Below are 244119 nucleotides of genomic sequence, written 5' to 3' on the forward strand. Positions count from 1 at the left end.
GAATTCTCTAGGCAGAGGGAGAAAGTTATTCCAGGTAGAAGCAAGGTGTGAAGGCACAGTTACAAAACAGCACATCCAGGGTTGTCTCCTTAATGTCACACAACCATAATGCATTGGATCAGTTTGCTGGGGTGGCTTAAACCAGACTGTTGGCTTAACCCAAACTTATTTCATTGCAGTTCTGGAGGCAGAAGTTCAAGATCAAGGTGTTGGCAGGGTTGGTTTCTTCTGCAGCCTCTCTCCTTGTCTTCTGACTGCAGGTGTCTCTGTCCCAATCTCCTTTTCTGAGAACATCGGTGATATTGGACTAGGGTCCACCCTAATGATCATATTTATATCTTATCACCTTTTAAAGACCCTACCTTTAAATGATCACATTCTGAGCTTCTGAGTGTCAGGACTTTAGACTTGTGAATTTGGGGTGAGGCACAGTTCAGCCCGAAACAATTGTGTGGCCGAGCCGAAGTATGAGTAGGGCACCCAGGAGCCACGAAGGAGTAAGGAGCGGTCGCAGGGCTTGAGGACTCAAGAAAAGGCTTAAGGACAGAGGTCTTAAGTATGTGTGTTCGTGCGCGCATGCCTGCAAAGTATTTGGTGCCTACAGAAACTTAAAGATGTTGGGAAAAAATTGCATCTTTTTGAAAAGGAAGAGAATGACATTTGTGACTGCAGAAACAAAGCAAATCCAAGCTTTAGGCCTACTTTAGAGATCTATAGCATACCATAGCCATGCATCCCGATGTCCAGAACCTGGTGTGCCCAGTATACACTAGTCCTCACTTTTCTCCCTTTCCTTCTCATGTTTTCTTCTTTTTAAATTTTTATTTACACTACTGGGGATTGGACCCAGGGGCACTCTATTACTGAACTATATCCCTAACTACCACCCGCACCCCACCAACCCCTGGGTCTTGCTAAGTTGCCCAGGCTGGCCTTGAACTTGCAGTCCTTCTGCCTCAGCATTCTAAGCAGCTGGGATTACATCATGTGCCACTGCACCCAGCTGGTCATCATGCTTTCTGCCTCTGACCCCTGACTTGTGAAAGCCAGTCTCTTCCTCCCTTGGGCCTCTCACCATTGGCTGCAGGGATTCCCCTCTATCTCCTAAAAGAGTTTCGGACCCATCTCTTCATGTTCCAGTTAGCACAGCAGCAAGTGTCCTCTTGCTTTCATGATTCCTTCAGAAAAAAAGAAAAAACTGTTCCTTCTTTTTCCCTTAAAGCAGCAAATAACCATGTCATCCTCCCCACGTGTCCCCTCCTTTCCAGAAGTGGAATTTCTGTCCTCAGTCTTTTCATCACAGGTCCCTGGAGCACATAGCCCCCTTGACTTGTTGCTACCTTTTTTAGTCATAATTGAAATGTCCCTGGATTATGGAGTCCAGTGCAGTTGTGATAACCATGAAGTGCTTGTGCATCCCAGGGTTTGATAAGTAACCCTTCAAACTAACAGTTGGTTCTGAAGTGTAGTTAGATATCTCAGAGCCAAGAAAAGCATTGCAAAAATCCTCTTTAAGGAGTAAAATTACAAGACTCAAATAATTGCTGTATACCATGTCCTAATATATGCATGGTTGAAATCAGTAGTTACCTAAAACATTAGGTTTATTTAACCAATGAAGCTCAAAAATGTTTCAGGCAACTTCACTCATGTTTCCTGACTGATGTGCACCAGGGTTTACAGAAAGAGTACTGTGTGTGTGTTTGTGTGTATGCGCGCTCATGCCTGCAAAATATATGGTGCCTACAGAAACTAAAAGATGTTTGAAAGAAATAATGCAGACCATTTTCCAAAGTGTGTTTAGAGGAACCCAGTCATGATGAATGTCAAGAAAGTCAAGTTTCCTTGGCCAAATGAGACTTTTAATTTCCAAGGCTGAATTTCAAAAACAGTCTAGGAAGCACTGTGTATTCTTTGCTCTTTGGAGACCAGTAGTGATAGCAGCATATTAAGGATTCTGAAAGGTCCCATAGTCAATAAATTTGTTTGGTGTTTTCGTTTTGTTTTGTTTTGTTTTGTTTTTTTAATTTTCCCTAGATTCTCAAATGTACTGGCCTTAAGAAACTGTACTGACTTCTGAGAAATCCCAGAGACCAAGACATTTATGAAGCTTTAAAATGAACTATCATAGGAGATTTCTGGTTTTCATTTGGAAACATACAATAGAACTTTGATGCAGAGGAATTGGAAGCTGTTATTATTTTAGGTTTAGAAATGAAAATGTAAGAATTGCATCCTTATGACAAATGGAAAATGAACCAGATTTGCTTGGCTTGCCCAGTGATTTTTAATTTTTAGGATCTTCTAGATAAACTAGTAATTATGATGATGCAGCCATCAGATAGTATGTAATTATATCCATGAAATAATGGATAATGAACACTTCTTTATGTGAAAAAAAAATCCCTAAAAGTAATTATTGGATGATGAAAATAAATTAATCCCATACTTTAAAAATAAAAATTGCTGTGATCCCTGAAGCAGTATATATGCATATATAGATTCTTTCATGTGGAAGATTATTACAGAAAAATGCTGAAATATTAAGAAAATGTGGTGCCCACTGCCTTTTTTTTTTTTTTTGCCTATAAATATGTTCATACAGCCCAAGAGGGTAAATTTTTAGAGAGGCTGGTGAGCAGATGTTCCATAGCTAATAAAGATGGGATCAGGATCTGGGCCAAGCTCTCATCTCAAGCCCACACACTTAACCCCTAATTGGAGCTGTAACCTTTAAAAAAGCCAGTTTGGTGGTACTAGCAGTTTTCCTATCCCTTCTCCCCATTGCTTCGACCACCCAACAAAAGTGACTTTAATGTCATAAAATTCCAAAATGCCACCTTAAATACTCTATGTTGGAAAATACTTTGCTAGACTATACTTCCTGGCTGTTGGATTTGGGGATATTTCACAATAGCAATGCGGAAGGGTGCTGTTTTCCTATATTGCTAAAATTGCTTTGATCTTTCAGGTTCCATCTGTGAACCACTGAAGCATTCGCAGGATCGGTAATTTGTCAAGAACATGTCTGCTACTGGCAACCGTGCACTTAGTGTAGCTGATTCTGTGGAGACAGGCTGCGAACACCGCTCCCAAACCATATGTTGATAATAAACCAGTCTATTTAATGGATATTAATAGACACACACTCAAATTTTCGTAATGGTCATTGTGTGTTTCGTAAGTTGCTTTTTTGATGAGAGATCTTGAACCTGAAAGTTGGGGTATCAGATAAATCACAGTATAACTCCTCTGCTTTATAAAGTGTATTCCCTCCTAATGTCACTCAAGTTTGGCTGTCTCCACGTAGGGTCTGCTTACATGTTATAACTGAATCTTTTCATAAAGTTAATCCCAGAAAATTAGTGAGTTGCCATGGTCATTAATGAAATAAATCTTAAGATTTAATGATATTTCTGACAGGAAGTGCATTATTAATTTTGGAAATGAGGATGGGGAAATTATTTTTTCATAATGGAGATGTCTCCAAACATAGACTCTGGAGCAGACTTCTAACAAAAGTGTCTGTGTTCTGAGTGTTCTGAAAGAGAAATTGTGTCCTCAGGACATGACCTTTTTCCCTTCCTGGTAAGAAGGGCTGGTCATTGAATGGAAGTTTGGACAGGTGTTGCTGTCCTTTTCCTTTTGTGGTAATACCTGAGCATTGCTGAAATAGCACCCTGGTGACCTCTGAGAAGTGCACTATGACACTTGGACTTCGACACGCCCTCCAGAATGATGTACTTGTGCCAAGTTATTGCACTTATAAGGTACAGCATCAAGTGACAGCACCTATTTCACAGTCAGTCCTCAAACAGGCTAACCCTGTGGATGGGTCACCTGATGGAGGCCATTGTGTGCTTACGGAAACCCACCCAGGTCTCAGAGCTAAGGCTTCAGATCCTGGTCTCCTTTCCAGGGCTGCCTTTTCCCTACCCTGTGTTCACATTCAGCTCCTTCCGTGCTCTGTACACTCTGTCCCCCAAACACGTGGCCAACACAGAAAATATCTCATGTGGTGGCCGCCACCTTTCAGAACATGTGGTTGTGACTCTGAGAACCTCATCAACCTTCTGAGCTGACCCACACACCAGGTCACCTGTTGGTTAAATATGCCAGTAACCTGTTCAAAAAAATTGTGGTTTGTATGATTTAAAATTATAATTAACTCCTTTGGTTCCATTTCAACTGAACACCAACAAAACTACTTTAACTTTACAGCACTCATGATTCTTTCCTATTAATAATTCTAACATAATCTACAGTTCTTAACTTAGCTTAAATGCTAGACTGCAGACCCAGGTTGGGGTCAGTATACCCAAATTGGTATTTCTGGAATTTTACTATTATCCTTTGGAATATTTCTGATTAGGAAATTTGAGGTTAGTTATTTCTGCAGTGAGGAAAAAAAACAGTTGGTATAAAAGGGAAAAAGAAAGACATGTTGGAAATAAGTAAAATATAGTATAAATTTCTGTGTGACTGTTTAATACAATGCTGTCGAAGTTAGAAATCAGGCATCATTTACATGTTTTCAGCCTTGGACAGTTGTAGAGAAGATATTCACTTGTTTCATCAATTTCCATACAGATTGTTTCATTTGGAGGGATTTTACTCATGAAAACCCAAAGTAGTCTTCATGAAAATCACTGGCATATTCACTCTTTTATAAAAACAAACATTTTGAAATCAAACCCTCTTTTCTTTTTATTTTATTTTATTTTTTTGTAGTTGTAGATGGACACAATACCTTTATTTTATTTGTCTATTTTTATGTGGTGCAAAAGATTGAAACCAGTGCCTCACATGTGCTAGGCAAGCGCTCTGCCACTGAGCCACAACCCCAGCCCTCCAGTTCTTTTTAACCATTTTAAAATATGATCTTAATTGTGTTGCCCACTTTCTTATCTTTCAAATAACATGCAGTAAAAGTGATTTAACCCTTTTTTGAGGACTGAATGCCTAGCACAATACAAATGGTGTGTATGAAGCATCTACTGTGTTATAAACATCACTTCCATTTAAATACCATCTAAAGCAAACCTGAGTACACTGAAGTTTGAGGGTCTGTGTGCACCTGTACTAGATCCCAGGCTGTTTCTCTTTGTAATGGTGAGCTTTCTGCCTGCTTCCTCAGCACCTTATGTAACTACTGACGGTGAACTTTGTTGGAACCACTTATTCCTCAATTCACATTTTCAGGGAAGTAAGACTAGCACTGAAGGTCACCAGAGGAAAGGAGACCCCAGCTGGTTACATCCTTGACCTCACTGTTAACCCCAGATCCCTTTGTAGGCTGTGGCCAGCAGAGCTCCGGGGCCTTTGGAGATGGATCTGTGTGCTCTGAGCAGGTATTTTTCAGTCTGCTTTGTGAGCTTCCACCTTTCCCTCTCTTTTGGAACTCCTGACTCTGTCTTCAGAGATGTGTTTCCCACAATATAGGCAAGTTATTCCACCTCTCCATGTCTCAGATTCCTCATCTGTAAAATGGGGACATTATTATTAAAGTCTACCTTATAGTCGTGAAGATGAACTCAGTTACTATCTGTAAAGTTCTTACAGCAGTAGTATACAAACAAGTAAACAAGTTTTAAACCATTAAAAATGGTTATCAGACTACTGGCTAAGTGGCTTTTTAAGCTTCTTAAAGGAAAGATGAGAAAAAATGTGATTTCTGGTAGACGGTGATTTACATTTTCTTTCCCAAGGTAGAAGTGGAGTAACGTGAAGGAATTTGTACCAAAGAGCAGAACTGCAAGGGATTACCTAAAATATCCGCCGCAAATGTTGGCAGCAAGCCTAGGTCCTGACTAGATGCAGTAATGTTTGGGGAGGTGTTCACAGCAATTCCTTGGGGGCTCTTCATAGTAGATTTTAAAAAGAGATAAAAGAAATAAATGGAGATATATGGCGATGTGAGGTATTGAGAGCAAACCTTGTACCAAGAGTTAGCAGTTATCTTCTGTATCTAATACAGAAGCATATGATCAAAGATGTGTGTGTGTGTAAACACAAACACCTTCGTGACTTGCATGACTTACATGTTTTTCTCAGCCTCTTCTTTGGAAAAGGACATTGGCTTTTTTTTTTTTTTTTTTGGCAGATGGACACATTACCTTTATTTTATTTATTTACATGCAGTGCTGAGGATCGAACCCAGTGCCTCACACATACTAGGCAAGTGCTCCACCACTGAGCCACAACCCCAGCCCCTGGCCATCTGCTTTGTTAAAGAAAGCAGACACCACCTTCCTGTAGCCTGCGTGAAGGGGTACAATAACAGCCAGGATGAAGCTTGGAACCTCTTCTTATTCACCCCAGATGTTTCTTGGGTTCCTGGGGACACAGTCTTACCATGCCCTCAGCTTGTGCTCTGCCTTACTGAGCACAGACTGCGCTGGGCTGGCTCCTCTGTTCCTGGCACTGGGCTTGGTCTCTGGCTGCCCTTTGCCCTGGCTCCCTGGGCCAGAGGCAAGTCAGTTGTCATTTGCTCCTAGGCTCAGAGGCACGGCCCTATCAAACTGTGTTTATCTGGTAATCCACAGACAAGAAGAAGGGAGGCAGATTCCAGCCTTTTAAGAAGTTGTTTGGCAAAAGGAAAAAGAAAGACACTTCATTGTCCCGGGAGGAGTCGGTGGGGAAGAAGAGTTCCTCTTCCCAGAGTGTCAGCAATGGGACCTTCTCTTCAGATGAGGAGACCCTGGAGGACAATCTAAGGTAATAACTTGCACTTTCTTTTTCATTTCTCTGGTGTAGTCCTAGGTTGGAGAATGGGATCCCTAAGGAGGCAGGTGCCATTTGGGGATTCACCAGGCAGGAACAGCCTCACAAGTGTGTCCCACCTGGGGCATGCTGGCAGCACCTGTGCATTCTGTGTGGAGAAGTCACCCTGGAGACTTAGCAGACGAGTCTGGCCTCACTTTCCTGGAGTGCACAGGGACGGGGCGTTGGTGTCTGTCTGCCCTGTTGGTAGATGGCAGTGCACGGCCCCGCCCAGCAAGGTCCTCAGGATCGAAGACCAGGTTCCCACGTCCCATTACTTGGCAAAGAGAAAATGACCACAGACTAGACCTCACACTTGAGTTGAGGCCACAGATTGCTCAGGCACAGGGTGAGCACCCTTTGCACCCCTGGCCATCTCTAGCAGCTTCTGGAATGTGTTTTGGTGAACCTTGTAACTTCTTTTTGTCTTCCTCCTTCTCTCCCTCCCTCCTGCCTTCCTCCCTGTAAAACACAGGCTCCAAATCTCACAATGTCTGTGTCAAATTTTCAAAAAAGCAGGGTCAGGGGGAACTTATCACCTGAGTGCTGGGCACTGAAGTCAGAGTCAGCTGGCTGCACTCTGACTCTGACAGTTTAGAAATGGGCTCCTTGAGGGTTGGGGTTGTAGCTCATTGGTAGAGCACTTGCCTCACATGCATGAGGCACTGGGTTCGAATCTCAGCACCACATAAAATAACTGAATAAAATAAAGAGATTTGTCCATCTACAACTAAAAAAAAATTTAAAAAAAAACATGAAAGTTCACTTTGAGTTTAAAAAGAAAGAAATAGGCTCCTTGAAGAAGCCTTTGCAAGTACCTAGTCTGACTGATTTGCCCTCACCCATGCTCCCCAATGTCACGAGTCTGGCTCCAGCAAAGAACTTCCTGTGGAAATGACTGATTTGCTTGTCTGTCTCTCTCGTTCGACTGTTAGTCTCATGAAGTCAGGGACCGGGTTTAACTCGGTGTCCTATAAATTTTTTTTTTAAAGTTCCTATGAATGTCTGGCCCTGGTACCTAATGCAGGCTGAAGGAAGGGATGTAGGAAATGTGATATTCTTACTGTGTTGCAAGGAGAAAGACAACTTCTCTTTCAGTGGTGTGTGTCAGTAAATTCTAATGGACACTACTTACTGTTGTGCCCAAATTACAAAACCCTCAGGCAGGCAGGGTGCCTTAAGCCCTGTGGTGTTCCTAGCAGCATCCGTTAGTTCAACCACCACTGACTGTCGACAGGCCTGTGATTGTTTTTCATTGCCTTCACCCTTCAGGAAGGAGATGACTTAACTGAAAGGAACACTCAGCCAGCCCTGAGTGACCCCACAGTTGGAATGCCCGTGCTGATGTCTAGTTGAGTATTGCCCAGTACGAATCCATTTTGATTTTACTTCAGTTTCTTCAGTTGTAAAACAGGAACGTGAATCTTTGCCTCTGTGTCAGAATGAGATACAGGTACTACTAAAGCATGCCCAAGAAGTCATTTTATGCAAAAATGAGGTCGTGTGGAAAGTTCGCCTTTGGAAAAATGATCCTATAAAACCAACTTGTCTTTTTTATAGTAGGTAATGGTTCTGCCATGTCCCTGAAGTTGTCTTGAATTGTTTTGGACTCAGAGGAGATGGAGACCTCAGAAGTTCTCTTCTCACTTAAGTCTACATTCTATTTCCCTCTTGGGGTTTCCTTAAGTTTTTAAGGTTTTCAAAAGCCTGCAAAAGCTCATGTTAGATCAAGCAGCTACATTTCTATAAAATATGGATAATTTCACCCATTCCCATTATTGACTCTTGTTTATAAACTTCCACTTATGAAACATGTGCTATATTCCAATTAAGTATGTATTTATATTAAAAGCTCGTCTAATAAATAAGGGAGCTAGCACTTTGGAGTATACATTTTTTAAAATATCTAAATACTTTAAAAATTAAAATGGAATTATAAACAGTGGCTTGTGAGTTCAAAGTCAGCCTCAACCAAAGTGAGGTGCTAAGCAACTCAGTGAGACTGTGTCTCTAAATAAAATACAAAATAGGGCTGGAGATGTGGCCCATGAGAGTGAGATTTCTTCACTGAGTCAGAATTTAAATTCACTGAGTCAGTGGTCCAATACCCCTGGGGTCAAACCCCAGTATCCCCCCCCCCAAATTGAAATATAGAAATAATCTAAAAATATGTATTTCCCCTTCTTCCAGGAAATTGACAATTATAAAACAATCCTGTCCACAAAGTAAAAATTGCATGTATTGCTTACAGCATAACTGAACTTCTGACTGTCTGCCCGCCTTTTAGATGGAGAAAATGAAAAATGTTGTTTCCAATAATTATTATTTTCAGTTCACTGCTAAATTATGTTGCAATGATTTTTAAACATAACATTTTACTTAGGGAAAACTCTCATTGAAACTCAAAATTCATTTGATGCAATGTTGCATGTCTATAATCTCAGTGACTCTAGGGCTGGAGGATCACAAGTCCAAAGCCAGGCTCAGCAACTTAGCAAGACACTCTCTCAAAATAAAAAATGGCTGGGGATGTGGCTCAGTGATTAAGCACCCCTAGGTTCAATCCCTGGTACAAACAACAGCAACAACAGAAATTCTGTCAACATGATCTTGGGTAGAGGTTCAAGGAGGCAGATTGCAGTGCAGTGTGAGGGAGAATTTCATAATTAGTAAAGCCACCTAAAAATAGGAAGTTTGTGATATGTCCACAGGGGATGGGGCCCATGAGAGTGAGATTTCTTCACTGAGTCAAATTTAAAGTGGCTGAACTTCAACATGTTATTGAACTCTAAGAATCTGTAATTCCAGAAATGTTTTTGTGACCAAGAATAGCTCCTCATTGATCTGCTCCTTCTGCCTGAGGTTTTCCATTTCCTTTAGGCTTTTAAAGCATTCTGTTCTTCCTCTAGGTGAGAAGCCATTGTGTCTCCTAGGTGGCTGCTTTTAAATTATACATGCCTTGGGAAAAGCAAAGCAATGAAACACTGCCAGTTTTTAACAATTTAATGTGACTTTCTTTGTTAGTTAAATACAATTAATACTATGCTTCCAGAAGTATGTGAAATGGATGTTATATGTAAAAGAGGGGAGAAAAGGATCGTTTTGATAAATTTGTTTGGGTAATGCTGGGCAAAGAAAAAATAAGATTCTTGACATGGAACTTTATAGGGCTTCTGCTATGTTCATGTGCCCTGTGAATCCTAAGACGAAATACAGAGTATTTCCAAGAGTCCTTTGACTCCAGATCCTTTTTTTTTCCTTCATAGAAATATCTAATGGCATGTATTAAATCTACCGCTAATTGAGCTTAATGTGATATGTTTTGCATAGGTGAACTCATGGAATATTTACTATCCTCTAAGATTGACATTATTATTCCCTGGAATACTAATGAGAAAAGTAAGGCTAGAGTGACTTGCCCAAGGTCATACAGCCAGTAAGTCCCCAAACTATTCAAACATAAAGAGTGCATTCTTAAGTGTTGGCTGCACTGCCTCTCAAGGAGGCTGCAACCTTACTAAGGAGCTAGTCACATGGCCCTGAGTTGTCCTACCAGTCCTGGGCCACTAGACTTAGGTGTCCGACTGCCTCCTGCTGCCTGACTGAGGTTCTACTATTTACTAAGACTCCACTTGTTCTGCTTCCAGTTTCTTCTGAACACCAATTACCTATTATATGATGCACAACTTCAGCACTTTATACTGAGTATCAACTATAAGCACAGGGAGAAATGAGGGTGCTCCAGAGTAGGTGAGCTCACTCTAGGACTGAAACAGTTAGGATAGGTTCCGGAATAAGGAGGTCAGGAGCTGGCTCCAGATAATGTGCAGGATTTGGAGGAGCTGAGAAGAGCATGAACCTGCCAGATAATGAGATAAGCAGAAACTTTCAAGGACGAATGAATGTGGTAAATAGAATAGGAGGGATCTTTCCATGTTATTCTAAGAGACTATTGTTGCCCTCATACGAAAACCAGGTAAAGAGATTGCAAGAAAAAAAAATTAATTAAATTTTTTAAAACCCCATAGGCCAATCTCCTTATGGGTATAGACACAAAGATCTTCAACAAAATACTAGCAAATGGAATTCAGAAACATATGAAAAGGATTATATTTCATGACCAAGTGGAATTTGTCCCAGGAGTGCAAGGTTGGTTTAATGTAGAAAAAAATCAATCAGTGTACTGTGTCATATTAATAAAAATAAAGGAAGAAAAAATAAAACAAAGAACAAAAAAACACAATCATCTCTAGATGTACAGAAAAAACATTTGACAAAAATCCAATGCTCTTTTATAACTGAAAAACAGACACTACACAATAGGAATAGGCAGGAATATTTTTGTCTTTGTAAAGGACACCTATGAAAAATCCACAGCTAATAACATAATGGTGAAAGAATGAATGTGTTCTCTTAAAATCAGGAATGAGAAAAGGATGTCTTTTCTGATCCTTTTTATTCAACACTGTACTGTGTAATATTGTACTATAGTTTATTACTGGGACAATTAGAAAAGAAAAATAAATAAAAAGCATCCATCTTGGAAAAGAAGTAAAACTATCTCTGTTTACTAATGCCATGATTATATATAGAAAGGTATGAGAAATCCACTCACATAAAAAACTACTAAACTAATAAACAAGGTTGAGCAAGGCTGCAGGATGTGGAATTGGAGTTTTTGTATCTCAGTAGTATTTTTGTATACTATCAATGAATGATCTGAAAAGGAACTTAGGAGAACGATTTCAGCTGCAGTAACATCAAAAAGAATAAAATACTTTAGAATAAACTTAACTAATACAAGACATGTACACTGAAAATGACAAATATCATTGACAATGACATGAAAGATCTAAATAGATGGGAAGATATACTATGTTCATGGAATAGAATATATTATTAAGATGGCTGTACTCCCAAATTGATCAGTAGATTCCATGCAGTCCCTATCAAAATCCAGCTGTCTTTTATTTTACTCTAGAAATGAGCAAATGGATCCTAAAATTCTTAGGAAGATGCAAGGAATCCAGAACAGCTAAAACAATCCTTAAATAGAAAAACAAAGTTGGAGGACTCACACTTCCCAATATTAAAACTTATTATAAAGCTATAGTAATCTGAACAGTGTGATATTGAAATATGTATATATATATCTATTGATGGATGTATGTAAAATTGGGATTTATAATAGAGTCCAGATATAAACCCTTACAGTTATGATCAACTGATTTTCAACAAGTGTGCCAAGACAATTCAATCGGTAAAAATAGTCTTCAACAAATTATGCTGAGACTATTAGATAGTTACACACAAAAGAATGAAAGTGGATCCCTTTATTATACCATGTTCAAAAATTAACTCAAAATGGATTACAGATCTAAATGTAACAATCAAAATGATAAGGTATACACCTATAATTCCAGTGACTTGGGAGGCTTAGGGAGGAGGATTGTAAATTTAAGGCCAGCCTCAGCAACTTAGGGAGACCCTCAGCAACTGAGCAAAAACCTGCCTCAAAAAAATAAAACAATAAAAATGAAGGGCTGGGAATATAGTTTGGTGATACAGTTCAGCTCCCTGGTCCAATCCCAAGTACCAAACAAAACAAAAACCTCTTAAAAGAAAACAAGTAAGTCTCTTGAATTAGGCAGTGGTTTCTTAAGTATTCAAAGCACTCATAACAAAAGAAGAAAACAGATAAGTTGGACTACATCAAAATTAAATTTGTGCTACAAATGATAACATCAAAAAAGTGAAAAAAAAAGCTAGGTACAGAGGCACATGCCTATAATCCCAGTGTCTCAGGAGGCTGAGGCAGGAGGATAAAAGTTCAAAGCCAGCCTCAGCAGATTAGTGAAACCCTAAGCAATTTGTCAAGACCCTGTCTAAAAAAGAAAATAAAAAGGGCTGGCGATGTGGCTCAGTGGCTAAGCACCTCTGGGTTCAGTGGAAGAAAGGGAGAGAGGGAGGGAGGAAGGAAGAAAGGGAATCCAGAATAAGGAAACATTTGCAAGTAATATATCTGATATGTTTATAATAGCTAAAGAACACATACAACGCAATAATAAAAAAGGCAAAAAGTTTCTTTTTTTTAATGAGCAAAGGATTTGGATAGACATTTATTAGAAAACAAAAAGGTATAAAAATGTCCATTAGCACATAAACTGTACTTGCTGAACATCATCAGGGAAATGCAAAGAGATGCCACTTTCCACTCCTTAGGAAGATTACAACCTAAAAGACAGACAAAAACAAGTGCTGACTGGGGTACATAAAAATTGGAGCCCTTATTCATTCATGGAGGTAATGTAAAATGTTAAAAGATTCAGGTGGTGCATTCTCATAATCCCAGCTCCTCCACAGGCTGAGGTGGAAGGATCACAAATTCCAGGGCAATCTGTCTCAAGAAGTGGCTGGGTCTCATATTAGACAAAAGTGACCAAAACATATGTTGGAGAAAAGATAGCCTCTTCAACAAATGGTGCTGAGAAAACTGGAAATCCATATGCAGCAAAATGAAATTAAGCTCCTATCTCTCACCATGCACAAAACGCAACTCATAGTGGATCAAGGACCTAGCAATTAGACCAGAGACCCTATGCCTAATAGAAGAAAAAGTAGGCCCCAATCTCCATCATGTCAGATTAGGCCCCAACTTCCTTAACAAGATTCCTAAAGCATAAGAAATAAAATCAAGAATCAATAAATGGGATGAATTCAAACTAAAAAGCTTCTTCTCAGCAAAAGAAATAGTCAATGAGGAGAGAGCCTACAGAATGGGAGCAAATTTATGCCACACACACATCAGATGGAGCACTAATCTCTAGGATATATAAAGAACTCAAAAAAACATAATACCAAGAGAAACAAATAACCCAATTAATAAATGGGCTAAGTAACTGAACAGACACTTCTCAGAAGATGTACAATCCATCAACAAACATGAAAAAATGTTCAACATCTCTAGCAATTAGAGAAATGCAAATCAAAACTACTCTAAGATTTCATCTCATTCCAGTCAGAATGGCAGCTATTAAGAATACAAACAACAATAAGTGTTGGCGAGGATGTAGGGAAAAGGCACGCTCATACATTGCTGGTGGGACTGCAAATTGGTGCAGCCAATATGGAAATCAGTAGGGAGACTCCTTAGAAAACTTGGAATGGAACCACCATTTGACCCAACTCCTAGGTTTATATCCCAAAGACTTAAAAACAGCATACAACAGGGACACAGCCACATCAATGATTATAGCAGCACTTCACAATAGCTAAATTTTGGAAGTAACCTAGATGCCTTTCAATAGATGAATGGATAAAGAACTGTGGCATATATACTCAATGGAATATTACCCAGCATTAAAAGAATAAAATCATGGCATTTGCAGGTAAATGGATGGAGTTGGAGAATATCATGCTAAGTGAAGTGAGCCAATCCCAAAAAACCAAATACCGAATGTTTTCTCTGATAAGTGGATGCTGATCCACAATGTTGGGAAGGGAGCACAGGAGGAATGGAGGAACTTTGGATAGGCCAAAGGGGAGGGAGGGGAAGGAAGGGGCATGGGGGTAGGAAACATTGTGGAATGAGATGGACATCATTATTCCAAGTACCTGTATGAAGACACAAACGGTGTGACTCTACTTTGTGTACAACCAGAGAAATGAAAATTCAAGCTCTACAAATCGAAATGCATTCTGCTGTCATGTTTAACTAATTAGAACAAATAAATACATAAATTAAAAAAGAAGGCGCTGGGGATGTAGCTGGTGCAATCTTCAGGACTGCCAAAAATAAACAAATGAAGATTTAGGGTAATTTTAAGTCTTCATTCAGTACCTTCAATTTATAAGTGGGAAAACGGGCTCAAAGAGATCCATCCCTGTGCTCTTAGTATCAGAGATATGACTAGACCCTCAGCCTGCTGATTTCATTCGTGGTGATCCATTTACCAGGAACAGCCCTACGTTCCATCTCTACCTCTTCACCTAATCCCTCCACATTCTTCAATTTTCTGCCCAAATGTGGCTTCCCCAGGGGAGCAAGCTTTCTCCAGTTCCCTTGACCTAGATCAAGTCCCTCCCTTGATATTATTCTTACAACTTCTACTTTTACTTGTGGCCTGAGGTCCCTAACCCTGGCACTCTGCCCAGCACATAGTGGGCATTCTGTCAATCCTCACTGAACAGATGGGTGCCTGAATATTACCCTCCACCATACTGACTCTTCCCATGGTACAAGTGCATGTTCTAACCCAGCCTCCAGTTTCCCACCATGCGGAAGAGTGTCACCATCCCTCTGACCCACTGAAAAAGGAAAATTACGCAGTTAGCGTCCTGAAACAGCGTGTCAGCAATGAAACCACGGTGAAGCTCAGGCTCCCTAGTTACAGTGTGCGCCTGAGGTCACTTGGCCTTACTGCTTTTCAGAGGATGAAGTCAGAAGAGACCTGTTTTATACTTGATCATTTATTCTCTATCATGAAGACCTGGAATTTGAACAGGGAATAGAGAAGACATTCAACACCTAGTAAATGAGTGGAAATGAAGAACTAAGTAGGAGAAGTAAAAGTATTAGGGTGAATAAGTCTAGCGGGGGAAAGCTTGATGAATCAGTAATAGCAGTTCTTAGAGGTACAAGAGGTAGGAAATGCATCTGACCCCAAGCCAGGGTCCTCTTGTGAATGCAGATGCTGTCACTAATAAGCTGGGTGACCTTAACCAAGTCAGCCACTTCATCTGTTAAATGGATATGCTATCTTCCAGGGTTATCATAGGACAAAAAAAAAATCCATGCAATTTTATTTTACACTACCTGCTATAAAGTAGTTTACAAACACGAGATGATGTTATGAGATAAAGATGTTGATGACTAGTGTTCTATTTCCAGACTATAAACGAAGAGGATTGATTCAAATGATAGCTAGAAAAGATCTTTCTCCACATGGGGCAGCCAAGGAGTGGACAGGAGTCCCTGCAGAGTTTGAGAGGCAGGTCATATGACTGCTGTCCTTAGGGATTGGGGTAGATGACCCCTTTGATTTCCAACTCCAAGACTGAGTATTTTAAGATTCCAAACTCTCCTCCTCTTCCTTGAGTCTGTATGGCATGCCCTGTTTCTGTTGTGGCACGTAATGTGGAACTCTGTAGCCTATTGGGTGTCACGTTTTTTCATAGAATATATAGAATCCAGGATGAGCCTCCAGGATGCCACATAATGTATCCTCTGGTCCTTGTCTCTCCCAGCAACTCCAGTTTATGTGATGAGGATAACTAATTGCTCTTTATTTTTCTTTTTCCTTACTGGATACTTTATTCCTTTGGTAGTTTCCTTCATAGTGGGTTTCTATGAAGGAATATAGGTTTACATTTGTACTACAACTGTATTTAAGAGCATAGCTATAAAGATGTTTTCTCAACTTTTTTTATTTATTAGTTCTAATCAGATATACATGACGGTAGAAAGCTCTTTGATTCATTGTACACAAATGGAGCAGAATTTTTCACTTCTCTGGTTGTGCATAAAGTAGAGTCACACCATTCGTGCAATCATACATGTACTTAGGGTAATGAAGTCCATCTCATTCCACTGTCTTTCATATCCCTTTGCCCCCTCCCAACCTCCCCTTGGCCCCATCCAAAGTTCCTCCACTCATCCCATGCTAATCCATATGGGGGGCATGGGATGAGTGGAGGAACTAATTGCTCTTTAGCATTTCATTTGAATGAGACTCACGGATCTGTTTAGAAAGAAAACTGCTGATCAATTGCAATTGCCCCTGTTGTCATGGAAACAGGCTGAAATGGGACTGTAATTATATTTCCTTATTCCTGAAGTGAATCCCTAATCATGCCATAGTAATTACCCAATATCTATGTTCCCAAATTACATGATGCTTGTCCAAAAAAGACAAAGGCTGAGAAGTTGGAGGACTGGCCTGAAGCACGTGTTCACGTGCAGCTGCTGAAAGCTTTCTCCTTTTTTGGATATAGAGAATTTCCCTCTGTTGGCTCCAATCCAAGGGTAGATGACGTCAGTAGGTCTCAGAATGTGCCCAGAACTTACGGTAGTGTTAAGAAGGCTATACCAGGTAGCACAAGTTCAGTTCTAACAGAAAACACAAGTGCTAGTGTCTTCAGCAATAATGACATATAAACCAATGTATGGAAGGTGGAGACCTTGATGAGTCCAGCAACATCATCCAGGTCTGGTCAGATTCCTTTGGGGAGTGGACTTTTGTCTTCATGTTTGTCTCCTCATGGTCACAAGATGACTGCCACAGTTCCAGGTGTCACACACAGACAACAAAGACCAGGAATGGAAAGAGGAATGTCTCAGGGCTGGGGATATAGCTCAGTTGGTAGAGTGCTTGCCTCACATGCACAAGGCCCTGGGTTCAATCCCCAGCACCAAAAAAAAAAAGAAAGAAAGAAATAGGACTGTCCCTGTCTCATGTATTTTTTTTTGGGGGGGGGGGAATTGAATTCAGGGGCACTCGACCACTGAGCCACATCCCTAGTCCTATTTTGTATTTTATTTAGAAACAGGGTCTCACAGAGTTGCTTAGTGCCTCACTTTTGCTGAGGCTGGCTTTGAACTCATGATCCTCCTGCCTCAGCCTCCCAAGCTGCTAGGATTACAGGCATGCGCCACCACACCCAGCTTTGTGTCATTTTTGTGAATGAGAATTTCCCAGGAATGCCTCCTCCTAGCAAGATTACTTACTTACTTACTTATTTATTTATTTATTTTTACATGGTGCTGAGGATCAAACCCAGGGCCTCACACCTGCAAGGCAAGTTCTCTACCACTGAGCTACAGCCCCAACCCCTGCCGCTTGCTTTTAATGGTCCCTTTCACACCAGACCCTGCTGCAGACAGTAGGCCAACACAATGGAACTTAAAATGGAGAGGAGCTCTTCTTTGCTCCTCCCCACACTCCTTAGTACAAAGTCCACAGTGGGTGAGGGATGGAGTTGCATGACTACAGGTCTGGCTTTGATTTGCTTTTCTTCTCAACTTGTCTCTCTACTCTGACCTCCCAGTGCCCTGAGCTCCAGGCCACAGGCCCAGCAGGTGCCCTCTGTCCCATCTCCTCCACTTCTCCAGATAAGCATGGGCTTGGGTATTCCCGTTGCTGAAATGTGGCATCCTTTGCTCTCAGACAGCAGCACATACCACCAAGAAAGAAAGCAGCCTCTAGAGGAGAAGTAGAAACAAAACACCATACAGCTATACAAATGAGCTGTCCATCGGGAGGGACTAGCCTAGAAAATGGAACCAAGGTGCAGATCCTAGCATTCAGCCATTAGCATCCAAATTTCCTTTCTGGGACTTGCCTTCGCCTTGTCGTGTGTAGCTCCAATAGGACTTAGTGTCTGCTTCCCGTGGCAGAAGCCAAAAGGCTGAGATCCTCCACTTCCCCTCCCGCTGCAGTCTGGCATGAGCACAATCAGTCTGTCTCTTCTAGGACCTGCCTGGACAGGTGTCTCAAGGATGTAAGAGACACAACTTTAAGAGGAGCTGACAACCCGGCTCTTCCTGCAGCTGATGAAGCCTAGATGTCTCGTGCTCTCTCAGTTCCTGTGTTTTTCCAAGCCTGGGCTCTGGCTGCTTTTGTTTTGTCAGCCCCCACCATTTCTTTTGGATGAGAGGGGTAAAGTCAGTTTCTATTGCTTGCAGCTAGGACCTATAACGGACATAGGTAGACACCAGGAGAACAAAGTGAGACAGGTTTAAAATAGAAGACAGGAAGCAAAACCCTGAGCCATTCCTGGTTTGAGTTGAAAAGAGAGCCTGGAAGAACTCTTTAAAGCTGAAGATCCTCCTGACTTGGCCACCAGGGGCTGCTCAGAGCTTTCCACCGTGGCCACCTGCACCCCCTGGTGACCTGGAGTTCTCTCTCCTGCTTCAACTCCGCGTGCATCACGCCTCCCACTCCCTCAGCGACCTCTCCAGAAAATCCATCCGGTAAACCAGCTCACCCTACTGTACTAGTCACTGATTGGCCCACTGAAAGAATTTACTCACAGATTTCATCATAGAAAGCGTGTGGGAGAAACAAGGGCAGCAGATGCGATCCTGTCCTCATGCAACTCAGTACCATGTGGCCACAGATGATGCCATTGTCATCGCTGTTGTCACGTCTGGACTGCCCTGTACAACGTGCAAAGCACTTTTATTTGCCCTCTCATTTAAGGATGATCACAGTAGCCATAACATAAAGCATCAAGACATTCTGAACAGGGCTTTCAGAGGGAGAAAACACCCCTTTCTTCCAGGGAAGCAGGAAAGGCTGGGTGGAGTTGATAAGATAGGGTCTTGGACCTTGAAGGATGAGTAGACTGAATGGAGAGGGTGGTCTTGGGCAATCCAGAGAGAGGCAGGACCCAAGTGGTGACAGAGCCCGGTGAGGCTGGAGGTAAAACCAGGGATACAGTGACAGTCAAACATGCTGACCTCCAGCTGCCCTCAGTGGTTCCTCCATTTATTTCTGAACATTCCCATGTACATTGTCCTATGTGGTCAATGCCGGCACTCTGGGCGCCTGCCACCTGCCCTGATGGGGTGATGGGGTGTCTTTCCAGCAGCTTCCTTTCAGATGGTCCAGGGAAACAAAGTCTGAAGTGGCTTCAAAATAAACAATAACGACAACAACAACAAAAGTTTAAAAGTTTGAACTTTTTATTGCTGTTGGCATTGGCATTGCTGTTGGTGGTTATTTGAATAATGATCCAATCCGTGTATTCCAACAGAGTAGGGTAACCCAGCCAGGCCTCCGCTGAGCAGCCTGAGATCTTTCAGCACGGAGATGGGCCCTTGAGAACAGCCCTGTATTTTGTTCTATGTGCTGCCAGAGTGCACTAAGAGTGCTGTGCTATTTGTTCTAAAATAGCCTCTAGAGCCTGCGGGTAGACTCTTGAGAGCTCATCCGGCTCACTGAGCACATGAAGGGGAAGAGAAGGAGAGTAAGAGCAGCAGTGTCTTTCCTCTTGTCTTTCCAAAACCACCAATGACAAGTCAAAGGACTATGATGTTCTAATACAGAGGTAGGACAGGACCCTCAAAGCCACTCCAACACTGTTTTAGGGCTAATACCACACATCCTTCCTCAGCATCAGCAGCCTATGTGAAGTCTCTGGTCTCCAGCCCATAGATTCTGGAAGGCATTGGTGGTTTTTGACCCTCCTGCCTGGAGGGAGTGGGGTGGTGCTTCACTCCCCCTGGGGCTGCTGCTCCGGACACCACCAGGACCACCCTTTCCAGCTTTGCACCTCAAAACCCTCCACGACTCAGGCAATGTCAAAAGGTTCTTCTTCTTTCTTTTCTTCCTCCCTCTTTTTCCAGTTTTTCGTATCTTCTTCCCACCTTCCTCCTTCTCCTCCCTCTACTTCTTTTGCTCCATAAAGTCTCTGCTAATCTTTGTGGATAGTAAAGACAGGACAATTCTGTCGTGAAACGAGGACTGTGGTGCACCCATTTACCTAATTTTTGGCCACGTCTACACAGTTGAGTCATAGTGATCCATTCCTACAATTTTAAAGTTTTTGATTAATTCATCCACAATCACTGCAGCACCATTCACGATAGCCAAAGGTGGAAACAAGCCAGATGTCCACTGATGGGTGAATGTTTAAAGAAGATGTGGTGTGTAACATACGAAGAGAGATGACCCATTCTTAAAAAGGAGTGGAAGTCTGACAAGATGCTACACCATGGGTGAACCTTGGAGACACTGTACTGAGTGAAAAACTAGACACGAAAGGACAGATGTTATATGTCATTTCACCTACAGGAGACACCTGGAAGAGTCAAAATGTAGAAATAGAAAGTAGAATCAAGGCTGCTAGAGCTGTGGGGAGAGAGGAATTGTGAAGTTACTGTTCAATGAACATGGAATTTCAGTTAGAGGTGATGAGAACGTTCTAGAGATGGATAGTGGGGATGGTTGTATAATAATATGAATGGACTTAATGTCATTGAATCATATGGTTAAAATGATAAATTTTATCTTACATATGTTTCTACCACAATAAAAAAAGTCTCAATCAAAATTATGTTAACAAAGAAATCTGTGGATGCTGGGATTATTTTTGATGTTGACAGATTTGGTGTTGAAGAAGCAAAACTCATTTTACCCTCTTTTTGCCAGGGGTAATTGAACTCAGGGGCACTCGACCACTGAGCCACATCCCCAGCCCTATTTTGTATTTTATTTAGACACAGGGTCTCACTGAGTTGCTTAGCCCCTCGCTTTTGCTGAGGTTGGCTTTGAACTCGCGATCCTCTGGCCTCAGTCTCCTAAGCTGTTGGGATTATAGGTGTGCACCCAGCTTTGTTTTACCCTCTCTCTTTTTTTCCCCATTTTTCATTTATTTTATTTTTGCTTCAGAATTCTTTTTGATTGGTTTATTACAATTATACATAGTAGTAGGATTCATTATCCATATTTATGCATGCACATAACATAATTATTTAATCTCATTCCCCAATACCTTCCCTTTCTTTCTCCCCTTCTTCCCCCAATCCGCTTGCTCTACTCTACTAGTCTTCTATTATTATGATGATTATTTAAATTACTGCATTATAATTTCATGTAGAAGTGGAAATCACCCTCTTTGTATAAGATTTATAATTATGGGGGTCCAGGGACCTTAATTAAGGCTCCTGCCTTATGGTCCAGCAGCCACTGTTCATAGTGTGTATGTCCCCAAAGAAATCCCAGTATCTGCAAATGTTAAAGTGGAAAGTTCTGTGAACCAAGCGTGGTGGCACATGTCTACTGTAATCCCAGTGGCTCTGGAGTCGGAAGCAGGAGAATCTAGAGTTCAAAGCCAGCCTCAGCAAAATCGAGGTGCTAAGCAACTCAATGAGATCCTGTGTCTAAATAAAATAGAAAATAGAGCTGGGGATGTGGCTTAGCGGGCAAGTGCCCCTGAGTTGAATCCCTGGTGCCCCTCACCAAAAACAAACAAACAAAAAACAGTTAAATGACTATATGACCATCTGCAATTAGAGGCTTAAAATACAGGATTTTACAGGGCTTTACACATGTCTTCTCATGACCGACAGGCTGGGCCCTATTTCTCACGCTTCAACAGGGGGACTCTGAGGAAAGGTTTTAGCAGTGAGGCTGGGAGACCTCTCAGCCCTTGGTTTACTCATGACAAAGGGAGGTGGTGGCGAAGGAAGGGTGGCCTGCTTCACAATCAGTCGTGAAAGACTTTAAATGTCAAGAATACAGAGGTCCAGGTGAACTCTGCTGAGGTGCAGTTTGTGAGAAATTGTCCCTTTGCCTCCCAATCAGGTAATTTGTAATTCTCAGCTGGATCAGGACCATGATTCCCCCCAGGCTCTTTGTTCATTAGAACATAGTTTTGAGCTTAGATCTCCACACGTGGGCTTGGTTTCCATTCCTACCCTGCCCTAGACTCTGGAACTTTGGGGAACATTTTTACCCGTTCTGTCTCAGCTGCCTCTTCAGAGAAAAGGAAATAATCTACATCATAGAGTAGAAATAATCTACATCATCGGAGCCAGCAGCCATGATTTCTAAAGATCTAATATAAAGTGGCATTTTGTAAATGCAATTACTCACAAGAGCATGTTCACTCATGTAACTCATAATCCAGTTCCCAGTCTTGTTTTTTTTTTTGTTTTGTTTTTGTTTTTGTTTTTTTAAAGACTGATTTTTTTAACATTTATTTTTTAGTTCTCTGTGGACACAACATCTTTGTTGGTATGTGGTGCTGAGGATCGAACCCGGGCCGCACGCATGCCAGGCGAGCGCGCTACCACTTGAGCCACATCCCCCGCCCCCAGTCTTGTTTTTTTTTTTTAATTTTTAATTTTTTAGTTGTAGATGGACACAATACCTTTATTTTATTTATTTGTTTTTATGCGATGCTGAGGATCAAACCCAGTGCCTCACACATGCTAGGCAAGTGCTCTACAACCCCAAGCCCCCTTCACCACTATTTTTCTAGTGCCTTAAATTGAAACAAAAACCAAATATGATAATCTGGGCACACAGTGGCACATGCCTGTAATCCCAGCGGTTTAGGAGGCTAAGGCAGGAGGATTACAAGGTCAAAGCCAGCCTCAGCAATGGCAAGGTGCTAAGCAACTCAGTGAGACTGTCTCTAAATGAAAAAATACAAAAAGGGGCTTGGGATATGGCTCAGTGGTTGAGTTCCTCTGAGTTCAATCCTTGGTACCACAACCCCGCCCCCCCCCAAAAAAAAACTAAATATAACAAGAAAAAAGGTATAAAGGTTTATGATCATTTTGAAAAAAACATACCTCTTAAAAGCAATGGTAATATTAACAAATAGGCTTTGATATGTATAACATGGTAAAAAAACTTAATAAATATCAAAAAGTTATTTAATTCTTCCAGTTATGACTAGAATGAAGTAGCTTGTGGGCAAATCTGTACTGCCACTAAGAACAGCTAGAAATACAGAGCATGTTAAGGACATCCACTTGAAAGCAACACTTGGTGGCCAACTCACAGGACAGACCAGAGCAGTGATATCCAGGAGAGAAGGGAAACTTTGGTTGAGCACATCCTTCGGTGTATTGTTCCTCTCCTCTGGTCTTCAGCTGATTTTTGGGGCAAGGCAAGAGGTCAGAAAGTCTGTGGGTAGTTGACAATAGGAAGAGAAGACAGCAGAGCTATGGGACCGGGGACTCAAAACTTGGAGTTTGAGGGTGCTAAGGTAGTCAGGGCTTAAGGGATTAAGATCCCCAAGAGAAGTCCAGAACAGTGAAGCCAGATCTAGACAGAGTTTTCCTTTTGAGGCATTTGCTGATTTATTATATTACTTATAATAAATGTTGTTATTTAGTAAATAAATTTATCAAAGTTGCTGGTTGTAAGATTAGTATTAGTATTAGGCAAACAGCTGACAGCTCAGAGTTTTTGGAAGCCTGTAGTACTGGAAAGATAGAAATTGGGTTTCCCAGCCTGCCAAGTAGGGGGTCTTAGGAAATAAACTAGGCTCTCTGTTAAGACTACAAGAGGACTTAGAAGTAGCAACAGAGGTAGTCTGAATCCTACCAAGTTTGCTGGTCAGCCATGAGTCGGCTGTTGGTGATTGGACGGAAGTGACTTGCTCTCTTGCCATTTGCTGCCTACAAGAGAGTTGTGTGAATCCTCTCTGGAAGGAGAGAACCTAACCTCTAAAATTTTTCATATGTGTCATTCAGTAAAACATTACCAAGCATCTAAGAAACAAGAGTACACGGAAAACAAGATAATAGACATAGACCCAGAGGTGACTAAGATACTGGAGTTTCAGAGACTTTTTAAGTAATTTTGATTAGTATAGTCAAGAAATTAGTTGATGAGATGGAAGAGTTTCACTGAAGAATTGGAATCTATTAGATAAGTGGAAATTTGAGATTTAAAAAAAGACTTCTGAAATTCAGTGAGGGATTTTAATAGCAGATTGAAAAAAACTGAAGAGAGAATTTGCTAGTAGTCAGGTCCAAGAAAGATCTAGACAGAATCGTTTTTAGTAAGAAGAATGATAGATACAGACATGAGAATAAAAGACAAATGACTCATTTTTGAAAGGGCCTAATGTGGGGATATCAGAAAGGGATTAAGAGGGAAATGACCAGAAACAAATAAATTTATCAAAGTTTATTTATTAAAGAAATAAAGGCTGGGCTGGGGTTTTGGTCAGCGGTATAGTGCTCGCTTAGCATGTGCAAGGCCCTGGGTTCAGTCCTCAGCACCACATAAAAATAAATAAATAAAATAAAGGTATTGTGTCCAACTACAACTAAAAATAAATATTAAAAAAATAAATAAGGGCTAAGAATTTTCCAAAACTAATGAAATACATCAAGCCTCAGATTTAAAAAGCACTATATGCCCCAGACTGGATAAATTAGAAGATGTTCACAGCCATGTCAGGGAAAAACTGCTGAAAACCAAAGTTAACGAGATGAATTTTTAACTTACACTATAAATAAAAGACAGATTATTTGCCTTTTCAAAGAAGCAGTGATACTGTCATATCTATAAAAATTTTATAGCTAACACTGTAGTTAGTGCTGAAATATTGTTTTCTCCCTAAGTTTGAGAACATTACAAGGTCCACCATCACCACTGCTATTCAATTTTATATGAAGATTCTAACTAATTCAGTATGGAAAGAAAAAAGAAAAAATACAGAATGTGAAAAGAAGAAATAAAATGGTCTTTTGTTGCATACAACCTGATGCAATATGTAGAAAATCCAAAAGAATCAATAGTTATATTATTATATTTAGTAAATAAACTTATCAAAGTTGCTGGGTATAAGATTAGTATAACAGGGCTGAGGTTGTGGCTCAGTGGTAGAGTGCTTACCTTGCATGCACAAGGCCCTGGGTTTGATCCCCAGCACCAAAAAAAAAAAAAAAAAAAAAAAAAAAAAATCAATGTAACAAAAAAACAGTTGTATATTCCACCAATAAAACCACCAAATATGTAGGAGTAAATCTATCAAAATATGTATAAGACCTCTATAAAGAAAACTATCAAGACAGATTTAAAGAAATTAATGATGCTCTAAATACAAGAGGTAGCCGAGTGCAGCGGCACATTCCTGTAATCCCAGCAGCTCGGGAGGCTGAGACAGGAGGATTGAGAGTTCAAAACCAGCCTCAGCAATTTAGCAAGACCCTAAGCAATTCAAAGAGACCCTATTTCTAAATAAAATACAAAATAGGGCTGGGGATGTGGCTCAGTGGTCCAGTGCTCCTGAGTTCAATCCCTGGTACCCCCCTCCAAAAATAAGAGGTAGCCCATGTTCATGGATTAAAAGATTTAATATTGGAAAGACATTGGTTAACCCAAAATTTATCTATATATCTAATGCCATCACAAAAATCGTCTTAGGAGCATAGGAAAGAGAGAGAGAGAGAGAACTTATATAGTAAAGCAAAGGGACAGGAATAGCCTTTTTGGGATAAAAGACCCAAATATCAAATTTGAAAAACTAAAGCTATCAAGACTCATTTGGAAGCTATAGTATGGGGTTATTGCTGTTAAAACAGACAAGCTGACTTAGGGTACAGAGGCCAGGGTCAGATTCACATATGGACAGTCCCTTTATTTATGGCAAGTTACTGTCTTTAAGTATTAATTTCCCATTTATAAAATAGACTTAATTATAGTATATACCACCCAAGATTTAAATTTTATTCATTAAAGATTTAGATATTACACTAATAGGCTAACACATTTAAGGGGTATCTTAAGTGCCCAATAAAATTTAGCTAGAATTAATTCTTAACATTGTAACTACCTCTATTGTTATAATTATTACAACTAATATTATTAACATTTTTTTCTTGTTTTCAATGTAATCATCTGTAACTGAGGGATGGGCAAACAGTGAATCCTGATTGGCAACAAAGAACATTTGAGGGTCACACAGAAGAGCAGCAAAAAATTCTTAGTCTACCTGGAAAAAAATAATAGAAGCAAGGGTGATAAACTTCATGACACAGTCAAAACTGACTTAGAAGCTGGAGTGGAACTTAGCCTGGCAATGATATATACTGCCACACAACACACAACTGTATTTTTCATCTCTAACAAGTTGGTGGTGATAAGGATTAAATGAGATAATGAAATTAAACCTCAGTGCACAGAATGAAATCAAATGCACAGATGAAATCAAACTAAAGGCTGATTCATTTGTTGTTTGGTTGGTTGGTTGGTTGGCTAGTTGGTGGTGTTATTGCCTAATGTCACACACCTCAAATGCTCTTTGCCATACTTCCAGTAATTTGGTAAATTAAATGATATAATTTTATAACCAGTCTTCCCAGCTCAGTCTAGACTATAACATATAACAGTACAGTTGCCCAGGGATCCTGCACACTGCACTTCGAAATTAGCACGAGGGACCTGCAGGAAGGCTGCATTCTCATGCACTCCTTCACTGAGAAAACCTCCAGTTGAGGTCCCTTTCTGGGGATGGGGAGGGAGAAGTGATGTTCTCACTGCCCTCTGCTGCTTCCCGAGTGCCACCATATTGCCTGGCATTGGGAAATGTGCTGTCTTGCCAAAGGGAGGGTGGACTTCTCTCTCTGCCCTGAGGAACTGGGAGAGTTGGTAGGTTCTTCTCCAGAGACAAGTTAGTTTCTAAGATCAAGTAAGGAGTTTGCTTCTGCAGCTTCCTTGTCCTGCATTTCACACTGCTCATACCTCATGTCAGATGGAAGTCTGGACTTCCTCAAAGTCTAACCTTCACACTAAAGAGCTGGAGTATTAGTCCATTTTCTTGTTCTTCTTTTTTTCTTTTTTTTCTTTCTTTCTTCCTTTCTTTTTGAAGGAGGGGTGTTGGAAATTGAACCCAGGGCCTCATGCATGCTAAGCACACTGTCACTGAGCTACACCCCCAGCTCCATTGCCCATTACTATAATGTTATACCTGAGGCTGGGTAACCTATAAAAAATAAGATTTATTGCTTAGAATTATAAAAATAAATTCTTATAAATAAGAACAAAAAAAAAGAAGATTTATTTAGCTCATAGTTTGGAGCCTGAAAGTCCAAACAGCATGGTGCTGGCTCTGGCAAAGGCTCTCTGGATATATCACATCATGGTGGACGGCATCATAGCAAGATGTGTGCAAGAAGGAGAGTTCACATGGTGAGGCAGGAAACCTGAGAGCACAAGGAGGGGCTGGGCTTGCTCTTTGTAAAGTTCTAGTGAGAACTAACCAGGGTCCCACGAGAACATCATCATTTCCTTCCAAAGGCAGGCCTCAATTACCTAGGCCCCCACCTCTTAAAGATTTTACTGTCTTTTAACATTGCCACACTGGGAACCAAGCTTCCAATGCACGAACCCTTGGGTTCACACCATGTACAAACCATAGCAGCCAGGTGCTAACCACCTGTAAGGTGTTCAGTATGTATGAGGCCTATCATAAAAGACCCATTCATATTCCTCCCCACTTCTCTGAAATCCTCAAGCATTGACTATCCCTATCAGGAACTCTGGTTCTATTCTAAAGCCTTTGCTTTAGATGTACATATCTTTATTCCAACTTAATTGTAATATGAAAGAAACTCTTGCCTCTCACTTCTAGATCTGCATGTTCTTAGTAAATGCTGATTGGCAAGATTTCCTGGAACAAAACTGATATGACAGCCCAGCTGGGAAAGGCTCTTCCATTTAAAAGTTCTGCAGTAAATTCTACCCTGGATCTTTTACAAATAACTAACAGTCTTTGAGTTCTCTCTGAATGGCTCTGAACCAGGATTGTGTAATAGCCATGTTCTCCCATTCCTGGGGAACATTTTCATATATCTAGCCCCTTGGCTGACGGCCAGCAGGAAGGGTCACAGTGCTGGAAGCAATTTCTGAATGAGACAGAGGACATGGGTGGAGTCCCTCAAGTCAGAACAGAAAACTGAATTGCCAAAAGAAATTTATCATCCTAATAAATGAAGCACATGATTTGCATTCCAGGTCCTTCAACTATTCTATGGGAACCCGGGCGCTTTCCCATGACAGTATTTTTATCCCTGATGGGGGAGCAGAAAGTGAGCAGACAGTTCAAGCAATGTCACAGGACAACATCCTGGGCAAAGTCAAAACTCTTCAGGTAAGACAGCTTAAGACTGGAAGGTCAGAGCCAGAGGAGGGGTCCGGCCGTGGAGGGAAGTGGACAAGTCCCTAGCTCATCCTTGAGTGATGGATTGGGAGGTTCAGGGTCGCTCCTGGTAAGATTCCTTCCTGAACCTGACTCAGTTCTCTGGAACTTTCCTGTGCCCCTATGAGACATCACCACCATACCCACCTGCACGACTTGCCCTCCCCTTTTCTCTAATTGTTTCTTTAAAAAAATGGACATGAGAAGAACAAGTACCCAAGAGAATCTGCAGGGCTTGGATGGGAAAAAAATCTCCTAACCAAACGAACCCATATTCCTGCCAATGGAATCTACATAGCACACGTTCACTGCCTGTCTCTATTGGTGGATAGTGATTGATGAGACTTTCTGCTGTTTGTAAATCTGGCCCCCCAGCCACCTTTTCTTAGAGGAACACCACAGGCTCCCTCCTGTTCATGCTGCAGGGTGGGGCAGTTTTCCTATGTAAAAATTGACTCAGGGAGTGACTCCCTAGCAGTGAAAAGACAATGATCCTTTACCAAATGCTGTCAAAATAATGAGAATCCAGGGTAAGAAAGAAGAGCAAAAACACTGAGGGTATGGCGGTAGGTTTGCCCCAGTTCTTGATAGAATTCCCTTGCCCCCAAATACCCAAGAGCAGTGCCAAAGCAAGCATTCTCTGAGATGGAAGCACTCGGAGGCTACCCAGATTTTGAACAGAGGGCTCTGGATTCTCATCTGTCTGTAAGTCTACAACAGTGAGTGAATGAATAAGGGACAGGGGGAGGGAAAGAGGAAAAGCTGACCTGAGTAGCTACTGATACGATGAAGCATTGTACCCAAAAGGAGATTTTGTTTTCTTGAGCTGCTCTTGTTCTTCTGAGCATGAGCTTTGTATTTTGTGACCTGTGTTTGGTCACATATTCCACACACACTCAGCCAAAGGTAGCATGTGGTGAATGCGGAATAGCCAACACCCTGTAACCACACCCAGGCATGCCTAGATCATTATGCCTGTGGCCACTGCTGCCCAGGGCCAGAGTCCTGCTCCCAGAGCCAGCCCAGGCCTGTCCCTCATATCCCAGTGTGCCCCAACCAGCTCCCACTCCTGGTTCTAGCTGGCTGTGCTCTTGCACTGTTCGTAGACTGATGGCAAAGCAGGCTGTCACTTCCCATAGTTGGAGAAGAAGAGAGAATGGGGATGGCCAGGGAAAACCTTGACCCTCCCCCTTCTAGTCTTTTGATTTCTAGAATATTATTTTGAATAGGTTTTGAACTCCTGGCTCATCATATTCCTTTTCTAAGACGAATGACGTGCAGAATTCAGGGTATGAAATAGCTATATTTGTAAAATATAAAAACTTTCTAGAATTTCTTGAAAAAAGACAATAGCCTGTTGTCTTCAATGATAGGTGCTCTGTAACATACCACATGCCACCACCACTTCAAAAACTGGTTGTGACAATACTTAAAATATTTAGTATATCATAAAGTTGCCATTTACATTCTTGATAAAGAGATGGAATATGAAACCTGTGGTCACCTATGTTAATATTGCTACTTTGGACAATACTTGAGATTCATCAATACAGTATTTCTGGAGAAGCTACCAAATGCCAGAGATCATGGTAGGCATCTCCACAGATGTTGTCCAGTTTAATGTTCACGACAATCCATGAGGCAATTGTGTAGTATTGAAAATATAGAAACCTAGTGAAAAATATGTGAGTGCTTAGGATTTGTTACCAATAAGCATGATTTTAAATAATCTGATCTGTTTAATCAATAAAATATCAAATAACTAACTTTCCTGAAGTGACTGTTCTTTTAACACAAGAAGAAAAATGTGAATAAAGCAAAATAACGATTTGAGTGCTCTCATTTTGATAACATCTCCTCATACGAGGTCTGCCTAATTTTGCTTCTGCTTGCATGGAGTCACAAGCTTCCTTTCAGCTTGGTAGTGATGTTTTTGAAAATACAAAAGGCTTTTGCTCTTCAAGGAGGGAAATGGGGACCGTGATCATAGCAAATGTGAGTTTGGAGTAACCTAAGATGTGACTGTATCACCCCCAAAAGACTGTGCTTTATTTTTCAGTCGACTAAGCAGTATGTTCCTGGTAAGTCGTAGAAATAGTAGTAACTTTATTAACTTGCATGAATGCTTTGCATTTTTCCATGACAACATTATGCTGGTGTCGATGCTTAGTAAGCAGCATAAAAGATCGCCCCCTCGTAAACTCCAGCATGGAATGAAAGAGTTCAGCGTGTCAGAGGCATGTATGTTTCATGTCTGGAATTGTCTTTGTGTATATGTGTATGTTTATTTTTAAAGAGAGGTACGGGATGGATAACACTGTAAATGTCCTGACAAGCTGATTAGCCACCATATTAAGACATTCTTTTGAAATGAGATTTCTCCTGGAATGCCATTTCAAAAAAAAAAAAAAAATTTTTTCTCTATAGCTTAAAAAATCTGCCCAGCCCTCAAACCCTTGGAAACTCCTATAAGGGCATTTGTCTTTCTGCATTTGGCAAGGCTGCCCTCCAGTGTCCATAGCAGTCATCTCACCTAGAGCTGTCATGGTAGATGGGCAGCTGTTAGCATCTCAGTGCAGACTAACTGAATATAGCATAAATTAATTTGTCCTTTCCTGAATAAAGCAAGCCTATCACCTGCTAAAAATTTTGTGGCAAACTATTGAACCTTTTAAAAGAAAAACTAATTTTTTTCTGAGTATAAAAATAATACAGCCAGGCATGGTGGTACATGCCCGTAGTTCTAGCAACTCAGGAGGCTGAGGCAGGAGGATCACAAGTTCAGGGTGAATCAGGGAGGGAACTAGGTGAAATAAAAAGTGTGTCAGGCCTCGGCCACCATCTGGCTCTGTGGCCTTGTAAAGCAGCCATTAAACTCTCTGATACTCACTTCACCCACCTTGATAAGGGGGAAGCCTGTGATGGACAATGTGAAGGGCCCTTCTGGTTCTTAAGACCTGCCCCACCTTAGGAAGTCATTGTTCACCTGCTGTTGTGCAAGGTGGCTAGATAAGTGTTAAACTTTGTGGCATTTGGACTAAATGACCTTGATACTACTTACAGTTTTCCAGCAGCATGGATTGGGAGAGTGCCTCCTTGAGATCAGACCAGGCTATGAGGTTATGTCCCAGCCAATGAGAAGAGTCAGGGGTATCATATTTTCAGCCTGTGGGTGATTTATACAATTACACCAGAATTTTGTCAGGGAAATATTGAATCATGGATTGTTTGGCCTAGGAGGGAAACCTTCATCCTCAGTAGCTAGTATCTCCCACTGAGCTGGATTTCACTTAAAAATACCAAAAATCATACATTTGAGCATTTTTACAACTAATGCAGCTATCAAGGACACAAAGAATAAACAGGTGCACTTCGTCACTTCTAAAGTCACTTTTAAAGAGCAGTTGTTTTTAAATTGTTGATGCTTTCTTTTTTTAAAAAAAAATCACATTAACAATGGAAGTATCTGTAGTTTGCTCAAGAAGACAGGAACTTTATTGTTCCTCTGCTTAACTCTTACAATTATGATCTGAAGAATGGCCATGAAAAATCTGGGGAATTCTAGACACTGGCAACGAGAGAGCTACAGAATATGATGTGCTTGGCATTTCCTCACCATAGGAACAAACCTCATGAATATGGATGTGCATTCCTGTAGCGTCATTCTCTGGCATTCCATATTACAACAAAATGGCCCAATATGAATGAATAAAATATGGTTCCTCTTAGCTCAGATTCTGGTCTCAACAGTAACTCCATTCATAGCCCCGAAATAGACTCGGTATAGACACAAGTAATAACTACAGTGTGTATAAAGACAGCTCATGAGAATTAAAAAAAAAAAAAGTGAGGAGAGCATTAGTTTTGTTTCTGAACCTAAGACCACCTGATCTTATTGAGGTGACTGCTCATTGATGTCATAGTTCCTCTCGTGACAATGAGTAGCACACAAATTAGAGTAACAGAAAAGCCATGTTTATCCAAATATTCAATTCAAGTGACACCTGAGATTGCCCAGTAGGTTCTGGCAGTTACCTTTTAATTGTCAATACATTTCACAAAATGTCACAACTGCCCAGTCTCCTTTGAGGAGGCTGAAGGAGACCTCTGCAGGAGGAACTGCAAGGAGGACGTGTGGGTGGGAGCTTCTGGTCATTGGGTGTGCGAGGATCCATGGCCATAGCCCTGGACCCTAAGTCCTGCCCTGACCTCTAGTGCCTGACAGTTGCAGAACATGTCCTTTGTCTGGACACAGAGACTAGCCCTACTCAGATCCCTGCTACCATTCCTCTCCTGCTTCTCAGTCCCCACCCCCAAGGTCCCAAACCACTAGCCTGAATCTGTTTTCTCTGGGGGGGATTTCAAATCTGTTCCTGTACCAAGAGGCACATTTTCATTTCCAAAGGCAACAGCAGTGTTTTTCTTTTGCCAGGATGAACATATCTGTGATAGAAATCAACCTTTTGACACACACACACACACACACACACACACACACACACAGTCATTCCCTCCTGTCCTCTTCCCCTTCCTCCTTTTCTCTCTCTGTCCCCCAGACCCCCTAGCTATTGGAACTGCCAGCAAGGCCTTCATCTCTCTGGGCCCTACTCTCTCTTCTTCCCTATGCATTTCCTCTGTCCCCAGCACCTTTCCCTCAACCCACCTCTTGAATTCTCTACCTCATTTGTGAACATGCCCCCGGTACTGTATGGTCCCTGTTTTTTTTTTTTTTTTAAGTTATAGGTGGACACAATATCTTTATTTTATTGTTATGTGGTGCTGAGGATCGAACCAAGTACCTCATGCATGCGCTCTACCTTTGAGCCACAACCCCAGCCCCTTGTCCCTGTTCTTATTCATTTATTTGTTTCTTTTCATATTATCTTTCCTGTTCCCTTTGTGGCCACAATAGTCATCCCAGCTTTGCAGTTATTTCAGTCTAGAATGTGATTACATTTTGCCGCATTTTTTTTTTTTGCCTCCTAAGCATCATAATGGACCAACATGAGTATTCTAAAAAGTAAAATAGCAGCATATTTATTCACAATTAAATGGCATCAGAGTATTAGGCCAAGAATTACAATAAAGAATTATTCTTTCCATTATAAGTACAAGAAATAACCTCACCTCAGTTAGTTTGTATATTACTGTTAGGAGGAGGAATAAATTCTAGTGTTTTGTAGCACACTGTAGAGTAACTAGAGTTAACTATCATTTACTGTATGTTTCAAAATAGCTAGAAAAGGGAATTTTGAATATTCCTAACAAAGAAATGATAAATGTTTGAGATGATGCATATATCAATTATCCTGATTTAGTTATCACACATTGTACTCATGTATTGAAATCTTAGTTAACAATTTATTGTGTATTTCAAAATAGCTAGAAAATAGAATTTTGTTCTCAACACAAAGTGTTTGAGGTCATGGATATGCCAGCTACCCTGACCTAATCATCACATCCTGTATACATGTATTAAAGTATCACACTCCATAAGAACAGACAATTAGTATATGTCAATTAAACAAAGAAACACGCGCATCTCAGTAATTGGGAGCATTGGCAATCAGCAGACCCTGCTCACAGGAGGTGTCCAGGGTCACAGGGTTTAGGACAGCCCCTAGCTCTTGGCCAACACTACTAGGAAGGCCAGCCTGGGAGGACACAGGAACCTGCCCCAGTCTTCTGCCCCTGGGCAGCAGAACCCAGCTGGCCGCTGGCTTTGCAACCCCCTGTCCTCTTGTCTGACTCCATCGCTGTCCTCACGTGCCTGCTTACTGACCTGCTTAGGGTAGACACTAACTGCCATTTCCTGCTAGGCTTGTTTTTGGAAAACACCTTTTTTTCAACCTTCTCCTCCCTGCAACCCCTTCAGGCTGCTGAAGCTGCCCGTCCCTGGCTGAACTCAGGCTTTTGATGTGTGCTCCTTCCCCTTGGAGCTGGGGAGCCCTGCTCAGGCTGAAACACCTGCGGGCCAGATCCCCGCCCTTGCCTTGCCGCTCCTGCCTGGGCATGCGGGGGTTCCTTGGGCGTGCTGGGAGGGGAGGCTGGGGCCCGTCTCTGTCTGTGTGTTCCTGCCCACTAGGCGAGGCTGGGGGTGGGGGAGCTGGACGAATGTGGGTGGATTTGGTACCATTGAGTTCTAAGGGAGAGAGGGCAATTCCCTCAAGGGAACTTCAGACAAATATTTTAAATGCTGCATCATCTCTTTATATAACTGCCCCTGCAAGCAGGAAGGACGTTGTCAAATTTATGAGGGCTGATGAAGTGCAATGAAAATAACCTTAATGTGATTTAAGAAGACTCCGGTTCTGATTCCTTTGGGGCTGCTTATTCTTCCCATAAGCTTGGGCCAGTTGCCTCTCCCTGTGGGACATCTGGCATTTATTTATTTACTTACTTACTTATTTATTAATTAAGTGAAGAGTTTTGAATAGGTGATTGCTAAGGTTCTTTGCTGGTCTGTGAGATTAAACATTAGCCAGATTAAAGATAAATATCAGAGAATTTTTTTGAGGCATATAAGGATTGTGAAACTCAAGAACCTACTATCTAGAGCAGTGGTTCTCAGCTGGGGGCAATTTTACCCCCAACCCCAGGGACACTGGGAAACATCTAGAGACTTTTTTTTCTTTCTTTTTTTTTTTTTTTACTAATCTGGCCCTTGTCTAATTCCAAATACAATTTGTCTTCCCTTCTCCTTGTAACTACCACCTACTAGTGGTCCACCCCTCCTTGACCCTTTTCTCCTGGTTCCTTCAGTCTTTGTCTCTCTCCTATTTCGTGATGTGTAAATACTCCAAGGCAAAGAAGTCTGGACCGTTCCCATCCCTTATATGCTTCCGACATTGATCAGGGAAAGACCTGCTGGCCCAGGGACCTTCTTCACCGTGGCTGTGACCCACCATGACCTAAGCATGAGGTCTGGCGTGGGGTTGCTAGCTGGGTGCCAGAGGTGAAGATGGTGGAAGAATAATTTTCACAGGGAACGTGTCCAGAAGAGGCTGGAAAGTTCCCATGTTGTACCTGCTTTAAGAGTTTTCATTTCCCCCAGAAGTTTCTACATTTCATATAACTGTTTCCTGCACAATTTTTGTACTTTTAAAAAAGACTTTCTAGATGTATAGACAAGTCCAAAATCAAAAACATATTTCAACGTTTGGTTCAGAAATATGGGACCTATACCCTAGAAAATGTTGGCATTTCCATGAAAGAGGTGGCTGGATGAAAAAAGTCCCGGTTTGAAGATGGGAGTCAGAGGGACTGGAAGACATGCATGTACTCTAGGACTGCCGGTGGTTCCCTGGCATGGCAGTGGGTCTAGGAAGCAGCTGGGCTCAGGCGTATGCCTCAGCGCTTCCTAGATATGCTGGGGAACCTGGTTGTGGTTTGGGGGACTGCTTCACTGCTTCAGAATGTCTTTCTTTTGTTCCTCTCCAGCGACAATTGGGCAAGAATATCAAGTTTGGGCAGCGGCCACCCAATGCCATTCCCATGAAGAAGGCAGGCAGTGGAGAGGCCAGCTCAGAAGAGGACCTGTTCCTGGCCAGTCCCATGGAAATTGTGGCTCAGCAGGACATCATCCTCTCAGACGCTGAGAACAAAGTAAGTCTCTGCTGGGGAATGACTTGATGGCTCCTAAGCCGTTCACAGGACTTTAGGCAGTGAACACAGGCTCCTCATGACCCTGCAGTCTGCGGTGGGGAGAACAAGATGGGAGTAGCCCAGGGGTGGAGGGTACTTCCTGGTGCCCGTGAGGTCTCTTTCTATTGCCTTCCAAGTACCCTTCAAGACTCAGGTTGTGCCCACCTCTTCTGGGAACACTCCCCTGGCCTCACTTCTGAGTGTATTTTCTCTCTACCTTTGCTGTGCGTCTTCACCCCTGTTTCCACACCCATGTCTCCCATCCATGTCTGGTAGGAACTGTTCTCTCTCCATCTCAAAACACTGACTTTCTTGAGGATAAAGTGGGTCTCACCCATCTGGGTGTCCCCAAGATCTTAGCTAGTGCCTGCTTAGGTGCACTGTATAATGACTTGTCAGGTTACGGTGATTTCAAGGGAAATGAAAAAAGAAAACTATAGGGGTTTAGTGAGCAAGAATCCATCAACAGGCCAGCTTGAAGTCACCCTAGTGTAGAAAGTCATATTCCAGTGCTGACTTATCTAAATTTGGTCTGTTGACACTTTAAGGTAATGCTTTGAGCATGTCCTGAATTGAGAGTTTTTCCACCAGCAAAAAGGATGACCTTAAAAAACTTATGGAAAAAGAAGCAAAAGTCCTACCAGTAACCAGAATTGGAAATTCTTAAATGAGGGATGGGACTTCATATAGTTTTTTAAAAAAGGAAAAAACATTTTTTTCAGTTCTGTTTATCAAGGAACATGAAGTTGTGGCAGATGTTATTAAAATGGGCATCTCAGAAGAAATCATGCCTTTTATCAGCTAATATATGATGAGAATATTAAGAAAGACGCAAGTGATTTGCAGAGGAAAGCAAGGAAGGGAAGTGAAGGCTGGTCCACCCCATTGTCCATCTTTGCCTGGCCCTGATGACCCCCGGCACTCACATGTTGACACCCTTTGGGGTGGTGGGTGAAGCAGAGATGGATCCTTCCCTTGCAGTAGGTCTGAGATTGCTCTCCCAGACTCTCCAATGCCAGGGTCACAGCAACAGCCACCTTGAGGCAGAGATTTTGTAAGGACTGAAGCAGCTTCTTCTATTATCAATGACCTCATAAGTTCAAGGTGCCGTGGCCTTAGAAGAAGAAAGGATCTTTGTTCAGCAGACCTTGTCTTAGATGTGGGTGTTACAGAGATGGGCAAGATTTGCACAGGAGCTGCTTCTAAGTAGTTTATACTCTAATGAGAAGGGAGTCACACAAGTCAACAAATAGATAAATACAATCATTTCAGATCAGGAAAAGTGTTGGCCACACAGAAAATAAACAGAGTAACGCAAAAGTGAATAACTTGGTGGGGGAGAGGATACATCTCTGCATGTGGAGTTGAGAGCAGACCTGGCAATGATGAGATGGAAAACTATCCCAGCACAGAGAGGCCCATGACAGGCCAAAAAAAGTCATTCCCAAAAGACGACCAGGAAGCAGGCCAATATGGCCCAACTGGGGTGGAAGGGAGGAGGTGGTGACGCCAGGTGGCGTAGACCATGGGGAAATGGTGAATTCCGTTTTGAAGGCAATAGGAAACCTCTGAGTAATGTTAAGCAGAGTAGTGTTTTAATCAGGTTTGTGTTTTCTAAAGAAGATTTTCCTAAGTGTGATGTGAAGAATGGACTTAGGTACAGCAAACTAGAAAGGAAGATCAAATCCTTTTGTATAAAATAGCACCACAAGACCTAGCAGGTCTACTAGTCTGAAACATGCAGACAACCTACTGGGGTGCTCTCAGAGGGTGCCTAGGTCACGGGGCGTGAGTCTTCAGCCTTTCCCTTCTCCTTCCCTTCTGTGATTTTGTTCCCCTCCCTGGGCTTTCACCTTCTCAGCCCTGCCCTTTGCATCCTTGCTTAAAGGGGAGAGATCTGACAGGTGAAGGGGGGAAGAGAGCCAGCAAAGGCAAGAGCTCCAAGATTGGAGGCCATGTGTGTAACGCAGCTCCGTTTCCCAGGTAAGGTGGCCTATGAGCCGCCCAGAGCTTCTCTCAGCCAGTGGACAGACACACAGCTGAGGTGGGGACTACGGGAAGAGGATGGTGGCCCCTCTGTACCTCAGGTAGTCATTGTCAGCAAAGTCCTCACCGTGACTCCTGCTGGTTCTTTGAGGCCAGCTGACCCCTGTGTGGGAGGAGGCAGCCCTGCCCAGGCCCCAGCCAGTGTCTAGTTATTTGCCCAGAACTTCCTGTTCCTGCGTTTGACTCGAGCGCTCTCTCTACTGTTCCAGTCCAGTGATACGCCAAGTTCTCCGAGTCCTCTGAATCTCCCTGGAGCTGGAAGTGAGATGGAAGAGAAGGTAATAGGATTTGAACTTATTTGTTGAGCTTCCTTACTTGAACTTCCATTTTTCCTTCCTACCCCCCCCCCCAAATATACTGCTTCATTTCCATTCCTAGATGTCGCCTTCATATGTTACTTTAAATGTCTTCAACATGCAACTAGTGGTAGAGGCTGGTGCATCTGTTTCCATGGCAATGCAACTGCTGGAACTGAACCCTGCTCTGAAAAATAGCCACACTCCCAGCATGCTCTGGGGTCTTACAAGTTGGTCGTCTTTCTAAATGTATCACATCCTTCAAGACACTGTTAATCTGTTGAAAAAGCTATTCTATAATAAGTGGAGATACCCAAGTCTGTAAGGAACGGTCCCCTTAGAGATGTGAGAAACAAAAGAGTTGACCTTGTCCTTTCTCTACTTTTACATAATATTTTTAAAATGTTTTGGTGTCTCTTTTAAACTTAGAGCTTTACCTACAGGAGTCTAAGGAGTCTAGGACCGTTTTCCTGAGCACCTTTCTGTAGGAGTAGATCTGCTCTGACAAGGACTTTTCATCTGCACAGGGAACCAGGCCACTTCCCAAGATCTGGCAGGTGGAACCCTGAGCAGCTCTGTTCCCATAAAAGGAATGGCTCAAGACGGTGCCACCACCAAGACAATGACGAAGCCCAGCTGGGATAACTAGATACAGAGCATGGCACTTCAATCTCAACTCCAAGTGCTTATCTCTGTCTTCAATCTGTCATTTTGGCTCCGACTGCTTTTCCTCCTGCATCTCATAGGGGATGGAAATAAATGTTTAATTTGTCTCTTCTCAACAATAGCTCAGAATTTGATACCTATTATAAAAAGATAGCCATAAATAAATGAAAGCTAAAAGGCCAAAGTACTGGAATTATTTTTCAGTACTTCTAGTCATAAATTTATAATGCTCTGGGCTTCCATTTTGCTCCCAGTGCTAGCTTGGTCTTTTATCCTTTGTGCATAAATATGGAGGGTAATTGCAAAAAGCAGGCCTTTCAGCTAAACCTCATCGACTCTGCACTGCCAGCACAAGTACAAACACATGAACCCTGTCCCTTCCAGTCCAGGGCTGCCCTTGTGTGTGCAAACTGTCGACTGTGGCAGATGGGGCTGTGAGCACCCCTTGCTGCAAGTTGGCATTGTGTACCCGGGAGTCCCTTTCTCACCATCTAAATTCTCTGCAGTTACAGGCCTGGCTTCCTACCTTCTCATTTAGTGTGGCTTCTTGTTCGGGTGCCACGGCAGCTCAGATCTTTCTAAATGTGTAATCTGAGACAGTGTTTTGTTTTTTTTTTTTAGTGATTGCATTTGTATTCCAGAACTGCAGTCTGTTCTGCAGTTCATCCTTTGAGGAACTGCACCTGCCCAAGAGGCACATTTTCACCACTTTTTTTTTTCCCACCAGAAACCTTTTTCTTTATTTACTTATTTCTTTATTTGGAACTGGGTTTTGAGCCCAGGGGCCCTTTACCATTGAGCAACGTTGAGCCCGGTCCTTTTTATTTTTTATTTTGAGACAGAGTCTTGCTAAGTTGCTTAGGGCCTTGCTAAATTGCTGAGACTGGCCTTGAACATGGGAATATGGGCATGGACCACCATACCTAATTTAGGGCCCTTTTTCTTTTAGCTTTTTGGTACACTCAGTACTCTATGACTTTGGAATGATTATGTCAAAACATTTTTGCCAAGTCCTAGATGGGAACACTATAACTTTGCCTTCATTCCTTGAACAAGTATGTACTGATCACTTACCAAATGAGATTTTCTGCTTGAGCAGAAATGAGATGAAACAGAGATGAAAAAGATTCCTTCCGGCCTTGAAAGGACTGAAATCCTACATAGAAGTTGAGCATGTACACAGTGTCTGAGAGTTAAAGAGTTCTTAGCACAGAGGTGATCTCGTCCAGGAACCAGCAACCACTAATCATTTTAGGCTTGTGACATTAAGCCACACAGCATGACTCTCCTTTGTGCTGTCCTTTGTAGCACAAAAGCAGTCAAAGACCAGTAAAATTCTGTTTATCAAAAATAGGCGCAGGTGCTTTGGCTCTCCATTTACTATGACCCATATCAATCAGAGTAGGAAAATTAGTCATATAAAGATTAAATGACCCTCACTAGTGAATACAGTCACCATTGGCAGAACAAATAGCATCCCGTCCTTTGATTCCAAAACTAGGGCTCATTTCACTATACCCCAGCCCTTCTGCTTGCCAGTGTTTCCTGGGCCAAGCTGGGCAGACACAGGATAGAGTGCTACTGTCCTTGGATTCCCTGCAAGGCATTCTGATCCAGACTGACCTTATATCTTAATCTGTGCTATAGGTTGCTCCAGTTAAACCGTCTCGGCCAAAAAGACACTTCTCTTCTGCTGGCACCATTGAAAGTGTCAACCTCGATGCCATCCCCCCGGCCATGGCTCGCCTGGACAACAGTGCTGCCAAGCACAAACTGTCTGTTAAGCCAAAAAACCAGAGGGTGTCAAAGAAGCACAGGCGGCTTGCCCGGGTGCGTAGAGCGTGTCCTGGCTGACCTGACAGGTGCCTTTGCTTGCTGGGCACTAATTCTGCCAAGTGCGTTGGTGTTGGGGTGGAGCCCTAGAAGGATCTTGGTCTCTGCACATTAGGAACTTGAGTGTACCTGCATGTGGGAATCTGCAGGTCTGTCTCCACTGCCCTTTCTGAGATAAGGCTGGTGGACCTCGGAGGGGAAGGTCATGGGTGGAGAGCTTGCCTTTCTAGCCAAAAGGCCTTCAGTCTGATTAGGGTAGACTTCTAAGCACTGGGCTTCAGGGGACATTAATGAAGTTCAAATCTCTCTTATTCTTTTTGTGTGTATATGTTGGGGAAGGCAGATACTGGGTATTGAATTCAGGGGTGCTCTACCTCTGCACTACATCCCCTGCCCTTTTTTAATTTTTTATTATGAGACAAATTTCATGAAATTGCCCAGACTGAGCCTCAGACTTGCCAATGCTCCACCTCAACCTCCCAAGTAGCTGGAATTATAGGCAAGCACCACATGCCTGACCCAAATCTCTTTCTTTGTCCATCTTCCTACTTTTTATTTATTTATTTTTTAGTTTTAGGTGGACACAATATCTTTTATTTTACTTTTATGTGGTGCTGAGAATCGAACCCAGTGCCTCACACATGCTAGGCGAGCATGCTACCACTTGAGCCACATCCCCAGTCCCCATCTTCCTACTTTTGGGCTATCTATTTTCCTGGTGTTAATTTATATTAAGAAAAAGGAATTTGGAAATGACAGAAGGGCTAGAGGGTAAACCACAAAGAGGAAGTTTTTCCCCTCCCACAGTTCACTCTTGCTTGGTGTGACCCTTGCCTGATTTCACCTTCACACTATTCCATATTCTATCCATAGAGGAAACTTCCAAGATTCCTAATGGAGGCCTGAAGCCTCGAATAGTTCTGGATACTACATAGGCCATGTTCTTTCTTATACATCCCTATTATACAGTTTATAAATTAGGCAAGAGATTAATTTATAAATTAGGTAAGAGATTAACAACAATTATAACAATTTACTGTAATAAAAGTAAATGTTGGACACAGTGGCATACACCCATAATCCCAGTTGCTGGGGAGGCTGAGGCAGGAGGATTTACAAATTCAAGTCCAGCCTAGACAACAGTGGCGGCAAATCGTCATCTGAAAAGAAGAAAGAAAGAGAGAGAGAGATTTAAAATGTGTAAATTATTCCAGAAACTTCCACTTACTATTTGGTTAAGGGCAGGTAACTGAAATCAACCTTGGATAAGGGGAGACTGCTGTGTGAGAACACCTGTCCCTTTTGAGACTGACAGGGCCGCCTGCATTGTGAATAGGAAGAGTAAGGGTTTTCTGCGAGAAAAGTAAAAGACTAATTCTATTTCCCTTCCCCTGTTAGGATCGACAAAATGAACCAGGTGGCCTTGACAGGCAGCCTTCCCTGGACCAAAATGGACACCCAGGAGAAGACAAGCACATGTGGCTTGAAGAGGAACCGGAGCCGCTGGATTCTGAGGAAGAGAAGAGACACCAAGAAGACTACTGGCGAGAACTAGAGGCCAAGTGCAAGAGGCAAAAGGCAGAAGCAGCAGAGAAGAGACGCCTGGAAGAGCAGAGGCAGCAGGCCCTGGAGAGGAGGCTGTGGGAAGAGAACAGAAGGCAGGAGCTCTTGGAGGAGGAAGGTGATGAAGAGGGGGGCGAAGAGGAGGAACTCCAGATAGAAATGGAAAAGGAAAGGGGGCCTGGGGAAGGGCTGCAGCGGGGCCCAGAAGAGCAAGGTTGCCGAGAACAAGAGCAGAGGGAGCCCGAGGACGCAGAGCGCCTGGAGGCTGAGGAACGGAGTCCCCTGCAGGAAGAGGCCCAGCGGCTGGAAGAGCTGAGGCAGCGCGTGGCCGAGAGGCAGCGTGAGGCCGAGAGGCAGAGGCAGGAAGAAGAAAAGGAATTGAAGGAACTCCGAAGGCTGGAGGCCCAGCGGCAGGAGGAGGAGGCCAGAAGGCTGGAGGAGCAGAGGCAGCGGGAGGAGCTGGAGGCTCAGAGAAGACGGGAGCAGGAGGAAAGGAAACGACTGGAGAAGCTCAGACAGCAGCAAGAGGAAGAGAAGCGAAGGCAAGAGTTGATACAGCAGGAGGAAATGGAGGCTTCTGGGCTACAGGAGGCCCCGAAGGAGCTTCCTCCGGAGGAAGAGAGGCAGCCGCAGCTAGAGGCCCGCAGAAGCCCGCTGAGCGCCCTGCAGAATGACTTTGAAGAGAAGCCAGAGGATGGAGAAGACCTAGAACTCAGAAGGCAACGAGAAAGCTCTGAGCAGGAGCAGAAGCAAGAGGCGGGGCAGGCAACAGATCAGCCTGGGAAGAGGGGCGACTTTCGCGAGGATGATCATCGCGTGGAGGACCAGAGAGAATCAGCCAAGATGGACCCTTCCCAGCAGCAAGAGGAGCAGAAGGAAGAAACGCTGCCCCTGGGGGAGAAGAACGAAGCCTCCACTCCAGAAAAGGAGAGAAAGGTGGAGGAGCTCAGGTGGCAGGAGGTGGATGAGAGGCAGACCATGCCCAGGCCCTACACGTTCCAGGTGTCCTCCGGAGGGAGACAGATTCTCTTCCCCAAGGTCAATCTGACCCCCGTGACCCCCGCCAAGGACGCGCGACCCAGCCCTGCTGCGCAGGAACCCAAGGCCCCCAGAGCCAGCGCGGCCTCGCACGCCCTGCCCTCCACCCTGAGCATCCCCCATACCGCCATCCTGGTCACTGGAGCTCAGCTCTGCGGCCCCGCCGTCAACCTGAACCAGATCAAGGACACGGCCTGCAAGTCCCTTCTGGGCCTGTCGGAAGAGAAGAGGCACATGGACGTCCCTACTGTGGAGCAGCCCGTCCGCGCCCCGGGCGAGCCCCGGGGAGGCGGCGGGAAAGCCAGGCCTCCGCAGGAGACCCAAAGCAGCGTGACCGCACTGGCCGAGTGGGCCTCCATTCGGTCCAGGATCCTGAAGAACGCCGAGAGCGAGCCGCGCGGCGACAGAGAGCAGGCGAGGCCAGCGGAGGAGCCCACTCCCAGGGCCCGATCTGACTCCCGCGGGAACCTCCGCAAGACCCCGCCCGTGAACGCCAAGTTCTCCATAATGCCCGCCTGGCAGAAATTCGCAGAAGGTGGCACCGAGACCTCCAAACAGAATACGGAGGCAGAGAGCATTAGAAAAAGACCCGGGCCCGGCGAAGAGACAGCGCCCCCGCCCTCGCCTGCTAGTACCCAGGAGTCCCGGAAGGGTCCAGAGAAGCCAGAGGTGCGCCACGAGCCAGCAGACACCACCGAGGGGTGCAAATTTGCCAAAGACCTTCCATCTTTCCTTGTTCCAAGCCTGCCTTCCCCTCCGCAGAAAGCGGTCCACACGGAATCCACAAGCACTGCGCACAGCGAGGCCACAAGTGGTGTAGCAAAGCCAGACCCCGGGATGCCAGGTGCAGAGGAAAAAGCCTCACCTTTTGGAATAAAGCTGAGAAGGACCAACTATTCCTTGCGCTTCCACTGCGACCAACAAGCGGAACAAAAGAAGAAAAAGAGGCACAGCAGCACGAGTGACAGTGGCGATGGGGGGCCTCCTGCCGGGGCCAGCGCCAATGCAGACAAAGAGACAGAGGGCGTGGCCCCCAAGCCTGGCCCATCCCTCCCCCAGGAAAGGAAGCAAGTCCTAGCCCCTCGAAGGGACTCTGCTGAAATCCCTTCCAGCCACTCTCCTCCTACAGCCCAGCCTGGACCCCCACCGTCCAGCAGCCAGGCCCCAGCTCCAGAGCACGACAAGGGAGCAAACAAGATGTCATTAGGGCAGAAACCAGCACTGGCTCCCAAGCCTGCCAGCCAGACCCCGCCGCCATCCCCGCTCTCCAAACTAAGTAGGCCCTACCTGGTAGAGCTGCTGGCTCGCAGAGCTGGGAAGCCAGACTCTGAACCCAGTGAGCTGTCCAGAGAGGGCCAGGAGGGCCAGGAGAGCAGTGGTACCCAGCCACCATCACCACCACCTCCAGAGGAAAGGAAGGGACAGAAGAGGGAAGAGGATGAGGAAGAGGTGCTGGAGAAGAAATCTTCTTCCCCACCTCTGTCTACCACTCTACTAGAGAGATCTTCCCAAATGCCTGAGGCGGGGAGGAAAGGTAGGTATTGTAAGGTGGAGCCTTGGTCTCTGTCCAGCTCATATATGCAAGAGCCTCAAATGCTGGCTGGAGTAGCCAGTGACTGATAGAGGCCAGACACCATTCTCAAAGGACACTCACTCATAGTCATAGTGAGACCCTTGTTATTTGATATGAAATATAGTCCTAATTAACAAAGGTGTCATTAACCATTCTAAGGGAAATGTGCAGTGACAAAAAAAAAAAAAAAAAAAAAAAAAACTAGTTTCCCGGACCAGTGTCTGTGCTCTGCCTCTGGGCAGTAGCTACACTGAGGTGGGAGGTTAGGGGCTTCAGACATCCCATCCTGTCTATGGGTCCCCTCTATGAATGCTCAGCTTTCACTTAATTTTATGTAAAATGCCCTGCAAATGCAGCCTCACATCCTCCCCAAAGTCTTGCCATTGTGAAGTCCTCCTTTAAAGAAATTTCAGAGCACCCTTTACTTCTAGCCAACCATGATGATTCTTTTCTTTCACTTTCTACATATGTATAATTTTTCTTTTTTCTCTGAACTACATCCTTTTTATTTTGAGACGGGGCTTTCTAAATTGCCAGGGTTGGCCTCGAACTTGCAAACTTCCTGTCTCAGCCTCCTGAGTAGCTGAGATTACAGGCATGCTCCACAGCACCCAACTCCTAACATCCTTTTTAAATTATCCACTTACCTAGCTTGTTTTTCTGAATGCACATGTTGAGCAGCAGCTTCTAGACTGTTTCTCCCTAATGATTTCTGTTTGTCCTGCTGAATGATGGGTCCATTTTTAGTTTTGACATTAGCTTTTGTGTTGTTACTTTTCTGGCATCTGCAAATTCCCTCTCAAGGCTTGGCCTGTTCTGTTGCTCACTTTCTCTCTCCTTGAAGAAAGAAAGTTCATGCTTGCTTCTTTCTTTTAGACATGATCCTTCAATTATTGTAATTTTCTCACCAAAACTATTATTGCCCAGCATTCAGATTTTGGGCTGTCAATATCTGCCAATTGAATTTTTCTTGATTGAGGGGAAAAAGAAAACATAGAAGCAAGACCCCCTACACCCCTGCCTTCTGGGACCTGCTGCCTCCATTCATGGGTGTTTTGCTATTCAACTTGCTGCCAGGGCTGACCAGATTTGTTTAACTGAACACCCGTCAGGATAAAAATGTTAAGCATAGACTTCCAATTTATTTGTTGGTCATATACATGTGGTACCATCATTAACTAGCGCCCCTGGGACATCATGTATATTTGGAATGAAGTTCATTGTAACAACAGTGGATGCTTTGCAAATCATGGTGCCATGTTTTATTTTCTTTGGCCAACTTCTTGTCAAATCTGAACTCTTCATAAAGTGGCAGGCAACGAGCTCTGCTATTTTCTGATGCTTACATTCTGTAGTAAATTGAGTTCTTTTATGCCATTTGTCCATCTTGTAAAAGATCATTTAGTTAAAAGAGATAGGATATTCCATGCACTCATCTGACTATGGAACCTTCCAATATGCTAAAAGCAAGAATTAGTGAGAACAACGATGTCAGTCCTTCCCAACCTCCCCCAACATCCCCCACAATGTAGCCCTCCCATCTTCCCTCATGATTCTTTAAACATCTGTTTGTTATATATAGTCTTTGGCTATGTGGGCTGAGTGAGGATGTCAGTATGTCTGAGTATTAAATATTAGAAAAGCATTTTTTATTTTTATACTTAGATAAGTAGAAATTCTAAATCATTGCTTTCTTCACTCCAGTGAATTGTCTTGCACATTCCCTAGGGTGTAGGCGCCCTTTTTTGAAGACCACTGCTTTACAAAGAGGTCTGAGTTCTGAAGGCTGAACAGGCCTCCAGAATATGTAGGCCACGCCCTCTGCCACTCCCTCTGCCAAGCCACTGTATTGATTTTGAACCCACCTCATGGGAATGGGTTGTACTATGTACAGACTTTGATTACTGGTATCATCTCATTCTAGAATTCCTACCTATTGTGGTATGCAGAACAGATAAATAATTAAGTACACCTTTCTCCAAGAAATAACCTTTGAGAGTAGTGACTTGAACCCTGTAACTGCAGGTATCACTTGCCTGTCCCTTAGAATTGGAAGACAGGAACTTGAGTTCACTGAGTTTAGAATGAAAGACAATAGGTTTAAATTGCAACAAAATCAATTTTTAATTAGAAATTATAAACTTGCTTCCTAAAAAAAGTATGCGATTGACAGAGAGCATCCCTGTCTGATAAAACCTTGATAAAATGAAAGATTTCATTGTGTTTGGATGATTTCAACAGCAGTCCTTCTTTGGACAGCTTCCAAGTACATTTATTTACACTGTTCCTGAGATGCTCACCAGCACATATGTTAGATAGTCTTGGCTCTGTTTTGTAGATGTGGATACCAGTATCTGTAAAGTTGGGTGTTTTCCTGGCGTCCACAGTGGTAACACCAGCATGAGTTCTTTCATACGATAAATTTTCTCCCCGTCACTCTACAGCTGCCCCTGGTAATCCTCACCTGGCATTTGTGAAATTCTGAAAGCCTTTGAACACTTTTTACAGCTAGGGATGGTGGCACATACCTGTTATCCCAGCAACTTGAGAAGTTGAGGCAGGAGGAATGCAAGTTCAAGGCCAGCCTGGGCAATTTACTGACACCCCTATTTCAAAATAAAATTTTAAAAATGGGCTGTAAATGTAGTTCAGTGGTAGAGGACTGTACTCAGTTTTAAGCACTGAAAAAAAAATTGTCGATCTGTAGGAGTTGTTTTTTGTTTCTTTTTTAGGTTTTTTTGTAGTTTCAGTCCCTTTTCTATTATTAAAAATCCCTCATTTTCAGTAACAGTAGCCTCATGTTAGTAACTAATAAGTTCCATCCAGAGTAATAATAATAAAAAGTTTTTTTTCAATTAAAATGTCTCCCTTCTGGGACTTGGGATGTGGCTCAAGTGGTAGCGCACTCACTTAGCATGCGTGAGGCACTGGGTTCCATCCTCAGCACCACATAAAAAAAATAAAGATATTGTGTCCACCTTAAAAAAAAAAAACCTAAAAAATAAATATTAAGAAAAAAATGTCTCCCTTCTCCCACCTGTCCTGCTTAGGTCTGAAATCCCTTAAGTGGGTTTGTGGACATGGCCAATGCTCCCTTTGCTTTCATCCCAGAAACTGGCTCTGGAGCTAGAGGAAAGGAAGGGAGAGAGGTGAAACATTTTGAGGTTCATTCTTCTTGGGTGCAGTGCTATTTCTTCTGTGGGTTCCTCAGATGCCTCGCCTGTCTCCCTCCACTTTTTCTCCTTCTCTGCAATGCTCTTACTATCAGTAGATCTCCTCCAATCTCCTCTTCCCCCTGCACCCTGGTTCTCAATCCATCTGCCCATCTCTGTCTTATAGCCCACCTGTGGACCCCAGACACCACTCACACAGCCTTTGCCCCAGCATACACTCTTCTCCATCTGCCAAGAGGAAGACACTTTTATTCTTCTTCCCATTTTTTGAGAAAGGAGAAGCACTTTTATGGATATATGATTGGGGAGAAACATTGTGAGTCCAAGGCTAGCTTCATCCAAACCACAGATTCTGTATCCCTAATACACCCCACCATCACAGAACTGCAGCCACCATCTATCTCTCCTCCACCTCTGACCCCAACCAGAGGTTTGGGTTTTTTTTTTTCATTTTAGTCAATTATTAATTTATTCAATTATATTTTGAAGGCATTTTTGACCCTTATGTTAAGCACCAGTCAATGTTTTTGGCAGGCTGCTTCAGACTGAAATTTTAGTTCAAAATTCTCTTTTGTATAATAGCTTTATATGAAAATCATTTAGGTCTTGGCAGTTTGGTTAGAAGTTTTACAAACAAGTGCTCCACAATTCTTGGGTAGGAAGCAGGAACTCATCAGGTTAGTTCCAGTATACGTAAACAACTCAGTACCGAATAAGCTTGAGGGGCAAAGACTTTTTTCAAATTTTCCAGTTAACTGAAAAATTATCAAAAATCTCCTTTCAATTTCACTTTTTAATTTTGTTTTTAAACCTTCTGATTTAAATGGTTTTTTTTCTTTTTTTTAGTTGTAGTTGGACACAATATCTTTATTTTATTTATTTTTATGTGGTGCCTCACACATGCTAGGCGAGTGCTCTACCACTGAGCCACAACCTCAGCCCTGTTTTGTTTTTCTTTCTTGTGTCAGATTATACCTGAATCTTTATTTGATGATTAGGGACATGCAATGTGCAAGTTTCATTATGAGGATAAATTATCTATGTACAGCCTTATAGAAGATGGAAAATTAAGCAGGGGGCCTGAGTTTGTAGCTCAGTGGTAGAGCGCTTACGTAGCATATGCAAGGCTCTGGGTTCTATCCCCAGTCCCAAAAAGTAAAAGGAAAATTAATTAGAATCTGCTTTTATTGCCTTTATTATTGTTGTTGTTTAAATTCCTCATTGAAACTTTCTAATTTGTTTTCTCATCATTTGATCTTTGTCCACACCCCGGAGCACAATATAAAAAAGTCAGTTGACCAAGAGCTCTGGTGGCAAGATTCTGGACTATCAAAGAGTAAACTTCTGTCGGATTACAAAAGAACAGGACTAAAATAAGCCCCTTTCCTTTGACTTGGTAAAGAATCCAATTCAAGAATGATTATCTCTTTACTTTTTACTTGAGAGTAAAGAAGAGGAACCTTTGTCTCATAGACATAAGTAATAGTAACAGCTCATTTTTGTAGAGTGACAACTGTATGCCAAGCATTGTTCTGAATATTCCAATCACCAATATTGTTTCAAATATCCTGATCAGATAAGGCATGTGCTATTATTTTCATTTTATTTATTAGAGAACTAAAGGTTAAGTAGCTCTTCTACAGTCATAAGATCAAAGCCAGACATGCCCAGTGTCAGAGCCCCATACTTACTCTGATACCAACCACCTGCCAGGTGTGAACACCCCCCACCCCCACCCCCACCCCCGCCATTGCAGTGACTGGAAGTCAGAAGACTCAGGGACAACTGGTTTACTGTGGATGCTGGTACTCCCAGCGGACAGATGAGGGCATCAGACCAAAATCATGGGATTCTCACTGTGTTCCTCAGAGCCTTGCTGCCCTCAGTAGCTCCTGAGGCAGAGCAGTGCCTGTTTGTCTTTCAAACATTGGGGTTCCACATAGAATGTTGTCTGCAAGAGTGGTGTGCAGGGGCATAGCTATTGCTAAAAAATAAATTTCATTAAAGCAGTGAATTCAAAGAAAAACAACCATGAGCCATATAACTGTCTTGGTCTCTGTAGACATGAGATTTGATGACACTGAAAATTTAATTTTCTTGCAAAGTAGCTTCTTCCATGTCTAAGGAAGAGAAATGACCCTTTTTCTATTGATCAAAGATGATACTTTCCCACCCAGTGGAGGCCCTCAGGCGACAGCACAGATTTGTGTGAAGAAGGAATATTTCCTAGGCTTATTAATATGCCACAAGACTTAGGGGGTAAGGAACTGGGACAAGTTAGCAGTTAATTTCACAGCAAACCTCTTTTGTCTTTTTCCCTACAGAGAAGCCGGTGCTTCAGAGTAGGCATTCTTTAGATGGCTCCAAAATTACAGAGAAAGTTGAAACTGCCCAGCCACTGTGGATAACATTAGCACTACAAAAGCAAAAGGGGTTTCGTGAGCAGCAAGCAACCCGAGAGGAGAGAAAGCAAGCCCGAGAAGCCAAACAGGCAGAAAAGCTCTCCAAAGAAAACGTGAGTAGCCTGCTCCACTGCTTTAATTTTGTTAGTCTAAGTTTGACTCTCTTTGAAGTCACAAGGACTAAAGAAAGAGAGGGAGACAGACAGACAGACAGACAGGAAGAGAAATGATAGGAGAGGATGATAGAGTTTATAGAAAGCAGAGTGGTAAATAAATTGACCACTTTTAAAATGGGGGACCAGCCAATCATGGTGGCATACACCTGTAATCCTAGTTACTTGGGAGGCTGAGGCAAGATGATTGCAAGTTCAAGCCCAGTACCACAAGAAAAGAAGAAAAGAGAGGAGAGAGAGGAGGGGAGTGGGCGTGGAAGGGGAGGGGATGAGGAGAGGAAGGAAGAATTGAAGGATCAAAGGATTGATCTGAGATGGTATATACATCGTAGTGATCCACACACAACATAGATACGGTAGTTCTCCTTATCTGAGGATTCAGTTTTCATGGTTACTTGAGGTCAACAGTGGTCCCCAAAATATTAATAGGAAATTCCAGAAATAACAATTTATGAGTTTTAAATTTATGAGTTTTAATAGTGTGATAAAATCTCATGCCATCCCATTCCATCCTTTGGGACATGAATCACCCCTTTGTCCAGTGTTTCCTCCCTGTTGGTTACTTGGTAGCCATCTTGGTTATCAGATCAACTGTCACAGGATCACAGTGATTGTGTTCGTTTTACTTAAGAATGGCCATAGGGGCTGGGGCTGTAGCTCAGTGGCAGAGCACTTGCCTAGCATGCTTGAGGCACTTGGTTTGATCCTTAGCACTGCAAAAACAATAATAAAATAAAATAAAGGCATGCCATCCATCTACAATGACAAAAAAAATGGCCATAAAACATAAGACAAGTGATATTGGCAATTTGAATATGCCAAAGTGAAACTGTGGAGTATTTTCTTGGTGTGTAAAAATGAAAGTTCTTGACAATATGAAATATATCAACATTGCTAACATCTAAGGTAAGAACATAACATAATATATGAAGGGTTCATTACTGTCCATGATTTCTGCAATCTACAGGGGTCTTAGAATAGATCCCTCATGGATAAGGGGAGAGTACTGTATATGAGAAATATGAAAATTATTTTATTTGAGCAGCAGTCAGAGAGCAAATCCAGAGCCTGTTCTGTAACCTGATTTTACAGTCAGCTTGATGGGGCTTTTCTGGAGAGTGACTTTCCTTCCTTGGTACACGGGCGCTGAGCTGCTCCCCCACTGGGGGCCAGGCTTGAGCACACATTGCTCACAAGTGTGCCCAGCCCTTCCTATGGGAACAGGTCAAGGCTGGCAGGTGGAACAGGACTTGAGGCTCTCCAGTTCAGGCTTTTCCACGTCACAGGTTGAAAACATGCTTTCCCTGTCTCTGCCCACTCAGGTCAGTGTGAGCCCGCAGCCTGGAAGCGGCAGTGTCAGCAGAGCAGGTTCCCTGCACAAATCCACAGCTCAGCCAGAAGAGACGAAGCCTGAGACTGCAGTGTCCAGGCTCGAGCGCAGAGAACAACTGAAAAAGGCCAACACTCTCCCTACGTCTGTGACAGGTAGGGAGCTGGTCCATTCCTGTTTGACTCTGGTTGCATGTTTCTCTTAGGACACGCTTAATTTCCTATAATGTTCTCACTAGCACAGCACTTTGGGCATCACAGAGTGATGTCTAGAACCCCATTCATAAACTTGCATATTAATAAAGCTCATCCAATAAAGACCACCAGGAACTTGCCTGTTATCAGTGGTATGATGGTAAATGTTTAGCCATCAGCTCTTCTGGGCGTGGAGAAACCTCTTTGTAGCATTTGCCATTTTCCATGGTGTAAATTCTTCCACTGTGGCCAATTTGAAGCTACTAATGTGACATTAACTGGTCAACTGGCCTAATTTTTTTTTTGGTGGAGGCGTCAGGAATTGAACCCAAAGTGCTGGGGATGTGGCTTAGTGCTAAAATGCCCCTGGGAATCCCCAGTATCCCCAGAAAAAGAAAAAAAAGATAAATGTGTGAAATCTCATATCTAAAATCTCCTACCTTGGAGCTCTACACCTTAGTTGGAAGTGGAAACTGCTTCTTTGTGTCCTAGTAACCCATGTGGCTCAGATGCTCCAGGCAAAACTATGACGGTCCCTCCTCACTGCTGTGATTTTAAACAGCATTTCTTATAGTCTAAGATTTGCAGTTAAGTTTCTCAGCACTGTGTCCTTGATGTTAATTAACAACAGGAGTTTTGGGTTTGTTTGTTTGTTTAGTATATACACTGCCAAAGCAATAACAATTTTCATATTTTCCTAACACATAAAAGACACTTTTTTAAAAAAATCTTTATTCTGTTAAAAGATAAAATGATCCAATAGTTTCCACTGTTTTCTTATTACAAATCACATGGAAGATAGATGAATCTGAACATGTTTCCTCCCAGGAGTTAACATAGCATCTGTTTTCCCTATTTGGCAACAATGTTGCCCAAAGAGCATCTGTCTTAGTCTATTTTCTGCTGCTGTAACAAAATACCTGAAACTTCATAGTTAATAAAGAGGGTCTTTTTTTTTTTTTTAAGCTCATAGATCAGGAAATCCAAGATTAGGCAGCTGCATCTGGTGAGGGCCTTTTGCTATTAAGATAGAAAGAGGATGGGCAAGCCGAGCATGGTGGCACACACTTGTAATCCCAGTGGCTTGGGAGGCTAAGGAAGGAAGATTGAGAGTTCAAAGCCAGCCTCAGCTACTTAGTGAGACCCTCAGCAACTAAGCAAGACCCTGTCTCTAAATAAAATTTTAAAAAGGGCTGAGGACATGGTTTAATGGTTGAGTGCCCCTGGGTTAAATCTCCAGTACCAAAAAAAGAAAGAAAATGGATGGGCAAGTGGGTGGAAAAGAGAAAAGGGAGGTGAATTTATGTGCTAGCTAACCTATTCATGTAATTAAAACATTCATCATCTATTCAGAAGGCTTGCCCCCATGACCCAAGAACCACTTTCCAACACTGTCACATTGAGGAATTAAGTTTCCAAAAGATGAGCTTTTGGGGGTCACACTCAAACTGTAGCAGTGTCCCAACCACCAGGCCAGGCTTCTTTCTGGTTACCTGGTACCTGAGATCTGGCTATATAAAGAGGTCTCAATATTAAACATGTATTTACTACTTGGTAAGATGGGGGGGGGGGTGCTGTTTGAAAAAACATTTTAGAACACTGTAATTTCTCTAGAAACTCCATAGGCATTATCATTGGCTTTTACATATAGGAATTAAAGATAGGTAGGATGGCAGCGGGAAGGGAAAGAGGGAATTTCTTTCAAAATAAAATAAAAGCTCTGAAGTTGAAGAGCGCATACCTTTCCCTGCCTGATTGGAAGTACCAAAGGGATATCACAACTCAACAGTGGCTCCAGTTTAATGAAACAGACATTTTCTGAAGTATTTTTCTTTCAATCACTATTGCCTGAGTTCTAGAAGCATATGTGTAGGCAATGGGGTGGGGGCGGGGGCAGTCACTAAATGTGAACCAAAGAGAAGATGTGAACCCTCTCACTTTCTCACAAAACTCTCTCACAGAAGCCTGTAAGCTCTGGTAAAGATGTGAGAGCAGCTGGGGTTGTGGCTCAGTGGTAGAGCACTTGCCTTGCACATGTGAGGCACTGGGTTCGATCCTCAGCACCACAGAAAATAAATAAATAAAGGTAGTGTTCATCTACTACTAAAAAAAAAAAAAAGAAGAAGAAGAAGAAGAAGAAGTGAGAGAATGCAAAGGAATTCCTAGAAAACTGCAAGTCACAAGAGCTGGCAGGATTCTTGAGACTCAGATGGAGGGACCCAGGGGATGTTTTGTGGAGGAGGCAGCTATTAACCCTGTCAGATTGATGGATTCAAACTGCTTTGATCTTTTTCTTTATGGGATTGACTGGTTGTATAACAGGAATTACAAAATTTGCCTTTATTTCTTGTATTCATGCAAGCATAGCTATTGTGTACAGAAAACTAGGCTTCTAGAAATCCACTGAAATTTGAACTTACTGAACTGTGATCGCTGTAACTCTCTAAGCAAGTTATAACCGCATAGCTTGCTTTCCCCAGATCTTCTCACTGAAGCCCACCTAGGAACTTGCCTCTCTTGTGTTTCAGTTTTCTTCATCATACCGATAATTCAAAATGTGCTTCTGCAGTAAGAGATGGGGAGATGTGGGCTACAAAATCTCATTTAGGGCTGGGATTGTGGCTTAGCGGTAGAGTGCTCGCCTAGCACATGCAAGGCCCTGGGTTCGATCCTCAGCACCACACAAAAATAAATAAAATAAAGATATTGTGTCCAACTACAACTAAAAAATATATATTTAAAAATTTTTTTCATTTAGATAAGATACATATTTGTGCAACATGGTGCCTATGATTAATAAGAATCTATTCTTGAAAAATGCTAACAGTAAATTTTAAATGTACTCAGCACAAAAAGGTAACTTTGTGAAGGAATGCATGTTAATTAGCTAGATTTTGCCATCCCACAATGTGTATATATATTTAAAACATTATGGTATACACAGTAACTACATATAATTCTGTTAATTAAAAAAAATTTTTTTAAATGTGGTTCTGACTTATTCCTTTCTCTTTTTGCTTCCAAACAAAATGTAGTGGAGATCTCGGACTCAGCTCCCCCAGCACCACTAGTGAAAGAAGTCACCAAGAGATTCTCCACCCCAGATGCTGCCCCTGTGTCCACGGAGCCAGCCTGGCTGGCTTTGGCCAAAAGAAAAGCGAAGGCCTGGAGCGACTGTCCACAGATTATTAAGTAAAAAGTGACTCTTACCCATTCCTATTGCCTGTTATTGGCTCCTCTCTTGCCCTTTTTATTTATTTATTTTTTATATGAGGTAAAGAAACCAAGTTAGGGAAAAGAAGCATGTTTTATAGGTTCTATAATAATGTTTAGAAACTGAACTGGTGGTGTTCATTGTAAAGAGTGGATTTGCACAACCCTAGGTCCTGGTGCCTTGAGCTCCCCCTAATTCTCAAGAGTCAATTCCGTCCAAGGGACCACATGAAGCAAAATCTCCAAACTAATAGCTCCTCTTGAAAGCCTACCGTGCTCATCCCATGGTCCTTCTACACGTGTACACCCACACACCATTCAGGACATGTCTTTTGCCAACCTTTGTGATGGTTTTTTGATTCTCTACCCTTAATTTCTTCTATCCAAAACATGAATGTTACCATATATTTGGGTGCATCTACTCTTTCTACAACAATGATAAAAGGATTTTATGTAAGTTAGAAAAAGAATGCCTATCCTCCTGAATGCAGTAACTGGGAATCACAAGGATCAGTCTGCCTCCCAATTCTGTGCCCATGTCCAGTTTTCATGAATTCTCCTGCCCCAAATCTGTCAGATGGAAGGCAAATCCATTCACTCTTCTAGCTCACTGTGGACCCACAATACCATCAATACAGTGTGAGTCTCTGTCATACTAGTACCCTCAAGGACATGTGAAACATGCGGCCCAGTTGGCTCCTAGGAAACATTTTTTTAATTTAATGTGGCAAAGAAAGTTCTTGTTACAAGTTCTTGTTCTAGCTCTGAGACTCTCTACCTAGAGCATGTGGCTCATAAGGTATCCAGGCTACATCCCAGGCCTACTGAATCAATCCTGTGAGACCAGGGCCAGGAACGTACAAGCTGGCAAGAATTCTTGAGGTGATGCTAATGTATCTAATGTTATGAACCTTGGGATTCACTTATTCTAATGTAGTCTCATTTTCTAGACTCTGAAGGGGCAGCTCATTCAAACAAAAGTGAGATAATAATAATAAACAGCTACCTAAACCAGCCATTAATTAGAAAAATACGTCAGGCTATTGACATTACGTGTCTCTGAAGATTCCCTTTGGTCTTTAGGGAAAAATTGCAGAAAGCCAAGATTTGAAGCCTTTGTACTAAGAATTTCCTGCAGGAATTTTTTTTTTTTCTTTACTATAATTGAACAATTCATACTTAGAGTCAAATGTTCAGTAGCATTTAAAATTCAGAGTATTCACCTTGCTACCTTTAAAAAACATCTCAGAGTTTTAAGTGGCCTTGTTATTATCATACACATGTGCATACTAAAAAAGGATTTTGCAATCTCAAAGCCACACATATTTATTTTTATTTCCCTGAATTTGCTTTACACAGAACACAAACATACCAGCAAATCCTTTCCCACCACATACTGTGGCACTAACTTTATATTTCATGGTATTGGCATATTCCCCTTTTCATAGATTTCATAGATTCTTACTCCAAAATGTAGGTGCAAATTCTTGGCCCAGTGCAGGGGGAATTACATCCATTTTCCTCTCCTACAAAAACATTTTATAGTATTCATTATTACTTTTCTAGTATACATTATTACTTTTACTCAATATGCAATGTGCTGTCCTTAAAGAAAGAATGACAGCAAAGTTATTCACCATATTGAAAGCACTTTCTTTCTAGAAACAATGGCTCAGCTTCACTGTAGCAGCTGGCATGTGTGGCCAAATGGATAGTTGTTCTCTTACAAATTGGATTTAATATTATATATACTGGACCTTCAAACTGTTAAGAATCAACGTAACATATTTTTATTGCTACTGGAAGCAATTAATATCCCACTGCACGTTTTCCATGCTGATGCTCATTTCTAAGTCTTATGTGTAGGCATTTGTTAGTTCAATGACTTCCTCACTGATAAAACACTTTTTAATGGGAATCGCCACCTAGAACCCTGGAATTATAGTGCTAAGGTAATTCTTCTGAATTGACTTTTTCTTTCATCTTATCAGCTTTGGACAATATCACAGTAATGGCAGGGAACAGATGAGGAAATAAGATCATTAACAAAGAATGGAAGATTAGTCAAGTCTGTACTGGCTCAGGTCTCATACCAAGTAGGAGAAATGCCTGAGTTAAAAATGCTCCATCTATGTTTTTTTAAGAGTCTACTGGGGTAAAGGCAGTCACCATATTTATTTCTAACAACTTCTAAAAGATACATGTTTAACATTTCATTTACACATCACCCCAAATTTGCACTAAATACCAATGAAGTGTTATTTTGATTTAGTTGTGTTGTAGTCTTTTCTGAGCAACAAAACTATAGGAAAATTCTGTAAAACCATATAAAGAGCTTAAGAGTTTTTTTTTTTTTTAATGAATGATTGTTAAATACATGAGGTTTTTGTTTTGTTTTGAATCTGGCAAAATTATAGATGATTAACCTCTGGTTCATAGACTTATATGTAAAACTAGAGTTTTTTGTTTACTTTTTTAATTTTTCAAGTGCAATTGTTTCTTACAAATATTATTACTATTAAATTATCAGTTTAGCCAGTTATCTGCAAATGTATAGTATGTATTGTCTCTTCTTGTGACATTTAGTTTAATTGCTTATTTTAAAGCAGAAATATTAGCTACAAGTGTCTTGCAATATTTTTACCAACAATAAAGCTAAGTAGAGACTTAATGAAAATACCTTAGTGTGATTTTAATATTATTTTGGGATTTTGGTTGTATAAAGTTTTAATGTAAAATGTCCATTATTGAAGGGGAAAAGATCTTTCAATAAAAAATACCAACAAGATCTTTGGCACTGATGGATTTCCTTTTTAAGCTGAAGTTTATACTTACTTGATGACCATCTACAAGCAGTCTCAATTACAGAGCTATTGGGAAAAAGAATTTCAAAGTGTTTTATATAGTACTTTATTATACTTTTCCTAGGTATTTTGGAGAAAATAATTAACAGGGACAAATGTTTGTTTCAATCCTGAATGACTTGAGTCTCAAGACAAAATAATCCTATAGCCTCCTTATAATGCAGACCATGTCCAGACAGGTCAGCTTTAGTCAAGAGCCTGTGACAGTGCAGCTGGGGCTGACTCACAGGGCTGGACCAGGTTGAAGTAAGGTCAATCAGGCACTTGCCTCAGGTAACTAGAGAATTTTATTTTAATGCAATATTTTAAAACATCAAAATGCAAAAAAAAATTTTAAATACCACAGTGGAAAAAAGTCCAAGTCAGGTTCAGGAGTACTGATTTTCCTTTTGCTTACAGGCTCCAGCGTGGCCCATCAGGGCACCCCACTCTCAGCCTTGCTCAACCCAAATGTGCACAAGAACTCCAAGTGATTAAGTGATTAAGGCTTGAGATACACTGATCTAAAAGGTGAAGACAGGTCTTTTAGACAGCCAACACTAACGTCCCCTGCCTGGGGCACTGTTCAAGTAATGGGTCTTGATGGGAGCACCCACTTCCTACCACAGATGTGCTTTACTATACTGCTTTGAGGGTGTGAAACTTGTTTCACTTTAAATTGGAAAAGAATGAATTGGGAGCAACTGAACAAAAGATGGAAGAACTGTGAAGAAGCCTGTGGTGATGCCAGTCATGGGGAGCAATTCCCAGTATTAATGGAGGGAACCAAAAGTGGAACATTTAGAACTTAAAAGGATAGCAACCAACTTGTGAAGAATTTGAATAGGGCTCAAGCTATGTAGCCAGGAATGCCTAAAATCACCATAGATCAATTTGAAACTACACAGTGTGTGGGGGGGTGAGGGGGTGTGTTTGTGTGTGTGTATAAATTCTACATTAGTACTTTAGTTCACTTAAAAAATACCAATTATGAGGATGTAGTTCAGTAGTAGAGTGGTTGTCAACCTGGTCTGATCCCCAGCTACACACATACACACACACCAACAACAAAAAGGAACTTAATTTGACAGCTCCTATCTTTGAAAAGCTTTTGCTGTAAATCTCAGTGTAAATAAGTGAATGGTGAATTGCATCACTGTTTGTTTCTAACCCATTGAGTTATATTTTGATCTTTTTTTCCCACAGAGGTGTTTTCTTAAAACCCAAACTCTTTTAGGGTTCTCTACAGAAATATCACCAACAGGACTTAAAAAAAAATGTGTGTGCATGTATATGTGTGTGTGTGTGTGTGTGTGTGTATTTATATATGTATATACATGTATTTATATGTGTGTATATATATAATAAGTCTTTATACATATATATGACTTCTTATACACAACATATAAAATATGTAGCACTAATGTGCGTTCTCCACAGAAACATAACCAATACGAGATAGGGAGAGATGGATTAATGGAATATGGGAATTAACTCATCTGACTATAGAGGCTGAGAAGTCCCACCATCTACCGTTTACAAGTTGCAGACCCAGGAAAGCATGTGATATAATTCAGTCCAAATCCAAAAACCTCAGAACACAGGGGCCTGAGAAGCTAGGAGAGGTAGTAGTTGCTGGTGTAGGTCCCATAGTCCAAAAGCCCCCAAATCAAGAGCTCTGTGTCTAAGGGCAGGAAAGATGGTTACTCCAGCTCAAGAAGAGAATCTGTCCTTTTTCTGTCTTTCTGTTATATTTAGGCCCTTATCAGATTGGATAATGCCCACCCACAGTGGCCCATTGGTGAAGACGGACCTTCACTCAAGTTTATTGCTTCAATTTCAAATTTTTTTTTAAATTTTTTAATATTTATTTTTTAGTAATCGGCGGACACAACATCTTTGTTGGTATGTGGTGCTGAGGATCGAACCCGGGCCGCACGCATGCCAGGCGAGCGCGCTACCGCTTGAGCCACATCCCCAGCCCTCAATTTCAAATTTTAATCTGTTCTTAAAACACCTTCACAGGCACACCCAGAAATAGTGTTTTAACAACTATCTGCCCATCTGTCTTAGTCCGTTTTCTATTATAACTGAATACCACATTACTACAGACTAGTCATTTTGCTCTTAGTTCTGAAAGCTGAAGTTTAAGAGCAGTAGCTGCATCTGACAAGGTTCTTTTTGTTGGAGGGGATTCTCTGCAGAGTCCCAAGCCTGTACAAGGCATCACATGTCAAGACAATGTCCTAGATCAGGTCTCTTCTTATTATAAGAGGACACAGTCCAAAGGGATGAGGGCCCCACCCTTATGGCCTCACTTAACCTTAATCATCTCTGAAAGGTCCCACTCTAATTCCATCCTCAGATTAAGTTTCTACCTCCTAATACCTCACAATGGGAATTAGATTCCGATTTGAGTTCAGGTGGAACATTCAAACCACAGCAGCATCCCTTTGACTAATTGAAAATTTTTGACACCAAATTAACCTTCACACCTAATTAAAAGAAAGCACTACTAAATATATTGATGTTCTGTCCTTGCCTTCTTAAAAGTTTATGCTGCTCCTACAGGAAGTAAAATATCGTTTGCTCTCTATTAAAGTATAGCAGGCACATTTCTTAACCAAAATATAATCTTTAATATAAAATATTATATCATGCTCATCATGGTAAATATTTTCAAACATTTCACAGATAGAAACTGGACTTGATTATTTTTGACTTCCACTCAATAAATCCAAACAATAAATATAATTATTTCTACACCCAATAATAAGCATTGATTCCCAGACTACAGGCGAGGAGAAGACTTCTCCAGGAAGTTCATATACACTTTGTAATTTTCCACTCTGAGATTCCAAGATCCACAGTTTCCCATCAGTAGACGCTGCTGCCAGTAACATTTCATTGCTGCAATTATGGTTATGGAAAACAAATGGTGTTGCATACACCCTTGAAGTAGTTTCAAATTTCCATTGGAGATGACCTTCCATATTACAACAGTAGATAAAGAAGTCATGGGAACCAAAAAATATTTCTTGCTCTGATGCTGCAGTACATGGGGATGAAAAGATTGGTCCACTAGTAGAGAACTGCCAAACCTATACAAGGGAAGTAAAAGCAAAAATAATACATTCACCTAACTGCAAACTTCTGCCTTAGATTAAAGCTCTACAAGTTTCTTAATACAGACGTAAGTGATGTCAGCTTTTTGACTGGTAACTACAAATACAGATAACGATGCCTTCTTCTAAAAAGTAGCACCATCCTAGTAACCTCTGTCCCAGTAGTAAAATCCAGGACAAAATACACGGAAGCATTCTTATTATAGGATATTATGAAATAAAATTAATTTTCAACTCATTTGAGAGTTATTACTGTTATGTTCAGACACATTGGTTTCAATGTATCTTATTTAAAAACTTCATCTTACTCTATTCTCTAAAGGTAGGGAGAAGGACATAATTGGGCTCAAAGAGTTTACATGCAATAATTTAGAGCTTTACACAAAAACATGAGTTGTGGGGCTGGGGTTGTGGCTCAGTGGCAGAGCACTCCCTTAGCATGTGGGAGGCACTGGGTTCAATCCTCAGCACCACATAAATATAAATAAATAAAGGTTTTGTGTCCAACTATGACTAAAAAAATATATTAAAAAAAAAAAACAGGAGTTGTGTGTCTGCCCCATGGGTATCTACTATTTCCTCATTTCAAAGCCACTATAAATAAACTTCTGGGTTTTATTTATAGAAGAAAAGATATAAGGGAAAAAAAGGGCATGATATCTAAGGTAACTGCAGAGCAACAGCATAATGGAAAAAATAAGAAAACAGTGGACATATTCACAAAATATGATTTGTGAGCTCAATACTATCTTGACTTGTACAAAATCACTTTTATTTTTCATGGCTCATACAAAAAGAAAGACAGGGGCAAAACAGCATGTGCCTTTGCCTCATCTTACTTCTCAGAAATCTCAAGGTGAGAATATATTCATACTACTTTGTAAATAAAATTAAGTGAATGTAATAATAAATTCATTACAACTTATTACACAGAGCAAAAGGAACTGCTAAGTTAAGAAAAATGAATAAAATTAAAAGCATATAGAATCAAGCCAGGCATGGTGGTACACACTTGTAATCCCAGCAATTTGGGAGGCTGAGGCAAGAGAATCCCAAGTTTAAGGTTGGTCAGCCTCAGCAACTTTAGTGAGGCGCTAAACAACTTAGTGAGACCCTTTCTCAAAATAAAAAATAAAAAGGGTTGAGGACTTAGCTCAGTTGTAAAGTGCCCCTGGGCTCAATCCCTAGAACAACAACAACAAAAAAGGCATACAGAATCAAGCTCAGTTGTTGATGAGCTATTTGTTGTAGCAAGTACACTCTCAAATCTACAAAATAATTCCCCAAATCCAGAATGCAGCAGAAATTGTGCATAAAGGAGCCACTGGAGAAATTTACAAAAGTGCTGATTATCCCAAGCAAAGAGCTAATATAACCCAGAAAAAGCCTACCTTGTCAGTCATAAAGTTGAGAAATGAGACAAACACAAAATGGAATTCTAACTGCAGAACAGATTTTGGTTTTCATATTAAAAGGCAAATGCATCTTTAAACGTTCTTTTCACCTTTATGCTGGGGATTAAACCCAGGAATATTCTACCACTGAACTACACAACAAGTCCTTTTTATCTTTTGAGACAGGATCTTGCTAAATTGTCCAAGCTTGCCTTGGGGGTGTGCCTTTGTGGTATATATTTTGTTTCTGGCAAGTGGAGTCTCTCTCTGCTTCCTGATCAGCATGTGAACAGTTTTGCTCCACCACACTCTTCCACTATGATGTTCTGCCTCACCCTGAGCCCTGAAGAATGGGGCCTGCTGTCTATCGATTGAGACTTCTGAAACCGTAAGCCCCCAAATAAACTTCTCCTCTACAATTGTTCTTGTCAGGTCTTTTAGTCACAGAAAAAGCTGACTAAAACACTAAATAACCTCTACAGAAGTTATAATAAAACTGGGAAAACACTATTAAAAATTTAAAACAAGGTTTAAGTAGAAATCTTTTAAACCCACTATATCATCATTCAAATAATAAGAAATCTATGATTTGACAATTAAGTAGAACTAGTCTGAACACAGTGCGTTGAATAATGACGTTCAAAATTTTATTTCCATTGTCACTTGCTACTGTGCCTTTAAGAAAGATATATAAAACATAACTATAACTTTCTTACCTGTTCTCCCAAGTGAGTAAAGCAGAGTAAATTCCCATCTACACAGCCAATACAGATGTACTGTTGGCAACACCGTGGGGAGGAGAAGAGTGGTTTTCCACAGGAATGTTTCCAAACTATGTTTCCAGTAGCCTGTCATGGGCAAAAAGTATTTCACAGCTCTTAAAATCATTCTACTAATCAGTTATCCTTTTAAAAACAAACTCATGAATCTCCCAGAGGCAGAGCTAGAACATGAGATTGCTACAGTAGTATGCTGACTACTGAAGCAAGAACACAGGTACACAACTATAAAATTAATCAGTGCTAATTATGAGAGCAGGGCTGGGGATGTGGCTCAAGCGGTAGTGCGCTCGCCTGGCATGCGTGCGGCCTGGGTTCGATCCTCAGCACCACATACAAACAAAGATGTTGTGTCCGCCGAGAACTAAAAAATAAATATTAAAAAAAAAAGAAGAAAAAATAATTATGAGAGCAGATAAAAAGCTGCAAGAAAACCAACAAAGAAAAAAGCAGCACATAAGCTCTAGACATGAAGGAAAAAGAGGGCTAGGGATGGAGCTTTTGCTAGGCAGATTGACCCCACAAAATATAAATTTAAAAAAACACACATACATTAAAAAAAAAAAGAAAACAACAACCCAGATTTCACCTTATAATGGAAAAGCAGTTCTTAGGATAACTAGGAAAATTATGTCTGAAAATTTTAAAAATAGGTAAAAAGAAAAACTTACATATGAACTCAGATTATCTCATCTTCCCAGACTTACTGTCAATCATTTTTAACAAATCCAGGTTCAGTAATAAATGGATTATATCTAAATGAAAACTACTCACACTTTCAGAATCCAAAGCAAAAATTTTTTAAAAATCAAAGAAAAGGGGCTGGGGATGTGGCTCAAGCGGTAGCGCGCTCGCCTGGCATGCGTGCGGCCCGGGTTCGATCCTCAGCACCACATACCAACAAAGATGTTGTGTCCGCCGAGAACTAAAAAATAAATATTAAAAATTCTCTCTCTCTCTCTCTCTCTCTCTCTCTCTCTCTCTCTTTAAAAAAAAAAATCAAAGAAAAGAGGGCTGGGGACGTGGCTTAAGTGGTAGCGCGCTCGCCTAGCATGCGTGAGGCACTGGGTTAGATTCTCAGCACCACATAAAAATAAAATAAAGATATTGTGTCCACCTAAAGCTAAAAAATAAATATTAAAAAAAATCAAAAGAAAAAATACACACAGACACACACACACACACACACACACACACACACACACACACACTTTTTTTTAACTTACAGGATTTATAGCCAATAAAAGTCCTCCCAGTGTAGCACAATACAAATGATGTGGAATCGGGTTCAAACAAGGAGAAGAAAAGACAGTTCCTCCACAAGCTAACTTCCAAACACACTTTTTTTCCTGCAAATAAGAATGGAAAATATGAGTTTTGCTGGTGGGTAACTAATCCATATATCCCACCTCCCATGTATTATGTCTATTTAGTTAACAAAGATTTTTAACTCAGCAAAAAACACATGTCCATCGTGGGGAATCAACTTAGTATAAAGACAACAAAGGATATCCCTAGATATTCTGTTAATATTTTAGTATCTTCTCTTTTGATCTTTTTCATATATGTATATCTGTGTAGATTAATATAGTTTAAATAATTCTAAATAAATAACCTGGTATCATATTTACCTCACTTATTGTGTAAAATAACTTAAATATAATTTTAATTTATACTATCCCGTATGAACATAAAATAATTTCTCTCTCTACCTAACCACTGAAAATTGCTTTGAACCAATTATTAGGTATTATAAACGACTTGTTTGTTTTTGTGGGACTGAGAGTCAAATCCACGGGAGCTCTACCACTGAGCTACATATACCCTTAGTCCTTTTTATTTTTTATTTTGAGACAGGATCTTGTTGCTGAGGCTGGCCTCAAACTTGAGAATCTCTGCCTTATCCTCTAAGTCACTGAAATTATAGGCATGTACCACTGCACCTGGTACTTAAACCCAAGTTTAAACAACTTGGGTTTCTGATTATTTTGCCAGGATAAAATCCTAGAAAAAGAATTTTACTTGATCAAAAGATAGAAAATTGCTATCTATGATTAAACTGTTTATTCCTTAGAGTCCTCACCAGTTATAACTCTCTACTACTCTCCTCAGCAGTTCTGTTATCACTCCAACATTTTTTCTAATCTAACACTATTTATCTTACAGTTTTGATTTTCATTCCTTTGATTATTAAAGGTATGAAATATTTACATACATTTATTAGTCATTTTTTCTTTGGGGTCCTAGGTATTTACATCCCTTAAATCTATTTTACTATCTGGATCCTCATTTTTCTTCCTCTAAATATTTATTTGCTTTTTATTTTAATTTATACTTACAAACAATTTTTTACTCTTTCACATTTATTGCAAAACTTTCCCCAGCTTGTTTCTTCTATTTTTATAATTCTTACATTAATTTAGTATTTTTATATAACCAGGTCTTAAAATATCTTACTGATATCTTACTTTGTAATTTTTTCTATTGTTAAGATAATAATTCTAGGGGCTGAGGCTGTGGCTCAGCCATAGAGCACTCACCTAGCACATGTGAGGCACTGGGTTCAATCCTCAGCACCACATTAAAAAATAAATAAAAATAAAGATATTGTGTCCAACTACAACTAAAAAAAATTTTTTAAAAAGATAATAATTCTAAGTTTTTTTATACTTCAAAATGTATTTGTGCTAAATTTGGTAAAGACATTAAAAATGCCTTAAGAAGTGCTATTTATTACTATAAAGATCTAATAAAAAAGTCTTATGATATTAAAACTTAATTAACCCCTGCTTAATAGTTAATACCTATTCCTAAAGTCAACAGCACCTGATAGTTTCTAACTCCTCTATGCTTACAATACAAGACCAATGAGGTGAATGCTTACATAAATATCTAAAGCATACACATGCTTGTCATGAGACCCAATATAAAAAAGGCCTGTGGTGGGATCCATGGTCGCTGAGCTTTTGACGGCATCCTCAGTAGTAAACATCCAGTATTTTTCTCCATTAATACTTTTCAAAACATAAACTAATCCATTGTAACAGCCTACAGAGAAACAAAATATAGATGAGATTTAGATACATCACTGGAAGATAACTTTTTTAAAGTGGCCTCATCTGAGATTTATTGGTTAATGTCCCACTCAGCACAGATTCATTAGTCTATTACCCAGACTGTTTCCTTCCTGACCTAACTTTTCTACTATTTATCTTTGTCATTTTCCTGCGAGGCTCAAGAAACTCCTAGAGTAACCCAGTCCAGAGAAGCTAGATTAATGTGTTCACAATAGACTCCTGAGGACTTCTCCAGCTCAGCTACACCCCAAACCTTGGATTCCAGAAGTTAGAAAATAACTCTTTAGCCTAAATCATAACAATTTGTATTGGATGCTCTTCTGATGTATATAGTCTCTATGTTCACTCATCTAATTTAAATTTCAGCAACGTAAAGCAGAAACCGAATGAACAGTAGTCATTTATGTAAAACACCTATTTAGTAGTCATACCTTTTTTGTGTGTGCGGTATTGAACCCAAGGATGCTCTACCACTGAGCTACATTCTCAGCCATTTTTATGTTTTATTTTGAGACACTGTCTCATTAAGTTGCTCACGCTATCTAGCCTCCTGAGTAGCTGTGACTATAGGCATGCATCACATCATCTGCTAATTATTAATAAGTACTATGAAGTGCTTCACAACCAAGAACACAATAAAGCATGGTGTGGCAGAGAAAGGATTTGATAAATATGGATTCAGATTTCACCAGGGTTGACACTGGGCAAATCATCCAGCACCAGTGAGACTCAGTTTATTCTTCTGCAGAATGTGCAAAATGTGGATTCATCTACTTACAAGGGTTATTGTAAACAAGAAGGGCTAACATTATTAACAGTTAATGTTCACTGAGCATTTACTATGTATCATGCACTATGCTAAGTATTATACATCCACTAACTTATTTAAAACTCACAGTGAAGTAAGCACTATGTAAAAAGCACTATCTGCCTTTTACAGATGACAACATTGAAACACAGAGAAATTAAGTAACTTGGGCAAAATTATAAAGGTAACATGTGGCAGAGCCAGTATTTAAATCTAAGAAGTCAAGTATTCTTAATAATGACAACAGACTGCTTTTCCCAGATTACAGCCATGGATGAGAAGACAGGGTAGGGGTCCCTGATCTTGGTTATAGTCAAATACCTAGCTAGAAGTAGGAGTGGTCAAAATCTACAAAGAAGAGATTACTCGACTTCCGTGTAATGTATCCATATTAAATCATAAGAATTTGAGGACAGTTATTTAGGGAAATCTCATTGGCCTCCATTCTCTAGATGGCAACGCCCATGGCCATGACCGTTTGCTGCTCACTTGAGGTTCAATTTCTAATATACTTTTTGTGCTGCATTTTTTTTTTAAGAAGTAGCTGGAAACAATACCTTTATTTTATTTATTTTTTGTATGTGATGCTGAGGATCAAACCCAGGGCCTCGCACGTGCTAGACGAGTGCTCTACTGATAAGCCACAATCCCAGCCCCTGTGCTGTCTTTTTTCTGAAAGAGACTACTTAGTGGCACAAAAATACCAAACTCCTGCTAGGTAATAATATTTCTTTCAGTTAAATTCAATTCCAAATATATATATATATGAAAATCATTGTGTCTAAGGGTTAGACAAAGATTGCTTAGATACAACACCTAAAGCACAACTCAATAAAAAATAAATAAAATAAAATAAATTGAGCTGGGTGTGGTAGCACATACCTGCAATCCCAGCAACTCAGGACGCTGAGGCAAGACCAACGAGTTCAAGGCCACCTTGCATAATTTAGCAAGACCCTGTCCCAAAATAAAAAACAGAAAAGGGCTGGGATACAGCTCAGTGGTAGAGGGCTGCTGGGTTCTATCCCCAGAACCAGGGGGAAAAACAGATTTCATCAAATTAAGAATTTCTCTTCAAAAGATACTATGTAATCCCAGCTACATAGGAGACAAGATGCAATAGGATCATAAATTTAAGGCCAGCCTGGGCAATTTAGCAAGACCCTGTCTTAAAAACAAAAGGGGGCTGGGGATGTAACTCAATGACAGAGGATCCCTGGGTTCAATCCTTAGTACTTCAAAAAGGAAAATAATAATAAAGATACTATGTTAAGAAAATGATAAAATAAGCAACAGACTGGGAGAAAATACATCTGATAAAAGACTCATATCCAGGGCTGGAGATGTAGCTCAGTGGTAAAGAGTGGGCCAAATATGCAGGAGGCCTTGAGTTCAATCCCCAACATTGCAAAAATAAAACAAACAAAATAGGACTTGTATCTTGCCTTTCCCTAGAGACTAATGATATTGAACAGCTTTTTTTTTTTTTTTTTTTTTTCCAGTACTGGGGATTGAACCCACGAGCACTTTATCACTGAGCTACATTTCTAGTTCTTTTTAATTTTTTTTTGTTAGTTGTAGATGAACACAATACCTTTATATTTTTAAGTGGTGCTGAAGATCAAACCCAGCGCCTCCTCCTGTGTTAGGCAAGTGCTCCAGCCCTGAGATAGAACCCCAGTCCCATCTCCTCCAGTCCTTTTTTATTTTTTAGTTGTTGATGGACCTTTATTTTATTCATTTATTTATATGCGGTGCTAAGAATCTAACCCAATGCCTCACACATGCAAGGCAAGCATTCTACCACTAAGCCACAACCCCAATCCCTCCTCCAGTCCTTTTTAATTTTTGAGACAGGGTCTCACTAAGTTGCTTAGGGCATTGCAAAGCTGCTGAGGTGGCTTTGAACTTGCAATCCTCACTTTGTAGCCTCCCTAGTCGCTGGGATTATAGATGTGAGCTACTGCCCAGTATGTAGTGCAGCTTCCATAGGCTTATTTGCAATCTGTCTGTTTAGATCTTTTGTGCATTTTTAAACTTGCATCTAGACTCAAGGCCTGTGGTCACTCAGAACAAGAATGCTTGAACTCATGCCCAGTCTAGCTTCTCAGAATACAAACAGGAATTTCAACAAGTTAATTTCGGGATGGGCATTACTCTAGAACTGATAATCTCATGTAAAACTGAAAGTTTCCTCTTCTATAATTTTCAAAATGTAGGTGTTTAAAATGAAATTATCAAATTTAGATTCAAGTAGGTCCCAGCTAGCACAGCACAAGCAGGGGAACAAATTTTGAAGCACTTAGTCTGAAAAGTTTGACAGATTCCATCAGCATATAAAGTGAAACCTTATATACCTGGGGGAGTAAAAAGTGTAATGAGGGAGAGACATCACACTTGAGAGGTCCACATTTCTAGCAAAGTCACCTCTACCTTAAGGAACTGAATCACAGCTAGTAACTAACACTTCCTAAGCAACTGGTGTGTAGTACTTACCTGGCAAGGTACTAAGGGGTTCATAAAAAATCATCTTACCTAATCCTCCCAAAGGCTCTAGGATGATTATAGTTTTAAATTAAGTCCATAACTGGGTGTAATGATGCATGACTGTAATCCCAGCAACTTGAGTTCAAAGCTAGCCTCAGCAACTTAGTGAGACACTGTCTCAAAATAAAAAATAAAAAGGGTTGGGGAAGTGGCTCAGTAGTTAAGTGCCCCTGGGTTCAATTCCCAGAACCAAAAAATAAAAATAAAATAAGTCCATAAATTCTTTGCTTTTCTTCCTTTAAGAGGTGGAGTCTAATTCCCCTCCCCTTGAATGTGGGCCTTTAATGAATGGAATAAAGCAAAATGATAGTATACAAGTTTAGAAACTGGGTCCTAAATGGTTCTGGGTTCTTCCTCACTTAATCACTCATTCTGAGGGAAGTTGGCTGTCATGTGAAGACAGTCAAGCAGCCTACAGAGGAGGGGCTCATGTGGCCCAGAATGTAGCTTCCCATCAAGACCCAGCAAAGAACTGAGGTCCTCTGCCGAGAGCAATGTGAATAAGCCATCTTGGAAGCAGATTTTCTAGCCAAAGTAAAGCCTTCAGATGGTTACAGAAACATGAGAGACTTTGCATGAGACAGGCTCGCTAAGCTGCTCCTAAATTCCTGACACACAAACTGTAAGATAATAAATGTTTGTGGCTCTAAGTCCGTAAGTTTTGGGAAAATGTGTGATGTAACAACACACTTCATTATTTTTTCCATGAGAAAACTGAAGTTCAAAGAGGTTCAGCAGGGCTGGGGATGTGGCTCAAGAGGTAGCGCGCTCGCCTGGCATGCGCGCTCGCCTGGCATGCGTGCTGCCCAGGTTCGATCCTCAGCACCACATTACCAACAAAGACGTTGTGTCTGCCAAGAACTAAAAAATAAATATTAAAAATTCTCCCCCCCCCCTCTCCTCTCTCTCTCTCTCTTTAAAAAAAAAAAAAGAGGTTCAGCAATTTGTCAAAGGTCACAGAGTTTATAACATCTATGGCATTAAGTTCAAACCCAAGAACTTTAACCCCCAAGGTCCATATTTATTCAGCGCAGACTAAATCATTATTCTTTGGCAGCCACCAAAACCATCATACATACTTTAAACAAAAAAATGTGTGTGGGGTGGGAGGCAGGAATCGAACCCAGGGCCTCATGCATTTCAGGCAAGCACTTTACCACTGACCTACATTCCCAGTCCCCCACCATTTTTTTTTTTTTAATTTAACTCGGCCCTACTAGCATTATTGTAAGGTAATTCAATTTAACCTGACAAACCTCAAATTCAGAAACTTACCCACCATGATAAAGTTTCCACATTTAGATACACATGCTGATGACTCAATCCGATCTCCCAAAGTCTGTTCCCATCTCACCTTCCCAGAATAAAGGTCAACTGCCTTCATTCTATGAGAATGAGAGCCAATGTACACAGTTGCAGAAGACTTATCAACAGCTGGTATTATAACCAGAGGGGAAGCATCTACACATTTGCCTGAGTCTGACCTCCACCGAATATGTAACTCCATTTTTTCAGCCCCTATCACAGGTTTCCCCTCTTCACAAACTTTTGCAACATAGGATGGATCTTCTGACTTCCCAAAGATAGCTGGAGGACTTAAGCTTTTCAAATTCTCAATGTTGGTCTGTATAGTGAAGTCAGAAGAACAGGCTGAAGGGTAATGTCCTAACATAGTTAAAAACCTACTAGTATTTAGAGACAAAATCTGACTCCCTCTGCTCAGTGCAATAAAGGCATTTATCTCACTGTCATAACTTAAAGGCAGGAGAGAACTCTTATATAAAGATTTTCCTCTGGCTTCCTCTTGATTAGTGTCACTGAGTTTCCTCTTTGTGGCATAACTCTTGCTGAATGTCTCATCTTCATCTGGAAACACTATTTGAAGAATGTGATTATAAATTTCTAAAATGGAACTGCTGAGAATAATTTCCAGAAGGCCAGGTACTGATGTTCCAACAAGTTCCTCAATCTCATTAAGAAGCCGTATGGATTTTAAAGAATCTCCACCGCTATTTAAGAAGAGCGATTCATCAGGAACCTTCAAAAGATCTTCTGAGAGACTCAGAATAGACTAGAGTAAGAGAAGGGAGAAATATGGTAAAAGCCCCAAACCAAAAACTCCATTACTTACAAGTAAGATACAAAGATCACAGTATCTACATTGAAGATATAAACCTCAAGATACAAAATAGATATTGTAATAATTAAAATAATTTTTTTCTTTATACAAAAGGAAACCAACACTATGCTAACCAATTCTGTTACAAACTCATTATACAATTTCAAAATATACTTTCCTTTAGAGCAGTCTTCCAACCCATATAACAAGGAACAAGGCAACAAAAACATCTGACTTACTAATTATACACTCCCTAAAATACTAAGATTGAACTGGGTTCAATTCCCAGTACTTTAAAAAACAAAAATTTCTTTAAACAGAAACACAGGTTGTTACTAAAGTTGTTTTGGACTAATAACATAATTCTAAATGTAAATTAGTCAAGACAGGCCTCATCTACCTACACCCTAACTACTTTGCTTCCTATACATTTCTTAGTGGGAAATTTGTCTAAAAGTCTAACTTTTATTTTTATATAAATTGAATACATATTACCTGACTTTTGGGCATTGATAACATTCCTACAAAATTTTTTCAGACTTATCAGGATGCTACCATTCCCTAAAATGAACTCTTTATAATAATAAACTTGTATTTTAAAAGTTGTACCTTCCATAAAAACTGTAATTTTTCCCAAAGCTCCTCTTTTCCATTGAGTTTCTTCTCAGGCTTTGAATTCATGTAGTTTAAATATATCTTGTTTAACTCAGAAACATCAATTTTGCCTTAATATAAAAGAGAAATAATACATTTTAAAATAATATTTAAAATTTACCCTCAGTGCCAAGTGTCATTCAGTGGTAGAACGCAGGCTTACATGTATAAGGCTCTGGGTTTGATCCCCAATACCACAAATGAATAAATAAAATTTTGTATCAAAGATATTTTACATCTTCATTAGCCATGCATAATTTTCATTAAAAAGAAATCATATAGAAATCATATAGTTTGTAAAAGATAATCAATTCTTATGAAAATAGTCCAATGCTACAAAGAATGTAGTAATAGCGAAGAGCAAAGAAGCTAAATATTTATGTAATTTAAAGAGCTAAAAAGAAATAGTACTGTTAAGTGAGAAATTATTACATTTGAAGTATACAGTAAATAAAAATTAAGTTGAGAAGGTAATATAATATAAACATTAGGAGCATATTTTAAAGACAATGCTAGGCAGAATTTTAATACCATCTAATGGTTGATTTCATATGTCAATTTGAGTGGGTCACAGGATGCCCGATTAAACACTATATCTGGTGACTATAACAGTATTTCAGATTGAGACTAAGGAATCAGTGGACTCAGGAAAGGAGACTGCTCCCCCTCCAAGTGCTGGTTATCATCCAATCCCTAGAAATCCTGAACAAAACAAAAGACAGAAAGAAGGAGCCTGTTTGAGCTGGGACATCTTATCTTGTCTTCTCCTTCCCTGTGGGGTTTGTATCATTTTGAGGCTTGTAAATTCATTGTGAATTATACCATTAGCTTTCCTGGGTCTCCAGGTTGTAGAAAGAGCATGGGATTTCTCAGCCTCTATAAGCACATGAGACAATTTCTTAAAATACATCTCCTTTTTATATATCTACCTAAAAATCAGTCCTGTGTCTCTAGAGAATCCTGATTAACACAAGCACAAACTAGTAAAGTGATTTTGGAAAATTAGCTCACCTCTTTTAACCTTATTTTCCTCAGCTATAAATGGGAATATATCACCTACCCACAGGATTTTCTGAAAATGGGTTAATTATACAAACTATTTAACAGAGGTTCTACTACTAGAAATGCTAGTATCATTTATCATAATAGAGATTTATGTGGCCACTAAACTAGTATGAATACACTTAGTATTATCTGTCATCATGGAATATAGCTGCTTTAAATTATTTTACCATGAGACGTAAACGGCAGAGTATCAATCAGCACAATCTCGTCCGGGATTGCATGATTTGGAAGATATTTCTGCAGTTCTTTAAAGATGTAATTCTTCACTAAATCATCTTTGGACACTATGAAGAGAATTAATTTTTCCTGATTATACCATGTAACTGCACAAGATTCCACTTGCTGAAGTTCTTCAGCAACCTATAAGAGAGAATATTCCAATTTGCCAATGAAGACATTTAAAAATGAACTTTGATGTTCTAATTTTTTATGTCTGAAATCAGTACAGTGGCCAGGCACAGACACACCTCTGTAATCCCAGCAACTCAGGAGGCTGAGGCAGGAGGATTACAAATTCAAACCAGCCTCAGCAACTTAGCAAGACACTGTTTCAAAAAAAAAAAGGGCTGGGGATGTGGCTCAAGCCATAGTGCGCTTGCCTGGCATGCGTGCGGCCCAAGTTCGATCCTCAGCACCACATACAGACAAAGATGTTGTGTCTGCCGAAAACTGAAAAATAAATATTGAAATCCTCTCTCTCTCTCTCAAACAAACAAACAAAAAAAAACTTGCAGCTGACTGGCACCTGATCCCCCAACCTAAAGGGTCAGCTGCAAGTTTCTTTAAAAAAAAATTAATTAATTAATTAAAAAATAAAAGGGCTGGGGATATGGCTCAGTATCTAAGCACTCTAGGTTCAATCACTGATTTAAAAAAAAAAAAACTATAGTTGAATTATATTCTGGAATATCCTAGAGATCTTTTTAAAAAACTGCTCTGGGAGTGATAGCACACACCTATAATCCCAGCAGCTCAGGAGGCTGATGCAGGAGAATCATGAGTTTAAAGCCAGCCTCAGCAAAAGTGAGGCACTAAGCAACTCAGTGAGACCCTGTCTCTAAATACAAAATAGGGCTGGGGATGTGGCTCAGTAGTCAAGTGCCCTTGAGTTCAAGCCCCAGTACAAAAAAAAAAAAAAAAAAAAAAAAAAAATTGTCCTAAAGCAAATAAATTTACTTTCACAGATCTCAAAACCCATTCTGCCAATAATTTAAAAAATAATCACTTCCAGGCACAGTGGCACATGCCTATATTTTTAATTCCAGTGACTTGGGAGGATAAAGCAAGAGGATCACAAGTTCAAGATCAGTCTCAGCAATTTAGTGAGACCCTGTCTCAAAATAAAAAATTAAAAGGGCCAGGGATATAGCTCAGTGGTAGAGTGCCTCTGGGTTCAATCCTTGGTTCTAAAAAAAACAACTCTATTTATGCTGGGAATAAGAGGCATACTGAATATTTAGTGTGATTCATCACGAACACAAAAATCTCAGACAAAAATAATTGATAAAAGAACCTGGTATAGAAAATTGGTGGTAATCACCTCCAATACCTACATGTATTAATAGATACTTAATATTTAAATAGCTATACCTGCTGCAGAAGCTCAATGTTAAGACGTTTACCATGGCGTTTGATCTGACTGTCCTTTCGTCCCAAGAAAAACATCTCTCCATCTTTCACAGTCACAAAGTCTCCTGTGGCTCGCATTGTACCAAGAGGTACTGTTATTTCATCATCAACAAAACACACTCTGTTTTTGCCACCTTCCAAAGATATAAACACCAATGTCATAAAAATGCATGGAAAATATATTTTAAAACTATAAACTTAACTACAACTTCAAACTCAGTTACTAACACTCAAAATTTGAACATTTATATTAAAAGGGGGCTCACTTTTAAATGCTGCCAGATAAAATTAGACCTAACTTCAGGCCAGGTATGGTGGTGCACACCTGTAATCCCATTGGCTCAGGAGGAAGGAGGAAAGGGAGTTCAGCAAAAGCAAGGTGCTTAGCAACTCAGTAAGACCCTGTCTCTAAATAAAATACAAAATGGGGCTGGGAATAGGTCTCAGTGGTTGAGTGCCTGTGAGTTCAATCCCCAGTACAAAAAAAAAAAAAAAAAAAAAAAAAAATTTAGACATAACAAGCTTATTTGTAAAAATGTTGTTTTTAAAAATTCTATAATAATCATTAAATATAATTTTTATATAACAGTCCAAGTTAGTTTCTAAATTAATTTTATTAGAGTATTAGGCACTGTATATAGTTATGGCAACATGAAATATTTCATGATTGAGAATGAGATTGAAAATTACAACTGAAAAGCATATTAGACATTATAAAAATCAAGAATAAGATAAACACATTAGCTGTTCTTCCTGAAAAAAAAATTATTGCCAATCAACAAATGTAAAAGAACCTAAAAATACTTGGCCACTGCCTTCTTGAATTGTGAATCCATTTGTATCTCTGACTTCAACTACAGTTCCAAGCAAAGGAAATCCCAGTTGTACAGGCATATCACATCTAAGAAAAACAAACCCAAAGTAGATTTAAAATTTTACATTTGAAAAGAATATTTCCAGGTGTATTTAAATCACATTACACCAAATAAAGAAAAAAAGGAAGTCTATTATAAATCAAAGATTTCCAAGAGGAAACGGTTAGGTGGAAATATTGTCACGTATACTGTTCATTATAATTTAGTCACAAAAAGTTCTAGCAGGGTCTCAGCACCAGTTATAATAAGGATTCCTAACTTAAAATACTAGGTAAATAGGGTTTCTAAAATTATTACTCCTGTGCCTATCAAAATACAATTAGCAGGGGGTAGGCATATAGCTCAGGGGTAGAGTATATGCTTGGCATTCGAGGCCCTGGGTTCAATCACAAGCACCAACCAACCCCAACCCCACCCCCCACCCCCAAAATTCAAAAACACCAACAACAAAAACCCCACTCATGGCACTAAAATCTTGAAAAAAACACAATTTCCTATCTGGAATAATTAAAATCCTTACTTCAAAGTAGAGTTAAGAATCTTCTCTGGAATCCTATAAGTGGTCGCCCAGCTTGATACCTCTGTGACACCATAAATGTTGAATATCTGTGTTTTATTGCCTTCTCCTCTCCAGCTTTTGAGAACAGTCAATGATGGGAATGCTTCCCCACCGAGAGCTAACACCCGAAGAGAAGTACTAGATGATAAAATAGTTGACTTAATAAGCTGAGATCCAAATCTTCTAAGCAATGTTGGCGTCGCCTGTAGATACATTAAAATAATGTCTTTCTGTCTATTCACTTCTTGAAAAGGTAAACACTGTAATAATTAATTCACAGAATTTCATTTGAAGTTCCCAGTCATAAAATTATTGCTCATTGATTCATGGGTCATTTTCTTCACTGTGTCCTCACATGATGGAGGGGCCAAGGGTCTCTCTTGGGCCTTTTTTTTTTTTTTTTTTTTTTTGGTACCAGGGTTTGAACCACTGAGCCACATCCCCCAGCCCTATTTTTTGTACTTTATATTTAGAGACAGGGTTTCAATGAGTTGCTTAACGCGTTGGCATTGCTGAGGCTGGTTTTGAACTCTAGATCCTCCTGTCTCAGCCTCCTGACCTGCTATGACTATTCTGTAAATACATATCAAATGGCAAATCATATTTAGGAAACGACTGATGTATGCATTATCTTTTTTATGGGGACAGGGATTATGCTTTAGGAAAAAAGGTATGCAAAAATATTAGTTGTTTCATTATATAGTTTATAAGAAAAGATTTAAAGTTAAAATGATAAATGTGTTTACTAATTCCAGTAGTCTTCCCTTCTTCACCCTGATCCTACCCCTAGGATTTTCTATAAGATCATGTCATCTGTGTATGAAGAGTTTTATTTCCTCCTATCCAATGTAGGTGACTTTAATTCTTTCCTTCTTCCTCCTTCTCTTCCTTTTCTTTTTATCTTATTGTGCTGGCTAGAACCGCCAAAACAATGCTGAAAAGTGGTAAAAGTAAACACCTTTGCCTTGTTCTAAATCTTAAGTTGAGAGCATTCAGAGTTTCATCAGCTGTAGTTTGGTTTTTGTGTGTGTGTGTCTGTGTGTGTGTGTGTGTGAGAGAGAGAGAGTGGTATTGGGAATTGGACTCCAGGCCTCTTGCTTGCTAGGCAGGTGCTCTACCACTGAGCTATGTCCCCAGTCCTAGTTGGTTTTTTTTTTTTTTTTTTTAACAATAGATGCTCTTTATGATTTGAGGAGAAGTTTCCTTCAATTCAAAGTTTGTTTAAAGATTTTTTTTTTTTTTTTTTTTGGTGCTGGGGATTAAACTCAGGGGCACTCAACCACTGAGCCACATCCCAAGCCCTATTTTGTATTTTATTTAGAGACAGGGTCTCATTGAGTTGCTTAGCACCTTGCAGTTTCTGAGGCTGGCTTTGAACTTGCGATCCACCTACCTCAGCCTCCTGAGTTACTGGGATTACAGGCTCACCATACCTGGCTTGAAGAAATTTTTTTTAAATATATTTCCTTTTAATCATGGGTTTTAAATCTTGCCGAATACATTTTTCTGCATTTATTAAGATAAGCATGTGCTTTTTTGTCCATTGCTCTTCATGTAATGTATTTCATCATAAGTCAAATATATTTGAGATAAATTCTACTTGGTCACATTTTTTAGAGGAAACACACTAGTCCAAAAAAAATTCAAAATATTAAATTTTGTACTTGGGAGCAGAAATTTATCATCCTTCTCTCTTATTACATTAGATAAAACATGATATGCTAAAATCCTAACATCTATGGAATAAAATTAGGAAGTAGCACCTTTGGAAGGTGATTTGGCCACACAGGATGAGCATTCATGAATGAAATATATGCTGACAAAAGAAGCCCAAGAAGGGCTGGGCACAGAGTAATCACAGCAGCTCAGGAGGCTGAGACAGGAGGATCTAGAGTTCAAAACCAGCCTCAGCAAAGCCAAGGCGCTAAGCAACTCAGTGAGACCCTGTGTCTAAATATAAAGTACAAAAAATAGGGCTGGGGGATATGGCTCAGTGGTTCAATCCCCAGCACAAAAAAAAAAAAAAAAAAAAAAAGAGGCCCAAGAGAGACCCTTGGCCCTTCCATCATGTGAGGACCCAGTTAAGAAAATGATCCATGAATCAATGAGCAGGCCCTCACTTAAAACTCAATCTGCTGGGGCCTGATCCTGGGCTTCCCAAATCCCAAAACTATGATAAATAAATTTCTGTTATTTATAAGCTACCCAGTTTATGGTGTTTTGTTATATCAATTCACATAATCTGAGACACATACATACCAGGAACTGTGCTATACCATTCTCATTTAATTTACATACCATATGAAAATAATATTTCTATTTATGGATTAAACACAGTTTCATAGCAGCTAAATAAACACTTACTTAAGATATCATGATATGTACATAATTTTGTTAATTCTCTTTAACCATTTACAATGTAATATCTTAGGTTTGTGTACCATATACTTCCCAAGTACACATTTGAAAAGCATTTTAGAAGGCCAAACTTCAAAAATGTTTTTAGAGATTATTGTAAATGCACTGATATAAAAATTTTAAAAATTTAAATTCCTAAGTCAATTATACTTTACTTATGTTAGTTTTTTTTTTTAAAGAGAGAGTGAGAGAGGAGAGAGAGAGAGAATTTTTAATATTTTTTTTTTTAGTTCTCGGCGGACACAACATCTCTGTTGGTATGTGGCGCTGAGGATCGAAGCCGGGCCACACGCATGCCAGGCGAGCGCGCCACCGCTTGAGCCACATCCCCAGCCCCTTATGTTAGTTTTTGATACACTTAAATTTTAAGATAGGAGATATCCCATAGCATGTCCAAAAGATTTGAATCAAATTCCTTTGGTTATTATATAGTAAGCACCAAATCCACAATAATTTTCTTGATAGAATTAACTGATTTTTAAATTTTTAAATAAACAAATGACATCATGAAGGGACAGCACTTGGTAATCTAACTTGATTATCATTAATCTATTGCAAAGAACTAAAGAAATATAAAATTTCCCTAAAACATTTAAAATATTAAATAATAAAAACCAAAACACTTCATTTACTCCTAAAATGTACCTGCAGAACAGTCACTCTATGATGGGAAAAGAGAACCTCAGCTAATTTTGATGAGAGCACTTTGACAGAAGATGGTATGATAAGCAGAGAGGCACCACTTGATAGAGCCACAAACATTTCCACAACGGAAGGATCAAAGGTCAGAGGTGAAGCCAGAAACAAAACATCATCTTGCGTGATGTCAAAAAGTACCCTAAGGCAAAACAGAAGGTAGTCATAAGAATGTCTAACATTTTGTAAACACAGACTCTAAAAAAATATTTATGATTAAGTTTCTGAATGTTCTGCGATTTTATTCTTCCTTTAGATTAACAAAAATAGTGCTATTAATTCTGGAAATCCTTTTAATAAAAGGATTAAAGTCAGTTTAAAGCAATATTCATTTTTTTATTAGATATATTTTATCATCAGTTATGGCTTTCTTTTTTGCTGATACCAAGGACTGAACCCAGGGGCACTTAACCAATGAGCCATATCCCTCGCTGGCTTTGAACTTGGATCCTCCCGCCTCAGCCTTCCAAATTGCTGGGATTACAGGTGTGCCCCACTGCACCTGTCCTTATGATGGTTTTCTGATATATTAACTTGGATAGACAGAACTGTAGTTCCCAGAATTGCCTTTCTAGCATGATTCTCCTTAGGGTGAGAGAGATGAAGAACAGCAGGGTGGCAGCTGCCACTTGGTAACACACACACTCCTCTCAGTTATTCAATCAAACCATAATCTAGGGCTAGGACTGTAGCTCAGCAGAAAAGCACTCACCCAGCACGTGAGAGGTGCTGGGTTCGAACCTCAGCACCACATAAAAATAAACAAATAAAATAAAGGTATGTGTCCAATTACAACTAAAAAAATATTTTAAAAAACCCTAATCTTGGCTGGGGTTGTGGCTCAGTGGTAGAGCACATACCTCGTATGCATGAGGCCCTGGGTTCTCAGCACCATATAAAAACAAATGAATAAAAAATAAACATATGTGTCCATGTACAACTAAAAAAATGTATTTTAAAAAAAAGAACCTAATCAAGTCGTGTGGGGGAGGGTGTGTATTGGAATTGATGGGTACTTTACCATTGAGATACATCCCATTTTTATTTTTTCATTTTTCATTTTGTGACAGGTCTCACGAAGTTGCTGAGGCTGACTCTAAACTTGATATTCTCCTGCCCTAGCTTCTAAACCACTGGGATTACAGGTGTGCAACTGGCCTAATCTAAAAGCTTTAATAAACCTCTTTTATCAATTAGGAAATTATGTTGAATTGGTTGGATGTAATCAGTTGAGACCTTTATTAGAAGGGTGAGCCCTTTTCTGAAGAGCCCAGAGACACCAGCTGGGTCTGCAATTAACTTCCTTCTGCCTGGGTTCTTTTCTGACTAGCCTGTTGTTAATCTGATGCCCCTGGGGTTCCAGCCTGCTCCTGATCATCCTTTCCTGACTGCCTGCCTATGGACTTTTGCCTGCTCCCACAACTGTGTAGGCCAATTCCTTGTTTTAACCCTGATATATCCTCCTGGGTTTATTCTAGTAGAAATCATATTCTGAGATAGTTTTTTCAATGATGCTTAATAGAGACCCTTAACTCCCTTTCTCCACTATTTGGCATTTTCTTCACAGGATCAAAACAGAGAGTAGAACAAGAATATATGGTTAGGATATTACAGGGCATGGAAAGTCAGCATTGAACCTATGGCACAGAAAACCCACTGTATCTAAAAGCAGAGATAACCCTAAAACACATGAGCTTTTGGGGTATACCTCATATCTAAACCATAACAGATGTATTCAATATAAGAAGAAAAAAGGTGGAATAGAAGGAATGTTTGAACACACTATTTGTGATACTGTGATGGTTGTCTAATAATTTTCCAACCACAATATGAAGCACATATGGTTGTATGAGGACACACTCAGAGTCCTGAAGTTGTTATGTTATTTCTTTAAGCAGAAGACATTTGAGATTCAACAAATCAAGAAGAAACCTTCAGCCAGGCACACACTTGTAATCCCACCAGCTTGGGAGGCTAAGGCAGGAGGACCGAGAGTTCAAAGCCAGCCTCAGCAATGGCAAGATGTTAAGCAACTCAGTGAGACCATGTCTCTAAATAAAATACAAAATAGGGCTGGGGATGTGGCTCAGTGGTCAAGTGCCCCTGAGTTCAATCCCTGGTAACCCCAAAAAAGAGAAGAAACCTTCATGGAGCTTCCTTTTTCTGACTAAAAGCAGAAACTTCTGAGAAATGAGGCTGCAGTAAAACACCTCCTCAGGGTGACTTTTCCTCCTAGGAAGGCCAAGGAAAAGCCTAATAAGAACAAGTGTATTAGACAACCATCACAGTATCACAAATAGTGTGTTCAAACATTCCTTCCATTCCACCTTTTCTTCTTCTTATACTGAATACATCTGTATGGTTTAGATATGAGATATACTTGAACTAAGTACTATACCACTTAGTCAAGTCCCACTTAGTCAAATCCCTTCCCCCAGGGGAAGTTTTTGGCCATAAAGGAGACAGGAAGGCTCTTTCAACTCAGTATAGCATCATCACAAACTTTCTCATCTCCTGTTTGTGTTTCTGAACCTATTTGTCTTTACTTATTCTTCCTACAGAAGTCATTTCTCCCCATCTCTCTTTACAACTAAAGTATGTATGTGTGTGTGTGTGTGTGTATATATATATATATATATATATATATATGTAATTTTAAGCTACGTCTCCTGTTATTGTCTTTTATCAGTCTATTTTGAGGTCTCCAGGCAGTGAGTTTACGGGAAAAGAGAGGAAAAGATTTCCCTCCCTTTCTTTGGGGTGCTGTAGATTGAATCAGGGACTTATGTGCAATACACAAGCATTCCAAGATGTATCCACACCCCTTTTGTATTTCATTTCGGAATGGGGGACTAAAACTGGGGTGCTCTACCACTGAGCTAAATTCCCAGGCCTTTTTGAGACAGGTCTTGCTAAATTATCCAGGTTGCCTTGAACCTCCAGTCCTCCTGCCTCAGGTTACTGAGTAATAGGATTATAGTTTTGCACCACCACACCTAGTGTTTCCTCCCATTTTTTAATCCCCATTTTAAAACAGAGAAAACTAAAGTCCCAGGAAGTTAAGTAACTTTTGCAAAGTCATATATATCATCTAATTCTTCTTCTTTTTGTATTGGGGGTTGAACTAAGTACTTTACCACTTAGTCAAGTCCCCAAGTCCCCAACCCTTTTTATTTTGAGACAGGGTCTAGCTAAATTTCTAAGTCTGGCCTTGGACTTACAACCCTCCTGCCTCAGACTCCCAAATTGCTGGGATTACAGGCAGGCACCAGAGTGCCCAGCTTTACATCAATTAGTAAATATCTTTTAAAAAATACTTCAAAATTGTGCCTTCCTATTTTAACTTACTTAGTATTTATCATTAATTTAATAATGTGATACAGAAAAAATGTCTATCTAAAAATCTGGTTTTAAAAATGTCAATGGAGAAGCCAGATGCAGTGGCATAGACCTGTAATCCCAGTGGCTCAGGAGGATGAGGCAAGAGGATTGTGAGTTCAAAGCCAGCCTCAGAAAAGCGAGGCACTAAGCAACTCAGTGAGACCCTGTTTCTAATAATATACAAAATAGGGCTGGAGATGTGGCTCAGTGGTTGAGTGCCCCTGCGTTCAATCTTTGGTACCTTCCCCCACCAAAAAAAAATGTCAATGGAGGGCTGGGGATATAACTCAGTTGGTAGAATGCTTGCCTTGCATGAACAAGGCCCTGAGTTCAATCCCAGGCACCACAAATAAGTAATCAAAATAAGATATAAAAAAAAAGTTGGGAATATGGCTCAGTGGTTAAGCACCCCTGAATTCAATCCCCAATACAAAAAAAAAAATTTTTTTTTGACATATGGGGCTGGGGATACAGATATAGCTCAGTTGGTAGAGTGCTTGCCTTGTATGCACAGGGCCATGGGTTCCAACCCCTACATTACAAAAATAAATAAATAAATAAATAAAGTCAATGGAGAAGAGAAATCAACATGAAAAAATAACAATTCTCTTTAAGATATGTAATTATAAAAATATTTAATAAAATTAATCTAAACCAAAACATAAAAGGATACAGCTTGGTGAGTATCACTTCAAGGACTATATTAAAGATTATCAAACTAAAAGGGGCATGGTGTAGTGTGCCTATGATCCCTGTGACTTAAGAGGCTGAAGCAAGAGTTCAAGGCCAGTCTCAGCAATTTAGCCAGGCCCTCAGCAATTTATCAAGACCCTGTCTCCAAATAAACAATACAAAGGGCAGGGATGTGGCTCAGTGTTAAGCACCCCTGGGTTCAACCCCCAGTACAAAAAAGAAAAAAATAAAAAGATTACCAACTCCAGAAGTAGAAGAGTAGGGGCATACCAAAATAATAGAAAGAAACGTATTTTGTTTTTTACTGAGTTACCTTTTTAGATTGTGACATAAGGAATTTTAAATGTTCATTTCATTTCTGACTCAGTAATCAAACTTGGCTATTGTCCAATAAAATAAAACAACTCCTTCAAAACTAAAATTCTTGCTAGACACAGGGTTGCACACCTGTGACCCCAGAAAACTGGGAAGTTGATGTGGGAGGATTGAAAGTTCAAGCCCAGCCTGGGCAACTTAGCAAGACCTAAAGAGGGCTGGGAATGTAACTCAGTGGTATAGTATAGCTGGGTTCAATTCCCAGTACTACAAAAGAAATACGAATTTCATAAGACACATAAAATTTCATGTAATTATAAGTTTCGTATAACTTTTTTTTTCTTTTTTGCAGCACTGGGAATTATTCCCTTTCTTGATTACCTACACCCTGCTGGTTCACTCTTCCTCCTCTACTTCTTTTTTTTTTTTTTTTTTAAAGAGAGAGCGAGAGATAGAGCGGTAGAGCGAGAGAGAATTTTTAATATTTATTTTTTAGTTTTCGGCAGACACAACATCTTTGTTTGTATGTGGTGCTGAGGATGGAACCCGGGCCGCACGCATGCCAGGCGAGCGTGCTACCGCTTGAGCCACATCCCCAGCCCCCTCCTCTACTTCTTTATTCACAAATTGAGAATCGCAACTTTAGTTAGTTCTTATCTTTTGGCCACATCATTAGCCAAACTCCAAAATACCACCAGGGAGTGAATTTAATGAAATGCAAATCTTTTAATCATTCCTCATCGTCTAATAGATTAAGTTCAAATTTCAAGTGGAAATTCTAAGCTCCTGCTCTCCCACGCTTTCCTTGGTCCTGCCCAGACACATTCTAACAAGACAAAACCCTTTTTTCATGCTTCTGCTGGTACCTCTGCCAGAAACACCTTTCTGCTCTTTTTATTAATAATTGGCAAAAAAAAAAAAAAAAAAAAAAAGCTTCTAAACATATCATTCCTTTGATTGGCCTGGATCAAAAGGTATACTTGTTGGCAGAGAGCTAAAGTTCAGATAGAGATGAGCAAAGCAAACACAATTACTGAGTACTATTCATTTAGAAACAAGACACACAAAGAATAAATACTTAAAAGTCCTTTTCTTTTTAAAACACAAGTTCTAAGAAGAATTCACATAACAGAACTTACTGAAAATGCTGAATATTTGGTAGGATACATGCATGAGGCACTCTGACAATCTTTGGTGTCCCTGTAGTCCCCGATGTGTGTAGAACATAGGCTAAGCAATGCTTTAGTCTCACATCCATGTGTTCTTTTCCTTCAATGCTGTTGTTCTCAGACCTCATGCTGTTTTTTCTTTTTTCTTTTGCACATTTCTCTTCTCTATCATTTAACTTCAAGTTAATGTCAGCATTTTCCCAGTGCAGTCTGAAGAGTACCAGATCTTTGTGTTCTACTGTGACTGTATCATAGTTCAATAATGTTTCATGTAAAGATGTGAATTTCTATGTTGGATAGGGAACAAAGTTTATATTATTAATATGTTAAAAGGAATTTCTTATATAGAAATAACATAAAATACTCATTTACTCATTCAGTGTGGTTTTTTGGGGGGATGGGGTATTCACTATACAATCCAGGGATAAAAAGACAAGAGACATGAAGAGTAAAGTGCTGACTTATTTTCAAACTCACCTTCAAAACAGACAAAAAACTGCAGCTGCAATGCAGTTTGGCAAATGTAATAAAGACATGTTCTTAAATATTAACGGAGGCAGAGAAGGTTAGACTGAACTCTGCATGGATGGTCAAAAATTGCTCTACAGGTAATATCTGTGTTCTAAGTAGCTATTCTCACTGGGCATGGTAGCACATGGCTATAATCCCAGAGTCATGGGAGGCTGAGGCAGAAGGATCACAAGTCTAAGACCAGCCTCAGAAATTTAGCAAGAGCCTCAGCAACTTAGCCAAACCCTACTTCAAAACTGAAAAAGTAAGGGCTGGGGCTGTAGCTCAGTGGCAGAGAGCTTGCCTAGCACATGTGAGGCACTGGGTTCAATCCTTAGCATCACATAAAAAAAAATAAACAAATAAAAGTTCTGAAACATTTTTAAAAAATGGTAAACACTCCTGGGTTTGATCCTCAGTAACACTGGGGGAAAAAAAAAAAGATACCTTAAAGCTGGTCCTGAATTCCAAGCTACTCAGGAAGCTAAGGAAGATTGCAAATTTGAGGCCAGCCTTGACAACTTAGCTGGACCCTATCTCAAAATAATTTTTAGGACTGGAGATACATACAACTCAGTGGTAAAGCACCTCTGGATTTGATTTCCAGTACCACCCTCCCCGCACCCCGACCCACGCGTGCACACACACGAAAGAGAGAAGAGAATAGCTTGATATTAACAATTCTCATACCCAACAAACACCCTCATAAAACTTTCACCAAGGTTAAGAAAAGTAAATAATCTATCCCCATTTCAGTTTTGCTTATTTACGTACAATAAAATAACCAATTTGAGGAGAAGAGAAAACTTTGGCCAGATTCTAATGTTTATTTTGAAAACACTTTTAAATATTAACCATTTTAACACTTCAGATCTCTTTCTAAGCATCTTATTCTAATACCCATGATTCTCTAGAAACCTCATTCATCTCAAGCGCTTGTTACTCCATATGAGTGTATGCATGCACACACATGTGCAACACACACACAATGCATTTTGGTTACTCCCAAATATAAATTGGTTCATATAAGAAATGGGTAAAAACAATCTAAGTTGAATATATCTTCTATAACATTCTTCTTTGGTAAAACAATATTTTATAAGTCAGAAATAACACTGAAATATGAGCTGCTTCACACTGCTGAATATGTAATTCTTGTTTTTAAATCAATGATTCTTAGCTACACTTTTGCTTGACAGACACTAAAAAAATAAAAAATTATGAAGTTAATTTCCCAGAAAGGTTTGGTCTTGATTATTATTCTTTCATGTTTTGACCAATGTGCTTGCCATAAATAATCAAAGATCAAAGTTTCAAGTATTAAAAAATTTTTCCAGTATAGGAAATACATTGGAAACACAAAGAAAATCCTGAACAATGCACAGATATCATAAGATCAGAGGATACTTTCATGCCATAGAGTAGTGGCTCTTAATGAAGTGCTAAGGGTGAAAGGTGCCAAGAACATTTGGCAATGAGGCAAAGTCTGGACATTTTTGGTTGTCACAACTGGGAGGTGCTACTGGTATCTAGTGAGTGAAGGGCAAGAAATCTGTTAAACATTCAATAATATACAGGACACTTCCCACAGTAAATAATTACTCCACCCAAACTGTCAATAAAACTGAGCCTGAGAAACTATGTGTAATGGTTTGAATATAAGGTGTCCCCCTAAAGTCCCTCCTGCATAAATGCAGGTATATTCGGAAGTAAAATGATTAGATCAGCAGAATTGTAACCTAATCAGTGGATTAATCCATTTGATGGATTAATAATTTGAAAGGACTAACTGGGTGTTAACTGTAGGGTGGTGAGGTGGCTGGGGCATCCCTTGGGAATAATATATTGTCCCCTAGCTCCTCCTTCTCTCTATCCTTCCCAGCTGCCATGCAGTAAGCAGCTTTCCTTCACCTAATTTTTGGCCATGATGCTCTGCCTCACCTTGAACCCAGAGAGACAGAGTCACTGAATCACCGACTGAACCTCTGAAACTGTGAGCTCAAAATAAACCTTTCCATTTCTAAGTTGTTTCTGACAGGTACTGGTCACAGCAACTGAAAATCTGACTAATTCACCATCCTGGAATTAGCAAATTCAAAAATTAAGATGGGAGAGGAGGAAATTCTTAAATTCAAAGATAAATATAACATCAAAAAGCAATCTAAACACATAGACTTACATTAATCTGCTTTTTTTCAACAAGAATATACTTTAGATTACATTTTTTCATAAAATGTGTTGACAATGATGGTGGTGAATCTGGATCAATAGGAGCATAAGCGGCAGGAACCTGGAGAATTCTAAAGAAACAAGTAGAGTCAGATACAATGTCTACCAAATATAATCCTCCTTTTAGCATTTCTGTCTTTCTATGTACATTACTATTCACCAAAAATTCCCAGTGTTTTCATGGACAGATCTTTGGTTATTTTATCTTGCTCTTTTTTTTTTTAATTTTAAAAAAAGAGCAAGATAAAATAAAAAAAACTAAATTTTTTAGTTTTTTCGGTGGACACATGCTGTGTTTGTATGTGGTGCTGAGGATCGAACCCGGGCTGCACGCATGCCAGGCAAGTGCGCTACCGCTTGAGTCACATCCCCAGCCCTTATCTTGCTCTTAATGACTGAGTATTATAAGATTCTATATTAAATTCTTACCATGTAGTATAAAGAAATACAAGATTTTTAAAAAATTAATGTATTACAGCATAACACACTTGACTAACTGGCCACTACTAAAATACCAAAAAAGTAGCAAAACCTATTTTCTTTTTCTGTCTACTCAGACTGGTATAAAAGAAGCTAATCATCCACATGCAACTTATTAGTATGCAGATTATGCATACTTCACCTAAATTAGGACACCTTAAGGGGAAAAAAACCCTACCTTTAAATTTCTGTATATAGCAATATTATATAAAAAGATCAAACATCATTTAGTCATGTTAAGTAAAAATACTCTTGAGGTAACACTTGGGAGACACTAGATCTTCACATATAGTAAATTCTCAATAAACCTTTGTCAATGATTGAGTAAATTTTGAAGCATTTTTTACTTTATAATTATATAATTAATCTAAGACATATCCTATGGGATGAATATTGACTTTCATTGGTTGGCTGCATTTATTTACTGCAGAGTCCTAAAACAGAAATCACAAAAAGATAACATCCTAGAACAATTTAACTGATTAAACACTTTATAATCATTTGTTTAAATAGGTGTTTTTTGTTTTGTTTTGCTTTATTTTTTTGTACTGGGGATTGAACCCAGGGCCTGGAGCTTGCTAAGCAAGCATTCTACCATTGAGTTACATCCCCAGTCCTTGTATTTGAGACCAACTGGTTTTGAACTTGTGATTCTCCTGCCTCAGTGTCCTGAGTTGCTACGATTACAGGCCAGCACCACTGTACTTGGCTTGATATCTCAATTTTAATAGACATTCTCTAATATTTTCATTCATTTACTGAATCCAGTAGTAAATAAAACAGTAACTTGCAATATACTCTTGTACTAAAAAGAGTAAGTTATTGCTAATTAAGAGCAATGAAAAATATTACCCTAAAATCCAAGAGGGTAAGTTTATTCCAGGTTGGCAGTAGAGACCAATTTCACGAATTCCTTCAAAGTCACAGTGTAATAGCAGGAAATCTGATAGTTCTGAAGCAGCATTAATCACAGTCTTGTAGGTATAATAAACTGGAGGCTGGTTGTTGCATTCATCAAAACAAACAGCTATTTTGTCCAAATAAAGGGAAGCAGCCTGCTGTACCAGTTCCTGAAGAGTCATTTCATTTAAGTTTATCCAAATATTGGTGCCAAGGACTCTAGCCATACACAAAAATATTAGGGTGAAAGGGAACTTTAGGAATTTAGTCCAAGGAGAGGGAAAACCTCATAAAAATAACTATCAAAATACATAACTATAGCACCTGTGAATTTAAAAAATGTTTATAGTACCTTTATAGCAGCAAGGTTAAAAATTAACTTGATATAGCCAAACTAGCACTAAGTTAGAGCCTGAAAAAAACTGAAAGATGTAACATATACAGAAATGAGAATGAAAAAGATATGTAGACTTCTTTCTCAACTGACCACAATAAAAAAGGAAATATATTTGAAAATTAACCAGTAAGCACCACACACTTGATTTTTTTTCCTTTTCCTTCAGTTACTGCTACAGATTGATCAAGCTGTGTAACACATGAATACCAAACTGCCTACACTGTGTAATATATCATACAGAGGCATTCTTACAAAATTTAGTCTATGTGCAAAAGATGCATTTTCCCACCTTGAACGCAAAAATACATCCAACAGTTAATTTCCCACGTGATAACAACCTGATTAACTACATTAAACTCCTCAGAATTATATCAAAGTAAAAGAATTATAAAATAATTTTTTTAGTTGTAGTTGGACTTCATACCTTTATTTTATTTTATTTATTTTTATGTGGTACTGTGGATCAAACCCAGTGCTTCACACTTGCTAGGCAAGCACTCTACCACTTAGCCACAACCCCAGACCCTAAAATCTTAAAAAATAAAATGTCACTTAAAAATATTTTTAGTTGTAGATGCACAAAATAACTTTTTATTTTTTTACATAGTGCTGAGAATCATATTCAGTGCCTCTCACATGCTAGAAAAGTGCTCTATCACTAAGCCACCACTCCAGTCCCTAACATGCCATTTTTAAATTATAACAACTCATCACAGGTATCAATATAATAAAATGTTTTTCTATGGTTAATTTCCAGTTTTCCAGTGGGAAAATCCAATCTTGTCCCAGGTTTTCATTTTCATTCATTGATTTGTAAATACATAATTTCTCCAATAAAGAACACTCTACTTATTAGCTGTCCAGACATTTCTGGGCCTTATAAGAAAAGCAACAACAACAACAAAAATATGGTAAGCAGATTTTACATATAATGGGTATCAAGTTTAAGTTATTTGCTATTTTACAACTTACAGGCCGTTAGTCATCAGAGGTTTTAAAACTGTCAGCAATAACGTGCAAAACTCTGGGTTCAATTCCCAGCACACCACAAAAACAACAAAGAGAAAGAAGAGTGTTAAATACGGACTCTTTCTAGGTTATTGGGTATTTTCAAGATGAGCAAGTAATTTTTCCTTATCCACCTGCGTCTTCAGTATGTAACTACGTTTAACAATAACGCACTTTCCAGCTTTCAAAACAGTTTTTTCATTTGTGCTCCATTATCACATTAGGAAGTGGCAGGCCAAAGCAAGTTTCTTTCTTTCTTTTTTCGGGGGGAGCGATTGCGGGGCGAGGGTTACTGACTGAGCCCAGGGGCGCTTTACCATTGAGCTACACCTCCAGCTCTTTTTAAAAATTTATTCATTTTTATTTTAAATTTTGAGACAGGGACTTGCTAAATTGCTGAGGCTGACCTCATACTTTCCAGTAAACTACGCCTGTAATCCCACAGCCTCCCGAGTCGCCGGGATTACAGGCGTATTTACTTCCACTTAATGAAGTGACTCGGGAGAGCACACAGGTCACGTTTAATCCGCACCTTACCAGCCCATCAAACCCCACCAACTCAAAGCCTAAGAGAGGTTCTGCGGCTGAGCAAACCTGTTCGGGGATCGCCATCCATCCCCTCCTGCTCAAAGAACCCTGCCCCACACCCCCAAGCGACTCACTGGGACGGTCCCCCAGGGCGGCCAGACGGACCCGGAACTTTTCCCAACAGCCCACGCGGGACACTCCTCGCTGAGACACAGCAGTTACCCAGCAGCCGTAAAGCTACACCGTCGTACCGCACTTCAAGTAAATCTTCCGTGTCGCTAGTTGACGTCACGCCGGCGACCCCGGATGGTAGCACAGCTCTGCCTGGCCCCTTCCGTAAGCTCTGCTTCGCCCGTTCCGAAACCAGTGGCGAAAAGCGGAGAGGACTTGGTGGGTTCTTGCTAACGGTTTTCGGCCTAGGCGCTGAGCCGAGTCACGCTGGATCTCGGACAGGGATTGCAAGGACTTTGGAGTGTTCAGTGTAAAATCTCACCCTTTCCTACTTGCCAAGAAAACCCTGGACAAGAGTCTTGAATTTTGACCCCCTGTCTCCTCATTCATAAAGGGAGGATTAAAATGTCTCCTAAGGCTATAAAGAAGAAATCTTTGTGAAATATGGTAATGATTGGCTTTCATTCACTCGACATTTTCTGAGAACTTTGCCCAAGACTGATGGGGATAGTGACTGCAGTGGCGAAACCTACAAGCAAAGTCCCTTTCATGATGAAATTGACGTTTTAAGAAATCTGCAACTTTTAATAGGATCCGTAAAGAAAACAAAGCAGTTCTGAGGTGAAGTGAATTCCCTAAGCCCTGAGTACAATAACTGGTATCTGTGAAATACAACTTCCAAACTTCCTCATGCTGAAGACAAGCGCTGAGGAAGCTTAAACTAATATTCTTAGGCTGGCTAAGCACAACCTAGAGCTTGTTTCTATAATCTATATAGAATCTATAGTCTATATCCATCCTAATCTTTGTTTCTATAAATTGTAACCATTCTGTAAGACCAGTGGAGAAACATGGTAGTTGCTTCTCCTCGTTTTGATTAAACTGCATAAAATCATTTTTTCTTTTACATATTTTGCTTACAGCTTAGGCCGGTAAGTAGCATTATCCAGCCAGCCAGGATCCAGGCCAAGCAGGAGTCTCTTGCTTGGCTGCAGGTAACACTTGTTAAGTTGTTGTATGGTAGCAGAGAGGAGAGAATCAGGCTTCTGTTTCATTTTCTTTTCAGGAGTAGGGGTGAGAGCAGCTCAGCACCTACAGTACCTGAAAACGCCTAGAATGGATATGTCCTTAGTTGCTGATGTGGAGCAGTCTGTGGCATGTTTTTTAATCCAAGCAGGAAAAATCTCAACTGCACTTTTACAGCTTATCACAGGCTTCTCTTTTTTTTTTTTTTTTTTTGGAGGGAGATGGTGCAAAAGGTGTGTCTTGTCTTTGTTTCCATGTTTGGGAATGACACCATAATCTACTCAGCCTGATGGTTAATTTCTTCTTTCTTACCCTCTCATATTCATTTAAGACCATATGTCCTCCAGTTCCAAATGTGGAGTGCACAGCAATCACAGGCATGTGCCACCATATTCCCTGAGAATATATTAAAAATATATTTTAAAAAAAGAAAGAAAAGGAAAAAAAAGGCACTGGATATAGTTGTTGTTGTTGTTTTAAGGCATTCTGCCAGGTGTGGTGCTGCATGCCTGTAATCCCAACAATTTGGAAGGGTAGGCAGAATGATTACAAGTTTGAGGCCAGCCTCAGCAATTTAGCAAGGGCCTAAACAACTTAAGACTGAAAAAGGACTGAGGATGTGTTACAGAGCTGTGGCCTTTTGGGAAACTGAGGTAGGACAAAGACACCCCCCCCCCTTAAAGCCCAATTCTAGCTATCAAGTCAGATATCAGATGCATCACTCAAGAGTAACAGGCATGAGTTTATTGAACGGACAGGAAAAGAGAAAAGGGACACTCTTTAGGGATAGAATTGGTCCTCTGAGGGAGGAGAGAGACAGTGTGCCTTTGCTGCACTACAGTTTTATTGGGGATCCCAGAGAAGTTTCCAGAGAGTCCTGCGAGGTTCACCTCTTGACTTTTGACTAACAGGAAGATGATATCAGACTTTTTCAAATCCCCACTGCCATGACAACTCTAGGTCACCTTGGCTCATGCTCTACCAGTTCTAATTGGATTCTTAGCCATAGATTCTTAGAGGGAATTATCTTTACCTCCCTGAGTTTCAGGATCTGGCCTGTGTAAAGGGTCATAAAATTTCCACCCTCAGGGTAACTTGGGTTCCTTATCAACATTAATTGGGTCCTGCATTTCTCCTGCAGGTAACACATAGTTTGCTGAGGAATGTGCCATATCCTGTCCACTTAACCCAGGTAGGGCTGCAGGTAAATAGCTTCTTGGAAAAGAAAGCATGTGGGTGTTAGCATAGTGGACCTAATTTATAGAATTATTTCCTTACCCTCATGTTCCCAGGACTCATATCTGTTTGTACCCTATCAGATGTACTCAGTGGTAAAGGGTTCCAAGTGCAAAAAAATAAAAATTCAAATTCCTGGACCTCATTCTCAGGGACTCTGAATGTTTCCTAGTGAGAGTCCTTGAATTTACATTTCCAAAATGTCAATGTCATTTCCACTAGTGCTCCCTTAGTTCAGTTCTTCACAGTCAACCTTTTCTTAAAGCTTTTCCAGTCTTGTTAGGCTCCAGTTGACTTAGTTGCTGTCAAAGCGATCTCTTATTGGCAATATTATCTTTCTTTTTTTAATATTTATTTTTTAGTTGTAGTTGGACACAACATCTTTATTTATTTATTTTTATGTGGTGTTGGGGATCGAACCCAGGGCCTTGCCCATCCTAGGCGAGTGCTCTACCGCTGATCCACAGCCCCAGTCCCGCAATATTATCTTTCAACTCTGATATTAATAATAATTGCAGGGAGCTACTCCAAATACACGCACCTTTAAGTCCTGATGCACCACGGGGATCTGAAGGGTCACTGTAGTCTACCATGACTCGTGACTGGGTCTTTTCCCTAGCTCGGGATAATAAGGTGTAGCCCTGGGAGTGGCCCTAGTAGGCCGCACCCAGAGGGGTTGAGCTACACTCACTCAATCCCTGGTAATTCTACTCCTTGCCTCATTTGAATGATTTCTTCCCACTAAAAGGGTTCAGCACATGCTCTCTCTCTCTCTTTCCAAGGACCCCTAAGGTCGGAGGAGCCATCACAGGACCCAAAGAAAAAGGTATTTGTCTGTGTGTGGTTATTTTGTGCAAACCAGTTTATCTGGAGTGACTTTTTTTTTTTAACTTTTTTTTTTTAAAGAGAGAGAGAGAGAGAGAATTTTAATATTTATTTTTTAGTTTTCGGCGGACACAACATCTTTGTATGTGGTGCTGAGGATCGAACCCGGGCCGCACGCACGCCAGGCGAGCGCACTACCACTTGAGCCACATCCCCAGCCCTCTGGAGAGACTTTTGAGTGTTTAGTCATGAAACGCAACAAATAATTTTAAAAAGTGTTTTTTCAGAACTCATTGTTTCTTTCAAATTTGTTTTTATTCTATTGGTTTTAAGCTGGCTTGCCTAGTGTGTTGGAGATCCTTGATTACCTACCTGTTCATCTACCACGCGGCCTGCGCAGTGGTTTCATTAATGAGGTTCTAGGCATAAAGTTAGTTAGAAGAAATCGAAATAAAACACACAGACAGTACCTTATTTATATTGCTAGGTCCGAGACGGCTCACCTCTCTGGTTCCCACCTCTAGCCTCCCAGCAGGGCAGCGAGGATTACTCAGGGCTAGCAGGAGAGAGAGAGAGAGAGAGCGAACATGCCTGGGAGTAGCCCTTTATTGGGGAACAAGAGATTCAGGGGAGAATTCCATCCAATGAAGGTTGAGGGGGGGCTGCACTTCAAGGTCAGGGTCAGTGATTGGGTCCCCGGGGTCAGTGGTCAGGCACACCCCCACACGGATGGGCTCTCTCATCAGGAAAAGGTCGGGAAAGCTTCGACAGAGCCAAAGCGCCTCAGGCCCTTAACAGGAGTCACCCAATCTCGTGTCAGAATGGCTTCCCACATATCCCCCCTTTCTTAACAATGAGGCGGCGGTTCACTCTCTGGAGTTCCTGGATTCTTGATTGGAAGACTGGTCATCCTATAGTTACAATACAAAAGAGAATTAACAGCAAAGAGAATAATCCAATAATGTACCAAGCGGAGTGTTTAAGAATATTTCCAGGGTTGAATCCATTTAACTCCTTCAATATTTGGTTAGCCAAAGAAGAAGGATCTGAAAAATCAGCTCTATTATTTTGAATGTCTTGGATATGGTGATGAAGTTCCAGAATATCCAAGCTATTATTACTATTTTGCCAAATACCTAATAAATGGTTTTTAACCTTCTCCCAATCCCAGAGAGAAGCATTGTACTTGGCAGCTGTAACACATACATACTTATAATTAGCATGGCATTTAAGCCTTTCTTTAAATTTTAAGGCTGAAAGTTCATTACCTATGTTTATAACAGTCGCCTCTAAGGCGTTTAATTTAGTCTCAATCCTTTCATCGATATTTACTTGATTACGCAGAGCCTTGGAAGTATTTTGAGCTAAATTATTAAGAAATTTTGCATGCTGAATATTCTGAGACAATGTCAGAGATGCAGAGACAGTTGAGGCAATAAAAGAGACCAGTGCTAAAACACCAACAATTATGACTCCAATAGCACGTTTAGGTCTTGTTAGCTGGGCATGAATTTGCTGCAAGACTTGTAAACCAGCATCAGCATACCATGGCTCTGAAATATTAGCAGGTAATAAAACGAAAGAGGACTGATGAAGTATCAGCACTCCTTTTCCTCCATTATACCTAGTAATACAATTGGTTAGGTTGCACTTATTACAAGTAACAACATATCTGTCATCTATCCATCTAACTTTTACATTTCCAATAATTAAAACATAAGGAGATTGGACACAAGCTCGTAAGCCATAGCAAGATCCCTCTTTACAGTTCTTGCTGACAAATTTTGGTAAAGGTTTATCTGTAAAATGTAAATACTCTGAAGCAGCAATTAAACGCCAAATATCTCTTTGAACACCTCCTTCACTATAAGTCAAAATATTACTAACAAATCCTGCAGGTGTCATAGCAGAATCTCTTCGTAATTGACTCTTATCAATTTTTGGAGACCAGTCTAAAATATACCCACTATCTTTAAACACCTTATGTTGTACAGGAAAGGTATTTACATAATCCATCCATTTAGGAAAGGTGCCGATCTCAATTATAGAACTATTTGGACAGTGGGGTATCGGTGGAGGTTTTGCAGAAATGACTGGCTTGTTATGGGAAAGTCCCATCTTAATTACTGATCTAGTATTAGGTTTTAAGTCCCCATAAATAGAATTATTTGTCAGTCTAGGTCTACCAATCGCTGTCTTTTCTTCGAATGATACTTTCAGACAGCCAGCATGTTTATCATGTGACCAACACAAAGGTAATTGGGCACTGTAGCCAGAATAATTAAATCTAGTCACATGATTGGGAGTAATATGAGTATCTGTAAATCCTCCCATCATGAATGAGTCATTAGTAAATACTGGAATAGATTCTCCAGTCCATACAGCTGGGTGTACCAGGGGTGGATCTGGGAAATATGTCCAGTAAGTGTCTACTTGATTCCCTTTTATCTGACAGCCCAGTAGGGCAATTACTGTTGTTACCATCAAGACTGGGGTCCTGCTCTTTCCTAGGCGTCGAAGTATTCGGGAAGCCTGGGTTGTTAGTTTCTTCACATCTTTCCATGAAATCAGCTTTTTGGCTGGTTCAATCTGGTCTTTTTTCATCTTTTTCCGATATCTCCTCCTTCTGGGTAGTGGCTCCTCTGGGTTGATCCTCAGTCGCTTGAATCTGGGTTCTATCTCCTCCATGTCTGATAGCATATTCAGGCACGCAAATAGGACGGAAAGCACCTTCTGGGAAGATACAAGCATGACCTCGGCCCCATGTTATTACCGGGTCCGGACCCTTCCACTGACCAGTCTGTAAATCTTTCCACAGAACTCTGCCTAAGGGGCCTGTTACTGAGGGAGACATTTGTCTCTCAGCAGCAGTGTGACCTTCTGAGTCACAGTTTAAAAAATTTAAAACAAACAAGGCATGGTTAAGGCTATTTTGGGGAGTCACAATCCTATTCCCCCCTTTTAATTTTTGTAATTGAAGCTTAATAGATAAATGAGCTCGTTCCACAATGGCTTGACCTTGGGGGTTATAAGGAATTTCTGTTTTATGATTAATTTTAAACTCTTGGCAAAATTGTTGAAAAGAAGAGCTTACATAAGCTGGATCATTATCTGTTTTAATCTGCATAGGGCACCCTAAAACGGAAAAAGCTGGTAAGCAATGAGAAATTACATGTTGAGTATTTTCCTTAGTACGTGCTGTGGCAAAAATAAATCTAGAATAAGTGTCCACTATGACATGCACATAACATTGGTTACCAAATTGAGGAATATGAGTTACATCCATTTGGCATATTTGATTTGGTTTTAATCCACGGGGATTTACCCCTGATGGCAGAGATGGATTGTGAATAACACACTTAGGGCATTGGCTTACAATCTGATGAGCTTGTTCTCTGGTAATACTAATTTTTTTACGTAAGCTAGAAGCATTTTGATGATGCAAGGAATGGGAAGCTACTGCACAGTCATACAAAGACATCTGTTGACAAAAAGCTACTAACTTATCAATTTTGTCATTACCTGAAACTAGAGGTCCAAGAAGATTAGTATGGGCACGTATGTGTCCTATGAAACATGGGTACTTTCGTATTAGTACTGTCTTTTGTAAATTATGAAATAATTCAAATAACTCCTGTGATGAAGTAAACCCAATAACTGAGGTTTCAATATTTTTGGTAACTCCGACTGCATATAAGCTGTCAGAATAAATATTAATAGGATCATTTGAAAAGTAATCTAAGGCACAGATCAGAGCTTGAAGCTCTGCTCTTTGGGCAGAAGTATAAGAAGTTTGTATTACCTCTGTGTGAACACAGCTGAAGAAACCTGCCTTACCGGAGTTGGAACCATCCGTGAACACCGATAAAGCTTCCTCTATTGGATAAGAACGTACAATCTTTGGAAAGATAAGTGATGTTAATGATGCAAATTGTACAAGCTTATCACGAGGATAATGGCTATCTATCTGCCCAGGAAAATCTGCAAAGGCTATCTGCCATGAGCTAGAAGTTTGAAAAAGCCAATTAGTCTGTTGAACAGAAAATGGAATAATTATAATATCAGGCTCAGATCCAATTAACTGTAATATCCTAGTTCTACCTTTAATTACTAATTGAGCTATAGAATCATGAAAAGGAATTAATGTTTTTTGAGGGGAGTGGGATAAATAAATCCACTCAATAACTCCTAATCTTTGCCACATGGCTCCTGTTGGGGTATGCTCAGTTGGAAATATTAATAAATACACTATTTTTTTTAGGATCTATTCTAGTAAGCTGTGCATTTTTAATTGTAATTTCAACTTTTCTTAAGGCTGTCTTAGCTTCCAAGGTTAGTTGACGTGGAGAGGTTGAAGAAGGATTTCCTTGTAATATCTGAAATAAAGGACTTAACTCAGAAGTAGTTAGTTTTAAGGATGGCCTTAGCCAGTTAATATCTCCTAATAGTTTTTGAAAGTCATTAAGGGTACGTAACTCCTTAACTCTTATCTGAAGATTCTGAGGACGGACTGTACGTCCTTGAATTATCTGACCTAGATATTGAAAAGGAGATACCTTTTGAATTTTTTGAGGAGCTATACATAAACCCATTGCTGTAAGCGAAGTCTCTAACTGAGTAAAAATTTCTGAAAGTACCTCTGGATTTGCATGAGCCAATAATATATCATCCATAAAATGAATAATATATGCATCAGGAAAGCTATTTCTTATGGGATTTATCGCCTGGTCAACATATTTTTGGCACAGTGTAGGACTATTACGCATTCCCTGGGGAAGTACCTTCCAGCAATATCTTTTAACAGGTTCCTTAAAATTAATTGCTGAGGCAGTGAAAGCAAATCTTTCACAATCTTCAGGATGTAACCTTATAGAGAAAAAGCAGTCTTTTAAATCTATTACCATCAAGCTATAATCTAAAGGAATGGCTGTGGGGGAGGGAAGTCCTGGCTATAATGATCCCATAGGCTGAATTGCATGATTTATCGCCCATAAATCCTGTAGTAATCTCCAATTTCCTGATTTTTCTTAATAACAGAAATAGGTGTGTTCCAAGGACTAAGCGTTGGTTCAATATGACCAGCCTGAAGTTGTTCCTCAACTAATCTATGAATTATTTTAAGCTTTTCCCCTGAGATGGGCCACTGAGAAATCCATATGGGCTCCTCTGTGAGCCACGTGATTTTTTCAGCTGTCTTAGGGATCAGGGAAGTACTCAGGGCCCCTAGTAAAAATTTTGGTTTGGAGCATTTACTAATCTTTGACGTGGAGACTGGCTTGTAAACAGATACTCTTCCTGAAGGGTCTCCTTATCATCTCCAGGAAAATACCTCTGATTAACTTCCTCAACTGACCTTATAGAATTTGGAGTAACTAATAACAATCCCATTTTGGTTAAAATATCTCTTCCCCATAGGTTAGCTGGTAAAGACTCTAACACATAAGGCTTAAATACTCCACTGTTCCCATCGGAATCTTCCCAACAGAGATAGTTGGCACTTTGAGCAGGCTGTGAAACCTGTCCTATTCCCTCTAGGTTAGCTGGTGCTACATGCAAAGGCCAGTTCCTAGGCCAAAACCTACTGGACAATACCGAGATATCAGCCCCTGTGTCTATTATTCCTAGGAAATTTTTATTATTAATTCTAAGTTTTAATAAAGGGCGTTCTTGCCGTACTAACTGGGACCAGTATACTCTGTCTGGCGGTTTAGAAACTGAATCTACTGGCAGGTGCCTTTCTGAGACACAAGGCAATAATATTAATTGAGCAAAAGTATCCTTTGGGGTGAGCCTTAAAGCATAATTGGATTTTACAGTAACATATAACTGTCCTTTAAATTCTGAATCTATCACACCAGGTATTACCTCAATGGCTCCCTTTAATTCATTACGTTCCAAAATCAAACCTACAGTATTATCAGGAAGCGGCCCGAAAATTCCAGTAGGGATTTGTTTTGGCCCCGTTTCAGGATCTAATTCAACTGTCTTTGAAGGTCATAAGAAAACTGTCTGTGATCTCTGTCCCGGTAAAAATCCCGGGCTGTCCCGGTCGGAGCCAGTGACGTCACACTGTGCGACCTCTCCTCGAATTCCCCATATTGTTGTTCGGCTCCCGCTAGGAGGAGATGATGGCGGCGAGAAGGTGGGCTGATCCGCGCCATCTGAATCCTCCGCGCCATCTGAATCCTCCGCATGGGGCTGCGAGTTTAAGTTCACATTTTTAACCTTTGGCTTGGCCCCTAGTGCCTTTGTTTTTAAATGGCTTAAGGGAAAGGGAATTAACTTAGCCTCAGGCTGATTTTCCATTTGAATAGACTTAACAGCTCTTTGAATGCCTTTTAAAAGGTCTTCAGGGGGCCACGAACTCTGGCCCATATATTTAAAAAGACAAACTTCTAGGGCCATCCAAGTTTTCTGTATATTTTCTATGCCTCCAGGTAGTTCATTAGAAAGACAGACTCTCTGTAACTTCCTTCCTAATTTCTCCCAAGTAAGTAAATTTGGAGATTCCTGTTCACAAAACCAAGGACAATATTCACCTACAATCTTTAAAAATTGTAATAACTGAGTTTTCTTTATCTGTTTTCCTTTCTGATTAATTATACTGTCTAAAATAGTCAGATATATTTCCTTATCCGTAGAAGTTGAATTTCCCATTTTAAGTAATTTAACGTCTCTTTCCTTCAATATCTCCAGGTACTTTTGTGACCCAATTGTCACCTCTTCCTTTATCTTTATTTCTATTCCTTATCTTCCTTTATCTTTATTTTTTTCCTTATCTTTATAGCGCGCTCCCACTCAATCTAACTAATCTATAATGCCCCCCTCGTGGGCGCCAATTCTACCACGCGGCCTGCGCAGTGGTTTCATTAATGAGGTTCTAGGCATAAAGTTAGTTAGAAGAAATCGAAATAAAACACACAGACCAGTTACCTTATTTATATTGCTAGGTCCGAGACGGCTCACCTCTCTGGTTCCCACCTCTAGCCGCCCAGCAGAGCAGCGAGGATTACTCAGGGCTAGCAGGAGAGAGAGAGAGAGAGAGTGAACATGCCTGGGAGTAGCCCTTTATTGGGGAACAAGAGATTCAGGGGAGAATTCCATCCAATGAAGGTTGAGGGGGGGCTGCACTCCAAGGTCAGGGTTAGTGATTGGTTCCCCGGGGTCAGTGGTCAGGCACACCCCCACACGGATGGGCTCTCTCATCAGGAAAGGGTCGGGAAAGCTTCGACAGAGCCAAAGCGCCTCAGGCCCTTAACGGGAGTCACCCAATCACGTGTCAGAATGCCTTCCCACATGTTCATACTTAAAAGTTGAAAGTTCTGAGTCCCTCTGTAACAAAGCAATTCAGGGATAGATTTTTTGTTGTTTTTGGTGTCATCATTTTTACCCCCAGTACTGGGGATTGAACCTAGGGGTACTCTACCACCACATTACCAAGTTACATCCACAGTCTTTTTTTTTTTTTTTTTTGGTACTTCATCTCACTAAGTTAGTGCTTTGGCTGGCTGGCCTTGAACTTGGAATCCTCCTGCCACAGAATCTCTAGCCTCTGGAGGGTGCACCCAAATGGGGGAGACATTTTTTAAAAATTTTTTGTAATTACAGATGGACAGCATGACTTAATTTTATTTACTTTTTTTTTATGTGGTACTGAAGATCGGACCCAGTGCCTCATATGTGCCAGGCAAGCACTTTACCACTGAGCCACAGCCCCAACCCAAGGGGAGACATTTTTTAAACAAAAGTATTTCCTGGAAAAGATGGTTGATTTGTTTTTCTTAGAGCTACTTCCTTCTCACCTCCCCACCATTTCTCCAATCTATTCCTCCATCTCTAACATGCCTTCTTTTGGTACTATAAATTCTACAGAAAGCCCTCAGCAATGCTTCTCTTCTCCTAGGGTTCCCTTTGATATGATAAGGAGATAATGCCTTTATGTCCAGGGAGGGTGAACCTGTGAAATTCCTATCCTTTTGCCCCAATATTCCCCTCCCATAAAAGCTTTCTGTGCCCTTGATCCCCCAGAAGATGGATATTAGACAGGCCTCATCTCTTCCTCAGAAGCTGGCTTTGAATAAACCTGGTTTTCTACACACTGAATTTTTTTTTTTTTATACCGGGGATTGAACTTAGGGGTATTCCACCACGGAGCCACATCCCAGCCCTTTTTTATATTTATTTAGAGACCAGGTCTCAATGAGTTGCTTAGGGACTCACTAAATTGCTAGGCTACCTTTGAACTGAGATCCTCCTGCCTCAGCCTCCAGAGTTGCTGGGATTACAGGCATACACCACTGCACCCAGCCCTTCTAAACACTGAATTTTTAGTAGAGCAACAACAACATATGTAAAGCCATTCCCTCCTTCTCAGGCACGTTTATTGTAAATCAAGAGGGAGAGTAAGTTTGTGGGTGTGTCTCAATTTGGTATTACTGTCACTCAATCCTCCTCTTTTAGGTGCCATGCCCTCAGATACAAAGACCCTGTTTTACTTTCCCCAGGACAAAAAACCCTTCAGCATTAGGTTGGGGAGAGGGAGAATGGTAAAAGGTAATAACTCATTTCTAAATAAATTTACAATTCTTTTAGATGCTCTTTTCACACCCTACTTCCAGAAAACATTTTGTGAGCCTTTTAGAGGGTTCTCTGATACGACAGGATTGCCTATTATCTTGGCTCCTGACTGGCTTAGCATTGAGCTGATCCAAATGAAAGTCAAAAGCAGGAAACCATGATGGGACAAAAAAGCTGGGACAGTGAAATATACCCTTGAGCACCATAAAACTATTACCCTCTGTATCACAGCATGTTGCTTCTCTACCTTGTGCTCTTTTCAACAGACTGTCATGTGACCCTGATAAAACCACAGAAGCAGACTGTTTGCACATGATGAAATTGTTACTGGGGAAACCCCTAAATAAACCCTCCCTCTAGCTTCACTTGTTCTTTTTTTAAAATTTTATTTTTTATCTTTTTTTTTTAAGAGAGAGTGAGGAGAGAGAGAGAGAGAGAATTTTTAATATTTATTTTTTAGTTCTCGGCGGACACAACATCTTTGTTGGTATGTGGTGCTGAGGATCGAACCCGGGCCGCACGCATGCCAGGCGAGCGCGCTACCGCTTGAGCCACATCCCCAGCCCAAAATTTTATTTTTTAGAAATAGCTGAACACAATACCTTTATTTTGTTTATTTATTTTTATGTGGTGCTGAGGATTGAATCCAGGGCCTCTCACATGCTAGACAAGAGCTCTACCACTGAGTCACAATCCCAGGCCCTTCATTTATTCTTAGTCAACTTAATCAACTTAAAAAATAGAGTCACACAGCTGGGTGATAGACTAATTTCCCATTAGCTTTGCTGTGGATTATCTCTGACCCGTGAGTTATGATGATAATGGTTGCTTAGGCTACTTTTCTAGGGCTTAAGGACACTTTTGCTGAAAACATTGATTCTTCAATTGACTTTGCAGATGTCTGTGTGGTTGGAACAGGATAAAAAGACCTGGCACCTCTGTCTCTGTATTGCATTTGTTCCCTTTGCTGCCCTAACTTTTGGGTCAGCTCTGTATGTAGAGATGACCATTGCCATCAGAGCAATCTGCCCCATTCTTGTGTTTTCTCAGCAGCTGTAACATCCCACACAGTCCCTTCAATCCTATCCTAAGGAGTCACAAGGCCAGGATATTCGCACAGGATTATAACACTAGCTGTAAAAAAGTAATTCAAGTTTGGACAAGTTGACCAATACTGCCTGGTGGTACAAATCTGTGCAAAGAGAAACATCTTTTGCAATGTTACCCCTGGCCAGTGGAAGATTATGACTTTAGCCTATCCCAGAAAATCAATAAAAAGCTTATGTCAGGGCTGGGGTTGTGGCTCAAAGGTAGAGTACTTGCTTAGCACATGTGAGGCACTGGGTTTGATCCTCAGCACCACATAAAAATAAAAGGTATTGTGTCCATCTATAACTAAAAAAAAAGTTTTTAAGTTATGTCTCCCTTCATTTGAAGCTCCAATGAAAGCCTTGCTTTTGTATGCTACTACTTACTTGGCTCAGTTTAGTTTCTATTGTCACTGAACCAGAAGTTCTTGTCTCTGGTAACACAAATAGCTGAGCCCTTTGCTATTGATTTTACACAACTTTATTTCTATTATTAATTTCCCTTTATCCTTAAGAGTTTTGGAGGTTTTTTTTCGGGGTGGGGGGGTACCAGGGATTGAAGTCAGCACACTGTACCACTAAGCCACCCCAGCCCTATTTTGTATTTTTATTTAGATATAGGATCCAAGCCACTGGGATTATAGGGAGAGTCTGTTATACTTTAAAAATCCTATTACTGGGCTGGGGATGTGGCTCAAGTGGTAGTGCGCTTGCCTGGCATGCGTGAGGTACTGGGTTTGATCCTCAGCACCACATAAAAATAAAATAAAGATATTGTGTCCACCTAAAACTAAAAATTAAATATTAAAAACTCCTATTACTATATGTTTGTTTCCATGAATAGGGGCTATCATTGAGGGTAGCTTTTTTTTCCTAGGTTAAGTCTTAAGGTATTTCATTAATGTTCCCAGTGTAAATATTTTTCCTCAAAATACTTACAGCAGGTAAAGTTTTATAAATAATAAATTAGCACTATTTTGGTTAAAAAAATTAAAATCCCTTTACTAGGGGCTCAGTGGTACAGCATGTGCAAAGCGCTGGGTTTCGGCCCCAGGAGGGGTCAGGGTGTCCATTCACTCTCACTTTCAGGGAGTTTCAAGAAAGCAAATGTAGACAACTGCATTTAAGACAACTTTTGGCTGGGTATGGTGATGCACATCTGTAATCTCAGCTAGAGCAGCAAGAAGATTGCAAGTTCAAGGCTAGTTTGGACAATTGAGACCTTGTCTCAAAATTAAGCTTTTTTTTTTTTTTTTGGAAGTTTTTAGAACTTTATTTTATGTACAAAGGACTAGAATGTTCTCTTTTTTTTTTAAAGAAAGAGTGAGAGAGAGAGAGAGAATTTTTTGTAATACTTATTTATTTATTTTTTAGTTCTCGGAGGACACAACATCTTTGTTTGTATGTGGTGCTGAGCATCCAACTCAGGCCATACGCACGCCAGGCGAGCGCACTACCGCTTGAGCCACATCTCCAGCCCGAGAATGTTCTCTTTCATTGGGTGGCTGTCTTGGGCAATCCATTTGAGGAAGATCACTTAGTCCAACTTAATGAAGCCTATATCCTTCACATACTGATGAAACACTGCAAGGACAGGTTGGCGCAATATTTACAGATCAGCCCATGCCAGTTTGAGCATATGCCGCAAGAGGGAGAACCCTGGCCAAATTTTCTCAGGTGACTCCAGTAGAGCTGTTGGTGACCCATCTTGCTTTTAAGGGTGCAATGAGGCAAAAGGTCAAAATTAAGCTTTTTAAAATGGGGCTAGGGATATAGTTTTTGCCTAGCCATATACAAGGCCCTGGGTTCATTTCCCAGTGAGACAGACAGACAGATAGACACACACACACACAGACTTTTTGAGCTAGTGGTAATCCAGACTGATCATTCAAAACATATATCAGGTGTAACACCCTCCTGCTAGGAGCATAAGCTTCAGTGGTCCTTATTGCCTGCATCATACCATTCAGACTCTAGCAAGAGAATCCATGTATTCCAGAACAACAGCCCACATGTATGAGAACAAGCCACAAGGTGCCATGAGACCAAAGAAAGAGACAGATTCATTGCCTAGAATGTAACATTGAGACTCTTGAGCAAGGTGAGAAAGTATTCTGGGATGACAGGTGTCAATTTATGAGAACTGGACACTATGTGCCATGAGACTTGAGGACGACCAATAGATCCAAATTGCATAGACTGTAATTTATGGGGGACTTACTGGGAGAAACCTGGTTCTAGGGGACAGCAAGACCAGTGGATCCTCATGATTTGGTTCAAAAGGAAGAGGTTAATATAGACAGGACAGAAGTGATTTCATCTAAGTCAAAATGTACCTGGTTTAGCTTAAGCTCATATCAAAGATTTCAGGCATGTTCCTGGCACTGACAGCATCAGGGTTTGGGTTGTGTAGCTCTGTGTACTGCTCTAATGGTTTCATCTATTTATAGTATTCTAGGAAACCATACAGGGAATACAGATCAGGGCTTCTCAAGGGCAGTCATGGTGGTTATAATTCGGGATATTGCAGTCAGGTCTAGCTGAATCCCTACATTAAACTGCTTCATTATCTTTCTAGCATGACCTCTCACAGTTGGTCACTGCTCCTCTATTCCTATCTTCCACATGCCCTACTCCTGTTACTATGAACTCTGGCCACAATGAGATGCTTGGAAGTCTTTGGAGCATCCCAAGTCCTTATCATGTTTTCACACCTGTGTTTTGACTGGATCTCCAGCAGAAATACCTTTCTCTCCTGAGGCATACTGTACCTTCCCCAGGGGTTGGGAAGTACTGGAGATCAAACCCAGGGAGGCTTTATGATTGAGCTACATTCCTAGTCCTTTGTAAAAAAAAAAAAAAACAGAGAGAGAGAGAGAGAGAGAGAGGGTTTTGCTAAGTAGCTGAGTGCTGGTATTAAGGTATTTACCACCATGCTTGGCTTTCCATGCCTACATAATGAAAGCTTAGACTTCAATTCCTCAGTGATATCTTTGAAGTCATTGAGGATTTACCCAATCCTCCTCAACACCCATCCCACAAACCCAGCATACTTTGGGGAGGGATCATTTGGGCCCTGAGGGTCACTGCATATTCTTGCTAGGTATGCCAAGAATACAAAGCCTGAACTTCTCTTTATCCGGGTCATTTTTCAGGGTTGTTTGAGATGATCAATTTCAGAGTTGAAGTGCTATCTTCCCCCAGAAAAGAGCGAGCTTGTTACTGTTTAAGTCCTATAACAACAAGATGCACGCATCTATCCAGATCAACCCCTGCCACCTCCGTGGAATTTGGGGGCATGAGAAACATACAAACATGAAACTCTGGTTACTGCTTTTGCTGTAAACTATCAAGCTGTCTTAGTTGGGTACAGTGGTACACACTGAGAGTCCATGACGGCAAGACTAAGTACAGCTTAGTCTGGGCAATTTAGTGAGACCCTAACCCAAAATAAAAATAAAAAGGACAGCTGGGTGGGGTAGCACACACGTATAATTTAGTGACAAGAGGCTGAGGCAAGAGGATCCCAAATTTGAGGGCAGCTTCAGCAACTTAGCAAGACTCTATCTCAAAATAAAGAAGTAAAAGGACTGGGGATGTAGCTCAGTGTAAAGGGCCTCTGGTTTCAATCCCCAGTACCTTCTTTTTTAAAAAAAAAGAAAGAAAGAAAAGAAAAGAAAAAGGGGCTGAGGAGGTAGCTCAATGCTTGGGTGCTTGCCTAAGAAAGGCCTAGGGTTAAATTTCTACCATTACGAGTGTGTACACACATTGGTCTTCCACCAGGAATATCCTTTTTACTACTGACCTGAAACTATTCTTATTAGCTTTTATGTAGGTTATAATCCCAGATCCTTTCCCAACAGAAACTTCTTATATTAATAAGTACCTCGCCAGCACAGCTTCATGTCTTATGCACCTGTTTCGCCGACATATTTTACTGGGCTCCATTCCACTTACGTTGTCCCAATTACAGGGAAGAATCAAATGTCTTTCCCTGCTGATCCACTGAGCCACAACCCCAGCTCAATCCTTGACCCTTTTTTTCTTTTTTGGCAGAAGGACACAACATCTTTATTTTTATTTTTATGTGGTGCTGAGGATCGAACCTCCATCACTGAGCTATGACCATGGCCCTCTTTTTTTTTTTTTTTTTTTAAAGAGAGTGAGAGGGGAGAGAGAGAGAGAGAGAGAGAGAGAGAGAGAGAGAGAGAGAATTTTTAATATTTATTTTTTTTTAGTTCTCGGCGGACACAACATCTTTGTTGGTATGTGGTGCTGAGGATCGAACCCGGGCCGCACGCATGCCAGGCGAGCGCGCTACCGCTTGAGCCACATCCCCAGCCCGACCATAGCCCTCTTGAACCTATTCTAAAACAAGGTTAGGTCCCTGTTAGGCATTTCTATAACATGGTGCATTGTTGTTTAGAGGGCTGAGAGAAAATTGTAGCTGACATCATTCTTGTGGCATTTTGACAAGTGACTATGCAAGCAACAAAGGAGGGATGCAAAAGTCAGGCTGTTTACAAAAGGGTAAGTCCAGGGATTCTCCAGAGAAAAAGAACCAATAGGATATAAAAAGACTGATATTTAAGGAATTGGCTCACTGATTGTGGGGACTGACTCATGTGACTCTACAATAGGCCACTGGGTTGGAAATTTGGGCTTAACAATTGGGTTTATGAATCTTGAATTCAAATTCCATGTCAGTAGACTGGAAACTCAGTGTTTCTATGTTGGACTTGAGGATTCATCCCTTCCTCAGGAAACTTCCATCAGCTCTTAAGTCCTTTAACTGATTGGATGAGGCCATACACATTGTGCAGGATAATCAACTCACATGTCCATTGATCAAATACCCTCAGACTAGAATTTGAACAAACATACACATATGGCATAGCCAAGTTGGTAAAATAAAATTAAACATTATTCCTATCATATCCTTTACATTGTCATCACTGAGGCCAAAGAAGTAATTTTCAATGAAGCAAATTCGATTTGTTGAGGAAGTGTGCTTGGGAACTCATTTGTACAGTTTTTCCATTTTCCCAGATAGCTCAGCATTATCTTCAGGAGATTCCAGAGAGGTTAAAGCATTGGTTCTTGCCACACAGCAAATTCCTGGATACATGAGAAAACAGTTATGCACATAAAAATATAGATTTACATGGTATACTATACTTATTCTAGTGTGTCTTGCTAAGGAACATGTAGCTTTTTCCTGAAAAAAAAAAAAAAAAAACCTGGATGTTCATTTCCCCTTCTTTTAAGAAAATGATGTCAGTTTTCCTCAGAGACACTGACTAGGTTCTACTTGAATCCAAGAAGGAGGCATTAGGAATTTAAGGGATGCTATTGGTTCTAGAGAAAGATGTTGAAGCAGTATGTATATGCTTATGTGTATCCTTTACCTGTCAAAATGGACTTTAGTATACTAGACTCCAATACAGGAGAACAAGAGATGCCTAAAATTGGTACACTAAAAAATAGAATGGGCTGTACATTGTGACATTTGCCTGTAGTCCCAGCTACCTAAGGGGGTTGAAGCTGAGGCAGGAGGATTGCTTGAGCCCAGGAGTTTGGGGGCAGCCTGTGTAACATAGTGAGACCTTCCTTCTCTCAAAAAGAAAAAAAAAGAATTATTTAAAACACAGACTAGATAAAAATATTTAAATGTAGAGACACTGGGGAGCATGGACTGCTATCTTTTGAAGTACATGTGATATATTATTTATTATATTTTTAATTAGTTATACATGACAGTAGAATGCATTTATGCACTTTGATATATCATACATAGATATGACATAATTTCATTTTTCTGAGTGTACATGTTGCAGAATCATATTGGTCATGTATACATACAGTAAATGTCTGTTTCATTCTATCTTTCCTATCCCCACATCCCCTCCCATCATTTCCCTCTACCTAATCTAAGGTAATGTTATTCTTCCCTAGTGCCCCCCCACCATATTGTGAATTAGCATCTGTATATTAGAGAAAACATTCAGCCTTTGGTTTTGTGGGATTGGCTTATTTCGCTTAGCACAATATTCTCCAACTCCAACCTTTTATTGCCAAATGCCATAATTTCACTCTTCTTTAAAGCTGAGTAATATTCTATTGAGTATATATCCCACATTTTCTTCATCCATTCATCTATTGAGGGACACCTACATTGGTTCCAGAGTCTAGCTACTGTGAATCGAGCTGCTATAAACATTGATGTGGCTGCATCACTGTAGTATGCTGATTTTAAGTCCTTTGGGTATAAACCAAGGAGTGGGATAGCTGGGTCAAATGGTAGTTCCATTCTCAATTTTCAGAGGAATCTCCATACTGCTTTCCATAGTGGTTGCACCAATTTGCAGCCCCACCAGCAATGTATGAGTGTACCTTTTTCACCACATCCTCACCAACATTTATTGTTGCCTGTATTCTTGATGATTGCCATTCTGACAGCAGTGAGATGAAATCTTAAGAGTATTTTTGATTTGCATTTCTCTAATTTCTAGAGATATTGAACACTTTTTTATATATTTATTGATCAATTATAGTTCTTCTGTGAAGTGTCTGTTCAGTTCCTTAGTGTATTTATTGATTGGGTGGGCTTTTTGGTGGTTTTTTTGTGTGTGTGTGTGTTAAGTTTTTTGAATTTTTTTAAATCCTAGAGATTAATGCTTTATTGGAGGTGCATGTGGTAAAGATTTTTCTCCTAATTTGTAGGCTCTCTCCTACATTATCATTTCCTTTGCTGAGAAGAAGCTTTTTAATTTGAATCCATCCCATTTATTGATTCTTGATTTTACTTATTGCGCTTTAGTAGTCTTGTTAAGGAAGTCAGACAGGTCCTACTAGGCTGATGTGGTGAAGATTTGGGCCTAATTTTTCTTCTGTTTGACACAAGGTCTCTATGCTAGTACCTAAGTCTTTGATCCATTTGAGTTGATTTTTGTGCAGAGTGAGAGAGAGGTTTAATTTCATTTTGCTACATATGGATTTCCAGTTTTGTCAGCACCATTTGTTGAATAGGCTATCTTTTCTCCAGTTAATATTTTTGGCACCCTTGTCTAGTATGAGATAACCCTATTTAAGTGGGTTTTTGTCTCTGTACCCTCCATTCTGTACCATTGATCTATACGTCTATCTTGGTGCCAATATCATGCCATCTTTGTTACTATAGCTCTGTAGTATAGTATAAGGTCTGGTATTGTGATGCCTCCTGCTTCACTCTTCCTGCTAAGGATTGCTTTAGCTATTCTGGGTCTCTTATTTTTCCAAATAAATTTCATGATTGTCTTTTCTATTTCTATGAAAATGTCATTGGGATTTTAATAGGAATTACATTAAATCTGCACAATGCTTTAGGTAGTATGGCCATTTTGATAATATTAATTCTGCCTACTCAGGAGCATAGAAGATCTTTCCATCTTCTGAGGTTTTCTTCAATTTCTTTCTTCAGTGTTCTGTAGTTTTCATTGTAGAGGTCTTTCACCTCTTTTGTTAGAGTGATTCCCAGGTATTTTAATTTTGGGGGGGTACTATTGTGAATGGAGTAGTTTTCCTAATTTCTCTTTCAAGTGGATTCATTGATGATGTATAGGAATGCATTTGATTTATGGGTGTTGATTTTATATCCTGCTACTTTACTGAATTCATTTATTAGTTCTAGAAGTTTTCTGATAGAATTTTTTAGATCTTCTAAATATAATCATGTCATCAGCAAATAGTGATACTTTGAATTCTTTACCTATTTGTATCCCTTTAATTTCTTTGTTTAATTGCCCTGGTTAAGAGTTTCAAGGATGATGTTGAATAGGAAATGGTAAAAGAGGACATCCTTGTCTTGTTCCAGTTTTTAGCGGGAATGCTTTCAGTTTTTCTCCATTTTGAATGGTGCTGGCTGTGGCTTTAGCATATATAGCGTTTACAATGTTGAGGTATGATCCTACTATCCCTATTTTTTTCTAGTGTTTTGAACATGAAGGTATGCTGTATTTTGTCAAATGCTTTTTCTGCATTTATTGAGATGAGCATATGATTCTGGTTTTTAAGTCTTTAATATGATGAATTATGTTTATTGATTTCCATATATTGAAGTAACCCTGCATCCCTGGGATGAATCCCACTTAATCATGCTGCACTGTCTTTTTAAAAAAAATATTTACTTATTTTTTTAGTTTTAGGTGGACACAATATCTTTTTTTTATGTTTATGTGGTGTTGAAGATCGAACCCAGGGCCCCGCTCATGCCAGGCGAGCATGCTACCGCTTGAGCCACATCCCCAGCCCTGCACTATCTTTTTGATATGTTTTTGTATTCGATTTGCTAGAATTTTGTTGAGAATTTTTGCATCTATGTTCATTAGAGATATTGGTCTTAAGTTTTCTTTCCTTGATGTGTCTTTGTCTGGTTTTGGTATCAGGGTGATATCAGCCTCAGAATGAGTTTGGAAGGGTTCATTCATTTCTATTTCCTGGAATACTTTTGAGTATTGGTGTTAATTCTTCTTTGAAAATCTTGTAGAACTTGGTGAGAATCCATCTGGTCCTGAGCTTTTCTTGGTTAGTAGGCTTTTGATGGCATTTTCTATTTCAGTATTTGAAATTGACCTGTTTAAAGCATATGTGACCTCTTCATTCAGTTTGGGTTGGTCAGATGCCTCTAGAAATTTGATGTCTTCAATATTTCCTATTTTAGTGGAGTAAAAATTTTCTAAATAGTTTCTAATTATCTTCTGTATTTCAGACATGTCCATTGTGATATTTCCTTCTTCATCTTGTATTTTAGTAATTTTTCTTTTTCTCTTTGTTAGCATGGCACAGGGTTTATCTATTTTATTTTTTTGTCATTTTTTTCCAATTGTTTCAATTTCATTAATTTCAGCTCTGATTTTAATTATTTCCTGCCTTCTATGCTTTGGGTGTTGATTTGTTCTTTTTCTAGGGTTTTGAGATGGAGTGTTAAGTCATTTATTTGTTGACTTTTTATTCTTTTAATGAATGTACTCAGTACAATAAACTTTCCTGTTAGTACTGCGTTCATAGTGTCCCAGAGATTTTGATATGTTGTATTAGTGTTCTCATTTACCTCTAAGAATTTTTTTATTTCATCCTTGATTTCTTCTATTATTGTTTCATCATTCAATTGTGTTTTTTAATAATTTTTTTTTAGAGAGAGAATTTTAATATTTTTTTAGTTCTCGGCGGACACAACATCTTTGTTTGTATGTGGTGTTGAGGATCGAACCCAGGCCGCACGCATGCCAGGCGAGCGCGTTACCGCTTGAGCCACATCCCCAGCCCTCAATTGTGTGTTTTTAGTCTCCATTTGTTACAGTAGCTTCTATTTTTTATTTAATCATTGATTTCTAATTTCATTCCATTGTGGTCTGATAGAATGCAGGGTATTATCTCTGGTATTATCTCTTCTGGCATAATATATAATCTATATTAGGAAAGGAGCCATGCACTGTTAAGAAAGTATATTTGCACATTGATGAATGAAATATTCCATATATGTCTAAGTTATTGTTTTATATTAACTTTTTGTTTAAAAGATCTGTCCAATAGTGAGAGAGGTGTGTTAAAGTCAGCCAGTATTATTGTATTGTGATCTATTTGATTCTTGAAATTGAGAGGGGTTTGTTTGATGAACGTAGATGCTCTATTGTTTGGGGCATAAATATTTATAATTGTTATGTCCTGCTATATATACTTCCCTTGAGAAGTATGAAATGTACTTCTTTGTCTCTTCTGATCAACTTTAGTTTGAAGTCTATTTTATCTGAAAGTGGAATGGAAACCCCTGCTTATTTATGCAATTCATGAGTGATAAATTTTTCCCCATCATTTTGCTGTGCCTTGCTTTTTAATCCAATGTATCATCTGTCTTTTGATTGATGAGTTTAGGGCTGTTAACATTCAAGGTTATTGTTGAGATGATTTGTATTCCCTGTCACTTTGATTTATTTCTGGTTTTTGTTTTGTCTTAGTTTCTCATTTGATTGTCCCTTTAGTGTAGATCCTCCCTTTGCTGGTTTTCATATTTTTTTTTCACTTCATCCTCATGGAAAATTTTGTTCAGAATGCTCCGTAGTATAGGCTTTCTAGTTGTGAATTCTTTTAATTTCTGTTTATCATGAATGATTTTAATTTCATCTTCAAATCTGAAACTTAATTTTGCTGAACATAAAATTCTTGGTTGGCATCCGTTTATTCTTTAGGGCTTGAAATATATTATTCCAGAACCTCCTAGTTTTGTGGGTCTGGGTTGAGAAATCAATTGAGATCCGAATTGGTTTTCCCTTATATGTAATTTGATTTTTTTTTCTCTCACAGCCTTTATGGTTTTATCTTTAGTCTCTGTTAGTCATTCTCATTATAATGTGTCTTGGTGTGGTTCTAATGTAATTTTGTACATTTGGGGTCTTATAAGCCTCTTGTATTTTATTTTCCATTCCATTCTTTAGGTTTGGGAAATTTTCTGCTATTATATTATTGAAAAGATTGTGCATTCCTTTGGTTCATATCTATTATGGTAACTTAAACTTGGTTTTTCATGTTGTCCCATAATTTTTGGATGTTCTGTTCATGGTGTCTTACCATCTTCTCCATATGTTCAACTCTGCTTTCAAGATTATATATTTTGTCTTCATTATCTGAGGGTCTGTCTTCAAAGTGGTCTAGTCTGTTGGTTATGCTTTCTATTGAATTTACAATTTGGTTTACTTATTCCTTCATTCTGAAGATTTCTGCTTGGTTTTGTTTTGAATGATCTTTTTATTGAAGTGGTCTTTTGCTTCCTGTATTTTTTTCTTTGATTTCACTCCTTATACTATCCTTTATTTCAGATATCAATTTAACTATATACAATCTGAACTCCTTCTTGGACATTTCTGCTGTGTTCAGTGGCTTCTGTTGTTGAAGCATCTTGGTTTGTTTGGGACACTTTATTCCCTTGGTTTTTTTTTTTTTCATGTTGTAGTGTGTTTTCCTATCTAAAAGTATGGATCTAAGGCAGGATTAATTATACCCTGTAGACCTATAGTATCCCTGAAGGTTTCCAGCACCTTGCCTTTATATACCCTTAAAACTAATAGCTCCCACTGAGGCATCTACTGCTTTCTCACATTAAACCAAAATGATGAGTTCAATAACTAACTATAGTACAAACAGAATATTTGTTAAAACGATTTACAATTTCAAATGTTGGATGAGAGAACAGAGGTAGTATAGTATGCAATATTCGCAAGGGAAGAAGAGAGAAGCTAGAAGTAAAAATTCACAGGAAGAGTGAAGAGGAGCCAACAGAGATTGGCTGTTGGCTGGAGAAAAGTTGGGGGAAAAAATCCAAGAAAACAGACAAGTTAGAGGAATAGGAACAAAGAAAAAATTAAAGACATAAGAATACAACAAAAATGCAAAACACCATTCATAGATCATTGTCCTCCACACACTCATGCATAAAAAACATCCTGTTCTAAATATGGTAGAAAGATTATGTGAATCAAAAAATAAATCTTTCTAGAAAGTCAAACTGTCTCTGTCACTATTCAACAGTTTCTCAGCCCTGTCTCTTATGTCTCTCAGGATCACCAAATCCAGATCAGCCCTCGCAAACCCAGTCTCTATCCCACTGATCTGGGCTTCAGATACCTCAGGTTCGGCCACGCTGCAGTCCCAAGATCTCAATGTTGCTCCTACTTGCAGAGAGACCAGCAGGGATACATTCATGCAAAGAAGCAAACCCAAGATGCAAGACAAGGGCCACCAGCACCCTCAGCAGGAAGACCCCAGGCTCCTCCAAACCCACAGGCACCCCCACACTGGACCTGCAGGTTTGACAGGAGTCCCCAGATTCTGGTGATAAATCTGCTGGTACCCAGGCTCCAGGCCCTGGCTAGTGTTCCAATATGGGTGCAGCCACGTGCAACCAAACATGGAGTCTCTCCGAAAGTTCTCTAGGCTATGATAGCAATGGTAGTGGTGGTGGTTGTTGGCAGCAGGCAGTGGGTCAGCAGTAGCAGTGGCTGCAACTGCAGCTGTGGGAGTAGCGTCACGAGGTGACATCTGGGGTCAGCAACAATGTTGGCTTCAGTTGCATCTAGGTCACTAGTTTTATTCTGTGGCAGCAGCACCCAGAAAGAAGACCTCCAGGCGACCTCAGGCTGGCAGCAGCACAATCAGATGCAGCAGCAATGGCGGTAGCGGTGCGGTGGCAGTTGGTTGAACTGTTATTATTACTTTTTAAAGTTAGATAGTCCTTTTTTAATTTTTTCTTTATTTTTATGTGGTGCTGAGAATCAAACCTAAGGCCTCACACATGTGAGGCAATCACTCTACCACTGAGCCACAACCCCAGCCCTGTTATTATTTATGAGGTGGGGCACTGGTGTCTTAAAAATAGATCTTTTTTTTTATAATAGTTTATAGCAGTAGTTTCATAGCAGAATTTTCTGTGCCCTCTGCCCCCATATAACCCTCCCCATTATTAATATCCCTTACTTGTGTGACACATTTGCTAAAATATATTATAGTATCATGCACAGTACGGTTTCAATACCCTCTTCTTCCACCTACTCATCCTCCCTTCTCCACTAACCTACAGCAACCACTTATTTTTATTATCTCCCTAGTTTTGCTTTTTCTCGAATATTTTATAGTCGCAATCATGGAGTATGTAGCATTTTCAGACTAGCTATTTTGACTTTCTAATATGCATTTAAGTTTCTTCCATGTAATTTCATTTTTAGATAGCTCATGTCTTTTTAGCACTACATAGTATTCCACTGTCTGGATGTACGATATGTTATGTATTTATTGCCTTAATTATAAAATTACTTGCCTAACACTTATACACAGAGAACCTAAGCCCTCTCATCTCCCTAGTGTTTCCAAAGAACCTGCCATACAATAGTGCTTAGTTAATATTGCATTTCTAATTATTTCCCTTTCCTACTCTGCCAGAAGTTTGATCTAGTTCATAAGAGACGGCCTATTCATTGAAATGCCTGGATCAGAGAAATAACATCTTAACAGCTGGTTCCAAGTATGGAGCCAGGAGATGGTCTTCATGGTTTTTTCATCACTCATTAACTAAATATCACTATTTTTAAAAAGCACACACATGCACACACATATGTAAACATCCTTATTACATATATTTGTCACCAAGAAATCACCAAGAAGTCACAAAAAAGTAGGCTTATTTGAGTTCACAATGTAGATCCTGGGGAAACACATTATCTTCTCTGCAGTTTACTTATATAAATTCAAAGTAGTTAAATAACACTTGAAACCAAGTTGGTAAAAAAAAAAAAAATTGTGATTTAATTTAAACTTCAGAACTTGTAAAACAAAAAGCCATGATGGAGAAATATCAAGAAATTTGTAAGGGGGAGGGAAAAAGGGGGGATCATGAACTAAAATTGATTTCCATGCACATGAGTTTGTTAGCATGAACCCAAATACTACTATGTATAACAATAAAGCTCTAAAAAAAAAAAAAAAAAAAACACTGTAGAAACACCAAATGGTCACAGTATTGTTTTCCTTTATAAAAGCATTTCAATAAAACAAAATTTAAAAACTATTGAAAACAAAGTCAATCACAGAGATTTTGGTTTAATACTTTCCCTGAGTCTTCTTATTTTTGAAAATCAAATTTAAGTAAGGCCATTTCAAAAGTGACCCACAGGTCTCACCTCCTCCATGCTTCCATGGGGAATGCATTTAAGACAAGAGGCTACACGTGCTGGAATGGTCCCAGGGCTTTGAAATGCCAGTTTGCCTGTGTCACTGTCACAGGGTTCAGATGCTACCAACATATTAAAATTCTACAACATTTTATCTCGACCTGTCATAATAAAACACATGGGACTATAGAGCAAGGGCAGACAAACAATTTTAGTTATTAATAAATATTAAATTTCTAAATGGATTTGGACACTATATACACCAAATGTGGTAACACAGAAACTTGTTTATGTTTTAAAAATCTTATATAAACAGGAGTTGGTAAGCAAATCATCTCAATCTTCTAAATATGAGTTATAAGAAAAAAACAAAGTAGAAAAAAGTAACTGTAAGTTGATGCTTGCGTATGGGTATTCTAAATCCAAAAAAGTAATCTTCTCTTTCATCATTAAACAAAATTGGCCCCTACTATGTTTCTATTTGATCACTTAATTAATCATATGTATATGGACACATATATATGCCTGTAATCACAGCGGCTTGGAAAGCTGAGACAGGAGGATCGGAAGTTCAAGGCCAGGCTTAGCAATTCAGAGAGGCCCTAATCAACTCTTTGACACCCTGCCTCAAAATAGAAAATAAAATGGCTGGGGTTGTGGCTCAGTGGTTAAGTGCTCCTGGGTTCAATCCCTAGTATCCCTCCCCGCCAAGAAAGGTTCAGTGAACTTTTAAAAATTATTGTTTTCTTCAAAATGTACTAAGTTACTTGCTGGGATTATATTGTTAGGGCACTAAATATTATGGATAATATTTTCTAGTCAAATGTAGAATATTTTCCCACACATTTTTACAAACATTCTTGAGGGATCTCAGAGAGATGGCAAGGATCTGCCAAATCTTATATCTCCCTCCATCATAATGAAATCTCAGTTGCAAACCATTCGCTTTTCAAAAGCTAATGATTGTGAACTATCTTAAAATTTAGGAGTGAACTGATGGCTCTAGGCACCAGAAGTCTTGACACTTATTCATATTCCTATCAACTCTTAATAATTATAAGTACTTCTTTGTGTAGGTGGGGATACTGTTTTTATTTATTTTTTTCCCAAAGAGTTGTCTAAAGTTAGACAGAGAAGCCAAGGTTGTAACTACGGCCAGAACTGTAGAGGCTAGACAACTATGGGGTATGATGGATTCAAACTTGGTATGAAATGTTGTTATGAACTCACTTGTCCTGCTCAAATCCCAGCTCCTATTTTAGTTTAACCTCTCACTAACCCTTGAAGCATGGACTTGGCGAATGCCACTTACCACCTGCCTTCTCTGCAGGTAGAAAAGGCTAGCCAATGCCTTTTAGAAAAGAATACCACATGTTGTACAATATGCAAATAGCAAGGTTCAATTATAGCACTTTGGTACCCTTTACAGGAAAAAAAAAAAAAAAAACTCTCAAAACATATAAAGGAAAACACAAGCATGTGGCATTATATATTTTACCAACTGAGAAAAACAGTAAGGTGTAACCAACCACTTCACTCCTTGACCAATTTTCAGCAACAGATCTGCCCCTTCCCGCTACCATTCCAGTTCCACGGGGTATTTTCCAGTGAGACAAGCTGTACAATGACCATCCTTTTCAAAACATTCCAAACCATTTCCATTTTCTTGAATCATAATATCATTCTTTTTCTCTTTCTGTTTTTTAAATTTTATTCCTTCTTGTACAGATGAAACGAGTCCTTCTACTGACAGATATACAACACTGTTTGCTCCTATAGGAGGAAAGAGGGAAAAATGAAAAGGTCATGAGACTGTCTTTAAAAAGGAGGAAATATTTCAACAGAGGATAGTTATAAACAGCACAATTCAAGCCAGGCTTAAAAATTTTTCCTTTCTTGAAAAGAAAGGGGGAAAAGAATTCAAAATACAGATTATTTATTTTTAAAATTTCCATAGGAACTAGAGGATGACAATTTAAAACAGCAGGAATACTTCAGGACTAGAAGGCCTGAGGAATAATTTCAATAATTTCTGGAGGCCCACCCCCACGCCAGGCCCTCCAGAGCTAGGAAGTGAACACATCCCTGTTTGGCCTCACATTAAAGTTCAAAAGTCATTCATCTTTTATTTTTAATCTACAAGATGGGTGAAACAAACACTCAAACATCACTTAACTGTAATTTATAATACAGATACCACATGCAGTATAGTTTCTGGCAAAGAGAGTGGTCACAGTATGGTATCCATCAGGATAATATTCAAAATATTAACCCATAAGGCAAAGGCGGGACCTGCCAAATGAAATGCCTGCCATAACTAGTATGAGGTACCAAGGTACAATGACTGGACATCATATGGAACTAAAATGGTTTAGATATCTCCTGATTTTGAAAGAAACATGTCTAATGGAGGATAATAGATTTCTATGTCTGCTTATCTCAGTATTAAAAATAAGCTTACATAGTAGCTTTTTACTTTTTGATTTGTATCCACATCCAAATTATTCTGTTAAAATACACAATAAAATTCTTCTTTTCCTTGAGATTTGACCTTGGGATCAGATCTGATGATTATAGTTTTCTCTCATTTTTCTTGGTATCTGAATTTTGGGAGTCTCTGGCTAATATGATTGCTATTCCTTCTACCTACAAACCCATTCTTCCTTCCCTGGCCTCACCTTGGCCTACTTCTCCAAAAGCATTTACCATGGGGTCTACAAAGCCCACCACTCTCACTGTTCAAAACAGTGTTCGCTATCTGTTTAACATGCATGATATAATCACTGTTCTTAACATATTGAACACTGATGTTAAATGTTACCAACATATTTAACTTAATTTTCATTAAATGTATAAAACCCAACAAGTTTTGGGTTCTCTTTTCATAAACAAAGTCTACAGAAATTTTAATACCTACCTAAATATTCTGCAAGACGATCAAATTCTGGTTTATTGGCAATAAGCTCTTCTTTTGTGGGAATGTTGATTCCCATGAAGCATGGGTATCTAATTGGTGGGGAAGCTACTCGAATGTGTACCTTGGAAAGAAAGCATTTCATATACTCAAAGTTAGAATAACTACACAAATTTCTGTCACTAACAAATCCAAAATAAAGTTGTTTTCTAACACATGTAGTAATGACATGGTAATAAGGAAAACTATAAAATTTGTTTCATTGAATATATTTTTTTCTCATGCCACTGATTAATAAGGAATCCTTTTTCAGATCTCTGACTTCTCATTTAATGACTTTATTTTCCTAGAACTACTGTTATTTTCCTTTTAATACCTGAATAGTACTTTTGCCTACCTCTTAAAATATTAAAAAGATATGATCTACCAGATAATAACAAAGCCCTTACTATGGAACAGAGCTAATTTTGTCTGTTATTTTTTGCCTTTTGTTAGGTCCATTTATGTAGCCATATTCAGTGTCCCTTTTTCTTTAAAACTTTCTTTTTTCTTTATTTTGGTAATGGGGATTAACTCAGGAACACTCAATCACTGAGCCACATCCCCGGCCCTATTTTGTATTTTATTTAGAGACAAGGTCTCACTGAGTTGTTTAATGCCTCGCTTTTACTGAATCTGCTTTGAATTTGTGATCTTTCTGCCTCAGCCTCCCAAGCTGCGTGCACCACCATGCCTGCCAAAAACTTTTTTTCTTAATTTTATTTTTTTGGATTTTAGTATAGGGAATTGAACCAGGTGCTCTACCACTAAGCTACATCCCCAACTCCTTTTGTTTTTTTTATTTTGAGACAGGGGGACTCAGAAAGCTGCTCAGGCTGGCCTAGATTTGTGATCCTCTTTCCGTAGCCACCTGAGTAGCTGGGATTACAGGTGTGCATCACTGAACCCAGATCTTCACAGTTTTTTTTTTTTTTTTTTTTTTGGTGGCACTGGGGATTGAATCAGGGCCTTGTGCATACAAGGGAAGCACTCTACCATCTGAGCTATTTCCCAACCCACTCTTCACATAGTTTTAATGGCTGCATATGTCATCACCCTGATCACTTTACTATTCTCCTACTGGAAGATACTTGAGCCATTTCCAGATTTTTTTTTTGGTCTATTTTTTTTTTACTACTGTAACAGATTTGTATTTACTTTATACCTTTGCTTGTACTATATAATTTTCCTAGAACTTTGAAGAATATCATAATTATTACCAGTCATAAAGGCTGAAAAATCATAATCATAATTATCTTTGAAACATTTTAAATAGGGTTTTATTAATTTCCATCCCATTTTTCCTACATTTTATTTTTAGCTTTACTCTATTTATTATAAACAAATCTCACTCATATAATCTGATCAACTAAAATATTTAAGGTTAGAATAAGCTTTGAAATTTAAAAATAACAATATAGGCATACCTTGGAGATATTACAACTTGTTTCTGGATCACAATAAAGTAAATAGAGAAAAAAATAAATCACACAATTTTCTTTTTGTCTCTTAGATCCTGTACGTTATCTTTATTATATTAGACTCTATTTTTTTTTCAGTGCTGGGTATAGAATCCAGGGCAACACACATGTTAGTCAAGTGGTCTAACATTGAGTTGCATCTTTTAGGTATGCAATATCAATGTCTAAAAAAAACAATATACATGTTAATTAAGAAATACTGGGGGGCGGGGGAGCTGGGTTTGTAGCTCAAATGGTAGAGCATTTGTCTTGCATGTGTGAGGCACTGGGTTCAATCCTGAAAACCACATAAAAAATAAATAAATAAAACAAAGGTATTGTGTCTGTCTACAACTGAAAAAATATTTTAAAAAAAGAAACACTGGGGAGACTGGAGATATATCTCAGTTGGTAGAGTTCTTTCCTCACATGCATAAGACCCAATCACAAGCACCACCAAAAAAACAAACAAACAAACTGGGACTAGAGTTGTGGCTCAGTGGTAGAGCTCTTCCCTCACATGAGAAGCACTAGGTTCAATCCTCAGCACCACATAAAAAATAATAAAGGCATTGTGTACATCTACAATTTTAAAAAAAAAAGGGAAATACTTTATTAGCTGGGTGTGGTGACACATGCCTGTAATCCCAGTGGCTCAGGAGGGTGAGGCAGGGGAATTGGAAGTTCAAAGCCAGTGTCAGTAACCTAGCAAGGCCCTAAGCAACTCAGCACAATCCTGTCTCTAAATAAAATACAAAAAGGGCTCAGGGGCTAGAGTTGTATCTCAGTGGCAGAGTGCTGGCCTAGCATGTGAGGCACTGGGTTGGATTCTTAGCATTGCATATAAGCAAAAAACAAAAAACAAACAAACAAACAAAAAAAAAACAAATAAATGAACGTTCATCAACAACTAATTAAAAGGCACTGTGGGCTGGGGATGTGGCTCAGTAGGCAAGCACCCCTGGGTTCAACCCCCTGTATAACAACAACAACAAAATTTCATTGCTAAAAAGTACTAATAGTAATCTGAGTCTTCAACAAGCTGTAATCTTTTTGCAAAGGGTCTTGCCTTCAGGATGACTATGGTGGTGATTGCTGAAGTGGCTGTGACAATTTCTTAAAATCAGGCAACAATGAAATTTGCTACATTGACTTCCTCTCAGGAAAGATTTCTCTGTGGCATGTGATGCTGTTTTGGTAGCACATTACCCACAATAAGACTTTTTAGACATTGGAGTTAGTTCCCTGAAATCCTGCTGCTGCTTTGTCAACTAAGTTTCTGAAATATCTTAAATACTTTGTTTTGGACTGGGGATGTAGCTCAGTGCCAGAGTGCCCCTGGGTTCACTTTCCATTTTGTGGGTGGAGATGGGGAGAGAAGCAACTCAGTGTCATTACAGTTCTCCCATGAGATTGCAACAATTCAGTCATACCTTCATGCTCCATACATCCAATTCTAGTTCTCTAGCTACTTCCAACAAATCAACAGTAACTTCCTCTTTTAAAATCTTGAACCCCTCAACCCTCCCATGAGGGGTGGAATCAACTTCTTCCAAAATATCAATTAATGTTGATATTCTGACCTCCTCCCTTATATAACAAATGCTCTTAATGGCATCTAGAATGGTGAATCCTTTCCACAACATTCTCAGTTTACTTTGTCATGATCCATCAAGAAATCATTGTTTATATGGCAGTGATAGCCTTAACAAAATGCATTTCTTAACTAATAAGACCTGAAAGTCAAGATCATTGTTTGTTCCAGGGATTACAGAATGGCTGTTGGACAAGCAAGAATAAAAACAACAAAAATCTCATACAACTCTGTCACAGTTCCTAGGTAGCCAGATACATTATCTATAAACAATAATGTTTTTAAGTTTTTTTAATAACCATATTTTATTTACCTTTTGTATGTGGTACTGAGGATCGAACTCAGTCCCTTACGTGTGCTAGGCAAGCGCTCTCCCACTGAGCTACAATCACAGCCCTGAACCATATTATTTTGAAAGACATCTTCTTTACCCAGCAATTGGTATTAACAGTAAACTAGAACTGAAGAGTTAGGACCTTAATCTGGATCAGCTATAAGGAATGTTGTGGATGGTTTGATCTCTCCAGACCATTAAAACTTTTTTCCATATCCCAATAGGCTGTTTTGCTTTCTTATCATTTGTGGGTTCATAGAGATACACTTTGTTTCCTTCAAGAACTTTTCCTTTGCAGTTACAATGTGGGTAAACTGCACAAGAGATGTAGCTTTCAGCCTTTCTCAGCTTTCCACATGCCTTCCTCACTGGTATTTAATTTAAAGTGAGAGATATTTGTTTTTCCTTTCTCTTTACACTTAAAGATCCTAGTAGGGTAATACACTAGACTAATTTCAATATTGCTGTCTCAGGGAACACACAGGCCAAAGGAAAGGGAGACAGGGAAATGGGTAGTCAATGGAGTCATCAGAATGCACACATGAATCAAGTTTGCCATCTTGTCAGGACAGTTTGTGGTACCCTAAAATGATTACAATAGTAACATCAAAGATTACCGATTACCTATCACCGTAACAGATACAATAACAAAAAAAAAAATCTTAAATATCATGAGAATGCCCAAAATGTGACATGGAGACTTAAAGTGAGCACATACTGCTGGAAGAATGGCAGTAGCAAACCTGCTCAATACAGGATTGCTGAAAAGCAATTTGCAAAAATCATAGTATGTGTGGAGTTCAATAAAGAAAAGTGCAATAAAGTGAGGTAGGCCTGTATGATGAAAAATGCATCAAAGGATGTTATATCCATAAATAAATACATGTTTATTTGTTAACTAAGAAAATTAAAAGTTTTAAAGAATTTTTTTCCCCAGGAGATGATGTGATACAAATAAAAGAGTTAAATTTATTACACTGGAATGATTTTGTCTTCAAATGGAGAAAGTAATCAAAATTGTATAGATTTAAAAAGCATTCTATTATTATGATTTTTAAAGTTGGTCTTCTAATTAACTTTCCAAAATTATTCTTAAGCTTTTTTGGTCTTTCAAAAACTTAGTATACAGTATGAGAGTGGCTATTACATTTCTCCAAATTGCCACAGTTATTTGTAAAACAATCTGATACGACAAGCTAACTTACCTTAATGACCTATCCATTTTGATTCATGATACTGAATTTCAATTTTTATTGACGGTATTGTATTGTTGCTTTGGGACATTTTAATATTACTTACCTCTTTTGCACCCGATTCTTTGAGCAATTTTATTATAGGTGAGATGGTATTGCCTCTCACAATTGAATCATCTATAAGAACAATTCTTTTGCCTTTAAAGTTGTCCGACAACACTCCAAATTTTTTGGCAACACCAAGTTGTCTTAACCTCATGTTTGGCTGAATGAAAGTTCTTCCAACATACCGGTTTTTACACAGCACCTCCACATAGGGAAGTCTACACTGAAAGGGGAGACATGAATAGATAATGAGCAGCAATACACACTCTACTCCAGGCTCCTTTTCTCTTTAGATTATGCTAGCATTATAATATGTATGTAAAACGTGACAATTTGGTGGTTGCTACAAACTTTCCATTACCAGAATATAATTTTATTTCACTATTTAAACTGTGAACAGGAAAAAAGAAGGGAAAGCCCTGTTGAAAGAAAATAGTTTGTAGAAAAACAATTCATTTTACTAGAATTTTTAATCCCTCCCTCTTTATTTATGACCCTTTTGATTTTATTTTTTGAGATGGGGTCTTCCAAGGTTGCCAAGGCTGCCTGAAACTTCCAATTCTCCTTCCGCAGTTTCCTGAGTAGCTGGGCTTATAGGTAAGTACCCTTGCACGTGGCTAATGCTGCTCTCTTTTTTGGTGTGTGTGGTGCTGTGGTGCTGTGGTGCTGGGGATTGAACCTAGGGCCTTGTGCATGTGAGGCAAGAAATTCTGCTCTCTTAAAACATGGTTATTCCTCTATTTCTCTTGGAAGAGAACACTAGGTATATGAAGACATAAAATAGAATAAATCACTGTCAGAAATTTTACACATTTAAAAATTTTTGGCATAAGAATAAACAGTAGGCTAAGGAGATGCTCTTTAGGGACAGGAAATTATTCATCCATTTCTCAAGGTAATCTTTTTCTGAAATATATGCATATTGTTTCTTTCAGAAGCTAATTAAACTATCTACTACAGTTTGTCCCCTAAAGGTTTGTGTGTTGGTGGCATGGTCCTCTGTATGGCACTGATGTGGATTAACGGGCGGGTCTAATGGAGGCCCATAAATATGTTGCTTTAAGACATTTTAATATTACTTACCTCTTACTTAGGAGGTGGAGTGTGACAGGGTGGGGGCTGTCCTCAGAAAGGATTGAGATAGTTCTCAAGGGTCCTTCAGGGTCTTAAATTGGCCTTGCTAGAGAGTTCTTATAAAAACTGAGTCTGACTTCTGAATTGTTCTCTGGTTTCTAGTTTGGCTCTTGTCATTGTGGTTTTATCTGGCATGAGGCACTCAACAAAAATAAACAAAGACTAGCACCTTTCCCTTGAAGGTCCGGAATTGAGCTGGACAAACATTTCTTTTTTAGAAAGATTCCCTGACTCGGGTATATTTCATCATAACAATGGGAAACTACTAACACTATCCAAGATGGTTAATATTAGGTGTTACGCTCTAGGATCATTCACTATAACTATACAATTACCTGGTATGAAAAAATGAAATTAAGCAGAGCACTAGGAACATTACACAAAGTGAATATAAACAGTTTTATTATCCAGACTTAGTAAGGAATGGATACATTGTGGGAGGCCAACCTTATGGGTGACTGAGTTACACTCCCCAGCTGGGTGCTGAGGCGCTCAGTCACAGAAATGGGTGTGTCTTGCTACAGCCCCATGGGTGAAGCTGTTCCTTTGTAATATAACCCCTTGCCCTGTTTAGGATAGAATCTTGCATGGAAGTGCCTTGTGTGTGTCCCCTCTTCTTACTGTGCCCTTGGGTGTGGCCTACCCAGGTGTCAGTCAACCTGCTGACAATGGACATCATGAAGATAGACTCAGCCCCCTGAAACCTGACCCCTTGCCTCATTTGAATAGCTTCTCCTCAATAAAAGGGGTCAGTGCGCGCACTCTCTCTTTCTGCGGGCCCTTAAGGTCAGAGGAGCCGTCACAGCAACCCCAAAGAAAAAGGTATTTGTGTCTCTTGTGTGGTTATTTCGTACAGCCCAGTTAGCCCAGTTTAACTAGAGTGACCCCTGAGGCCTTTTAGTCGCTAGAACAGAAACCTGGCAGCTAATGAGGGAATTTCAAGGAGGAGGTTTTCATATGCAAGCACACATCCAGTATTCTTTATTTTAAATGTTGTCAAGAGGGTTTCAAATTTCAGATTTAGAATATCTGGATATACAATGAGATATTTTGGGGATGCAAATCAAGTCTAAGCATGAAATTCATTTGTTTCATGTACATCTTTTTTGTTGAAACGGGGGACCAGAATTGAACTCAGGGGCACTCAACCACTGAGCCACATCCCCAGCCCTGTTCTGTATTTTATTTAGAGACAGGGTCTCACTGAGTGGCTTAGCGCCTCATTTTTGCTAAGGCTGCCTTTGAATTTGCAATCCTCCTGCCTCAGTCTCCTGAGCCACTGGAATTACAGGTGTGCACCACTGCACCTGGCCTCACGTACATCTTGATGGCAATTAGATACAATATTCTTAGTGTGCCTATGTTTTGACTATGACCTGTCATGTGAGCTCAGGTTTGAAATTTTCCACTTGTGGTATCCTATTGGTACTCAACATTTGGGATTTTTGGATTAGAGATGCTCAACCTGCATTACCACTAAATTCTCTCTCTATATAGTTACTACTATCTGTTAAAAAAAAAAAAAATGAACAGGGCCACTAGGCATGGTAGCACACACCTGTAATCCCAACAACCTGGGAGGCTGAGGCAGGAGGAAAACAAGTTCGAGACCAACCTTGGCAACTTAGCAAGACCCTGTCTCAAAATAAAAAATGAAAAGGGCTGAGGATGTTAATGGCTGAGCACCGTGGAGTCAGTCCCAAGTCTGTCTGTCTCTCCCCCCACCCTCTCTCTCTCTCACACACACACAAAACTAGTGCAAATTTCCCAGTTTTTGGGTGCTTTTTGTGATCTTCACAAACCCTAGAAAATAAATAATAATTCTTCTAAAGAATCCAAATAAACTCCCAAACCTTTCCTTTTCTTTTCTTGTTGAGTTTCCCTTTATAGGCTAGAATTTCTTATTCCACTGCTAAGAATGCAATTCAATGCCGAGTAATTAAGAGAAATACCTTTCCTGCGTAACCAAGAGCAGCAGGTGTAGCAGATTCCGGAACAGTGCTAACCAAATCTGCATCCACAGGTGCTTCAATTGCCAGCTGTTGACCACAACGGTATCTTACCGTATAAACCATTTGGTCTGGTATGTTTGGAAAAGGAAACAAGTTATTTTTACTTAATATTGTTATTCTAAAAAGACAGCATTAGAACATCATCAATTAAGTATTTAAAAAAAAAGCAAACATGCTTAGAATGCTCAAGGCTCTGGTTCAAACCCCAGTACCAAAAAAAAAAAAAAAAAGCAATATATACAAAAACAATAAAGTGAAAATACTCAAATAGGGGAGTTCAAAGTTCAACTATGCAGCTGGGGAGGGGGGCTGAGACAGGAGGATCCTGAGTTCAAAGCCAGCCTCAACAGTGAGGCTCTAAGCAACTCAGTGAGACCCTGTCTCTAAATACTCAGGGTCAAGGTCAAGTGTCCCTGAGTTCATCCCGTGATACCCACCCACCCCCCAAAAAAGTTCAACTGTGTAGTATTTAAAAATTTTGACCTTAATATAGATTTGAAAATCATAATCATTTTTTTTTCACATGCAGAAGATTGATATCTGACCCCTGTCTCCCATCCCATATAATCATTTTTAATAAGAAAAATAATGTCTTAAAGTTGAAAGGAAGGGAAATAGCAATCTAATGACTTATGAATTCATTAATATATACAAAATATAAAACTGTACCTTCAGGGCCTGGGGTAGTAGCTCAGTGGCAGAATGCTTGCCTAGCACATGTGAGGCCCTGGGTTCGATCCCCAGCACCACATAAAACCAGTAAACAAAATAAATGTATTGTGTCCATCTACAACTAAAACAACAACAAAAACAAACCCAAAACTGTACCTTCAAAAAGCAAGGTAAACTTTTGGGCCAAGAACTGCTATGTTTCAATGAGATAAATAAGAAATTCACAGAAACAGTCAAAGAAATGAAATTTACTTACTTTCAAACATACTATCTGGTCTTGCAAAATAAACATATTCAAAGATACAAAAAGCCACTGGGTTTCCTTCAGACCTTGATATGACATCAAGAGTTCGGACATTATGTCTGGATATTTCCACAATTTCCCCAGGCAAAACTTCACGGTAATATCTTGAGAACAATGTTAAAAAAAAAATTAATTAATTTTAAATCCCCTACTTTTAATAAATCAGTCCTTAAGGCTGATGATAATATCAATTTAAAAACACATAGTTCCCTCCCTTTTAGAAAAAAAGTGATTCCTTTAATATGTCTATAAGTCTGTTATCTCTATGTCCTAATTTAAAATTTCAAAAATGAGAATCTTGGCTGGGTATGATGGTGCACAGCTGTAATCCCAGTTGACTCAGGAGATTGAGGCAGGACAATCACAAGTTCAAAGCCAGCCTCAGCAATTTAGTGAAGCCTTAAGCAACTTAGTGAGACCCTGTCAGAAAATAAAAAATAAGGGCTAGGTGTGGGGGCCTGGGATTGTAACTCTGGAAAAGTGCTTGCCTAGCATATGAAGCACCGGGTTCAATTCTCAGCACTATATGAAAATACATAAATTAAAAAAATAAAAAAGGAATTGTGTCCATCTACAACTAAAAACATTTTTAAAAAAATAAATAAATAAGGGATTTGGCTCAGTGGCGAAGCACCCCTGGGTTCCATCCCAAAACAATTAAATCAAAAAAATAAAGAGAGTCCTACATTTTATTGATTTTTGAAATAAAAGGTAAGTATTTTTATCCTGATTTAAAATTTTTCCATTATAATTTCTTGTTAAGAACATTCTTCCTTTCTGAGTCTTATGATAGTGTAAAAGAAAGATGATGCTCATAAAATTACAAGGTATACATTCATGTCAGTATAAGTGCTGAGCACAAATCTACATAACAAATTGTGTATGTTTTGTTATATATGTTAGAAAGAAAACTTTCATGTAATTAGCAAAAGGAAATTTTCTTTTTAATTAAAAAAAAAAAATCCCCTCTCTTTTTAAGCCAGGATCTTACTATCTTGTCCAGGATGGTCTCAAACTCACAGGCTGAAGTGTTCCTCCTGCCTCAGCCTCTTAAGTAGCTGGGGCCACAGGAAAATGCCACCATGCCCAACTAAAAAACGTCTTATAAATGTGGGAAAAGATAAAATGCCTAATGGGTAAAACTTACCTTGCACCAATAGATAAAAAGCTACAAGATTCTGAAGACACAACCCATCCTTCTGTTTCTGATGTTTTTTTCCCTATAAATCAAAAAAGAACTCAGTTAATGGATTTAAGTAATTTTAAAAGAGGCTATTTCAACAGAATAGTTAAACACTAAATAGATAAAGTAAAAAAGCTCAAAGAAGAGATGATTTTCATGACTTTAAAAGCACATAGATTTGGCCAGGGTTGTGGCTCAGTGGTAGAGTGCTTGCCTAGCTTGTGTGAGTAAGGCACTAGGTTCAATCCCAGGCATCACGTACAAAATAAACAAACAAAATAAAGTTCGTGTCCACCTATAACTAAAAAAATTTTTTTAAAAAAAGCACATGGATCTTCATCTAACTTAAGCCAAAGATAAATAATAGTCCTAAGACTCCTACCAACATTATTTTTATGACTAAACAAGACACCTGAAAAGTCAAAAAGAAAATCACTAAAATCATACTGTAGAAATTAAAAGCTAAACAAGACTACAAATGAGTAGCTCAGACAGAAAAAAAAATAGGAATGTCTGTTAATACATTAAAAGTAACCCATTTTCTTAAATTATAGCATTTGATGGTAAATGGATGGAAATGGAGAATATCATGCTAAGTGAAATTAGCCAAACTTAGAAACTCAATGGTTGAATGTTTTCTCTCATGTGGAAGCTAGAGTAAAATAAAGAAAAGGAGGATGAAGAGATAAGATTACATAAAGAACCAATGAAATACAGATTAATAGACAAGCAGGTCTGGGGTTGTGGCTCAGTGGTAGAGCGCTTGCCTAGCATGTGTGAGGCACTGGGTTCGATCCTTAGCAACACGTAAAAATAAAACAAAGTTTTTTGTTTTTTAAAGAATCCTTAAAAAAAAAAAAAAGACAAGGAAAAGGAAGTCTGGGGCTGGGGATGTGGCTCAAGGGGTAGCCCTCGCCTAGCATGCGTGAGACACTGGGTTCGATACTCAGCACCACATAAAAATAAAATAGAGATATTGTGTCCACCTAAAACTAAAAAATAATTTTTTTTTTAAAAAAGGAAGTCTAATAGAGGAAAAATAAGGGGAATGGGGGAAGATGGGAGGGAAAGGGGAGGTTCATGAACTGAAATTGGTTTCCACGCAAGTACAGTTTGTTGGGATAAACCCAACTACTATGTATAACCATTAAGTTCTTAAAAAAAAAAAGTGACTCATTCTTAGATGTAGACAAAGAAAAGTACTTTAAAAACACACAACACTGAGCTGGACACTGTGGGGCATGCTATAATCCCAGTTACTCAGGAGGCTGAGGCAAGAGGATCACGGCAGCATCAGTAACTTTAGTGAGGCCCCAAGCAATTTTGTAAGACCTTTCTCAAAAATAAAAAAATAAAAAGGGCTGGGGATATGCCTCAGTGGTTAAGCACCCTGGGATCAATCCCAGCATCAAAACCAACTAAATCCCTCTCACTCATAAGTTTCCTATACCTAAAGATTTCAGGGCTCGCTAGCAGTAGGGCAATGACTTTGGAAACTTAATTCTTTCTGAAGTCCCTTACCTTTGTCATTTATATCAGAAACTGGAATAAGTCGACCAATGCATAGAGGACGATTTCCATAAGGATCCCGAACTGCGTAAATAACATCTCTGTGCATTATAAGCAGGGAGTATGCTGTGGGTGCTTCCTTCATTAAGTTTTTAATCCTGAAATGGATTAATTAAATGACTAAACGAATCACTTCAGTTATAAACACTGAAAGCAATGCCTACATCACCAAAGCTGCAAGAATAATCCAAATTTACAGTTACCTTGCTACCCAGTCTGGGGTGTCATCTTGTTCCTGAGGAGGGGTATATGCCAGTAACTGGGTTATCATTTCACTATCAGAGCTGGTGGACAGACCAACACCATGACGCAGAAGCTATACAGAAGAGAAATCTGTCATTAGCAGAGAAAGCTCCCCTCTAGTCCTCACCCAACAGTCCACCATAATGGAAATAATTGGGCATTCTGCTGACACCTAGTTATGAAAACCCTGCACCCCACTAATTGTATGTATATACTGAAAACAGAGGACTACTGTGGAAGGCAATGGGAAGTCTCCAAATGTTTGAGAAAAAACAAAACAAACAAACAAACAAAAAAAAAAAACAGTGCTTTAGGAGACACCAAGAAAAGTTTGAGGGCATATAGACCTGCAATGGGGTTGAGGGGAGGAAGAGTTCGGATTGTGGGTCTTTTTCTACCCACAACACTCCTGATGAGTAAGACACATTCCCTTAAGAAAGGCACACTACAGTGGTGACTCTCAAACTGCATCTGTTAGTGGTAGTGATGTTGGTTACCCATCCTCAATGATTACTGATAGAAGAAAGGAATCAACTGTATTAAACAATTAAATGTATAAATACCAGTTGAAGTTCTGAACAAGTCTGAAAAAAGTGAATTGAAATGGACACTAATCTCTAAGTGGTGACCTTTTAGTAATTTACTGCATACTTTTGGGGTTGTCTGAATTTTTAAAATGAGTTATATATATTTTTTTCGTTTAGGACCAGAAATATATCCTTTTTTTTTAAAGAGAGAATTTTTTAATATTTTTCAGTTTTCGGTGGACACAACATCTTTATTTTTATGTGATGCTGAGGATCGAATCCAGTGCCCCGTGCATGCCAGGCGAGCGCGTTACCGCTTAAGCCACATCCCCAGCCCCTCCTTTTTTTTTTTTTTTTTAACTGGAGACTTAACCCAGTGAGCTACATCCCCAGCTCTTTTTGTTTTTTATTTTGAGATAGTGTTTCACTAAGTTGCTCAAGTTCTCACTAAGTTGCTGAGGCTGGTCTTGAACTTGCAATCCTCCTCCTGTCTCAGCCTTCCAAGCTGCTAGGATCACAGGTATGTACCACCACTCCCAAGCAAAATGTATCTTACATAGATTATAATGCCAGAGCCTGTAAGAGGGCACAGCAAAGCTCTGGGAAGCCCTAATGGTAGAGTGGGAAACAGGAGAACAAGTGGTACAAAAGCTTGGGTTCCAGATACTTCCAGCCCACCAGTTCATCATCATTCAACTTCTGAAACGGCTTACTTTATGTGAGACGACAGCTCTAAGAGGCTGAAAGAATAATGGAGTATGCACTTGTCTAAACATGCCCTACTAACTACTACCACCTGGTCCTCGGGTGCTAATCAAGATGATCAGAATCTAGTGAAGTGAAGAAACTAAACATCCATGAATGGCATAAGTGGATAAAAAAGAAACTACCAGGTACATGAAGACACCGCATGATAATAATTTTAAAAAGAATGATGAAGCCGGGTGTGGTGGCACATTCAAAGCCACCATCAGAAAAAGCAAGGCCTAAGCAACTCAGTGAGACCCTATCTCCAAATAAAACACAAAATAGGGCTGGGGATGTGGCTCAGTGGTTGAGTGCCCCTGAGTTCAATCCCTGGTTATTCCCTCCCAACCACCAAAAAAAAAAAAAAAAAAGGATGAAGTCAAAGGCATAAACTAGACGCTGTTAACACAGAAACTTCCAAATGATAAGCTGTAAATAAAGGGTAGGAGTAAACATCCTTTGTCCTTACTCCCAGATTCTATTTTAGTTTCCAGTATGGTTACAATTAATTTCTCTTATATTTGTCATCCTCAAGTTTAGACTCCATTTTCTTCATATGCTTTTTTATGCCTCAGATATACAAATTGAACATCCCTAATCCAAAATTTGAAATGCTTCAAAATCTGAAACTTTTTGAGCACCAACATGCCACAAGTGGAAATTGCACATGAAAGTTTGTTTCATGCATAAGATCATTTAAAACATCATACAAAATTATATTTACTCTATGTGCATCGTTTGTATATGAAACATAAATTAGTATGTTTAGACTTGGTTCCAATCCAAAGATTTTAGAATCACAAAACATCTGAAATCTGAACCACTTCTGCTTCATTTCAAAGAAAGGATACTGAACCTGAACCTATACTCTACTCTGTTTTGTTTTTTTTTTTTTTTTGGTTCCAGGAATTGAACCCAGGAGTACTTAATTGAACCAGTGGAACTGACCCACACTCCCAACCCTTTTTATATTTTGAGACATGGTCTCTCTAAATTGCTGAGGGTGGCTTTCAATTTGCAATTCTCCTGTCTCAGCCTCCTAGTTGCTGGGATTATGGGCCAGTACCATCAACCCAGGTCTACTTTCTTCTTATGCTTTGATAAATATATACCACTGAACTGCACCTATGGGAAAGTAGTTCTAGGAGTGCTGCAGAACCAAAATCTGCAATGCATAAGTCCCTTATAAAATATAAAATAATGATGTAGAATTTGTATATAACTTAATACACTCTACCATATATTTTAGATCATGTCTAGATATTTCTAACACAATGCAAATAGTTATTACGTTATTGTTTAGGGAATAATGACAAGAAAAATGTCTGTACATGTTCAGTACAGGCAATTTCCTGCCCCTGCCCCCAGATACATTTTATCTGCATTTGGTGGATATGTAGTGCTGGAAAGTCAACTGTAGGTTGGTGATTTTGGAGTGATTGTGGGGTATGTGTGCTGGGGACTAAACTCAGATCACCGAGCCACATCCCCAGCCCTATTTTGTATTTTATTTAGAGATAGGGTCTCACTGAGTTGCTTAGTGCCTTGCCATTGATGAGGCTGGCTTTGAACTCGTGATCCTCCTGTCTCAGACTCCTGAGCTGCTGGGATTACAGGTGTGTGCCACTGCACCCAGCCATAGGTTGATTTTTGACCTGGATTTTCCTCACACACAGCTCCTACACCTCTTGTAACGACCAATGTAAGCGTATTTAGTAGGATAATGAAATGACTGGTAGCCAGAGAACCAACCAGGTGATTAGAGGTAACTTTCAACCTTATACCAGACCTTCCAGGAGGGAAGGGGGCTGAAGTTTGAGCTGATAATTCAAGGCTACTATTTCAAGCAATTATGCCAACTTAATGAGATCTCAAGAAACCCAAATAGAACAAATTGGGACAGTTTTCAGATAACTAAGGAGAGCCTGGAGTGGTACCCAAAGGGCATCAAAGCTCTATGCCTCTTCCTACATACTTTGTCCTACCCATGTCTTCTTCTTTTTTCTTTGTTTGTTTGGTGGTGCTAGGGATCGAACCCCAGCCCTTGTGCATGCAAGGCAAGCACTCTACCAACTGAACCATATCCTCAGCCCCCCTACCCATCTCTTCATCTTGACTGTTCTGCTGTATTCATTGTAGTATGCTTTATGATCAACTGATAAGCATAAGAAAAGTACTTTCCTGGGCTGCAACTCTGGCTCAGTGGTAGAGTACTTGCCTAGCATGTGTGAGGCACCGGGTTCGAGCCTTAGCACTACATAAAGATAAATAAAGGTATTGTCCATCTACAACTAAAAAATAAAGATATATATATATATTTTAAAAAGGAAAAAAAATACTTTCCTGAGTTCTGTGAACTGCTCTATCAAATGATGGAAATCAGGGAGGGGACGTGAAACACCCAATAGCCATTTGGTTAAAAATATCAGAGGCGGGGCTGGGGATGTGGCTCAAGTGGTAGCGCGTTCGACTGGCATGCGTGCGGCCCCCGGGTTCGATCCTCAGCACCACATACCAACAAAAGATGTTGTGTCCGCCGAGAACTAAAAAATAAATATTAAAAAAATTCTCTCTCTCTCTCTCTCCTCTCTCTTTAAAAAAAAAAAAAAAAGTATCAGAGACTCAAACTTGTGACTGACATCTGAAGCGGAAAGTAGTAGACTTGTGGGACTAAGCTCTTAATCATTGGGATCAGACCCTGACTCCAGGTTGCAATGTTGATCTGAATTATAGGATACTCAGTTGATGTCCTCTAGAGAACTGGTTGGTGTGAGAAACCCTTATATTTGGGTTATGCTGTGATGAGTCTGAAAGTCACATAAACTTTGAACACAGGAACAAATTTCCAAAGGACAGAAAGGATCTATAAACCCTAATTTTTCTGTGCTTAAAACAGAAACCATAAATCAACTTCCCAAATCTCAACACTAAAGCAACACTATTGCAAACCACCTTGGGAGTATATTCAAATGCCCTCAACTATGGGGGCGGGGGGGGGGGGTATCTTAGAATCTGGAATTATAACAAATACTCCAGGTAATTCTTACGCAATTGCTGGTGGCAGTTAGGCATCAGGTAGCAACAATTAAGAAATGCCATTTCTGCAATCCCAGCAACTCATGAGCCTAAGGCTCTAAGTTTCTTAGTGAGACTGTGTCTCTTAAAAAAAGTGCAGGGGAGGGCTGGGGATGTGGCTCAAGCGGTAGCGAGCTCGCCTGGCATGTATGCGGCCCGGGTTCGATTCTCAGCACCACATACCAACAAAGATGTTGTGTCTGCCGAGAACTAAAAAATAAATATTAAAAATTCTCTCTCTCTCTCTCCTCTCTCACTCTCTCTTTAAAAAAAAAAAGTTGCTCAACTTAAAAAAAAAAAAAGTGCAGGGGATGTAACTCAGTGGTAAACTGCCCCTTGGTTCAATCCCTGGTTTAAAAAAAAAAAAAAAAAGAAAAAGAAAGAAAAGAAATGTCCCTTGACAAGATCCTCTAACTAACTGCATTAATGAAAACTTACCTTTTTCCTTAACCGAGCAGCATTCACCAATTCGCCATTATGTGCCACAGCTATTTTCCCGTGAAGTGTTTCAACAACAAAGGGCTGACAATTTTCTAATTCACAGTTTCCTGTAGTGGCATACCTCGTGTGTCCAATGCCAAGATTTGAAACATACAATTTCTTCAAATTATCTTCAGTAAAAACATGATTTACAAGACCCATTCCCTTGAGAAGTCAAAGAAAAAGCATTTCAGAAAAAAACACAGACTAGTACTGCTAGCAAATAAGCCTCTCTTTTCAGGCAATCCCAGTTCACCTACTGTCTCTATGCTCCATAATTCTAATCAGGATGAAAAGGCGGAAAGAGGCAGGAAGGAAGGTAGGCATGTAGGAAATGAAGGAAGGAAGGAAGATTCTAATTTGACAGATGTTAGGATAAAAAATTGAAAAGGTACTATCTTCTGCAAATTGTTTATTCATTCCTTTCTCCCCTCATATACTAATGATCATCTGGCAATTGTTATCTTGACCATCATTGTTTTTCAATGTTCAAGTTTACCTTATGCGTTTTGAATGTTGGCACAGAACTCCCATCACTGGTCACGATACCAGCACTCTCCTGGCCCCTGTGAAAACACAAAGGTATCAACTATTAATCCTCAGTTGAAGAGCTTCTAAAGAGCCTCATTACCGCACTTTGTCAACAAGCATCCATATCTGAGTCTGACACATTCAATGCTACGAAGACTCACACTGCTTCCACACATGATGCTGATGACTGGTAACAGCAGCAGACAACTCCAACAAGATGATCCTGTCATCTGATTCCAACCAATATACATACCAGTTTATGGAACCCTAAACACTTTTACATAAAGGGAAATAATGTAGTTTTCACAACAATCCTGTGAAGCAAGACTGCGATTGCCATTCCCATCTCACAGATAAGCACACCAAAGAAATGGAAAAATAACTTGTCCAATGTCACACAGTGAGCAGATGGTGCTGCCAGGATCATGACAGACAATCCAACTCCAGAACTTGGGCCTCCAACCTCTAGTAATATTGGTCTCTGAGTAAGGTTAACAGGGTGAGTATTTAGATATAAGCAAAACAATTTCCATTTGCTTTTCTGCATTTTCCAACTTTTCTCCAACAAATATCAGGCTTTTTTGTTTAGTCTTTACAGTGCTGGTGATTGATTTAACTTGGGGCCTAACAAATGTTGGGCAAGCTCTTCAGCACTGAGCTACATCCCCAAGCCCAAATATCACTTTCTATTTATATCACTTTACATTAACATTAGGTATAAACCTCTGAAAAACAGCTCTGCCAACCATTTCCAATTTTTAAAAATCCACAATCATTTGGCAGAACAGCAAATCATAAGAAATACACACAAAAAATAGTCTCTTTCCCTTTTGTCTCAAGGGTAATTTTTCCTTAAAGCTGAATGAAAAAAAGGTTACCAATCATTTAGGTTCAGGTTTCTTTAATCACAAAGCTTGCCCTGCATATTTGGCAGTTCCTTAAGTTACTCCCTTAGGCAGCTTGAACCAGTTAAACTAGATGCTTTCAAGCTCTAAGGAGCGGTACTGACAACCAGCCATCTGGTTTCCTAGGAAACAAAACTGGTGGCTACAAGTAGTGAATCATTTCCAGGTAACTTTCAACATGGAGAGTGGAGCTGGGAAGCACTGGACTGACGAGGAGGTTAAAGCTTTGCTAAGTGTCTGGGCAGAAAAAAACATACGAAAACAACTTTATGGCACACTGAGAAATAAAGGAATATTTATTTACATTGCTAAAAGGCTGCAATCACTAGGAGTACACAGAGACTGGAAACAATGCCGGGCAAAGTATAAGAATCTCAAATATGAATATAGAACTGTGAAGTATGCCCACAACTCTGGAGACAGCTCTAAAACTATGAAGTTCTTCCACGACTTGGACGTAATCCTGCAGAATGAACCTGCCACACAATTAACAGAGGAGGATGCTAACAGCAGGCACCTGGCAACCATGAGCCCAAGCACAGCCCCAGAGACCACTGAAGGTAAAAAGAAAAAAACCAAAAAACAAAAAATCCTATTTTTTTTGTTTGTTTCTCTTCATATTAGTTTCACAAACTTTAAATACAGGACACTTCTGAGTCACATGAAAATACAGCTAAAATATCAAGGTTGAAAAAAAATCACATCTTACACTATTTTACACATGGTAAGAATTTTTTTAAAAGAAGAAGTTAAATACCACTTTGACCACTGTTAAAATACAGAAAAAACACACTGAAATGGCCTTAACTGCTAGTGCCAAATGTATGTATGATGTGTTTCTGAATTGGATTGGATTGGATTCTAAAAATATTTTAGGTTTGATTTTGATAAGAGTGGCAAAAAAGAGAATACCAAAAATACTGTTCAACTTGGTGTTCCACAAGACAGAACTTTCTCCTCTATTTTAATGTTTCCATTTTCTTAAATTAATAAATAAAAGCATTAAAATACAGAGTTGATAAACACTTTTTATGACTTGTCTGGCAGAGCTTCATTTTACAACAAAGACAAATATAGATTTAATAATTAAACAAAGACAAAAATAGATTCAATAAATAAGTGAAGATTTTGATTCATTTATTTCTGTATGTATATATTTATTGGGGTTCTAGGAATTGAGCCCAGGGGCACTTTACCACTGAACCACACCCCCAGCCTTTTTTTTTTTTTTTTTGGAGAAAAGGTCTTGCTAAATTGCTGAGGCTGGCCTTGAATTTGTGATCTTCCTGCCTCAGTGGGATTTTCGGCACATAGGCATGACTGAAGATTTTGAAGATATTAAACAAGGTTCTTGACCTGCTGTGTTGTTAAGCCCAGCACTAGTTATGATTTGCTCATTGTCTCTGGAAGCCACAAGCGTCACTAGGCAGGCAGAGTGACAGTAATGAGATTTTTTTTTCCATGGCTAAATATTTTTAAATATTACTATTTTTTTTTAAAGAGCAGAGTTGTTCAAGCACCTGTAACCCTCACTGTCGTGTGACCCATGTACAAAGAACACAGATATTCACATACAATGAATGCTATTAAACCTCCAAAAGGAGGAACCAAGAATAAATGTAACACCCTAGAGAAAATGGCAAGCAGTACACTAAAGGTTCCAAATGCAAAGGGCGTTGAGGACAGCCATTATAGCTGAGTTAACTTGGGTTGGCTGAATTTCATGTTTATAGCTCAGTAATCATTTGACTAAGAAACAATCTATCCCAGTTATAAAAACCCTTTGCATCTCTAACATTATGCCAAATGTTGAGAATGCTCTGTAGTCATTATTAGCAACAGTTAAAATATTTTTTTCTTTTAATCATTCAGGACTCTTTAATCACTTAACTTCTCAAAATCTCCCACCAGATGTGTTGGTTTAGAAGATGTAGGTGCTAATATCTTTGCTTCTTAAAGCGATTATCTTCTAACCCTTTCAGGTACCCTTCTGGCTTCAAATTTCTTAGTCCCATTCATAAGCAGTGGGCCTATATTATACAACCTAATCATGTCTGTATAAAATACCTTAAACCCTGAATTCTAAAATCAAACTCTTCTACACTCATTGAAAATTGATCCTCCTACAAATTGCTTCCACTTTAGACTTCCATAGAAATGTCTGAGATATCCTTGACTTTTGGCCAACAATTATTCATAAAAAGTCTACTGATATGTTCTATAAAAATTTTCTCTCATCCACTCTCATTATTTATAACTTTATCATATCACACAGAGTATTGTTATAACCATTTTTCTATACATTTGTTCACTTGAAAATTCCTTGTTCATACAACTGGGTTCTTAGAAAGTCTTCATGTCTTCTGGTAACTAAATCAACCTGATAATACCTTAGGTCCACTGCTGCCAAACCACATTCTTTCAGTGACCCAGATTCCCCTCTGTCTCCTCTTTATATGAAAAGCATCAGAAGCAATGACTTAAGGATTCAGTTTAAAACTTCCAGGCACAGGGCCTCTGAGTATCATTTCAGGATTCACACTATAAATGACCAACTTAAGAAAAAAAAATTCCTGAAGAAGTTGGGAAGCCTACCTGTACGCTAGCCCCAGGTTCTATTCTATGGATAGAAAACCAGAGAACAGAGCAGAAAACCACATTCTCTGCTTACTGTCGTTAGCTCAGGATAAATGACCCGAGTGTACCAATATCTTCCCCATGTTTCTCTAAAAACTTCTTATGTAACCCCAGATTCTTATTTTCTATATTCAACTAAATCTAAGACATTCCTTATTAATTCCTTTATCCTCAATGAACTGTAAAACTTGACTTAAAATTGGTAATTTTTACTTTGAAAGTTAAAAAACACAATTGTGTTATTTGATAACAGTGGTGCTTTGTACTTCTGTATTTATTTAACTCTCCATATTTAATTGTTTCCCTATTTTAACATGGGAACCAACAGACTTTTAAATATGATAAACACATTTTTTTCAATGACAATGTCTCTAAATATAATGGTGAATCATAATTTTTAAAAACTATTTTGTTTTTTAGTTACAGATGGACACAATACCTTTATTTTTATTTTTACGTGGTGCTGAGGATTGAACCTGGCACCCCACACAAGCAAGGCAAGTGCTCTACCGCTGAGCCACAACCCCAGCCCCATGAATCATGATTTTAAGTGGATGTTTATGTCAATCAAATCACACCTAAATAAAATACAATACTATTTCTATTACCTGGCAAACAGAATTAGAAAAGCATTTGGGAATGATGATTTATAAGATGAATAAATCTTTAATTTAAAAAATTACAAAGAGCAATCAAAATATACTCAACCCCTCCTGATTAGCTGGCAACTTCATGGTCATTGTTGGGTTCCTTTCAAAGATTTATTTTTTTCCCTTAAAAAAAGCATCCTCCTATGTGTAATATGAATTAAAATGCATTCTGTCATATAACAAATTAGATTAAATCAATTAATTAAAAAAAAATCATCCTCCTGAGGCTGGGGTTGTAGATGAGTGACAGAGCACTTGCCTGGCATGTGTGAGGACCTGGGTTTGATTCCCAGAACCACAAACAAGAATTATCCTCCTTACCTGATTATTTTAGGAAGTAGCCTTTGCCTCCTCTATGAAAGCAAGCATAGAAACCGCCAAACCATAAAACAAAGAGCTCAAGGAAGGATTTCATTCTTTTAAGTCTGGCATGGGGGGGCTGGGGTGGTGGCTCAGTGGTAGAGTGCTTGCCTGGCATGTGTGAAGCAGTGGGTTTGATTCTCAGCACCACATATAAATAAATAAAATAAAGGTCCCTTGACAACTAAGAAAATATTTTTTAAAAAAAAGGTCTGGCATGGTTCTTTTAAATAATACATCTCTTACCACATTTAAGTAATTCTGATAAATTTCTGAAATGTTTAGTATGTCAATTAATTATATAATACACAAAAATTCTTAAGCTGTTTGGCTCTATGTGCCAGTAAAACATTTTCTGATTATATTTCTCATTGTATATTCCTCTTGTACATTACCAGTAGCATTTATAAAAGTCCCTACTGTGTTAAAGCACCTAAGAAACAAATATAAATAAAACACATCTTATTTAGTTGTTTGCTTATTTATTGATGTAGTACTGGGGATTGAATCCAGAGGCCCTCAACCACTGAGCTTTATCCCCAGACATTATTTTTTTATTTTGAGACAGGTCTCTCTAAGTTTCCTAGGCTGGCCTCAGTCTTTCAATCCTCCTGCCTCAGCCTCCCAAACAGCTGGAGTTAATTTAACCCAAATGAAAATTAATCACAATACTCCTTGGAAATTTACAAAATCAAACAATTTTAATAGTTCAAAATAAACCAAGTAAATGGGATAGAAAAAAATTATTTAAGCCATATTATGCCATTTTATTGAGCCATATTATACCATTTTATTACAAAATATGTCCATCACAAATCCATTTTCATGGATAAATTCAGCTTTAGCAACTAGCTTTACCAGTTATGTTAATTCAACTTTTTTCCCTTAGTACTTATTTCTAAAAGGAATTCTGTTCTCCTTCCAGACAAAATGTCAGTTCCATTAGAAGATAAAGAAGATATCTCAGGAAATCCTTTGCTTTTGGTTTCTCATGTCAGACCAATGGAACTAGGTATAGTATGAAGGGCCAAAAACTTTATGAAACTGATCTAATTTCAAATTGGAAAGACTGCTTCTAATCTGAGAACATGGACAGTATTTCCTGACAGAAACACTTCTGAGTAATTTGTTTTTTCTCCTGTACAAGCTTAGGCTGAAAAGTCATTTTTGAAAGAAAATTATTTCCTTAACAAAAAGTTTTATAGAAATACTTACTCTAATTTCTAACTTTTATTCTTTAATTTTATAAGAACTGCAATGGCTAAATTTATAGTAATGAACATAATTGCTTTGACATTTGGTATTCTGGGGGTAAAAGACAAACAGAATTTCACATCTGAAAATAAGTAATATTAAGTACACGAGATCAAGGATTCTTAATTAAATCCAATGTCAATTCACTCTTTGCTTCCAATGTATTATTGAAGGTAGAAGCAAAAAACTCATTTCTAACCCAAATAATAACACCTTATTTCTAATTCAAATAAAAAAATAACTGAAAAGCATTTCAAAATAGTGATATTAAATATACCACAAAATAAAAACTACTATCTATTGCAAGTAAATTCTATACAGTTTTTGTTTTTATTTTTATTTTTTCTCTTTTGGCACTGAGGATTTAACTCAGGGGCACTTAACCACTGAGCCACATGCCCAGCTCATTTTTTATATTTTATTTTGAAACAGGGTCTCACTAAATTGCTTAGGGCCTCACTAAATTGCCAAGGCTGCATTTGAACTTGCAATCCACAGGCTCCTAAGCCACTGTGATTACAGATGTACACCACCATGCCCAGCTATATGGTGTTTTCTAATCATTTACAACTTATTTAAACCTGAACACAAAATCTGAGAAAAACAATATGGTTGTTAAAATAACCAATATGATGCCAAGTATAACATTAATTGATGTCATTTATATAAAGTGAATTGTAAAACTAACTTAGGGACCTAATATGAAAGCACCATGGGGTATTAAAGAATTTCTACCAATAAAAGAAGGTAGCATTTCACTTAAAATGTCATTTGATTTTCCTCTAATTTCCAAAGGAGTAAATTCTGATTGTGTGTGGTTCTTCCCAGCCAATGCACATGAAAATCCCAATCTTGAGAAGAAAGATGAGAGAGGCACTTGAGTAGCAGTTTTTAACCCCCGCAGAAAAGGAATTATTCACACCTGTCCTATAGCAAAACAAAAATTAATTAAAGTCCTTTTCTTATGTAATCATATTGCTTTCTTAATAAATATAATGTGTTCAACTTTAGCTATATACTGATAAATAGCCCATATGTGAACAAGTGGGAAAGAACCTTTATAGAAGAACAATGATCAAAATGTGACTGAAGACCTACACTTGTTTAAGCCAGTCTTTGTCATGATAATGAACAGATTCAAGTTCTGTACTTCCATTTACCCATTAGTTTAAGCAAAAGTTAACCTAGAATTTGTTATTCTGTCTCCTATGGAGAAAATGTCTTCCATAATGTTGTATCCAATTATTTACCTTGTCTGATGTATGTAATCCATGATTCTTATTTCTTCACATCTGATGCAGGTATCTCTACATCAATAATGGAGCCTCCTAATAATTCACCTTTTATCCCAACTGTTGCAAATGAAGGAGGAAAACACTGGACTATGCCAGAAGTCAGGGCTTTAATAGGCATCTGGTCAGATAAAAGCATCCAACAACAACTAGAGGGAACAGTGAGAAACAAAAGGATATTTGAACTAATTGCTGCCAAGCTTCAGAAATCTGGAATAGAGAGAGATTGGAAGCAGTGCCCAACAAAGTACAAAAACCTGAAACACGAATACAAGATTGTAAGAACAGCTCAGGACCTAGGCATGACTAGGAATATGAAATTCTTTACCGAGTTGGATGCTATTCTGGGACACAAGACAGAAAAATCACAAGAACTTCAAGATGGAAAACAAGCCACAGAAAGTACTGATGTAAAAATGGAAGAAGACCAGATAGGTAGGATTTTCCTTTTTTTTCCCCCAATACTGGGGATGAACTCAGGGCCTTGTGCATGCTAGGCAACTGCTCTAGCACTGAACCATACATTTAATCTTAATAAAGCAAATTTTAATAAATGCAACCCCTCAAGTTAAAGCAAGTTTTCATACCAATTGTGGTAAAAATATAACAGCCAGGCACGGTGGTACATGACTGTAATCCCAGGTATGAAAGAACGCTAAAGAACTTAGAAAAAAAACAAAATCTTTAAGAATGTCTTACAAAAGGGTAAGTTCTAGCCGGGCTAGAACTTGCCTATAATCCCAGGGGCATGGAAGGCTGAGTTGGGAGGATCACAAGTTCAAAGCCAGCCTCAGCCTTGGTGAGGCACTAAGCAACTCAGTGAGACACTGTCTCTCAATAAAAAATACAAAATAGGGCCAAGGATATGGATCAGTGGTTGAGAGCCCCTGAGTTCAATCCTGCATAGCTCCCCAAAAGGGTAAGTTCTTCTGGGACACATCATAAAGTTCTTTAAAATAAGTTTAACACAAAAGATAGAAATACAAAATATTTTCACAAAGCCAGGATAGCATGAAATAAACTGAATGAGTTCTAGACCAAGAAACAGGAAATCCAAGTTCTAACTTAGTTGCTGTGGAACCTTGAGGAAACTCTCTCTAGATATAAGCTTAAAATGGGAGGACTGGACGAGATGTCCTTGAAGAGACTTACTAACAGCCAGGCATGGTGATGGTAGATGTCTGTAATCCCAGGTACTCAGGAAGCTGAGACAGAATGATCACAAGTTTAAAGCCAGATGCACCAACTTAGTGAGATCCTGTCTCAAAATAAAAAGGGCTGGGGATGTAGCTCAGTGACAGAGTGCTCCTGTACCAAACACAAAACAAAACAAAAAACCCAGTACCAAACAAAATAAATAAATATACTTAAAAACACCTCCCCTAGTCAAAACACCTCTACTAATCTTGTTTCTATAGATTTATGATCTGGCTTCAATGATGCAGTCCTAATTCTAGGAGTGTGAATGTGTGTCTAGGGAAGAGAGAGAGGTATGACAGAGAATTAATTGAACAAGAGTGGTCATAGTTCACTGGTGAACAAGAACGGAAATAGTATGTTAGAGAATTGTTATGGGGACAGACGCGGCAAGGTACCAAAGATAGCAGGAAACAGTTTTATTTGGCTGCAGCCAGGTTCAGAGGGCAAAGCTTTCGCTGTAATCAATCCCCTGAACCCCAAGATCAGGTAGTTTCAGAATTTATACCCAGCATGTAAGGGGAGGGGCTCAGAAGTTCCCAGTCTGCAGAAGTTCACATAAAAGCATCTTTTTCTTTCACTGTTCTGGGCAAGTGAACCCTTCAAAGACAATACCCAACAAGGCAAGAGCTTCTTCTCCCCTTTCTTTCCTCCCCCCTGCCAGCTGTTACCACAGAGCCCAATTGTAACTTCTCTTATCTTAGAAATGCAGACATCTCTGTGAAGCCCCAGCTCAAGGCCAGAGGCCTTGTTTATACATTTCTACAAACTACTATGCTGGATACAGGTTTCTGAAAAACTAGTAAGGGGGTGTCCAGCACCTGGAGTGCTGATTTCTTCCTGGCCAACGGCTAAGTAAAACAGGTCAACATGAAAAGTGAAAGTTTATCTACACTGAACTATTTTGTAGAGACTCTTTTGCTGACAATCCTAAAATGGTGAAGATCTCTGGAGAAACCCAGTTAAGATTTTTCTGTGGAGAAAGGAGGTGCCACTACAGAATTATACAGCTGCCTCTATAAAAATTGAAATATAAGGGGTCTAGAGATAAAGTATGCAATAGTAGTGGCATTATGTTTGTACAGTCATTGCTAGGGATGCAGGTGAAGATAACCACATTAGTTACATGTCAGAAGACCTAGTTACCTACACCCAGTACCTACACTGACCTAAGCCAAATTGATGTGTAAAGGTGGGGAATCTAAATCATAGAGCTGGGCACAGTGGCCACACCTGTAATCCCAGCATCCAGCAGCTCTGGAGGCTGAGACAGGAGGACTACAAGTTCAAAGCCAGTCTCAGCAACTTAGTGAGGCCCTAAGCAACTTATCGTGACTCTGTCTTTAAATAAAATACCAAACAGGGCTGGGGATATGGCTCAGTGGTTAAGAGCCCCTGGGTTTAATTCCAGGTACCAAAACCAAACAAACTAAATTATAGAAAGCAAACAATCAGGGGCTGGGGACGTGGCTCAAGCAGTAGCGCGCTCGCCTGGCATGTGTGCGGCCCGGGTTCGATCCTCAGCACCACATACCAACAAGGATGTTGTGTCCGCCGAGAACTAGAAAATAAATATTGAAATATCTCTCTCTCTCTCTCTCTCTCTCTCTCTCTCTCTCTCTCTCCTCTCTCTTTAAAAAAAAAAAAAGAAAAAGAAAAATAAGAAAGAAAAAGAAAGCAAACAATCACATTTAGTGTCCTCTCAGAGGGAAACCAGTTCATTAGAAACTACAGCTGGAGAGATCACTGAAGATGACTCCGACAGTATCAAGCCAGAAGACATGGCAGTTTCAGATTTAAAACAAAGTCCTGATATAGGTAAAAGAATATTACACTAAGATGCTATGATACAATGTTGCTATGAACTGAATTAAGTCCCCCAGCCCCAATTCATATGTTGAAGTCCTATCTCCCCAATGTAATAGTATTTGGAGATAGGTCTATGGGAGATAGGTTTAGATGAGAGTGGTGTCTCCATGATGGGATATATATGAATATATATCTATATTCCTACACCTAAGATGCTATAACATTATATGAGGTATTATTGCATAATAGTCATATTTACAAAATATATAAATGGAAAGCATAAATTCTTAATGAAAATGTTTCCTAAGGTTGGTGTTTATCTCATAACTTTTATACACAGATTAAAAAAATACTTCAGATCTCCTAAAAATCAAAGGGAGGGCTGGGGTTGTGGCTCAGTGGTAGAGAGCTTGCCTAGCATGTGTGAGGCACTGGGTTCAATTCTCAGCACCGCAAGTAAATAAACAAAATAAAGGTCCATTGACAACTAAAAACAAACAAACAAACAAAAAAACCAAACAACTCAAATGGAGATCAGCAGAAGAAATGGACCAAAGGGTGGGAAGCAGGAGGGGAAGGAGGAAGTGCTGGGGACTGATACTGGCCAAATTATATTGTTATATTGTGTGCAAGTATGAATATGTATCAACAAATCCCACATTATGTAAAACTATAATGCACCAATAAAAACATGTGGAAAATTAAAAATTTTAAAAAAACACCTTGGATATAAACTGAGGTGTTTTTTAATCATTAGGCAGTTACTCTGATCTTCAACCTAAAAATCACAAGAGATCATATTGCTCATATGAGAATAATACTAATCTACCTATTTTCCTTTTGGCTGTGGTGAAACGTATTTTCAAAATTAAAATTTCCACTGTCACCATAGTAATCAATAAAATGGTCAGCAGGGGGCGTTGAAGTACCTGTTGTTACTGGATCACAAGGTATGCCAAGAATCAGGTGTTCTCCAATTCACTTATTTCAATAGGCCAAATATTGGAAATAATTTTCTTTAAACATAAAATATTTACACATTTTTGTATTTTTCTGCAATCTGGATAATCTTCAGAGTAAAATTCTTACATAAATTAATGTACTTTAGTCTTGTGAAAACCAATATTTCTAAGAAATCTTCACTTTAATACAAAAGAGAAATTACAGAAGTGATGGATAAAATTTCAGAAAGCCCAAGAATTATAAATGTAAAAAAAGATGGCTCAGATATAGGTAAGGTGCTAAATTTAAAAACAGGCACTCAGGGGCTGGGGATGTGGCTCAAGTGGTAGCGCGCTCGCCTGGCATGTGTGCGGCCCGGGTATAATCCTCAGCACCACATACAAAGATGTTGTGTCCGCCAATAACTAAAAAATAAATATTAAAAAAAAATTCTCTCTCTCTCTCTTTAAAAAAAAAAAAAAGATTAAAAAAATAAAATAAATAAACACAGGCACTCACTAATTAAAGTCATAATTTTAAAAAATCTTCCTGTTAATGATTTTAATAAAACTTTTTTTTTTTTTTGGTACTGGGGATTGAACTAGACCACTGAGCCACATCCCCAGCTCTATTTTGTATTTTATTTAGAGACAGGGTCTCACTGAGTTGCTTAGGACCTTGCTTTTGCTGAGGTTGGCTTTGAACTCGCAATCCTCCTGCCTCAGCCTCCCAAGTTGCTGGAATTACAGGCTTGGGTGTAATTTTTTTTTTTTTTTAAAGAGAGGGTGAGAGAGGAGAGAGAGAGAGAGGGGGGGGGGAGGGAGAGAATTTTTAATATTTATTTTTAAGTTCTCAGTGGACACAACATCTTTGTTGGTATGTGGTGCTGGGGATCGAACCCGGGCCGCACGCATGCCAGGCGAGCGCGCTAGCGCTTGAGCCACATCCCCAGCCCTTGGGTGTAATTTTAATAAACTTTTTAGAACCTTTAGCATAATAAAGAATACATCTAGTCTTGGTCCCCCTGTTCCTGGCAGAGTTTCAAAAATATTTGCAATTTCCAGTGACAGAGTCTTTTACATTAATGGTTACTCTATTGGACTCCCAGACAGCTTCAGGATGGAGGCTAGTCCACAGATTTCAGGAACCACTTGTCAAAAAAAAAAAAAAAAAAAAACGAACTTTATTTTTAGAACCACACATGCCAAACAAAACAGCTCCTCACAAAAAACCTTCAGAGCCTAACTGCCACCACCGGCTTCCCACAAGCCTCTCCACCTCCCCCACTCCTGCTCTTGAGGCCGATTGGCTGGGTCGGTGGGCAGAGCCAAAAAAAAGTCCCCCAGTGAGCAGTTCTGTGGTCTGAAAGGGTGGGGAAACAGCCCAATGAGCATCACCGCAGAGGAGCCAATCAGTTGGCAGCTAGAAGTTTGCTGGGGCCGCTGTGAGCCAATCATCAACTGCCAGCTGGAAGTTTGCTGTGGCTCTCAACAGGCCTCCTTCATTTTACCTCCCTATTCTATTCTCAAACCCCTACTACTATGCTTTTTTGAGTAAATTACATACAATCGAATCCACCCTATTAAAGTAATAATTTTTGTTTTAAGTGTATTCAGAGTCATGATCACCACTACTTAATTTCTGATGAGCCCAAAATGAAACCCATATCCACTAGAAGACATTTAAGTGCTCAACCATTCCTCTACAGCCCCTGGCAACCACTCATCTACTTTCTGTCTCTATGGATTTGCCCTGTCCGGGAAATTCATATAAATGATGTTAGTCAGCTTTGCATCATTGTGACAAAAATACCCAACAAGAATAATTTAGAGGAGTAGTTTACTTTGGCTTATGGTTTCAGAGGTTTAGTCCATGGTGGGCTGACTGCATTGCTCTAACCCCAAGGTGAGAAGAACACCATGATGGCCAGCAAGCAGAGAAAGAAGTACCTGCAGGGAAGATGAACCCTTCCAGGGCACCCCCTCCACCCCCAATAACCCACCTGCCTAGAGTTACCACCCAATTAGTCCATTCAAACTAGGATGAACTGATCAGCTCTCATAATCCAATCACTTCACCACTGAATATTCCTGCATTAACAGGAGCTTTTGGGGGTTACATCATATGCAAAATATAACAAATGACCTATTGTGTCTGGCTTTTTAAATTTACTATGTTTCCAAGTCTCATCCATGCAGTAGCATGCATCAGTATTTCATTCCTTTCCATGGCTGAATAATAATATTCTACTTTATGGACATATATATTTTTCATTCATTAATTGATGGACTTTTGGGTTCTTTCCACATTTTGGCTATTATGATACTGTTATGTAGTACAAGTGCTTTTTCTCCACTGTGGTAAAATACACATAAAACTACCAGTTTTCCACCCACAAGTGTACAGTTTAGTAGACTGAGTACATTCACATCATCATGCAAATATCTCCACTCTTCATCACCAGAACTTTTTCATCATCTCCAACAGAATTTTCTGTATCCATTAAAGAAAAACTATCATTCCCCACTTTCCCTACCTTGTGGAAACCATTATTCTACTTTCTGGTTTTTTTTTTGTGTGTGTGTGGTACAAGGGATTAAACCATACCCACAGCCCCCTTTTATACTTCACTTAGAAACAGGGTCTCACTGAGTTGCTTGGGGCCTTGCTAAGTTGCTGAGACTGCCTTTGAACTCAGAATCCTCCTGCCTCAGCCTCCTGTGCCACTGGTATTACAGGCGTGTGCCACCACATTCGGCCTTTTTATTTTAATATTTCATACTCTAGGTACCTCATATATAGAATTATATAATTAATGTTTTTATCTGGTTTATTTCACTTAGTACAGTGTCTTCAAGATTAATCCAAGTTGGGCTGGGGATGTGGCTCAAGCGGTGGCGCGCTCGCCTGGCATGCGTGCGGCCCGGGTTCGATCCTCGGCACCACATACCAACAAAGATGTTGTGTCCGCCGAGAACTAAAAAATAAATATTAAAAAAAAAAATTCTCTCTCTCTCTCTCTCCTCTCTCTCTCTCTCTTAAAAAAAAAAAAAAAGATTAATCCAAGTTGTAATATAAATAAGAATTTCCTTCTTTTAAGGCTAAATGCTATTCCACTGTATGGACGTACCATTTTGCTTATCCATTCATTCATCCAGTACACCAGAAGTATGTTTACTGGGCTAAAGCACCACCAGTTCCTTTAAAATATTATGCCCTATTTAGTTGTCTTAATTGGCCTAGTTAAACTCTTCTGGAATGTCAACATAAAAATGTCTAAAACCACTAAATCTTCACCTAAACTTCAATGAGGGATATTCTTAGCTACGATGAGGATCAAATGAGAACAGATACAAAAGTTCTTTATCAAGCATTAAAAAGTCAACGAAAGACGTCACCAAATTGGGTCTGCAAGTGTTACTGTACTCCCAAGTACAACAGACTGCTCTGTGAAGTTTAAAATACAAAATATTTGCAAGATTTTTGAAGGAGGTATTTCCCACATCTGAACTTTGGTTTAAGAGAACAAATGCTCAGGGGTAGGAAAGATGGTGGAATGAGATGGACATCATCACTCTAGGTACATGTGTGACTACACATATGGTGTACAGCCATAGAAATATAAAGTTGTGCTGCAATTGTGTACAATGAATCAAAATGCATTCTGTAATATATACCTAATTGAGAGAGAGAGAGAGAGCGCGCGCCAGAGAAAGCAAATGCTCTTGGCCTCAAGGCTATAACTTTTTATTTATTTATTTATTTGATACCGGGATCTGAACTCAGGAGCACTCCACCACTAAGCCACATCCCCAGCCCCAGCTTCTTGAGCTGTAGGGCTTACTGTACCATCATACTCGCCCATCCTACTGCTTACTAAAAGAAATGAGCAACTAACGTTCATAAAAAAAAATAATGAAAACCACCTATATATTGAAAGCAGCTGATACCAGGAGCAGTCTGTATATTATGAGTTTTAGAACAGATTATTTAAATATGGACACGTGAAAAAAAAATTGACCCTTACATTGAAACAATTATTATAATTCTTGGTATTTTATGGCAATCCAGGTGTTTCAAATGAATGATACTCAAATACAAGAATTATCTATAAGTCTGGATAAAGACAAATCATGTTGGTTCACATGAAATCAATCACATTCCTTTAAAATATGCTAAAAATCATTAGTTCATAACAGTGAGTGACACAGAGGCTGGGTAACACTGGTCTAAAAGTGGGTCAGAACATTCATGGTAGGCAAACAAACAAAAACAAATGTTTGAAGGCAACACAAGAAACAAAGAAATATTTGAGGAAATTGTCAGAAGACTAATGCAGTGTGGAATAGACACAGACTGAAAATAGTGTCCTGGAAAATATAGAAATTTTAAATAGGAGTACAGTGCCAGGAGAAATGGCACGTGCCTATAACTCCAATAACTTGGGAGGCTAAGGCAGGAGGCTAGCAAGTTCAAGGCCAACCTGGGCAACTTAGCAAGATCTTTCTCAAAATAAAATAAAAAGGGGTGTAAAAGGGTTGGGGGGAGGCAGCAGCCTGGGGATGTAGGTCAGTGATGGCGCTCCTGGGTTCAATCCCCAGTACAGCAACAAAAAGAGAAAATGTAGAGTTTTACAAAAGAAAAATGGCAACTCTCAAAGACAAATGAGATTTTTAATGAAGAAGCTGACTGCTTTCTAAGAAGACCAATTCTTGGAATTGCCAGATGAAAATATGGTAACCTAAGAATTAACTTTAAAACAAAAAGAAAATCTTTAAACTTTCCTATTTGCATTTTAACTTAGCAAGGGAAAAAAAAAACTCTTAAAAATAAAATCCTAATACTACCATATGTTCAAATAACCATAAAATTATTAGAAAACACATATCTGATTTGAGTTTCAAGTTTTTTCTAAACCTTGTACCAAAATATTCCTAATTTTTCAACTCTTTTGTCCAATTGCTTAAATGTTCTCACTTTGGTATATTTGAATACTTTAAAACTAACGTAGATCAAAAGTTATCATGTAATGGTTCTTTTCCTGTGTTTTTTTAAATTTGTTTTAAGAATTATTTGAAGGTCAGACAAAAAGCCAAAGAACTTTGAGCATCAAGAGAAAAGCACACAAAGATGGTAAAAGCCTGAGAAATGACAAGTTTTTCTACATTGTGAAAAACTTTGGTTGCTTTTTCCTGATAACAAAAGATATTTAGTCCTGACCTTGATAAATTAGACAAAATATATTGCTTATGAACTGTGAGAGCACAGAATGCTGAGAAATGATTTTTTCCATAGGTCATTAAGATTAAAAATAAATGGAAACTTGCCCAGAGTTAAATAACTATACAATAATCATGAGTCTTTAAATTATTCTTTATAGTGACTATTGTCAGATATGGTTCTTTAAAGGAGAAAAAAGTGTCCACAAATTAATAAGCTTTAAATTTTCATTTATCCCAAAGGTAGGTAATAATGGGCATAATGTTTTAGTACATCTGGAAATAAGCCAAACTCTGAAGTCAACTGAATGTGCGCTGATTCCATACTGATCCATCAGATATCAGAAAAGGCAGTATACCATATTAAAGAAAACTGCTGTATGGTTTGCCCTCGGTATCTCCAGGGGGACTGGTTCCAGGGCCCCCACAAATGGACACCAAAATATGCAGATGCTCAAGTCCCTTATATAAAAAAGATAGTATTTGCATCTAAACTACACACATCTCTGGTATACTTTAAATCATCTCTAGATTACTTATAACGCCCAATACAATGCAAATTGTATGTAAACAACTGTTACACTATATTGTTTTGGGAATAATGACAAGAAAAAAAAGGAGGTATATGTTCAGAACAGATGCAATTTTTAAAAGATATTTCCAATCTTCAGCTAGTTGAATCCATGGATGCAGAAGTCATGGATACAGATGGCTGAATGTGTCAAGAATACACAGCCTGAGGATCAGAAAAAAACCTCCATTCTAGTCTCTCTCTGACCACTCAACACAACAGATCTGGATCTCTAGGATAATAGAGTTTTAGTGTTTTGTAGGTTCATTTTTTATTTGAGCAAATACAATAATTGAAGAATCAAACACATTTTTACGTTGTGAATGCACCCATGTAATCATCACCCAAATAAAAACAGAGGACCCTAAAAGCCTCCCAGTCATTAACTCCTCCACATCCCCAGGAAAGGAAGATTATCACTATTCTGACTTCTGTCTCTATGGATTGGTTCAGGATTCATACCGTAGGTACTCATTTTTTATTAGCAACTTTTAAATGGCAAATTTCTTTCATCCAACATTATTTATAAGAGCTATAAATTTACTTGTAATAAAAGTTCTTTTTTATTGCTTTAGAACATTCCATTGTAGGAATGTACATCCGACCACTTTTTAAAAATCCATTCCACTGTTGGGACATGCCAGTTGTTTCAAATTGGGGCCATTATGAATAAAAAAAAAAAAAAGCATGCTTTTCTGTTGAGTACATACCCAGAAGTGGGGTACAAATCATAGGGCATGCACATTACATATATTAACACATTTAGTCTCTATCACAACAAATATATTGATTTACCATGAGGAAAGAGAAGTCTATAGAAGTCTGTACTCTTGAACCAATGGGCTACACTGCCTCTCTTGTGAGGGCAGGAACCACATCTGCCTGTGTAATACAGTGTTCCCAGTTATCTACCATAGTGCCTTGTATGTACACAGTAGGAGCTCAAAAAAATATATTGAGTAGAGTCATGTGTTGTATAACATTTTATCAATGATGGATGACATATACCATAGCGATCCCAGAAGACTGTGATGAAGCTAAGCACACCTATCACCTAGAGGTTATGCTATAACCATGATAATGTCATAAAGCAAAGCATCACTCAGTGTTTGTGATAAGGTTAAGGCTGGTGTAAACAAGTCTGCACTGGCAGTTCTATGAAAGCATTACATAGACAATTACATACAGTACACAATAATGGATAATAAGCAACCATGATACTTATGTACTATACTTTATTTTTATATTTTATTTTATACTTATTATACTTTATTAAGAGTGTACTCTTACTTATAAAAAATTTTACTTTAAAACAGTTTTCTATGTTATGCTACCCATAGCCTCATACATTTCACATTTCCCAAGTCTCCTGGCTGCATCTTCAAGAGGCCACACTTGAGTTGACATGTACCACATAGGTTTGTGTAAGTATATGCTAGGTTGTGAACTATAACAAAATAGCTTCATGACACACTTCTCAGACTACAAGAGTTAAAAAGATGCATGATTATATTAGAGAACAACAGGAACTCTGCCTCCCTGACTTTCCTCCTCTTATAAACTTTTTCATCTCAGATAAGCTAAAAGTTTCATTTCCATTTCTGGATATAAATACAAGTCAGATTAATTGCCCCACCTTTGCTACCTCTTCATGCCTACCAGTGGAAATGCTAGGGAAAAGGGAAATTGCTAAGGGTTTAACTGCATAAAAGCACCATTCTGAACCAACTGAATTTCATCATGGACTTTTTCTAACCTAGTAGATGAGAAAATGCTGAGGGCCATTGCCAAATAGGAATGACGCATCGAAATTTCCTTGCCAGCGTACCCCATGTTAAATGGACTTGCCTTGGAAATTCGCTGTGACATTGCATGTGTGTTTGAGAAAGGTGACCCTGCTCAAGGACGAGGGTGGATCCAGGTTTTAGGAAGTATAATTTGGGTTTAAGGCGTTCCCGGTTTAAGACAATCTGGGTTTAGGGAAGTTCCAGGTTTAAGGTTATTGCTGCTGGGAATAGGGCGTATCCTGCTGCCTGAGTTCCCGTTGAGTTCTCATGGAATTGAGAAAGTATTTGGGACGTGAATTGTGCGGCAGAACTGGGATTTCCCCAGAACATGTGTAGAGGCTGGTGTGAGTTCGGGAATAAAGAATTGCTGTTTGAATCTACAAGGTGTGTGGTGGCTTGTGATTCAGTGCCCAGCCAAGACTGTGGCAAGAAAACAGACGCAGAAATCCCGAGACTTGCCCAAGATTAACCATGTTACTGGTAAACCTGAAACTGGATTTCAGGTTCTATGTTATGGCTCTTTGCAATCTTGACCAGTGACAAAGCAGTGTCCTGTGGGACTTTGGAGATGGGGAAGAAGCATAAATTCTGCTTCAGACTAATGCAAAAAACAAAGTTCTAAAATAAAATAGTTATAAATAGAAGAAAAAAACATTTATGATCTTAAATAGAGAATCACTGAATTAAATTCTTTGAAAAATCAAAGACAGGGCATACATATATCCTGGTACTGTTCTAAGCATGTTACATATATTAGCGTAAGATCACTTAGCCCCTACCACCTGTTTTGCCTATAATTAGCAAGGACAGTTTTAAAATAAGTCACTTCTTCACATCAAAAATCACTTGACTTGGATACAGAATATAAATAACAGGGTACAAAAGTAAAACCCTATAGGAATATTAGATACATGGTCATTTTCACTAAAAGATAAAAATCAAAATAAGGGAATATATCTCCAGCCTTAATTGAAATCCAAAAGCAAGTTGTCTGACATCCTCCTCCTGTGTTCTCTAACACACTAAATGAAGATAACTGGGAACCAATTCCATAGAGATTTATCTGAGTGCATCTTTTTCATGAGTACCTTTCTAGTGATAATGTTATATACTCTTCTTTGCAGAACCAGTATCTACATCTCTTAAGAAAACTGCTCCTGGGATTAGTACAAACCAGTTTCCTCAAAGCATAATAACAGAACCAAAATATTCTACAGAATGTTTCTTCAGACAGGAAACTCAACTTTATCAGGTAAATTTCATAATTTTTTAGAAGAGTATGAAAATGTTTACCAGTTGCTGAATTCAATTCTAAACCTAGGGACTTGATAATTGACTGAAGGAAAGGGCATGCTCACTTCTTAGCTAACCAAGTTCAAGTTCATTAGTTAGTTTTCTATTGCTTTAACAAAATATCTGAAGCTAAGTACTATATAAATAAAAGAAGTTCATTTATCTCATAGTTTGGGAGGTTGAAAGTCCAAGAAAGTTCATCCTCCTGAGACCAAGAGACTACATGATGAGAGAATACCAAAAAGTAATTCAGATGATAGGCTCATTTGTGTGTGTGGTACTAGGGAATCAAACCCAGGGCCTCATGCATGCTAGGCAAGCACTCTGCTACTGAGCCATATCCCCAGCCCCAGGCTTACTTTTTAGTAACAATCCACTCTGGAAAGAACTCACTCTGTGAGACCAGGATTAATCCACTCCCAGGACAATGCCCCCATGATCTAACCACCTTCCTCTAGGTTCCATCTTAAAGGTTTCCACTATTTTATAACTGCCACAAAGAGGACCACGCTTCCAAAACATGAATCCCTGGGGAATAAATCACATCTAAACCATAGCATTAAAGAAAGGATAACCAGCTGGTTAATGGGATAATTCATTTAATGGAATCTTCAGATATGTCCAGGCCATTCTGTTCTCCATAAAATGTGACTGTAGTTTAAAGATGAAAATGTTTCATCTACAAGGCAGGTCTGGTTTGTTCAGAAGCCTGCAAACTGATGTTTTCAGTACCAAAACAGCATTTGGTGATTACATAAATCTGATATGAACACATCTGCACATACCCACATGCAACTTACAGCTAAGAGGACAATTAGTTAACATTTTTAACATTCTCCTTGACAGAAAAGCAGAGCTATGAAATAAAGCTGCAAATAGCCAGAAGTACTACTAAAAACAAGTAATCCTGGGCAAACCCATCTGAATTGTATGTCCAATTCATGATTGTTTAGTAAAGTAACTGATGCTCTACTTGTTTTTATATGAAGCAGCTCTGGAGTCTGAGAGCCTCCAGAGGAGGATTGCAAGTTCAAAGCCAGCCTCAGCAAAAGTGATGCACTAAGCAACTCAGTGAGACCATGTCTCTAAATAAAATACAAAAAAGGCTGGGGATGTAGCTAAGTGGTTGAGTGCCCCTGAGTATAATCCCCGGTACCAAGAAAAAAAAAAAAAAAAAAAGATTCCATGTGTTAAGGAAATAATGTATAAAAGATATAAATTACTTCATCCAAAAGGGAAAAAACCAACCCAACCAATTGTCAACGTACAGTATATACAACCAATTCCACTATATATTAAGCTACGACACAGATATCTAGGATTTTAGGCTTAATACCATACAAATACATTAGTTCTTGGGGTTGGGGGTGCACAGGTAAGTGAGAGTGTGTGCTTAGCAGGTATGAGACCCCAGTTCAACCCCCAGTATCCTCCATTGCAAAATTTCTTTATTTTTTTCTGATCCTTGCCTATTGTTTTAGAGCAACAATTATTATATCTTCTAGACATAAGAAAGTTTCATTGATTTTCCAATTAAAATTGGATCTCCTAAAGTCTGAACCAACCCCACTCTTGGCATTTACAAAAGGAAAACCTAACCATTTTCCATTACATTAGTTCCTCACAAACTACTGAGTTTCTTGCCACTGTTGTTGAAAAGAAACTAAAAAAACCACAAGATCAATTTTCGGCACTACAGTCTCCTAATGAAGTCTTATTTAGTCAAAGGACCAGCTTAATAGATTTTTTTTTTTTTGGGGGTACTGGGGATTGAACTGAGGAGCACTCAACCACTAAGCCATATCCCCAGCCCTAATTTGTATTTTTTAATTTAGAGACAGGGTCTCACTGAGTTGCTTAGCACATCACTTTTGCTGAGGCTGGCTTTGAACATGATCCTCCAGTCTCATTCTCCAGAGCTGCTGGGATTACAGGGGTGTGCTACCACGCCTGGCCCACTTATTTATTTATTTATTTATTTTTAAATTTTATTAGAGGGGCTGGGGATGTGGCTCAAGCGGTAGCGCGCTCGCCTGACACGCGCGGGGCGCTGGGTTCGATCCTCAGCACCACATAAAATAAAATAAAGATGTTGTGTCCACCAAAAACTGAAAAATAAATATTAAAAAAATTTTATTAGAGCTTTATAGTTATTACATGGAAGTTGAGTTCATCCCAACAAACTTATATATGCATGGAATTTGATTTCAATTCATGATCTCTCTCCTGGAATCCATTTAATACTTCTATACTACCACATCATTCTATCTTTATTGCTCTTATTTGGATTATCTAATAGCATATTTTTTTTCACAAAAAAGCAATGATAGTACAAAAAAGCAACTGTAGTAAACAAGTACATGTAACTAGGACTCGAATTGTACCCAATTTTAAAACAGTGGGTGGACCCCCAACAGCACAAAAACAAATTACCCCTTTTCTTTCTGGCACATTTTTAAAGAGGAGGCAAAAACGGGGATGAAAAGAACTTTCTGAGCCATTCTGGCTGAAAAGTAAGCATAGCTAAGAAAAAACAAATTAAGGTCAGTTCATCTATTTCCCATAGATCACTAGATAACTGTAAGATCACCAGATCCATTGCCACCCGCCTAAGAATATATTTAAAATAACTTCTAAGACTGTGATAAACCAATGTTCCTCAGAGCCATGTAATCAGATTTTAATTTCTCCTTGGATTATATATCTAATTCTCAACAAATTTTTTTTCTTTTTTTTTTTTTTGCACACGCACGGGGGTGGGGTGGTGGGTGGTATTAGGGATCCAGCCAGGAGCACTTAACCACTGAGCAACACCCCCAGTCCTTTCTGTGCTTATTTTGACAAAGGGCCTCAATAAGTTGCATAGGGTGTCAATAAATTGCTGAGGCTGGGTTTGAACTCCTGATCCTCTTGCCTCAGCCTCCTGAGTCACTGGGGGATGCCCTGAAACAAATTTCATTTTAAATGGGAAATCATTATGGTCAACTCACAATTACCCAAGATTAGAGTTATTCATATTAAAAAGATTCTTTTTGATTCATCCCAAATTCTGAGAGCTACTAAACAAACAAATTGTACACAAAATGTCAAATCAAATTCAAGTATTTGGGACTCCAAAAAAAGCAAAAAGACTACTTATAATTTTATTTGGTGAGGGAAAGCTAATCATTTGGAATGCATTTATACATGCCTCACCCATATTGCTGATAAGGGTTTACAGCCCAGTTCCTTAACTGTTCTAGAAGTTGTCGCTATTATGTTGCCTTATGAAAACTTCAGTGATAATGTCAAGCCTAAATCTTCATTTCTTACTCCAACCAAATCATATAATTTCCCATTAGGTATATTAGGTCAGGTAGTAAGAATGGAAGCAAAGGTATATTTATTTATTTATACCTCGAAGTGATCTCCCAATTTTTCCAAATCAGTGTGTATCTTGGCATACAAATACTACTCTCTCTTAAAGAAGAGTTGATTTCTGCCATCTTACTACCAACGTTTTCATTCAATATTTAAAAGTGTATCAATGAATCGATTTCCTGAGATTGGTATATTTCCTGCTAATTCATATGAATTCTACGACCGTTGTTCCTTTTGAACACCAACTAGTTGTTTCCCTGGGTCTGGACTCTAAGATTCTAGTTCCTATAGCTATAACTAGTTTCAAACTCACAATCTGCCCAATAACTCTGGCCTTGCAAACAAAAGCTTGTGCGGTTGTAAGTCCGGCGCGAAAATCTGAAAGTGTTGTAGGACCTGGACTAGTCGCCACTCCACACATGCCCATAACAAGTGTAGCTCCTGGGTCAGAACTTGCACGCACTTGGGCATGAGCCCCGACCTGGCTAGTCCAAGCAAACCCGAGCCTTACAAACTAGCCAGACTCAGCAGATGTGCACAGACCCAGGGGGAGGGGAGGGTCCCTAAAGGGCAATAGGGCCTGGAAAGGTGGCCAGGACAGGCTAAAGTCCCTGGAGGCAGGGTGACTCCCCTCCCCCACAACCTGTTGGATGCCACTGGCAGGTACTGGTCCAGGAAAGAGTGCTGTCCTTCTAGTTCTTGGGAGCTCAACGGAGAGCCAATCCTGAACGCGGGAAGCGGCTCACAGAGATGTAAAAGCACTTGTCTCGCCACCCCCACTCCTACCCCTCACCCAGTTGCTCACCGGTGTTGCAGCCCCACGAGTCCCAGAGTGATCACATGTGGCACATCTAGCTGCGTGGGCCACTCTCCAGAAGCTATGCACCCGAACACGCCGCATTCCTCGCGAATCCCCAATTCCTCCAGCTCCATGTCGCTGCCGAAAGCACGTGGAGGAGCTCGCCGCCGCAGCCGAGGTACTAGGACCAAACAGCTGCCTGCACGGCCCTAGAGCCTCAGAGGCTGGCGCTATAGACAGCCGCTTCCTTCCCCGCGGCTAGACCTAGGCTACTGCGGCGGCGCGTGCTTAGTGGGCGTGACCATCTCATCACCACCAGGTCCCGTCCCCCATGGCCCACCAATGAGGGAGAGCGGCAGAAGAGGTTCCGCGGCCGAGGGGAGGAGTCGCGGATTTTATGGGGGTGGAGCCAGTCTTCCTCTGGCTATGTACCAGAACCTATTTCATCTGCACGTGGCTATCTCCGTTATTTTCCAGCATCCACATCGGGAATGATGAAAGTAACGGGGTTGGAGTCATTTATCTCTGAGAACATGTAAACTTTACATGTCCTTTTCCCGGCTTTCCCCCATCACGACTTGGTACGCTCCAACCTATGAACCGCTCCCTCTGGCAAGAAGGGGGCCCCAGTCTACGAGCTCTGCAGCGTGGGGAGGGGCCGCCAGTGCGCGCCACTTTTCTTCTCTATAGGAACAGTGTACGGGGCGGCTTGGAGGCGGGGTGCCGTCGCTGCGCCTGCGCGGCAGGAAACCTCTCGTAAGCGCTCTGGGAGTCGAAGCTTCTCCCCAGTTGTAGCGACGCTCCGATTTGGGTCCGTGTAGGCAAACTCGATTTGAGCGGCGCGCGGCTACGCTGCCCCTCCAGGGGGCGTGTCTGTGGGCGGAACTTCCTTCCCCGGCCCTGCGAATCTCTCTTGCCGCTCTTCTTTTCCAGATTTCAGCCGCTTTTCCTAGCGTGGTCGCTGCTTCCAGTCCGTTCAGAATAATGGCGACAGCTGAAAGTGAGTAACAGGAGACCTATTCCCCTTACTCAACGATCTCCCCGCCTTCTGGCCGTGGTGCGGGCTCCGCGGCCGGTTTCCAGTGAGCTCTTTGCATTGCTCGGCCTCCCTGCAGCGGTGCACGTAGGCCCGTGGGTGAGCTCACACGTGGCCCAGGCGCTGCGAGACCTTCGTTGGACTTGAAGCACTCCGGGCCTCTCCGAACTCTCCTAAATTCACAAAACTGCTTCTCTGATGGAGGAAGAGGAGCAGAGTAGAGTAAGAGGGTTCCTAGGACGAGAAATGGTCAAAGATTGCCTTGAAAAAGTCATCAATAGATGTTGCAAAACAACCACGTGAAAATATAGCGTAGACTCTTCAAACCAAAGGCTTGCCTTTCCCCATTGGTTAATCCCCTTCTTTTCGTAAGGTTAATAATTTAACCTGAAAAATTTGTTTAAGTTTTGAGTCGTTTGATAGTATTACTCAAAAAAGTATTCTTTGATGACTTGATAGCTTTAGAAATTTCCAAAGCCCATAGGCGAAAAAGTTTTCCTTGCTTCACTTTGCGTTTGTCAAAATTTGCAGTTACATAATTATTTTGTCCCTGAGTGATTTGATCCACACACCGGTTTAGAAGTTTATACTGAAGCAAATTGCATTCCACTGACATGTTAATTTTTCTCAAACTTGCCTTTACAGTTTCTAAAAGGTCCTTCTCCTTAAAAATGTTTACAGTTGGTATCCCTAGAGCCGTTAAATACAGTTGGTACTGGGGGAAATTGACCAAATATACTGTTCTATTGTGTGCATGTATGCATACGTAACAAGGAATCCAGTTATTGTATACAATTATAATGCACCAACAAGAAGAAGAAAAGGGGAAAAAAACTAGTCAGAAGTTCTTTTCATCCAAACTTATATATTGAGTTCTTTTCTACTGAAGTCCTTTGATTTTGTTCCATTGTGAATCTATGTTCCATTCAGGTTACCTCTCCAAAGTTTATTTCTTGTTAAACACATTTTGCTCACACTTTTTCATAGAGCAGTGTTAGCTAATAAAAATATGAAAACCAAGTGTGATTTATTTACTCTCTCCCTCTTTTTTTTTTGCTATGGGCTTCGAACCCAAGGGGCTTATCCACTGGGCCACATCCCCAGCCCCTTATATTTTTTATTTGGAGACAGGGTCTGGCTGAGTTTCTTACCGACTTCGAACTTGAATCCTCCTGTCTCAGCCTCTAGAGCTGCTGGGATTACAGGCGCTATGCCCAGCCTTATAAATTTGTTTTCTAGTAGCCATATTGAGAAATGTTGCCTTTTTTCATATTGAATATGGAGCATATTCACAGCCACATTGGCTAGTGGCTACCTATTGGACAGCACAGTCCTAGAATATTCTTAATTCTCATTAGTCTATGCTTTGCAAAACTTAAATTTCAATTCTGTGAACCTTTCTCAGTTCTCATCAGTCTCTTCTGAATTCATCTGTGAATTTCTGGTAAGTCATTTTCACACTTGTAGTGTTGCCAAAAGCTGTGTCCTTTTCCCTGATGCCAATCCAATGATGAGGACACAATTTTGAGAAAAAGGAAAAAGAGAGTTTATTGCTTAGCTAGCAAAGGAGAAACACAGGGGACTCCTTTCCCAAAGGCTGTGATTCTGACCATCAGCAGGAACCGGGAGGGCTTTTAAAGAGGTGACTCAAAGGTTACATTCCCTGTGTTACCTGTCAGAGTTGTGATTCACTTGTTAATTTGGGAGATAGTAATTTCTGAGATCTTCTGGTACCTATCCCAAAAGTCTGATTACTTAACAATCCTATGGTGGGTGTGTACTCAAAGACAAATAACTCTGTGATGGGGAAGATTAGGGAGGGGCAAGATTAGAGAGGATCTGGGAGAGAGAAACACGTGAATTTTAAAAATAAGTTGTAGTGGCAGAGCAGCAAGGGCTGTATTCAAAGCCTAAAGTGGACATATTTATCCTATAGTTAATCTTGCCACATTCTTGACTCTTGCCTCTCATTTATCCTCCCTACTGAATAAGTTGTTCCTCAGTTTTTTAAATATTTTCAGTCTTTGCCCATTGCTCTTTCCGTAGACCAGGACATTACTTGTCTGTGTTGCTGCAGTACCATCCTAAACTGGATTCAAATACAGGTCTATCCTTATACTTAAGTGCTTAAAAGCCTAGTTGTTCTTAGGATAAACTCTAAATTCAATAAACATGGTTTAAAAAGCTTAAAGTATGAGTAGCAAAATGTCTCATCTGTGAGTCTAGTATCAGGCCTAGGAGAGAAATTGTCAAAAGGTTTGTGAGAGTCATAAAAATTAAGAAAGTTGGGGTTCTAGGAAGGGAATGGAGAAATGAGTTTTGAATAGCAAGCTAGAGCTATACCCTGAAGGGCTTTTTAAACCTTGTTAACATGTCTGGATATTACATTAGGAAGGCAGAAATTATTCCTCTGAATTAGGTGCCCCTGAATTGCCATCAGTGTCTATCAAGAATAAAATTTAGCTTGGCTGAGAACAAAGAAAAAATGTTTCTTGGAGCTAATTAGGATTGCAATCTGCAGCCAGAAACACAAATTTCAATAGCCTTGAATTGGATTTTGAGTTTTTTCAAAGTAGCACAAGAAGGTTTATAATTACATTACTTGTTAATCCAGAATTATGATTGGTACTGCCAAATAAATTGCCTCATAAGAAAAGAATTGGGTGCAGCCTTAGTCTTTGGGTAGGCAGTGGGTTCATTCTATAGAAGGTCAACAGAGGTTATTAATGTTTCAGGAAACTGCTGTTTGGCCTACTTCAAAGGTCAGCTTACTTTGTGGGGGCATGTGTGCAATGTGCTTGACTGATGGGCTTCCATGTTGATGTGCCTCAAACCCAGTCCAACAGTGGTCTCCAGGGTCCATGTTGCCCTAAAAGGTGCCCTAAAAGAAAATTTTGATTTTCTTTCCTGACAGTATTTTGTTAAGTCATTACCCCTACTAGTTGGTGATGCAGCCCCTTTCCAACTCTTCTACCTTATTTGCTGCTGTTCTTTTTTATTCCTTAGCTACTTCCCCATGCCCCCCTCCCCCGGCAGTGTACAACTAGAGCTCCAGGGCTTAAGCCATTCTGAAGTTCCATGCACTCCTTTATCACCTTTTGATTCTTACCACAGCTAATTATACCTTACTTTCTTTTGGCTAAATCTTAATCATTTTTCAGATCTCAAGCCTAATTTTCACTTTATTCTAGACTTCTTTGATGTCTAGACTAGTTTAGTTGTCACAGCTATGAACATGTGATCCTATAGTCTGTATTTATTACATTATACTTATTATGACATTTAGTATCAGGTTTGCTCAGACGAGTCCCTTGAGAGCAGTTTCTAGGTCTCATTTTCTGATACATCTACAGTACCTACCCATGGATACACTCGGAAAATGCTAAAACTTGGGCTAGAGTTCGGAGACCATGAGGATTGATTTCGCCTTTGGAAATTTTAAGTCCTTAAACTTCTATTATCTTAGATCTTCATCTAAAAAATATATATTTATTTATTTTGGGGGGGGGTACCAGGGATTGGACTCAAGGGGCACTTGACCACTGAGCCACATCCCCAGCCCTATTTTGTATTTATTTAGGGACAGGGTCTCACTGAGTTGCTTAGCTCCTTGCTTAGTGCAAAGAAGGCAGAAGTGGCACAAGCCTGTAATCCCAGCAGCTCAGGAGGCTGAAGCAGGAGATTTGCAAGGCAAGTTCAAAGCCTCAACATTTTAGCTAGGCCCTAAGCAACTCAGTGAGAACCTGTCTCTAAATAAAATAACAAAAAGGGCTGGGGATGTGGCTCAGTGGTTAATTGCCCCTGAGTTCATTCTTCAGTACTAAAAAAGAAAGGATGCTTACAAATGAGCTAACTTAAACGCAAATGAAGGAGCCTCTTGCATATTAACTTGAAATCAAGAAACCTACTGGTTGAACTTTAATATTTTGCCTGCCACGGAAAGAAAAAGTCAAGAAAAATACAGCATTTTTTTCCCCTGCAAGCTAATTTAAATAATGTATTCTGTGTATAAAATGTACTAGTTATATATTTTTTAAACAAATGCTTTTTATTTTAATATTTATTTAGTTTTTGGCGGACACAACATCTTTGTTTGTTTGTGGTGCTGAGGATCGAACCCGGGCCACACGCATGCCAGGCAAGCGCGCTACTTCTTGAGCCACATCCCCAGCCCTAGTTATATTAATTTAAAGTAGCTTAATTTTAATTCTGTTTCAGTTTACCTGTGAGAGGCATAGATTGCTAGTGGATAGAATATAGGATTTGGTATCAGGAAACCTAGAATTTTGTCTAGCTCTGCATATCCTAACATGGGTGACATTTTTGTCACAGTTTCTAATCTCTATAATTGATTAAATAATTAGCCTTCTTCATAAAATTATGTGATTGTAACAGGGATTCACTTGACACTTTGATATATCCCTTGTAGCTTTGAAACTTACACTTTTTTTTTCTTTTTCTCAATCTTCTTTTCCTTAAGCTTCTCTCTGATTTTCTTTTCCCTAAACTTCTTCCTGATCTCTCCTGCCTAATCTCATTTTCTCTGAATCACTTTTAAAAGCCCCCTGTTCCTGGAATGGGCAAGATCACAGCCTTTGTTTCTCTTTTGCTAGCAAAGCAATAAACCTTTTTTCTTTTTCTCAAAACGGTGTCCTCATTATTGGATTGGCATTGGAGACAAAGACCAGCTTTTGGTTACATGATGATACATGACAAAATAACTTGAATATAAAATTCGATTCGATGCTCTGGGGCTCAATGGTAGAGCTCTTGCTTGACATGTGTGAGGTTTGATCCTTAGCACCACACAAAAATAAATAATGTATTGTGTCCATCTACAACTAAAAAAAAAAAAGATTCTATGCAGATGTCTTAATTTTTATTAAGGTTCTTCCTTAATTCACTGATTGGTCATTCTAGATGTTTTAATATTGAATATTCAGGAAATTTCTCACTAAAATCTGATAGAGTCCTTTTCTGTGTTTACAGTACTGAACATTGGTAAGAAACTCTATGAGGGTAAAACAAAAGAAGTGTATGAATTGTTAGATAGTCCAGGAAAAGTTCTTCTGCAGTCCAAGGACCAGATTACAGCAGGAAATGCAGCCAGAAAGAATCATCTGGAAGGAAAAGCTGCAATCTCCAATAAAATTACCAGTTGTATTTTTCAGTTGTTACAAGAAGCAGGTAAGTGCCTCCCCTTCTCTTTCTGTCTTTCCCTCTCTCCTTTCTCCTTTCTCTCTTTTTTATTTCTTTCTTATTTTGATTCGTTTCATGGGGAAATTACATTATTTAGGTCTACAACATGTTACCAGCTGAGTTTTTAGTTTTTACAAGAAGGAGGTAAATTGCTCCCCTGCCGCACCCTCCCCCCCCTCCAATCACATTGATCTCTATTGGGGAGATGGCATTGTTTGAATTAACAACCTATTGTTTGGGGGTGACTACACCTTGACATTTTGCTACAGTCTTTGTCAAGTACACTGTCCCTCTGCAATTTCTTTCTGCTAGGCCATCTTCAGTCTTAACCGTGAAAGAAGACCACCTTTGTATTAGCAGCTCTAATTAATGAACTGTTCCTCCCTGAAATTTTATAGATTGTTCTTTTCTCTGCCTGTTGAAAACAATACAGAATTTCAAATCCCTCTTCCATTTATTTTAAAGTCCAAAAGTATTTGAAGATAGCAACTACCTTTTACTGTGTCATTTCCCAAGAAAGGGAATTGGACTTGATCAAAGATCTCTAGAGTTCCCTACTACTTAAAAATTGAAGGAAAACTCTATTTATGATAGAAAAATTAAATCAAAAGACTAAATTAACATCCAAATGTCATATAGAGACAATTTGGAGGGAAGGAAGGGGAATAGAATAATTTTTTTCTTCAGTGATTCAGTCAGCTACTGGTTGATCTGTAGTGTTTGAAATCTCTGCTATTAAAAGATTTAGGCTTTTTCCCTATAGTGTAAGAGGCCTCATTTCCTTGGATCACTCAATCTTTGAAGCCTTGGATTCCATATCTATAACCATAGAGCTTTGTTCTTTGTTTCCTGCAGTTCTAATCTTATAATTTAGTATCTTTCCTTCCTTACACAAAATATTCCTAGTTACTCTTTCATTTCTTTTGTCTTCCAGTAAGCACTAATCTTTTCTAAAACCACATTTAGGGTTTAATACATTTGTTTTCAGGACAGATGTACCTGCCTTCCACAAATTCACAGAGTAGTTAACCATAAATTCATTATGTCATTATATTCCTGGAGTAGTTTGTCCTCTTCCAAAATATCCTGTTTTACATTTTAAGTTAATGTGGGGGAAAAAATGTTAGTTGCAAACCTGAATTGTTATCTGTATCTAAATACCTCTTTACATTGAAAATGAGTGTATTGCTATAACTTTAAAGGACCATCCATAGTTCCGAAGTTACAGGGTTTTTATTTCAAGGCTTCCTTAATTGCTGGAATGAATGAGAACATGCACTGGAAAGTGCATCAAACTAAATTTAGGTTCCTTTTGTAATGCAGATAAATGTCTGCTCTACCTTATTAAATAAAATTTCAGTGCTTTTTTTTTTTTTAATCAATATGCAGGTATCAAAACTGCTTTCACCAGAAAATGTGGAGAAACAGCTTTCATTGCGCCCCAGTGTGAAATGATTCCAATTGAATGGGTTTGTAGAAGAATAGCAACTGGTTCTTTTCTCAAAAGAAATCCTGGTGTCAAGGAAGGATATAAGTTTTACCCACCAAAAGTGGAGATGTTTTTCAAGGTAATTATTTTATGCTTCTGTGTCTTAGTATAAGGGAGCAGCAAAGTTAAAATTATAAACTCAAAAGATTTTGAAGTTTTTGATATTGGGAATGTTGTAGATATTTATGCCAATAAAGTACACTTTCATTAACAATGACAAATCAGGTTTTTAAAAGAAAATGTACTTACCTTTAGACCAAATTTAACACTAATTGGGAAGAAATATAACATTTAATTCAAAATTTACAGTTAAGATCTTTCTGTATTCTAATATAAGAAAACATATTGTCGGTGTCTCATGAGCAAAACTATATAAGAATGTAGGAATCAATGGTTATAATTTTTTATAGGCTTTGTTCGAACCACTTTACCCCTCCTATCTTGTTAAACATAGATATTAAAATTGTAAATTATGTTTAAATTTGTTTATTGAGAGAAGATAAATTTCTTTCAAATACTTTATGACCTAGAAAAAGTTACTTACCTAAATACCTTGAATTTTAAAGTAGCTCTTAAAAGCAAATAAATTATCTGGGGTGCTGTGGCACATACCTGTAATCCCAGCAGCTCAGGAGGCTGAAGCAGGAGGATCGTGAGTTTAAAGCCAGTCTCAGCAAAAGAGAGGTGCTAAGCAACTCAGTGAGACCCTGTCTGTAAACAGAGGACAAATAGGGCTGGGCATATGGCTCTGTGGTCTAGTGCCCCTGTGTTCTACTCCGGTTACCCCCTCCCCCCACCAAAAAAAAAAAAAAAAGCAAATGAATTAAAAATAATTACTTTGAACTAAAGGATATTTTAAACAAAAAAATTTTTTTTAGAGAAAACGAATATTCCTGAGGAATTTATGCTCAAGGAGAAGTACTTTTTTCTGAAAAGTTCAAAAAATTGTAATTATAGTACTATACTTTATTCCTAGGATGATGCCAATAATGATCCACAGTGGTCTGAGGAACAGCTAATTGCTGCAAAACTTTGCTTTGCTGGAGTTACTATAGGCCAAACTGAAGTGGACATCATGAATCATGCTACACAAGCTATTTTTGAAATACTGGAGAAATCCTGGTTGCCCCAGAACTGTACATTGGTTGATATGAAGGTACTAGAAAACAGAAATTTACAAGTAAAGGTTATTATAACTGAGAAGTGTCTTTAGTAATATCATTTTTTAAAATGTGTTCTTTGGCAATATGCCATTTCTAGATTGAATTTGGTGTTGACATAACCACCAAAGAAATTGTTCTTGCTGATGTTATTGATAATGATTCCTGGAGACTCTGGCCATCAGGGGATCGAAGCCAGCAGAAAGACAAACAGGTAAGTAATGCTGTGAATTTTTATCCTTTGAAAGATTAGATTGGGACAGGAAAAACAAAGGAAAGATAAGGTGTGCATCCTTATGAATCTGATTTGTTTATTTCCATTTACTTTTAAAGATAAGTATCTCCTATTTCTTGGACATTAGTAATAAACTTATAAAGCAGATTTCTTGTTTATCATCTTCATCAACTCTCCAAAACTAACAGAATAAGTATTGTCTTTGTTTGGCTAGTTGAAAAGTAAGACTCTAAGGGGATAGTATCTTCACAAGTACAAGAATAACTGGCAGATCTGGGACTCTACACCAAGTCTTCTGGTCTTAATCAGGCTCCATTCTGTTTTTTCCTAATAAAAATTAGGTTGAGATCCTCTGTATGCTTAATACACGGGAATTCTCAAGGCTGTTAATTGTAGATGCTAGTGTAGAAAGTACTTAACCTTAAAGGAAAATAAAACTTTTTTTTTTTTTTTAATAAAACTTTTACTTCACTATTGAACTTTCTCTAATTTAGGAATGAATTTCTATATTGAGATACGTTTTCAGATATATCTCATTTAAAAAGTTACCACACTCCCTACTCAAAACTCATAAACCGGATCATTTCTAACTTCCTATCTTATTTTCTAGTCTTACCGTGACCTCAAAGAAGTAACTCCTGAAGGGCTCCAAATGGTAAAGAAAAACTTTGAGTGGGTTGCAGAGAGAGTAGAGGTAATTTTCTGTAGTAAACCTGTACTCTTATGTGTTTTTCTTCTAAGAAAACCTTGTTTCAAAATAAAATGTGAAAGATATAGTGTTTTTCTCTTCTTCAGTGACTTTGAAAGAGAGGAACACCTTTATGAAATGTCCCAGTCTACTACCCTTACTGTATACTAGAACTCTCTGCTAGTAAGCTGGCAAGTGTATTGTTTCCAGTTCCTGATAGGGAAACCTGGGATCCTGTCAACTCCCTGTCCCTGTAGGAGAAACTTTACATTTCCTACCATTCCCTACTACAGTGCCAACATCATAGGATGGATGGAATGCCATGTAATTTTATTTTTTAATTTAAAAAGTTTTTGTTTGTGGTGCTAGGAAACAAACCAGGGCCCCTGTGCATGCTAGGCAAGTGCTTTATCACTCAGCTATATCCCCAGTCCCTCCATTTTACTTAGTTCTTTATGTTACTGGTCTTTGAAACCCTAAAGCAACATCCCCAGTCCCCTTCACATAATTATAAAATGTCATTTTAATTTTTTTTAATATTACTTTTAGTTGTAAATGGACATTTATTTTATTTATATGTGGTGCTGAGAATCAAACTCGGTGCCTCACACATCCTAGGCAAGTGCTCTATCACTGAGCCACAACCCCAGCCTTCACTTTAATTTTTATGATATTACAATTACTATAGTTACATGGGAGTTCGAGGGAGTATCTGATTATCCAGTGATCATAATCACCTTTTAGAACATTATTTCCATGTTGCCAGACACAATTGCACATACCTGTAATCCCAGTGATTTAGGAGGCTGAGGCAGGATTGCAGGCCAGCCTCAACAACTTCTCTCAAAGTAAACATAAAAGTGGGGGTGGGGGGACTGGGAATGTAGCTTAGTGATAAAGCATCCCGGAATTCAATCCCTGGTACCACAAAAAAAAAAAAAAAAAAAAAAAAAAAATTTTAATTGTTTTAAATAACCAACTTACAAATATATATAATATGACCTCTAGTTTGGCTGATCATGCTATTAAACATCTTTACAATGAAATGGTTGGTTATAGTTTCTTGAATAATAATTAAAAGGCTTGAGAATTTTATTAATAAATATTATTTATCTGATTTAAAATCTTCTCCATTAGGTCTTAATTATGAAGACCACTGTCCTTTATACAGAAAAGTTATTTTTAAAGTGGATCCTCTCATTTTGTTCTATTTGTCTCTCTCTTAAATTTGATTTGTTAAGAGAATATTCTGTCGATACAATTTTACAATTTACTTCTGTAAATTGACTGTTCTTATCATACTCATTCCTGTTTGTCCATTTTTGTCTTGTTCTTTTTCATATCCATGTTTTTTTATTTTAGTTGCTTCTGAAATCAGAAAGTCAGTGCAGGGTTGTAGTACTGATGGGTTCAACTTCTGATCTCGGCTACTGTGAAAAAATCAAGAAGGCTTGTGGAAATTATGGAATTCCCTGTGAACTTCGGGTAACATCTGCCCATAAAGGACCAGATGAAACATTGAGGATTAAAGCTGAGTATGAAGGTAAACTTCAAATAATTAGACCATTTTAGGTGTTGTTTCTTTTGCCAAAAAAAAAAAAAAAAAAAATGTGTTTTAGACTAATATCAAAAAGTTGCTTTTCCATATTCCCAAGGGTAAGTCTTGAAATATGCTATGCTTTCAAGATACTCACCTCCAAAGAGCATAAGATATGGGGTGCTTGAAAAAGAAAGAAGCAGGAAAAAAGAATTGAAAATGCAAACCTGAGGGAAATCAGACTAGATCTGTGAGGATCTCTGATATCTTAATCTAATAAGCATCCCTTTGAGCATTGTCTCTTAAGGAGCTCCAATAGAAAAGCCCCATAGAGGTTCCGGGAGGCCTGAGTTAAAATTGCAGATCCTCTCTGCTATCTTTAATGGTTAACCTTCCCTGGAAGACAGTCAAACATGAAGCCACATAGTTTTATATTCAGAATATAAGTATGTAAAAGAAATGATAAGACAGCGTTGATGTAAAATAATAGCTTCCTGGGTTCAGAACCAAATATTTCCCTACTGGAAAAAATGTTGATTGACACTTGTAATGGTCATTGTTCCAGGAGTGTACTTATTGGTTTTGTTTATTTTGTGATACCCAAGACCTCACACATGCTAGGCAAGCACTAAGCTAAATCTTCAGCCCTTTTAATTTTTATTTTGAGATAGGTTCTCCCTAAGTTACTGAGGCTGACCTTGAACTTGTGAGATCATCTTTCTTTAATTCCCAATTAGTTGAAATTATGGGTATGCACCATTACACCTGACCCAGGAGTGATTTAAGACATAAGGGCACGTTCTTTTTTTTTTTTTTTTTTAAAAAAAAAAAACATTGTTAAATCTTTTAAATGCTTAGCATAATAATCATGATTTCCCTAGGGGATGGCATTCCTACTGTATTTGTGGCAGTGGCAGGCAGAAGCAATGGTTTGGGCCCAGTGATGTCTGGTAACACTGCATATCCAGTTATCAGCTGTCCTCCCCTCACATCAGACTGGGGAGCTCAGGATGTGTGGTCTTCTCTTCGATTACCCAGTGGTAAGTTACACTGAAAAATTTTTTTAACTGTTGTTTACAAAAATTGAAATATATATAACAGTGTGGAGAATAGCATAATGAAATCTCATATACCTATCACCCAGGCTCAGCAAGTAATGTTTTGTTTCATGTATAAATCCCCCTTTTGGGTTGGGTTATTTTAAAGCAGATTTTAAACATTGTAATATTTTATACTTAAATATATTTAAATATGCATCTCCAAGCAATAAGAACTCTAGCTTGTTTTAAATCATAATTATGTTACCTGATTTACCATCTGAGAAAAATTAGTAATAATTTCTTAAAATCATCATATTTCTAATTGTGTCTCTTTTATTTCATTTTTTTTTTTTTTTACTTGTAGATGGACACACAATATCTTTGCTTATTAATTTATTTTTTAATCTGGTGCTGAGGATCAAATCAGTGCCTCATACATGCTAGGCAAGTGCTCTGCCAGCGAGCTACAGCCCCAGTCCTGCCCATCTGTTTTTACAGATGCTTAAATTAGGATCCAACAAAGTCTGTGTATTGAATTTAGTTGATATGAGTTGTCTTTTTTTATATATATATTTTTAGTTGTAGTTGGATACAATACCTTTGTTTGATTTATTTATTTTTATGTGGTGCTGAGGTTCGAACCCAGGGCCTTACACGCTAGGTGAGCAATCTACCACTGAGGCACAACCCCAGCCCATGAATTGTCTTTTTATTTATTTATTTATTTATTTTAATTTTTTTCTTTTTTTTAGTGGTAGGTGGACACAATACCTTTATTTTTATGTGGTGCCAAGGATTGAACCCAGTGCCTCATGCATGCTAGGCAAGTGCTCTCCCATGAGCCAGCCCAAGTCTTTTTTTTTTTTTTTTTTCTTTTAATATTTATTTTTGAGCCTTGCACATGCTAGGCAAGCATTCTACAGCTGAGCCACAACCCCAGTCCTATTTTGTATTTGTATTTTATTTACAGACAGGGTTTCAATGAGTTGCTTAGCACTTTGCTTTTGCTGAGGCTGGCTTTGAACTCTCCATCCTCCTTTCTTAATCCCCCTGCCTCTAAGATTACAGGTGTGTGCCACCACACCCAGTTTGAATTTTTTTCTTTATGGAAACTTACGATCTTTTATCTGTACTGATTATTCTTAAATTTCACACAAATGTGATTTGATAAGTCTGTTTTTATTGTGTATGGCTTTGTGGGCTCTTTTAATAAGATACTTTATTCCTTAAATCATAGAGAATTTTCTTGAATTATTTTTTACCCCTCCATTGTCTTTGTTCTCTCATTTTTTAATTTATTCTTCACATTTGGATTTCTTTGATTTCTATTTGCTGTACTTTCTGATATGGCCTCAGTTTTGTATCACATCCTAACCTTCTGTTGAGTTTTTCATTTTGAATACAGTAGTTTTACATGTCTAATAGCTTTTTTTCATTCTCTTAGTCCCCCCCCTCCCTCCCTCCCCCCTGAAAGAGTATCATTTCATTGTTTAATCTGTGCAGTAACATCTTTTTCTGATTTTGCGGTCTTTTTCTTATTAATTCATTTCTTCAACTCTGGTAATTGAGCTTGAATGGGGTACTGTTAAAAAAATAGTTGGAAACTGGCTCTACTGTGGGTTGATCTGGTAGTTACTCTCCAAATAATCTCACACATCAGTGACTAGGTCTTTTCTTGTTAGAATTACACAAAGAAATTTTGTCCCCATCTTTTGCCTGTATGAATAAATTTAGCTGCCAGCATTCAGGAAGCTTAGGGGGGAATCTCAACGTGTGTGTGTAAACTTCACTCCCTGTTTTCACTATCTCATTCCTTGCCTCAACTATGCCTGATATCCCCCAGTCCAGAGACTGAAGTGTTTAACCTCAGATAAATTGAAACCTCTGCCATGTTGAGGCATTTACTCAGGTAGAGAAAGGAAAGAGTTCTTGAGGGCCTAATTACTTCTTAGACTTTTATTGTTTGGTCCTCTTCTTTTTGGCCCAATTTTTAATTCCCACTTCATGCCTCCCTCAAAGGTATCTGGTGCAACTGATTCCTCTTTTAGCAGGGTTCTGTGATAGTAGTTAGGTTGCTTCTTTTTTTTTTTTTTTTTTTCTTTTGTTTTGTTAATCTGTTAAGTTAGTTACCACTTTATTTGCTTTTCAGTTGTCAAGATGTTACTTTTGTTTATCTCTTTGTCCTAATATGTTTATGCCTATTTTCTTTATTCCCTTTAAGGTGAATTTAGTATGGTTCCAGAGATATATCTTGTGCTTAATCATCTTCACTAGATCCTTAACTACACATTGTTTACATAAACTTTTCGAGTTTAATATTCACTGTAGCTATAAATAAAGCTATTGATCAATTTATAAATAAAGCTATCGTCCATGGACATTAGAAAAGGGAACTATGGAGGGCTGGGGATGTGGCTCAAGCGGTAGTGCGCTCGCCTGGCATGTGTGCGGCCTGGGTTCGATCCTCAGCACCACATACCAACAAAGATGTTGTGTCCGCCGAGAACTGAAAATAAATATTAAAAATTCTCTCTCGGGCTGGGGATGTGGCTCAAGCGGTAGCTCGCTCGCCTCGCATGCGTGCGGCCCGGGTTCGATCCTCAGCACCACATACCAACAAAGATGTTGTGTCCGCCGAGAACTAAAAAAAAAATAAATATTAAAAATTCTCTCTCTCACTCTCTCTCCTCTCTCACTCTCTCTTTAAAAAAAAAAAAATTCTCTCTCTCTCACTCTCTCTTAAAAAAAAAAAAAAAGGGAACTATGGAGATGGGGTAGAGTGTTTCCCTCACATGCACAAAACCCTTAGTTCAATCCCCAGCACCACTAAGAAAAAAGAAGAAGAAGAAAGAAAAGGAAACTATGATGAGCAAAAATAGGACAGTTTTTATCTAGTGCTATTCAAGGAGAGAGATAATCTGTGTCTGCATGTGTATTACTGGGTATTGAACCCAGAAATCCTCTAACATTGAGCCACACCCTAGTCCTTTTTATTTTATTTTGAAATGGGGTCTCACTAAGCTGCTGAGGCTGTCCTCAAATTTATAATCCTCTCACCTCATCCTCTCCAGTCTCTAGGATTACAGGTGTGTGCCACTACACCTGACTACGGACAGTGTTTTTGAAAAATAGTTTTTTAGTGACTTGTACATAAGATCCTGAAAGATTGCTCATCTTTCTATGATGTCTTGTTCACTAGATAACCATTTTGATTTGTTTATTCGTTTCGTTTGAGGTGTTGGGGGATTGAACCCAGGGTATCATGTATGTTAGGCAAGCACTATCACTGAGCCCTTGTACTTTGATTATTAACTGACACTTCAATTTCTGTCTTTTCCCTTTGTGAACTCTAGGTCTTGGCTGCTCCACCATACTTTCTCCAGAAGGATCAGCTCAGTTTGCAGCTCAGATATTTGGATTAAACAACCATCTGATATGGGCCAAACTGCGAGCAAGCATACTGAACACATGGATTTTCTTGAAGCAGGCTGACAGGAAAATCAGAGAACATAGTTTATAAGAAAGAATATGTCATTTCATTTTTTTAGGCGAAAAAATACAAATTTCTAGTTCAGCTGCAGAAGAAAAAGCAAGATGAAAAGATGGTTTTAGATCAGAAAACAATATACTAGTGAATAAACACTTCTAGATGGATGGATTAAAAGGTCATCTGTTCATATTAATATTCCTTGGTATAATATTTCATTGGTAGTGAAATTACTGTAGAAACATTTTCAAATTAATCTCTTACCCCACTATATGATCATTGTTAGGTAGGTAACAGTTTTTAAATGCTAATAAAATCCTATTATAAAGCTCCAAAGTTATTACTTGACTTTCTGTATTGTAACCTATAAGTTTTAGAAAGTATTGATTATATCTTGGGTGATAAGAGTAACATAGTCCTTTCATTTTATGGTCTTTACAAATTTGAAGGCATGGTTTTTTATTTGTACCTCAGAAAATGATGTGCATTTACATGTGTTTTGGGCTATTAATACATCTTTGTGTTTTTGTTTTTGTGGTATGATGAAACTCAACACAAGCATTCTTTCTATCACTGAGCTACAACTCCGACCCTGGGTTTTTATTTTCAAGTTTGTTCTTTCTCTCTCTCTCTCTTTTTTTTTTTTTTTTTTTTTTTTAAGAAAAGTTGAGATTGGTGCAGGCCAAAGAGGAAAACACATGAAATAAGATGAAAGGACACTGTAGAAGTCAAAGTTTTTATGCTTTGCTAGCAAAGGAGAAACGGGACTCCTGTCCCAGAAGCTGTGATTCTGCCCATCAGCAGGAACAGGACGCTTTAAAGAGGTGACTGTTGGAGTTATAATTCACTTGTTAACATGGGAGGTGGATAGTCATTTCTGAGATCTTCTGCTACCATCCCCAAAGTCTGAATTACTCCTTTCCTATAGTGAGTGAGTACTCAAGGATAGATAAATCTGCCTAAAATGGGGAAGAGAGGTAATCATGTTTCTCTTGAGATTAAGGAGAATAAAGGAGAGAGGAAGAAAAACACCTCCATTTTAAAAATAAGTTGCAGTGGCAGAGCAGCAAGGGCTATATTCAAAGCATAAAGTAGACAGAACACTGTTACATGGTGGGTGCATCTGTGGTTCATAAACTTCTTTTAGTTCTAATAAGACATGTTTTAGCCACACTAATAATCACCAGCCTACCATCATTTGCAGAAATTGGATCTCCCTGTTGATAATATTAGGGTTTTTTTGGCTAATGTAAGAGTAACTAGGATGCACCTCTGTAGGAGCACTGGTTACTAAGAGGTCAGTTGTGTTTTATTTGGGTCTTAGCTGTGATTTGACCCAAGTCAATTCTGTTGCAGTGTTTTCGCTTTTCTTGTGCTCATCACATTCCTATTTGAGATGGGTAACCTAACAATAGTAAATTGATTCCCCTTGCTAACCTTCCTATTCTCTTGGTCTGTTGCTCTACTGGCACCTTCCCAATAGTCCTTTTAAAACTGTTTTAAACATTTTTGTATTGGTCGATAATGGACTTTTATATATGTGGTGCTGAGAATCAAACCCAGTGCCTCACATATACTAGGCAAGCACTCAACCACTGAGCCATAACCCCAGATGTTGCCTGCCACCCCTCCCTGCCAATGGTCTTTTTTTTTTTTTTTTTAGAGGAGAGAGAGAATTTTTAATATTTATTTTTTAGTTCTCCGCGGACACAACATCTTTGTTGGTATGTGGTGCTGAGGATCGAACCTGGGCCGCACGCATGCCAGGCAAGCGCGCTACCGCTTGAGCCACATCCCCAGCCCCCCTGCCAATGGTCTTAAAGGACGATTTCTTTCTTTCTTTTTTGGTACTGAGGATCTAGAGACAAGGTCTCTAAATTGCTCAGCACTTAAGTAAACTGCTAAGACTGGCTTTGAACACAACTCTCCTGCCTCGGTCTCCCAAACTGCTGGGATTACATGGGTGTGCCTCCAGGCCTGGCAGGATTAGTTTCTTATGTATACCATGGGTAGCTTGTGATTACTTGCCACTTTCCAATACCAACTACTATGCCTATAAGTTCATAGAAAAGCATGCAAAATTTAGGAAGAGTGAAGTCACAAAATATAGAGGTCTTTATATAGATTTAGCATTATTTCATTACATTGTCTTTTCTCTTTTTGTTAAGCATTGGTGAAATCCTCATTATAGTTCATCTTCAATCTATAAGCCAGTATTTTGAAATCACATTGTGCAGCCCTGAGAGTATTACAGATCCCTGAATGTTAATCTGGTGTCTACCTTGAACTCATTTGTAAGATTTTTCATGTGTATTTTAAAAAATATATTTTTTGTAGTTGTCTTTATTTAATATGCTGAGGGTCGAACCCAGTGCCTCACTTGTGCTAGGCAAGTGCTCTGCCACCGAACTACAGCCCCAGCCCCTACATGTGTGTTTTTATGAGAACAGGGAAATGTTAGCTTTCTCCAAAGACCTGATTCTCCTAAAATTCTAAGAATATCTGCTACAGATGAAATTTTGATAAGACCTTTCCTACACATTCTTATTTCTCACCTCCAAACTGTTAATAAACTGCTTAGAAATTTTGGCTCATTTCCAGAGATTCAGTTCAACGAACTGTTAATAAACTGCTATCTCATCACTTGTGTGTTAGCTTCTCATCACTGTGACCAAAATACCTGACAAGCAGCTTAGATGAGGGAAAGTTCATTTTGGCTCATTTTCAGAGATTCAGTTTATGGTCCGATGACTCCACTGTTCTGGACCCAATGTGAGGCAGAACATCATGAAGGAAGGGTGTGGAAGAGGAATGCTACTTCATCCAGGTAGCCAGGAAGCCAAGGGGGTTGGATGGAAAGGGGCTGCAGGGAAGATGAACCCTTCCTAGGTACATACCTAAGTTACCCACCTCCTCTGGGAACATCATACCTGTGGTATCTATATACCACACCTAAACTAAGATGGACTAATTGGCTTACACTTCTCCTAACTTTAATACCAAAAATTGAACCCAGGGCACTTAGTTACTGAGCCACATCCCAACTCTTATTTTTAATATTGAGACAGGGTTGCTAAATTGCTGAGGCTAGCTTTGAACTTTAAATCCTGTCTCAGCCTCCCAAGACACTGGGATTACAGGTGTCTGCCACCACTCCCAGCATAGGTCTCATCTAATCACTGCATCTCTGAATATTCATGCATTAATACAGGAGCTTGGGGGGACACCATACCCAAACTATTATTCATTTCACCGGATCCCTGTGGGGATACCTAGTCTTGGGTCTCATGCTTGCCAGGCAAGCACTTTACCTCTGAGTCACAACCCCAGTCCAAGGGTCTTTATTTTTACCAGTTAAATCTATTAGTTACTAGACTTCAGTCTCCATATACTGTATAATCCTCAGTGGCCACAAGTAGTACTTTATCTGTTGGATTTCAAGCTCCAGGAAATGAGAAAACATTTTACACTTTATTTCTCTAATGCTGTCATGCCCTAGCCAACTGCTAGAGATGAATTATAGTTTTCTATTTTATGTTAATTTTAAAACAGACAACATGTATTTATACTTCGGTTTCCTGGACTCTGAATTGATTACTATTTCAATTCTTCTGCTCTTCTACAGCAAAGACTCCACACAACACAATTCTTGCAATACATGAAAGGTTTTAAGCATAGATTTTAGACTGGTGGATGGGACCATTATGAGTGGTCATCAATTTTTTTTTTTTTTGAGAGAGAGAATTTTTAATGTTTATTTATTTTTTCTTAGTTCTCGGCGGACACAACATCTTTGTTGGTATGTGGTGCTGAGGATCGAACCCGGGCCGCACGCACGCCAGGCGAGCGCGCTACCGCTTGAGCCACATCCCCAGCCCAGTGGTCATCAATTTTACCATTACTTTCATAGTCGAATGCTTATATCCTCAATAGTATAGTTCATCAGTCTAGAGTAAATATTTGTCTGAAAATATTTCTATTGTTTTGTAAAAAGTAACTTTTTGTCATCTCTGGATGTTGTATAATTTCTGTGGCTTGTAGGTGAATATAAATAGAGGAAGAAAAATTGTTCAATGAATGTAGTTTTTAAGCTTTTATAATAAAAGCATGTTTAGAATTGTTTTTGCTTTTTTTTAAATAAAGTATTTTGAAGGGGAGAGTGAAAACTTTATTTTAATTTATTTATGTTTTATGTGGTGAGGCAAGTGCTCTACCACTGAGCTACAGCCCTAGCCCTGTTTTTGCTTTAATGCCCTTTGAAACTCATCTACAAAGGATATGAGAATTAGATAAGTTAATATATATAAAGTATATCCTGGCACATAAAATCTATTTGGCAGTATGTGTAAAAGCTAATATGAGTAGAATTAATTCACTCTGAAAATTAGCCTTACTTCAATATTCTCAACAGCTGATTGTTTCTGAAAATATGAAAGATGTACAGTATGTACAGTATGTGTCATGGAGCATCCATAAACTATGCCATTTTAGACCAGCACTCCATAGAAAGCCATGAAAATACTTTTAATAGTGTTTTTGTACTCAAGTCTCCCATATCTCAACTACTTGGAGTTAATCTCACATTATGATAATGAAAATTAAAATATTTTTGAGCACATTACTCTTTTTTGTAAGGTGGAACTGAATATCTCTTCAGCTTGCTTTGCAGAATTGGTGAGATGATAACATCAGATACTGTGCATGAAAGCTTTTTTAAAATCATAAAACAGTGTGGTGGCATACACCTGTAATCTCAGCAACTCAGGAAGATCACCAGTTCAAAGCCAACCTCAGCAATTTAGTGAGGTCCTAAGCAATTTACTGAGATGCTGTCTCATAAATAAAAAGGGCTGGATCTGGGGTTTAGGTAGCTGATAAAACATTTCTGGTATGTCCCTGAAGATGTTTCCGGAAGGGATTAACAATTGAATAAGTAGAGTAGTTAAGAAAACAATTGCTCTCATCAATGTGGACAGGAATAGTCCAAGCTACTGAGGGCCCAGGAGGAAGGGGAATTTTTATTGCAGGTGGAAAACTTAAATATTGGCTTTCCTGTGTCTCTAGTATGCAGACAGAGGGCAGATTATATGACTTCTCAGCCTCCATAATTGCTGAGCCAATCCCTCATAATTAAAGTATTTCTAAACATCTCCCACATCTGTTTCTGTGGAGAGCCTCAACCCTATAACATGCACCGGAAAAGCAGTGTTGAACAAGATCTGATTTCTGCCCACAGTAAGTCCCAGAGTCTTCCAGGGACAGATAATTTCAAAACATTCTGTTAATTACTCAACATGGAATAAGGATAGGGGACTATGAATACACAAAGGAAGAGGGACTGTTAGAGTGCTAAAGAAAAAAGATACGCTGTTAATGAAAAAGAGGGACTCTTCATTCCTCACAATCTACTTCCACTCTCTCTTGCTTTTCCTTCATTTTCTTCTTAGAACTTAGTACCCCCCCAAGTACAGTATATATTTGTTTATTTACTATGTCTCCCAAATGGAAAATATGTTCCCTCAGTATAGCAGGTTGTCTTCTTTTTTGGGGGGAAGGTGGGTACTGGGGATTGAACTCAGGGGTATTCAACCACTGAGCCACATCCCCAGCCCAATTTTGAATTTTATTTAGAGACAGGGTCTCACTGAATTGCTTAACACCTCACTTTTCCTGAGGCTGGCTTTGAACTCATGACTCTCCTACCTCAGCCTCCCTCGCCACTGAGATTACAACTAGAAGCCACCGCACCCAGCTGGGTTGTCTTCTTTATTGTTAGTTGTATACCTAAACAACTAAAGTAATGCATACCAGTTGCATATACAAAAGGCAGTGAAATACTCCAGTAAATAAAGTGTAAATTCCCAGAGGTATGGAACATGGACCAACACATAACCTAATACTAGAGGAGTATAGCATATAAGCCGGTATCGAGTGCATACCCAGGTTGGATCTTGGATGTCCTCCTAATAAAGGCTTGGCTACCAGCCAACTACTGGGAGGTGGTAAAACCTTCTGGAGGTGTTCATGGAAGGAAGTAAGGTCACTGGGGCATGTCCTTGAAGAAGATGTTGGGACCCTGGTTTTCTCTTTCTCTCTCTTCCTCTCCTTCCAGCTACCATGAGGTGAGCAACTTTGTTCCACCACACACTCTACACCATGAAGTAATGCCTTGCCACAGGCCCAAAAGCAACAGACAACCAAAAGCCAAAATAAATGCTTACTCTTTGTAAGTTGATTATTTCAGGTGTTTTGTCACCATGATGGAAAGCTGACTAACAGTAACAAAAGACCTATGTGGTAAGCCCGATTACAATGGACCTCACATGTTGGGCTTCATAGTTAGGAGTTTATCAAGAAGATAGGAGAGTGGAATCAGATATATACTAAAAGATTAATTCCTTTCTACCACGTGAGGACACAGCTAGATAAGATCAATTTTGCACCCAACAGAAGGAGCCTTAGCACCCTTACCAGACACCAAATCTCTTGGTATTTTTAGCTTGGACTTCCCATCCTCTACAATGTAAGACATAAAATCATGTATTTGATCACTCTGGTTTGGAAGACTGTAAAAAAATAGCAGATTAAACCTACATATATGTATCCTGTTTGCCACAAAACTCCCATTAAAATAAGAAGAAATAGAAATCCAGGACTTTTCAGCCATTTGTAGGATCTACAAGGTGAATCAGATCAGACTTATACTGCCAATTCTTATATAAAGTCAGTAAGTTATAAAAGCACTACTAAGCAGTGACTTATGAGGCGGGGCATAAACACCTTTGGAGAATCCAGTGTAATCTACATTTTCTCTGAAAAACTACAACACAATTTTGAGTATACCAAATATCATCTGGGATAATACCCTTGATATGTAGGCACAATTGGCTTGAAACCTATGATAATTCCAGAGTCAGTGAAAGTCCCAAACTCTTCTCATGGTTTTTACATGAAATGTGGCAGACATCATACAGCGTAGCCAGTTGCTGTCCATACTTGCCCTTAACAAATTCACAGATTAAGTAAGAAAGAAAAAGCAAATCTCATTAAATTTAAAAATTGATGCTGGGTGTGCTGGCGCTCGCCTGTAATCCCAGCAGAAGGCTAAAGCAGCAGGATCATACGTTCAAAGAGGGCCTCAGTAACTTAGTGAAGTCCTAAGCAACTTAGGGAGACCCTGTCTCAATATAAAAAGGGCAGGGGATGTGGCTCAGTGGTTAAGCGCCCCTGGGTTCAATCTCTGGTACAAAATAAATAAATAAAAGTTGAGTACCAACCAAATAAGGTACTCACGAAAAGTATGGAGTGATGTCAGATCCTACGGATAAAGTAGTATAAGCAAAGTAAATATGGTCTCTACCTCTCAGAGTGAGAGAGTCCTTAAAGAATGATCAGTGCTACAGGTGGAGCCTTGAGCGGAGGGTGTAGCTCAAGGGTGGAGCGCTTGTCTAGTAGCTTGCAAGTTTAATCTGCACCGCACACAAAGCTTTAGAGAATGCAACCATAAGGTTGCCCAGTCTGCAAGCCCAAAATTTCCTCAAAGAAGCAATTTTAACCTAGATTCGTTAGGACAAAAAGGAGTTAGCTAGGTGGTTGGAGGAAGAGAGTGACAGGAGTTGTGAAGGACGGACAGGACAAATGTCTGCAGAGTAGGCCATTCAATCAAATGTTTCTATTATTTACCACCTTGCAGACTTATTTCTGGCCGACCGTCACCCCTGCCACACTTGGCCCACGTCGGTCGCCCTATAAATGCACGCTGAAACTGAAACTATTTGGTGAACCCCTTCGAAACCCCCTCCCGGCTCCTGCACTTCCTCACTCAGGACCACCTTGGGGTAAGGTATATCGACCGTATGCATGCGAAATTTTTGCCACGAGACTGGAAGATTACGGTTTCGACGCTAACGCAAGGGAAGCAACACTCCTCACTTCGCGCCGCTTAGCAACCACCAACTTCCCCTCTGCGCGGCCGACTGGGGGATCCTCTTCCGGGGCAGAGGTCGCCCCGCCCTTCCCCGCGTCTCCTCCAAGATGGCGAGCGGTGGCAGCGGGGGGGTTTCAGTGCCTGCGCTGTGGAGTGAAGTGAACCGTTACGGCCAGAACGGCGACTTCACGCGCGCTCTCAAGACCGTCAACAAGAGTAAGTGTGGGGCGGAGGCTGGGGCGGGCCTGAGCCGGCGGGAGGATGCCACCCGTTTCCGGCGCGCGCGACCACCTCCGGGTAGACGCGCGCAGCTGGAGACCCTTGCGTTCTCCTGACACTGAGCCAGCGCCTGGAGGGTGCGGATCGCAGCCTCTCGGCGCCAACCGGGCAACTGGGGGGTCCTCGGTTGCTTAGAGCCACGTGTACTTCTCTCTGCCCACCCCGCGGGACGCAAGAGAGGGATTTAAAGAGACCGCGGGTCCTGGAGCCTCTTTCGAACTGTTTTCTTATTGAGTCCTCTGTTGCCTTATTTCGAAAACACGCCACCTTTCCTTTTGCTTTTCCTCTTGAATTGAGGGATCAAGTGTTGTTCAGGGTGCTTGATATCTTGGGCCTGGGCGGAGGAAGGAAGCTGCTTGGGACACGTAATTGACATGCTGGCGCTGACAAGGTGGAAGCTGTACGAATTCGACCTGAGAAGGGCTGGCCTTCAGGTCAGGCCCCTCATTCCCACATAGAATCTCACCAATGCCATTTAACCAGAAAATGGGTATGCGAAAGTACCAACGTTTGAAATAATGTCGGAAGAAAAGTTTGGCCTGTTCCCACCCCCACCCCCTTACCCCCACTTAAGTGATCACTTCAAATTTTTACAGCCTTCATTGTGAGCGACTCATTGAATTTTATTCTTTACTACATAACTACAGTATAGTATTGAAAGTATATTTTAATGTTTTCAGTCTTTCTTCTCTACTGAAGGTGCACCCTGCATATGTTAGATTTGGAAATGTAGTTACTAAAACAGTTTAGCTTTGTAGAGCAGTAGTAACATAAAAGGTGTGGTAGTATCATACAAGGCTGTATAAATAATCTTCCACAACCTATTGCTGAGTTGGTGTGAAAAGTAGTGATGAGTGCTCACAGTGCACTTTTGGTGATTTCCGACATTAGGAAAAATATCTACTGATTTTTTTTTTTTATTTGATTATTATTTGATTCCTAAACTTAACCTTTGGCTAGGTTCATAACTAACACTCTACACTTAATGGCAGGGTAGTAAGTTATTCTGCAAAAATTATTTCATCAGCAAAGGCTGACAGTTTGTTTGGAGGAATATATTAACTGCTAGAAATTCCTTGGATCTTAGATTGAAAATTGAACTCCTAGTTGCCCAGGAATGACAGGCAATTATGAGAGTAAACACTGTGGCATTGAAACTAGGTCACCTGAGTCCTTTTCTCTACTTCTTTTTAGTCACCTTAGTAAATAAGGGGAATCTTGAATGGTTTGGGGGAACATTGCCAACAAGGTAAATTTGTGTTCTTATAGTACTTTATAATTTGTAAGATTTTTCCAAACTATTCTCATTTTGTGGGGTTTTTTTTTGTTTGTTTGTTTGTATTGGGGATTGGACCCAGGGGTTCTTTACCACTGAACTACATCTCCAGCTTTATTTATTTATTTATTTGGTACCAGGGATTGAACTCAGGGGCACTCAACCACTGAGTCACATTCCCAGGCCTATTTTGTATTTTGTTTAGAGACAGGGTCTCACCTTGCCATTGGTGAGGGTAGCTTTGAACTCACAATCCTCCTGCCTCAGCCTCTTATTTTTTTATTTTGACATAGGGTCTTCCTAAGTTGTTGAGACTGGCCTCAAACTTGCCATTCTCCTGCTCAGCCTCCAGAGTCACTGGAGTTACAGGCATGAGCATCATACCTGGCTCATTTCATGTTCTTGATAACCTTGTAATATAAGTTATGTTCTCATGCTCATTCTGTATATCAGAAAAACCGATTTGGTTATTAAATTATTTTCCCAAGACTTTAAGACATCTAGGGATGCTGGTACGGTGACTCATGCCCCTAATGCCAGCAGCTCAGGAGGCTGAGGCAGGAGGATCAAAAAGTTCAAAACCAGCCCCAACTTAGCCAGGCCCTGAGGAATTTAGTGAGACCATATATCAAAATAAAAAATAAACACTGGGGACGTGGCTTAGTGGTTAATGGCCCCTGGGTTCAATCTCTGGTACAAAAAAAAAAAAAAAAAACCCTGGGGGCGAGCTTACACTATACCTAATTCTACATGAAATTATTCTTTCCCTGTGAAGTAATGAAATATATAGGATGCAGCATGGGTCCCAAGATGAAGAAACTGTAGAAGTAGCTTCCTTCTTGCTGCTTTATTTTACTGCACTTTTTTGGCACATGCCTCATGAATATCTTTCTCAATAATTAAGTCTGATTGATAACTTCTTCTCTTTCTTAAATTTTTTGTAGTTGTAGATGTACAGAGTGCCTTTATTTTATTTATTTATTTATATGTGGTGCTAAGGATCGAATCCAGTACCTTACACATGCTAGGCAAGTGCTCCGCCACTGAGCCTGCATCCCCAACCCTCCATAACTTCTTTTTGTCACTTAAGTTACAGATGACAATCACTTTTTTTTTTTAACTGTTTTAACATCATTTCCATTACAATAAAATTGGAAATACCTCATCTTTGAGGCAGGGATCAGAAAACTTGGTAAAAGTGTAAAAAGGGAATGGATTTTTTTTTTTTTTTAACATACAGTATCTTTATTTACTTACATGTGATGCTGAGGATCAAACCCAGTGCCTCACACATGTGAGGCAGGTGCTCTACCACTGAGCTACAGCCCCAGCCCAAAGGGAATAGATTTAAAAATGACTTTCTGGCCAGGTGTGGTGATGCACACCTATAGTTCCAGTGGCTCAGGAAGCTAAGGCAGGAGGATCACAAGTTCAAAGCCAGCCTCAACAGCTTATCAAGGGCCTAAACAACTTAGACCCTGTCTCATAATAAAAAGGGCTGGGGATGTTGCTCAGTGGTTAAGTGTTCTAGGATTTAATCCCTGGTTATACCCTACCATCACCACCACCAATGACTTTCTTTAAATTGTCCTCCAGTACTTCAGATCAACAAGGATGATGTAACTGCTTTGCACTGTAAAGTGGTCTGCCTTATCCAGAATGGAAGTTTCAAAGAAGCCTTGAATGTCATCAATACTCACACCAAAGTGTTAGCCAAGTAAGTGGTGCAGTTAGTTGTATAGTTATTAAAAACACTTGTATTAGAGCTTTAATCTCAATAAGAAAGAGGTAAATTGTACAAAGATGTGGAACATAAATAGGAACAAAAATTTAGAAGTTAAAAAAAAAAAGAAAAAGGTACAGAAGACAAAACATGTAGGGTAAGCATGTTTAAGTGTAGAGTGGATAAGCATCAGAGCTGGTAGAGGTTGTTAGGATGGTGTGGCAGTCTTAGCCAGACCTCTGTGCCTAACTTCATTGAAAATTATTTAGTTAAGTATGTTTTTAGGTTAAGATCTTTTAGTATCGTAGTTCTTAATAGTTTTTAGACTATGTAGTAGGAGTGTTTTTTGTTTTTTTTTTTGTTTCATTTGTTGCTTTTTTTTTTTTAAATCTTTGTTTTATTTATTCATTTATTTATTTTTTGTGGTGCTGAGGATCGAACCCAGTTCCTCATGCATGCAAGGCAAGCGCTCAACCACTGAGTGACAACCCCAGCCCCTGTTTTGGGTTTTGGGTTTTTTGGGTAATCTTTTTCTTTTTTTCATTTATTGTTTTACAAAATGTTAATTTATATTATGAATTGTTACTGTAATTTGACTTTTATTTACAGTCTTGCCTAGCCCTCAAAAGAAATATGTATTGAAATTAAGTTGTAGCATATTTATTCATTAATGGGACAGTGGTTTCTGAGATACAGAACTGAATATAGTACACCTCCTTTTATAGGAGGAAGAGAATAAAAATTTATTTATACTTTTTTTGTATTTGTGAAAACAAATACTAGAAGGAGAAACAATAATAATAATCACTTGGAGGGAGGGGATAAGAAGGAATAGGTTCAATCTGTATAGCAGTAGAAGTAAAACCTCTTATGTATTGCAGATTAAAAACTAAATTTAACACTTTATTAAAAAGAGGGTGTGGGATATAGCTCAATTGGTAGAGTGCTTGCCTCACATGCACAAGGCCCTGGGTTTAATCAACACCACACACAGAATAAAAAAAAAAAAAAAGTAAGAAAAGGGGTACAGTTTTCTACTGTTAAACATGTTTATCCTAAATTCAGAATTTTGAATATTGGCAATTTTGTGAGATAGAGAAATTTTCCAAGAAGTTTATTAGGTAAGTAAATAAAAGATATTGCCATTTGCTTTGATAAATAGTACTTTTCCTCTAGGGGTTATGTTTGAAATTTAAAAGTGAGTTTAATTTTTTTTTAGTTGTAGATGTACACAATACCTTTATTTTTATGTGGTGCTGAGAATTGAACCCAGTGCCTCACATGTGCTAGGCAAGGGTTCTACCTCTGAGCCACAATCCCAGCCCCAAGATGAATTTTTAAGTCTGTATGTGTAATGCTGCTTTCCTAGTTGTATCAATTATCAATTGTTTGATTATAAATACTATGTTCTTTTAACTTCTGGTTATTTTTTCTTTGCTAATAATTTTCTTCTTGAACAATTTAAAAGAAACATCATATGGCTTATTTTAGTAATATATTTGAGAAACTTCTTAAATATCCCATTAAAATTAATGATTTTCTTTGTGTCTAAGACATTTGATTGTTTATTTGGTTCATGGTTAGCTTCTTAATTGTTAGTTTCAGAAGACCAGTAAAACTGTTAATGTCAGGAAAAAAAAAAAAGAGGCTGGGGAAATGGATGTAATATTTTCTTTTACTTAGCCTATGATTTTTTGGACAGGTCACTAACTTTTAAATTTCCTTATCTTTTGTTGTTGGGATTAAATAAATTCATACATATCATGTGTTTAGAGCAGTGTCTGGCATATAGTGAGTGCTTTTTATTGTTAGGCAATAATCAGATTTTTTTTTTTCCTTCAGTAACTCTCTCTCCTTTGAGAAGGCATATTGTGAGTACAGGCTGAACAGAATTGAGAATGCCTTGAAGACAATAGAAAGTGCCAACCAGCAGACAGACAAATTAAAGGAACTTTATGGACAAGTGGTAAATACTGCTTTAAAACACCTGTTGACAATCATTCTGGGTGAGCATGGAGCAGGGATGAGGAAACCCAGCCCATCCTGATGCTCCACAAAACTGGCCACCAAACCAGTTCTTGAGGTTTGAATATATTCCCTCTTCTTGATCTTTGTTTGAACAGTTGTATATATAGTGTTCAGTGAACAAAGGACTCTCCCAGGGTAGTTAGAAAATTAAGAAAAATGAAAGAGCTATTTTGTGAAAATTGAACTTCTTAGAAAAATGAAGGCCAGTGAGCTTATATGCTTACACAGATTTGAAACAGTATTTATTTCAAGTATTTAATTGGCATTTTATTTTATTTTTTTTTTAATTAATTTTTTTTTTAAAGAGAGAGTGAGAGAGGAGGGAGGGAGGGAGGGGGGAGAGAGAGAGAGAGAGAATTTTTAATATTTATTTTTTAGTTCTCGGCGGACACAACATCTTTGTTGGTATGTGGTGCTGAGGATCGAACCCGGGCCGCACGCATGCCAGGCGAGCGCGCTACCGCTTGAGCCACATCCCCAGCCCGCCTTAATTGGCATTTTATTCTGAAAAGAAAATTCTGATGGATAAGAATTTGGGTGATTACATCTGCCACCATTAAAATATATTTTATTAATAAAAATATTTATACCAGAAGAATTTTGAAACATTGATATTAAGTCTTAAAATAGGGCTATTCATGATGAGAGGGCATAAATGTATTTATAAACTGAATAAATTTATGATAAATTCCAGAGGTAGATGAAGGGCACCAGTCGCTGTTACACATAGTGGACTGATTGACCCAGAGTGACATTTATTACTGTCCTTTAAGGAAAACTTGAACTGAGTGCAGAGTCAGGTGTAACTGCTCAGGAGGCTGAAGCAGGATTGGAAATTTGAGGCCAGTCTGGGCAACTTGGTGAGAATCTGTGTCACAAAAAGTTAGGGATGTAGCTCAGTGATAGAGTGCTGTCCCCTATGTGTGAGGCCCTGAATTTGATCACAAATAGTGGAAGAAAAAAGAAAAAAAGAACTTGAATGAAAAAAAGCAGGAATTATGTTGTAGGTACTTGAGACAACTGTACAATAATTGGTTTCTGAGAAATAGAAAATGAAGATTGTACATAGTGAATTCCTAGGAAATACTAAGGGTTTTTTTGTTAACATTTTATTTTGTTTACTGGGACTTAGTAACAGTTTGTATTGGGAAAAAAATTTTCCATTGTTCTGATTCAGGTAACAGGATAGCCTTCTATAGAAAGATTTTCTTTCACAACCCATATCAGCCCTTAACTAATTTCAAAAAGAAATAGGTACTTTTCTAAATTTTCTAATTTTAGAAAGATTAATTACTAGTAGCTTTTTGAAAGTATTACAACATATAAAACTTATATACAAATTATAGAAGAGATGATTGATTGCCTTATTATAATGAATTAGGTTTCCTACTTAATGGTTCCAGAAAGCATTACTGTGTTGTTAAAGATATAATGTTATATTAGTCTCCTCTAGTATTTTCACTTGTTTTTTTTCCTTCAGCTATACCGTTTAGAACGTTATGATGAATGCTTAGCTGTGTATAGAGATCTTGTCCGAAACTCCCAAGATGACTATGATGAAGAGAGGAAAACAAACCTTTCAGCCGTGGTTGCAGCTCAAAGCAATTGGGAAAAAGTGGTTCCAGTGAGTACCCTTGTGTACCCATATAGCCATGAAATAGCATTCATGTCCAATGTTTGACTGGTATTTTACTCCACAACAGGAGAACTTGGGCCTCCAAGAAGGCACACATGAACTGTGCTACAATGCTGCATGTGCACTGATAGGACAAGGCCAGCTGAACCAGGCAATGAAAATCCTACAAAAAGCTGAAGGTAGGAAGTTTTTTAATGTTTTTTTTTAAAAAAAAATATTTATTTTTTAGCTTTAGGTGGACACAATATCTTTATTTTATTTTTATGTGGTGCTGAGGATTGAACCCAGTACCTCACGCGTGCCAGGCGAGCGCGCTACTACTTGAGCCATATCCCCAGCCCTGTTAATGTTATCTGTAAATATAATGTGATTCTAACTTTGTAGAATGTTTCTTTCTTTATTTTTTTGGTACTGGGGATTGAACTCAGGGGCACTCCACCACCGAACCATATCCCGAGCCCTATTTTGTATTTTATTTCAAAACAGGGTCTCACTGAGTTGTTTAGCACCTTGTTTTTTTTGAGGCTGGCTTTGAACTCGTGATTGGTTCTCTCGTCTCAGCCTCCTTGGGATTACAAGCATGAGCCACTGCGCCTGGCTTGTAGAGTGCTAACAAAAATTGCGTTTGTCATTTGTGAAATTATTAAATGGAAGTTACTGAGGCATCAGAATTTTAAGGTCATATGATCTTTTGTTGGTTGGTTTGTTTTTTATTTACTGGTGATTTAATCTAGGGATGCTCTACCACTGATCTACGTCCCCAGCCCTTTTTAGTTTTATCTGAGATAGGGTCTTGCTAAGTTACCCAGGTTGGTCTCAAACTTGCTATCCTTCTGACTCAGCCTCCCAAATAGCTGGTATTATAGGCATGTGCCACCAGGTCCAGCTGGCTGCCTGTTTTTGACCATGTTTCTATCTAATCCTTAAATCAGTCCACTCATTTATCTGACCCTCCCCCCACACCTTGAACCTAGGGCCTCACTCACACTAGGCAAGTGCTGTACCACTGAGCAACATCCTAGCCCCGGCCTTTTGTTTTTAAATATTTATTTTTTAGTTATAGTTGGACACAATACATTTATTATTTATTTTTATGTGGTGCTGAGGATTGAATCCAGGGCCTTGCATTTGCAAGGCGAGTACTCTACCGCTGAGCCACAATCCCAGCCCTTTTTAATTTGAAACAGGATCTTTCTTGTTAAGTTGTTCGTGCTAGCTTTGAACTTGTTGTCCTGCCTCTACCTCCAAAGTAACTGGGATTATAAGCATGTAGCACTTTTCCTGGCTTCATTTACACATTTTCTGTTTTGTTTTGGTACTAGGAATTGAACCTGGAATGCTTTACCACTGAGTGACATCCCAACCCTTCTTATTTTTTATTTTGCGACAAGGTCTTGCCAAGTGACTGAGACTGGCCTCTAATTTGTTTTTTTTTTTTTTTTTTTTTAATATTTATTTATTTACTTATTTATTTTTTAGTTTCGGCGGACACAACATCTTCGTATGTGGTGCTGAGGATCGAACCCAGGCCGCACACATGCCAGGCGAGCGCGCTACCGCTTAAGCCACATCCCCAATCCCTGGCCTCTAATTTGATATCCTCTTCCCACAGCCTTTTGAGTTGCTGTGTTATAGGAATGTGCCACCATGCCCAGCCATTTCTTATAGTCTGAATTTTTTTTTTAATATTTATTTTTTATAGTTGTAGTTGGACACAATAACTTTATTTTATTTATTTATATGTGGTGCTGAGGGTCGAACCCAGGGCCTTGCCTGTGTGAGGTGAACGCTCTACCGCTGAGCCATAACCCCCACCTCTAAAGTCTGAACTTTGAGGAGTAGAATTTTGAACAAATTACTGTAAATATTAAATATAAATTAAGTGACTTGATTTTAAGCATTTATAACAGTACATGGCTTATAATAAAAAACTAGATATTGTTATACTAGTAATACTAGTTGTTATTGTACTACTATTTCTATTCAGATAGGTAATAATATGGTATGCTTTTATGTGTGTGTGCATATACATAATAGTGGGATGCATTTTGACATATTCATAAAAGCATATAACATGGTTTGCTCTATTTCAATCCCAGGTATTTCCTCTTTCCCCATTCTCCTCCCTCCCATGACCCCCTTCTTCTCCTCTGTTGGTCTTCCTTCTATTTTTTATGTATTTATTTTTAAATTAATTCATTTTATTTTATTTTATTTCTTGGTAATCAGGATTCAACCCATGGGTGCTTAACCACTGAGCCATATCCCTAGCCCTTTTTTTATATTTTATTTAGAGACAGGGTCTCACTGAGTTGCTTAGGGCCTTACTAAGTTGCTGAGGCTCGCTTTGAACTAAGGATCTTCCTGCCTCAGCCTCCCTAGCTGCTGGGATTACAGGTGTGTGCCATGGTGTCAGGCCTATTTTTTATTTTTTAAATTGGTGCATTATAGTTATATATAGAATTGAAATGAATTGTGATATACATACTTGCATACAACATAATTTTTGGTCATGAAGTTTTCTTTTTGGGGGGCTACCAGTGATTGAACCCAGGTGCTTTACCACTGAACTACATTTTAGCCCTTTTATTTTTTATTTTGAGGCAGAATCTCACTAAGATACTTAAGGCTTCACTAAGTTGCTGAGTCTGTCCTCAAACTTGGAGCACATCCCAATATTCTGGATGTGCTCACCACCCCTGGTTCATGAAGCTTTTAATTAAGAAAAACAGGGCTGGGGAAATAAGTGATAAGGAGAACATGAACTTAGCATGCACAAAACTCTAGGTTCAGTACCTAGCACCAAAAAAAAAGTTGGGGGAGAAATTTATAGAGCTATGTCTGATCTCAATTCCTGAAACATTTAGATTTTTCTTCTGTACACATTTTTCCTGAAAGCAAGAAAATTGATGTTATGGGGAAGAAAAGGTGAAATGGGGTCTGTTTTTACTTTTAAATGTTGAAGTCTAAAATAAAGAGCAGTTGTACATGGTGATACTTGCAATCCAGAGCCTCAGAAGGCTGAGGTAGGAGGATTACAGGTTCAAGGCCAGCTTTGGCCACTTAATGAGACCCTGTCTCATAACAAAGCATAAAAAGGGTTGGGGATATAGGTCAGTGGTAGAGCACCCCCAGGTTCAATCCCCAATACTTAAAAAACTAACCAAATAAATAAATACATAAATAAGAGCAAAGATTCGAGCATGATGATTAGAAAAATATTCATTTACAAATTAAAATTTCAGTGTGGCACATTTCTGTAATCCCAGCGGCTCAGGAGGCTGAGACAGGAGGATTGGGAGTTCATAGCCAGCCTCAGCAAAAGCGAGGCACTAAGCAATTCAGTGAGTGAGACCCTGTCTCTAAATAAAATAAAAAATAAGGCTGGGGATGTGGCTTAGTAGTCAAATGCCCGAGTTCAATCCCTGATAACCTCCCCCCACCAAAATAAAAAATTAAAATTTTAGAGGTTGGGATGTGGTAGAGCACTTGTGTGGCATGTAGGAGACCCTGGGTTTGTTCCCCAGCACTGAAACGAAAACCAAAAATATAAATTTCTTAAGCAGGGTATAATGGCATGTGTCTGTAGTTCCAGTGCTTTGTAGTTTAAAGCAAGAGACTTGCACTTGGATTTGAGACAAGCCTGGGCAATATAGAAAACCTGTCCTAAGAATAAGAAAGAGGGGCTGGGGTGGGAAAAAATGTACCACTCATTGGGATGGGGATGTGGCTCAAGCGGTAGCGCGCTCGCCTGGCATGCGTGCATCCCAGGTTCCTCAGCACCACATACAAACAAAGATGTTGTGTCCGCCAAGAACTGAAAAATAAATATTAAAAAAAAAAAAATTCTCTCTCTCTCTCTTTAAAAAAAAAAGAATAAGAAAGAAAGAAAAATGGAAATTTCTTGATCACACCCAATATTGACAGTGATATGGCGATGGGCATTCTCATATATTGTAGGTTTGAATGTAAAAATAGTACAGATTTTGCAATGGGCAGTTTTGGTGATGGGCAGATTTTTAAATTTGCATGTTCTTTGACTGAATTCCATTTCTAGAAATTTATTTTGACGGAATAAATAACTTCACATATGTATCTGTATAATGTTAACCAAAGGTATATTTAATAAGAACAAAAAATTAGAAACAGCATGAGTTTCTGTACTAGTAAAGGATTAGCTAGGTTTTTCACACTAGATTACCATGTAGTCATTAAACCAATAACATAGATTCATATTTATTATAACATAGGTGTTCACATTATATTAAGTAGGAGAAGGGAAAGGGCTCAAAAGAATATGCAGAATACCCCACTTTCATTTTAAGATGCAGCCATGCATTTTCATTAAAAAAAAAAAAACTGAAATGCTGGTTTTATCTCTAGGTGATAAGATTATTTTCTTCATTTAATGCTTTTCTATAATCAATGTTTATTAATTAATAATTATTACATTTACACCTTAAAAAAATTTTTTTTAGCTGTTGATGGACCTTTTATTAATTTATTTATATGTGGTGCTGAGAATCAAACCCAGTGCCTCACACATGCTAGGTAAGCATTCTACCACTGAGTCACAATCCCAGCCCCTACATTTACATATTTTTAAAATGCCCTTTAAAAAAACTTTTAGCATAGATACTACAAGTGAAAAAAAAGTGCCAAAGAGGTAGGGTAATCAACATATATATAATATATTTGATGCTAATGTAAATTTTAAATTTGCTTGTTGTTATACTAAAATATTCTGCTCGGTAATTTAGTTCTTACTTTTTGATATGGTAAAGGAAATGGGAATTACCCAGCAATACTAATTTTAAAACAATTTTTTTTCTGTAGATCTTTGCCGACGTTCATTTTCAGAAGACTCTGTAAGTATTCTGTTAAACCAAATTTTACACTTCTAACGTAATTACTAGAGGTTTCATTGTATTATTTACCAACTTTTTGTAAAAGATGATGAATTTATTAAATAGGTGTCACTTGATCAAAGTCAAGACTAGGACAAAGTCTAGGGTGATAAGCTAAAACTTAAAGATTTATATTTACCATAAGCATTTTATTTTAAATTCATATAAATATAAAATTATTCTCTTAGTTTAGGATGTGGGACTAAAGGTTTTTGAGTCCTCCTAGCAATTTGATGCATACTTATTATATAATCCAATATTTCTTGTTTTCACTTTTTATTTTTCTTTTTTAAGTACAATATTGTCCCCCCCCCCTTTTTTTTTAATCTTTTCAGGGCCTAAGACCAAAACCAGGGTCTTGTGCATGGTAGGCAAGTGCTGTGCCATTGAACTAAATCCCCAACCCCAAGTGCAACAATGTCTTAACTCATTAAGTCCCAAGTTTCAATTTTGCCAATATTTCGATGAAATTGACACAGGGGTATTGAAATAGATTGGAAATCATAATCTAGAGGTTATACATATTACTAACATCACTAATAATATTATAATGTAGTTATAGAATATTCATCGTGATATAATTTATAATAAAAGTTCATTATTTATTGATAACATTATATAATTGTATTATATTTTACATTCTATATTTAATTTTAGGGGAGTGGGGGGGGATGGGTACCAGGGATTGAACTCAGGGCACTCAGTTACTGAGCCACGTCCCCAGCCGTATTTTTTATTTTATTTAGAGACAGGGTCTTGCTGAGTTGCTTAGCGCCTTGCTTTTCCTGAGGCTGGCTTTGAATTCCTGATCCTCCTGTCTCAGCCTCCCAAGCTGCTGGAATTACAGGTGTGCGTCACTGTGCCCAGCACTATATGTAAATTTTTATAGTTGTCTCACTGGATGATTCAACAAAATGGGGATATAATTGAGAAGCAGTTTCATTACAGAGACATTATAGATGTTAACTTTTTCTTTTTGATCTCTAAGGTTTTTGTCTCATAACTAATCAGAAAGTAATTTTCTTTAGGAAACTATCATTAGCAAATCTTTCTGAGCTTTTTACACAGTTTACATTTTTGAAGCAAGCTTCTTTTATAGATATAGTTTTTATTTTAAAATTCATTTTATCATTTCCTTATCAAACACAACTGACAAAATGTGCTTGGGAACAAACACCTGATTCCTGGTCAGGATATAGTCACCAGCATACAGTAATCTGATTCCTGGTCACCACAGTGCTGAGTTGGTAAAATAGAGCAGCTTCTTAGCTCTCAATACATGTTATCCATGAACATCAGCCAGACTTCTGGAAGGATTGGATTATATGGGTTGATAGAGAGCATCAGTTAAGAGAGCTACCTAGATTTTAATAGAATTCATTCAATTATAAAATTATGGAAATTGGAAAAAAGTTTCTTCTCCTGCTTATGTATTTGAAGTTCTTTATATATTATTAATTAGAATTTTGTAATTTTTGGTTTAGAGTTATAGTAGAATTGACACAGAAGCATTTTTAATATTATGTTTTTAAAATTTATGAATATTATATAAAGTAATACATGGTATTCCTGTTTGTTGTCATGTTCTTCAGAATCTTTTTGCCATATTTCCTTTAAAAAAATCTCTTTTGGTGACAATTCTATATTTTTGAAAACTGACCCTCAGGGAAAATACCTGAAATTACATGTCTTCTTAAAGATTGTAAAACTTTCAAGTGTTTGGTAAAATATGTGAATCAGTTTGTAAAATTTAGAGGAAAAAAAAAAGTTTCTTTTCCTGCTTAGGATGGGACTGAGGAAGACCCACAGGCAGAACTAGCCATCATTCATGGTCAGATGGCCTATATTCTGCAGCTTCAGGGTCGTACCGAGGAGGCTTTGCAACTTTACAATCAGATAATAAAACTAAAGTAAGTGCATTAAAAACGAAGTATCCTTTATATGGGATAAGGCTTCTCCTTAAAGGTTTGTTCAATTTTAACTATTACTTGTTGTTCACAGGCCAACTGATGTGGGATTGTTAGCTGTAATTGCAAATAACATCATTACCATTAATAAGGTATGGAATATCCATGATTTTCCTATATATCTATGACACTGAAAGCAGATTACCCTAGCTTTATTCTAGGATAAGTGTTATTTTTTTCCTTGACAGAAAAAAAATCCAGGTCTAGCAAATCACAGCAGAGAGTATTTAGCCCTTAAAATGTTGATGTTTCTGCAGTGTATTTTCAAGTAATAAAACTCTTGGACTGAACTTTATGCCTCCATTCTCCAAGTTTATGATCATTTAGAGAATCTCTTTCTTAGAGATATAAGTTGTTTGGACTTTTAACTTTAAATGCATGCTTGTTTTATGTGATTTCTTCATATACTGAGTTTCAATGCATAAGTTTTCATTATAAATTTTTTCTCTTGAGTATCCACCCCCACTTCCAGGAAGGGGACAAGGTGTAGGCACATGCTGTATCTTCATGCTTTCATCCTGTGGAAAATATTACAAGTGTCTTTGAATATACATAGTCTTAATTTAAGAGTATTGTGCTAATCAAATTAATCACAACTTAGAACATTATTTTAATGGAAGAACATTCAAGTTTAGATTTTAAATCCAAGGTAGTAGAAAATAGAAATAGCTAACATTTGATTTCTCTTGATATGCTGTGTGATTTTTCAAGTGCCATCTTATTTCATCACCACAGTAATATTTTTAGGTGGTAGTCCTTATCTCCAGTTTATAGGATTTTAAGCTGGGGCTGAAAAAAGTTGAAAAGATATAGCCAATAAGAGGTAGCACCTGATCCCAAGACTCTAATTCCAAGGCTTGTCCCTTCTGCTCCTTTATGATACTTCTCTCCTCAGAAAGTCTTGATGGTGCTTCTCTCCTCCACAAAAATGGTGAGGGTCTCTAAATGTGAGATGGTGGCATTAAATGGGGTTATCATTGCTGCTGGTATTTGAATCTTGGCAGAAATACATAACTGCCTATGTTTATGAATTTTGAAATGCTTGTCAGGATGGAGCCTTTTTATCTGACATATATAATTTTGGAGAGTATATTATGTAAAATACATATCTCTATCTAAATATAATTTTTATATTGAACTTAATTTTCAGTTCACAGATTTATTAACTTTTTATTTAAAATAAGTCTTTTTTTTTTTTAAAGAGAGAGTGAGAGGAGAGAGAGGAGAGAGAGAGATAGAGAGAGAGAGAAAATTTTTAATATTTATTTTCTAGTTCTCTGCGGACACAACATCTTTGTTGGCATGTGGTGCTAAGGATCGAACCTGGGCCGCACGCATGCCAGGCAAGCGCGCTACCGCTTGAGCCACATCCCCAGCCCCAAAATAATAAGTCTTTGTCATTATGTACTTTAAAATTCATCCTGATGTTTTTTAAAAATAAATGCATGTTTAAATTTCTTGTCTGTAGACATATTTGTTTTGTTTTGGTTTGGGGTACTATGGATGATTGAACCCAGATATGTTTCAACACTGAGCTACATTATCGCCATACCTTTTTTTTTTTTTTTTTTTTTTGAGATAGAGTCTCAGTTGCTGAGGATCTTGATAAGTTCCTGAGGCTGGTTGCTGGGATCAAGTTGCTCCCTCCACACTATGCCTTGTCTATTTATTGGTACCTGGGGATTGAACTCAACCATTGAGCCACATCCCCAGCCCTATTTTGTATTTTATTTAGAGACAGGGTTTCACTGAGTTGCTTAGTGCCTCGTGTTTGATGAGGCTGGCTTTGAACTCGCAGCCTCCCGAGCCTCTGGGATTATAAGTGTGCACCATCATGCCTGGCTCTTGTCTTTATACATTATAACTGCCATATTTGATGAAAGGAAAATCTCTGGGTTGGCATATTTGAGTTGACTCCAAAGAAGGAATAGGGTGTAAAGGTTAAGCAACAGAATAAGCATATGTACATGTAAAGAAATATTTATGGTTTGTGGGGGAAAAGTGAGAAAACGGAGGAGTATAGATATTTGTTGGGTAGTAAAAACAAATAGGTTATTAAATTATATGAAGGTATGATAGGCCTTGAAAATTCAAGTTTTTGAATATTTAAGTGAATGTCATGACAGTGTTTAAGAAAAGTCTAGGGGCGGGGATGTGGCTCAAGCGGTAGCGTGCTCGCCTGGCGTGCGTGCGGCCCGGGTTCGATCCTCAGCACCACATACCAACAAAGATGTTGTGTCCACCGAGAACTAAAAAAAATAAATAAATATTAAAAAAAAAATTCTCTCTCCTCTCTCACTCTCTCTTAAAAAAAAAAAAAGTCTAGCAGTGGCGTGCATGAAGAATTGCATTATAAAAATAGTAATACAAGAGAACCAAGTAGAAAAGATGGTTTCTTTTTGGGGGGTGGTTTGCTGTGTTGCCTAGGCTGGCCTCAAACTCCTGGATTCCATTGATCCTGCCTCAGCCACCTAAGTAGTGGGACGAGATGTGCACTACTGCGCCTGTCTTCAGATTGTTTTGGAACTTCATAATGAGAAAGAGTAAAATTTGTTGTGGATTTTTTCTTTGCTTTTAATCTTTAAAATGGTATAATAATTTAATTTAAAAAAAATTTTAGACCTTTATTTCACTTATTTATTTTTTTATGTGGTGCTGAGGATGGAACCCAGGGTTTTGCATGTGCGAGGTGAGTACTCTACCGCTGAGCCACAACCCCAGCCCATAATAATTTAATTTTTACAAGCACAGCTGTATCACCTGTTTGCAAGTAAATATGCTTATTTACAAAGCCCTATTTGTAAATAAGTACAAAGTTTGGATAGTAGACACTCAGGTTCTCAGTTTGTCTTTTTTTTTTTTTAAGTGCAAAACAAGCAGTTAATAATGGAAAGAAGAAAAAAATCTTCAAAGCAGCTCACTTCTCACTTAAACCATTTATTTGTAAATAAGAATCCTTTTTAAAGCTCTAAAGGAATGGGGCTAGATTGTAGCATAAATACATATACACTGGTAGGTTTGAATTGCAGAGATTTTTGTCTACATCTGTGAACCAAGAAGCCAAGACAGATTTAGCTGCCCCACCAGATAACTACATCTAAGCTCTCTTGTTATATTGATATAAAATAATGAAAGAGGAGTAAGGCCTTAATGTGTTAAAAGGATTGAAGTTGGAGATTCTATTAATGATGGATATACTTTATTTTGTCAGGACCAAAATGTCTTTGACTCCAAGAAGAAGGTGAAACTAACCAATGCAGAAGGAGTAGAGTTTAAACTTTCCAAGAAACAATTGCAAGCTATAGAATTTAACAAAGCTTTGCTTGCTATGTACACAAATCAGGTAGGTAATAATAGGCTTCTGGTTCCCTAACTGAACTTTTTGTAATATGACATATGAGATATGTTAGTCTAATCTGTTTATATATTTTTTTTATGTTTTTTCTTATTCTTTATCATGTCATATGTCATAGATTTTTTTTTTCTTAAACAAGTAATTTACCCAGTTCTCTTTAAGGATATGGCTTTTAAGGGGAAGAAAATAGCATTAACATCTTTAAGTGAGGTGACTTTCTCATTACTTTGTTCTAATCTCTCTGAATTAAAACAAACTTATAAAAGATGCCAGTCATGATTACAGATTTTAGATTCATCTTTCATTTTAATTGTGCATAATTGTAGATTATAAATGTTAAGGTCAGTTCTAACTCTTTTATTTTTTTCTCTTTATATTTTTTATTGGTGCATTATTGTTGTATATAATGATGGCATTTGTTGTTGTATATTTGTACATGCATGCAATATAATCTTATAATTTGATCAAAATCCTTTTTCTCCACATCCTCTCTAGCTTTTTTTTTTTTTTTTTGGTGGGGAGGGCGGTGCTGGGGATTGAACTCAGGGGCACTCAACCACTGAGCCACATCCCCAGAATTTTTTGTATTTTATTTAGAGACAGGGTCTCACTGAGTTGTTTAGCGCCTTGCTGATACTTCACTGAATTTATTAGCTCTAGCATTCATTTGATGGAGTTTTTTTGGGTCTTCTAAGTATAGGCAGTTTTAATTGTAATATGCATTCTAATTTTAACTATTAATATTCGTTCTAATTAAATTTTGAAATTTATACTCTTAGAGTCAAGGTTTTATTGGGAGAGTGAAAGGCAGTAATAATTTAGAACCGAATCAAGTTATTCTTAATACTTTTGTTAGAAATATTTGTGTTTTGTGGTTTTAAAGCTTATACTTGAGACATGATATTTTAAAAAAAATTCTGGAATTTATGCATTCAAATGAACATGTATAATGTTTCCTTTAAAGGCTTTTAGAACACATAACTTAAATTCAGTAAATGGAAATCTTTTTTTCTTATAAGAAAAAATTGAGAATAGATGAAATAAATTGTTTTTCTAAGCTTGCGTAGTTCTTCACCTATTTGGTTTTTTTTTTAGATATACGTGACAGTATATATATTTTTTTTTATTGTTGGTTGTTCAAAACATTACATAGTTCTTGACATATCATATTTCACACTTTGATTCAAGTGGGTTATGAACTCCCATTTTTACCCCGTATACAGATTGCAGAATCACATCAGTTACACTTCCATTGATTTACATATTGCCATACTAGTGTCTGTTGTATTCTGCTGCCTTTCCTATCCTCTACTATTCCCCCTCCCCTCCCCTCCCCTCCCCTCTTCTCTCTCTACCCCCTCTACTGTAATTCATTTCTCCCCCTTGTATTATTTTTCCCTTTCCCCTCACTTCCTCTTGTAGTGACAGTATATTTTGACATACATACATGGAGTATATTATATTCTAATTAGGATCTTTTCTTGTGGTTGTACATGATGTGGAGATTCACTGTGGTATATTCATATGTTCCTCTTTTCTTTTAATTTCTTTAACCAGATTGTTTTTGTGGGGGTTGGGGGTGTGTCTTCTAGGCAGAACAGTGTCGCAAAATATCTGCTGGTTTACAGTCCCAAAGTCCTGCGCATCTCCTGCCTGTGTTAATCCAGGCTGCCCAGCTCTGCCGTGAAAAGCAGCATACAAAAGCAATAGAGCTACTTCAGGTAAAGACATTATACTTGAACTTGTTTTTTTTTAAGTTGTTAATGGACACACTACCTTTATTTTTATTTGTTTATTTTTATGTGGTGCTAAGGATCAAACCTAGTGCTTCACCATGCTAGGTAAGCACTCTACCACTGAGCTACACCCCCAGACCTATACTTGAATTTTTAATGAGGTATCAGGCAGTTATGGCCTTGTTTCATAATAATAATAACCTATAAGCTTTTACATTTGTTGGGAAAAGTAATAGAAAATGTACCAGTAAATAAATTCCAGGGGTACTTTGGTTCTTCTTTTTTTTTTTTTTAATATTGTATTTTAGTTGTAGGTGGACACAATGCCTTTATTTATTTATTTAATGTGGTGCTGAGGATTGAACACAGTGCCTCACAAGTGCTAGGCAAGCGCTCTCCCACTGAGCCACAACCCCAGCCCCACTCTGGTTTATTCTTATGCTACAGCTTTGTTTTCTGTAAGTTTGCAGAACATGGGTAACTTGTGTTTTAGTAATGTATTCTTCAGTGAATTCTACTCAAAACTTCAATCGTTACTTAGATTTTTTTGTTTTTGTTTTGATTTTGAGACAGTCTTGCTAAATTGCCCATGCTGGCCTTAACCCCTTGAGTAGCTGAGATTACATGCATGCAAGACCATGCCTGACTTCCAAATTTAAAAATCTTATATAGCTGAGATAAGTGATGAGTAATTATAATATCTGCAGTTGTGTAAATAAAATGATTTTTTTTCTCTCAATTGAAACAATTTCAGGAATTTTCAGATCAGCATCCAGAAAATGCAGCTGAAATTAAGCTGACCATGGCACAGTTGAAAATTTCCCAAGGTATTAATATTTGATTTTACACTTTTAACATAATGGTAAAGAATAAATTATTGTTTTAAACATGAGTAGACTTGAGATCACCAACAGATTTTGCAGTGAGGTAGTTGGCCCTTTCTTTTGGTTATTCCTCAGTTGCTAGAATGAGTCTTAAACGTCCAAAAGACTATACTTACACATATTTATATCTATCACTGGGGAGAAAGGGATTATTTTGCATTATACTCTCCAATAGTGTTCAGCTTGGCCCTTTATCTTTCATTTTTATTTTGCTACCTATAGATTTAATGAGAACTGCTGTGTTTGATTCTTACAGAAAACTATCAGTGTTTTAGTTTTGTAATTTTGATTGAACCTTGAGTGATTAAATAGAATTATTGCTGTCTAGCATTCTAGCCACTAGCCAAATGAAGCTATTCTAACTTTAAATCAATCAAAATCAAGTGAAGTTTAAGATTTAGTTGGGTTAGCCATGCTTGGAAAGACTTAGTAGCCACATGCATCTAGTAGCTGCTGTGTTGGATAGCACAGATGAAAGCATTTTCTTTTCTTTCTTTGGTACCTGGAATTGAACCCAGAGGTGCTTAACCACTGAGCCACATCCCCAGCCCCCCTCCTTTTAAATATTTTTTTAGTTGTAGATGGACACAATACCTTTATTGTGTTTATTTAGTTTTTTTTAATGTGGTGCTGGGGATCAATCCCAGTGCCTCATGCATGCTAGGCAGGCGCTCTACCACTGAGCTGCAACCCCAGCCCCTCCCTAGCCCTTTTTTATGTTTAGAGACAGGGTTTTGCTGAGTTGCTAAGTGTCTCACTAAGTTGCTGAGGCTGGCTTCAAACTTGCAATCCTCCTGTCAGGAGTTTGCCACCACTTCTGGCTTGAAAGGACATTTTCTTCATTATAGAAAACTGTCAGACCATTCTGGTTCTCAATGAGGGTGGTAAATAGTCAAAAAAATCTCATATATTACAATGGCTGAAATTAAAATTTCATGAACTGGGGGAGTTTAGCAATTAAGAAAAAATGTCCAAAAAGTCTTTTAAATGAAGCAATAAAAAAACAGAAACAGTGTTGATTTCCCTGTTACCCTCACATTTCCTTATCTTCCTCACTTGTCTTTTTTTTGAACCCAGGTACACTTAACACTGAGCCCATCCCCAGCCCTTTAAAAAAAAATTTTTTTTTTTTTTTTTTTTGAGATAGGGTCTGACTAAGTTGCTTAGGGCCTTGCTAAGTTGCTGAGGCTGGCTTTGAATTTGGTGATCCTCCCGAATTCAGCCCTCAGCCTCCCGTGTCACTGGGATTACAGGTGTGCGCCATCATGTCTGGCTCCTTGCCCTTCCCTTTACCTTTTTTCCTCATCATTTTTTTTGGGGGGGAGGAGTGGTGGTGATGGTGTTATTTGGTTTGGGTTTGGGTTTCTTTTTTGGAGACAGGTTCTTGCTATATGTTGCCCAGGCTGGCCTTGAACTCTTGGGTTCAAGCAGTCTTCCTAATATAGCTGCCTTAGCCTCCTTGAATAGCTAGAACTATAGGTGCACCTGCCAACACTCTTGACTGCCTGGTTTCTGTTGATTCTTACAAAGATTATTTATCATCCTGAGAGGAGAAAAAACCAGGAGAGAGTCTTTTGTTTTTTTTAAAATTATTATTTGTTTTGTTTTTAAAGTTGTTGAAGTTTATAATGAGTGGAAAACCCAAAATTTTATCACCACAGATTTTCCCTTGCATTTATATCTATATTAACATATAGCAAGGCCTTTAGGGAAGGATTCACCTATTACTATATTCAAATTACAGAGTGATAAAAGAGAAACAGAACTGAAACAGAATGGGAGTTGAGAGACTTCTTTTCTGGAAGTAACTCTGCTATTAATTTTGTAAGCTTAGGCAAGATACATTATTTCTTCTTACGTCAGTTTCCTTATCTGTGAAATTAACAGAAGGAGTATATTAACCCCAAGAACCCAAAGCTTGTATATCTAGAGATAGTACAAAATATGAGACTGTGATTTCAATAATGATTTTGTTTTTAATCTCCTAAGGTAATATTTCCAAAGCATGTTTAATATTGAGAAGTATAGAGGAGTTAAAGCATAAACCAGGCATGGTGAGTTTGTAATTAAAATATTATAAGACTTGAGAAGATAGTGGAATTGTATGTCTGATATTTAATTTAATTTCTACTAATTTTCTTATGTATAATTTATAAGGTATGAATAGTAGAATAATAACATTTATTTGGTATAAATTTAATTTCATTCTGTGTTCTGCTTTTTGTTAGTTTACTATTCAGTCAAATGTGCCAGGCCCTATTAGGTCCTTAAATTATTGAAGAAAGTCAACCTCAGATAATCTCAGACCTGTATAGGGAATTTCTTAGACTTAAATTGTATATCATGTCACTTTGAGTTAAGATAATTTAGTAATAGTGGCCAAACTTTAGTATTTAGTTCTCTGGTTATTCAAATAGCACAGGTTTAGATCATTAATATAGCTAGGAAAGCATCTGTTTCATAGTAAAGACATTTTGTGGTGGTAGGATGTACATCTATTAAAGGGAAACTGTTTTACTCATGTTTGTTTTCTCTAACACAGTTTATTTGCAGCTAGTACTCAATAAATATCTAATAATAACTATGTTAGTGCATTGTCTTGATTCTTATTTTAAGGATTGTTCTAACACTTCATAGTAGAATCCAATAACAATGTGCTGAAAATAAAATGTTTTTAAGATTTAATATCTGTCCCTCTTTTACCTTTCCTGGAATTTGTCCATTTCATCTACGTTGTTGAATTTATTGCCATAGAAGTTATGTATAATGTTTATTTTCCTCTTAATATCTTTTGTGTGTGTGTGTGTGGTGCTGAGGATGGAACGCAGGGCCTTATACTTGCGAGGCAAGTACTGTAGCAACCGAGCTATATCCCCAGCCCCTCTTACATTTTTTATATTCATGTCTTTTTTTCTGGCCAGTTTATTATTTTTACTAATGTTTATCTTTTTGGAGAGAGGTTTACTGGGCATTGAACTCAGGGGTGCTCAACCACTCAGCCACATCCCCAGCCCTATTTTGTAATTTAGAGACAGTGTCTCACTGAGTTGCTTAGCACCTTGCCATTGCTGAGGCTAGCTTTGAACTTGCAATCCTGTGCCTCAGCCTCCCGAGCAGCTGGGATTACAGGCATGTGCCACCACACCTGGCTGGCTCTTTTTTTTTTTGTTTTTTTATTTTACTTATTTATTCTTATATGGTGCTGAGGATTGACCCCAGTGCCTTGTACATGCTTGGCAAGCGCTCTACCACTGAGCTATAACTACAGCCCACCTGATATTTATTAAAGATACAACTTTTTGTCTCTGTTTCTGTCCTCATCTGTCTTTATTTCCTACTGCTTCTCCTGTTTTCCCTCCCCTTCTACTCTAGCCATGTGGGCCTCCTTGCTGTTTTCAAGCATACTGGACAAGCTTTTCACTGGCTTTATGCAGCTCAGGCCCCCTGAGCTCATCAGCAGGAGTTCAGCTACAGTAATGTATACCTGGCTGATCATACACTTGAATGTCTAGTGGTGTTTTGCTTTGTAAATGTGTCTAAGCACTTCTCAGCTTCTGAACTTATCAAACCATTTGTTAGCTGGCACTGCTTTAATTCATTAATTTATACCTTTGACTGTATAGGTGTCTGCATTAGTGACCATGTACAGCCATGAGGAAGATATTGATAGTGCCATTGAGGTCTTCACACAAGCCATCCAGTGGTATCAAAACCATCAGGTAAATAAGGAGTAAAGTGTTATAAAGACATGTTTTAGATAAACAATCATTTGTGTTTTTTGAAGCTCCTTCTTGTGTATGTGTACATGAAATAAGAATGATAGTAGAACATGGTTGCATGTAATAGAGCTCATCTTAAGTAGCTAGAGAGCCCATGGATGGTAGTAATTATTGGAGCAATAGTATATGGAATAATTGTTTATCATGTCTTCATCTAATAGGAACATCTTGAGTTTTTCCATTGTGGGTCTCTGCACGGGCAATATCCAACTTCCCATCATATGTACACACTAATGCCATTTACATTATTAATACTATTGGTAGTGGAGAGACATAATTGTTCTGGGAAATATTATGTTAATGGTTGACAACTGTGGTGGGTGGTATATATTTAGGATTTGGTTTTAGGAGAATGTTTTTAGTCACAGATAACCTAAATAGAACTGGGTTTTGTAACTTCATAAATTGGTGATTACTTATACTAATGTCTTTACCCGTGTGTGTGTGTGTGTGTGTGTGTGTGAGAGAGAGAGAGAGAGATTGTTGTTTTAGGCATTCAGTAAAACTTAGGATGAGGAATTTAATGGATAGGTCCATTTTAAAGGTTTAATTAATGCAACTTCATTGATTTACTAGATATTTGGCTTAACTTTTTTTTTATTATTTATTTTTAATTGTACCTGTAGCCCAAGTCTCCTGCTCATTTGTCATTGATAAGAGAAGCTGCAAACTTCAAACTCAAATATGGGCGGAAGAAGGAGGCAATTAGTGACCTAGAACAGCTATGGAAGTAAGCTCTAAAATTTGGAGATGTAGAAATCCACATTTTGTTTCTGTTATTGATATGAGGGAGTTATTTTCCACATTTGTGTTACTTTCTTATTTTACATACTGTTCAGTGACTTATCTTCTTTCTTCTTTCAGACAAAATCCAAAAGATATTCACACCCTGGCGCAACTTATTTCTGCTTACTCACTTGTGGATCCAGAGAAAGCTAAAGTGTATCCTTTTGACTGTTGTTTCAGACAGCTCCCCATAAAGCACTAGAGGCTGAGTTTTGACCAGGTATTTTTATGTTGTAAATTTCAACTAGAATTCAAAACTCCCAAAGTGATAAAAGGAAAAATTAGAATTATTAATCAGTGTGATTGGAAAATATAGTGATGGATCCACTTTGGTATTATTAGCTCCAAAAGCAAAAATGAAGTCAACAAGGTGCAATCCTATATTTCTCCAGGTTCAAGTCCAGCTGCACATAATAATGAATGAAAAGACAACAGCATGTTTTATGTGCGTAGTTGAGCATGAATTATGAATTGTTAGAAACATTTATTATTGATAAGAGGATTTTGAGTCCTGATAGAGCTTAGATCATATGTGCTACACTAATCAGTGTGTGTTCCCAAAACTGAGGTGGGGTGATGGATGCTAAGTCAAAGCATTTGCAGTTAAAAAACCTGTTTTATAAGCTTGATGGTTGCAACTTTTTTTTTTCCCCAGGGTGAAAAATAATCTTTTTATATTTGTTCTTTTTAGTTATACAGGACAATAGAATGTATTTTGACATACATATATGGAATATAACTTCCCATTCTTATGATCGTACATGATATGGAGTTACATTGGTCATGTATTCATGTATGAACATAGGAAAGTTATATCCAGTTCATTCTACTGTCTTTATTTTTTTTATTTTTTGTGCTGGGGATCAAACCCAGGGCCTTGTGTATGCAAGGCAAGCAGTCTACCAACTGAGCTATATCCCCAGCCCTCTACTGTCTTCATTGATAGTTGTCTTGAAACTACCTTGAACTATATCCCTAAAGTTATAGATGATTAGATTTTTATTCTTCAAGTTCTCCTTTCAGAACAGATATTTATAATTGGCATAACTTGCAGATTTATTATTCTGTAGATTTTAGAACATTTTTTGCTTCTGATGACAGGTATCAGAAAAAGACAATATTTTTATAGTGGCACAAATATATTGAAAGGCGCGTGCCTGTGTGTTTTATGTTCCTAAACTCCTATTCTATCCCAGTCTTAGCAAACACTTGCCCTCATCAGATAGTATGTCTCTAAAAGTAGATGTCGAGGCTCTTGAAAATTCTCCTGGTGCTACGTACATTCGGAAGAAGGGTGGAAAAGTTACTGGAGATAGTCAACCGAAGGAACAAGGGTAATGTTTTTCTAATTAAAAACATTTATAAAAATATTCTAATGTTGACTTTAAATTCTACAATTTAAAGCTACATTTCAAGAATAGAAGGAAAAAAAAGAAGAAAACCAAAACAAACAAAACTACATCTCAAAAATTCCATGTAAATAAAGCTTAAATTTGTTTCTTTTCCTTATCTTTCCCTGTGCCCAGCTCTTATTTCTTATTTCCACCCCTGTTCCTCCATCTCAGAACTAATCTCTGATATTAGTTGTTTTTTTTTTAATATTTATTTTTTAGGTGTAGATGGACACAACACAATGCCTTTTATTTTTTATGTGGTGCTGAGGATCGAACCCGGGTCCCGCCCGTACTAGGCGAGCGCTCTACCTCTGAGCCACAATCCCAGCCCCTCTGATATTAGCTTAATGTATCTTTCCAAATATTTTTCTTCCTGTTTATACATATAGGTGGTTAATATTTTCCTTAAATTGTTTACTTTTTTTTTTCCAGAAGAATTATTTTGTTTGGAAATTTTCTTACATTTAATTTAAAAAGCCTTAGAGACCTTTTGATGTACTAAATGTAGGCATATTTTATTCTTTTTATTTAAAATATTCCATTGGCTTGATGCATCCTACTTTATTTACCTGTAAGTTATTGATATGCATTTAGATCATTTAGCATTATTGAACCAAAATTCAGATGGTTTATTTTGCTGATTTGGAGGAAAGGTTGGCCAGCTTCATTTAAAGGAATTTACAGTCTGATTCTCCTATATTACTATCTTAATGTAGGTAGTAGAAACCTATAGTAAAATGTATGATTCTAGTTTTGATTCAGAATGAATAGAGCATGAAAGATATCAAACACTTCTCCAGTTTTGTGACTTTCATATTTTTTTATTATTTCCTCTTTTAAAATGCCTTTTGAATTTTGTTTTCTCTTTTTTTTTTTTTTTTTTTTTTAATTCAGGACTGGTGATAAACCTCAGTGGTAGAGCGGTTGCCTAGCATGCATGAGACGTGGGTTTGATCCCTAGCACTGCACAAAGAAAAAGCAAGAATATATGATTGATTTCTTTCTATGATTAACTTATATAAAAAAAAGCATTATCCTTATAATAATTTTTTAAGACTTAAAGGAATTAAAGCCTCAAAGATGTTACATTGTTCCAAATTCCATTTAATTCTAGTTTTAAGATTTACCAGAAATCCCAAAATAAAATAAATTGAACCTAGGTCTTAAATGGATTTTTTTTTTTTAGAGAGAGTGATAGAGGGAGAGAGAGAGAATTTTTTAATATTTATTTTTTAGTTATCGGCAGACACAACATCGTTGTTTGTATGTGGTGCTGAGGATCGAACCTGGGCTGCACGCATGCCAGACAAGCGCGCTACCACTTGAGCCACATCCCCAGCCCCTTAAGTGGATTTTCAAATAACATTTTTAAATATTTTCAATATTTTTTTCTCTACTAAAACAGGGTTGGGTAACTATTAAGAATATATAATTTTTATCTAAAACTTTAGTGTTCTTTATTTTCTCTTAAATAATTAGGATGTAAACTTTTAAGTTTTAAAATTAAACATAGTAGGGCTGGGGATGTGGCTCAAGTGGTAGTGCGCCCGCCTGGCGTGCATGCGGCCCGGGTTCGATCCTCAGCACCACATACCAACAAAGATGTTGTGTCTGCCGAGAACTAAAAAAAAAAAAAAATTAAACATAGTATTTTCATTAGGCTTATGCTCAACTTTTCAATGCAAAAGTGTAGTCTCTTTTGGAGCTACACTATGTGAATGTATATGCTAAGTGTTGAAAAAAAAATAAAGCCAAATGTGTAAATAACAATTGCAGTAAAGGTTGTGTGTACTGTGATGGTGTGGGATAGAGTGGAGCATGCCACAGGGAGTAGCTCTTCCTGGGGATTGTGGCAAGTTAGGAGCAGCTTCATGGAGGTAGCATTTGTGCAGATTCCAAGGATGATAAGAAGGGCAGAGACATAAGAAATTGCAAAGAATCTTGGGGAAACTGTATGTGTGCCTCTGCAGAATTTCGAATACTATTTCAAAGAGTGAGAGATGAAATATTAAAGTATGGCACTACATACACATTGCATTTATTATTCTTTAGGATATCCTGAAAGGACTTCCATAATTGAATGACTTGTAGAATGAATTGGCAGGAATTATTGCTGTCTCATCTTTTTAGTTTACTGTTTCATAGTTCTCACAGAGTTATATCACATGTGAATATATACAGAGATTTTTTTTTCATCTGTTTTCATTGTAGCTTTCAGAATGCTTAACAATTATTTTGAAGTGTGCTTAACAGAGGTTTTACTTACTTTTTAAAGTTAACAGATTCACATGGTTCAAAATTTGAAAGATAGGGCTGGGGTGTAGTTCAGTGGTAGGAAACTTTCCTGGTATGTGACCTTTCCTGGCATGCGACTGGCGATGGGTTCAATCCCAACACTGCAAAAAACCCAACACCCCCCCCCCCACCTCCATTACCACCAAAATAAATAAATAAATAAATAAAAGAATATTGAGAGTAAGTAAAAATCTTCCTCCTAGGACCATGACCAGGGCGACTAGTTTAGAATATCCTTCCAGAGATAATCTCTGTAGGTATTTTACATGTTATTCTGGCAAAGAGTTTATCAATTCTGTAAAGTCTTGGAAAATGAAGGGTTATTTAACCAAGAGGTGTTGCAGATTTTCATGTTCATTCAAAATTTTACCAGTTACACTTCAGATACTACTCATATACTATTTAGAAAATAGTACAGAAGAGAGGTGAAGCCAGGTGCTGTGGTATATGCCTATAATCCTAGCGACTTGGAGGCTGAGGCAGGAGGATTGCAAGTTCGAAATCAGCTTCACCAACTTAGTGAGGCCTTAAGCAATTTAGCGGCTCTAAGCAACTTCGTGAGACCCTGTCTCAAAAATAAAAAAATAAAAAGGGCTGGGGATGTGGCTCAGTGGTTAAGTGCCCCTGAGTTTAATCCCTGGTACAAAAGAAAAAGGAATTATTTTTCAACATAATTGGCATCTGTTTTCTGAAAACATTTGTTTTCTGTGTTTTCTAAACTATCTTCCAGAAGTTATAATGCCTTAAGTGTGATTGAATTTAACCTGAATTAATATTTCAGCTTGTTAGCTTTAGTGAACTGGTACCAAATCTTAAATCACTTTGTAAGAGGGCTGGGGGTGTAGCTCAGTGGTAGAGTGCTTGCCTAGAATGCATAAGGCCCTGGGTTCAATTCTCAGCACTGCAAATAAATAAATAACCTTTATGATTAAGTGCCCAGCTTGTTCTTTTGCACATACTTAATGTCAGTAAATATTTTAGCACAGTGATGGTAATGATGTTTTCTTCTCATTTTAGACAGGGAGATTTGAAGAAGAAGAAGAAGAAAAAGAAGGGTAAGCTTTTTAAGAATGAAAAACAAATTTTAGATTCCTTTCTACAAAGATAAAAAATTTGAGGTTAGGGCTGGGAATGTGGCATGCGCGGGGCCGCTGGGTTCGATCCTCAACTCCACATAAAAATAAAAATAAAGAGATTGTGTCCACCTAAAAAAAAAAACTAAAAAATATTTTTTAAAAAATAAATTTGGGGCTGGGGATGTGGCTCAAGCGGTAGCGCGCTCGTCTGGCATGTGTGCGGCCCGGGTTCGATCCTCAGCACCACATAACCAACAAAGATGTTGTGTCCGCCGAGAACTAAAAAATAAATATTAAAAATTCTCTCTTAAAAAAAAAATTAAAAAAAAATAAAAAATAAATTTGAGTTTATTCCTAAATAGAATTCTGTAGACATAACCACGATGCCCCCTTCTCTAGTGTCTTTGAATACTTGACTTTTGTCTTGTGAGCTAAAATTTTATTTTATTAATTTTTTAAAAGAGTGTAACTCTGAAGTTGGATTGTCCAAATTCAAATTGTTACCCTAGTATTTTTTCACTGTGACTGTGGATGTAACATAGATACCCATATTTTTTATTTTTTATTTTTTTTAATAAGAAGCAAAACCTAATGATTTTTAAAACTGTTTGAAATTAGTACATTTGAGTTTAAAATGCAGTATGATAATATATACCTCTCAAAGGAGTAAATTAGATACTACATATAAAGTCTAAGAATGATGTCTGGCACACAGTCTTTATGCATTAGAATCTTTTTTTTTTCTTTCTTTCTTTTATTTTTTTAGAGAGAGAGAGAGAGAATTTTTAATATTTATTTTTTAGTTCTCGGCGGACACAACATCTTTGTTGGTATGTGGTGCTGAGGATCGAACCTGGGCCGCACGCACACCAGGCGAGCGCGCTACCGCTTGAGCCACATCCCCAGCCCTGCATTAGAATCTTTTAGCTATAGATACCACAAAGCTCTTCCAAACTGGCTTAAGAAAAATTACTGTTTATAAAACTGGGAGTCTAGAGGAAAGTTAACATCAAGGCTCATTGACTCAGTAGTTATATTTATATCTATTTTGTCCACAAAACTGAACTATAGTCCCAAGAGTTTGTTGGAAACAGGGCTACATGCTTGTCACTTATATTCAGCAGGACAGAGAGACTCAGCAAACCTTTCTTATTAATCCGACTGGACCAGCACAGGTCCGTGGTCAGTCCTGAACCATTAACCAGGGCGATGTTGTGGATTGATTGGCTTGGCCTAGGTTCTTCAATCTCTAGCACGAGTGGGTGAAATTACTGTTTGGTTCCATCTAGTGAAGCCACTTACCTGTTCTTGAGTTTTGGGGTAAAAATCAGTTACTTCTTAATTTGGCCCACTGCCATCTTAGGACTCAGATTTCCCAAATCTTCACCAAGTTTATTACTATGCTCTGGCTGTTTTCTAGTTTCCAAAATTTTTTGATAACACTTTTTTTAACCTATTTTTCCAAATTCTAATATTTTTATTACCATTTTAGTGGAACTTGGAGAGGGAACACAAGCTAATGTTTGTACCAGTCTTTAATTTGAAGTCTTATTGTTTTTTTTTTTTTTTTACTTTTGTCATAGTACTTGGAAATGGATAAAAATTCAATAATTAGTTTTTTTTTATGTATTAGTATTACCTAAAAGGAAACAACTGATAACATTAGGTAGAAATAATATGCAGTGTTACTTTCTTTTCTGTTTTTGTGGTTTCCAGATAAACATTTTTAAAAATTTGCAAAGTGATGTGTACTTATTCTAAAAACAGAAGAAAACAACAAAGCCAATGATAATATATGTCTAATAATATAGGGTATCGTAAAGCATGGAAAATAATCTGCCACAAATGCATAATCTCAGAGATGATTACTAACTTTTCTTGTTTACTGAAACACATATAATTACATACTTACATGCTAAATAACCGGTTTTCTAAAATCAGTATGAGCATAATATTATGATAATTTGTTTCAGTCCTCTAGGCCAAATTGTGAAGATTTTTCCAAATGATTAAATACACATGCGCCTCATTTTTAACCTATTTGTATAGCTTACTGTATTAGAGGTATAATTTATTTAATCTTTCTCACTGATCGACAATTAAGTTATTTTGCTATATTAACATTAAAGAGAATGTCTTGTGTAATTTGTGGCTCGTGGATTCTTCAGAATATTTCTAGGATTCTATAAATGATGGGTATTATCAAATTAAAGAGTTGTTCTTAAAGGCTATATATCACTATATACTTCTCCCAGTGGTGTTTGAGTGTGATCATTTCACCAAAACTGGGTATTACTGCTTTGTGTGTGTGTGTGTGTGTGTGTGTGTGTGTGTGTGTGTGTGTGCTGGGGATTAGAATCCAGGGCCTGTGCGTGTAAGGCAAGCACTCTACCAACTTAGCTATATCCCCAGCTCGTATTACTGCTTTCAACATGTTAGACTAGTAAGTTTTGTTACCCTTCCCATTTTTTTTAAGTGTTTGTTAGCATTTAATGAACCTCCAGAGCTCTAGGTGGCTTTAAGCCACCAGAACACAGGCACCCCCAACACCTTTAATCTTCTCTTCAGCTCTTCTGCTGAAGAATTTGGCCTTCACGATGACAGGCTGCTTTGGGAGCTTTCCCTTCCCCAGAACTTGGTAGTAACGAGATTGGACTACATCAATTATGGGAGCAGCTCCCATCTTGTTTTTGGCAGCATTTACTCATGTCTGTTCACTGACCAGTGTCCACAATTTATCAAGGTTGACAGTTGGGCAGAAACTCTGGTTCCTCTTTAAGTAGTAATGCCTTATACCAACTTTCCCAAAGTAACCTGGGTGATATTTGTCAAAGTTAATCCTGTGGTGATGTATGCCACCAGCATTACCCTGGCCTCCTGGGTGTTTCCGGTGCTTGCCGATGCGGCAGTGGCCATGGTTCACGTGTCCCAAAAGTTTCCAGGTCTTCCTCAGTCTGGATGGGATGTCAGCAGCTGAGACGAAAAAGCTACCCTTCCCATTTTTAATTAGTAAGATTGAGCATTTCTCTACATGATTAATGACTTTCACTTTCTCTGGCTTACCCTAATGATAACTGCCTATTTTTTTTCTTGAATGATTTGCATATTGATTAGTAAGGATTCTTTCTATATTAAGGATATCAATATACTCTGTTTTATAGAATATAAGGTTTTTGCTATTTTTCTTAAAAATTTATTTTGTCAAACTTTAAAATTTTATACAGATAAAGCTGTGAAATCTTTAGCCTCTAAATCTTTATTATGCTTAGAAATGAGGCCTTTTCCTAGTTAGATTATTACAAATAAAACTTTCTCAGACTAATTTCTGTTGTAGTGTTATTTATTCCCAGGCATAGATACACTGTGTAAACAAGCTGTCTTGAAACTTTTAGGGGCATATCCCTCATTTCTTTATTACTTTTGTTAAACAGGAAAACTGCCTAAGAATTATGACCCAAAAGTTACCCCAGATCCAGAAAGATGGCTACCAATGAGAGAACGTTCTTACTATCGAGGAAGAAAGAAGGGTAAAAAGAAGGATCAAATTGGAAAAGGGACCCAGGGAGCAACTGCAGGGGCCTCATCCGAATTGTAAGTCATGGCTTCATAATAGAACTCGCTTAGAACATAGATTATTTCTGAGAATGATTTAAGGATATTAGAGAGAGTTTGTTAATATATTTTAAGTATGAGAAGTATACAATCATATATGTTTGCAGTATACAAGAGAGAAAATATAGTTCTGCTTTGAATATGTTGCAAATACTAAAACTTTGATTATATTATAAAATTAAATATTTTTTTGTTTGAAAAAGAAAAGGAAACTACTGAGTCTTTTAACTATGTAAACATTAATAAATAAACCAAAAATATTAAAATGTTATTTATACATAGAATTATAAGTCACTTAATTTTTTTATCTTTTTTTTTTTTTTTTTTTTTTTGGTACTGGCGATTGAACTCAGGGGCACTCAACCACTGAGCCCCATCCCCAGCTCTATTTTCTATTTTATTTGGAGACAGGGGCTCACTGAGTTGCTTAGCACCTTGCTGTTGCTTGGGCTGGCTTTGAACTCACGATCCTACTGCCTCAGCTTCCCAAGCTACTGGGATTACAGGCATGTGCCACCATGCCCAGAATAATTTTTTTAATCTTCTTTAAGTTTTCTAAAAACGGGCATGAATGATGTATAGTTTTTTACTTACAAACAGTAAAAATTTTGTTCAAAGAATGGCGAAAGCCAGGTATGGTTAATCCCAGCTACTTGGGAGGCTGAGCCAGAGAATTCCAAGTTCAAGCCAGCCTGGACTGTTTAGTGAGAACCTGTTCCAATAGGTTAGATACGTAGAGCATCCCTAGGTTCAATCCCTAGTACTGCTAAAAAAAAGAAACGAAAGAAAAAGGGTGAGGAATCAGAGACGTACCTTAAACAAAGTGGAAAATTGTTAGATATGGAAAGTAGAACACTTGTATATACCCTTTTTCTTTGTGGAATTTATGAATGACCAAAATATTTCTGGTATGATGATTTCAGGGATGCCAGTAAAACTGTGAGCAGCCCACCCACCTCTCCAAGACCTGGCAGTGCAGCAACAGTCTCTGCCTCTACAAGTAACATCATACCCCCAAGACACCAGAAACCTGCAGGGGCCCCGGCAACAAAAAAGAAACAGCAACAGAAAAAGAAGAAAGGAGGAAAAGGTGGCTGGTGATAGAATGTCCTTGTTGCAGGCTGTTTTTAAATAGCCTCAGTGATATACTAGGAACATAATAAAGGTAACACAGCAAGAAGCACAGAACTGCTCCCTCTTATATCCACGTATTTTCATAAAATAATTTCTTGTGCATCAAATAGGAAAACACCTTTCTCAAACTGCCTAGTCAGGTTTGGTCATTTGAACTGCCTATGTTTGCACAGATTATGAGGACTGGAGATGATCAGGCATACACCACTTTGATATCTGTTGCACCCTTTATCTTTGTGTGCTGATTTGATCTTTTTTCCATTTCACAAATAAGGAATGTTACCTAAGGTCTCCCAGGATTTAAACAGAAACTGTTTTCTACTAGAGTCTGAAGACACTTGTTGCTATTTTAGATCCCACTTTAAATTATGTCTTACATGGCCCTAGGAGGCTGAAAGTGGAATCTTCTGAGCATTCTAAGTATTGAGTTAAAAATATCATGTGATAAGAAGGAACCTTACCAAAACACTAGTGTTCTTCACTTAATTAAATGACCACAAAAAGACTAAAGTAAATGTTTTAAATAATTTTGACCATAAATTCTGTCATGTGATACTGGAATATGGAATATTATTCATATGTGTATATGGTTCCTTTGTGCTCCTTATCTATCATTTTCATTCTCAGATTATGTTAATGTTGATTTAGCACCATTCAATATCTCAATATATCAATGTTGTAAGAAGTTGACTCTTTGACCTAGTGTTATGAGGTCAGATGGGTTTGGACTTTCTTAATCAGAAAGATTGATAGCCCCTATCAAGAACATAAAACATTGACTTCATTACATAGACAGGAAATCAATACCAAGCAGTATTAAGATCTAACAGGACTGTTTGGCCCAATTAATAGATACTCTAATGGCTTCTCTTTCCTTATGGGTTTTGACCTTTCATTACCTTTCTCTAAGTAATGAAGTATTTTACAATCAGTTTGTGGTGTGAATGTTGTTCTTGTCTTTCCTTGTTCACAAGCCACCTTCACATTCAACAGCTGTGAGACAGTTACTGGGGTGCCTCCCCTTGTTTAATATTCATTTTATGCTGCCCAAGTATAATTTATTTAAGACTTATGAGTATTTCCTTGTGATCAAATTACTCTGTCCTTGTTAATAATGTGCTGCTGTGTTAGATTCTGAATACATCTACTGAAACTTCTTCAAAGGGTTTCTAAAAAGGCTTTCCATCTTTAAAATAAGAAATGGGGTGCTGTCTTTCTGTTTAACATAATCAGAATCGCAGTGGCATCTAAACATGAGGTCTTAAAATAAGAATGATTTATTATGTTATACTTTTGAGCTAAACAGAGAACAGTCTCTTGGTAAGAGTGACAAATATTTATTCCTTCTGAATATATACTGCAGTATAGGAATGATTGTTAGTAAATCTGTTATTTAGAATTCCATTAAATTTCTAAGGTTAAAGATAATAATTTTTTAGGTTAACTAAGCAACAGAATCTTGGTGAAAATTATCCATCTTTGAAAATTTTGACCTAAGGCACAACAGTGAAATTTACAGTTCTCTATTTAGTCATTGTTTTTGGCAGCCATTGGTATTAGTCATTGCTAAGCAACTGAAATTTCAGTTCAAACAAATAAGTTATTGTCAAATGAAGTGTTAACACCATCAATTATTTCCTCTTTTGGACAGGGCTTTAACCAGTGACATATATACTTTGTATATACATGTTGTATGTGTACATTTATAAAAACCAGTGTGGATACATCCATTCACTATGGCACATTTTAAAATAAAATATTCTAGCAGTGACTATGGATAATTGTGTTTTGAGTGTTGGCATTTTGGGGAGGACTTCTTGGTAAGTATATCTAAGAATTTTCTTTCAAACTATCTAAAATTGTCTCCTTCCCCTCCCAGCAGAGCCAGAAAGCCAATCTAATGGGATTGCAGGAACCCAGTTTAAACTCCGCTGAAAATATATCATGTTGACATGGGTATAAACAAAACAGCATTTAAAAGTTTTTAATCAGGGGCTGGGGATGTGGCTCAAGCGGTAGCGCTCGCCTGGCGTGCCTGCGGCCCAGGTTCGATCCTCAGCACCACATACAAACAAAGATGTAGTGTCCGTCGAGAACTAAGAAAAAATAAATAAATATTAAAATTCTCTCTCTCTCTCTGTCCCCCTCTCTCTCTCTCTCTCTCTTTAAAAAAAAATTAAAAAGTTTTTAATCAGTCTTTTTAATAAAACTCTGAAGAGCTAACCTTAAAAACCACTGCATCTGGCTGGGGTTGTAGCTCAGCGGCAGAGGGCTCACCTAGCAAGTACTGGGCCCTGGGTTCGATCATCAGCACGACATAAAAATAAATAAATGAAAATATTGTGTCTAACTACAACTACAAAATATTAACAACAACCACCAAAACCACTGCATCGCTCAAGGCTTGTGAAACCTGCTATTCATTGTTCCTTACAAGCCTATCTGAAATAGATCTGATGAAGAAAAATCAGTTTATTGCATGTATAAACTATACTTTTAATTAATTGACAGTGCTAGGGGGTGGAATCCAAGGCCTCCTACATAACAGGCAATTGCCCTGCAGCCCCCACATCACCTTTGAAAGTTCCATTGGATGCCAAATTTACTACATACTCTATCCTGGGGTAAATTATACTATTTTGCCTAGTTCAGGTTTTGCTAACCTATACTTTGTTAGCAGCCAGAATCCTGGCGGGGTACTTAATCTCCGGAAATTTTACATATAAATAAATAAATGTGTGTGGGTTTTTTTTTTTTTTGGTGCTGTGTTTGAACCCAGGGCCTTGTGCATAGGGAGGCAAGCACCCTACCAGCTGAGCTATATCCCTAGCCCTGAAACTAGAATTTAAGACATTACTCTGTCCTTAACCAATAACCCTTTAGACGTGGCTAAGTGGCGTTTACTTGCACTGTGGAGGGGAGATACACAACTTAGCTTGGCTTTGGTTGTGAGCCGAAGGAGGACGCCGGCGCTGTAGGCGTTCTGCGGGTTGAGGACGCCAGCTTGGCAGAGCAGGCTCGGGATTTGAAGCTGGAGAGGTCGGAGGCTAAGGTCGCTCTGGACCCTGCTTAGGTGGAAGGCGTTTCCCTCACGAGCTGGTGACGCCTAGGTACGTTTTTCCGGCAGCGTGATAATAAGCCCGTCGCTCTTCCAACTCTTGGTTGGGACCTCTGGGTTCTTCTGGGCTGGGCTCGATCCACCCGCTAGAACACCCGCCCATTTCAACTCCATTTGGGGTCCCTCCTCCTCACCCCCGGGTTCGGCGAATCAACTGCCAGTCGCCCTGGACAGGCGAGCTAGTGCGAAATGCCAGACCTCAGGCTGTACGCACTGGGAATAGCTGCGGCCGTGGTGACCACGGGTGTGGCCTACGCCCTGTGGACCTACGTCTCCGCCCTGCGCCCCGCGAGGAGGCCACACCTGCCCGGACCCGAGGCTGCAACTCCTGCGCGCGGGCGCGCAGAGGAAAGAAAGCAAACAGGAGCGGTGGAAATGGAGAATGTGAAGAAAGGGAAGGCTAAGGAAGTGGCGAAGGAGAAAATTAAGGTGAAAGGAAAAGAAGAGAGAAAGAAAGAAGTGTCAAAGGGGAAAGAGAAAGGGAAGGAAGAGAAGTGGATAAGAAAAGATAATGAGCAGGAAAAGGAGAAAGAGCAAGGGAAGGAGACAGCAGCCAAGAATGAGCAATTTAAAGAAAAACCAGAGGTAGAGAAGAGCACCAAGACAGAGACGCCTCTGGAGTCATCCGTAGAAAACCAGGTACCTGGGACCCTTGCCTCCAAGGCCCGGCTCTGTTACGTCAGACCCCAAGACCTGCGCAGGGGGAACTGGGCCTCAACCGAGGGTTTTCCACCTAAGGATCGGAGGGATTGTATCGAGCTACGAACATCCCATTGTCCTCCCCTTCTCCCCTGCTTCACCCCTGTACCCTGTGTCCTAACAGATTCTAATGTTGAGGGACCAGAGATCTTGACTGGTCTTCAAAAGTGACGCCTTTTGCCTCTGCCGGGCATTCAGTGCTGAGCTCCCAGACCATCTGCCAACACAGAGACCAGTCCCGGACGCTCCGTGCACGCAGGCTCTTTCCGCTTGTCAGAAGCGGCAGTGTTCCTGAATTTATGCAGGATGTGTTTGGGGGCTCTCTGGCTCTTTTCTGTAAGGCGCTGTGGTTACTGCTTGCATAGTTTTCAAACCCAGAATTTTTAACGGAGAGGTGTGAGAACCCAGGCATTGTGAGGGTCAGCTAGATGGGCTCTGCGTTTCTGGTTGGCTCCATGGGTCTAGAGCCATTTTTGGTTCTAAACAGTCTTAATTATTAAAGGAAATTTGATATCTGGTAAAACACAGGCCACGTAGATCTATGTATGGCTAAAGGAATAACATTTTTTCTTTCTTTTGTGGTGCTGGGGATTGATGCAAATGAAGCAAGCACTCTACCAACTCAGCTATATCCCCAGTCCTAAAAAAATTACTTTTGACACAGAATGATCATGTTCAGCATCACATTTTGCATCTGAACTCTTGATTTACAACTATCTTAGGTTTTCCTAGGAGGGGATAGACACGAGGATAATACATTTTATTTTAATTAATTAATTAATTGGTGCTGAGGATTGAACCCAAAATCTTAGGAATATGCTCTGTCACTCAGCTACATCCCCAGCCCAATGTTTGTATTTTAGACCGAAAATATAACAAAATGTAAAACATTAATGCAGAATTTCTAGGTAGAATGGGTTTAGGTGTGGCAATGTGGTTGGAAAAGGAGTAGGGAACTGTTTTTAACTCACAATGTTTCAAGGACCTAGTACATCATTATTTTAGGAATCACTAAGAAAGAAAAAAAAATGCTACCAACCAAAATAGGACATACCATAGATTTTAAAAACATCCTATTTTTAGCATATTAAAATGAGGAAGGGATGTACTATGGAATGAGTATATAATGAATATGTAATGAAGTATGTTGGGGTAACCTGAGTGGGGGCCCCTTCGAAATGGTGAGAGAACACAATCCATGCCTGCATCTATTTTTTGGTGCTGCTACTGCTTTAAACCATGTAATTTTAAAGCATTCAACAAAGTCTCCTTTGTGCATCAAGTCCTTCTTTCTTACCCTAGCACTTTCTAAGAATGGCATTTTTAAAATATTTTTATTAGTTATTATGGGCCTTTATTTATTTATATGTGATGCTGAGACGAACCCAGTGCCTCGCACATGCAGGCAAGCGCTCTGCCACTGAGCCACAGCCCCAGCCCTAAGAATGGCATTTTAACGTGTAGATGCAGATGGAGAGAATGGGGAAGGACATAGGGGTGGAGATAGGAGAGATCCATGAAAATATCATTCACTTTCAGAGCCATCAAGAATTCACTCTAGGGGTTGGGGTTGTGGCTCAGTGGTAGAGCACTTGCCTAAAATGTGTGAGGCACTGGGTTTGATCCTCAGCACCGTATAAAATTAAATAAATAAATAAAGGTGTTGTGTCCTTCTACAACTAAAAATATTTTAAAAAATAAAAAAAAAAGAATTCACTCTAAAATGTATGGCCTTCAAAAATTGTGTTGTTGGGCTGGGGCTGGGGCTCAGCAGTAAAGCACTCACTTAGCATGTGAGAGGCCCTGGGTTTGATCTTCAGCATCACATAAAAATAAATAAAGATATTGTGTCCAACTTAAAAAAAATGTGTTGTTTACCCAAATACCTATTAGGGCGGAACTTAAAATGTCTTACTTTCACATAGATTTTTTTTTTAAAGAAGTGGTTATAGACATTCTAATACTGTTTAAGATCACTTTTTTTCCCTCCAGAAATGCAATCTAAGTCTAATGTCAACATTTGGTGTTCAAGCAGAACAAGCAGGGTGTATAAGATTATTGTTATTTCTAAACAAGTGCCATTAAAGATAATTGCTAGTATTTTAGATCTACATAACCTGTGTTTTACCAGATATCAAATTTCCTTTAATAATTAAAACTGTTTAGAACCAAAAAGTGGCTCTAGACCCATGGAAACATCTTTATTAAGCTGTTTGGGAAATAGAATGGAATTTCTCTGAGCAGTCTGGCTCACTTCTTAATCTTTGGCCAAGACCAAACCACCAATCACCTAATGTTTTCACGTAACCATTACTACTATGTGACTATTTTTTTTTTTTTGAGAATTTTTTTTAATGTTTATTTTTCAGTTTTTGGCGGACACAACATCATTGTTTGTATGTGGTGCTGAGGATCGAACCCGGGCCGCACGCATACCAGGCGAGCGCGCTACCGCTTGAGCCACATCCCCAGCCCTACTATGTGACTATTAATCTCACAATCTTTGCACTGTAGAGACCACATCTCTAGGCACTTTTAACTGTATTTCTGTCTTCTCATGAGACTGCCCTTGTGGTCCCTCAGTCCATGGCAATAAAAATTGAGGCTGACATATTGGTAGGATGCTTTAATCTCATTAAATCATGGTACTTAAAAATATAAGAGGGGAAACTTGCACTAACATTTTATAATCAAGTTATGTACTTGTGAAGAAAAGATAGATTAATAATAACATGAGACCTTAAATGCTTGCATGCTGAGTGGTATAGTGGGTGTGTGCACCATGGAGGTCCCAAGACCCCGAAAACCAAACCAAATTCTGGTACAATCTCCAAAGGACATGAACAGGAAGTCTCGAAATTGACTCTAAGACCTCTAGAACCTTCCATAAATACTGGTGTATATGTGTGTTGGTGTATGTGATAGACTGACCAGGAGTTGGGGGATGGAGAGGGTATGTGAGATTAATAGTCACATAGTAGTAATGGTTATGTGAAAACATTAGGTGATTGGTGGTTTGGTCTTGGCCTATAAAATGTTAAGTTCCTCTCTGGTTGGCAATTCCATGATTATTATTAGGTACTAGCACAGGAAGGCACACTATTAGGAGCTAGGAAAACAAGGACATAGGTTTATTGATTTATCTTTTGTTTCACAGGACAAAAATAAGCAGATCCTAGTTCTAGGCCTGGATGGAGCAGGGAAAACCAGCATCCTCGACTCTCTAGCTTTAAACAAAGTCCAGCATAGCAAGGCACCCACCCAAGGTTTCAATCCCGTTTGCATCGACATTGAAGACAACCAGATGGAGTTCCTGGAGAGTAAGCTCTATTTCCTCACTAGTTATCTGGTAGCCTTCCTTTTTTTTTTTTTTTTTTTTTTTTTTTTTTTAAGAGAGAGAGAGAGAGAGAGAGAGAATTTTTTTTTTTAAATATTTTTTATTTTTAGTTCTCGGCGGACACAACATCTTTGTTGGTATGTGGTGCTGAGGATCGAACCCGGGCCGCACGCATGCCAGGCGAGCGCGCTACCACTTGAGCCACATCCCCAGCCCATGGTAGCCTTCCTTAATGTTAAGCTAGACATGGTGTTATCGACTGGATTCTTATGATGCTGGATCAGATTTACATAAACTTTAGGATGCATGTGTGGTTTAATACTAAGGTGCCCTAGGGAGGGAGTTAGGAATCACTTTCTGCTTTTTTAATTGTCTCCTTTTTTGCAGTGATGGAGACAGGGGAGGTTAAAGGAAGGCTTTAGCATGCTCTCCTATAATCTATAACGGGCCTTCCTCTTTCCACACTACAGCAAATAAACATGCAGCCTAAGTAAGTACAGTGTGCTTCCTTCTCTGCAAATGAAATTATACAGAAGCCCCAAACTTCTTCTTCCAACTAGATGGCAGTCCCAAAGTCCCTACTGTGCAGCAATGCTGAAGTCACCATCTTGCTAGATGTTGCTGTGCCCCAAAGTTGGGTCAGATCTTCCCTTGTCTTCTCTCTCTCTCTCTCTCTCAGTGCTTTACCACTGAGCTATATTCCTGACCTTTTTATTTATTTTTTATTTTTTTATTTTTAAAATTTTTTTTAGAGAGAGAGAATTTTTTTAATAATTATTTTTTAGTTTTTGGTGGACACAACATCTTTATTTTTTTTTTTTTATTTTTATGTGGTGCTGAGGATCGAACCCATCACCCCGCGCATTCTTGGCGAGCACACTACCACTTGAGCCACATCCCCAGTCCTGTGACCTTTTTATTTTTTGAGACAGGATCTCCCTAAGTAGATGAGGCCCTCATTAATTGCCCAGGTTGGCCTTGAACTTGTGATTCTCCTATCTTAGCCTCCTGGGTTCTTCTCTTACACTCTCTCTTTGGATGACTTGATCCATCTTCATGGCACTTAATACTATCTATATGATAATGAGCCCCCCAAATTGACCTATCTAGCCCAAACATATCCAAATATCCCCTGACATCTCTACTTGATTGTCTAATCAGCCTCTCAAACCATGTGATTAAACAAAAATGTTTGACTTATCCCCTCCTGTCTGTTTCATTACCTGTAATCCACTGGCCATTAAGTGATTCCTTACTCGTCAAGTTGCTCAAGGCAGAATCTGGGAGTCACCTTTGATTCCTCCTTCTCTACCCCTGCCTTCAGTCAACAAGTGAAGCATATTGACTCTTTGTATCTCCAAAGCATAATTAGAATTTGTCAGTGTCATCCTTTTCCACTGCCTGCAAATGAGCCAAAACCTCCCTCACCTGTTCCTCAGTTTCCTGCAGTCATCATTTTATTTTTGCTTTTGTCCATTTGTGTAGAGAAATATTTTAACCCAAGTATTTAAGCAAATCCATTGCTAACTTAAAACCCTTCAATGAATTAGCTGGGTGCAATGGTGTACGTCTGTAATCCCAGTGGCTGGGGAGGCTGAGGCAGGAAGATAGAAAATTTGAGGTCAGCTTCAGCTACTTAGTGAGGCCCTGAACAAGTTAGTGAGACCCTGCTTCAAAATAAGAAAAAAAAAAAAAAAAGAAAAGAAAAAAAAAAAGGAGGAGGGAGGGTGAGGATGTAAGCCCAGTGGCTAAGCACTCCTGGGTTCAGTCCTCAGTACCAAAAAAACAAAAACCCTTCCAATGATAGGTAGGTTCACTTTTAAATAACTCATAGTTCAAAGATAAAATCATTATGGGAATTTAAAAATACTCAGAACAAATGATTGGTAAAAATAACAATGACAAAAATCTATTGGTCAAAATTGGCATGCCAAAAAAAATAATAATGCATTTAAAGAAATTTACAATCTTAAATGCTTATAGCTAGGAAAAAAACATCTGAAAACTTATGGGTTAAATATATGATGTAGATCAGGAAAGAACAACAGGCTAAAATCAAAGAAGGTAGAAGGAAAGATTATAAAGAAACCAATGAAATTAATTACAAAAATACAGTAGCAAAGATCAGAAAAGTCAAAAGTTAGTTCCTTGAAAGATAAACAAAATAGACAATCTTCTGATGAAATTTATCAAGGAAAATCTAGAAAGCACAACTAATGTCTCAAATGAAAAAAAGATGTCAAGAGTATATTTACATCTGTGCTAATAGATATATATATATTACAAAAGCAGATTCAAGAAGAAATAAAAACTCTTGGCCAAATTATATTGTTATATTGTGTGCATATACAAATATGTAAAAATAAATCATACCATTGTGTACAACTATAGTTCACCAATAAAAATGTGGAAAATAAATAAAAATAAGACATTGAATAATTAAAAAAAAATCATTAGCTAAAAATCACCCTAGGGCTGGGGATATAGCTCAGCTTTCCTCACAAACACAAGGCCCTTGGTTCAATCCCCAACACCACCAAAAAAAAAAAAAAAAAAAAAAAAAAAGAAGAAAGAAAAAAAGAAAAAAATCTCTCTATAATGAAAACACTAGATAAGTTGATTTTAAAGGTAAACTCTATCAATCTTAATCTTCCATAAATTCTCCTACCCAACAGGAAGCAAAAGTAGTATTTCCTCACAGTGAGATTACTATAACCAAAGCCAGGCTAAGAAGTATTAAAAAAAAGGAAATTCATGAGCATAGAAGCAGAAATCCAAACAAAATTGTCCAGAAACAAAAGGTTTGAAAAATCTAAGCAACTCAGTGAGCATCTGTCTTTAAATAAAATACAAAATAGAGGGCTGGGGTTGTGGCTCAGTGGTTGAGTGCCCCTGAGTTCAACCTGTGGTACCCATCCCCCCCAAAAAACCCTATAAATGTCATTTACTACATTGTTAACTAGAGAAATATATATGATAACCTCAATAACAGCAGAAAAAAAATTTCAAAATTCAATTCTGTTTATGATTTTAAAATTCTTAATAAACTAAAAATAAATGGCAATTCCTTAACCCACCAACACTTCAGAACACAGGATTCCTCAACATAAAGTATTAGAAGTATGGCCCCTTGAAAGCCAGGACCAACAAGAGTATTTTCATTCAGCATTACCCAGAAGGTCTAAGTCAGTTCAACACAAAGAAAAGGCATTAGGATTAGAAAGGAAGAAACAAAACAGTTCTTGTTTATGAATGTTGTAATTTTCTTTAAAGGAAACCTAGAAGACCTGTCAAATTACTTTAAAAAGTCAATTACACTTCTGTTATCCAGCAACATGCAGAAAATGATTTTTTTTCCTCTTCTTCGGTTGAACTTATGGGCACTTTTTCACAAAGCTACACACCCAACCTTTTATTTATTTTATTTAAAAATTTTTTTTTGGTTGTAGATAGACACAATACTTCTATTTATTTTTTATGTGGTGCTGAGGATGGAACCTGGTGCCTCACATGTGGTAGGCAAGCCATCTACCACTGAGCTACAACCCCAGCCCCCAGCTCCCCAGCCTTTTAAATTAATTAATTAATTTTTGATTTGAGATAGGGTCTTTCTTAGTTGCTTAGGGCCTTACTAAGTTGCTGAGACTGGCTTCAAACTGGCTGTCCTCCTGCTGGGAGGATTCCCCTAGTTGCTGGGATTATAGGCAGGCACTACTATGCACAGCTTAGCATATATGATTTTTAAGAAGATATCATTTTTGATAGCAATGTACATAATTTAGCTAGTCCTAAACTTAACCACACATACACACACACACACACACACACACACACACACACGAGAGAGAGAGAGAGAGAGAGAGAGAGAGAGAGAGAGAGAGAGAGAGAATTTGCAGATGTCATTGGAAAACACTGAAAGAAGATCTAAATAAATGGTGACATAGTTTCCATGAATAGGAAGTCAGCACATCAAAAAGATGTTAATTCATGGGCTGGGGCTGTAACTCAGTGGTAGAGTGCTTGCCTGGCATGTGTGAGGCACTTGGTTCAATCCTTAGCACCACATAAAAATAGACTAATAAACAAACATATGTGTGTCTATCTACAACTAAAAAAAAATTTGAAAACAAAACTTAAAAAGATGTTAATTCTCCTCCAAATTTATGTTTAGATATAATTCAATTCCAATCAAAATCCCGATAAAACTTTTTTTAAGAGTTTGAGAAGCTGAGACTAAAACTTGCATGGAAGAATAAAGGTATAAAAAAGCTGGACACTCTTGAAGAAATGAGTAAGAAAGACAGCCTTATTCTGTCAAATATCAAATCTTACTATAAAGCTTTAAAATTAACATTGTGTGGTGTTGGCACAGGAATGAGCAAAGTGACCAAATGTACAGAGTAGACATCTTCTGGGGAAAAGAGAGGCTGTTTAACAAATGGTGATGGCACATGAGAAAAAAGTGAAATTGTTTACCAGCCTCTTTATATACATATGTATACATCAAATTCAGATGGATAAAAGTCTAATGTAAAAAGCTTTGTGAAGAAAATAGAGAATATTTTATGTCTCCAGGGTAGAAAAAGACAGATGCAGAATACAAAACAGGATATAAAAATGGATAAAGACAGATGGGTAAATCAACTACATTAAAATTGGGAACTTCTGCTCATAAAAAAGATGCCACAAAATGGGAGAAGATACATGCAACACATATAACCTGCCGCAATAAACAGACAGTAATCAGAATATGTTAAGAACTCTTATGAAAAAATTTAGACATCATAAAAAACATTTCACATGAAACAAATTAGAAGTAAACATGAAAAAATGTTTAATGATCATTAAGCAAGAGAATTCAAATTAGGCGCAGGAGCGCGCGCGTGCGCGCGCGCGCGCGCGCGCGCACACACACACACACACACACACACACACACACACACACACACACATACACACAAATCAATCAGATAATACCAAGTTTTGAAGAGAATGTGAATCCAAAGGAAATTTATTGGCCATTGGTGGAACATAAATTGGAACCTGCCACTTTAGAAAACAATTTAGCCTAGTTGGCCTTCCTTTCACGCATATCCACACCAGGAAACAAATACAAAAGTCTTTACAGCAGCATTGTTTATGGTAACAATAAATGAGGAATAACCCAGTGTCCATGGATGTTTAAATTGTGTTAAAACCAACAGAATTGTCTCCAGTTTAAGCAACTTTTTTTTGTTTGTTTGTTTTTGTTTTAGGTGGACACAATATGTTATTTTATTTTTATGTGGTGCTGAGAATGGGGCTGGGGATGTGGCTCCAGCGGTAGCGCGCTCGCCTGGCATGCGTGCGGCCCGGGTTCGATCCTCAGCACCACATACCAACAAAGATGTTGTGTCCGCCAAAAACTGAAAAATAAATATTAAAATTCTCTCTCTTCTCTCTCTCTCTCTCTTTAAAAAAAAACCAACAGAATTACTTAGAAGTTTTCAAAATAGTTTAACAAATGAAAGACACAAAATACTTAGAAGAATGACTAGCCTAGAGAGATGCAAAAGAAAACAAGGAAAGGTAAATCTTTTCTTATTAGTGTTTAAAATGGCTTTTGTTAAGTTGCTGTTACAGAGATCTGAAAGCTTTTTCTATCAATGGCTATGTAGTAAATAATTTGAGCTCTGTGGACCGCATCGTCTCTGTTGTAACCACTAAACTGCCCTTGTGGTATAAGAGTAGCCACAGATAATATATAAACCAAAACATATTGTGTTCCAATAAAACTATTTGTGGACACTAAAATCTAAAATTGATAGAATATTCACAGTTGTAATATGGTATTCTTTTTTTAAAAAAAAAACATTTAAATGTGTAAAAAAGCCTTTTTAGCTTGTGAGCTATACAAAAATAGATGGCTGGTTAGATTTGAATATGGGACCATGGTCTGCCAAACCCCATCCTAGGAGAAAAATAAAAGCTAAATTCATTTTATATATTATCATTACCAAAAAGTTTCCTATGGGAAGAATCAGCAGAATGAATTTCTGTAATCTAAAGGCATTTTTATTCTAAGGCAAATATTCCTGAATACCTTAAGATCATATTTCCTCTTAATGCAATATTAAAAATAGAAATTAGTTCTAGGATTCTGACAAAGGAAAATAATTATGCAAATAAGGGTAGCCAAGAAGTTTAGTCCATTTAAAAATCAGAGTGATATGTGTTTTTTGTTTGTTTTTCCCCCATACTGGGAGTTGAACCAGGGGCACTTAACCACAGAGCCACATTCCCAGCCCTTTTATTTGTATTTTTTAGAGACAGAGTCAACGAGTTATTCAGACTTGTGAAGTTGCTGAGGCTGGCTTTGAACTCACAATCCTCCTGCCTCAGCCTCCCAAGCCACTGGCATTACAGGCATACACTACTGTGCCCAGCATAACTTGTGCTTTAACCTACCACCTTTAACTATTTCAGTAGCCCACTCCCATTGACGAACTTGCAGTGGCTGTGAGTCTGCTGTGTATGTCAGGATCAGAAGACACCCACTGTAATATTTAATATCTGAACAAAGATCCTTTCTGATTCCAAAATGAATGATCCACTGTGAAGGGTACTCATTCCCAATGGCTATTTCCCAGCAGTGTCCCTCTCATTGCTGTCAGAATTGGGTATCTTCTAACACAGTGGAATTTTGTTGGAACACCTGTCCAGTGTGCCCAGACTGTCCTGGGTGAATGCTCCTGTGATTTGTTGGTGTCTTCTTCCTCTACTGTTCTCTGTAGTTGGCGGCAGCGAGCCTTTCCGTTCCTACTGGGAAATGTACCTGTCCAAGGGATTGTTGCTGATCTTTGTGGTGGATTCAGCAGATCACAATCGATTACCTGAAGCCAAAAAATTCCTTCACCAACTAACAGAAGCAAATCCAATCCTTCCTCTGGTTGTGTTTGCACACAAACAGGTAAAAATCTGTGCAAATATAAATCACACTCAATACTTTGTTTACTAATACAAGAAATGTCTATTTTTTAATAGCTACATAATAATATGCTGCATATTCAATTTGACTTATTAGATTCCCTGGGTTATAAACTCCTTGAGCGTAATGACTGTTATGAATTTTGGTGTCCTTTGAAGTTCCTAAGTAGACTGCTTTGTGCATAGTAGGAATTCAGCAAAGGTCTGTTGAACTTATTTCAATAAACATATATTAATGGTTGAATCCAACAAAATATTTGAGAGGTTTCCATGTATAAAGAAATAGTTTTGTTTTAGACCAACTAGATTGACCTGAATTTATTTCATACACATGTTAAATATTAAATATCGATGGGGAAATTGGAACCCCTGTGCACTGTTGGAATGTAAAATTGTATACTTGCTATGGGAAATAATATTGTGGCTCCTCAAAAAATAAAAAAAATAGGGTTCCCATATGATGCAGCAATTCCACTTCTGGGCATATATCTCCACCCCGCCCCCCCAACAACAACAACAACAAAAAAACCCTGAAAGCACTTTTCAAACAGGTATTTATATAGCACTATTTACAGTGGCCAAAAGGTGGAAGCAACCCAAGAGTCCATCCAATGATGAACAGATAAACAAAACATGGTACTTACATACAATGGAATATTACTTGGCCTTAAAAGGGAAGGAAATTCTGACATATTACAATACAGATGAACCTTTAAGACATCATGTTACACGAAATAAGCCAGCCAAGAAAGGACAAATATTGAAAAATTCTGCTTATTGAGGCTCCCAGAAAAGTCAAATCCACTAAGATACAGAGTAGAATGGTGGTTGCCTGGAGCTATGGGAGGGAGGAATGGGGGAATTAATTGATAGGCACAGAGTTTCAGTTTAGCAAGATTAAGAGAGTTTGGGTGATAGTCGCACAACAATGTGAATGTATTTAATGGCACTGTACACTGAAAAATGGTTAAGATGGTAACTTTTGTTACGTGCACTTTTCACAATTAAAAAAAAATTTAAAAATGAATTTCCAAGGGCTGGGGTTGTGGCTCAGTGGTGGAGCGCGTGTGAGGCACAGGGTTCGATCCTCAGCACCACATAAAAAAATAAAGATGTTATGTTCATCACTAAAAATAATACTTAAAAAAGTGAATTTCCATAACATTGTATTATTTAAGCCCCTTTCTCAATGGCTAGGTTTGCCGATTATAAAACAGCTCAATTCCTACTTTTTCTTTTATGACTTCTATGAGTGAATATTTGTGGAAATAAACTAATCCCAAATGATGACCCAAAGTAGGAGCCTAGTTCAAATCCCTTGTGGAAACTAGTTCAGCAGATTTTGACATTCGGTTAACATTTTGAAAGAAACACTCGTGCTGTTTTGTTTTTATTTTTAAGAGGAGCATTTTAAATACCATAAACTACAAAGATTTGGGGATGGAAGTATAGCTCAATGGTAGAAGATGTGCTTAGCATGCATGAGGCCCTAGGTTCTATTGCCAGTTCCAACATCAATAAACAATAAATAAATAAATAATAGCAAAGATTTTAAAAGTCATGATAAATGTGAGCTGTACGCTATTCCATTGCACGAATGAATATACCACAGTCTTGCCATTTTCTTGTTGTGTATTTGAATTATTTTCAATTTTTCATTGTTATAAACAATGTTGCAGATGAGCCTTCAAATATATGTGTCTCCTTGGAGATCTCTGTGAACATTTTCCTGGTGCATATGCCTAAAAGAACAATTACTGGGTTTTTGTATTTATAAATGGTAAATTAGACTAGATCTTATCAAGTTGCTTTCCAAAGATGTTATACCAGTTCATTCTCCCATTGGCAGAAGGTGACAGTTTTTGGAACTCTATATCTTTGTCGTATTTTTGCCAATATGATGGGGCAGAATTGTTTTTTATTATTCTAATTTATATTTCTCTAATTGCTAGTGAGCTTAAATATTTTTCAGGTGTTTATTGATCTCAACATTAGTGAATTTATTAGTATCTTTTTCCAAACTCTTACTAGAGTGTTTATCGTGTGTGTGTGTGTGTGTGTGTGTGTGTGTGTGTGTTTTGCTGGGGGTAGAACCCAGTGTTTCACATATATTACGCATGTTTCCTACCACTCTGTTACACCTCTAGCCCCTCTATCTTTTCTTGTTTGAATTATGGGAATCTTTAAAAGCATTCTTTGTTAGTCACATGCTTTACTACTATCTTCTTCAGCATTCTGGTGGCATGTCATTTTATTTTACTTATAGTTTACATTTTCATATTGAAGATTTCTATTTTTAATTTATCAATACTTTCTTTTGTGATTTGTCTCTTCATCAAATTAAATCAACAAGGCAATTCATTGTCAAATTTATAATTTTATTGAGCCTTAATGAGAAAAGATCTGTATATTCTAGTTTGTGTTAGTTAGCCTTTCATCACTGTGACCAAAACACCAGACAAGAACAATTAGAGGAGAAAAAGTTTATTTGGGGCTTTAAGTTTTAGAGGTTCAGTTCATGATCAATCTGACTCCATTGCTCTGGGCCCAAGAGGAGGTAAAATATCATGGTAGAAAGGTGTGACAGAGGGCTGGGGATGTGGCTCAAGCGGTCTGGCATGCGTGCGACCCGGGTTCGATCCTCAGCACCACATACCAACAAAGATGTTGTGTCCTCTGAGAACTAAAAAATAAATATTAAAAATTCTCTCTCTCTCTCTCTCTCTCTCTCTCTCCTCTCTCACTCTCTCTTAAAAAAAAAAAAAAGAAAGGTGTGACAGAGGAAGCTGCTCAATTCATGACAACCAAGAGCAAGAGAGGAGCCAGGGACAAGATACACTCCAAGGCCACCCACCACCACCACGTAACCTATTTCCATAGCCACACACCATCTGCCTGCAGTTACCAGTCAGTAGTCCATTTAAATTATTAATAAATCAAATGGATTGACCCATTAATGAGATTACAGCTCTCATAAGCTCATTATTTCATCTCTGAACATTCCTGCACTGCCTAATGAATGAGCTTTTTGAGGGACACTTCATATTCATACCATAACAAGAGCTCAATTTATCTTTGTTTATATTCTTTGGCCAAAATATTTAGTCTATTATTTTAGCTAAGTTCAAGTTTTTTTAATATTTATTTTTTAGTTGTAGTTGGACACAATACCTCCATTTTATCTACCTATTTTCATGTATGCTGAGGATCAAACCCAGGGCCCCCCACCCCGTGTGCTAGGCGAGTGTTCTACCGCTGAGCCACAATCCCAACCCGAAGTTCAAGTTTTTATGTAAGGGTTTTCAAAGAAGTCATCTTTTTTTATCTCTACTCTTTGCATTATTAACTCTATTAAGGCCCAATTATATAAGCATGGAATAAACCCTGTATTTATACCTTATGTGTTATATCATTAGAGGGAGCCCCTCTTTCCACCTACCACCCTTCTCTTCCTATTTTTTCTGCTCCAATTCAGTCAGAGAACTTATTTAATCTGGGACATTATCCATGTTACTGGATTTATTAATGCCATTACACAAATTATTATAGGCTCTAAGATAAAGTAAATTATTCAGATTTAGAACAGTCAGTGAATGTATGTGACTACCAGTACTCAGAGGGGTAACCACCTCCCAGTTACTAATTACAGCACATCATGAAGCCTCCCCGTGGTGGAATTTGGTAGGTCTACATTGGTATAGGAAAAATATGACTCAGTATTGGATTATTTTTAGAACTTGAAAACTGTTCTGCTGGTCAGGTGCAGTGGCACCCCTGTTTGTCCCAGCTCCTCAGGAAGCTAAGGTAGGAGGATCACTTGAACCCAGGAGTTTGAGGCCAGTCTGGGCAACATAGTGAGACCCCATCTCAATAAATAGATGATGATGATAGATAGATAGATAGATAGATAGATAGATAGATAGATAAAATGATACTCTGAAGCTTAGAAAAATGCTGCAAATTAATAAAAAGCCAATTACAAATGCAGTTTTAGATGTGAAAATGCCAACATTTTTTGCAAAGGACTCAAAAACAATGGGGATTTAATATTTATTAAAAGAAATATCAGATGGGCTGGGGATGTGGCTCAAGCGGTAGCGCGCTTGCCTGGCATGAGTGCGGCCTGGGTTCGATTCTCAGCACCACATACAAACAAAGATGTTGTGTCCGCCGAGAACTAAAAAAATAAATATTAAAAATTCTCTCTCTCTCTCTCTCTCTCTCTCTCTCTCTCTCTCTCTCTCCTCTCTCACTCTCTCTTTAAAAAAAAAAAAAAAGAAATATCAGAGACCTTTTGTCTAAACACTTCTGGATGCATGAGAGGCAGAGGAGTATATTTGGATCTTTCCATTTTGACCTCTAGGAGTCTGACTGTGGCATGCAGCGTAAGCCCAGGTGGCTCTCCCTAGGGGATTCTGCCCCTGCTGCATCTCTTTGCCTCTCTCCTCCTCTTTGCCTCCCTCCCTACCATTTTTGTTCTCTTATATCTCGATCTGCTCCCTCCCTGGTCTCTTGTCTGTCTCCCTCTACCTCCCAAAGTTTGATCCAAAGTTCTTGTTCAGTAGAAATAATAATCAGAAAAGAAAGCTCACAATGGCAAGTGCTAAAATCAGAAATACATGATATGAACCAAAAGTAACTAATGAATCAAATTCCTTTTGATAAATATAAATTTGTATTAATTGATTCTGTTGAAAATAATCTTGAATTAAAAACAGTGATGACTCTGTTTAGAAAATTAAGGTATTAGATTGGCTTAGCTTCATTCCAGAAAACATTTGTTTGATAACACATAAATGCTGGCATTAGCTGGGTGCAGTGGTGCACACCTGAAATCCCAGCAACTCAGGAGGCTGAGACAGGAGGATCTCAAGTTTGAGGATAGCCTCAGCACCCTGGTGAGGCCATAAGCAACTGAATCAGATCCTGTCTCAAAAATAAAATAAAAAGAGCTGGGGATGTGACTCAGTGGTGAAGTGTCTCTGGGTTCAATCCCTAGTACCCACCCCCATACTGGCATAATTCTGGTGAAAATATTTATATTCAAACATCTACTGGTGTCATCACAATTGAGGTCACAACATCCTCTGTATTAAAATGGTGAAGTCATTAGAGCAATAAATACAAATAGTAAGTCTGTATATCCCAAAGGAATGCAAAATAACCAACTTTTTCTTCTTATTTTTCCATTCTGGGTGAAGGATCTCGAGGCAGCCTATCACATTACAGATATCCACGAAGCATTAGCATTATCTGAGGTGGGAAATGACAGAAAATTGTTCTTGTTTGGAACTCAAGTGACCAAGAATGGCTCAGAGATACCTTCTACTATGCAAGATGCCAAAGACCTGATTGCACACCTGGCTGCAAATGTGCAGTAAGCAGGACGAGGCCCACTGTATGACTAACCACCTACATGTCATTGGGGAATGCTGAGTGGCAGGCTTGAAACCAAAGGTTTCCACTTTCGATTAAAAAATAAGACATTTCCTATTTTCTCAATGCATGACATATACACAAAGATAACGTTAATTCATTATGAGTATCTACTTATTTAGATTTTGAACATTAAACATATTTATAGCTGGGCCTGGTGGTGCACGACTGTAATCCCACTGGGGGGACTGGGGAGGATGACTAGGGAGGATCTCAAGTTTGAGACCAGCCTGGGAAACCTAGAAAAAGCCTGTCTCAAAATAAAAAAATAAAAAGGGCCAGAGATATAGCTCAGTGGTAAAATACTCCTGGATTGAATCTAATACTGCAAACAGCTAACCAAACAAAAACATTTTATTTTATTTTTTGGTACCAGGGATTGAACCCAGGGGTGCATAGCCCCTGAGACACAGCCCCAGTTCTTTTTGTTTCTTATTTTGAGACAGGATCTTATTAAGTTACTTAGGGCCTCACTAAGTTGCTGAGGCTGACTTTGAACTTATGCTCCTCCTGCCTTAGCCTCTCTAGCTGCTGGGATTCCAGGCATTCACTGCCACACCCAGTCAACATATTTTATTTTATTTTATTGATTTTTTAAAAAAGAAATGACAGTGGAATGCATTACAATTCTTATTACACATATACAGCACAACTTTTCTTTTCTTTTTTTTTAAAGAGAGAGTGAGAGAGGAGAGAGAGAGAGAGAGAGAGAGAGAGAGAGAGAGAGAGAGAGAGAGAGAGAGAATTTTTAATATTTATTTTTTTAGTTCTCGGCGGACACAACATCTTTGTTGGTATGTGGTGCTGAGGATCGAACCCGGGTCGCACGCATGCCAGACCGCTTGAGCCACATCCCCAGCCCTACAGCACAGCTTTTCATATCTCTGGTTGTACAATTAACATATTTTAAAAACAGCATATTTGGAGCGAATTAGGATTTTTTATTTTTCCAATGGTTTTTACCCAGGGCCTTGCACATGCTAAGCACATGCTTTTCCACTTAGCTCCACCCCCAGCCCTAGAATTAGGATGTTTAATCAACAAAAGTAAAGTGAACATTAGAATGTTTTCATCCCACTTGTGGTTTTTCAGTGCTATTAAGTTTCTATTAAAACATTTTAACAAGCTTCTTCTTCTCAAGTAAAAATCCATATGTCTTTCTTTTAAGTGGATCCATTAACATTGTGGGATAGAATTATAGGATAGTAGAATGAGGAAAGTGAGCACCTTCAAACCCACAGAGAAATAGAAATCAACCACTTTCAGAAAGAGTTACGAAATGCTTGTCTCTAGGAGCCTGTCATACTAGGTGAGGAATATTGAAGGGATTTGCTTTTAAAATTCTTGACATTTCACTTTTATATATAGATATGCTTTCTCCACTAGAGATGTTTTGTAAACTGATAATGAGATTTACCTACAGACTTGATGTGAAGTTCAACTAGAGTGCTTTTCCTTGATTAAAAAAAAAAATAATTTTTGAAAGTGGATTGTGGTATATATAAATTCTCCCTTTTACATTTTTGGAATCTGTGCCAAAGAACCAACTATGATGAAGATGATTAAGCCTCTCAATGTTAGCACAAAACCATCTCTATCAAGCTTTAGGTTACAATTGAATGTAACCCAACTTAGGCATTCGAGTACACAGGTTTGTACAAAATGATTGCCTATGAGAGGCGAAACAGGGGAGTGAGCGACTTTAAGGTCTTTACCTTCTCCACAGTCAGGGCTGCAGCATCCTGAGTACACTGAATGACTGTGCTGATCCCATTACAACTGCCACTCAGATGTCTAATGTCAAACCTTCTTTTGGTTGGTCTATGGAAATGAGACCACACATTGATTTAGGATCATCAGAAACCCTGAATTTTAGCTTCTTTCTCGAGGCTTTCTACGAATGGACTCCTGGACACATCTCTTAATCATCTTGGTCTTCTCTCTATAAATGGATCTAGCCCATTGTAGACACTTCCAGCCCTGAGCTTGAATTCTATGATCTTTCTTCCCTGTGAATTCTAATGGGGATCAGAGACCTATATAGTTCCTTGATGCCTTTTTCAAAGGTGATACCAAAAGCTTTATCAGGATGAGGGATGATAGGTCTGTTCTTCCTTGTTTGGTCTTTTTTCCCCTCACATTCTGATATTATTTTCTGCATTTTGGCAACAAATGCTGTTGCTAAAATAACTGGAGTTTTTCTTTCAGGGAACTGTTAATACCAATGTGATCATCATTGCATGATGCTGGGGAATGAGTAAAGCAGGGACTCTATACTTGAGATGCTCTCAGGCTAGCAATGCAGGTATATGTCACAGGGGTTTTCAATGGAAATAGTACTCATCCAGGACAGATTGGTGTGATGTCAGAGAGGCTGCTGGCTGGTAGTCTTCCCATCAGGCCTCAAAAGGAGACACTTAATACTTTGGAGGACTTAAGACAATCTGATGTTTCTAAGTCTTCTTGACTTAGAAACCATAGATTTTGTTACTGAATCAAAAAAGTGATTTGGCCTTTTCATTTATTCAGACGGTCAACATTTATTAAGTACCAACTAAGTGCCAAGACTCTTTCAGTTAAAAAGGATGAGAATTCAACTCAAATTTATGTGTGCCCAGGGGCTAGGGTTGTAGCTCAATGGTAAAGCACTTGCCTAATACATGAGAGGCACTGGGTTTGATCCTCAGCACCACATAAAAACAAATAAATAAAACAAAAGTATTAAAAAATAGATCCTAATTTCTTTTAAAAAATTTCTTTGTGCCCCAAAGAGAGGGTGGTTTGGGGAAACTCATCATACTGAGAAACTTGAGCATGAGTAGACTCAGGGCTTCAGAGATAGTAAGACTGTCTTTCCATCTCTTGGTCCTGCTAACCTCTGTCTGGATTAATACTCAGACTCTTGTTACCCTCACCAAGGTAGTAAGATGATTGCTGTTGACATCAAGCCTACACTATTCATATAGCCCATGATCTCAGGATATTATGAACCCTCTTTCAACAGCTAGACAGCAAATCTCATTGAGGGGCACTGATTGGCTCTGCTGAGGTCACATCTTTATACCTGAACAGATTCTTGTGGCCATATTGGCTGGATCCAGAGTAGGAAGAAGGATTAGCTCCCTCAAACCATAGAAATCCATGCTCTCATAGAAAGGAGGTGGTCTGCTTTCAAAAGAAGAGGGAAGGGAGCCTAGGCAGGAAAATATCAGAAATAATGACAGTTGTTCCTAGTCATTCACTGTACTTGGTACTAGAATACTTTAAAAAATAATATGGGCTGGACATGTTCTTGGATAAGCAGAATTAATATTGTCAAAATGGCCATACTACCAAAAGCAATATACAGGTTTAATGCAATCCCCATCAAAATACCAAAGACATTCTTCACAGAAGTAGAAAAAAAAATCCTCAAATTCAATTGGAAGAATAAGAGACCCAGAATAGCCAAAGCAATACTAAGCAAGAAAAATGAAGCAGGGGTTTTGGTTGTGGCTCAATGGTAGAGTGCTTGCCTAGCCTGCGTGAGGCTCTGGGTTTGATCCCTAGCATCACATTAAAAAATAAATAAACAAAATAAAGGTATTGTGTAAATCTACAAATAAAAATATTTTTTAAAAAGTGAAGCAGAAGGCATCAGAATATCTGATCTGAAATTATACTACAGAGCTGTAGTAACAAAACCAGCATGGTACTGGCAACAAAATAGACATGAAGAACAATGGAATAGAAGACACAAATACAAACCCACCTACTTTCAGCCATCTGATACTTGAAAGAGTGCCAAAAATACGTTGGAGAAAAGAAAGCTTTTTAAACAAAAGGTACAGGACAATGGCATATCCATATGTAGAAAAACAAAATTAGACCCTGTCTTTCGCCCTGCACAAAAGTCAAAGTGGATCAAAAATTTAGGAATTAGACCAGAAATCTTGCAACTTCTAGAAGAAAACATAGAGTCAACATTCTATCATATAGGTGCAGGCATCAACTACCTCAACAAGACCACTAAAGCTCAAGAAATAAAAACTAAGTCTCAATAGTGGGATGCCATCAAATTAAACAGCAAAGGAAACAATTCAGAGAGTAAAGAGAGAGCCTATGGAATGAGAAAAAAAATTTTGCCAGTTACTCCTCTGACCCTGGATTTTGATTAAGAACTCAAAAATCTCAACCCCCCCCAGAAAAATAACAAAATCAATAAATGAGCAAAAGAACTAAATAAATTTCTCAAAAGAAGAAACACAAATGGTCAATAATTATATGAAAAAATATTCAACATCTCTGGCAATCAGGGAAATGCAAATCAAAACTACA

General features: G+C 38.7%; 6 protein-coding genes and 2 pseudogenes across 13 annotated transcripts; 4 read left to right on the forward strand and 4 right to left on the reverse strand.

Annotated features, from left to right (window-relative positions):
• The first annotated feature begins 28252 nt into the window (after positions 1-28252).
• On the forward strand, positions 28253-57725 carry CRACD (capping protein inhibiting regulator of actin dynamics). Of its 2 annotated transcripts, XM_081304102.1 has the most exons (8): positions 28253-28383; positions 35872-36036; positions 38331-38399; positions 40731-40913; positions 42315-45051; positions 50588-50778; positions 52161-52323; positions 55398-57725. In XM_081304102.1, exons 1-8 carry the CDS (start codon positions 28264-28266, stop codon positions 55556-55558), a joined length of 3789 nt encoding a protein of 1262 aa, XP_081160228.1. In that variant the 5' UTR covers positions 28253-28263; the 3' UTR covers positions 55559-57725. The 2 variants fall into 2 exon arrangements, with proteins under 2 accessions (XP_081160228.1, XP_081160227.1); XM_081304101.1 differs by lacking the exon at positions 28253-28383 and having other exon boundaries at positions 33508-36036.
• A 2683-nt stretch (positions 57726-60408) lies between these two features.
• AASDH (aminoadipate-semialdehyde dehydrogenase) lies at positions 60409-91944 on the reverse strand. Of its 4 annotated transcripts, XM_081304104.1 has the most exons (15): positions 90948-91475; positions 89793-90058; positions 88411-88531; positions 85692-86008; positions 80113-80305; positions 77011-77252; positions 76410-76516; positions 75577-75749; positions 74154-74346; positions 72877-72992; positions 71424-72219; positions 66601-66764; positions 64943-65065; positions 63654-63785; positions 60409-61519 (listed from the first exon to the last, which is right to left on the reverse strand). In XM_081304104.1, exons 2-15 carry the CDS (start codon positions 90020-90022, stop codon positions 61130-61132), a joined length of 3297 nt encoding a protein of 1098 aa, XP_081160230.1. In that variant the 5' UTR covers positions 90023-90058; positions 90948-91475; the 3' UTR covers positions 60409-61129. The 4 variants fall into 4 exon arrangements, with proteins under 4 accessions (XP_081160230.1, XP_081160232.1, XP_081160231.1 ...); XM_081304106.1 differs by lacking the exons at positions 89793-90058; positions 90948-91475 and adding an exon at positions 91908-91944; XM_081304105.1 differs by lacking the exons at positions 89793-90058; positions 90948-91475 and adding an exon at positions 91840-91929.
• A 114-nt stretch (positions 91945-92058) lies between these two features.
• On the forward strand, positions 92059-179888 carry PAICS (phosphoribosylaminoimidazole carboxylase and phosphoribosylaminoimidazolesuccinocarboxamide synthase). Of its 2 annotated transcripts, XM_081304113.1 has the most exons (16): positions 92059-92565; positions 94112-94162; positions 126547-126626; positions 143984-144070; positions 145614-146039; positions 148457-148619; positions 158254-158381; positions 163515-163581; positions 168607-168804; positions 170206-170384; positions 171282-171461; positions 171566-171679; positions 172311-172394; positions 173751-173931; positions 174807-174965; positions 178319-179888. In XM_081304113.1, the coding sequence occupies exons 6-16, from the start codon at positions 148583-148585 to the stop codon at positions 178483-178485; spliced, it is 1494 nt and encodes a 497-aa protein (XP_081160239.1). In that variant the 5' UTR covers positions 92059-92565; positions 94112-94162; positions 126547-126626; positions 143984-144070; positions 145614-146039; positions 148457-148582; the 3' UTR covers positions 178486-179888. The 2 variants fall into 2 exon arrangements, with proteins under 2 accessions (XP_081160239.1, XP_081160240.1); XM_081304114.1 differs by lacking the exons at positions 92059-92565; positions 94112-94162; positions 126547-126626; ... (2 more) ...; positions 148457-148619; positions 158254-158381 and adding an exon at positions 163215-163337.
• On the reverse strand, positions 106234-106403 carry LOC308654120 (small ribosomal subunit protein uS14-like; annotated as a pseudogene). The gene has a single exon. The product of its transcript is annotated as a small ribosomal subunit protein uS14-like (transcript).
• On the reverse strand, positions 117834-163135 carry PPAT (phosphoribosyl pyrophosphate amidotransferase). The gene is made up of 11 exons (XM_081304112.1): positions 162588-163135; positions 138475-138541; positions 137934-138140; positions 133107-133219; positions 132856-133001; positions 131299-131371; positions 130104-130255; positions 129116-129243; positions 126031-126252; positions 121308-121428; positions 117834-120163 (listed from the first exon to the last, which is right to left on the reverse strand). Exons 1-11 carry the CDS (start codon positions 162713-162715, stop codon positions 119967-119969), a joined length of 1554 nt encoding a protein of 517 aa, XP_081160238.1. The 5' UTR covers positions 162716-163135; the 3' UTR covers positions 117834-119966.
• Positions 179889-186439: 6551 nt separating the features above from the next.
• Positions 186440-222017, forward strand: SRP72 (signal recognition particle 72). The gene is made up of 19 exons (XM_081304111.1): positions 186440-186595; positions 189531-189651; positions 191500-191623; positions 193166-193309; positions 193389-193500; positions 198158-198189; positions 200014-200138; positions 200230-200287; positions 203407-203538; positions 205143-205271; positions 206041-206113; positions 208160-208224; positions 209794-209889; positions 210576-210679; positions 210814-210891; positions 211932-212069; positions 215442-215479; positions 218932-219091; positions 220036-222017. Exons 1-19 carry the CDS (start codon positions 186487-186489, stop codon positions 220211-220213), a joined length of 2016 nt encoding a protein of 671 aa, XP_081160237.1. The 5' UTR covers positions 186440-186486; the 3' UTR covers positions 220214-222017.
• Positions 217966-218898, reverse strand: LOC308654254 (large ribosomal subunit protein uL15-like; annotated as a pseudogene). The gene is made up of 2 exons: positions 218887-218898; positions 217966-218564 (listed from the first exon to the last, which is right to left on the reverse strand). The product of its transcript is annotated as a large ribosomal subunit protein uL15-like (transcript).
• A 1148-nt stretch (positions 222018-223165) lies between the features above and the next one.
• On the forward strand, positions 223166-240469 carry ARL9 (ARF like GTPase 9). The gene is made up of 4 exons (XM_081303238.1): positions 223166-224003; positions 227221-227383; positions 234174-234349; positions 239568-240469. The coding sequence occupies exons 1-4, from the start codon at positions 223554-223556 to the stop codon at positions 239745-239747; spliced, it is 969 nt and encodes a 322-aa protein (XP_081159364.1). The 5' UTR covers positions 223166-223553; the 3' UTR covers positions 239748-240469.
• Positions 240470-244119: the final 3650 nt, after the last annotated feature.

Source organism: Spermophilus citellus (assembly GCF_964194105.1).
Source record: "Spermophilus citellus genome assembly, chromosome: 8".
Lineage (NCBI taxonomy): Eukaryota > Metazoa > Chordata > Mammalia > Rodentia > Sciuridae > Spermophilus > Spermophilus citellus.

What these genes read in the sequence shown, in the direction of transcription:
- ARL9 (XM_081303238.1), top strand. Translation starts at nt 223,554, where the DNA reads ATGCCAGACCTCAGGCTGTACGCACTGGGAATAGCTGCGGCCGTGGTG. An exon ending in CCAGATGGAGTTCCTGGAGA is followed by an intron (nt 227,384 to 234,173) that starts GTAAGCTCTATT and finishes TGTTCTCTGTAG; the next exon opens with TTGGCGGCAGCGAGCCTTTC. An exon ending in TTGTGTTTGCACACAAACAG is followed by an intron (nt 234,350 to 239,567) that starts GTAAAAATCTGT and finishes TTCTGGGTGAAG; the next exon opens with GATCTCGAGGCAGCCTATCA.
- CRACD (XM_081304101.1), top strand. Translation starts at nt 35,740, where the DNA reads ATGGCAGTGGGTCTAGGAAGCAGCTGGGCTCAGGCGTATGCCTCAGCG. An exon ending in TCTCAGACGCTGAGAACAAA is followed by an intron (nt 36,037 to 38,330) that starts GTAAGTCTCTGC and finishes CTACTGTTCCAG; the next exon opens with TCCAGTGATACGCCAAGTTC. An exon ending in TCTCCCTACGTCTGTGACAG is followed by an intron (nt 52,324 to 55,397) that starts GTAGGGAGCTGG and finishes AACAAAATGTAG; the next exon opens with TGGAGATCTCGGACTCAGCT.
- PPAT (XM_081304112.1), bottom strand. Translation starts at nt 162,715, where the DNA reads ATGGAGCTGGAGGAATTGGGGATTCGCGAGGAATGCGGCGTGTTCGGG. An exon ending in CTCGTGGGGCTGCAACACCG is followed by an intron (nt 138,542 to 162,587) that starts GTGAGCAACTGG and finishes GTGTTTTCACAG; the next exon opens with GGGCCAGGAGAGTGCTGGTA. An exon ending in AAGAATCGGGTGCAAAAGAG is followed by an intron (nt 121,429 to 126,030) that starts GTAAGTAATATT and finishes TTTCTTTCCAAG; the next exon opens with GTACACATTCGAGTAGCTTC.
- PAICS (XM_081304113.1), top strand. Translation starts at nt 148,583, where the DNA reads ATGGCAGTTTCAGATTTAAAACAAAGTCCTGATATAG. An exon ending in AAAACAAAGTCCTGATATAG is followed by an intron (nt 148,620 to 158,253) that starts GTAAAAGAATAT and finishes TCTTCTTTGCAG; the next exon opens with AACCAGTATCTACATCTCTT. An exon ending in GCCAGCAGAAAGACAAACAG is followed by an intron (nt 171,680 to 172,310) that starts GTAAGTAATGCT and finishes CTTATTTTCTAG; the next exon opens with TCTTACCGTGACCTCAAAGA.
- SRP72 (XM_081304111.1), top strand. Translation starts at nt 186,487, where the DNA reads ATGGCGAGCGGTGGCAGCGGGGGGGTTTCAGTGCCTGCGCTGTGGAGT. An exon ending in TTGCTATGTACACAAATCAG is followed by an intron (nt 203,539 to 205,142) that starts GTAGGTAATAAT and finishes TGTGTCTTCTAG; the next exon opens with GCAGAACAGTGTCGCAAAAT. An exon ending in GATCCAGAGAAAGCTAAAGT is followed by an intron (nt 210,892 to 211,931) that starts GTATCCTTTTGA and finishes ATTCTATCCCAG; the next exon opens with TCTTAGCAAACACTTGCCCT.
- AASDH (XM_081304104.1), bottom strand. Translation starts at nt 90,022, where the DNA reads ATGACTCTTCAGGAACTGGTACAGCAGGCTGCTTCCCTTTATTTGGAC. An exon ending in CCAAATATTCAGCATTTTCA is followed by an intron (nt 80,306 to 85,691) that starts GTAAGTTCTGTT and finishes GTTTTGCCTTAG; the next exon opens with GGTACTTTTTGACATCACGC. An exon ending in TTTTATTGGCTATAAATCCT is followed by an intron (nt 63,786 to 64,942) that starts GTAAGTTAAAAA and finishes TGCCCATGACAG; the next exon opens with GCTACTGGAAACATAGTTTG.